This window comes from Mesoplodon densirostris, chromosome 20 (assembly GCF_025265405.1).
Source record: "Mesoplodon densirostris isolate mMesDen1 chromosome 20, mMesDen1 primary haplotype, whole genome shotgun sequence".
Classification (NCBI taxonomy): Eukaryota; Metazoa; Chordata; class Mammalia; order Artiodactyla; family Ziphiidae; genus Mesoplodon; species Mesoplodon densirostris.
Window position 1 is genome coordinate 23,121,162 of NC_082680.1, and position 225,138 is coordinate 23,346,299.

At 43.0% G+C, this 225,138-nt stretch overlaps 1 protein-coding gene and 2 pseudogenes across 4 annotated transcripts; 2 read left to right on the forward strand and 1 right to left on the reverse strand.

Annotated features, from left to right (window-relative positions):
* The first annotated feature begins 28,547 nt into the window (after positions 1–28,547).
* Positions 28,548–215,999, forward strand: RBPMS (RNA binding protein, mRNA processing factor). 4 transcript variants are annotated; one of them, XM_060086101.1, is made up of 8 exons: positions 28,548–29,193; positions 108,776–108,853; positions 112,561–112,599; positions 114,104–114,166; positions 145,940–146,090; positions 196,293–196,420; positions 209,230–209,299; positions 215,911–215,999. In XM_060086101.1, exons 1-7 carry the CDS (start codon positions 29,128–29,130, stop codon positions 209,290–209,292), a joined length of 588 nt encoding a protein of 195 aa, XP_059942084.1. In that variant the 5' UTR covers positions 28,548–29,127; the 3' UTR covers positions 209,293–209,299; positions 215,911–215,999. The 4 variants fall into 4 exon arrangements, with proteins under 4 accessions (XP_059942084.1, XP_059942083.1, XP_059942086.1 ...); XM_060086100.1 differs by lacking the exons at positions 209,230–209,299; positions 215,911–215,999 and adding an exon at positions 199,154–199,379 and having other exon boundaries at positions 28,549–29,193; XM_060086103.1 differs by lacking the exons at positions 209,230–209,299; positions 215,911–215,999 and adding an exon at positions 198,896–199,145 and having other exon boundaries at positions 28,549–29,193.
* On the forward strand, positions 35,701–75,145 carry LOC132481367 (MAD2L1-binding protein-like; annotated as a pseudogene).
* Positions 122,504–123,462, reverse strand: LOC132481333 (geranylgeranyl pyrophosphate synthase-like; annotated as a pseudogene).
* Positions 216,000–225,138: the final 9,139 nt, after the last annotated feature.

The window sequence follows — 225,138 nt, forward strand, 5'->3', positions numbered from 1 at the left end:
CCGATAATTACAGGATTGCACATGACAAATCAAAAGTAAATGAATCAGTGCCAGAAATGTTTAAAACTGCTTGAGTTGGATACTGAAAGTCAGGGGAATAAGATATACCCATCTTAAAATGGAGAGAATTCCATCAAATTAGATCCAGATGCATTTAGAGCTTCATACCTGTATATTACAAATAGACCAGCTGCTCTAAGTGTTGGAAATCAAAAGTAGGCAATACATGAAGAGGAATTTTCAGTACTTTAAGCAACTTAGTATGTTATCTATACTTCCAAAATTCAGCGACGCTGTCGGGCATTTCTTATAGCTTCTCTCTTCTTTGTTTTTCTCAATTGCCTTTTCCAAATTCTTTTCTCTTCCTCTTGCATACCATCATTTACTCTTCTAAGCTCTTGTATTGATAAAATCAAAAACCATGGCATCTAGGTATTTACACAACATATTTTAATTGAAATTTTTTGCTGTGATAATTGTAGATTTACATGAAGTTGTAAGAAATAGTACAGAGAGAGAGTCTCTTTATCCTTTGCCAGTTTCCCCTAATGGCAATAATTTGCAAAATTATAGTATGATATTACCATCAGGTAATAGACATGGCTACAATCCACTGATCTTATTCAAATTTCCCTAGCTTTACTGATACTCATTTGTTTGCATGTCTGTGTGTTTATTAAGTTCTACACAATTTTATCACCTGTGTAGTCTCATGTATACGCTACCAGAGTCAAGGTGCCGAATATTCCAACACCACAAGGATGCCCCTTGTGCAGACCCTATACACCACATCCACCTCCTTCCCGCCCTACCCCACCCCCCAGCCCCAAGTTCCTTACTCTGATATCCATCTTTCCCCCATTTCTAAAATTTTGTCATTTAAAAAATGTTACATAAATGGAATCATATAGTATTGCAACCTTTGGGGAATGGCTTTTTTCACTTAGTATAATTTATAATTCCCTGGAGATTCATCCAAGGTGTCCTGGGTATCAGTAGTTCATTCCTTTTTATTGCTGACTGGTACTCTACAGTAGGGATGTTCCACAGTTTATCTGACCATTAACCTGTGGGAGGACATCTAGGCTGATTTTAGTTTCTGTCTATTATAAATAAGACTTCCATGAAGGATCATGTACAAGTTTTTGAGTGAATATAAGTTTTCATTTCTCTGGGATAAATGCCCAGGAGTACAATTGCTGGGTCATATGGTAATTGCATGTTTAGTTTTATGAGAAATTGCCAAAATGTTTTCCAGACTGGCTGTACTTTTTACATTCCCGCCAGCAATATATGAGTGATCCTGTTTCTCTATATCCTCACAAGCATTTAGTGTTGAGACTTCTTAATTTTAGCCTTTCTGGTAGATGTGTAGTGATATCTCATTGTGGTTTTAATTTGCATTTCCCTGAGGGCTAATGATGTTGAATATCTTTTCATGTGTTTATTTGCCATCTGTATATCCTCATCATTGAAACGTCTGTTCATGTCCTTTGCCCATTTTCTTTTCTTTTTTAAAAAAAAAATTATTTAATTTATTTGGCTGCGCCGGGTCTTGGTTGTGACACATGGGACCTTCATTGCGGTATGCGGGATTCTTAGTTGTGGCATGCGTGCGGGATCTAGTTCCCTGACCAGGGATCGAACCTGGGCCTCCTGCATTAGGAACATGGAGTCTTACCTGCTGGACCACCAGGAAAGTCCCTCTTTTGTCTATTTTCTAACTTACTTTGTTTTTTTACTATTGAACTTTGCAAGTTCTGTGTGCGTGTGTGTGTGTGTGTGTGGTTTTCCTGTGTTCCAGTATTTGCAAATCACATGTCCTTTGTCGGACATGTGATTTTCAAATACTCATTCCCAGTCTGGAGCTATTCTTTTCATCCTCTCAATAAGGTCCTTTGCAGAGGAAATGTTTTCAACTTTGATGAAGTCCAAGTTATCAGGTTTTACTTTTATGGATTGCGCTTTTGTGTCAAATCTAAGAACTCTTTGCCTAGCCCTAGACCAAGATTTTCTCCAATGTTTATATCTAAAAATTTATAGTTATATTTTACATTAAATCAGTGATCCATGGGACTTCCCTGGTGGCGCAGTGGTTAAGAATCTGTCTGCAGGGCCTCCCTGGTGGCGCAGTGGTTAAGAGTCCGCCTGCCGATGCAGGGGATACGGGTTCGTGCCCCGGTCTGGGAGGATCCCATATGCCGCGGAGCGGCTGGGCCCGTGAGCCATGGCCGCTGGGCCTGCGCATCCGGAGCCTGTGCTCCGCAACGGGAGAGGCCACAACAGTGAGAGGCCCGCATACCGCAAAAAGAAAAAAAAAAAAAGAAAAAAAAGAATCTGTCTGCCAATGCTGGGGACACGGGTTCGATCCCTGGTCCGGGAAGATCCCACATGCTGCAGACTAACTAAGCCCATGTGCCACAACTACTGAGCCTGCACTCTAGAGCCTGCAAGCCACAACTACTGAAGCCCATGCACTCTAGGGCCTGCGTGCCACAACTACTGAGCCCGTGCGCCTAGAACCTGTGCTCCGCAACAAGAGAAGCCACCGCAATGAGAAGCCTGAGCACCACAACGAAGAGTAGCCCCTGCTCACTGAAACTAGAGAAAGCCTGTGCGTAGCAACGAAGACCCAACGTGGCCAAAAATAAATAAAACTAAAAATAAATAAATAAATCAGTGATCCATTTTTAGTTAATTTTTGTATAGATGTAAACTTTAGGTCAAACTTTGTTTTTTTACCTGTGGATGACCAATTGTTCCAGTGCCATTTGTTGAAAAGGCTATCCTTCTTCCATTGAATTGCTTTTTCACTTTATCAAACATTATTGACCATATTTCTGTAGATCTATTTCTGGAATCTTTATTCTGTTCCATTGCTGTGTATCTCTCTCCCAATACCTCACTTTCTTGATTATTGTAGCTATGTAGTAAGCCTTAATATTGGATGAGTGATTCCTCCCACTTTATTCTTTGTAAAGATTGTTTTAGCAGTTCTAGGCCCATGACTTTCTATATACATTTTAGAATAAGCTTTCCATGTGTGCAAAAAACCTTGCTGGAATTTTGAGAGGAATTGTATCAAATCTATACATCAGTTTGGGAGCATTGATATTTTAATTATGTTGGACCTTCTAATCCATGACCACAATATGTGTCTGCATTTATTTAGGTCTCCTTTGATTTCTTGCATTGAGGTTTTGTAATTTTCAGCATACAGATCATGTTTTAAGTATATTTAAATATTTTGCTTTATTTGAGTGGTTGTAAGTAGCATCATGTTTTACGTTTGTTTCTGTATGTTCATTGTCAAACAGAAATGCAGTAGTTTTTTTGTGTTGGTCTTATATCCTAAACCCTTGCTGAACTCACTTACTAGTTTTACGAGATTTTTTGGTAGACTTATTGGGGTTTTCTACATAAACAATCATGTTATCTGCAAATAGAGGTAGTTTTATTTCCTTTCTAATCCATCTACCTTTTTAAAAAATTTATTTTTCTTGCCTACTGCAATGACTACAACTTCCAGGACTATGTTGATAAGAGTGAGAGTAGATTTATTTGCCTCGTTTGGGATCTTAGGGAGAAAACATTCATTCTTTCATCATTAAGTATACTGTTAGCTCTGGGGTTATTTTGGTAGATGCTATTTATTAAGTTTAGGTATTTCCCCTCTATTTCTAACTTTCTGAGAGTTTTATCATGAATCAATGCTAGGATTTACCAAATGTTTTTTCTACATCAAATTGATATGGTCATATGATTTTTCCTCTTCAGCTTGTTGAATCAATTATGTTGATTTATTTTTGAATGTTGAACCAGCCTTGTATACCTAGAATAAATCCCACTTGGTCATGGTTCATAATTCTTTTTATGAGAGATGTTGTTCTGTTATTTTTTTTGTACTGACTTTGTCTGGTTTTGTTACCAGGGTAATACTGGCTTCATAAAGTTAGTTAGGAAGGAAGAGATTATATAAAATTGGTGTTAATTCTTCTTTAAGTGTTTAGTAGAAATCTCCAGTTAAACTAACTGATTCTGAAGATTTTTGGGGTGTGAGGTGGGGGAGGAGAAGGGCAGTTTTAAAAAAAATACATTTCATTTTTTAGAATGGTTTAGACTTACAGGAAAATTGAGAAGACAGTACAGAGAGTTCCCATATATCTCTACTATTAATATCTTAAATTAGCATGGTACATTTGTTATAATTAATGAACAATATTGATACATTATTGTTAATTAAAGTCTATACTTTATTCAAATTTCCTTAGTTTTGACCTAATGTCCCCTTCCTGTTCCAGGACAGAAAAGGTAACCCAGGGATCACCACATTATGATTATTTGTCATGTATCCTTAGGCTTCTCTCTTTTTTAAAAAAAATTATTTATTTATTTATTATTATTTTTTAAATTCTTATTTTATTTATTTATTTTTGGCTGTGTTGGCTCTTCGTTGCTGCACGGAGGCTTTCTCTAGCTGCAGCGAGTGGGGGCTACTCTTCGTTGCAGTGCACGGGCTTCTCACTGCAGTGGCTTCTCTTGTTGCGGAGCATGGGTTCTAGGCTGCGGGCTTCAGTACTTGTGGCATGTGGGCTCAGTAGTTGTGGCTTGCAGGCTCTAGAGCACAGGCTCAGTAGTTGTGACACACGGGCTTAGTTGGTCCACAGCATGTGGGATCTTCCTGGACCAGGAATTGAATCTGTGTCCCCTGCATTGGCAGGCAGATTCTTATCCACTGCACCATCAGGGAAGCCCCATTAGGCTTCTCTTGACTGGGACAGTTTCTCAGACTTTCCTTTTTTTTTTTTTTAATATTTTTTTTTTTGATCTGGACCATTTATTTTTTTGTAAGTCTTTATTGAATTTGTTACAATATTGCTTTTGTTTTATGTTTTGGTTTTTTGGCCACAAGACATGTGGGATCTTAGCTCTCCAGCCAGGGATCAAACCCACACCCCCTGCATTGGAAGGTGAAGTCTTAACCACTGGACCTCCAGGGAAGTCCCAGAATTTCCTTATTTTTGATGAGTTTAAAAGTTTTGAGGAGTACTGACCAGGTGTTTTGTAGGATTCGCCTCCACTGGAATTTGTCTCATGTTTTTCTCATGTCACATTAGAGTGAGATTATGGGTTTGGGAGAGGAAGAACACAGAGGTAAAGTGCCATTTTTATCACATCGTATCAAAGATACATATTATCCACATGATTTATCACTGTTGTTATTGACCTTGATCACCTGGCTGAGGTATTGTTTGTCAGCCTTTTCCACTGTAAATATACTCCCTCACTTTCCATACTACTTTTTGGAAAGAATTTACTACGTGTAGCCCACACTGAAAGAGGAGTTATGCTCCCCCCTCCCTTGCAGGCAGAGTATCTGTATAAATTATTCGGAATTATACATGGGATATTTGTCTCTTCTCCCCTTTTTATTGATTTATTCAACTTGTGTCAGATTTTCCTTAATACATTCTCAAATGTCATTAATACCAGATATGAGATGACGAGGCAGGGTGAGAGCAGCCATTATCCTCTCTTGGTTCTGGGACACTTGAATTCATAACAACCACCTCACTTTATAAGTGCTATACGGCACAGGATCATTACTGAAATTGAAGTGAATACAAACTAGGTTGAGTCCTTGGTGAGACACTCACACTCCACACACATATTCGGATGCCAGGGTGTCATGGTGCAGAGGCTGGCCTGGGAACCAGGAGGCTGGAGCTGCACTGCTCTTGACTCTAATGAGCTATGGGACCTTGGGGAAGTCAAACTCTGGAACACAATACGTTCACATGCAATCACAAGAATTGAACCTGATGAGCCCTTTCTATACTAAAAATATCCACGTGTTGCAAAGCCACAGCTAGGTTCAGAGTGGTTAACTGATCACTGTAGGAGCAAACACTGCAGTTTTGCCTGACCAGCACTGGTGTGTAGAGTTTAACCAGGCAGGGGGTGGCCTTGGCTCTGCCCAGCTTCATGGTTACTTAGCGATGTTTTCTATGTCCCTCCCTTTCTGTCCCTATTACTACACTTTTTTCTTTTTTTATTGAACTGTAGTGGATTTACAATGTTGTGTTAATTTTTTCTGTACAGCAAAGTGACTCAGCTATACATATATATATATATATGTTCTTTTTCATATTCTTTTCCATTATGGTTTATCACGAGATACTGAATACAGTTCCCTGTGCTATACAGTGTGACCTTGTTGTTTATCCATCCTCTATATAATAGTTTGCCTCTGCTAATCCAAAACTCCCAGTCCTTCCCTTCCCTGGCTCCCCTCCTCCTTGGCAACCACATGTCTGTTCTCTATATCTGTGAGTCTGTTTTTGTGTCGTACATATGTTGATTTGTATCGTAGTTTAGATTCCACATATAAGTGATATCATATGGTATTTTTGTTTCTCTGTCTGACTTACTTCACTTAGTATAATAATCTCCAGGTCCCTCCATGTTGCTGCAAATGATAATGTTTCATTATTATTATTATTATTTTTTTTTAATTTTTTTTTGCGGTACGCGGGCCTCTCACTGCTGTGGCCTCTTCCGTTGCGGAGCACAGGCTCCAGACACGCAGGCTCAGCGGCCATGGCTCACGAGCCCAGCCGCTCCGCGGCACGTGGGATCTTCCCGGACCGGGACACGAACCCGTATCCCCTGCATCGGCAAGCAGACTCTCAACCACTGCACCACCAGGGAAGCCCTGTTTCATTATTTTTGATGGCTGAGTAGTATTCCATTGTATATATGTACCACATCTTCTTTATCCATTCATCTGTCGATGGACATTCAGGTTGCTTCCTTGTCTTGGCTATTGTAAATAGTGCTGCTATAAACATAGGGGTGCATGTATGTTTTTGAATTATAGTTTTTTTTTTTTTTTTTCTTTTTGCGGTATGCGGGCCTCTCACTGTTGTGGCCTCTCCCGTTGCGGAGCACAGGCTCCGGATGCGCAGGCCCAGCGGCCATGGCTCACGGGCCCAGCCGCTCCGCGGCATATGGGATCCTCCCAGATCGGGGCACGAACCCGTATCCCCTGCATCGGCAGGCGGACTCTCAACCACTGTGCCACCAGGGAGGCCCTGAATTATAGTTTTGTCTGGATATATGCCAAGGAGTGGGATTGCTGGATCATATGGCAACTCTATTTTTAGTTTTTTGAGGAACATCCATACTGTTATGTAGATTTATCGAAGGTTAGGTTAAAGGAGACCTTAGAAAACAACTATTCCAGGATTTTCCAAACTGTGTTATTTTTTTTCTTTAATAGTGGTTATGCACACACAGATAAACCTGATTTTGTGGTAAACTACTTTTGAAAATTCTGTATTCCTCTCAGAGATTTACAACTCATGCTTGTATATTCAAGCAGGTTCTTTGCGTCATACTTCATCACCACCTATGAGTCAGGTCTTAAGACTGTCAAAAAACAACAGGAAATGGTTTTTTAAATATTATAAAGTATTTCTACAATATACTTTTTTATAACATATATGTGGGGTGAAAAAGGCTCTGAGAGGGGCTTCCATGGTGGCGCAGTGGTTGAGAGTCCGCCTGCCGATGCAGGGGACACGGGTTCGTGCCCCGATCCCGGAAGATCCCACATGCCGCGGAGCGGCTGGGCCCGCGAGCCATGGCCGCGGAGCCTGTGTGTCCGGAGCCTGTGCTCCGCAACGGGAGAGGCCACAGCAGTGAGAGGCCCGCGTACAGCAAAAAAAAAAAAAAAAAAAAAAAAAAAAAAAAGGCTCTGAGAAGTCTTGTTTATTGTTTAATCCAGAGTTCCTCAAACTAATTTGACCACGAAGATTTTTTATTGTTGTTGCCACAAAATATCAATAACATATCTTGAACTAATATTCTGAAGAACATGAGGAAGTGCTGATCAGCCCATTTTCTAGATGAGGGAACTTGGGTTAAGGGAAGTTTATCAACTGTACAAGGTCACAGGACTACTTAGTAGTACAGCTGGGACTAAAACCCAGGTTTCCCAAATTCCTGATGGCCCAGTGTTCTTAGCATCATACTACACCACCACCTATGAGTCAGGTCTTAAGACTGCTGAAAAACACCAGGAAATTTTTTTTTAATGTTGTAAAATATTTCTACACATATAAGTTTTTTATAACATATATGTGGGGTAAAAAAGATATTAAACACCCATCACCCAGCTGAAAAAGTAGAATATTATCAGAAACTTTGAAGCCCTTAGAAGCCTCTACCTAATTGTACTATCCTGTATTTATCAGTCACTTGCTTTTCTTTATAGTTTTCTGCATATATATAAATATACCCCTAAAAGACATTGTTCTATTTTGCTTTTTTTTTTTTTTTGCGGTACGTGGGCCTCTCACTGTTGTGGCCTCTCCCGTTGCGGAGCACAGGCTCCGGACGCGCAGGCTCAGCGTCCACAGCTCACGGGCCCAGCTGCTCCGCAGCATGTGGGATCTTCCCAGACCGGGGCACGAACCCGTGTCCCCTGCATCGGCAGGCGGACTCTCAACCACTGCGCCACCAGGGAAGCCCCCTATTTTGCATATTTTGAACATTTAATTAGTAGTACTATTGTACTATTCTTTTGCAACTTGTAAAGTTTTTGCTCATTAATTTTGTGAGATTCATCCATGTTCATAAGTATAGCTAGAAATCCTTTGTGCGTATATATCATAATTTATTTATTCATTCTCCTGTCAATTGATATTTGAGTTGTTTCCTTCCCTTTGTATTTTGGTGTATCATAAGCAATGTTGTATGAATTGTCTTACATGTCTTACATAAGTGTGAGCACATGCGCTACTATCTCTAGTGAGAAACTGCTAGAGCTGTAAGATATACCAACCTTCACTTTTTCTACATAACATGAAATAGTTGTTCAATTTACATTCTCACCAGCAGTGTATGAGGATTTCCACTGTTCCACACCCTTGGCAACATTATCTTGCCAGACATTTTTAAACTTTATATTATGGAAAAGTTCCAACATATACAAGAATTATATTATGAGCATTGTTCAGCTTCATCACTTACCAACCCATGGCCAGTCTTCCATGGGTCATCTTGGAGTATTTTAAAGCTAATTCCAGACATAATATCACTTCACCTGTAAAAATTTCAGAATGTATCCTTAAAAAATGAGGACCCTACCTTTTAAAAATTGAGGTAAGACTTACATACAGTAAAGTACACAAATCTCAAGATTACAGCTCAGTGAATGGTGAACTTTCACATGTACCCACAGCTGGGAAACTACCACCCAGATCTAGAAGGCTTCCAGTTCACCCAGAAAACCTTCTGGTACTTCTTGTAGGACCTTATAAAAACATAAGAGCAAGACTACTATCACACCTAAAATTGAATAACAAATCTTTAATAGCATGAAATATCCAGTCAATGTTCAAATTTCTTCTGCTTTTGTTTTTGTTTCATTAGTTTTGCTTTCTGCTCAAACCGAGGTCCAAGTAAAAGCCACCCTTTTCCAGTCCTTGCAGTTTATTTGATGAACAAAGCAAGTGGTTTGTCCTGAAGCTTCCCACTGTCTGAGTTTTGTTGGAGGTATTCTCCTGGTGCTGTTTCACATGTTCCTCTCTTCCTCATTTCCAGTCATGTGTTTGTTAAATCCAGAGACTGGATCAGATTCAGGATCAAATTTCTGGCAAGAACACTTTATAAGTGGTGTTGTGTTCTTCCATCAGGAGGTTGTATCTGTTTTGTTTGGAAAGGCAACAATCATTGATGATCATTGCTTAGTTCGTTAATTCACTGGAGGTTGCCGACTTGTAAGATGTTATCATTCCCTTTTCATTTATTAGCTAGGATATTTCTCTAAAGAGCAACTTCTGCTCATCAATTATTTGGTTACCCTGAGATGCATTTTGTATGAGAAATTGCCAGACTTTAAATTTTCTACCAATATAAAATAATATTGTGGTTTAAATTTTCTATTTCCCTAGTTACTAATGAGATTTTCCTAAGTTCCATGTTTTTTCTTCTGTCAATTGCCCGTTCTTGCATTTGTCCATTTCCTCCCATTGTACTATATGTACTATATGTCTTCTTACTGGTTTTTGAGTTGTTCACATATTCTGGATACTAATTCTTTGTTGGTTGAAAATATCTTCTTCTGGTTTGTGGCATTCTACTTTTGGCCTCTGAGCTTTCCCTTGTTTTGTTACCAGCTTGGAAATGCATTAAAAGATGTTCATTTTGCCATGTAAAGGGCACAGATACATATACCACTAGCGACATGTGGTATAAATATAATGTGACTGTCTTCTGAGCAAGGGTTATACTGTACAGTTCTCAAATCTTTTTTTTTTTTTCTTTTTGCTGTATGCGGGCCTCTCACTGTTGTGGCCTCTCCCGTTGCGGAGCACAGGCTCCGGATGCGCAGGCCCAGCGGCCATGGCTCACGGGCCCAGCCGCTCCGCGGCATATGGGATCCTCCCAGACCGGGGCACGAACCCGTATCCCCTGCATCGGCAGGCGGACTCTTAACCACTGCGCCACCAGGGAGGCCCAGTTCTCAAATCTTGACGTTCTTAGGCAGAGAATCAGCAGACTGCATGTTCCCCTCCCCCCATCCTCTCTCTATTCTACGGATAAGTGTGCTTGGGCAAGGTATAGCTCATTTATAGAGAAATTAGACCATGAGAATAAAAGCTTCCTTATTAAGGAAACTAGCTTATTCCAAAGAGGAACTTCTAAAGCTCATTTTCTGGTAAAGCTGTCCTTTTGCTGAACTGGTACAGACCTGCTGAAGCAGCTTCTTCCTAAGCTACAGAAATGGGAGAGGAAATGAATCTCCAGAGCCATCTTGATCTGTCTCTCCTTGTATCTGAGGTGTTCTGTAGTGGAGTAACTTTTCAGATTATCTAGCCTCCCATTTTACCAGAAAGGGAAGTCCTCCAAAAAATGTTTTTGAGGTCAACCGAATGCTTGCAATTAGACTGTGCCCAGAATAATACAAGCCAAGCTACACATTACTGCCAGATTAACCTTCCTGGAAATTTTGCCTTGTTCATGTCAGTCTCTGGATCAGAAGCTTTCAGTAGTACCCCATTTCCTAAATATTAATGGCCATATTCCTCAGCTGGACATTCAAGGCCTTCTGCCATCTTGTCCCAATTCATTTCTCTGACCTCACCTTTACACAAATTTCCACCCCACTAAACTGGACTCATAATTGTCCTTTAAGAGCACCACAGAATTCTCCTGCTTTCCTTCTTCTCTCCAATTATCCAAGTCAGCAGTCTCTTCTAAGGTACAAACCCAAGTCTCTCTTCTCTCTGAAGCATCCCCTGTTCAATCCACCCTTGTGAACTATTTGATCGTTGAGTAGAAACAATGATTTTTGACAGTTAGTATTCACCAAACACCCAAATGCTCCCCACTTTTCCCAGCCCCCTTTGCCGTTGGGTTGGGGCCATGAGACTTGTTCTGATCAGAGGACTATGAGAAAGTCACATGTGTGAATAGGACCAAGGCAGTTAAGAACTGATGCATTTCCCCCCCACCCTTGATTCCACTACTGTGGCAATCCTGTGTTCTAGATGGTGTTGCTACAATATTGAGGAGAACCATCCTACTACCATTGAACTTTGTGGGAATGAGTAATAAACAATGGAACTTTGAGAGTTGATTTGTTATTGCAGCATTGACTAGCCTATCCTCTTTTTTTAAAATTTATTTATTTTATTTATTTATTATTTTTTTGGCTGCACTGGGTCTTAGTTGCTGCGCACAGGCTTGCCATTCTTTGTTACGGTGCGCGGGCTTCTCATTGCAGTGGGTTCTCTTGTTGTGGAGGACAGGCTTTAGGCGTGCAGGCTTCAGTAGTTGTGGCTCGCGGGCTTCAGTAGTAGCCTATCCTCTTTTCATTTGGACAACATAAAAGTGCACTGTTTCTTGCCTCTGACGTTATTTTTCTTTCTCTTACTCATTATTTTGGGAACCAAGCCTCACCACCCCATACTTTGAAAAAATACCTCCTATTCCAGAGGCACGATCCCTAAGTGAGTGACTTGTTCTTACAGCCCACAGTTGACCGCACCAGCACACCTGACTTAAGCTGGGCCATTGAGGTCCTCCCAGTTATTTTTTCCTTGGAAGCAAAACAAGTCAGCTCAACTTTTCTAGTGACCGGAGTCCTAGGATAAAACTGGGAGCTGTCAGCAGTCATGTCCAGATAGGAGGAGAAAGCTGGTTTACAAGAGATTCAGTTGACACAGAGAAGCAGGGACATTTAGGACTGCTTCCTGTTGTTCCTGAGACCTGCATGTCTCTTAATGCTTCCTCATCTTGATGTATCAAACCTTTCTTGGATTCCAAGATGCAATAAATGTCATCTTGAGTCAGGTACCCTAGACTGTCTGTCACCTGCAACCTAGCGAGTCCACCTACTATCTGTCTACTCTTTTCCCTGTGGAAATATCATCAAACCAGCGTAACAGGAATATGGAGAAATGTTTACATTTGAGGTTGTCCCAAGTGGTAATAACGTTCCTTAAGGGCACCAGATGCCCTGATCCACACCTGGAATATTCTTGTCACACACCTCTACTTTAGTGTCAAAAAGAGATACATGGGGCTTCCCTGGTGGCGCAGTGGTTAAGAGTCTGCCTGCTGATGCAGGGGACACGGGTTCGTGCCCCAGTCCGGGGAGATCCCACATGCCGCGGAGCGGCTGGGCCCGTGAGCCATGGCTGCTGGGCCTGCACGCCCGGAGCCTGTGCTCCGCAACGGGAGAGGTCATAACAGTGAGAGGCCCGCGTACCGCAAAAAAAAAAAAAAAAAAAAAAACATTATGCAGGACCTCCCTGTGCAGTGGTTAAGAATCCACCTGCCAATACAGGGGACACGGGTTCGAGCCCTGGTCCGGGAAGATCCCACATGCCGTGGAGCAACTAAGCCCGTGTGCCACAACTACTGAGCCTGTGCTCTAGAGCCCATGCTCCACAACAAGAGAAGTCACTGCAATGAGAAGCCCGCACACCACAATGAAGAGTAGCCCCCGCTTGCTGCAACTAGAGAAAGCCCACGCACAGCAACAAAGACCTAACGCAGCCAAAAATCAATCAATCAATCAATTAATTAAAACAAAACAAAGCAAAACATTATGCAGGTCCTAGCATGGAAGGTGGTTGGAGTTCACATAAGGAAGGCAGCCAAGCAGGGTGACAGCCTGGCAGGCATTAGAAGAGCACATACAGTGGAACTGAGCAATAAGTAAATATACTGAGGATAATGAGAGGCAGGTTTCTCGCTGTCGGAGAAGGGAATTACAAATAAAGAAAGGAAGAAACTAGAATGAGCATTGTGTATTGCATTGGGGTTACAGGGATTGATGTGAACTAATGGTACGGAATATAGAGATGTAGAAACAAATATATATGTTTGTATATATATGTGTGTGTGTGTGTGTGTGTGTGTGTGTGTGTGCGCGTGTGTGCAGAAAATACAAGTGTGAGTGTGTACACATTTATATATCCCCTTGCTCTGCTCACTAAGAGGACCTGTAGCAATGAGCACACCTAAAGCCCAGATCTTGGTTTCTAAATTCCTTTTCTCCACTAAAAGGACTCCTTGTAGAAATGGCTGATTCCAGGTCTGGGGTGTGGAAAGCGCAAACTGAGTCTGCAACGTTTTGTACCAGGAAGTAAGGAAGTGCTTATAGACTGATGTGCCATGTCAAAAGGACACAGGAGTCACCTTGAATGGGGCCCAAATCTGGGACAAACCTGGGACAATTTGAGCATCAAAATAAATAATGATAGTGACATTACATTCCACTGGATAGAAAAGGAATCCACGAATCCACATTGATATAAATAGACAAATGAGTAAATACATGGGGGAAGGCCAACTAATAAGTGTAAAAGGAGTGAAGGAATTAGAAAATTACCCCTTGTCAATCATTATGCTAGTTATTATTCAGGCAGGAAACATCCGTTGATGCTAAAACTGGAAGGTGAAAGTTGGATGAGAACAGGATATTTACACAGCCTCAAAGTTCCTTCCCACAAAATAGTGATTAATTATGAGAGGAAAAAGAGTAACCTTACCATCAGACACTATTATCATTATTTTCAGACCCGCTGACAACATGAGCTACCTGATGTACACTAAGAAAAGCACAGCATCACTTCTCTGATGTCCCTGGCAAACACGGGTAACTTAATCTAATCCTGAGAAAAGAAACACCAGACAAACCCAGCTGAGGGATATTCTACAAAATAACTGAGGACCTATTCCAGGTCAGAGAAAACTGAAGAGACATAACAAGACATATATACACATGACAATGTGTGACCCTGGATTGCATACTTTTGCTTTAAAGGACATTATTGAGACAGTTAATGAAACCTGATGGTGTCTCTGGGTGAACAGTATATGGGAATTCCTTGTACAGTTCTTGTCATTTTTCTGTAAGTTTGAAATTATTTCAAACTAAAAAGTAAAAAAAAAAAAATCATAAACAGGCAAAGCCAGAAGAGTGACAGATTTATAGTCAGATGTGGGAAGAGGGCGGAACACTCAAATACTCAGACACTTCTTTGTGGTAAATGGATGAAAGAAAAGCCTTTAAATGAAAGGAGAAACAAAAATGCTCATGTGGCTGTAAAATATCAATATTTCTTGCACAGGCCTTTAGTGAAAGTACCTCAGCAAGTGACATTTGTATTAATTAGCAAAACATATAACAGAAAATAGATCAATTAAAAAAAGAGGCAGGGACTTCCTTGGGGGTCCAGTGGTTAAGGCTCCGCCCTCCCCAAAGCAGGGGGCCCAGGTTCAATCCCTGATCAGGGGACCAGAACCCACATGCCACAACTAAAAGAGCCCGCATGCTGCAACTAAAAGATCCCACGTGTGGCAACAAAAGATCCCACATGCCACAGCTAAGACCCAGCGCAACCAAATAAATAAATATTTAAAAAAAAAAAAAAAAAAGGAGGCAGACCTGCATAGGTCAATATGATTATTACCACTATCTCACAAACAACTACATAGTGAAAAGCAAGAGTTTAAAGTAAAGAAATATCATGAAGTTCAAAATCCAATAAAAAATACAGTACTGGAAAAAAAAGATATATATAGTACTGTGGGCCCAGAGCCAGAGGATATTCTCAGAATGGCCTTCAGACCTAAATTTCATCATCTGGATTTTTTTTTTTAAGAACCATCCTAGTCAACCTTTTCAAAAAGGATAAACCTTTTGAGAGGAAGTCTGTATTTCCTCATAAATGTGGAAGAAGCGCACCAAGTCCTTAGCTGAGTTAATCTCCAGAAAGCAGGCTCTATTGTAGCATTGCACAGCATATTGCAGAGACATTGCTCATGGCAAATTTATTTCATGTGGTCATGTACAAGCATATCAATCAAGGAGCTTATGGACTGGCAGTGCATGTCCTAACTGCGTTTGTACTTCTGTTAAAATAAAATATATGTTCTTTCATTTGGTCTTGACAGCAGCTTTGAGGAGGACGTGAGCCATTATCGCTAATCCAATTTTACAAATCAGGAAACCACATCTAAACAAGATGAATCGCCTTTCCCAAAGTTGATTCTGATAGGTGGCGGAGCTTGGGCTCAACATAGATGCACCATCTCTAAATTTGCTGCAATTTCCATGATACCAGACTCACTCAAAAAAACCACAAATCAGCAGTAAGCAGTAACTCTGTGATCTCAAACCATTGTTCATATGTTATGATCTGTAGCTCAGAAAGCACATTCATTCAGTAACTCATTGCTAAACATCTAATATTTATTGGAAGTATCAACAAGTACTTAAAATGTTTGTTAGTGATTATATGACAGAAGCTGAACAATAAAGCCTTTCCCATAATCTCCTCATGTACACTCCTCCAGATTTCTTGATTGGATGATGTTCTCTTCAGATTGATATTCAAGATACACACAAAATATGTTGAATCAGACCAGGTTATAGGTTACAGCCCAGAATCTGTGCCAGCAAGTCTGATTATCTATGGTCAGCTAGAAATCAAGATCAGCACTTGTAAAATAAGTTCCAGACAGTTTTAGAACAAACATTTTCTAGAATGCTTAACTGATGTGGCATCAGACTTGAAAGACAAGTCAGTGGATTTGCATCATGGTTAAAAAAAAAAGAAAAAGAACCATTTACCCAAGTCTGCCTGTAATGTTTTTCACATGTTTTAAATATGGCATAAGTAGATATAATGGAAGTGTCAGATGAGATTATGTCACTATTTCATCTTTAAAAGTCAATGAATATCCCAGCATAATTCATATGCTTGCTCTCATTTTTTAAAAGGTGGTGAAGTAAAGACCTGGATAAGGGACTACTATTTATTTAAAAGCTATTCAGGGACTTCCCTGGCAGTCCAGTGGTTGAGACTTCGCCTTCCAATGCACGGAGTGCAGGTTCAATCCCTGGTCGGGGAGCTAAGATCCCACATGCCTCACGGCTAAAAAACCAAAGCATAAAACAGAAGCAATATTGTAACAAATTCAATAAAGACTTTAAAAATGGCCCACATCAAAAAAATCTTTTAATAAATAAATAAAAGCTATTCATTCTACAAATATTTATCAACTATGTTCCAGTCACACAGTCTAAGTGAATGTACCGTTTTCTCATGTTAATAATGAAAATTAAGTAAGTTTTAGTTCACATACCACTGGCAATACCAGGCATCCCTGAGCATACTTGAAACCCCAAATACTAGTTCTTTTAGAATATTGTTTTGGATCAACTAAGGCACTTTCTAAAGTATTCATGTCAAAGATATGATTGTCTTAGGGAATTATATCAGGATTAAATCAAACAGTGTCATGTTGAATGTTTAGAGATGTTGTAAAGAATGGGATTAATATGCTTGGGAAAAAAAGTAGGGGAACTAGATGGAAAAGTGGTAGCTGAGAGTAGAGGATGGAGGTACCGGATAGTAGAGTGAAAGAAGCAAGAAGACCCAGGGGAATAGAGAACTAATGTAAACCTGAGAAGCTGAGGATAACACTGTTGGTTTCCTACCCAATAGCTCTTACCCTTCCCTTTCTTCCTTGCAGACAGAAGCCACTTCCCATCACAAAGGGTGAACAAGGCAGATACTTTCCCAGCATTCAGTGCAGCTAGAGGTTCCCATGTAATATGGTTCTGGCCAATGAGAGGTGGGGAAGACCTTCCTCCTTATTAACACAGACTCTGCCTACCTTTTCCACGCCATTGAACATAATTGTGTAAGGATGTGATGCTTGGAATTGCTGCAGCTGTTTGGGGACTATAAAGGAAGACATCATGGGGTCATAAGAAGACATACCACATGCATTGACAATGGCAGAGTAAAAAGATGAACCAACTCAGGGACTACACTTCTCATTACGTGAAATTTTAAAAGTTTTTGTTGTTTAAGTCACTTTCCATCCTTTTTTTTTTTTTTTTTTTTGCCACACTATGTGGCATGCGGGATCCTAGTTCCCTGACCAGGGATCGAACCTGTGCCCCTGCAGTGGAAGTGTGGAGTCTTAACCACTGGACCACCATGGAAGTCCCCCATCAAATTTTTTGTTGTTGCTACTTGCAGCTGAAAACATTCTAATGAATACATTTTTATTATTGCCTTAGGATAAAGGCGAAATTACTTTCTATAACTTATAAAGTTCTTAAACTCTTAATTATCTAGCCCTCGTTTACCTCTCTAAGCTAATCTCTGACCACTTTTTGCATTCTTCAGTTTTTTCAGTGCTCTAGCCCAAAGTCTTCTCCTTCCCTAGTTTCTAACTGGAACCTTCTCCACTCCTACCATTTCTGCTTGACCTGGCCACTACTGCTCATTCTTTAGGACTTGGTGAAATGTCACATCCTCCTAGAAGCCACTACTGACCACCCAGAGTATGTATTTGCCACATTTATGAAGTCCCTAGAAATGTGAACTTCCATAGTTAGAGCATATTTTCTACTCTATTGTAACTGTTTCAAACAGTTAGCCCATGCAAGTCAGGCTTGTGTCTCTCTTGTTCATCACTGTATCCTAAGAACCTAGATGGTACCTAGCAGTCATATCTATGGAACACACGAAGGAGTTGTAGGATATTGGAAACAAAATAATTTCAAGATCAACTAGGAAAAGGCAAACACCTCACTAGAAAAATGCACAAAGACATGAGAGACGATTTCCAAATGGTTAGAAACAGATGAAAAGATGGTCAACCCCTGTAACAAACAAGAAATGCAAATAAAAAGAATAATACTTTTCACCAACAGATTGGCAAAATGAAAAAGAACTTTTCAATACTGGGAATGTTGTAATGAAATGGACAATCTCATGCACACTGTAGGAGTGAGTATAAATTGTATAAACGTTCTAGCCATAAATATCAACATTTAAAATGTGCCTACCGTCTGACCAAGCAATTTCTTTAGAATGTATTCTAAGGAAATAATCAGGCAATGTACAAAGACATTTGTCTATGGATAATTTAAAAACTGTAAACAACTTAAATGCCCATCCATATAGAAGTTGTGCACACATAGTGGCATTCTTCAAAGCTTTGAAAAAGATGAGATAGGAAAAACCAAGATGTCTTCATATGGACAAACATTTATGACAAGATTAATTTAAAAAACAGATATAGAACATTAATATATAATAATGCCATTTAAAATGCATGTTAAAATTGATTAAAAAAACAAATTTAAAACAATTAAGCCAATTAAGTTGTTGAAACAAACTGTTCAAAAATCATGTTGGACCAAGATGGATATATCCAGCCACTAGTTTTGAACCTTTTCAGTTGGAGAATGTCCAGTTTACATTTACAAAGATTAGTCATACATACATTTTAAAGTGGGTCACTTAGGGTGAAAATTACAGTAATGCTTAGGATTACTGGGACCCTAAAGTTACACACACAGAGAAAGATTTAGTTTTGTATCTTTTCAGCCACTGATGTTTATCTTACCTAATTAGTCCTGTTTTTTTGCCTCTTAGAGATTTATATACTTATTTTATTCTTAAGTTGATTTGATGAGGTTTTTTTCATAGGAAGAGAAATAAACTTCTGATGAAAAGGAAAAAATGCCTGTTCTTCTTTTTCCTGCTGGATATTCCTAGAAAGAGGAGAGAGATTTAAAATGTTAACAATAAAATGTACAAAAAAAAGAAAGAGGAATCTGGGTACAAACCACTTTCCTTTCGATCAGTCGTCCAGGTTACAGCCCCATTTTCACTCTCACTTCCGCGCTGCCAGCTGCTGTCAAGGCTTCGGGGGATTCTTCAGCGTAAGGTTGCTTCCCAATTTTCTCCCATCAGGCTTAGGATTTGGTTTTCTCAGCTCCCCCAATTTTATTGCTGTTGTTTTCTTTCATTCTCTTTATCCTTGTAAATGTATGTCTTAAAATAATAACAACAACAGCAAGAAATCTTTTCTGTGTTTTTATTGGAGGTTTTGGAACAGAGTGAATAGAAATGTGTATGTTTCACCTGCCATCCTCAAACAATAAAATGGGACAATCCACATAAATTTGAAGCACGGTTCCCTGGTCAGTGCTGATAGCTGCTATTATTTTTATTAGTGTGCTTGTTCCCTTTTTAAATCAGACTGCTTGGTCTGCCTCTTTTCTGGCTAGTCTTTCTCCTTGACCTGTCTAAGCATAGATACTTCCTAAGATTCTGTTCTCCAACCTCTTATTTTTTAAGCTCCCCTATGATTCCAATACAGAGGGCATCGAAATATACATATGAACTCCTATCTCTTCTGGGCTAGAGATCCACTTTTCAACCATTAGCATGATCCCAACACTTGCGAACCTTAGAAGCTTGATGCTGAACTTGATGCTCATCTATCCATACAACCAACTCTTTTCCTCCAGACATCTATTTCTTTTCTTTTTCTTTTTTCTTTCTGGAGTTGGCATCACTGAATCCTTGAAGCCTTGAAACCTGGCTTTTAGGTCAAATGCCTTATTCTCTCTTAGCCCCTCCGTTCAATCATTTGTCAAACCACGTAGCTTCCCCCTTGGAAATGGCTTTCATTTCCATCCTTTTTTCTCTGTTGTCCGTGGACCATTCAACATCCCTGTTTTCCATCTCCCATCTCACCTCACTCAAATCTACCTTACTAGCCACTGAAGATTTCTTCCTAAAGGGCAGTTCTTGATAATGACTAAATGAACTACATATTCAGCCTTATCCTTAACTCTCATGTAGAGGTTCTCTATTCTAGACAAGGGTAGAGTACAGTAGACATCTACAAGCGTTTAATTTAGCATTTGACGTTTGCCTGTTTATAAGTGAGTCTCTAAAAGGCCAGAGACATTTGCTAATTTACTATTTTCCTGAAGCACAAGTTCAATTCACAGCTATAAAGTCAGTGACAAAAAGTCACTTAATTATAAGCGTGCTTCCAACTATCCCACCACCACACGGCAATCTGGCTTTGTTGTTTTCTATGTATCATCATGTATTTAGCAATTTTTATTGAGGTTCTGAAGGGAGCACATATATTTTTCAATTCCATTTTACTGTCTTTTAGAATGAAAAGTACATGCTAGAAATGGCAGTTGTAATTTTTGTTGTTTTACAAATCTAACTCTTGGGTCAAGGGTTACCATACTGGCTAATCCTTAAAAATGCCCAGTGCTTCCTGGTTTCCAGAGCTTTGCTCCCACTGTTCCCTCCCCCAGTGTTTTCATTGTCTATTGCTACATAAAAAACCACCCCCAAACCTAGTGGCTTAGAACAATAATCATTTATCTGCTCACAAGTGTATTTACAATTGGGGCAATATTCTAAGATAGTTTGTCTCTGTTCCATATGGTGTCATCTGGGGGAGCTCAAGGTAGAGCATCTGCCTCCAAGACGGCTCACTCAGAAGGCTGGTTGCTCATGCTGGATGTTGCCAGGAGTTCAGATAAAGCCTTGGAGGTTGAGGGAGCATGGCTAGGGCTTGAATTTCCTCCACGTGGGCCTCTCCAGGTGACTGCTTGGGCTTTCTCATTACATGGAAGCTGGGTTCCAAAAGGGAGGAAATAGAAGCTGCCATAAATTTTTAATGCCTGGACTCAGAATTCCCAGAATGCCATTTCCTCCACATTCTATTGCCCAAAGCAGAAACAGGCCTAGCTCAGATTCAAAGAGAGGGCACATAAGCTTTAACTCTTGATGGCAGGAGTGGTGTGCATGTACCAAAAAAGGGAAGTTTTTTGGGGCCGTGTTTGTAGACTAGCTACTACCATCCACCTTTTGGCCGTAATACATTTCCTTCCCATATGAAAAATATCTCCTTCCCTAAGATATCAAAATATCTCATCCCATTATACATCAGTTCATAGTCCAGGACAGGGATGAACAAATCACAGCCTGAGGGACAAATCTAACCTGTGGGCTGTTTTTGTACAGCCCCTGAGATAAGAATGGCTTTTAGATTTTTGACAGGATTATAAAAAACAAAAACAAAGAGTAATAAGTGACAGGGATCACACATGTGACCTGCAAAGCCTAAAATATTTACTATCTGGCCCTATACAGGAAAAGTTTGCCAACCCCTGGTCTAGGATATCAGCATCTAAGTCAGATCCAAGTGTAGATGTGGCTTCTTGGGTGTGGTTCCTTGACTATGGCTCCTCAGACATGGCTCCTCTTGATCTGAAGACCAGTGGACTAAGGGGACAAAATATCTGTCTCTCACATACCCAATATCTAATGGTAAGGTAGGGACAGAAACCCTATAATAGATACTCCCATTTAAAAAGGGGAGCATAGGAGAGGGACATGGAAGCTGGTCCATAGCAATTCTGAAACCCAGCTTGTCAAATGATATCACTTCCTTACGTATGCTCACTCCTGCTCTTTGGGAATAATTCTCAGTGGCTCTTTCATCCTTCTTGAGTTATCTTCCCTTTTGGAAACAGCTCATAATTGCAAATGGGTAGCTTCCTCAGCCTGCTTCCTGCCTATAACATCAAAGGTCCAGAGGCCTCTTTTCATTATGAATAGTCTCTGTCTATTGCAGAGCAAGCTAGTAGAGATCCTTAAAAAGCCAGAGGTTTCTTTTTTTTAATTTTTTTTTTTATTTTTGGCTGTGTTGGGTCTTTGTTGCTGTGTGTGGGCTTTCTCTAGCGCGGGTGAACGGGGGCTACTCCTCGTTGCAGTGTGCGGACTTCTCATTGCAGTGGCTTCTCTCATTGTGGAGCACGGGCTCCAGGCTCGTGGGCTTCAGTAGTTGTGGCACGTCGGCTCAGCAGCTGTGGCTCCTGGGCTCCAGAGTGCAGGCTCAGTAGTTGTGGCACATGGGCCCATTTGCTCCACGGCATGTGGGATCCTCCCAGGCCAGGGCTCGAACCCGTGTCCCCTGCACTAGCAGGCGGACTCCCATCCACTGAGCCACCAGGGAAGCCCCCAGAGGTTTCTCATACTTAAAGTTATAATCATCTCCCTTAGGCAAAAGCTGTACTCATATTTCTTGCCAAGACAGTCCCTTCTCTACCTTTTGACACTATTGTAGGACAATGTCATTTAGATCCCCAGAAGCCCTGCTGTCTAGTTGAAAGGATCTATGAGGTACTACCTTAAAATTTTCTGAGATATTAACTTATCTATTATTGCATAACAAGTTACCCCAACACTTAGTGGTTTAAAACAACAAACTGTTATCTCACAGTTTCTGTTGGTTAGGAATCCAGGCTCTGCTTAGCTGGGTCCCTCTGCCTCAGGGTCTCTCAAAGGTTATAAACCAAGATGTCAGCCAGGGCTATGATCTTGTCAACCTAATTTATGTCAGTTTACCATAACAAGATATCACAGATTGGTGGCTTAAACAATAGACATTTTTTTTTCTCACAGTTTTGGAGGTTGGGAAGTCTAAGATCAAAGTGCCAGCCACTGGTATTTGGTGAGGGCCCTCTTCCTGGCTTGCAGATGGCCATCTGTAACCTCACATGGCAGAGAGAGCAGAAACTCTAGTGTCTCTTCTTACAAGGGCACTAATCCCATCATGGAGGCTCCACCCTCATGATCTCATCTAAACCTAATTACCTCTCAATTGTTGTACGTCCTGATACCATCACATTGGGGATTAAGGCTTCACAATATGAATTTGGGGAGGATACAAACATTCAGTCCATAACAGGTTTCATCTAAGGCTGCACTTAGGGGAAGATCTGCCTCCAGGCTTACTCGCATAGTTGTTGGCAGGATTCAGCTCCTTGTGCGTCGTTGGACTGAAAGATCCAGTTCCTTGCTGGCCCTTGGATGGAGGCCTCCACCATTCCTTGACATATGTGCCTCTCTATCAGGCAGCTCACATCATAGCAGCTGGCTTCCATCAAAGGCAGCAAGAGAGGGTGTGTAAAATGGGAGCTGTGGTCTCTTTAAAATCTGACCTTGGAAGTGATATCTATCACTTTTGTCATGCTCTTTTCATTAGAAGCAAGTCACTATGTCCAGCCCACACTCACAGGGAAGGGATTACACAAGGGCTTGAACACCAGGAGGTTGGGGGTCACTGGGGGGCCACCGTAGAGGCTGCCTACATCCTTGTCTTGAACTTTACCTAAGGCCAGGTTTTCCTGGTAGCAACCTGGATTTAACCTTTGCCCCTAGGCCATTTTTTATTTTGAGAGTTTTGTCTTCTGGAGAATCTAGGAATGAAGAAGTTTTATTTCAAATCCAACAAGTCCTGGCTTCTTTAGGTTTCCTCCAGATTCTGACTGAAAACGGAACACTTCCTTTTTTCTTTAGCTCACCTCACTTCTCCTGTGCTAAATCATAAGCATCTACAAGAAACCATCCAACCGTTTTGACATTCTATCCAGATCTAGCTAGATCCACATGTTCATTAGGTATCTCTTCTTTCATGTAATAGCAGGCTAGTTTGGCTAATTGTTCTTCCAGTACATAAATGGGGTCTCCTTTTCTCCTGCCTGCAGTGACGATACTCTCACTGTCTTTTAACAATGCTCTCCAGGACCTCCCCGGCAGTCCAGTGGTTAAAACTTTGCACTTCCACTGCAGGGGGCACGGGTTTGATCCCTGGTCAGTGCAGCCAAGAAAGAAAGAAAGAAAGAAGGAAAGAAAGAAAGAAAAAAACCCCAATGCTCTTCGCTAGCAGACTCCTCAAAGTTCTTCCAGCTTCCATCTTCCACCCGATCCCAAAGCCACTGCCACATGTTTTGTGTTTTTGTGATGGCAGGATCCCATTTCTAGGTATGCGAATTATGTTTCAGTTTATCTACTGCTGTATAACAAACCACCCTAAAACTTAGTGTTTTAAGTATCACATATTAATGCATATATGTAGAATCTAGAAAAATGAACCTATTTGCAGGACAGGAATAGACATAGAGACATAGACATAGAGAATGGACATGTGGACACAAGGTGGGGAAGGAGGGAGGGAGAATTGGGAGATTAGGACTGATGTATATACTCTACCATGTCTAGAATAGCTAGCTAGTGGGAACATGCTATAACGCACAGGAAGCTCAGCTCAGTGTTCTGTGACTACCTAGATGGGTGGGATGCGGGGGGTGGGAGGAAGGTCCAAGAGGGAGGGGATATAGGTATACATATCGTTGATTCAGTTCATTGTACAACAGAAACTAACACAACATTGTAAAGCAATTATACTCCAAAAAAAACCCTTAGTGTTTTAAAACAAAAGCATTCACTTTTTTTGCTAACAATTTTGCAATCTGGGCGACTCAGTGAAGACAGTTCACGTCTCTTCCATGTGGTGTCAGCTGGGGCAGATCAACTAGGGCTGGAGTATCCACTTCTAAGATAACTCACTCACAAGGCTGGCAATTGGTCACAGTTGTCTGCTGAGAGCTCAGCTGTAAGCTGGGGACCTAATTCTCTTCCAGTGGGCCTCTCCACATGGCTGCATGGGCTTCCATAGGTGTTGGAGGGAAGTGATTGAATCTCAGAACTATTTTAGGAGATAAAAATCAGGATGTTGCACAACAACATGAATATACTTCACACCACTAAACCATACACTTAAAAGTGGTTAAGACGGTAAATACAATGTGTGTGTGTTTAGCCACAATTAAAAATTAATAGGTAAAATCAGGGGAAGGTGGTGATGGCCTGGAGGTGGGTGGGGGCAGGGGTGAGGGAGAGAGATGCGTTAAGAATGACAAAAACTAAAAAAAAAAAAAAAAAAAAGACAAAAACTAATCAAACACAGCCTCTGGCTTCAAAAACATTTTTGATCCCGCAGAGGATGTAGAAGAGTTAACAGAAAATCACAACACATGTGCTAGATACTGCAGCTTTCTGCCACAGTGCTAACAGAGGTACAAAGCCCATGCCATGCAAATTGCCTCAAAATAGACCTTTAACGCCTGCAATTCCCAGAGACGAACATTTAAGACATAATTATAGGTTTGGATTTCTTAAAGCAAACTTCAAAATGAACAGTGCTAGAGAAACAGAGATGAGGAATAAAAACTACAGGTGCATAGAATATGTCCCTATCAATCTAGCAAGTAACCTTCCAGGCCAGAAGCAATGAAGTAAAGTGGCGGGCAGGGGGAAAGGCAGGTGTTTCTTGGTCATTAGCCCTGTTTTTCTAGGATATAAAATCCCTTTGTTTTCTTAGTATGTCTAGAAACTATTGCTACCGAGGAGATCTCATGTTGAAACTTTCTTTTTTTGAAGTAGTAAACAGATCATAAAGGTCATTTATATCCTGAATGAATGTACATCCCCTCCTCCAACTCTTTTGCCTCACTCGCAAAGTTGTATAAATACCCAGTCTATTTATAGATTTTCATTGAGTTTTGCTGGCAACTTAACTCGATTGTTCTTCCAAATAAGTCTAAACCATTCTTCGTAGAAAGGGCAAAATAGGAGTCCCTCTTTTCCTGGTATATTACCCCATCCCCAGGGTGTTTTCTGAAAATATGCTGAATTTCACACTCACCATTGACTATATGTTATAGATTTCCCTGCTTTATTGTAAACTGCCTGATGTGTCTGTCAGTTGACTGGCTGAGTGGTGGTCTTGGGCCCCTGTGCTGAGTGGTGTGATTTTTTTACTTTTTGAAATCTCATCAGTTGTCCCATTCTGCACAAGCTCTCTATCTAGGGTCTCCCGCAGCAAATTAACGACTGAAGACCTCTTCCATGAATCTGCCTAGTGACTTTGTGGTGCTCTCCATGCCGAGACGCCTCGGCTAATTCAGTCCCTTCTGCAAGGTCTTGGAAGGATCTGTTCATATCATTCAAGCCCTAGAATCAATACCTGATGAGAATGTGTTCATTCATTCAAAAATAATTATTGAGTGCCTACTATGTGTTAGGCACTGTCTCAATGTTGTGAACACAAGAATAAACAAGCCAGACCAGGATCCTCTCATGGAACTTATTCTCATTTTTTATTCCAGAGAGTTTTGACTTTTAACAATGGACAAGGTGCCAACTTGGCTTCAAGACAAAGGAATCAGGTTCTCTGCTTGAGATTAAGCCACATTTCCTTGGATGGGGGTAGGGGAGGTTCTCCAAGCACACTAGGACCACCCAACATCCACCTACTTGTAAGTGGAGTCTGACGGGGACTATCAAGGACTAGGTCAATTGTTATTTTTCTTGGTCCTCTGCCAGGCTCCATGAAGACAATGCCTTTCTGTGGAGTGTATTCAGGAACAGGCAAGAATGGCCAAGGAGGGCAAAGTGCCGGCATTATTCGTCAGCACAGGGGCCCAAGACCACCACTCGGCCGTTGCTCAGAAAGACATTGCCCCCTCGTGGTTCCTTATATAACTGAGGGAAGAATAACTACCCTTGCCTCTTCTGAACTTCAGTTGCAATTTCAATAGACTCTTGGTTTATTTTCATCCGGGGGACATTTTTTTTCCCCGTAGAGAGAAATGACAACATGACAGCAATATAATCTCTTTATCAAAATTTCCAGACGCCCCCCAACACCAGAAAAATCCAATAGGTAAATCCAAGTATCAGTACTGTTTTTTTTTTTTTTTTTTTTTCTCTTCAAAATGCTCTTAAAGCAAATATTTTCTTTGCTTTCTACCATCTGAACCAGGATCGGCGGTGACGTTGCCGCGGAGTTGTTTGGGGTATCTTGTCTCCACAGCACCACTTTCAATTCCCTAAAAGCAGAAGCCTTATCTTCAACTCTGCCGCCACCCCCATCCCATTCCCAGGAGCACTTAAACCAGTCCGGGGTAAAGAATGTCTAGTGGGGGAAGGAGGTCGGGGGGTTGGGGGAGGAGACAAACAGTGAAGCAAGCAAATAATAATTAGAAGTTGTGATTGTCGCCGTGCTGGAAGGGAACAGAGTGCTGTGAGAGAGAATTCCTGGGAGTGAGAAGTGAGGGAGAAATCTACCGATGTTTGGAGTTTTAAATTATGTGTTTGTAGCAGTCACTAAGTATGAAAGCTTAAATGATACAATATTGGAAAGTTCTCGATGGCTCAGGGAAAGTGGAAATTAATCATGTCAGCTCCCAAGTATGGTAGACTTAACTGGGTCCGAATGGGTGCCAGGTGCTATAGTTTTATCTATCAACGTATAATTTCCTCTAATAGCAAACTCCTGGTAGATAAATAGAACTACTTCCATTTCACACAGGAGGAAACAGAAACAGGCAGTTCTTCCTTCTGAGGTTGGTGCGTAAACAAGCATAGTGCGCGGACGTCCCGAACGCTGAGTCTCCCTTCTTTCAGCGGCTTTGACCCTCTGAATATCATCTGTCTTGGCCTCCAGTTCGCCTGGCAGTGAGAAATATTCCCTCAGCCAACAAATATTTATTGAGCGCCTACTGTATACCAGATAGCCTACTCAGATAGCCATGGGATTCAAAAGATAAACAGGGCCCGGTCTCGTCTTCCAAAAAGGATCTCCCAGAAGAATAAAGAGAAGCAGCCAGGTAAACAAATAATTCCAGGACAGTCTGAAAAGGGCTGTAGAGGAGTCTGAACAGGGGCGGCGGGTGCGGAGACGCTGGAGAGGTTTCCGAGGGCCCGGCGTCGGAGGTGGGTTTGAAGCTGCGCTCTGAAAACGCCGGCCCGGAGCGGGCTGCCCCCGGATGTCACTCGAGTTCTCGCATCCTGTCATTTCAAGCTGCCGACTAGGAAGGGAAGAAATAGGTCTAGGCCGGTACTGAAAAGGAGGGGTAGGGATTGGGGTGCGAATCCCTCGTGAAGAGCAAGCAAACAAAAGTAGCACATCACATTTCCCGGTCCTCGCGCGGGCAGGGCCTGACTCCCCGAAGCCCCTCTCCAAGCTGCGCGCAACGCCCGGCGACCCCCAGGGACTGTGCAAGCGGTAGGACCTGACCTTCTTCCCTCCCCCCCTCCTTGGCCCTCGCCCTCCGACCTACCGCGGCGTCGGGGGCTGGGGTCCGCTGCTTCCGCCCGCCGCCCGCCGCCCCTCCCCGGCGCGCGCCATCCGGCCGCGGGGCAGCCGCCCTCGGCGCAGCCCCTCCTCCCGCGGGGGGCTTGCCGTCCCGCGTCCCGTTCCTCCCGGCTCCAGCCGGCAGCCCACGTCCAGGGAGGGCGGAGAGAGGAGGAGGAGGAGGGGAGGGAGGAGAGAGGGGAGGGAGGAAGGGAGGGAGGCAGGCGAGAGAAGGGGAGCTGCTTGGAGCCCGTACTTCCCAGAGCCAGGCAGGAGCGCGCACTCAGCGGCTCTCCGGGTCCCAGCCGCGCCCCGCTGCCCCGCACCTCCTCCTCCTCCTGCTCCTCTCCGGGTACCCCTCGCCCCCTCCCTCCAGCAGCTGCTACGCTCGGGCAGCGGCCGCCCCCGGCCCCCACTCGGCCACATCCCCAACTCTCTGGGCTCACTCCTGGGACGCGCGTCCTCGCCCCATCCTTTCTTCCTTCCTTCCCTCGCTCCCGCCCGCCTTCTCCAGGTCTCCCTCTCGGGTCCCGATTATCTCCGTTCCCTTCTCGGTCCGCCGGCGCCTCGCCCTGCCCCGTCTCTCCCTCGCACTTCCTGAGTCGCCCGCCGCCGCTGTCTCGCCGCGCCGCGGGAGCCCGAGCCCGAGCCGAGCCGCCGCGGCCCCGGCTCCAACCCCCGCAGCCCGCGGCGCCCGGGGAAGGGAAAAGTGGGCGAGCGCGCCCTCGCCCAGCCCCGCGCCCCAGCCCTGCCCGGCGAGGGAGGACCGGGAAGATGAACAACGGCAGCAAAGCCGAGAAGGAGAACACCCCGAACGAGGCTAACCTTCAGGAGGAAGAGGTACGGAGTGGCTCGGTGCGGTGGCGGGTACGACCTGGGACGGCGGCCGTGGGCTTTCTGCAAAGTGCGGGCGGTCGGCCGGCGGGGCGCGGGTCCCGGGGCGCCGGGCTGCGTCGGGGAGGGAGCGCCGCGGTCGAGGGTTTGGGAATCGTCCTGGCCCCGAGACGCCGCCCCAAACTGTGGCCCCGGGAGGCTGTATCATCGGAGAGTGTGTTTTTGTGGGTTCACGAGCGTCTGCGTGCTTAAAATTGCGTAACTTTGAGGACTTTGCTGAGACCTTTGTAAGTATAATGCTCAGCTTTGTTTGCCCTGGATTTTAAAAGCGGAATCGAGAGCTGACTCCTGGGTGACCTCAGATGATTGGGACCGGTAGGGTCAGCACTTAGCTCTGCGTCTGGGGCTGGATGTTGTGGGGTGTGTTTGTGTGGCTTAAGGAAGAAAATCGGGTAGTTTCTCGTTAAAAGACACCTTCGGTTCCCTGCCCCCTCCCTTTCAATGTGAAAAGTTCTTGGTGAAATATCTTCCCAGCTGAGGCATTTTGGATTAATAGATAACTCTTCAGCCGCATTCTTCTCTGATGAGTCAAAGACCCCGAACCTGGATGATTAGGTTTTGTAAGTTTAGGGGCTTTGCGGTTGTGGGGAGCAGAAGTTGAATACAAGAGTTTCAAACTTTGCAATTCACCAAGTGAAGATCCAGGCTATTTTAGTAGGACTTTGATGTCTGAGCGTCAATTTCATGTGGTGCGTCCGTAACAACCGTAAATATGTTAACGGCTGCAGAGCGTTCCTTTGGTGGAAACAAAATTAGATAAACGTGGGGGGAACTCCTGAACAAAAGTTTCAGAATTTTGTAGTTGGGATATTTGTTAATATCCTGTTAAATGGCTCAGTTCCTGCAGGTACATTATCTGGAGCCCAGTAAACAATACTTTACGCCTACTTTTTAAGAAGCCCACGAAACCGACTTTAAACATTCTAAAAGGAACTTTATGTTTAGATGCGAGGAAGTATGCAGTCTTGTTAAAAGCGTTCTTACAGGTATTGCATGCTGATGTGAGGTTAACCGAAAGGTAAACTGATTCTGAAGCGATTAGGATGTTGAGATTATTATGGAGATACTGTGTTGTGTGTAAACTAAAATTCTGATAGTGAAACCAAAGGTTGCGGAGGATTTAACCAAAACATACAAGCCCTCAGCACTTTGTGCCCTTGTAAAATAGGAACCGTTTAAATGGCGAAGACGGAGGGGAGCCCTAAGCCCATGCAAAACAATGCAAAATAAACAAGATTTTACTCTTAACGTGGTTGTAAGGTAGTGCAACCCAGGTGAATTGCTGTGAGCCCCAGGTGAGTTGCTGTGAGCCAGAAGTTTGCCTTCTCACCTGAGGGAAATTGCCTTTATTATTATCAACTTATTTTAGAAAGGTTGCTTACATGCTGGTTTTTTAACTGCAAGTGGAGTACTACTGACATTCCTTCTTTTTCAAAGAGATGGAGCCTTGAATTGCATGTTTCTTCGCTTTTTTCTTGAAACTTACCTGCTGCTTTGCAATTTGTTTTCCCTACCACTGAAATAAAATTTTAAAAATAAGTTTGCTTTTTAAAGGAGTTGCTGTATTTTAACTAATTCAGCTAACATACCAAGATAATAATAGCTTCAGAAACCTTCCTGTGTCACTTAGATTGGCGATCTGTTGACTTCTAAGGGTAAGAATATATTACATGAGACCGTCTTTCTCTCTTCACTTGATTGAGAACTTGGAAAGTTAATCAGGTTAAACCAAAGATTTTTTTGGTTTGAGTGACCCCAAACCATAACCTACTTGACAAAATTAGGTAGAGAAAAGTCACATTTTTCTGCTTGACCCATACAGCTTAACTGCCGACAGCACTGGCGTGTTGTCTGTCCTGATCGTGGGCGTCTTAATGTGTGAGGCTTGGGTACTAGTATAATAGAATCAGATGATCCCAGTAACAATCACTGCCTCTTAACCAGTGGGAATGGCATGTGGCTCTAGAAAGTATCAGTTTTAGCAAGATAATTGTTATTTTAAAAATAAGGGGACATTTAAAAAGATTTCAGAACCCAAGTTGTGTAAGAGGTGGAGCAGACAAAATAGACACACCATGAAGAGAGAAGTTTTATAATGTTAAAAATTCAGGAAAAGAAAGTAAGTTGGCCTGAATGATCTAGGTAATTTTGCCCTAATTCCCTGTTTGGGGTTTATACTTTGTTTTTGAAAAACTCCTAACCTCTTTTTCCTAACCCTGAAAGCCACAAGTAAAATAAATATGGTATTTGGTGAGTCCCATTAATGTGCTCAGCAATATACAAAACCACCGCCCTGGACCCTTTCCCTGCCCACCCAGGGATCAGCAATTTGTTCTCAAACACAATTTAAAAGCCGTGGCCCAGGATTCCAGTAAACAGAACACACACATATACAATGTATATACACGTGATGACAACAGAGGAAAAATGTGTTTTGTTGTAGTTTCTGATAGCCATTGAGCTGATGAGGAAGAGTGAGTCCAGTCATTATTAAGAGAAAATAGTTTCATAGGGTAATTTAGACTTTATCACTTTATAAAATCCAGGGTTGTTGTTTTTTTCTACTTTTTTAAAAAAAGTGAGTTCCTTTTATTTTCCAGTACATTTCAGCCCTGATTGAGAGCTTCTAAAGCTCACTCTGAAACAGAGATGCTTGAAACACTTACTTTGGTTCCAATTGAATAGAAGGAACAGTCTAGGACTTAGGAGAATTTTTGCAGCTTTTTAGGGTTGGAAGTTTTTGAGAACTTGGGCAGGAAGTAGTCTTCTCTTCTGGGTAGTATTTAAAACTTTGAGGAAAAATAATTTTAAGATTTGGCTAGCCAACTGTAAGAATACATCTGGTTTTCTGGCTTCTAGTATTCTATACATATGTATTCCCATGCAAGTTGTCCCTGTAAAGAAAAACCAGTTGTCAAAATCTTCCTGGGATCTGAGATTTACGGGGCTTCTGTATATGTATGTATAGGGCAGTAGATAATTTCTTACATAACTTTACAATTAATAAAATAATTCCTAGAATTTGCCTCTAATTTTGGACTAGATGGTATTCTCTTAAAACACTTGGCAGTTCTCACTTGACCGACTTTACTAAAGTTAATAAATATATAAGTAACAGACATAATTATTTGTCTTATCATTTAAGTTTCGTATATTGAGACATTCTAGTAGTAGATAGAAATTATTTTTGGTCACTGAATTTTCCAAATGGAAATCAGATAAACAGTAATCTGGTATTATTTTTACTTTTATGTTATCTGTGTCATTGGGTACTTTTCAGGCTGATTACAAATCATTTCTAAAAGATGTTTTATTATGTTGAAGCACTGGTATTAGAGTAATTTCTCCTTAAAATGCTTTGAACATTCTTGTACTTAAAACTAAAACAGAAAAACTTGGCCTTGTTGGACTATTGATCAAAAAGGTGTTTGTCACATGTAGGGCAGAAATCACACAAAGTCAGGTCTTCAGAAGTTAATACAAATCTTTTACCTCGCATTCTGCCTTTTAAAGTACTTAGTAATTTTGCCCAGATATTGGGGTCATGAAGAAGTTTTTTCTCATGTAATTGTCACAGAGAAGGGGTACCATGGTAGTTTGCGGCAACAGCGGGTTTTCACTGAACCTTAAGATTAATCTACATTATGACCTGGGGAAAATACAAAAGGGTTTTGTACAGTTTAATCAAGTTTGGAGTCTGTTACTCCAAATCAGATCAAATGCAATAAACTTATATTTCAATCATAAATAGGATTTGGTGACAGTGTTTTGGATGAAAATGTGGTGACTTCATAGTAAAATGATGCTGCAAGACCACTGCCAATATGGCATGCATTTCTGAGTTATTTTTCCAGTAGTGGTTTTAAAATTTCCCTGATAAACCCTTATGCTCACTTGTCATCTATTTCTAACGGCATTTGTTTGTTGGATAAATAGATTGGATGCTCTTATTTGAGGACTGGAGCCTTTGACGTTTGTGATGGGGCGGTAAAGTGGGAATTGTTGCGCACTGTGATGGGGATATGAATGAGGCAGCTTTCGGAAGGACTTGGCACTGTATATGAAAATTTCAAGCCTTTTGATTCCGTGCTTTTATTTTTAGAAATTTACCCTAAGGAAATAATAAGCATGCACAAAGATTTATTTAAAGGGATGATGATTAGAGTTATTTATGATAGGGAAAATTCACAGAGACTCTATGCCTAACAGCGAAATTGCTAAGTAAATCAAGATGTAATTCCTCAAAGAGAATATTAGGTAGCCATTAAAAGCCACATTTTTAAAGAACGTACGTGTGTGCGTGCGGGCGTGTAAATTTTTTTTTGGTGTCTTAAAACAACAGAAATCTATTCTCTCTCAGCTTTGGAGGCTAGAAATCTGGAGTCAAGCTGTTGGTATTGCCACCCTCTGAATGCTGTAGGAGAGAATCTGACTTTCTCTTCCAGCTTCTACATTTTAATTGAGGGGTTAATTCTCATGACATAAAGTGAAAAGAGCAAAAATAAAAGTTTTATATTATGTGATGCCAATTTTAAAAAATAACCAAACATTAATAAAAAAAACTATCTGGTGGATTACAGATCATTTTTATTTACTTTCTGGTGCTTTTCTGTGTTTTCTAAATTTTCTATAATGAACATAGGAACAAAAGCAATTTTATGTCTTTTCTCTTAGATTTCAATTCAATAAATTCCCTTGAAATATCTGTAGGTGTCACAAAACCATTGGGTTGGTCACATTTCGTTTTGCTGCCAAGCCTGGCCTGGGGAATCAGGCCTCTGATCCTCACAGCCTTTCCTCATAATGTTTATCTCATTCCCTTATCTTGTCTCTTCCTAGTGATCTTCAGCTGCTCTCCTTGTTCTAACATGCTTTCTCAATCCATCCTAACACACACTGCTGGGTCCTCTGGTACCCCAGCTCCTTCAGCATTCAGTGAAGTCCAAGTATGACACTCAAGATTGCTCCTAAGGTACCTACCTCCGTACATACTCTGCACACCATTTATTTCAGCCACCCTTTCCCTCTTGGTCTAGCTTGAACTGCTTTCCAGGCAAAAGTCAAGTTTCAGCCTACATTTTGCAAGATCTCATCACCTGAATGCCCTATCCCAAAGAGAGGCTTTTTCTCAGAATTCCAGAAGATACATATATTATCTCCATTTAACTCCTGGATCATTACATTTCATTTTTGGGTTTTTTTTTTTTCCTTTAAGATCTATGCCGTCTTATCACAGTGTTTCCAATCCCCAACACCTACCCAAAGTTGGTACTCCAGCACAAGGTATGTACCACACACTTACACATATATGCACATATAATTCTTTATAATATAGAGACATGAAATATCCTTACTGGTGGGGATGGTGGTGATGACCTTGAATAGTTAAGCTGTCACAAAGCAGCCACTTCCTTAATGTGGGATTTAGAGCCGGTTATGGATGGATGGATCCTCTGGGAAATGACCTCCCCCACCTGTCACCTGCAGCCTCCATTTGTGCCCACGGGCCAGTGTGCTTGGTTCATCCGCCAGCCACCGCCAATATGGGCCTGCTCATTTCGAGGTGCAGTTGGGTTTTCACTATTAGAATTTGGTTTCTGCTGTGGGATTCACTTTGACCTTTTGGACAGGGGCTTCTGGAAGCTCTGGTTCAGTGGTGCTAGAACAGCATTCCCAAATGAGGCTGCCCTGTGTGATGGCCACTTTGGAATGTTTGTGTTCAGTTTCATTTGGCACCTTAGTGTCTGCCTTGGGGGTAGGGGAAAGGGAATGCAAATGTTCCTCTTGAACAGTGCTTGCTTTGGTCAAAGAAAAAATGTAGCAAGGAATGAAGAGAATGAACCTTAGTAATAGCTGGGGCAAAAGTGGCGGCCTGGCTCTCTGGGCTTGAGGCCAGCAGGGACCAGGTCTTTAAATTGATGCTATGTTGATAGGAGGGCGTCATGGGGGATGAGCTTATCTGTCCATGGGGATGACTTGGGTATGATTCCTTGAACTCACGTCCCTACCTTTAAGTGTACGGGGAGGTTATTGCAAACCACTTCAGTGCATTCTGTGTGTTGGAGCGAGCGGGGCGTGCTCGACTGCGGAGCTTATCAGAACAGAGTTGCCTAGTTTGTTGTCTAGTCGTCTTTGCTGAGTGCCGGAAAAAGAAAAGACTGAAATACTTGATCCTGGGAAATTTTCAGACATCTTTTTAGCTGTTCACTCAGGTAAGAATTGTTAATTGCTGAGTATTCTGTGTCAAGTACTGGCCAAGCACTTTATATGTATCACGTGACTCGTCCTCACAATGAACTAATGTAGGTATTACGGTGATGAGGACCCTCATTATATGGGGAGGCGACTCAGGCACTGAGAGGCTGAGTGACTGGGGCCTTCACGTTCAGATTCTGGGGGCCCCAAGATCTGGGACAAAGCTCTTACTCCAAGTTGCGCCCAGGTTTAGTGGCGATGGCCCTGTGTGAACAGGTACAGTAAAGCACTGTGTTGAATTAAGTGAGGCGCGGTAGTTTGAGTTGGGAACCAGTCAGCCACACAAGGAGAGGGTGACGGAGCTATACATCAAAGAAAGCTTTAAAAAAAGAGGTGATAGTTGAGATTTTTTTTTCCAGTTGAAGAAGGGTTGAGACAGGAGGGGAAAGATTGTCTCGTCAAAGGGACTGGCCTTCAATGAAGATAGAGGCTTAAAAGGGAAAACAAGCAGGAGAGGAAGGGAAGTCAGGATACGAGGGGGAGGGAGACCTGGGGGGGGAGGGAGACATGGGAGGGGGATGGAAGCATTGGCGGCGGGGGAGGGTTAGAGGAGCTCTCCTTCCAGGCCAGGGACCAGGAAACACTTCCTGTGATGGGAGCTGGGCTTCTGTGCAGCGGCGACTTGGCGTTCTGAGATGTTCCGTGGCAAAGGCGATGCAGTGGATTTGGAGGCTAACACGGCAGGAGTCCTGGTCTCAAAATTAGGCAGTGGCTGGCAGTGGTGACTGAGCCGGGCGGGAGAGGTGTTCAGGGGCCGCAGTAACTGTCAGATGCTCAGGAGGCAAGACTACGAGTTCCATCCGTGGAGCCTCTTGGGTTTCTCTTTTGGATGACTGGCTAAATAGTGGTTGTATTTGTAGAAGCAGAAAATACCTGGAAGGGAAAGAGGGAACTGAGAGGGTTGGGTTTGAGGTGCAGAAGAAAGGTCTTTCAGAACAATTGAAGATTATATAGCTAGCAATGGAAAAGCTGTATGATATGAGCTGAGTGCTCAGAAAATTAGAGAGGGTGTGGGACCCCTGTTCCTAGGAAACCTTGTGAGGGTAGGCAACAAAAGATGGACAATTGACTTAAAATTTGAAGCTGTGTTTAAAAAACAAGGGGGGGGGTGGGTGGAGAACTGGAAATTCTCAGGAAAAATTGAAGCAAATTTTTTAAAGCCCTCTTTTAATTTAGGAACATAAGAATGTTTTGCATATATCTGCCTAGTTATGATAGTGTTCAGGATACTTAACCATTTGAAAGCCCGATTCGGGGGAGCTTAAAAAACTCTGTGTATATATAGTGTATTTCATATACTTTTACTTTTTTTTTTTTTTGCTTTCATCAACAGTCTTTGCAAATTGTTTTCCTCTAAAATTTGCAGTTAATTCTCAGGCTTTTACAAACTTTTCTTTTCCCAACCCTGCACCTAGAAGGGACATAAAATTTGTAGATGGGTTTGGGAGGTAAAGATGGAAGACCTGGAGAGGCTTGAGTATTTTTATAAGAAAAAATTTCCCCGCGTTGCTTTGTTATTTTTTTCATTTTATGGGGGTGGGGGGAGTTAGAATGAGCCTTTGGCTAGAGCCCAAAGTCATCTCTTCCGTGGGTCATATTTTCAATTTATTCACTTCGTGCTTTCTTAAAAGTTTGCTACTTTTTCTGCTCACAGCTAAGTGTCAACTCGTGAATAAAGAAAAACGGTCCAGGAATTTAAGGAAAACAACAATTGCGTTTGTATTTCTCATAAGTTTTAACCCTGCTGCAACCATTATGATGCACATTATGTAGAATACTGGAGAAAAAAACCGGAAATGGCAGTCATAAATACTAATCACACCAGGAAGATGGTTCCAAATTCCAGGCTGTAATACAGTATTGTTACACAAATTTAAAACGCTGAGCGAATGCCAAAGCAGCCTAGCTCAATCATGTCAGCCCCTAGGATTTTGCAAAGGTACAGAGAAACCTAGGAGTCTCACAATTGAGGTACATCTCACCAACCCATGAAAAGAAGTTAGAGACTATTTCTACTTTCAGTTAGCCTTTACTTCTCGTGAGTTGATTTTTTAAAAATGACGTTCCTTTCTCTGCTCTTCCTAAATTCTTATGTCATCAGGTAGATATGCTGGCAGAAGGCCAACATTATTCTAAGAAATCCTAGCGATAAAACCATTTTTTTCCTCGAATCCCCAGGATCCTGTTTTGTGAACTTTTCTCTTACGCCCACCTATAGGATAGATAGTTTTGGCCTCATGAGAGGAGGGACAGCACAGAAAGTGTTATCTCTTTACAGAAGTAGCAGAATTTCCTTTGTGCTGGGAGGGGAAGTGCTACAGAAGTGTAATTACTTTACCCAGCATGTGCAATTCACAGCACTTAAAATGTGTGAGTTTCCAGAGCGGCACCTGTTTTTAAATACAGTATCCCTCTAAGCCGGCAGGATGTGTTTTGGGGCAGGGAAGGGACGCGCGCGCGCGCACACACACACACACACACACACACACACACACACACACACACACACCCCCCACCCCACCCACACACCCCCCCACCCACACCCCCCCACACACACACCCCTGTCCTGTGCCTGCCCTGGGATGCTGGGTGACAGGAGACTGAAAACGTTGGTAATTGCTTCTCCTCCGGGCCTGGCTTATCCTTAGAAGGAGTCCTGAAGTCCAGTCGCCGTGTTCTGATTTTGCCTTCTCTCCTCTCTACCCTTCTAAGCCTGTTTCCTTCTTTACCAAGACCTCCAAGCATTTTCCCAGCAATGAGCAAAAAAAAAAAAAAAAAAAAATGGTTAGAGCTAGTGCTGAGACCATTTTTGTTACAAAAATTTTTTTCAGTTTTACTGCATATGTGTAAGAAAATTGGAGGGAGAATTGAAGATCAGGTGCATGTCCAAATATAATCAAACTTGTAAAAGCATGTATGGATTTTTGGCATATTAATTCACTAAGCATCTACTGAGTAGTGTCTACTGTTTTAAGCATTGCACATTATTTGTTTAATTTCTATTTTATTTTGGAGTATAGTTGATTAACAGTGTTGTTTTAGTTTCAGGTGTACAAAGTGATTCAGTTATCCCTATACATGTATCGATTCTTTTTCAAATTCTTTTCCCATTTAGGTTATTACAGAGTATTGAGCAGAGTTCCCTGCATTATACAGTAGGTCCTTGTTGGTTATATGTTTTAAATATAGCACATTTTACATTAAGCACTGCACTTTAACAAACCCAATGAAGTGTTCTCATCCCATGTTGAGGGATAAGGAAATTGAGGCTCTGAGAGATGAATTTATCTGAGGTTTTATTTGCAACTAGTGGTAGAGGCATAAACTCTCTCCAGCAGTGTGCAAGGTTCACGTGATCTGGGCCCTGCTGGTCTTCCTGACCTCATCCACCAAGAATCACAGCTTCCTTCATTATGCTTCAGCTGCTTGGATCTTACTTAGGTATCTCTAGCTTGCCAAACTGCGATCCTGCCTCAGGGCCTTTGTGTGTGCTCTTCTGTCTGCCTGGGAAACTGTACACCCAGATGTTCCTATGGCAGCCTCGTCCTTGGCATTCATTCAGATGTCAGTTCAGATATCACCCAGGGAGACCTTTGACCTCCAAGTTCAAAGTATCCCCACAGTCCCAACCACTGTCCCATCCCTCTTATTTCCCAGAGAGTACTTTTTACTCACTGACTTTACCTTGAGTACTTGTCTTGCACTCCTAGAACGTGACTCCTGTCTTGTTTCAGGCTGTAACTCCAATGCCTAGAACAATGCCTAGAACTGCCCAACGTTTGTTAGTTATTAAATGACTGGAATACAAACCAACCTGTCAAATTCTGAGGCCTGTACAATACACCACATGGTCCTAAGTCTTTTCCAGCAGCTTTTAGATTACATTTTAATGCTGCCTTCAAGATGAGCATTTCTGGATCCCCATCCCCCTGTACTTCAGAAAGTACAATTACCGCCTGCTGTTAAGCCAGAAATTTTGGATGGTAAGTGATTGATCCCATGGAGATGGGGGCTGGGGAGGGAAAAACAGGTTTTCATACGTAAAGGAATCCTTTCCTTTGTCCAGTTAGAATGGAAACCAAGTACGTATTTCCACAGAAGCAAGAGTGAAATGTGGGCCGCCCATGGAGTGACAAGTAAAAGTAGGGCAAGATGACTTTGATTACTGTTTTGCAGATGTGCCGTTGGGTTGCAAAGAGTTAATGTTAATAACCCAGGTGGAATTGATTTGGAGATAGACTTAGCACTCTCAGCCCTTTGAGTTAGTCTAGCCTCCAGCTCAATGTGCTCTCCTTCCTCTGCCTACAAAGTAGAAAAGGCACGCAGCTTAGGATAAGGCGGGCTTTAGCTAGCCGAATCCAGCCTGTAAGCACCTGTGTGGTAGCTACCAGGCAGCGGCTGACCTGAGCCCTGTGAACCCTTAGGCCGGCACCTCACAGCCACAGATTATACCCACTGGTCAGCCTCACAGACTCAGGAGCTGTGTTTCCTCACTTTGTAAAGCACAACAGGTGATGTGTCAGGATGTAGACATCTAAGTCATCCTTACTTTGGTCATCAGACTGCCTGTTAATTGAGCTCCCTGAGGCACTCATGAAAGTGCAGGCCATTGGAATATCCTCATTTATGGCATTTATGTCATAATACTTGACCTTGAGCAAACTTTTAAAACTTTACCATCATCCACTGTCTGATAGTCTTATAACCAACCAGTGTGGTATATAAATCCTTGTATTAGTCGGTTCTTGACCAAATCATCAGTACTCTTTTTAAAATTACTACACCCTTTTTTGTTTCCTAAGGGACGTAGGACAAGTCATTTAAGTGTCCCTTTCCCGAACTAAAACATAGGGGTGGACAGACAACACCTGCTATGGGTTAAGAGAACTGTAACTCCTCTGCCGTTTTTCTGCTTCATCCCACTTTTCCTCTCCCCTGTGCTGGCACGCCAGCCCAGATACATCGGGGTGGAGGGGGATAGGCTGTTTGCAGGGAATGCTTTTAAGCCTGAGATTGTTTTGTTTTTGTTTTCTACTGAGAAAATCCGTGCCCCTCCTGGAGAAATGGGTGGGAGTTTCTGGGTGTGAGCTAACGACAGGAAATGACCCTCTCTAAACAAAAGGACTCTTTAAGGCCCATCCTGAGTCTTTGTGTTTTGAGGAGGGGTTATACAGAAAACCAGAGCTAGGAAATTAATCTCTGCTTTAGCCATGCTAAGGGAGGGAAGGGAGAAAGGAGAAAATTCCTTCCCTGATCACCCTCCCAAATGTCTAAAGTGCCAGGCAGTACCCACTGTGAGTGCCTGAGAGGTTTAAAGTAAGGTGGGACACACTTTTTGGGACAGTATGGCTTCATAACCCCAACACGCAAAAAGGAACCAAGTTGGGCAGAATTTTACCCTCTGTGACCTTCAGCTTTAACCTTGGCTTTCAGCTACTGCTTGAAAAACCCATCACCAGCAGGATGTAGAAATACAGAACGGGGAAAGGAGAAGAAAGGGATATTTTTGTATGATCTATTAGTTGGGGTGCTGTGATTTGCTAATGAAGACCCTATAAATAAATCAAAGATTTGAATACTGAGTTAACTACTGTCTTCATTTTTTCTAAATCTTAACTGATAAGAGCCAGTGACTTCTGCCGGTTGACTAACAGAAGGCATTTGTAATCGTTTCTGTGTTAGATAGCAGGCCCATGTGAAGAAATGTCGGGCCTTGCCCCTGCTTTGGAATGCTCTTTCTCTTCACTCTAAAGTGACCATTCATTATATCAGTATTTATACAGCAGGATCCTGAATTTATATTGCTAGGAAAGTAGCTCTGTCTTATCAAAATTATTTTGCCTTTACAGATTCTTGCTGACTTGCAGCAATGAACTTCTTCCAGGCACACCTTTTTTTCTTTTTCTTTTTTTTTAGGAATATAAATCTTCCCACTAATAATTAGAAACACACATTTTTGTTGAAAGTGGTTTTGTGGCTTACTTCATTTTCAGAAAACGACAAACATCTCAAAGAAATATTGTTAGCCTCCTATTTTAGGCTTTATATTGTAACTATATTTTTAGAAAGGCCTGCTGATGTGTTTGGTGGATACAGTGTGGTGTGTTGGGGGTAGAGAGGTGGATTACATCACAGGCACCAGACACTTAACAGAATTGCAGAGATAAGATTAAAGCGGATGCTCAGATCCCAGTATGAAAGTGTTTTATTTGTATATTACATGTGTTGAAAGACTCTGTATCTTAAATAGGAATCGAGGAGTGTAGAATTGCTGTAAAGGTTTACAGGGAAAAATTGTTAAATTCCAGTGTCTCATGTGTTGGTAGGTTTTCTCATTTTCCTAAAAAGTAAATTTGAGAGAAAGATTAATGTTGTAGTGTTAGTAATTTACAGATTTGAAAATATACATTGACTTACATCCATTTGGAGGCTTATATGGTATACATCTGGCATTTGTTTTTCATTTGTAAAAGATCAGTTATTTTTCGGTTATTATCTGTGTAACGTCACATATTTTTACAAAGAAAAGATTAAAATACCAGTGATGATCTGCTCTCTACATTTAAGCACTTATAACTATAATGTCTGGCGGTAGAATTCTTTGCATTGAGAACCGTTTCTGCATCAGCTTTGGTGACTAGGACCAAATATTCCCAACGTGCATGCTTTACGTAGGTTACTTTGTGGTTTAGATGGATTTGGGAATGAAGTGTGTCTGATTGTATTGGGTGGAGGAACAGCTTCTTCTGTAGCTCTTTCCATTCGTGCAACTACTGGTAAACCTTGAATCAAAGTGAGAATTTCCTGATCAGGAATGTTCTTGGATGATCAAAGGGAAGAGTCTTGCCCTTTGCAAGACTAGCATCTGTTGCCGTTTGGTCATAGTGCACCCAGCCTGCTGACTCTGTATCTTAAAAACAAAAACAAAAGCCAGTAGGGAGGGAGCAAAGACTCAAAAATACCTGTGGGGCTTTGGACTATGCTGAGTTCCTGATTTGGGCAGATGATCATTTGAGAAGTTTTAACCATTCAGCTGTCCCTTCCTCCGCCTTCCCAAAGCCCCCCATTTTTAATTAACAATTAATCAACATGAAAATTGCTCTTATTACTATTATTATAAATCATGGGTCATGATTATACAGAAAAATCCTTTTGGTATGAGCTTATTCTGAACTCCACGAAACAGTGTTGTGTTTCCTTATTCACTAATGAAGTCTGCCCAGGAAAGCTTGGGTGCTGCTCAGAGCAGGAGACCCAGGCACAGAAATCCAGCAATGTGACCTCGGTCCTCCACCTCATCCCAGTGCTGTCTGAAATCTCTCCACAAAACTAATAAGCATTATATTGTCCAAAATGAAATTGCAGTCATATTCCTCGGAAAATGTACCACGAATACGTCACTGTCCTCCCCCACCCCAAATGGGTTAATTTGCAGTCATACAAATTAGGACATTTTTCATATAGGGTTGGGATAAAGAGTAAGCATGTTGTTCATAGTAAAGTCCTGAGATGATTTACCTTTATCGAAAGCTCTAGGATATTAATGCCATTTTTTGTTGTTGTGTTGGACATTTGTGGTACCCACTCCAACAGCAGTGGGCCACAGCGTAGCTTCAGTGTACAGCAGAGATTATCTTCTGGGATATTGTTGCGTATTTTAAATCGTGTTATGCACTTAACTCTGCAGTCATTTCTCCCAACACTAAAAAACTAACTCCACTGGATTTTTATTTTATCTGGTTTTTATTATTGAGACTACCAAGATGCATAAGCCACTTGTTTACCTAATTGGATGACGTTGGGTCCAAATTTCTTTTCACCTCGAAATAACATCTTTTTTTTTTATTGGCAAATAAATTCACCTATGTTATCCCCTCCTTTCCCTTCCCCCCACTCCAAAAATAAAAGTAAGCAAAAAACCCCACAAAAAACAGAAGGTATAAAATTTATTAAAATTTTAACAATTCCTTTCTGTATAGCTAATGTTAACATTTTAGTATCTATCTTATGTCCTTTTCTGTGTGTACGAGTGTAAACACACACACTCACTCCCCTCTATTTTTACAAAAATGAGATCATACCATAATAGTGTTTCCTTACATTTGATTTTCTTTTCACTTGACATTATGTTATGACTATCTTTGCATGCCAGTGGATACATTCCGCAGCCCCATCTTTAACTCTTTATACTATGCCGTAGTAAGGATTTGCCTTAACGCATTTAACCCATTCCTTATTATCGAGCCAGGAGCTTGTTTCCAGCTTTGGGATATAAATAGTGCTATACATCCTCCTAGCTAAATTGGAGTATACATCCTTAGTGATTTCCTTAGCCTAGACTCTCAGAAGTGGAATTTCTGGGTCAAAGGGCTTACATTCCCTTTTTATTTATTATTTATTTATTGATTTAATTTATTAGTTTTGGCTGCGTTGGGTCTTTGTTGCACGTGGGCTTTCTCTAGTTGGGCGAGTGGTGGCCACTCTTCGTTGCGGTGCACAGGCTTCTCATTGCGGTGGCTTCTCTTGTTGCGGAGCATGGGCTCTAGGCGCACGGGCTTCAGTAGTTGTGGCACGTGGGCTCAGTAGTTGTGGCACACGGGCTTAGTTGCTCCGCGGCATGTGGGATCTTCCCGGACCAGGGCTGGAACCCGTTTCCCCTGCATTGGCAGCCATATTCTTGACCACTGTGCCACCAGGGAACTTCCCCATATTGACTTCTTTAAACCCCCCTTCAAGACATCTAGTTATTTTGAGTATTGCTTGTAGGCACTAAAATGCTTAGATAATTTCTGGAGCTGTTACTCTCAAGTTCCTTGAACACAATGAAAAGTGTTGATTTTTGTGATCTTATGCAATAGGTCCTTGATATGTTTTGCCGACTATAAACGTAATAACTGGGTGATGAAGCCAATACTTTGGGTGTTCTGTGTGCACGTACAGAATTTCATTGAATCGGTTGCAACATCAAGTGAACCAATAATACTGCTGCTTAAACTCTATTGTAAGATGCATCCCCATCTCAGAGACGTTACTTGTTGGAAACGTGTGTCAGAACCTTGTAGCTCTAGTTTTCTGGTCACATGGTTAGTTTGCTCTTGAGGTGGGGATAGAGACACTCAGAGAGACGTTGGTCAATTTGACATAAGTTTTGGTGGACAGCTAGCCAGTTACATTCCTGGAAGGAAATTTTATAGACACAGTTAAAACCAGTAATGCCTTTCATTAGGTGTGGACCCTGCTGTGGTCCTTTTCCTCCCCTCTAAATTGAGAAGGGGGCCTGGACTCCAGTGTAGAAGCTGGCACGAGTATTCCTCAGTCTGAACAAGGTACCATTAGGACTTTCTCATCCACCCTAGAGGGGCTGTTTTCACTGTGATCAATGCCCACAACCTCCCAAGAGCCACACACAGCTCAGGAGTGGGGCTCAGGTCTCCCCATGTGGACCGGGCAATCACCATTAACCCCAGCCCACAAGACCTCCTTAATTGTTACCAGAACATTCCTGCAGAGCACACGCTCTCCACAAAGTCTACATAGATGTTCTTAGAGTGAGACTCTAGGAAATGAGCAGGTGTATTGGAGACCTCAGTCTTGACTCATCCTGACTGTCCCATATGAATGGAAGTTGCATCTCATTTAGCATTTACTCCAAGTATTTCAGGGTAAATTCCCACTAAGGTTATGAAATACTGAATTTCTGTGCACGCAGCACCTTTCTCCAAGGAACTGGAAGCTCTTTTGCAAATAAAAACATGCCTTTTCCTTGAGTCCTTGATTGTGGTTGACAGATGGGGAAGGAGTTGGTGGAGAGAACGTTGATTGGTGGTGAAGAGGTACAACTCGCTGGGGTGCCCTCACTGGTCCTTGTTGTCTTGGCCATTTAGGTGGGATGTGGAAGTGCTTACAGAGAAGCAGTTTTCCTGCCTACTTGGAAAGGCTCTGTCAACACAGAAAGCAATGGGAAAATACTATGAGTTCCTATGTAAATTGACACTATTGTGTAATATAGACAGAGGGCTTAGGAATTCAAAGAGATCTGTGTGGATGAGAGGGAAACAGGCTTTTTAGAAAGTGGAAGAAAGAGATGGGTTTTAATGAACTGGGCAGATTTAAATAGGTAGAGAGAGATGTGCGCTGCGATAGCAGAGTTTCACCACCTTAAAGGTTTTGGGAGTAGAAATGAATGTGGCATATTTCTGTGGCAAAGAGGAGCCTTATCTGGCTGTTAATTTTGAATGAGTGAATGAGTAATGATAAAGATTGGAGGATATTTTAAAGAATTTTTATCAGTTGTCCTTGGTCCTTGGTTCCCCAACCAGGCCTGTTCCATAGGTGACAGAGGTACCACCTGCAGAACGCAATGCCGGTATGCTAAGCGTTTTTCTTCTTCTTCTTCTTCTTTTTTTTTTAAACTAGGCTTGCAGAGCCACACTCGCCAATCAGGTTAGCATACTGGAAAAATAAAACATTCTCCTCTTTGATTCTTCCCCTCAACTTCCTGGATGGAGCCCTTTACTCCTTGACTGCATTTGTTTCTTTTCGTCTTCATTCTGCAGTAGCCTGGCTGTTGATCAGTCACGGTGGCTCTCAGCCTTAGAAACAGAATATGTAATTCCCAGGTGATGTAGGCATTCCAGAATTATTCAACTCCTAATGTATTAGGCCCTAGTGATACAATGGGCAGCAAGCAGACCTTGTCCTTGACCTTCCTGGAACTTGCAGTGTAGTGGGGGAGTGTATATTAAATAAAAGCACCTGTAAATATAAAATTATAAAGTGTGATAAGTGCTGTGAGGGAAAAGCATAGTTGATGGGTAAACGAGGGGGCCTTGTTTAGTTTGTTACGGGCATCGTTCACATCATTTCGTGTATGTTAACTCTTTTAGTCCTCTTAACACTATATCAGGTGGGTACCAACCATCATTATTTGTAATGCACAGGTGAGGAGGTGAGAGGTGAATAGGTCACAGCTCTAGGTCACAGCTGATGAACTGCAAAGTCTGGATTTGACCTGCACAGTTAGTTCAAAATCTGTTGTCTTACGCTAAACGTCACTGTCAGTCTGGAGTACACTTTCTTTCGAAAAATTTGTACCAAGGAGATCAAGCGATCTTTGGGGCCTAGTACCCCTTAGGATCCTGCCTTCGTAGAGAAATTTGAGATATGGTACCTGCCTAAGTCCTGGGTGGTGAGTAATGTGGCAACTTCTTTTCAAGGATGTAAGTCACCCAGTTACATATAGCATCTCTCGTTTCAGAAAATCTGGGTGGCCTGTGACGACCTGCCACAGTCTAATCTGTCCCACCTTCACCATCTTACCTGTCTGGACTCTAAATTTAGACCCTCAGAGCCTCAAACTGGCTTTCTCTCACTCTTGGTCCATTCACACAAAGGGCAGATGAGGTACCTCTTCCAAAGGTGTTACTCCCCATAAATCAGCTAGCACCTGAAAACAGTTGGACGCTCCTTGGTCAAAGGATCTGACGTCTAGGAAAGTCCTCTGAAAACTGGAGAGCACTGTCCACCACCATGTTTTGGTTGTAGTTAGTGGGTAAGATGCAGATTTCGGTAGCTGACATTTAAAGCTGCCTGTGATCAGGCTCTTCCCTGCATTTCCAGACTTGGTGGTCTGCTGTCTGCGCGTGTGCACTATCTCTCCTTTAACTCCATCCCAGTGTCTAGTCGGGGGGTGGTGGTGTCCTGTTCTTTCTTTTTTAATAACTTTATGGAGGTATAATTCACAAAACTTAAAATTCACCCTTCTAAAGCATACAATTCAGTCTTCTTGGGGGCATATTTAGAGTTGTGCAAGCATCACAACTCTAATTTTAGAACACTTTTTGCTAGCCCCCTCTCTCCCCCCTAAAATAAAACCTGTGTTCGTCAACGCCTCCTCCCAGCCCTTGGCAACTATAATAATCTTCTTGTCTTCATGGATTTGCCTTTTAGGGACATTTCATCCAAATGGAATAGTACAAAATGTGGCCTTTTGTGTCTGGCTTACTTCCCTGAGCATACTGTTTTCAAGGTTCATCCATGTTGTAGCATGAATTGGTGCTTTGTTCCTTTTTATGGCTGAATAATATTCCCATTGTATGCATATACTGTGTTTTGTTTATCTGTTCATCAGTTGTTGAACATTTGAGTTGTTGCCACTTTTTGGGCACCCTGATCTTACAAAAGTGATTCCACCTCCAGGTTCCTGACCTGCTTGTGCCTAGAATGTCTTCTTTCATCCTCACCATGCATTTACATGTTTCCCCAAGGCTTACCCTCTGGGCTTTCCTAGTATTAGCCTAAGTGGCTTCCCCCTCATAGAACTATTAAATCAGTCTCTGACTTAGCACACGGAATATGCTACCTAGTATTTTTAATTCTGTCCGTTCATGCATATCCACACGTTTGTATTTGGACCTCGAGCTCCTTTGCTTGTTAGTTTTAAAGACAATTCATTCAACAAATGTAGAGTTTAGGGTGAATCAATGAACAAGGCTAAGAGCCTTGGCCTTTGTGGAGACTTAAGATTCTAGCAGACCTTATATTTTAGGTGACTTTTAAACACATATATATAATTTACTGCTATTTTATATTTTCACCTGGCTACAAGCTGTCATACAGTGTAGATTCTCAGTAAACATTATTTGAAACTTATTGCACTGAACTTTTCTTAACTTTTAAAACCAGAATGAGGCCACTTAATCCTCTCCAAAGGTATAGGTTGCTGTCTTATTTCTTACTGGCACTGTAATCACAGTGGCCGAGTTTATTCCTGAAGGTGAAAGGATGTGTGTGAAGTGTCCCCTTGGAGACTAGAAACCAACTTGGAGAGAACAAGTCTCCTCACATCCTCCTGTGTGCCATGTCTTCCCTCCAGACCCTCGCCTGCGTCTTGCTCCTTTCCTAGGCTGTTCAAGTTGGAGTCTTAATTATTCCAAGGACTGGAATCTGTGGGAGAAAGAGGAGGGAGGGAGGAGGCCACTCTTCACTTACTGTCAGAGTTGAGAAATTTTCCTCCCCGTTTCTGTTCATGAGTAGGAAAGCGTTTACTCAGTTTCTGACAAAACTGAGGCATGTCACGCCCTGAACCAGGCGCCCAGGAAGGGCTGCCAGCTCCTTACCCACTTGGCCATAATTACACGTGATGTCAGGTGTCTTGCTTCCCCAGTGTCTTTTGGAAATGGTAGTAGCATGGCTTTCCCAGAGCACCATGGGTATTAACGAGTTAACATTTGTAGAGGCCTCTGGAAATGTTAAGTGCCTGGTGTTCTTCTTATCTCCTTTCTGGGCATAGTTGCCTTATAAGGCTGTCCCCTGGGCCGAGGGACTTCTGTTGGGGAGCTGGGCCAGCCTGTGAAGCTAGATGGCTGTGGCAGTCTGTGACAGTGTTCCCAGAATGGGCTCAGATTTCTTATTTTAATGCTGGTGATACCACTTTTTTTTTTTTTTTTTTTTTTTTTGCGCTAATTGTTAGTGTCAGTCTCACGAGCACTTCGCTTTCCCGCAGCTTTATTGCATCTATTTTTAGCACCCCATGTCCGTGATTCTTTCCCTGTGAAAACCAAGTATAGTAAAATCCATTTGAACAAAGTAATCCAGGCAGTTTTTAAATTTTCTTTTTTTGGAAGGGAAAGGCTACTCATCCCAAGAATTATTTTGAAGTAAATGCATTCTTTTTTTTAAGATGCTCTATTTAAAAAAGAAATAGCAGATACACCATTCCAATAGTGCTCCTTATTTTTAAATCAGTGAATGAAAATGCACAGATACTCAATCTAGATCACTACAAACGTTTGTTCATTTTTCTTTCATGAAGCAGAGACTGCTTTTCAAACAGTGGGATGGAAACATGGAAACTTACATGTTTAAGATCCGGTTTTAAAGATCTTCCCCTCTCACTCTGGCTGTCAGTGTTATAACATACCCATTTATGCTTATCAGAGCTTTTTGGAGCTGGAAGGGACCCAGGAAGTGCTTTTGTGTTCAACACACTCCCTTGAGCAGTGAGTCAGCTGAAGCCCAAGTTTGGGTCTGGAGCCCATTCCCTTTTTAAAGTAGACCGTGCTGTTCTAATTGACCCCTGTGTCTCTCTCTGGATCCCTTTATGTCAAGTAAAATAACTCCTATATTTTGAGTTTGTTAATTTATAAAGTAAAGAGGATGGTAGCTACTCTCAACCTACTCCAAGAGGGTGCTATTAAGGTGAATGGTGTAAATATGCCAAAACGTTGTTTTGGGGTCAAGAGATGGGTAGAAGGTTAGAATATTATTTCTTATATCCTTGTTGACCTCTAGAAGTATCTTGGTTAAAACCTCCCCTCCTTTTTTGTTTTTTTTTTTTTTAAAGTATCATCAGAACAATAGGTATCGAGTCATTGGTAACTATCTATGCTGGCTCAGTGGGTTACCATCATTTTCATTAATGATACACTTCTGCTCGCCAGGGTAGTACCTTGTAAGTAAACGTAAGTCCTTTTCAGAGGCAATGAACAAATATTTTTGGTGAGCCTTGGACCTCCTGTATCTGTGTGAATGTTTATAGGCTGTCTTGTTTATAAGAAATGGTGCAGAGTTGGGGAACTTTGGCCTTAGTGGTGGGAAGTGGGACACAGTAGGCTGGGTCTGTTGCTGGTTAGCCGTTTGATTGGAACAGTATGCTTATGACCCCAGGGTCACTGGACCATCTGTGTATAGGCCAGCCAGCTCTGGTCTGTTGGGATTCCAGACCCTGGCCGGGAGGCTGGGCCATGCGTGTCACTGGTCATGAAGCTGGAGCAGATAGATCACCAGACCCAGAGAATGAATTCAAAACACATGCCCTGAGGATAGAAGACTGTCTGTGGCTCTTTAATTTATGGGGATATCATAACAGTTAGACATGTTACACAGTTAAAGTTTTCTGGTGAATAACAAAGTACATATCTATCAAGGAGGAAACAAAAACCGTGGGCTTCCCTGGTGGTGCAGTGGTTGAGAGTCCGCCTGCCGATGCGGGGGACACGGGTTCGTGCCCTGGTCCGGGAGGATCCCACATGCCGCAGAGCGGCTGGGCCCGTGAGCCATGGCCGCTGGGCCTGCACGTCCAGAGCCTGTGCTCCGCGACGGGAGAGGCCACAATGGTGAGAGGCCCGCGTACCTCAAAAAAAAAAAAAAAAAAAAAAAAACCAGTATCCCACTACTGACACATTTTACATTTTGGATTTTTCCCTTCCTTGACAGTTTCTTTCCTTGGCTTTCATGACACCGTGGGCTCCCCCGCCTCTTCCCCCGCCCTTCCCACCTCTGACCTCACTCCTACATTCTCCTTTTCATCTTTTTTCCTTGGTGTGGCTCTTAAGTGATAGTATTCCTTAGCCCTCTGTCCTGTGTATTCAGTTCTCATTCTCATTATCCGACTGTCCCATGGATGACGTCTTTTGTGCCAGACTTCTGTCCGAAGCTCCAGATTCAAATATCCAAGTGTCCACACCGCCTCTAGTTGAATGGCTCTCAAAAACCTTCAAGTTAACATGTCCAGTAACTGATTTCATTATCCTCCCCCCAAAACTTGCTCCCCTGTATTCCACATCTGAGTCACCCTTTACCGGGGTGCCCAACTCTTTCTTCCCTCTCCCTCCCTACCTAGTCTATTGCCAAATCCAGCAATTCATCCTCCCATGTATCTCTTAAATCTCTTGCCTTCTCTCCATCTTCCCTGCTACCATCAGAGCAGGGCCACCATCAAAACTTTCTGCGCTGCTGGGCCAGCTTTGAAACACCTTTCTCTCTCCAGCCTTGCCTCTCCACAGTTCTCGATCTTCGGGGCAGCCAGGGTTACCTTTCAAAAAATGGAAATATGCTCTGCCATTCTCCTGCTTAAAACCTTTGATCATAGCCCCTCAGCAGATAGTCTCATCTGTGACACTTTCTCCTGCAGATTCTGCTTTTAATCATACTGAGCTTCATTCAGTTCTCTAGTAATTCACCATCTTGTCCATTTATTCAGTAAGCATTTTTATTGAATATCTACCATGGCAAATGCTAGGTTCTGGCAACATGCTCCAAGGAGAATGGGGAAGGGGTCAAGATACACCTGGGACTGGGCTCCCCTGGAAGGCTGTAATGGCTCTGTCTTTGGGAAAACCTGGGCCAGGATCATTGCAGTTCATTACTTTGTGTGCTAGATGGCAGGACTAGTATATACTGTGCCTAGCACAGTGCATGTGAGGCATGCAGTAAGTACTACGGCATGCATTTCTGCAGGGCTTTGAAGGATGATGACTCCTTGGAAGGACTATGTGGGAAGCACTTTGTGCAGAGGGAGGGACATCTGATTTCTTCATCAAAAATTAAGTGTGGGGGCTTCCCTGGTGGCACAGTGGTTGAGAGTCCGCCTGCCGATGCAGGGGATACGGGTTCGTGCCCCGGTCTGGGAAGATCCCACATGCCGCGGAGAGGCTGGGCCCGTGAGCCAAGGCCGCTGGGCCTGTGCGTCCGGAGCCTGTGCTCCGCAATGGGGGAGGCCACAACAGTGAGAGGCCCGCATACAGCAAAAAAAAAAAAAAAAAAAAAAAAAAATTAAGTGTGTCTGAGGTTTGTCAGTTTGGTTTTGTGTTAGCTTTATACTTAAAATGACTGTGGATAGGGCTAAATTTTAATGTAGTCCAATAAATCCCTTTTGTGACATTCCACCACAATTTGGGATTTTCAGAGTTGGGAAATCCCTGTGGAGCCAGGACGTAGAGTGTTGTTTCTGGATATACTAGTGACTTATGAGTTAGAAGAGTTGCATATATAGTAGCCATGCCCCCTGCTTCATCTTGGGTTTGTTTTGCATCATACTGGCCAGATAAACTAAACAAGATGATAAAGGGTAGAAACGGCACTCCATTAGTGAAGTCAATGTTTGTGTAAATGTTAATCCCTAGGAAATAGAATGTTCTTCACTCCTCAGTCGTACAGATCCACTTTTTGACCCTCATTCTACCGCCTTGATGTTTTTCATATATTTTTCGTTTTCATGGGGGAAGCCTGTGCTTCAAAGAGACAGATACATCTTGTTACCTCATCTCAGAATACAATAAAATCTTTTGGTGGTGTTTGTGATTTCTGAAAAGTTTGTTGAAATGTTCAGATGGTTTACTTTCATATAGAAACAGAATAGATCACATTGACTGGATATTTAAGCGTTTACAGAATGTTTGGAATTGTTGGATGCCTTCTCTGTTTTCTTTCTCACTGTCTGCACCTCCCAGGCAATCATCACTACTACCCAGTACCAGATAACTGACATTATCAGTGACTGAAATCAACATGGAGACTCCTCAGAAAACCTGTTTTTCATAAACTTTTGGAGAGTTGCAAAGGACCATAAATACCATGTTCCCTCATTTTTCCGTTGTTTAAAAAAAAAAAACGTACAAAGTAATAAGGCTTGTGATTTTTTTTAAATGTAAAAATACAGAAGTACATGCAGTAAAAATGTAATTTTCCCTTCAGTCTCCCACCCCATTCTGTTCCAAAAGTGTAATTACAGTTAATGGTATAATAAGCATCTTTCTATGCACTTAGATGCAGATAAAAATGTTTTTTTACATGCAATACATATGATTTACTCCCTCTCTTTAATTTAACCTGACAATAAATCTTAGATCTTGTGTATCAGAATGTGTAGCCGTACCTCATTCTTCTTAATAGTTATATAGTATCTTTTGTAAGGAGGCACACTAATATGTCTTACCACTTTCTGCTGACATTTGAGTTATTTTTCAGTATTTTTTGCTGTTACTAATGCTACTGCAGGAAGCATCTTTATGTATACATCTTCAGACACAGGTGTGCTGGTATTTCTAACAGTAATAGTGTTGCATTTTATGCATTTAACTTAGTAGAACTCAATCATAATATGCTCTTACATAATTAAAAATGTAAAATTTTATTTTGTCTATGTGTTCTTTATGATATATGTACCTCGATAAATAAATTTATATTTATGTATACTATTAGGCATGTTTGAATTACTGAGTTACATACACTTGAACAATTTAAGGGATATTTAAGGATTTTTTTTTTCCATATGCCATTTAAAAATTTACTCTAGGGCTTCCCTGGTGGCGCAGTGGTTGAGAGTTTGCCTGCCGATGCAGGGGACACGGGTTCGTGCCCCGGTCCGGGAATATCCCACATGCCACGGAGCGGCTGGGCCCGTGAGCCATGGCCACTGAGCCTGCGCATCCGGAGCCTGTGCTCCGCAACGGGAGAGGCCCGCGTACCGCAAAAAAAAAAAAAAAAAAAAGATTAACTCTGGAACACGAGTATAATGTAGAGATTACTAGAATTGGAATTTCTGGAAGAAAAGGTTATGTGCACTTAACTTTTTGATAGATAATGCTGAATTTCTCTCTAAAAAGACTTTTTAATATACTGTTCGTTTCTTCACCTCTTTTCTAACATCAGATAATTGACTTTCTTCCTTTGCAATCATTGGCTGGGAAAAAGGCATTTCGTCATTTTAATTTGTATTTTTATTAATGAAGTTGAACATTTTCATATGTTCACTGGTTTTCAGCTTTTAAACAGCTTGGTTAGTAGTCCTCTCTTATCCATGGTTTTGCTTTCTGTGGTTTGTTATGGTCAACTGTGGACCAAACATTAAATGGAAAATTCCAGAAATAAACAACTCATCAGTTTTAAATCGCACACTGTTCTGAGTAGTGTGATGAAATCGTGTGCCATCCCACTCTGTCCTGCCCAGAATGTGAATCATTCCTTTGTCCAATATATCCATGTTGTACATGTACCCACCAGTTAGGATAGGAAGAAACATACATAGTATTATCCATGGTTTCAGGCATCTACTGGGGGGCATAGATCATATCCCCTGCAGATAATGCAGGGACTATTGTATTTATATTCTTAATTTTTCTATTAAGGTATTGATTCCTAGGCACTCTTTATATATCATAAACATTGTTTCATGTATGTACTTTCTAAAGTATTTTGGAAATATTTTCCCTAGTTTTTTGTTTGTCTTTTAAGGATAGGCCCAAACTGTTATTATTTGAAACAAAGCCTAGAATAACAAACTTCCATAAGTTGGCCAGACAAGATAAACACAAAATCGCAAGGCTTTTTTTTTTAACCTACCAGCATAGGAAAGCAGTACTAATCAAACTAGAAAACAAAATTTAAAAAACTACATTCTTGGCAACAGTAGAAACAAATTTGAAAGAACTACCTGAAGAATACTGTATTCTAAAGGACATAAAAACCTGAATAAATGGAGATAAAGACTGTATTCCTGAATGGGTATCATAAAGTTACCAGTTTCCTCCAAATTAATTTATAAATTAAATACAATTCCAATAAAAATTTCAAAACAATTTGACAAACTGGTTCTAAAGTTCAATTGGACTTATAAATGTATGGACAGCCAAGAAAATTTTGAAAAAGAAGAACTATGAAGGGGGACTTTCCTCACCAGATGTCAAAATCCATTTCAAAATGGTTTAAAAAAATCTTTAAATAGTGCAGCATTTTAGTTGAAAGAGACAAATCACTAAATGAGGACAGTGAAGTCCAGAAAGGTGAAATGACCAGCTAAAAGTCACAGTGCTCGCTAGGGACATTTTTTCATGAAGTCTAAAAGTATTTCTCAGTTTTTGAACTGATTGCATGCTGTTCTAACTTTGAGCAAAGCTCCATTTGGGGATTTCTTGTTTTGTCATTTAAAAAAGTATTTTAAGGAAAATATGCACTCAAAGAATCTACTTGCTGGACATTTCACAAAGCTTGAATAGGGGTTAGAAAAGGAAGATGCTCATACACGCCAGCCAAGTCCATGTGTGTTTCATGTTCTGGTGTTTTTCCCAGTGGACGTGGCTGAATAGTTTAGGGGTGAAGGGTGGTGGTGGAAGGTGAGGAGAGTCCTGGGGCATATCTAGGAACAGGAAGTAGGAATGGTTTAGAAACTTGGAATCCGTTGATGGGCTGGTTAGTATTTTATTGACATTGTAAGTTAAAAATTTAAAATATTGATCTGTTGTGAGTCATGAGAATGGCCGATATTAATTTATTCCGCCCTATGCTTTAAATGTGTGCTGAGCTGTAAAGACGAGTAAAAGGTGCACGGATGGGAAGGGGGTGTTTAGAATTTGTAGTTACTTGTATGAAAATTTGGCATGATTTGTTTTTTTGTTTTATTTTTTTGAGTGTGGCTGGTCAGCTGCAGAACCTTCCGTTTAAGGAACTGATAGCATCTAGGGTGGGGCTAAGAGCAGAATCATGTTTAATCACATACTGACCAACTTCCTGACACTAAGAGAATTATCACCAGGCAGCAGCTACCAGGCTAATTTAACTTTAGTTCTGGACAGGCACATCTGCAGTAATCATTACTGAAGTAAAATTTCTTCAAGCAAATGTAGGCATTACTTGGCTTCCTCTTTCTGGCGATGTTTTCATGAATCCTCTACGGTGTTTTTGTCGTTGGTGTGCGCATATATGTCTTTCCCATTAGAAACTCTTTAAAGTACAAATGTCATATGCAAATACTATATTTAGTATTCTTAAATTTGAATATACAACATCAATAGATGATTTTTATTTATTTATTTATTTTTTATTTTTATTTTTTTTCGGTACGCGGGCCTCTCACTGTTGTGGCCTCTCCCGTTGCGGAGCACAGGCTCCGGACGCGCAGGCTCAGCGGCCCAGCCGCTCCGCGGCATATGGGATCCTCCCAGACCGGGGCACGAACCCGTATCCCCTGCATCGGCAGGCGGACTCTCAACCACTGCGCCACCAGGGAGGCCCCAATAGATGATTTTTAGAAGTTTTCTATGTACCTACTCTGTGCCAAGCATTGCAGTGCCCTCGGGTGGCTTGTGGGCTACTAGGTGGAAAGTAGTAAACTGAGGTTAGAAACGGTTAATTGCCGTAACAGATAAGAGTGATCACTGGGTAGGATATTGAGGAAAGCTGCTTAGAAGCAGTAGCATTTGGGCTGGGATGTGTCGGATTATCTACTGTTATTTTATACACAAACCTGGACTTTGTTGAGGCATGAGAGTTCCATGGCACTTCCTTTTGTAGGAACTTAATGTACAAGAGAAACCCAAATGTCTGTTTCTGACACATTTAGGCTATCTGAGGGTAGATTTTGGAAATCCTTCCACTTGGGCTCATTGCCATAATTTTTTATTATGTAAGCTAACACACAAGAAGTTGCAGAAGAAGTACATCAAAAATGCACCTTCTTAAAGTGGAAAGATCATATTCTTAGAGGTATTGAATGGATGTGTTTTACTGAAACAAAATCCCATTTTCAATTTCTGTGTGTCTACTCTTTATGCTAGAGGAACTCGTTAAATAGGGAATCATTTGACTGCGTTCGTGTATCCATTGATTTCCACTATCCAAAGTAGGCATGAGAACCAGGACCTGGCCCAAAGGCCTCAGAGCAGTTGAAATAAATGTATATTACAGTGTCCATGCCCCAGAGCTTCATTGCTGTGTTAATATCAGAGCTGTTCAACCTCACTTCCAGTCTCTTTGCTCTTGAACTGAATCGCCATGGGCTTTGCTATCTGGTGTCCCAGCCGAGCGCTCCAACTTTCTGTCCACCAGTGTCTTACCAGGGCTTTTTAAATGCTCACCCGGACTAGAGATCCAGACCCTCAAACATCTGTACTGTTTGTCCCTTATCTTTTTGTTCTGTGTTTCCGTCACCTTGCGGGTATTTATAAGTCACCAGTTCTGCTTTTGTTGGAAGACTTGTGTGGCAGGGCTGGGCATCGCTTTCCTCTTTGTGTATGTAGGTTCTGGTTGCCTAGCTACCTCGGAGGACCGAGTGAGGAAGGGTCTGGAAGGGGAAGCCTGGAGAGGTCTGAGTTAGACTCACTCTGCTTGTTTTCCAGTGTGGGCGGAGCTCCAAGGGGCCCAGGGAAAATCTATTGCTGGGAAACAGCCACTTCCCTTCCATTTCTTCTTTACTCTCTTTCCCTCTATTTCTTTCTTCTCTTTTTAGTTCTTCATTTCAGCTTCTAGCTCAGGCCCACGGGTGCTCACCGGGACCAAAGAATCTGCGGAGCCCATCGGGTCGAGGGGTGGGAACTTCCTGGAAGAATATCTTCGCTTTTCAGAGACCAGCCTCATGGGGCAGTTGAGAGGAAGGTCGTCCTGGTGGAGAGGTTTACTCTGGGTCTACATTCAGAAAATTTAGATGAGCTTTCCACTTCTTCAGAGTGCCTGGAGATTTGGAGTGAGCCAGTGTAGGTTTTGAATCCTCGTTTCTTATCCTGGCCTCGTCACTTATTAGCTGTGTTACCTTGGGCAAGTTACTTGATTTCTCTGAGGCTATGTCTTCCTGTGTAAATTGGGAATAACAAAATCTGCCCCATGGGGTTGCATAATACAAATTGTAGCAATGGTAATAGAGAGTATGCCTCATTAGAATGTAAATATGTGCTCAACAAGTTCAAAGCTGCTATTATTATTATTTATTTGGAAGGGGGATATTGAGAAGTGGGATGAGGACAGGTTATGGAGAAATCAGCCAATAAGCCCAGCTTTTGTGACACAGAAAATTTCATTAAAAATCACTTACTTTGGGTGCAGTTAGGTTAGATGCATAACTAGGTTCATGGTGTGTTTCTCCTGTTGGCTGGGTGACCTTTAACCTTTCTAAACCATAGTTTCTTCATCTATTTTTAAGAAAATACTGGTAATATCTACTTCATGGAACTGTAAGGTGATCTTGTGTGTAAAACGTGGCAGAGTGTCTGGCACAGAGCTTGTCCTAGAAAGGATCTTATTTTTAATTCTTAGTAAACTTTAAGGTAAAAGAGCAATTAATGCTACAGTAACAATTACATCATCGTACTCTCTGTCCCTGGAAACATGGTTGTTTCCAAAATTTTTGACACTCCTGCAATATGTTTCTGGAGAAAACATACATACCCAACAAGAGCGTTAGCCCATTATTAAACTGTTAATAATAATAATAATAAGTAGTGTTAAATAATAATACTACTTTATTATTACTTGGGTAGAGATTTGTTTTCCTTCAAAAGTTAAGGCTTACTCCTCAGTATACTGCAGTGGATAAAAGCATGAATCCTACTCTCTCAGTAGTCTCTGCTCCTGGGATTTAAAGACGTCTATGTAGAGTAATTTTAATTTCTTTATCACCAACATCTAGCACAGTGATTAACGTGTGGTAGTAGCTCAATAAATGTCTCTAACTTAGATTGATTTGCCGATTTTTAAATATGTTTCTTTTTACAAATAGTTTTTGTTCCATGGAGACTTAAAGTATTTGCACTTGTAGTGGTTATTTTGGTGTTTTATGTCACAGTGAACAGTGGGCATGTTAACCTGGATATTGGCATGTTACCAAACATGGCTTTCCTTTCTCAGTTTTGTTGAAACAGCTAGTTTCCTTAACCAAGGAATTTTGGTAAGATTTAGCGTATTCATCAAACACTAGTTGCCAGACGCTCTTCTAAACGTCTTACGGACGTTAACTTACTGAGTTCTCATGACAATCCTATGAGGAAATACAACTATGATCCCCATTTTATAGGTGAAGAAACCCCAGAGAGGGCAGGTAACTTGCCCGAGCTTGCACAGCTTCGTGAGAAGGCTGGCATCGAACCCAGGGAGCTGTTGACTCCAGCACCGCTCTTCTTAACCACCGTTCTGCTCCTTGCTGCCCAGCATCTGAGTGCCCAAAGGCGTGTCTCTCTTTCTGTGTCTTTCATGAAAAGTTGCTTATATTCCCTTGGCCTGTGCACTGCTTTAAAGAAAGCAGCATGGAGCTGAACAGAAATAGAATAAATGCTGACAGTGGAAGAATCGTGATATGTTGAAATGCTGGTGATGTAAGATGTAGCCGTGATGACACATGCAGGGTTAGCAGTGTTCACGTTCCACCAGGGGACCCAGTCGCCAGTCTGCAAATAAGCTTTCTTGTGTTCAGATTCCTTGGTGATGATTATTCCTTAGGGGGCAGTCATCCTTTTAATCTTGTGGTAGAAAATTAAGAGCAAGTCTCACTGAGGTGTGGTTTATTTTTAAGTTTTCTTTTAAATATTAGTTTAGAGAAGTTAATTAAGTACCTGGCCTGTGAATCCAGCTTCTTGGATTTCTTCAGAGAGCAGGTTTTCTTAGGAGAATTAGATTACAAATTGGAGAGTTTTTACCTTATCGGTAAATCATGAACATTTGGGGTCCTGAATAGGTGGCAGGCTTGCATAATAGGACCTGAATAAAGTTAGGCAAACATAACTATCTCAGATCTTAAAGGCCTTTTGAACAGAGCCTTAAGCTAAAGTGTTTGTCAGCGTTTCAAGTAAGACCCAAGAGGCCAGGGGTACTTTCTCATTTTGCTTGCACTGATTTTTTTGTGTGTGTGTGTGGTACGCGGGCTTCTCACTGTTGTGGCCTCTCCCGTTGTGGAGCACAGGCTCCGGACACGCAGGCTTAGCGGCCATGGCTCACGGGCCCAACCACTCCATGGCATGTGGGATCTTCCCGGACCGGGGCACGAACCTGTGTCCCTTGCATCGGCAGGCGGACTCTCAACCACTGCGCCACCAGGGAAGCCCTGATTTTCTTTTTTAACTTAGGTGTCTTAGGGTTGCCCCAGGCGTTATAAGTTGCAGGGAGGTCTGGCCTGCTTGAAAGCAGTGATTGTTGATTTTGGGGGTCATTGATCCCTTTGAGAATCTGGTGAAACCTGTGGGTACTCTCCCCAGAAAACACAGACACACGGACACAGACACACACACACACGCACACACACACACACACAGACACACACCCCTTTGTTCATAACCCCTTAAAGGCCACAGACCGTATCTGGAAATACATCACGGGAGCCACTTACCGCTCCTCCCCTTATGTGTGCCATCTTCTGCCTTCCTGGCTCTAAAATTCAGCTAACTGGTTAGTTTATCACACATATATTCTTGCTTGCACCCCAGGACCATTTGTTTTTTAAAGTCTTCTGTCTCTGGGAAGTGCATCTCAGAAGGGAAGAAAAAGCATTCCTTCAAACTCCACCAGATACTCTCCCTGTAGGAGACAACTGTCAAGTGGACCCTGCGTTCTAGCCACCATTAGCCCGGTAGGAACTGAGGCAGAAAGGGGTTCAGTGAGCGAGCCTGGAAGCTCTCCCCGTTCCTGCCGTGCCCCCTGTCCCCTCACGCCACACTGGATTCCCTGCGCTCACTCACCTTTATGTACCTTGGCACATGTTCTCCACCTGGAATGCGTGCTCATCTTTCAGGGCCCAGCTCAAGTGGAAGTCTTGCTGAACTCCCCCAGCAGGCCCCTCTCTCCACTGTGTTGCCACAGCAATTTTTAAAGGCCTGGGTTACAGCGCACACATATCAGGTTGTAATTATTTTTTATACGTTTGGCAGGCTCCACCGCCTGTAAACCAAGCACTTGTCTTAATCATCTTGATCACCCCGAACGGTGTTCGGTGCTAGGTATGTTTACCATCCAGTGTCTAAACAGGTAGGCTGTGGGGTTAGGATGCCGGAATTCAGATTCTGACTTTGTGACCTTGTGAGGAAATGACTTCCGTCTCTTTGTGCCTCTGTTTCCACATCTGTAGGCTTCTGGGGGGAGGGTGGACAGAAAGGCGTGAATCAGTGCGTATTGTGTCTGGCACACAATAGTCAGCAAGTGCTAAACACCATGATTAATCATAACATTAAGCAGTAATATTGTTGAGTGAATGAAAAACTCTAAGTAATCCAGCCAGAATTGGAGATAACATTATTTCAAGAAATTTAGTCGATTCTGTATTGTCCATGTTTAAATACCAGCACAGATCAAATAAATCAATCTAACACTTGTAGGCCACCCCAGGAGGCTTGGTAGGACACTGTACTTTCAGTCTACCACCCGTCTCTTTGTATTAATGTTAACTGTGATCTCTGAAAGGGCTTTAAAGCACTTAGAAGTAGGTACTGTGGGAGAGTTCGGAGAACGAACTTATGGTTACCAGGGGGAAAGCGGGGGAGGGAGGGATAGACTGGGAGTGTGGGATTGACATGTACACACTACTACATTTTAAACAGATAACCAACAAGGACCTACTGTATATAGCACAGGGAACATGGCTCAGTATTCTGTAATAACCTAAATGGGAAAAGAATTTGAAAAAGAATGGTTACTTGTATGGGTGTAACTGAGTCACTTTGCTGTACACCTACAACGAACACATCATTGTTAATCAACTATACTCCAGTATAAAATAAAAATTTAAAAAAAGATACTGTGGGAATATGACTTTTTTTTTTTTAAGGAAATGCACACTTTTAATATATAGTTTAAATGTTACAACCTTGTGTTTTTCACATCACTTTCAGAGCAGCCCTAGTAAGCTTTGGGAAATGGAGGGGGTCGCCACCATGTTTAGCCCCACCAGTAACATTCAGCCCTGTGGGAATTCATAAGTAACACTTAATCACAAAAGCATTTGCTTCTGCTTCTAAGACAGGTCAAAGGTGGTGAGAAAAAAATGTCATTGGAGTTTCTTCCTGTGTGTGTTTTATTTGTAGGCAGGATGGAGAAGAGACATCATGCTAAAGTCATAAATGTAATAATCCTGTTTCAGAACTGGAAGGAACGTTGCTAGTCTAGGCTTTTCTCCTTTCACAAGTAAGGAAACTGAGGTCCAGAAAAGTGGCTTGATTTGCCATATGACGTTGTGTCTGGATGTGGGATGGGTCTATGCCATCAGCCCTCACGTGGAGTCACATGGATGGCCATGTGGCTGGCACGGGGTGAGGGGCTGCTGGAGGGCCCATGCTCTCTGTGCAGGACCACCTTTCTGCCTTCGAGCACACAGCTTGCTTCTAGAAAGCCTTCCTGGACTCCCCAGGCAGTATCTTCTCTGTGCTTTCAAAACTAAATTATGCCTAAATTAAAAGCTGTGAAATCCAGGCCTCCTGGAAGGGTATTTAGTTTCCCCTTTTAAAAAAGCAAAACAATTAAGCTAATGACAGTGTTGCAAGCCTTAACCACATCATCCAGTGATTGATATACATGTCCCCTAGTTTTTGTAGTGAAAAATAAAAAGTTTATAATCTTATTTCGTAGTCAAAGTTTAATCAATTACAGTAGGTCTCAATACATCCTTAGCGACTGGGGCCTCAGGTTACCCAGCAAGATCCCTTTCATTAATTTCTTGCAGTTGTTTTCCTTCATGTTTTGGCTTCTTGGTGTCTACATAGTTTCTAACCTTAGCAGCCTAATAAATGGTACTATTATCTCCAGGTTTCCATGCTTTAAAAAGTGGTATACATTTGCTATTGTTTCCTTTTTCAAAATGTAGGTCAATTTGTGAATTTTAAACTATTTTTAAAGTGAAAGAGGGGGAGGGGAAAGTGCTTTTAGAAGAAATTGAATCACAGTAATTTGTAAATTAAATGCCCTATCCCTAGTAACTCGATTCATAGAACAATATTTTTGTTTGTAACTGTTTGGTTATATAATCTACACATAAACTTGGCAAATTTAAAAAATATGAAATCGCACAAGTCCCTTAGCCACTGTTGGCAGTATAGAGAGAATCATACTTATTGCTCTATACCTGTAGTATTTCTATAAGAAACAACAAGTTGCATGCCTTGATTATTCTCTGTTTTACGTGGAATAAGACATTTGAGAGGTGAAAACAAAGAAGAGGCTTCATGGTGTATATCCCTGAAATGCACTTGTTTGGCACATTTTTCAGATGTTATAAAGAGAACTAATCTTTTGGTGAGTTGTTGAATAACTTTTGACCCATTCCCCCAAAGTACATTACAAAGTATGTCACATCAATGAACGGAAATGCAATAATGACAGCATTTAAAAAAAATATAGTTTATTTGAATAGAGCTTAAAGTAATGAATTAAAAACAAAGAAACAACCACTACCACAACAAAAACACAGAATGATTCCCATCCACACACGCAGCATTTTCTCCCACTCTTTTAAACCACCTCACGTTTCCCAAGCACCAGAAATCCATATTTTCTTTTATTTTTTGGTCAATAAAGGTAAGAGCAGGTAGAGGGACTCTGTTCAACCTCAGCCCAGCAAGGCACACAGCAGTTGGATAATTTACCGTACACATATTAGTGATGCAAGGCCTAATTCTTGGCCCTTACAGTAACGCCACTGATGTGCTCTGGTACCCAACACGAGCAACAAAGCGGTACTTTTCGTTGACTAATGGATTTAAGTTTTTTGTGTTTTGGGTTTTTTTTTTCCCCTGGTTTTCCTGGAGACACTGTATTCAAGATGTAGTTTAATAAGGACGGATTAATTCACTGCAATTGTTAAATTGCTATTCTGGATATTCCTTTTCTTTTTTTTTTTTTTTTTTTTTTTTTGTGGTACACGGGCCTCTCCCTGTTGTGGCCTCTCCTGTTGTAGAGCACAGGCTCCGGACACGCAGGCTCAGTGGCCATGGCTCACGGGCCCAGCCGCTCCGCGGCATATGGGATCCTCCCGGACCGGGGCACGAACCCGTATCCCCTGCATCGACAGGCGGACTCTCAACCACTGCGCCACCAGGGAGGCCCTGGATACTCCTTTTCTATTAATGAATGCTGGGATTGCAGCCTGATACTGTTACCTCGTAAGGGTTATTCCAAGGCACATGATGTACTGTTAGGTAGATTCACATGCCCTTGTGAGAAATAATACAGAGAGATCCCCACGTACCCTACACCTAGTTTCTCCCAGTGATACATCTTGCATAACTGTAGTATGAAATCTAATATCTCAACCAAAAAACTGACATTGCTCTAATCCACTGACCTTATTCAGATTTTACCAGTTATACGTGTGTGTTTATATTTCGTTTTCTAAATTTTATCACATGTGTAGGTATGTATGAACACAGTCAAAATACAAAACGGTTCTATCACCATAATATCTCCTGCTACAAAATGACAGCATTTAAAAAATTAGTGGTAGTTAAGTGTTATATGAAGAGACTAGTGTTTGAGTTCTTGGTAGCTATCTCAGTTACTAATTGGAGAAGCTAGAATAATCATGCAACAATCCTTTTATACATGTCTGAGAATATATGGGTATCTTTGAGAGACACCTACTAACACCCTATTTAGTAGTTTCTCCTAAAGGCCAAAATTATAGCCTCTGCCTCATCTTCATTTACTTTTCTTGAGATATGGGTGAAAGTGCTATGAATTTAAAAAATACCTATCTCTTATAGTTCACTTACTCCCAAAAGATATAGTAAGTGTCTACCATGTGCTTGGCACTGTGCAAGCTGCTGAAATTTAAAGACAAATAAAAACAAGGCCATTTTCTTAGTGAAAATGATGAAAAGTAAAGCAGATGATGACAATGCGGGAGGAAAAGTAATTATTTGTGGGTGTGATTTACTTTTTTTAATGAACACTTTTTTTTTTTTTTTTTTTTTTTCCGTTGCATTGGGTCTCAGTTGCAGCTCTCAGCCTCCTCAGTTGTGGCATGCATTTGGGATCTAGTTCCCTGACCAGGGATGGTACACGGGCCCCCTGCATTGGGGGCATGGAGTCTTATCCACTGTGCCACCAGGGAAGTCCCTATGATTTACTTTTAATATATAAGTGAAAGTGGTTTTAAAATGAGCAAGGCCTACTCCATTCATCTCATCTCTCTTCTCTCATTCAATAAGGGTGCTTATCAGTATACGTATTACTGATCATACAGTTCTATTGTCAAGAAAAGAGTTTAAAAATTTTTTATTTAATGTCCCAAAGATCACTTTTCTTTGGAACCAGTCTTTGGCAGATTAGCCTATAGTTGTTGAAACTGACTCTCTGGTCAAAAAGTAATGATTTTTCACCCCTTTGATGAGGTGTCCTGAGTCTTTGGTTAGATGAAAAACTGTAGACAAGTTAGCCGTGCATCTCATTTGCATTATTATTATTATTAATTTTTACCCTTAAGCAAGAAATCTTCACCAGGACCTCTGATCTGGTGCCAACAGTAGTGACCACAGAGGTGCTCATGACTTCTTTTGATGTCCCTTGAGGATGTTGGTGCCAAGGGCTACTTAAACCCTCCTTGGAGTGAAATGTTTTTTTATCCATTGAGGAGTGTTGCCTTAACTTGTGTCGCTTACCTGTTTTGCATTCCTATCACCCACACCACTTCCTTTGCTCCTATGACTGCGATGACTTCGTCCATGAAGGTAGTTATATTAAAAGCAGAGGGTAATATTAAAAACAGACAGGCTTCGTTAATAGAGCATGAGAGTGTGGTTTGCATATTAGTCATATGACTAACAGTTTAAGTTAAGGGTAATAGCTGTTGTAATAAAACCAAATACAGGGCTTCCCTGGTGGCGCAGTGGTTGAGGATTCGCCTGCCGATGCGGGGGGCGCGGGTTCGTGCCCTGCTCTGGGAAGATCCCACATGCCGCGGAGCCTGCGCGTCCGGAGCCTGTGCTCCGCGGCGGGAGGGGCCCCAGCAGTGAGAGGCCTGCGTACCGCAAAAAACAAAAAAAAACAAATACAGCTTCTGGCTCATTCGTAACATAGCGGTAGTTTCAGTTATTTGTTACTATTCGTGGCTTTATTCTTGTTATAACAAGGCAAAGAATAAATAAATGGGGGGAAAAATCCTTACACAATTGTTTTCTATCCGGCTATATTGCAACATAGGAAAACAACAAAAGAAGAACCCTTTAGCTTGGACATTCCATTGACTCAAGAAAAATCACACAAGCCCTGAAGACAGCTTTTATTTGGAGAGAGAGAGACTTTTCTGGAGTCTTCCCCTGCGGATTGTTCAGTAGAAATCCAGTGCACGCTTCTGCTCTTCTAAAATGATGATGTCTTTTGCCTAAGAATAGACCCTTCTTTCAGTATAGAAACCAGATAAGCTGTCCTACAGTGATCCAAATAGCTAGCGGCCTCATCCCCACCCAACCCCCAAACTTGAATAACAACCCAGCAATATAATTTTACCGTTTAAAACTTGGCTGACCCAAACATGAACTTTCAAAGAAAACAAGAGTCATTACTAAAAGAGATTCCATTTCTTTCCGGGGCCTAATTTAAGATGACTTTCCAGAACTTTGAAAAAACTTATTCTTCCAATGGCCACTTAATTGTGAAACAAAATAAACACCCACAAGGGAGGCAAACTACAGAGTTCTCTTATGTTTGGATTTTAAAATATCTTTTTTTTTTGGTTGGGGGGAGTTCTTTCTAAGGTTGTCCTACATTGTTTGGAATGATTTATCAGGTTCCATCCAATCCTGTGAATTTTAGGGGCGATGATTTATGAATAACTTTAATTCAGTAAGACTTCATTTCTTAAAATTTGCCCTGTTAAGCTTCTCATAATACCTCTCTATTCTATGTGCCCCGGTTATTCAGAGCCAGTGAGTGATGGTGTCAGCACTCTTAAGCCTGGTGGGCCTGGCTTCTAAGCCCTTGCTTGCTGCAGTGAACCAGACCACTTTTTGTTGTGTATGCCTTTCCGAACACGTGGAAACGTCCTAGAGAACTGGAACAGCTCTGAGGAACTGCAAGACAGTACTTAAAGTGGCACAGCAGAGAGTGCACAGGCTTTGAAGTCAGACAGGCCTGGGTTTAAATCCAGACTCTGCACTTTGAGGTGTTGTCTTTGGAGTAGAAGGAGCCTCATGGGTAAATCAGGGGTGATTCTCTCTGCCGTAGCAGGATCATTGGGATGAGTACATGAGATACTGTATGCATAGGGTTGACTCAACTAAGTATAGCCAGAGTTTATGAAATGATAGCTATTCTTATTATAATGGAGTCATTATTATTATAATTATCAACTTGACCTAGAGCTCTCCCGTGTTCTGATTTTTGCCATGGTATACATAAGACTTGTCATTGTACCCATGTTATCTAAGAGATGACTTCCAAGTGTGGGTTACTTCAAGAATAAAGTAACTGAGCAGTCATGAGTCTCAGGTGGTCCTAAACCAATGCAGTGACTTCTGTGAGGTGAGTGAGCCCATATTTTGTTCGTGGTTTAAAAAGGAGAAGGGAAAAAACTGTTTAGAGTCCTGCATCATCACTTTTCTAAGCAGTGAAATGAGGGAGTTACGTTGGACGGTCTCTAAGTTACCTTCTAACTCTGAAATTCTGTGATTGGTATTAAACCCAGTACTAGAAGTCTGGGAGCTTTTAGTTTCCACAACTCTTAGGAAATTAGGTGTATCAGGGATTATTACCTGAGAGTTGGAGGTAAGGGAGTTACTATCGGTGGTCGACTTCTGTCCACTAAGAACAGAAAAAAAGAACTTTGTGTTTCATTCTACCAGATTTTCAAAAAAAAAAAAAAATTACTCCCTCATCTCTCTCTCACACACACACACACACACACACACACACACACACACACACACACACACACACTATCACACAATTTAGTTCTCCAAGTGTAAGCTTTCTATTTGTGAGCAGTTTATGGAATTTCATTTAACCAGCTCCTAAGGAGGGCTTTTGTGGGACAGGGAAAGGAAGACCTCTCTGTCCTTAAGGAATTTACAATCTAAGCAAGGCTGAAAATGAAGAAGATCCTAAAACATGTTTCTAAAGGACACATGTCCAAAGAAGACACACATCCATACCATCCAAGTGGTTGCTAACTCCTTGTGAAGGCGCCAAGTTGGAACACATGCTCTCTGGCCGTCTTTTTAGGTGCATTGCTTTTTTAAAAATAATTTTTTTTATTGAAGTATAGTCGATGTGCAATGTTCTGTTAGCTTCAGGTATACAGCACAGTGATTGTTTTATACATATAATTATATAGACACACGTATTCTTTTTCAGATTCTTTCCCCGTGTAGGTTATTGCAAAATACTGAGTATAGTTCCCTGTGCTATATAGTAGGTCCTTGTTTATCTGTTTTATATATAATAGCGTGTATATGTTACTCCCAAATTCCTAATTTATCCACCCTCCCCCCCCACCTTTCCCCTATGGTAACTGTAAGTTTGTTTTCTATGTCTGTAAGTCATTTTGTAAATAAGTTAATTTGTATCTTTTTTCAGATTCCACATATAAGTGATACCATATGATATTTGTCTATCTCTGTCTGACTAACTTAACTTAGTATAATCTCTAGATCCATCCATGTTGCTGCAAATGGCATTATTCCATTCTTTTTTATGGCTGAGTAGTATCTGTGTGTTTGTGTGTGTGTGTGTAGGTGTACGTACCACATCTTCTCTTTCCATTCATCTGTCGATGGACATTTAGGTTGCTTCCATGTCTTGGCTATTGTAAATACTGCTGCAGTGAACATGTATCTGCAGGGCACGTGTATCCTTTCGAATTATGGTGTTCTCTGGATATAAGGTGCATCACTTTTTGATTTACTTAATTCTTTCATAAATTTCATAGACCTTTCTAATTGAGTAGTACTAGTACTTTATGGTACATGACTTTCTAAATTCAGAGTCTTTGCTGTAACGTGGAATTCTGTTCATGTCAATAATCCTTATGGGACAATGAGTACTGTGTTGATGATACACACAGATTAAAGAGACAGCAGCCAATGGGGATATGTGCACAGTCTGTGTGTGTGGTTGTGTGTTTGTGGTGGTGGAGTGATGCGTTAGGGAAGACTGTATATCAGGAATAATCTTGAAGAGGTTTCAAAGGTAAGTTGGTGACTGGGAGAAAAACAACCTTTGGTTAGATTATTTAAGTCAGCAATATATTGATTCAAGATAGAAAAAACATTTGGAATATGGATAAATATAGGGAAGGAGCAACAATTTTTCTGACATTTCCTAAAGTCCTTATTTGGAATTTAGTTATTTCCAATAATTATCCCCGTTTTTCTTTTGAAGAAAATAACTGTTCATAGTAAAACAGACTACCTTGGAGACTAGAAAGCTCCTGGCACCAGAAGATGTTTAGAGGTTTGGAGAAGTAATTACTCCAGGTTTTCTTTTCACTTTTCTGAACACTTTAAACATTTCTTGCTGCCAGGAGCTTTCTGTTCCCCAAGGTAGCCCATTTCACTAGGGACAGTTTCAGTGGTTCTACACTCCTAGAACTGTGACTTCCATGCCCAGTACTATTCCTGCCTAGTTGGATGACAACATATAATTAACCTACTCCTTGTACAGGGCAGCTGTAAATATTTTAAATGTGCTGTCGAATTTCTCCTGAGCCTTGTATTTTTCCCTTCAGGATAAACATCTCTACTTTGTTCAACCATTTTTATATGCCATAGTTTCCAATTGATTTCCTGACCTGATTGCTCTTCTCTGGGAAGTCTCCAGATGGGATTTTGTGCTCTAAGTACAGCCCTTCTATGCAGAACATGTTGGCACCATTACATTCCTTTATCTAACATTACTGTCACTTAGGACTGCATTAGCTTTCTCAGCACATGTCATCCTGCTTCCCTGCTTCTCCAAGGCTGGGATATGTGGTTGCCACAGCTTGCTGGTGCCCTTACATTTTTTCCTGCAGTTATGGTTTGCTTGTGTTTTTGTTTTCAAAAGAAAGATGGATTCATTGTGTTGAATTCATACGATTGGATTTTGTACTAGCAGAGATCCTTGCTCATGGGATTTAAGGTTTCTTGAACATTTGAATAAGTAAGAACATTTGAATTGAATAAATAATGAACCTTTATACGGTCATGATATGTGTAGCAGTTTGACCTGGAGTTGTTGGGATTATAGGTCAAACGTTAAAATTGATGTTATCAAAGCCTGCCATTTGGATAAGCAAGTTCACTTCAGAAGAATTTTGTGTTGAACTCTGAGTGCTTTAACAAAAAAACAAACAAAACTGTTGTTTTTACTTAGGAAATGATTTATCTATTATGGAAGTTTATCTTAGAGCACAATTTTAGATATTTATTTGCTTAGTATTCATTCCCATCTTCCTCTTCCCTTGCCGATAAATAGCCTAGTGGCTTTTAGTAAAATAAAAACTAATCAACAGGGTTCTCTAAATAATTGTAAAATTTCTGAGCCAACTGCTAGTCTTACCCTTCTTCTTCCCAAGTTTTAGGGTGGTCATTATAACCTTTATCAGATACAGAGTATAACTAAGTAGATTTGCCTCATCTGTCCTACCTGTGCAGTGAAGTGGACTGACAATATGTGGAACCAGAAGTTGATGGTGGTCATTACTGCAAGGGGTAGGGAAGACGATAGCAGCCAAGAACGCCATTTTACCTGAAACTTCTAAGTGACTTGGTAGAGGAAACACTTATTCAAGCAAAGGTGTAACTGGAATTCCCTGGCAGGCCAGTGGTTAGGGCTCTGCATTCACTGCCAAGGGCCCGGGTTGGGGAACTAAGATCCCACAAGCCACATGGTGCGGCCGGAAAAAAAAAGGTGTAGCTGATTACCTTTCACGGAGGATTAAGAATTACCATTTACTTCTGCAGTTGGAATTAAATTATTTACTTCTTTATCCTAACACACATGGGGGGGTGAAGGGAGAGGCATTTCAAGTACAGACTATACTACTCTACCTTTTTATGTTTTTCTTTCCCTTTGTATTAATGATATGTATTATTAAATAGCCTAGATGTGCCACTGTTTATGTCAAGTTTGTATTTATATACAGAGCTAGAAATAGATACAGTCTTATTTGAAATGTCTGTTCGTAGAGGGGGAATATCTGAATTTACTTGCAAGTGTCAAACATACTCTGATACTGTAATACTAGTGGTTATTTTGACCTAATTTTAGATGAAGTTAATGTGAGCTGTGATCAGTCACTAATGTGAAATAATGTTTGGAGGATAAACTTTATGGGTGCGTAAGTTAAAAGTAAATCACTTTAATCCTAAAGCCAGAAGGAAAGGATGTGTTCTTCTATGTTTCCTGTCGAATCTTACAGCTGAGTTGGAGGAGTCATGAATCGGCAATTTCTAAGAAGTTAAAGGTAGTTTTGATAATTCATAAAGCATTATCTTCTCCTTTGAGAGTCCTTTCTCAGGATAGCATAATGATTTGGAGGCACTGATTCATGGTTTACAAGGAACCTTTTATAATAGGACCTAAGAGAACCTTAAATAGGCTGACTTGCAGTGAACGTCTCAAAAAAGGAATGTTGTTAGAAATCTTTTGACATTCTGAAAGTTACAAGAAAAAAGTTCTTCTGTAGAGGTAATCTTCAGTTTGCTTCTTGCTTGCTAATTGTTTCTTCTTTTATATAATTAAAAATTTTTTAAATTGTGGTTAAAACACAAAATTTGCCATCTTAACCATTTTTAAATGTACAGTTCAATAATGTTAAGTATATTCACATTGTTATGCAACAGATCTCCAGAACTTTTTTTCTTACAAAGCTGAAACTCTGTACCTGTTAAACAACTCCCCATTTCCCCTCTCCCTCCAGCCCCTGGCAGCCACCATTCTACTTTCTGTTTCTGTGTATTTATCTACTTTAGGTAATCCTGTATAAGTGGAGTCATACAGTATGTCTTTTGTGACTGGCTTATTTCACTGAGCATAATGTCCTCAGGTTCATCCATGTTGTAGCATGTGACAGGATTTCCTTCCTTTTTAAAGCTGAATTATATTCCATTGTATGTATAGACCACATTTTGTTTTGCTTGTTCACTCATTTGTTGATGGGCATTTGGATGGCTTCCACCTCCTGGATATATTGTGGATTATGCTGCTATGAACATGGGTGTGCAAATATCTTTACAAGATCCTGTTTTCGATTCTTTTGGATATATACCCCGAGGTGGGATAGTTGAATCATATGGTGATTCTATGTGTAATTTTTTGAGGAACTGCCATACTGTTTTCCATAGCAGCTACACCAATTTGCATTCCCACTAACTGTGAAGAAGCGTTCCAATTTCTTCACATTTTCGGCAGCGCTTGTTATTTTGTTTTGTTTTGTTTTCTATAGTAATTATCAATTTTTCACACTAACCATAATGATCAAATAATTTTTGAGTGCCTGAGTGTACACAAATAGGAGATTCGGGTGTAGTCTAAAAAGCTAGGGTTTTAAATTGTTCTTTAACTTGCTTTTCATAGGTCTGGTATATTGTTTCTTCTTGATTTTCAGCAAAACCAGTAGGGAAGTTTTTAACCAGGGTAGAAAAAGCAGTGGAACATTGTGTAGCTAGAATTGCAGACCTCAAACTTGGCACAGGTATTAGGCTGACAGAAAAAAAGTCAAGTTCAGTAGACCAGATTGTGGGGAAAGCATGATTCGTGTCATAGAGTTTACAAATAACAGGTGTACATAGTGCACTCTAGGATGTTTCTTGCCCATTAATGGAAATGTTACAGAGACTGAACAGTCTAGAAAGATGGATAAGGTGTATTTCACTTTTTCCATCGTAATGCCTAGTTTCTGTCCTTTTTCTGTTACAGACGCTAGGTAGTATCAAGATTGTTTCCTTGCTGTTAAATGTGGAAAAAATGAACCCTCCAAAAATAGAAAAAAAATCTAATGTTTTGGGAGTTTTTCCACTGTAGTGTTTATTTATTCGTGTATCCTCTTAACAATCATATCAGAAACAACATGATCAGCCTCCTATAGACTACACATATTAGAGAAACAAGTAACTTGGATAGAAAAACATGGGAAGTTACTGAACTAAGAGCAAGTAGTGCCTTAATTTTGAACGATACTTTTTTGGACCTTTACTATGCCAAGTGTTCCCTCTGGTGATATAGGCATAATTAAACCAAAAAATGGAATAAAACACTTGAGATTCTTCACACTCCGTTTTCGCATTCTCTGCACTTCCAGGTCCTCATCGCTTTTTTCCCTTTTGCCCTTCGTTCTGTAGCACTCCTGTGTCCCTTGAAGATTTTCTTCCCTCTTCTCGCTTCCTCTGACTCTGGCAGCTCCCAAATGCAGCGTTGGTGGCACTGTATCTTGTTTCTGTAAACCCTCCCGGCCAGTCATTTATCTTATTTCTGTAAACCCTGCCGGCTGGTCACAGCCTTCTCATCTTAATTACATTCTCCTTACTCCTGCTGTCTTCCCTGAAGTCTTCCTGTTTTGCTAAAGACGGTGCCCCTTAGGCCCTTGGTTTGCCGTCTGCCTTTCTCTTCCTTCGACTGATGCATGCGGCACCGGAGAGCAGTCCCCACCGCCGGAAGCTGTGTCGGGTGTGCAGCTGCACTTCCGGAGGCGGGACACCCCTCCGGCTGCCATCTTGGTAGCGGGGACGAGGGCGCCGGCTGAGCCTGAGCCCGAGCCTGAGCCTGCTGTCAAGAGTGGGAGAGCACCAAGTAAGAGACCTATTACGTTTCTTGCGGAGAGAAGAGGGAAGGTCAGGATGGCTTGGGGGATGATATTAGTCACTGAATTAAGGTGTCCAGGGAAAGGCTAAACAGCTTGGCCATTACCTGTCGCCACTGATGCGATGACTCTTAATGGTGACCTTTTTTTTTAACCCCCCCATAATAATTTTTCTTTAATCATCGTGTCGATGTTAATGTCCCCTGAAACATCCACTTGTGACAGTAGGGGCGATTGAAAACAGCGTGTGCTTAGACAGCTTCCTCCACACCCACTGGCAATGGCTCCTTGAGAACCGAGGATGGCTGTGACAGCCCGTCCGAGCTCTGCCCTGTACCCACAACACTGATCTGGAGCAGTGCGCTGTGTGGCTGTGGCTTATGAAATACAGACGTAAATCTAGGCCCAGTCTTTTCCCTAAAATGCAGTACTTATTGTTCTTTTCCTGAAGCCTCAATATGATTTTTAAGATTTTTTTGTGTCCTGCATGAATCACTTTGGTAATTATGACTAGAAAATCCAAAACCTCATTCATCTGGATGCTGTAAAAGAGAAAAGACAAGACTGCATAGCATTAATGTTAAGAGTCCAGGCTCTGAGCGGCTTGAATTGAAATCTCAGCTTTAACACTTACCAACTTTTTGACCTTGAGTAGGTTCCTTAACCCTTAGCTAACCTCGTTTGCAAATTAACTCCTATCTCAAGAGGGTTGTGATAAGGATGATTGAGTCGATACAGGTCCACACTTCCTTCTCTGAAATCCTTGGGACCAGATGTGCTTCAGAATCTTTTAGCTTTTAAAAGGTAACACAGATTCAAACCACGTGGAGAGTGGGGAGGAGGTCGTGATGGCGGCCCTGGAGCCGGAAGTGCAGCCCCTGGCCACAGTCTCTGGCAGAGGACGTGGTGGAGAAGAAACCTCAGGCCACTGCTGAGGCGAGCAGCAGGGAATGCCAGCAAACCGTGGCAGAACTGGAGAGTGTCCTCAGCCACCTGGAGGGTCTCTTTGCCCGGACACTAGTACCACGGGTGCTGATCCTCCTTGGGGGCAATGCCCTCAGTCCCGAGGAGTTCTATGAACTTGACTTGTCCCGCTTGGTCCCCCACAGCGTGGACCCGAGCCTGATCACAGCAGCTTGTTTGTGCCGCCTCTTCCGAGCCATTTTCATGGCTGATGCCTTCAGTGAGCTGCAGGTTCCTCCACTCATGGGCACCATCGTCATGGCACAGGGTCACCGCGACTGTGGAGAAGACTGGTTTTGACCCAAGCTCAACTACAGAGTGCCCAGCCTGGGCCACAGATTGGCTGTGACCCTACCCTGTGGCCAACCCACCATCCCACCTACAGCCTGGGAGGATTACATTTGGTTCCAGGCACTGGTGACATTGAAGGGCTTCCATGAGTGAATGGGAATGCTCATCCTGAACACAATGGCTAAATTGTCTTTCCCCTGGCACCAAGTCACCCGTCTCTTGCTTGGAGCTAGTTAATTCCTGGTGAGAAGAAGGTTCTCTCCTCCTGGCTGCCTGCCTCCGTTATAGACTTCCCCAGGGGCTGATGGTATGGCTAGGGCTGTAATAATCATCACTGAACAAGCATCTCTTTGAATCAAAGGCTGATTTTCCCAGAGGGTGCTGGGTCAGGTGTTTCTTTTGGGGGTTGGAAAGCAAACATGGGCCCATAGACAGACACCCCTATGGAGGTGACCCTTTCCTGCTTTTTACTGTGGCCTTTCAGAATTTTTACTAGGGACATAATGTGGATGTGACTTGTGAACTTAAATATAAAATGAGTGGATTAATGTTAAAAAAAAATAACACAGTGTATAACCCACTGAACACAATACCCCCAGTGAGGTCTAAGGTAGAGCCTAGTAATTAAGCAGACTACTATTTCTCCAGTGAAACAAATAGTTACACTAAGTGGGAGAAATGAAAATTAGTCATTTCAGGTCATGTTTTGCCACCCAGTGCATTTACATATACGACCCTTCTCCCCCCATCGCACACAACTTTAGGCCTTCTGAGCTTTTAGGCTTTGGAATTGGATTAGGGTTTGTGGATCCCTACATAGCCATTTGTAAGCACCATTTTAATGTTAGTTATATGCAGAACTTTCTATACTTTAGGACCTTTGGCTTGTCACTATAAGAATAGTTAAATCATTGTGGTTTAAAGTGAATATGGTGGGGGTTGCATAATTATATGTATTTTTCGCATATTACTATTTCATTTGGGTTTCAGGTCTACCCCTTTTTCCAATTGTAAAAGAATAAGAAAGATAGAGGATGAGACGGAGCAGAAACATGCCATGTTCTTTTTTTTAATTTTTATTGGAGTATAGTTGCTTTACAATGTTGTGTTAGTTTCTGCTGTACAGCAAAGTGAATCAGCTATATGTATACATATATCCCCTCTTTTTTAGGTTTCCTTCCCATATAGGTCACCACAGAGCACTGAGTAGAGTTCCCTGTGCTATACAGTAGGTTCTCATTAGTTATCTGTCTTATACATAGTAGTGTATATATGCCAATCCCAATCTCCCAATTCATCCCACCCCCACCTTCCCCGCTTGGTATCCATAAGTTTGTTCTCTACACCTGTGTCTCCCTTTGTACCCACTTTTCTAGATTCCACATATAAGCGATATTATACAATATTTGTTTTTCTCTGTCTGACTTCACTCTGTATGACAGTCTCTAGGTCTATCCACTTCTCTGCAAATGGCACTATTTCGTTCCTTTTTATTGCCAAGTAATATTCCATTGTATATATGTACCACATCTTCTTTATCCATTCCTCTGTTGATGGACATTTAGGTTGCTTCCATGTCCTGGCTGTTGTAAATAGTGCTGCAATGAACATTGGAGTGCCTATATATATATATATCTTTTTTTATAAAATTATCCATTTATCCATGTATTTTTGGCTGCGTTGGGTCCTCGTTTCTGTGCACGGGCTTTCTCTAGTTGCGGCGAGCAGGGGCTACTCTTCGTCGCGGTGTGCGGGCTTCTCATTGTCGTGGCCTCTCCTGTGGCTCGTGGGCTCTAGGCGTGCAGGCTCAGTAGCTGTGGTTCACTGGCTTAGTTGCTCTGTGGCATGTGGGATCTTCCCAGACCAGGGCTCGAACCCGTGTCCCCTGCATTGGCAGGCAGATTCTTAACCACTGCACCACCAGGGAAGCCCTGGAGTGCATGTATATTTTTGAATTATGATTTGCTCCAGGTATATGCCCAGGAGTGGGATTGCTGGGTCATAGCCACGTTCTTCTTAACCGCCATCTTGTCTTGCCTATACCAGTTGACTCCTCGTTGAACAATTTTTTTTAGAGAACATCTCTTTCAAAGATTTCAGATTTCTGAAATATTTTCTTTTGTTTGTGACTTCTGCTTTCATTTGCCTCTACTGTTAAGCACACGTTAAGAACAGAAAGCCACCCTGTAAATCTTAATCTTTCGCTCTGGTTTGCTGCCAGTGAATCATTTCTAGAATATCTGATGTAGAAAAATCTTGAATTTTAAGTAACTTAAGTGTTCCTAAGATTTTAGTTTTCTTTTACAAAGAAGGGAGCCTCCTGAGCTTAGGACTGTGGGGTTAGTTGTCTCGTATGAACTCATGGTTAGTATTACAATTGGCCTGAAAGTCTAGCGGTCTGGCACGTCTTATTCTGTTAAAATCCATTGAAAAATCTCTTGACGCTTATGGTAGAAAATAAGTAGATGTCTGGATTTTCATCCTCTTTTCACCTAGTACATATATTTGCCAGTCAGAGCCTGACCAAAAGGAGAATGTGGAATGTTTGAAAAAATAATGTATGCTTTTGAAAAGATAAGACAGATACTGTATGTAGAAACTATGTACTCTATGAAGGGCAAATTTAAAATTTTAGAGGAAATGTTACTATCCTTGTGTCTGTAAGAAACAGACATATTGACAAAAGTAACTATATACATAGATATTTAAGCATTTCAGGAGAATAATTTTTAGATTAGTTTGCTGAAGTATATCCTCTGAAGAACTACAAATTTCATTTTTTACTCATTTATAAATCAGTAGTTCATTAGTTCCTAAACATAACTGATTTCTATAGAAGTGAAGCTGATATTGGGGTTTTTAGATTTTTCTTTTTCTCTAACGTTTATCATTTATCTTTAGTCTGTCTATAAATATATTTATATATTAACTGATTTCATTGCCTCCTTAAGACGTACCAATGTGGCACATTACAAGTAACTTGGAAAGTTAGATCTCAACGGGCAGAAATCACCTTGAAGTAAGCCTTGTTTCTTTGTATAAATTTATCTCTGTTGCTGTTTCACATCATAGTGAGGTGGGATATTAATTTTAAAGATGATTTTATAGTTTGTGTTTGGTGATTCCTTCTAGTTCACTTTTTTCTTTTTTGTGTAATCTGTGAGGTGCATTATGTCACTTGGTATGTTTTATTTTTAGTAGTCTCACGGTATTTTAAATCTTACATTTTACTCCTTTAACAAGTAGGAATCAAGGCCAGCAATCATTAAGGGTGAGGCCGTTCTGTTTCAGACTTGCTGCTCAAAAACCAAGGAGGTCAAGGAAGAAACCAAGATATCTTAGGTTCTTCTGCTTCTGTTTTCTATCTTAAGATTTAACACAGGTAGATTATTTTTTAGTTTTTAGTTTAATAAGTTTGGTTTTAACATGAGATATTTATAGCATGAGTGTATGTGTGTGTATGCCCACATGCACGCAGTATGACATTGCAGCAACGAAAAACAGAGTCACGTGGCTTGAACATAATAGACATTTATTTCTCTCACATGAAAACCTGAAAAGTGGTCCACGGTCTGTGTGGTTGGTCCGTATTCATCGGGGACTCTTATTTTGTTGTTCTGCCATCTTCAACAGGTAGCTTTTATCTTATGGTCTAAGATGGCTGCTCCAGTTCTCACCATCATACCTTCTCTGCAACAGAAAAGAGGGACGGTATGCTCCCTTTATGGGCACAACTTAGAACTTGCAGGCATTGCTTCTGCCCACACTATGCGCAGACCTTAGAAATATAACCTTAACCAGCAAGGGAGTTTGGCAAATCGTGTACCGAGCTAAAATACATTACGTTGGGACTTCCCTGGTGGCACAATGGTTAAAAATCCACCTGACAGTGCAGGGGACACGAGTTCGAGCCCTGGTCTGGGAAGATTCCACATGTCACAGAGCAGCTAAGCCTGTGCACCACACCTACTGAGCCTGCGCTCTAGAGCCCGTGAGCCACAACTACTGAGCCTGCGTGCTGCAACTCCTGAAGCCTGCGCTCTAGAGCCCATGCTCTGCAACAAGAGAAGCCACTGCAGTGAGAAGCCCGAGCACTGCAACGAAGAGTAGCCCCCGCTCGCCGCAACCAGAGAAAGCCTGAGCGCAGCAACGAAGACCCAACGCAGCCAAAAATAAATAAATTTTAAAAACATATTACTTTGTAAAATGGGAAGAATAGATACTGTAGAAAACCGGCCATTGCTACTAAAGTGTATAATATTAAGTGCAGTGTTTTGTTAACATTGAATACTCATCATTATCAATATTTCCCAAAAGAAAAAAGACCCGGGAATTCCCTGGAGGTCCAGAGGGCACGGGGTTCTATCCCTGATCGGGGAAGTAAGATCCCCGCACAGTGAAGCCAAAAAAAGGAAAAAAAGACCCACCTCTGTTATACAGCCATTGGGATCTATAAATCACGAGTCTTGGGTATCCCTGAAAAACATTTCCTTACAAATCTTCACGTGTAGAGAAGGATCTCTAATTCTTAATTTAGGAAAGACTTTGTAAGGACAAATTGTTATTTAAAAAAAGCATATGGTTTAAAAACTAAATTCAGTAAAGATTAGAAAGTAAAAGTCCTTCATCTAACTGGCTTTGAAATAAATACTTTTAGAGCTTTATTTTGTCACTATACAAAATTGTACCTGCAACATGTTTTTGTATCTTCGACATCTTTCTGTATCAGCAGTGTAGGTCTACCTCACTTTAAAAAATGTTATTTAGCATTTATTTGGGGACTTTTTTTAAATTAAAAAGATTTTAAATTAGAGATTTACAGTGTTAGTTTCAGATGTATAGCAAAGTGATTCAGTTATACATATATATTCTTTTTCAGATTCTTTTCCATTATAGGTTTTTACAAGATATTGAATATAGTACCCTGTGTTATACAGTAGGTCCTTGTTGTTTATTTTATATACAGTAGTGTGTATCTGTTAATCTATTTAGGGAATTTTAAAACAATGCTGTTAATATAGCTGTCATGTACTTCATTTGTGATTACATGTTTTTGTTAGTTGATTAATTATGGATAGTTCCCTGATCAAAACAGTAGACTTATAAAGCCTCTTAGTTCGTTTTGTTCTTGCCTCAGAAATCTATAGCCTGGTCTTTCAGTGTTCCTGATTTTCTCTGAGAATACATACGCTGTTAGAAGTAAGAGGGTGTTGGCATGAAAAGCAAACAAACAAAAATTGGGATTTTTTTTTTTTTTTTTTTTTTTTTTGCGGTACGCAGGCCTCTGACTGTCGTGGCCTCTCCCGTTGCGGAGCACAGGCTGCGGAGCACAGGCTCCGGACGCGCAGGCTCAGCGGCCATGGCTCGCGGGCTCAGCCGCTCCGCGGCATGTGGGATCTTCCCGGACCGGGGCACGAACCCGTGTCCCCTGCATCGGCAGGCGGACTCTCAACCACTGCGCAACCAGGGAAGCCCTGAGATGGTTTTTACAACGATAGTGTCCATTGTTAAATTCAGAATGAAACATTAAAAAAATCTGTTTTCTAGTTCTGGATCATTTTTGTATAATTCATGTTAATTAGAATATTAGACATTAATGGATTAGCTTGTATGTCAGTAAAGTATTAGAAGAGTTGGTATTTTTCACGTTATCTTAATGCTGTAACATTAAGGATGTGTGAAGTCACTTGCGCGTTTTTTTTTGTTTGTTTTTTTGTTTTTTTGTTTTTTTGGTACGCGGGCCTCTCACTGTTGTGGCCTCTCCCGTTGCAGAGCACAGGCTCCGGACACGCACGCTCAGTGGCCATGGCTCACGGGCCCAGCCGCTCCGCGGCATGTGGGATCCTCCCAGACCGGGGCACGAACCCATGTCCCCTGCATCGGCAGGCGGACTCTCAACCACTGCGCCACCAGGGAAGCCCTCACTTGCGCGTTTTTTAAAAACGTTCAGCGTGATGTTCTTGGTGGAAGATGGCAGGATACTTGTGAGGCGGTGCACGCCTGGTGTTTGGCCCCTGTGCCCCTTTTACCATTGGCATGAGGATTAGCTCTACCACTGTTTTCAGCACTAGTCTTAAAACCAGCTCCCTTTCCATTCTTTACCGTCTTTACTGTGTTGCCTCTCAAATTCAAGACACCTTATCTATCAAGTATAGAATTATTTGAAATGGAAGCAGCGGTGCATGAAAAAGAAAGGGTGACTGGTAGGAATTGGTAAGAATTTGGAAAAGTACATAGAACAGTAGGTAGAAATGGGTATAATGGATTAGAGGTCTTGGACTCAGGAGAATCAGGTCTTGGCTCTATCACCTTGTAGTTTTATTACAAGTTACTTAAGCTTTCTGAGCCTCAGTTTTCTCATCTATAAAATGGAGACAGAAATAGGACCTAGTTGATCTGGTTGGAGTTGGGATTAAATTCTGCATGTGGTAAAATGCTTGGCAGTATTTTTTAAGTATTATACAACTCTGTATATCCTTTATTTCTTCTCTTTATCCAATTCATCAAAGCTTTGTGAGGCCATATTCACTGGAGCAGCTTTTCTCTCTATTCTGTTTATCAAGCCTGCCCTGCCCCTGAAGTTGAAGTCAGGATTAGAAATCTGGGGGTTTGGCATATTTGTTCACTCAGCTAGGAACACTGGAGAAGAATGATAGTTACTTTTACGGGGGAAACAGCATTTAGGTCAGTGCTAACTCCACATTCTCAGACTTTTGAACAGTTTGCCGCTCTGGTATCTATTCCTTAAATGCTTTGCTGAGCCTCATTGAATGAAAGAAAAGAAAGTAAGAGAAAGGAAAATGTGACAGGCAAAAAAAAACTTCATAGCATTTATAAACTTGGATTTTTAGTTAAAATACTAGGATTCTCTAACATGATTGTCCTCTTCTGACTTAGTCTCATATTTTCATATCCTGAAGCAACCTAAATCATGTCCCCTTTTCCCCTCCGCCTTTAGTTCTCCGCAGGTCACGAAGCCTGTCCTCACATACCACCTCCTCTCAGGAGGAGACAGGTGCCGGCACCGTCACGGCACCTCACACAGGGAGAGACTGGGCCTCAGGGAGATTGACTGCAGGAGCATCACCGCTTAGGCTGGAGACCAGATTCTAGGGGGTTTCTGCCCCTCTGAGAGTCTCTTAGGCATTTTGTCTTTCAGAGTACTTTTCCATTGTTTTGGAAAGCGCTCCTTCAGGACCAGAGTCTACGGTTTTATGGGCAGAGTTTAGTTTCAACGGAAAATCGTGAAAAATTACACTTTACGTTTAGTTATACTCCAAGTCAACTAGGATGTCCTGTTAGAAGCAGGGCTCCAAGCCTTTTTAAAGAACAGTTTATCTTTCTTTTAAACAAATGGAGGTATTACAAGGGACACAGATGGAAGGCAGGTTGCCACATCAAAATAAATTAATGCATAGTTTCCTTCTCCCAAATAACTTTCCTTTAAAAATGAGGGGTGGGAGAATGGAATAAAATGATGAAACTTTAGATTGCTATGTTTAGTCACTTTACAATCGAGAAGCACAATGACTAGCCAACGTTCTAATCTTTGTTTAAAAAGTAGATGGCTTTAAAAGCCCTGGAGGTAGAATATTTAATCACTTGCATGCTAGCTAAGAATTAATAATTAAGCCGTTCAGCATGAAAGGGACGTGGAGATGGACTACTTTGGAAAGTCTATCAAGTAGACTTCCTTTCAGTCTGATGGAAACTCTGGATGGTTACAACCTGGTTTGTTTGCTTTTATTCCCTGTACCCAGAACTAGACTTTGAGGAGAAGGGTAAGACAGACACACCATGGGAGGTCACTTCTGGTAGGGGCTGGAAGGGTGTGAGCAGAACGCCCCGCCCATGCCTGTGGTGTTGGCTGGGAACTCCAAGTGGCCAGCTAATAGCAGCTTTTGACGGTTTCCCTCCAACCAGCTCAGGCTTTCAGTGTCAGTTCCTGCACAGAAAATACTGCATAATATCTCCAGAGCAGCATGACTGTGAAAAAATAACTGGCATTCTGAAAGCTGGCATAGTCTGCTATAGCAACATGGGTGAACGTAGCTATTCATTTATCGGTCATTTTTGGTTTTATTGGGTTTCCCATGGACTGAAAGCTATAAAAGTTAGGTTTTCCTTCAGTTTAAGAGAACATTCTTTAATAGTAGAGAAACTTTGGAGTAAAATTATTTTTCCTTAGCAATTTATGATGCTCACTGATGAAAGGCAGGTGTATTTCTTTAGTAAAAATCCTACCACATATATTGAAATGAGTAGAAAACATACAGTGAGCATGGTGACTAGCCAGCATTTTAATATTTGTTTTAAAAGTAGACTGCTTTGGGCTTCTCTGGTGGCGCAGTGGTTGAGAGTCCGCCTGCCGATGCAGGGGACATAGGTTCGTGCCCTGGTCCGGGAAGATCCCACATGCTGCGGAGCGGCTGGGCCCATGAGCCATGGCCAATGAACCTGCGCGTCCGGAGCCTGTGCTCTGCAACGGGAGAGGCCACAGCAGTGAGAGGCCTGCGTACTGCAAAAAAAAAAAAAAAAGTAGACTGCTTTAAAAGCCCTGGAGGTAGAATATTTAATCATTTGCACGCCCTGAAATGTTCCAGTCCTGGGGTCTTGAACAGGCCCTGGCTGCTGCAATATAGGAGTCCTTTTGTTTTTCATAGCCTGCTCTGTAGCAGAAGTAGGCAGACCAGCACATTTCACTGGCCTGGGCTTTTGGGGTCTTTAGATTCACACCTGCCATCGCAGTACCCTAAGCCTCAGAAGATTTCATTTTCATACCTCCTTAAGCTAATATCTAATAAACTTCTTGTATAAAATGATGTATATCAGGTATTACTGCAGCTATTGACACAGGGTCTGTACTCATGGGGCTTTGTTGATTAGGCAAGACCGAGCTGTCTTTCATTATTTAGTGGGTGTTTTCATATAGGTCATGTGAAGGTTGTCAAGCAAAACAACAAGGCTTTGCACAGAAACTAAGTTGAGATTTTGATAGATACGGATTATCTCCCCCGACGCCCAAACAGTTTTCTCTTTGGAAGTAGCTCCCATTATTTCAGGATCTCTAGAAGTATGAATGGGGTTAGTGCCTTTTCTCAGGGAAAACTGTCATTTTACTGATGTTTTACAGCAAGAAACAGTCTGTTAGTGATGGATATACTGATAAAAATGGAGAACAAGTGAGAAACTGGAGATTTTTGTGCAGTTGGGGGCTGATTTCATTTATGGGGACATTTAGCCCATTTGTTTTTAAAAATCAAATTAACTACAAATTGTTCCCATCTTCTAGGGAATGCAGAGTAGTCGGCAGCTAGGTGCAGTGTTGATTCAGGAATTGATATTGGCCTGGAACCACTATAAAGTGGTTGCTTCCAGGTTTCTTCTCCATCATTATTTTAGTTACAGTATCATTTCAAGCACCCTCACAAAGATGGCACATCCCTAGAAAACAATTTTGAGGGATGAAGCAGTGGTCAGAGGTGTTTGGTACTCAGATATAGGACTCATAATTCCCTGAAGTGCTTTTTCCTCCATAGCCCTCTGCCTTCCTCCTCTGTGGGCTCCCTCAATGAGGCTGCATTCCTGTTTCTAAGAGATCATCAGTACAAGTAATATTACACTAAGTTCAGCGTCAGTTAAACTTCAATAAGAGGAAGGCAGTAATCAGAAATGTATTTTACAGTCATCTTTGCTTAGTTGTCATGAAAAATGTGGGCATCCCAGCGGCCTTTTATCTATCTCTATTCAGAGGTGGCCAAGAAACCCAGGTCCATCAAGTCCAGCCTGTAGGAAAGCAGGAAGGCATGAGTAGTTCATGTTTGATGTGCAGAGTTGGTTGTACCGGGCATCACCACCCAGAGAGAAGGCTTCCAAACCGTAATTTTAAAATGTTAGATGTTAGAGGAGGAGAGGTGAAGAACCATTAGGTTGGAATTAGATATTCCACACTGGCATTTGTTCAGACACTAGGTGAACAGATCGCTGCATCCAGATTCATTAGCTCTCTCCGCCTCTCCTGCCCCTCCCGTAAGAATTTTTTTTTTCTTGTGGTGTATAGGATTGGTCCTTCTTTCATTTCTTTTGGTTTAGTACCTGTTGTTCTATCATCTTTGACCTCTGTAATGATGCCTGGGTGGTGGTGAATAGTACCAAGTGATTATTAGGCCTCAAATTCCTGCCCATCAATGAGATGTTTGTAGTATTTTCTGTAATGGAACATATACTGGGACAACTTGCTTTCAGCATCAAACCATTTTTTTTAAAACATCTTTATTGGAGTATAATTGCTTTACAATGGTGTGTTAGTTTCTGCTTTATAACAAAGTGCATCAGCTATACATATACATATATCCCCATATCTCCTCCCTCTTGCGTCTCCCTCCCACCCTCCCTATCCCATCCCTCTAGGTGGTCACAGAGCACCGAGCTGATCTCCCTGTGCTGTGCGGCTGCTTCCCACTAGCTATCTGTTTTACATTTGTCAAGCCGTTTCTTATCAGAGACTTGGAGCTGATTCCTGACATTTGTTTATGTCCTATGAGGTATATTTATGCTATTTGTCTAAAAACTATTCTTAATAGTTTCTGTTAGCTAGTCAAAACTTCAAAACCTTTTCCTTTCTAAAATATCAATATCTACGAACTTTAGAGCAAATTGTGAGTTCTGTTCTTACCGAGTATCTCATACTGCTTTGAAGTATGGCTACCTGGCACAGATGTCTTCTTTCCCATACCCTGTACATTCCTCAGAAGGACATACCAAACTTTATTCATCTTTGTGACCTCTATAGCAGTACTTCTCAGTGTGTGTTCTATGGGCTGCCTGTATCAGTACCATTTGGGACCCTATTTAAAAACGCACATTCCAGGGCTTCCCTGATGGCGCAGTGGTTGAGAGTCCGCCTGCCGATGCAGGGGACACGGGTTCATGCCCCGGTCGGGGAGGATCCCACATGCCGCGGAGTGGCTGGGCCCGTGAGCCGTGGCCGCTGGGCCTGCGCGTCTGGAGCCTGTGCTCCGCGGCGGGAGAGGCCACAGCAGTGAGAGGCCCGCGTACCGCAAAAAACAAACAAACAAACAAAAAAAACCGCACATTCCAGAGGCCCAGCCTTAATTAATCAGAACATCCAGGAATGGAGACCAAGAATCTTCATTTTACAAAACCGTCATGTCCTCCCTGTGAGCCTCATGGTCATTAAAGTTTGGGCAGGGCTTCCCTGGTGGCACAGTGGTTGAGAGTCCGCCTGCCGGTGCAGGGGACACGGGTTCATGCCCCCGTCCGGGAGGATCCCACATGCCGCGGAGCGGCTGGGCCCGTGAGCCATGGCCGCTGAGCCTGCACGTCCAGAGCCTGTGCTCCGCAACGGGAGAGGCCGCAACAGTGAGAGGCCCGCGTACCGCAAAAAAAAAAAAAAAAAAAAAAAAAGTTTGGGCAGTCGTTCCTGTAGAACCTTTTTAGTATGTTCTCTGGACCAGGCAACTAGTTAGAAATGCAGATTCTCCGACCCTACACTAGGTTAGCCGAATTAGAATCTACATTGTAATAAATTCCTATGAGATAATATGCACACTCCAGTTTGAGCACACTGCTTTACAACTCCTTGCAGGTAGTAAGCTCTCAGTAATTAATCACTGCCTATTGGTTCGTCGATCTGCTTCTCAGATATTCTTCTTTTCTAAAACAAAACAGCCACAACTTTCAGCTTTCCAGAAATTTTAGGGAGTGTCTCAGGAGAATTATTCTATTCTTTTTTTTTTTTCTTTTTGTGGTATGCGGGCCTCTTACTGTTGTGGCCTCTCCCGTTGCGGAGCACAGGCTCCGGACGCGCAGGCTCAGCAGCCATGGCTCACGGGCCCAGCCGCTCCGCGGCATATGGGATCCTCCCAGACCGGGGCACGAACCCGTATCCCCTGCATCGGCAGGCGGACTCTTAACCACTGCGCCACCAGGGAGGCCCTATTCTATTCTTTTCAATAAAGAATTATAGTGAGAGTTCACTGTGTCACTAGTTTAAGCCCAGACTTAGTGATCTCCTCCTAAATAAATGCAGAAGCACCTCATAAGATATAGTCACAGATCTGTTTCTCATAGGAAAGGGTCTAATTCTCTGCGTGTGTGAGATTCACTCTGGGCCTGGCTCAGAGGCTTCTGCTGCCAGATCAAGTGAAGCTCTTCCCAACAGCCCCCTTGGCCCTTGTCAGGGAGGAGCTTTCAAGGCCACAGCCTCATCTCAGTGGGAGGAAGCATAATTGCATATTGTTTTGTATGTTCTTTTAAAACTAGAAAACCTTTCTGTGGATGTGGTAACGTGTTATATCAGTGGTTCCCAAATGTGTCTGAACAGGAAAATCATCTGTGTTGCTTCTTAAAAGTTCAGACACCTAAGCCTCATTCCCGATCCACTGAATCAATTTCTGGGGGAGAATCCTAGCAACCTATTTTTTAAGACACCCTGGACATCTTTGTAATCAGGCATATTTGAGAGACACTGAATTATCTGATCTTTCCCTCAGCAGATTACCTTTCTGATTATATTTTTTGTTGTCCCTTATGTTTTCTTGAACATATATTGCCCCAAGAGCAGTAAAGAAGGCAGCTCGGGGTTGCCAGTTTAGAACTGAAATATGTATAACTAAGTACTGCATAATACTGTTTTTCAAGGACTTAAAAATTAACGTTATTTCATACTACTTATGTTCCTTTGAAAATGTTATAAAAATGGCAAGTGTTCTGAAGATCTAAGATGGTGAAATGATGAAGCACCATAAAATACTTGAGGGGTAGATGTGTGTGCATGGGGCTTGCTTAAACATGTGATTTGTCATCTCTTATCTCAGAACTCCTTTGCATTTAACCCTTGAATGTGCTTTAACCTAAGATAAACTTTTGTTATTATTACTACATTATTTAGAGAAATGACTTATACTTTCTTTTTCTTGTAATTAAATTGTTCATGTGCTATCCTTTCTGAATTTTGCAGAAGAAAGCTGGTTCTTTCCTCTTGGAAAGGAACAAATTGTGTTGACCTCTAATTTAGGATTAGAGTAATTCTGGGTCTTGAGCATTAAAACAAAAATAAATTATCAAATACTTAATGGTACTCTCTTAGAAGTCACTGAATTTATTGGTTTGTGTAAATCCACTATTAGATAATGTTACTTAATTTGGGATCTCAAATTCTTATACTTTATAAATCACTTCACGGGTTTAAATGATTGTTTTTGATGGATAGATAGAAAGGGAGTCTTCTTCTCTTACAGTTAGGATCCTGACCATTTCTGTGAAATAATTTAAATACTATCCAGTTGTGGTTTTCCCCAAGTGAGTGTGTCATCTGTAAATGTCAGATCCAGAAGGAAACTTTGATCCCTAACCTTAGGAAATTTAGATCCCTAATTCAAGACTATAGTGATAGGTGAATAAGGTAAGGTGCCTGCTCTCAAGGAATTTATAGTTTAATTGGAAAGGACTTAACTAAAGCCTGTGAAACAAATTGAGACAGAATAAGACATATGACCTTGTTACCAACGGTGCAGCAGGAGTTCAGTGAAGAAGGAAGGAAATAATGAAGCAGGCACGGAATGCTACTGCTTTGGAGAAGGAAGGAGACTTGATTGATTTGGGCTTCTAAGTCCAGAAGTGAGCCTTCTACCCAAGTAAAGAATAACTGTAAAAGAAGAAGAGGCTTTTAGTCAGGAACAAGCAGGGTATGATGGATGTTAAGACTGACTTAGTAGAGCCCAGGGAAGAAATGTTGCAGAAAAGGAAGGAATCATAATTATGAATATTTGAAGGCCAGAGGCTTGGGAATTTTGTTTTCATGTAGTTGGAAGAAACTGATGCATGTTATTAGCAGTGCTGATTGTGAGGTTAGAAAAACAGTAATTTTGTTTGTGTCTTTATTCATTTCCAAAACCAAATGTGTGTGCATGTGTATGTGTATCTGATATTCTGTTTTTAACATCTTTGAGCCATAAGATGGCATTGCAAATAAAATTTAAAATTTCTGTTAGTTTTAAATTTTATTATGTTCTGATGAATGGGACACTCTCTAGCGCAGATTAAGACATTTGGAGGAAAAAAAATGATGCTTGTGCCAGCCTTGCAGGGTCATCTGAGAGTTACGGGCCAATTGTCTAAGCACTGCTTATGCTTGGATAGTGGTAGAGAGATGTGGTTTCCTGGTTTCCTAGTACCTGGGACACATTTCACTTAGCAAAAAAGTGCATTGCATGTGATGTGTAGTGTTAACTACACTGAAAGGGTTTTAAGTCATTGGCATATTGTAGCTCAATGTTTTTTAGCTTTCTGATGACGTTTTATATTCTACTTTATAGAATGTATACATTAGGAGTGTCTTTCACAAGGTTCCAAATAAGTTATCCTCTAATGGCTGAGATGTGGCTGTTTAGAAGAATGAGTGAGAAGTTTTGGCACCACAGGGCAGCACAGTCTGGAAAGTTGCTTGTATCTTTATTTGGTCTTATTAGAACACAGACTCTGGCACGGCGAAAACTGTTTTGGCTGTGCGTATTTCAGCCTGTGTCCTACCCAGAGCCTGGACGGCACACCAGGTTCCAGGGAGATCACTGACACGTCAAGTCATGTCCACTAGGAAAGATCCTTCACATGCCCCCAGGTTCTGACAATTTTGAGAATTCTTCCTCAATTGGAGAAGAACAGTTTTGGAACCTGCCTGAGCTGTTTGAAATTCACAAAATTGAAAATATAGAGCTGGTTTCTGGAAAGAATACTGTTTTGTGTTCTTTACAAATATGTCATATTATAAATGCATATTTTCATTCACATGTTAAACCTTGAAAAGGAACTCTATAAGCAGCTCCTGAAAGGGAGTGAGGGTAGTGTGAGCAACAGCATTTCACTCTGGAGATTCAGTATTAATAATGGAATATTTGTGTCTTAAGTGGTGTGTGCAGTTTGTTCAGTGGTTGTGTTTTTTCTTAATAGCTATTGTTGAAAAACTGTTTTATGGGTAATTTTTCTAAGTATCTTTGGCTAAGTGAAGTCCCAAGTTTTGGATTTGAATAATTTCATTCTTTAGTGTTCATTTTGCCCCGCCAGCAAAAAGTATTACCTGATAGCAGTTGAAGGGTTATATTTACTTATTTAACAAAAACTTATATAATGCTTAGTTTGTGCCAGGTGCTTTTCTATATGCTTTACAAATATTAACGTGTTTAGTCTTCTTCGCAACCCTGTGGAGTAGGTTTTTTTCTGTCCCCCATTTTACCAGTGAGGAAACTGAGGCTCCAATTAGTTACTGTGTTGTCCAAGGCCATTTAGCTAATAGGTGTGTCAGCTGGGGTTCAAATTCAGGCAGCCTGCCTGCAGAGTGTGTGGGCTTAAACACTGTGCTCTACTAAGTCACTCTTTCTCAGGAGGGAAAAAACCAAGACAGATAGATTGAGTCATGACTGTTTTGCTGTCAGTTCATCAGATTCTTTGATCTATCAGTAACTCTGGAGCCCATTTACCTTGTTTTGTGCTAACAATTCTGCTGAATTCTTTAAATGTGTGGCTTAAGATGACATTCTCCTTTATTACTGTAAATGAAAATACACAATTTAAAAAATATACTTGTAAAAACAGTGAAATATATATTCCAAGGGCTTGATTGAGAGGTTCTCAGTGGCAAGAACTAGGTCTTTTTTTTTTTTTTTTTTTTTGCGGTACGCGGGCCTCTCACTGTTGTGGCCTCTCCCGTTGCGGAGCACAGGCTCCAGATGCGCAGGCTCAGCGGCCATGGCTCACGGGCCCAGCCGCTCCGCGGCATGTGGGATCTTCCTGGACTGGGGCACGAACCCGTGTCCCCTGCATCAGCAGGTGGACTCTCAACTACTGCACCACCAGGGAAGCCCAGAACTAGGTCTTCTTGACTGATGTCCTTTGACCCCAGTATGCTTTCACCAAAAGCCTTTCTTTTCCTTTCACTATACCTTTGGAGTTGGGATGGAACCTGGAGATGAACTATTCCACACCTTCCTTTTATAAATAAGCAAACTGAGGCTCAGAGAGTTCATGCCCAAGCCCTCAGCAGCTAGTTCTGAAGCAGAAATGTGACTTAAATTACTTGGCTCAATTTAGTGGTCTTTTCCTTCCATTATAGAAATTGAAAAGTTACAGTGCTCTGAGAACCCAGATAAAATATCTAATAAACTTCGAAACATTTTAGATCCATTTGGAAAGCATATATTATACTTTTATTAATCTCAGTTATTTCTCAACCTCAAACCTCATCATTTCTCTTCTGACATTTGTTATATCTTTCAGTACTTCCAGCCAACACATACAGACCTGCTTGTAAGTCATGCCAAGTGTTCTGAGACCGGCATCCCTTTACATAATTATACATACACATAAGTAATATATAAGCTTAATATTGACTTGATTGAAATGACTGCACAAATGGGAAATAGATATGATTATAGGTAGTTATCAAATCAAACAAATATGTATCACTAGAGAGGTAGTTCCTGTAGTAAGCTGGGAGATTATAAGTCATAGCCTAAGTATATAGAATGTATTCTGGACTTGAAAATTCCTACCATTGGAAAAGCTAGGAGGTGATCCAAACTTGAACACTGAAGTTTGGTCTTTTACTGGAAGAATGTGTTATAAGCACTGGGCTTTTCAGTAAACTAACTAGTTTATAAATTAGAGGAGGTAGCCAACCTGAAATAGATTGTATTTTAAAAATTTGTATTTCAGTCATGTGGCATTTTAAATGCAAACAAATATTGGCTGAAATTCTCATGTAGAAATAGGTTTAGAAAAGTGGGTGGTTCTTAGTAAGTTCACCTAAAGCCCTGTTAATACAAAATATAGCCTGCATATAATATATATCTGTGCTCTGTGGAAGTCTCTGTGACCCTCTCAAGTTTTTCACCTGGTAGTAGTTTAAAATATTTTAAATTTATATATTTGCAATTTTTATTTTCTATATCATTTGAGATGAATTTTAAATGAGGTATGGATAATAAAATAGAATATAACTAAGATATGTAGTACAATAAAAGGTAGGGATTGAACAAATCAGGAACATTATAAATTGAGTAAAATACACTCTTTTTTAAAAAAGTCACATTTGTTTCATTTTAATGTCTTTTACAATACAGAATCTTATCAATTAAAAATTTAATAGGAAAAAGACCAGTCTTCTTCTGATAATACTTTAAAATAGAAATGCATGTGAATCCATAACCATATAGTTTCACTGGCTAGTTTTACCAACTGATGTAAGTCTCTTGACTGATGTTTTTATAATTTATGTCAAAGTTTTAAAAAATATACACTTAAGTTTGTTTAAACTTACTTTTAGATAATTACAGGTTCACATACAGTTCTAAGAAGTAACACAGAGAGATCCTGTGTGCCCTTTGCCTGGTTTTCCCTAATTATAACATCTTACAAAACTATAGCACCATATCACAACCAAGAAATTGACAGTGATACAATCCACTCATTTTATTTAGATTTCCCCAGTTTTACATGTACGTGTTTTGTTCTGTGCAGTTTTATCCCACGTATGTTTGTGTATCCACCACCACAGTTAAGATACAGAACAGTCCCGTCACCACATGGATCCCTGTAATTGCCTTTGTAATATACACCTTCCTCCTCACCCCTCACTCCCTCTTTGTCTCTGACTTCCACAGACTCATCGGTTTTCCATCTCTAGAATTTTGTCATTTCATGAATGTTAAATGAATGGGATTGTGTAGTGTGTAACCTTTAGGAATTGCTTTTTTTTTTTTTTTTTTACTAAACATAATTCCCTTGAGTTTCATCCAACTTATTTGTGTTAACAGTTTTTTTATTGCTGAGTGGTATTCCATGGATACTGGTATAACCACAGTTTGTTTAACCATTCCCCCATTGGACGACATCTGGCTTATTTCCAGTTCTTGGCTATTATGAATAAAGCATCTATGAATGCTTGTGTACAGGTTTTTTTGTGTGAACATAAGTTTTTCTCTGGGATAATTGCCCAAGAATGCAATTACTAGGTTATATGGTAATTGCACCTTTAGTTGGGAAAGAACTTGCCAAACGATAATATTTTCTAAGGTGGTTGTACCTTTTTACATTCCCACCAGCAGTGTGAATGAGAGATTCGGTTTCCCCACATCCTCACCAGCACAATATTGTCATTATTTTTATGTCCTATGAGATGATACAGTCTGATATGAATATTAATCAAATGGATAATTTAATGAGTTATGGACATTAATCAATGTATAAGGTAGCTAACATTATCTCCAATAAAAAGTAGTAATTAAATAGATCAAATGTTGTGAAATTGAATAAAATGTACTTCTAATATACTTTGAATATTAATACTTAATCAAGAAGTTAGCTCCTACTTTTAATTTTACCATTAAAGTAAGTAGGAAGAAGGCAGGTGTTACTATGTCCAAGTTTAAAGATTTTAGAGACCGATGATTTGCCTAATACCACTTCACAATTTGTTAACATTCTTTTTCCTTATTACTTTTCCATTTCCTTACTACTTTTCTTTGATAGGAATGCTTGAACCTATCAGACTTGATTTTTTAAAATCTCAGAAATAGAATGAAAAGAGAACTTCCTGATGTTATGAAAGTTAAACAAGAAAGAAAGGAAGGAGAAAAGGAGTCTAGGAGGATGCCTTAATAGCAGGAGGCTGGGCTGCTGGTCAGAATGGGATGTACTCATGGCCTTCTAAAGAGGAGAAAGAGGGTAATGAAGGGACTTTGAGCCACACTCTTGGGGTTCATAATTTGGACAGTACTTATAGTTTAACTTGTTAGTTCCTTTTGCTCTGTAAACGTATTTTTATTTTCTCTCTTGTCCACTTTAAGCCTGTGTATAACAGTTGTGTGATAGTACTGTCAGTTGCAGCCTCTCTTAGAGTTGCCTTTGGAGCATGAAAATACATTTCCTTTTTGATTGTTGTAAGCCACCTTACAATTAATATAGGTAACATTTTCTGAGCCCTTACTGTGAACCAGGCACTGAACTCTTTAGCTTATTTAATCATTGTGACAACTCTGTGTAAAGAATTACCCCGAAATTTAGCAGCTTAAAGAATGAACATTAATTCTTTCAGTTTCTAAGGGTTAGGAATTTAGGATGCTTAGCTAGGTGCATCTAGTTCAGGATCTCTCATGAGGGTGGACTCAACATTTTTTTTTTCCCTGTGCTATACAGTAGGTCCTTGTCGGTTATCTATTTTAAATATACTAGTGTGTATGTGTCCCAAACTCCCAATCTATTCCCCCCCACCACCACCCTTTCCCCCTGGTAACCATAAGTTCGTTCTCTAAGTCTGTGAGTTTGCTTTGTAAGTTCATTTGTATCATTTTTTTTAGGTTCTGCATATAAGTGGTATCATATGATATTTGTCTTTTTCTGTCTGACTTACTTTGCTTAGTATGATAATCTCCAGGTCCATCCATGTTGCTGCAAATGGCATTATTTCATTCTTTTTAATGGCTGAGTAATATTCCATTGTATATATGTACCACATCTTCTTTATCCATTCATCTGTCGACGGACATTTAGGTTGCCTCCATGTCTTGGTGATTGTAAACAGCGAACAGTGAACATTGGGGTGCATGTATCCTTTTGAACCATGGTTTTCTCTGGATATATACTGTGTATATATGTATATATGTGTGTGTGTGTGTGTGTGTACACACACACACACACACACACACACACTGTGGAGTGGGATTGCTGGATCATATGGTGGCTCACTTTTTAGTTTTTTAAGGAACCTCCATACTGTTTCCATAGTGGTTGTACCAATTTACGTTCCCACCAACAGTGTAGGAGGGTTCCCTTTTTTCCGCATCTCCTGCATTTATTGTTTGTAGACTTTTTGGTGATGGCCATTCTGACTGGTGTGAGGTGGTATCTCATTGTAGTTTTGATTTGCATTTCTCTAATACTTAGCGATGTTGAGCATCTTTTCACTTGCCTCCTGGCCATCTGTATGTCTTCTTTGGAGAAATGTCTGTTTAGGCCTTCTGCCCATTTTTTGATTGGGTTCTTTTTTTGTTTGTTTGTTTTTTGATATTGAGCTGCATGAGCTGTTTGCAAATTTTTGATATTAATCCCTTGTCAGTCCCATCCTTTGCAAATATTTTCTCCCATTCTGTGGATTGTCTTTTCATTTTGTTTATGGTTTCCTTTGCTGTGCAAAAGCTTTTGAGTTTAATTAGGTCCCATTTGTTTATTTTTGTCTTTATTTCCATTACCCTAGGAGACAGATCAAAAAAGATTTTGTTGTGATTTATGTCAAAGAGCGTTCTGCCTATGTTTTCTTCTGAGAGTTCTATAGGATCTGGTCTTACATTTAGGTCTTTAATCCATTTTGAGTTTATTTTTGTGTATGCTGTTAAAAAATGTTCTAATTTCATTCGTTTACATGTAGCTGTCCAGTTTTCCCACACCATTTATTGAAGAGACTGTCTTTTCTCCATTGTATAATCTTGCCTCCTTTGTTGTAGATTAATTGACCCTATGTGCATGGGTTTATTTCTGGGCTTTCTATCCTGTTCCACTGATATATATGTCAGTAACATACTCTTTTGATGAATGTAGCCTTGTAGTATAGTCTGTAGTCAGGGAGCCTGATTCCTCCAGCTCCGTTTTTCTTTCTCAAGATTGCTTTGCCTAATCGGGGTCTTCTATATCTCCATTACAAATTTTAAGATTTTTTTTGTTCTAGTTCTGTTAAAAAAAAAAATGCCATAGTAATTTTTTTTTTTTTTTTTTTTGCGGTACACGGGCCTCTCACTCTCGTGGCCTCTCCCATTGCGGAGCACAGGCTCCGGACACGCAGGCCCAGGGGCCATGGCTCACGGGCCCAGCTGCTCCACAGCACATGGGATCCTCCCAGACCGGGGCACGAACCCATGTCCCCTGCATTGGCAGGCGGACTCTCAACCACTGCGCCACCAGGGAAGCCCTGCCATAGTAATTTGATAGGGGTTGCATTGACTTTGTAGATTGCCTTGGGTAGTATAGTCATTTTGACAATATTGATTCTTCGAATCCAAGAACATGGTATATCTTTCCATCTGTTTGTATCATCATCTGTTTCTTTCATCAGCATCTTATAGTTTTCAGTGTACAGGTCTTTTGCCTCCTTAGGTAAATTTATTCCTAGGTATTTTATTCTTTTTGATGTGCTGGTAAAGGGAATTGTTTCTTTAATTTCTCTTTCTGAACTTTCATTGTTAGTATATAAAAATGCAGTAGATTTCTGTGTATTAATTTTGTATCCTGCAACTTTACTGAATTCATTGATGAGCTCTAGTAGCTTTCTGGTAGCATCTGTAGAATTTTCTATGTATAGTATCATGTCATCTGCAGACAATGACAGTTTTACTTCTTCTTTTCCAATTTGGATTCCTTGTATTTCTTTTTCTTTTCTGACTGCCATGGCTAGGACTTCCCAAAACTATGTTGAATAGAAGTGGCAAGAGTGGACATCCTTGTCTTGTTCCTGATCTTAGAGGAAATACTTTCAGCTTTTCACTGTTGAGCATGATGTTAGCTGTGGGTTTGTCATATATGGCCTTTATTATGTTGAGGTATGTTCCGTCTGTGCCCACTTTCTGGAGAATTTTTATCATAAATGGGTGTTGAATTTTGTCAGAAGCCTTTTCTGCATCTATTGAGATGATCATATAGTTTTTATTCTTCAATTTGTTGATGTGGTGTATCACACTGATTTGCAGACAGTGAAAAATGCTTGCACCACTGGGATAAATCCTACTTGACCGTGGTGTATGCTCCTTTTAGTGTGCGTTGGATTCGGTTTGCTAGTATTTTGTTGAGGATTCTTGGGTCTGTGTTCATCAGTGATGTTGGCCTGTAATTTTCTTTTTTTGTGGTATCTTTGTCTGGTTTTGGTATCAGGGTGATGGTGGCCTCATAGAATGAGTTTGGGAGTGTTCCTTCCTCTGCAAGTTTTTGGAAGAGTTCCAGAAGGATAGGTGTTAACTCTTTTCTAAATGTTTGATAGAATTCACCTGTGAAACCATCAGGTCCTGGACTTTTGTTTGTTGGAAGGTTTTCAATCACAGTTTCAATTTTAGTATTTGTGATTGGTCTGTTCATATTCTCTAGTTCTTCCTGGTTCAGTCTTGGGAGATTGTACCTTCCTAAGAATTTGTCCATTTCTTCTAGGTAGTCCATTTTATTCGCATATAGTTGCTTGTAGTAGTCTCTTATAATCCTTTGTATTTCTGTGGTGTCCATTGTAACTTCTCCTTTTTCATTTCTCATTTTATTGATTTGAAACAATAGAAAAGTGCAATGAAACTAAAAGCTGGTTCTTTGAAAAGATAAACAAAATTGATAAACTTCAAGACATTATTAGCTGGGGCTGCAGTTATCTGAAGACTTGGTTAGGGCTGGAAAATCTGCTTCCAAGACGACTTGCTTGTGTAGCTTTTGGTCCATCATCATGTAGCCCTCCCCATAGAGCTTCTTGGATATCCTCATGACATGGTACCTGGCTTTACCCATAGTGAATGATTCAAGAGAGTTTTCTACTGAAGAAGTCACAGTGCCTTTTTTAATTTATACTTATCTTTGGCTGTGTTGGGTCCCCGTCTCTGGGCGAGGGCTTTCTCTAGTTGCGGCGAGCGGGGGCCACTCTTCATCGTGGTGCACGGGCCTCTCACTGTCGCGGCCTTTCTGGTTGCGGAACATAGGCTCCAGACGCGCAGGCTCAGCAGTTGTGGCTCACTGGCTTAGTTGCTCCGCGGCATGTGGGATCTTCCCAGACCAGGGCTCGAACCCGTGTCCCCTACATTGGCAGGCAGACTCTCAACCACTGCGCCACCAGGGAAGCCCACAGTGCCTTTTTTATTTTTTTGGGGTATGCGGGCCTCTCACTGTTGTGGCCTCCCCCGTTGCGGAGCACAGGCTCCGGACGCGCAGGCTCCGGACGCGCAGGCTCAGCGGCCATGGCTCACGGGCCCAGCCGCTCCGCGGCATATGGGATCCTCCCAGACCGGGGCACGAACCCGTATCCCCTGCATCGGCAGGCGGACTCTCAACCACTTGCGCCACCAGGGAGGCCCCCACAGTGCCTTTTTTTACCCAGTTGCTAGAAGTCACACACTGTCACTTCAGCCATATTCTGTTCATTAGAAGTGAGTCACTAAGTGAAGCCCGTGCTGAAGGGGAAAGGAATTAAGTTCTACGCTATGAATGGAGCAGTGTCAGAGATTTTGTGGACATAATTTAAAACTGCCACACCTGGGTTACCAGTATTGTCTCGATTTTCCAGATGAGCAATCTTGTGAATGGAGAAGTTAAGTGACTGGTCCAAGGTGCATAGCTAGTTGGAGAAGTAGGGTTTAAATTTCAGCAGCCTGGCTCCATGTGACTCCTTTTCTTTGTCCTTTTTTTTTTTTTTTTTGGTTTCGTTTTGTTTTTACTACATATGCTTTACTGCCTTGAGTACACATTAAAAATATACACACTTCTTCATACTCATTCACATCTGGATATTTATGGGTTACTTGCCTCTTTTATGCCTCACTCCTAGTACTGTGACTTAATACTTAGATTCACTCATTTAGTTCATTCTGTAGATACTTAGCATCTACTGCTAAGTACTGGGATGCTCACCACTGTCGTGTGGGGAAGAACTTTGATTTTGAAGGTGTACTGACCTAGCAGCAAAGAATTTCAAGGGGTGTATTGGGTAGTTTCCCATGACTAAACATTGGGAAGCAAACATTTTTCCCATAGCCTTTTAGTTTTGTAGTTCTCACACCTTCTGTAGTTGTTAGAACTATGGTGCACTGTTGGTGGTTATTTAGAATGCACTGTGAGCTAAAGTTGACAGTGGGATCAGCTTCCTCAGATGAAGTTTGTCCACTACTGATATCAAAAGCAATAAATGCATTAGACCCCTGGGCAGTGTTAAGACCATAATCTTGCCCCTGCTAATTTTTTTCCAGTACTTTAAGTGAGTATGAAGAACCCTGCGCTATCTGGGATAGTTTTCCTCTGCAGTTTGGGAGGAGTAAAATGAAGTAAAAAAATTTTTTTTCCCCAAGAGATCTGCTTTGTAAAATGACAGTCACCCAAACTATGCCGAAAGAGAAAGAGAGAGAGGTCTTAGAATTTTGATAATATTTCTGTATATTCTTGTCTTATATTTCATTTTGTTAGGCCATGGAATAGTCTGTATTATGGGTAGCCCAAGGAATCTTTCTGACATACAATTTTAGGGTACACTATAGGATTAAAAAACCCTAAGGGTAACTGCACTTTGCGGCATCAGAATGCAAACTTCTGTTTATAATGTACTGGATAACGTATCCAATTAAAAATCTTCTCATTTTAACAGTGTAAGCAGTGCAGTGTAATTGGATAAAGAGTACGATTCCATGGGTTAACCAGTGTTAAAACAGAATAAGCCGTCAAAAAATTGACTAAAGGAACTTAGAGAAGGCATGATGGGGTGCTAAAGGGTAAAGCTTCCTGCCTTTATAAGGAACTTCTTGTTGAACTCGAAGGACTTAACAACCACATATTGTGTTTGACAGCACTCAGTGAATTTCTTAATAATGTGGCTAAGTTCTCACTTGCGCGCGCGCGCACACACACACACACACACACACACACACACACACACACACACACACACACACACACACACACACACACACACACACACACACACACACACACACATCTAGTTTCCTATCTAGGCTAATTCAGACCCTGAATTCCTAATTTGTCTCTGGTACCCACCTCTCTTTGTGTCTGACAGCACTAAGAAAATGTCTTAATGAGGTCAAGCACTTACGTGTACAGACACATCTGCCTATACTTGGGCAGTTTCAAACCCTAGAAATTCTTGATTTGTCTTATCCTTTTAAAAATATAACAGATGTGAGGAATGGCCTAGATTAGACTTTGGTTCTAAGAAGTCCTATCAAGGTGAGAGTTTGAGACCAACTGATTTTAAATTGATATTGGGTTGGACTGGGATAAGCTCCTCCAGAATGAAAGTAGAAGCATGGTGTACCTAGTGCTAACTTGTGGCCCAGTTCCCTGTCCATTTTCTGAGCCCTGTACTTACGAGTTTATGAAACGTGGTGTTCCTCTTTCTTCACTATGTTCTCCCCTGAGTCTTCCTCCTTTCCCTCATAAGTTAGTGGAAACTTTCTGATCACCTTGGCAAAGGGACCCTGGTTCCCATGGGCCCTAAATAAAGCTATCAATTTGGTCATACAGAGAGGATATCCACCTGACTAGCACTTGGGGCAAACACCAGTGGATCCCTCAAAACTGGGGAGTCATGCATTGTGGGTAATTATGTGGCTTTTTTCTTTAGAAAGGATAGAACAAGTATCCATTTAAAGCTAAAACAAAGCTGGGAGTCCATAACAACAGCATAGTGACCCTTTAATCCTATGGTTAGTCGGTCCTTGGTGTCTGTAGCAACCTGGCCTCCTGAACCAAAACATACTTTCTCAGGGCTGGAAGAGGAGCAAGTCTTTAGGTCCAGTAGGTGGCCATTGTCAGGAAAAAGGAACTTGACCACCTATTCAATTTGAAGCCAATGCCAAGAAGAAACTGGAGCTTGATCAAAGGCTGGTCAGTTTCTGCTGAGCTGCAACCAGAATTAAATACCTGGCAGGCCATTTTAATGATTGTGGTAATCCATTTCTGTGGTGGCAAGGTACGAATGGGAGGACTTCCCTGGTAAGCGCAGTGGTTAAGAATCTGCCCGCTAATGCAGGGGACACAGGTTTGAGCCCTGGCCCAGGAAGATCCCACATGCTGCTGAGCAGCTAAGCCCGTGCGCCACAACTACTGAAGCCCGTGCGCCACAACTACTGAAGCCCGTGCACTAGAGCCCGTAGAGCCCGGTGGCAACAAGAGAAGCCACCGCAATGAGCAGCCTGTGCACCGCAACGAAGAGTAGACCCTGCTTGCCGCAACTAGAGAAAGCCCGTGCACAGCAACGAAGACCCAACGCAGCCAAAAATAAACAAAATAAATAAATGTATTTTTTAAAAAAAGATACGAATGGGAAATCATAGCAGGCCAGCAAAGCCTTCTTTGGAACTGAGAGGACCAGCAGTCCTCAGTGTGGTTCAGTCTTGCAGTTTGGGTTTTCAGCTGGTGCTTATAGAATAAGCAAAGAACTAAATCTACTTACACTTTATTTAAAAAGAATAAAATAGTTTATTATTATTTAATCAGAGCGTAAAACTTACAGGGCTCTGGAACACACAGATCCCCTGCCCCAGCCTCGTGTGTTTAAACAACCCAGCTCTATGGGACTTACACTGCTGCACATACATGGAGCTCTTTTTAACTTCTCTGCCCCTGAAACCACGTTTATTTCATGGTCTCAGAAGAGATAAGGCACTTCTTGGATGTTGGAAAGTGAGTGATTCCTCTGTTCTTGTCCTAGTGAGAAGTAGGTTGATCACAAAGCAAGAACACCCCTTTGACTGAAGCTAGGATGGATGCTCCTGCGCCTAGGGCCTTAGCTTAGAGTCACTAGTGCCCTTTTTTGGGTTAGATTTTATTTTTAGAGTAAGTACAAAGAAACACTCACTGATGGTCAGAATTGAAATGTGAAGCAAGTTACGTAAATGTATATTTCTACTAGAATCGAGTTTGTCCCTTTGGAGCAAGGACAGGCAGAAGATGAGAATTTCTAAGGACAAAAGTGGATGGGAAGGACCCAAGGTTTATATTTTCAAAGAAAGGAGATCTATTTGGGCTTGTGTTTGTCTTTTTTTTTTTTTTTAAGAAATAGTTTGTGCTTATAAATATTTAAATGCCAGAGGGCATAAACATAAAAATGAAAGTTCTTTGTAATCCCACCTTCCCTCCCCACTATTAACTTAATAGTTAATGCGGTATATATTCTTTTAGCACCTTTTTTACCTGCGTATGTACTTAAAAACACTGAAAGAATTAGTGGGATTATGGGCAATTTCTGGTGTTTGCTTTTTTACTTAATAATCAGAAACCTTGTTCCGTATCAGTAGATAAGGATATCTCCTCACCATTTTATTTTTCTTGGTTTTTTTTTTTTCTTTTTGTGCTGTACGCGGGCCTCTCACTGCCGTGGCCTCTCCCGTTGCGGAGCACAGGCTCCGGACGCACAGGCTCAGCAGCCATGGCTCACGGGCCTAGCCGCTCCGCGGCATATGGGATCTTCCCGGACTGGGGCACGAACCCGTGTCCCCTGCACCGGCAGGTGGACTCTCAACCACTGCGCCACCAGGGAAGCCCTCTCCTCACCATTTTAAATGTGCAAGAGTTTGAGCATTTTCTCAAACTTTTTGTGAGTTACTCATTTACCTTTGAAATTGGACTTACTTAAGCAAACAAAAAGTATGTTTCAGTCGTCATTAGTAGAAACGTGAGTGATTTTACTGTTTCCCATGTACTGATCGTTCTCTCCTTGTTCATAGGTGCACAGTCCTGAATTTTCTGTGGTCCGTTTATGACTTTTTATGCCTGCGATTTTTATGCGATTTCCGTCTGTTTTTCATTTTTCTCCCTTGTTTTTTTGTCTTATTTCTCTTTTTCATCTAAATTTGTCTCTTACAACGTTAATTTTTTCTGCCTTTTTGTCACATGGGTGTTTATCATTTGATGTTGTAACAGTACTGATATGATTGTGACTGGGAAGTATTATCACCTCATTTTGTTGCCGTGTCATCACCAGAGGTGCTGACAAGCAAACACTTACTGTTTCCCATGAATACAGTGTTACTCTGTAGATTTCTAAAATCAAGGGAAAATTGTATACTGTGTGCTTAGGACTGTGCTACACGCTACCCAGAAAAGCACTTTCACCCTCTAAAATGCCCACTGCAAGGTCTTACCTGGGAACCCACTTGCATGTTTCAAAAAAAAGTTACACCAAAAGAATGATTTAGACATACAACGCATTTGAAAGCTGCTTTTGGAGTCTACATTGTGTATGTGTGAGAATGTGGATAGGTGGAGAGAAAGTTTGCAGAGGATAGATGATCATAGAAGCGCCCCCATGGGTTTTAGGATATTTCAAATAAATGATTATACAGTTATTCTTGAGTCATTAGAAAATGTGAAGTTGCCTTTCCCAATCCTAGAATTTAAGAGGAACCTCGAGGTCAGCTCATAGCAGCTAGAGATGATGTTTAAGACCTTTTTATAAATGATTAAAATGTCCACAGAAAATGCCCATAGTCTTGGGACACTGTGTGTTTACTGGATCTGGCCGCTTGCTGAAAAGTGTGCATGATGATTCTCTACTGTATACTGAAATGAACAAGCATTTGTCTATTGGTTTTTATTTTAATGTCTAGATTACCTACAAGATCATGCATGTTCTTTGTTAAAGGGAGGGCGTTTCCATTTCAGGGCCTGTTTTGGCCTTTCTGTCCAGGAAAGCCCAAGACTGACACAGTGACTTTACTTACTGAATTAGAGTTTAGAAGTCAGTCACTGAAGTGTGGCTTGTCTTTCCCCATGGGAGTTAGCACTGCCATTTAAGAACACTCAGCTGGGGTTATCCACAATGTAACTGTGGCCTCTGCAGGAATGGTTGATAACGGCTGAGCCAAGAAGGCCTTTGCTCTAACTGACCCGCACAGGATGATTTCTCCTAGCATTTATTCTTTCAGTCCTGTTGGGGTAGAAATGAAGTTGGAGGTACATCCACAGAATCCATTAGCGTCCCTTTGGGACAGAGCTGTCAGCAGCTTCACATCTTGAACTTCTATGAGGCATGTTGTGTCCTTGACTAAGAAATGTGTTTCCCCATGTGTCTGATAAAGTAAACATCTGCAACGCTAAAGGCGTAGTGCCAGGCACATCTGTGTCCATAGACAATGCTGTTAAATTAAGGGTTGCCCTGGAAAACGATTGACCTGCGACAAAGTTCATTCGGCGTCATTCATTTGTTTTGGGGCGCTTTTTTCTGAGTATTTGATCATGGGTCTTACATGTCTCTTTAACGTTTATCTCATTGTTTGGGTTCTAATTGTTTACTCTGTGAATGAGCGAAGCTTTCTCTTGTCACAGAAAGCTGCATATTCCTTCAGTGACAGTAAGCTCCCTGCAAGCAAGAATCGTGTCTAGGAAAGGGAACCCTCCTGCACTGTTGATGGGCATATACTCGGGGCTCTTTGCACGTATTTCTGCCCTCAGGCAGAGGCTGTTGGCCCGGCACTGCTGGCAATCAGGGAATCCAGCAGACAGAGCAGATGTCTTTTACATGTCCACACGTGCAGTCACATGGTATTTGACTAACCGAATGGCCAATTAAATTCAGAATTAGATTGCCTTTTTCCTCTCATCTATTTGATTTACTATCGATCAATGTGGATTAAACAATCGATTCTCAAAAAAAAAAAATCATGTCTAGGGATTTCCCTGGTGGTCCAGTGGCTAGGACTCCACGCTTCCACTGCCAGGGGCGCAGTTTCGATCCCTGGTTGGGAAACTAAGATCCCCCATGCCGCACGGCACGGCCAAAAAAACAAAAAACAAAAAAAACCATGTCTAACCTTTGCGGTTTCCATAGACATAGCAAAGGCAAAACCCAGAAGTGCTTTATTATTTAATGGCTCAGATAAAACGAGTGGTGGTGAGAAGAGTAGGGAAACTAAAATGTTTTAAAACATCCCCGTGATTTTAGGTCCCAGTTACCATAGAAAAGCATGAATTAGATATTCAGGAAGAGGTTTTTTTTTCCCATTCATTATCTGTGATTTTTTTTTTTAACTTAATGAAGTTTCCCAGTCCGAGGAGGTCTAGAAAGGATTCAGAACACATAGATTCCAAGCATTTGGATTTCAGAGACCTTTAGTTGTCCTCATAACTTCATAATGTAAGTATTTAAGAGTTGTTTCTCCTAGCCAGTCTATCTGTTCTGTCAGAGGAGAGAATAGCTCTTCATTGAGAGATAAGATGTCTTGGCAGGTTTCTGAGACAATAATGGGCTTCACTAGAGTCTAAGAAATGTAATTCATGTCCATGTATAAATAAAGTGTCAGACATCTTAGTTGCCTCTAATTTGATGAACAAAACACAGTGGCCTTGAGTCTCTTTTTAATCCATGGGCGAGAGGCAAATTTAGGCCTATCAGTTCAGTGGGTTTTTTTGTTTTTGTTTTTTTTTTAATGTTTAACAGTTTTTTTTTGTTGAGATACTGAGATAAGAATATTCTAATTCTGAAATATATAAAAAAGTTTTCTCTATAAACTTCACAATTTTTATTGATACAAATATTGACATTATTTATGGTTTCCTAAATAAAGTAATAAAAAAATGTAGGCTGTTCTCAACCTAACAATACATTTATAGTCTCTAAAACAATTATAGAAAGATAGAAAATACAAATAAGCTAATAAAAAACATCAGAATCACTTATTAGGACTTCGCTGGAGGTCCAGTGGTTAAGACTTTGTGCTTGCATTGCAGGGGGCATGGGTTCAATCCCTGGTCGGGGAACCAAGATCCCTCGTGCCACACGGCACAGCCAAAAAAAAAAAGAAAAATCACTTATTATTCCACCATTCAGTACTAAGTAATGTAGATATAAACCTTTTGGCATATATATCCTACAGCGTATTTTTCCCCCTTTCCATATACATACATGTGTTGGCTTTTTGTTTTATAGAATAAAACTGAATGTACTTTTTCCTTGAACATAATTTTTATTGGTTGCATAATACATTTTATGGATGTAGATGAACCTTAATTTATATCAAGTAATTTTCGTTTAACTCCCAGATTTCTACTGGGTTTTTTTTTTTTTTTTAATAAATTGTTTGAGTTGCAAGTTTCTAAAGCCTTTTTCTTTAGGATAGTGCTATAAATGGTAGTTAATTTCCTGAGTTAACTCCCCAGATCCTAATTGATACCTGTCACATGGCTAAGCTTCCCTGCTGGACAAATGGTACTACAGTGATTAAAACACAGGGTCTGCTTATCATTATTTCCATGGAACTCTGTGTAATCCATTCAGCCCCTGGCATAGTGCCAGATACAATGGGCACTCAACAGAATCTGAATGAGTGGAAGCTGGGATTCCCTCTCTGTCCAGGTTGTCGTGGCCGGAGCAGCCAAGTAGAACACATGGTGTTTACCTTCTGGAATGTGGGAAGAGGGATGTGGATAGCAGAGAGGGCACACAGGATAGCAGAAGTCCCTTGTGTATGTCTTCGGCAGCTGTCAGTAATTCAGCCTTAGCAGCTTTGATAAAGAAAGTTCTGTGGAAAGAGTGTTTATCACTGGCAAAGTTGAGAGAGAATGGGGGGGAGGCAAAAGGTATACTGAACAACAAACTTGACCTTCATTGAAATTTATAAAACACTGTACCCAACAGCAACAGAATATACATTTATTTTACATACACACAGAACATTTATCATGTTCTAGGCTATAAAACAAGGAATTGAAGGGCAGATTTTTAAAAGTTTAAGCATATACCTACCATATATCCTCCAGCTATTCCATTTTCAGCTATTTATCCGAGAAGAAAGAAAACATATGTCCACACAAAGACCTGTACAAATCGATACATGAACGTTCATAGTCATTTTATTTGTAAAAGCCCCAAACGAGAGATAACCCTGATGTCTCATAAACAAGTGAATGGATAAATGAACTGTGAGTGTTCATACCACAGAATACTACTCAGAAATAAAAATAGACTATTGTTACATGCAGCACCGTGGATGAATCTCAAAATAATTATGCTAAAGTGAAAGAAGTCGGACGAAAAAGGATACCTACTTTATGGCTCCATTTGTATGAAACTTTAGAACATACATACTAATCTGTAGTGACAGAATGCCGATGAGTGATTGTGTGGGGATGAGGATAGTAGGACAAGGTAGAAGGAAGATTAAAGGAGCAGGAGATAAGGAAACTTTTTGGGGGCGGTGATGGATATGTTCATTATCTTGATTGCTGTGATGGTTTCACAGGTTATACGTATGTCAAAACTTATTGTAAAGCAAGATGTACAGTTTATATGTCAATTATACCTCAACAAAGCTGTCTAAAATATAAAGAGAAGCAAATAATAGAAAGGCACTCATGATTCTGGGGCTGTTTACTTGATCGTAGTGTTTATTGTACACCTACATGCAAATGGCATGACGTTTTACCACATACTGTGCTGGATCAAGCAAAGGGTCTTGCTTGCCAAGAAGCTTGTGCTTCTTCAAGCCAGAATCAATGGAAAGTATTAGGAGTCTAGAAAATATTCTCCGTATTTCTCACTAAGGAAAAATCTTCCATAATTATACATGGTTTACAACTGAGCATTGATTTTTTTTTTTTTCCCTTTGAGTAGTAACGTGATTTCTAGTGAGGAACTCGATCATGTTGTATCAGCTTGAGTAGAGAAGAGGAATAGAAAACATGGGGGTGAACCCGAACTCATAAAAACAGAGTAGAATAGTTAGTTCCCTGGATCTGGAGGGTGAGGAAAATGGGCAGATGTTGACCTAAGGATACAGACTTCCAGTTAGAAGCTGAGCAAGTTTTGGGGAATCTAATGCACAGTATTGTGAGTATATTTAAGGTACTGTAATATAGATGTACTTGAAAGTTGCTGAGAGAGGTCTTAGATGTTGTCATCACAAAAAGAGAAATGGTAATTTTGTGGTATGTTGGAGGTGTTAGCTAATGCTGTAGCGGTAATCATTTTGAAATGTACATAAAAGTTTATTAGATCAAAAAGTACATTTGAAACTTAATATTATGTGTCAACTATATCTCAAAGCTGGGAGCGGGTGGGTCTGACTAAAGACTCACTAAAATAAGTAGAACCATAATGTGGTAGTGATGATGATTCAGCGTTTACTCCTTGCCTATTGAATCAAGACCATATTCCTGAGCCAATGACGTCATCCCCCCTCGGTTTGATCCTCCGCTCCCTGTTCACTTTTGGCTCCCCTTCTCCCAGAATACACTGCACTCTTATCCCCCTCATCATTACCTTGGTTAATGCTTTTTTTCTGCCTGTGCCTCGTCCCCACCTCACCTTTTTATATCTATGTGGTAAAATCCTACCTATCCTTGAAGTTTCCATTCAGATGCCCACACGTTTACTCTGATCCTCCCAGCTGGAAATGTCATCTGTGTTCTGTATTTTAGTACACATTAAGTACATATTTTGTACCGTAGCCCTTAACGGTGCAGCCAAATCTGCCCTGCTGTTTCAGAACTGAACAGACACAGGGTTATGCATTTAGCTACTATTTAGACACATTTCAATTGTTTAATAAACTTCTACATTTATTAAAATTACTGTAATTATCAATACCAATGAGGGAAGCAATGACGAGACAAGTAGGAGAAAAAAATTGGTTCAGTTGTATTTTTGAATCACATTCTGTGTTCATTTGATTAGAGCGGAGGGGAGTGGTAGATTTACTGTCCTCGTGACATTTTTGTTTTCCTTAAGCTAATGTTTTAATTATGGACCCTCTTTTCCCCTCACATTTTTAGAACCAGGCAATGGCTAGGAAAGGAGAAGTCAGTTTGTAAATTTAAATCAGCTAGAAGTGATTCACTCTGATAATTCACGCAGAGCTACTCAAGAGTTGGCTTAATGGCATCTTAACATTAGAGTAGTCATTGTGTCATGGAGAGAGCACGAATTAGGTGGGAGGTGAGGAATATTTGAAGAAATGTGTTTTGGGGATTTCGGGTGAGCTGTGCTATGACTGTCCAGTCCCTTGATCACTTCTTGTATTTATCTTCCAGGTCCGGACTCTCTTTGTCAGTGGTCTCCCTCTGGATATCAAACCTCGGGAGCTGTATCTGCTTTTCAGACCATTTAAGGTACCTTTTCTATCTGTCAGAAATTGTAAAAGGAGACAAAGAGTGTGTGTATAAGCTTCATGGGGCTTTTTGGAGAAAGAAATGAAATGTTTGTGAAACCACTGTTTTTAAAAGGTTAGTGAGTAAAGGAGATTTGACAACTCCGTCCTAATGTACATTTTCACTTTGGAAAGACTGAAACTGCCTTTTGTCCTCCCAGTAGCTAATCTGGAGAAGTCTCTGACCGACGTGGACATGTATCTGTTTCTGTTCTACCGAACAGCTTTAGTGTCCTCCCCGTTTATCCTCTTGCCAATTAGGGGTGTTCTTCTGAGTACAGATCACCAAAAATACCATCAATGACTTATTCTGTATTTATATTTCAAATGCAGTAAAAGTCAAGCCCTATCCCTAGGAGGTTCCTTATCAGTTGAAATACTGCTGTTAATACTATTGTTTGGAGACATAATAGGTTAAGTAGGCTTTTATGAACTAGACTGGGAACCTAACACCATTATTTTTTCCATGGGCAAAATGTCCAAAGTTGCAAAAACAGTAAAACAAAATTTTAAAGAATTGCTTGGTATGAGTTGAGGGAAATCTTTCCTGTTGCTTAGTGAAACATTTAATGCAAGTTGTCTGTCCACTGTGACTATCAAGATAAAACTACTTTAGAGATAATTGACGTAGCTGGGATTGAAAATTTAACAGGAAATTGAACTAAAGCTGAAATAACCATGCTCCAAGGAGAAACCTTGAAGGTTAGCCTTTGGAGGGTAGAAGACAGCTGGGACTGGGCATGATGTGAGCCAAAGGCCTTGGCTCTCAAGGAGTGAACCTGGAAGTCATGACAGATTCAGGGCCTGTGTCTGGCCTGGTCACGTCAGCTGAGGACATGTCAGCGACAGTGCCTGGCCAGGGCCACACTTAGGATCACGTGATGGGCCGTCTTGATTGATGGTTAAAGATCCATCCTGATTTGAAGCAGGACCCCAGCCACAGAGGCAAGACAGGTTGAGGGACAGTATCTAGCTTCTTAGGGGCAGAGAGTGGGATGTGACAGCTGAAAACAGTTGGGTAGTAGAACGAGAAGGGCGGTTGAGCGGGCAGCCAGTTAGAACCAACAAAGATAAAACAGTCTAGTTTATGTGCCCCAAAGGCAGCCTGTAATAATGGACGTAACTCCATTCTGACAGCTCTGCTTTTAATGCAACAGTAATGATGACATTACAGAGGGAAGCAGAAAGGTTAGCCATGAGGTTAGCTAGGGGAAGTGGGAAAGAAAGAGAAGGTATTGTGGGGAGAGTGCCAGTTTTATAGAATTTCCCGAGTTTCTTCTGCAGGGTTGTAGTTTTTACTGTCTGTCTCTTCTGTAGGATGAGGACTTTTTAAAGCTAACGGATCCTCGTAAAGGACACAATAGTTATGTTTTTGTATACACACAGAGAGATTGAGCCAACAAGCCCCTTAAGAATTACCTCATTTAATTCTCATCACAGCCCTTTAAAGTGGGTTAGCCTCATTTTTTTCAAATAAGGAAAATGAAACTTGGAGCAGTTGAATACATTTTGCTCGAGTTTACACACATCATAAATGGCACGGCCAGGATTCAAACCCAAGCCGTCATCCCTCATCTGACCTATTTTTTTTTTTTTTTTTTCTGTACGCGGGCCTCTCACTGTTGTGGCCTCTCCCGTTGCGGAGCACAGGCTCTGGACTCACAGGCTCAGCGGCCATGGCTCACGGGCCCAGCCACCCCGTAGCACGTGGGATCTTCCCGGACCGGGGCATGAACCTGTGTCCCCTGCATCGGCAGGTGGACTCTCAACCACTGTGCCACCAGGGAAGCCCTGACCTATTATTTGATACTACTTCTCTTTTTGTGACTCGAGAGGACAGTATATCCCTACTCTTTTACTTGAGTGAATATCCATTTGTCCTTTGCCTCTGAGGGCTTCGGGGTGTTTAAACCTTCAGGATTTTCAGAGAGTGAGAGCACCTTGAAAAAGGAAGAGGCAGGGTTGTGAATCACGGCCTCTCTGGCTAGAAGAGCTCAAGGCCTTTGAGGTAAAATGTTTACAGTAGCTAATTAGTAACATAGTTCTCTGCTGGGAAAATAGGAGGATGAATCAATCCCAACATCCTGCCCAGAAACCTGAACGCTGAAGTCAGGACCCTGGTACATTCCTGCTAACCCTCTTTTAATTAAAGTCCCCAGAGTCTGACCCTCGTCTGCAGATCTGTCTCTACAGTGATACGTGTGGTGGTCAATCATGTCAAGTGTTGTTTTTTCCCCTCCTGTGTCATCCATCAGTGCAAGCTAACAGTCATTGATTATTTTCAGAAATAAACAGACTTTGTTATCCTTATCCTGGGGAGCCGGGAGGGCTTAAGGGAGGGAGTGAAAAGAGTGTTTCCATCTTCCTTGAGGATGAGCTGGAGTAAAAACCCAACAGGGAATTTTCGCATCTCCCAATCAGAATACCAATGCGAAAACTGATGGCGGCAATAAATAAGCAAAAGAACTCCACAGATTTTAGCATCACTGCCTATTTAACCTTTCCTGGAAGTTTTGAAATTTTCATTAAGTTCTACCAAGTACGATCTTTTTTTTTTTTTTTTTTTTTTTAAATATTCTTTTCCATTATGGTTAACTCTACTTTTTTTTTTTTCCCACAAACTTATTTTTTAATTTATTATTTATTTTTGGCTGCATTGGGTCTTCTATGCTGCACGCAGCTTTCTCTAGTTGCGGCGAGCAAGGGCTACTCCTCGTTGCAGTGCGCAGGCTTTTCATTGCGGTGGCTTCTCTTGTTGCAGAGCTCAGGCTCTAGCCGCGTGGGCTTCAGTAGTTGTGGCACACGGGCTCTAAAGCACAGGCTCAGTAGTTGTGGTGCACGGGGTTAGTTGTTCCGCTGCATGTGGGATCTTCCCAGACCAGGGCTCAAACCCTTGTCCCCTGCATTGGCAGGTAGATTCTTAACCACTGCGCCACCAGGGAAGCCCAACTCTACTTTTCTTTTTCTTTTTTTTTTTTTTTTTTGCGGTACGCAAGCCTCTCACTGTTGTGGCCTCTCCCGTTGCGGAGCACAGGCTCCGGACGTGCAGGCTCAGCGGCCATGGCTCACGGGCCCAGCCGCTCCGCGACATGTGGGATCTTCCCGAACCGGGGCACGAACCCGTGTCCCCTGCATCGGCAGGCAGACTCTCAACCACTGCGCCACCAGGGAAGCCCCAAGTACGATCTTAATGTTTTGTTGTTTTATAGCAAATATATGACCAAGTCGTCACACACTCAGACCTTCCTAACTTAATTTATCCCCTTCCTTCTCCTAGTTCTATAAAATGAAAAAGACCTGCTGTTGACATAGACACCATTTTCCTATGCATAAGTGCATTCATGCATTTATGTTTCTTTTCTCTATATATTTTCATGAATTCATGCACTTATGTTTCTTTTCTGAATTTCATGAAAATATAGAGATAAGAAACATAAGTGCATGAATTTCAGGGCTTGATTTCTTTTAGGCCCAAGTATGCCAAGATTGGCGTATACATCATGCGTGCATGTGTGTATAAAATTTGTCTTCCCAGTTAACAGGCATTTGTGAGAAGAGTTGGTCAGTAGTCATAAAGGACTCATTTTCACTTGAGCAGGATGCTATTACAATTGCTCTTTTCTCCTATTACTCTTTATTTCTGGTCTAAATTTGGTTCTTTATTTTCAGGGCTACGAGGGTTCTCTTATAAAGCTCACATCTAAGCAGGTAAGAATTTCAGACTTGCACATAAATGATCACGTCCCCAGTAAGTTTGGATTGGCTTTCTTCAGGAATGTTACTAGGGCTTGACTTTTTTTTTTTTTTTTTTTTTGCGGTACGTGGGCCTCTCACTGTTGTGGCCCCTCCCATTGTGGAGCACAGGCCCTGGACACGCAGGCTCAGCGGCCATGGCTCACGGGCCCAGCCGCTCCACGGCATGCCAGATCCTCCTGGACCGGGGCACAAACCCGTGTCCCCTGCATCGGCAGGCGGACTCTCAACCACTGCGCCACCAGGGAAGCCGTCGACATTCTTTTTTTTTCCTTTTTTCCATTAAGATTTTATTTTTGTTGTTGTTGTTGCTCTAAAATTAAGGGTGAGATTGATTAAGAATTAGCACAGGAAAGTGATTCCTAATTCCATAGCCTCCAGCTGGAGTGTCTGAGACTATCCTCAAGGAAGGTAAATATAATGCATCCAGCATAGTTATATTGGAACTGATCCGTATATTCAAAAGAAATTATTGATTATTATCCAAATTCACTTTTATTGCCAATTTTTTCCTGGGTGTTTTTTTTTGTTTTTTTGTTTTTAATAAAGTTAAACAGGCAAACTTTTCATTCACAATTGGTATGGGAATTTGATGACGAAGAATCAGCCTGTCTCTTAAATCCTTAATAACCACAGGCAGAGTCTCAGGTCTAGAATGGAGCATAAAAGGTACAGAATGGAGGTAGTAACCAATGACCCTGATAGTTTCTGCAAGTGTCTTGAAAATTTGTAGCTATGTGCTTTTTTGTTTTTCCCCCCAAATGCTGAGCAACGAGCATCCTCCCTCTGGGTCACTTTTCATCTCTCAATAAGGTATTTTCTGGTTCATCAGAGAATAAGCTATGTTGCAACCATCCTTCTGAACTGAAAGATACTAAGTCCAAAGGAATTGTGACCCCTCTCTTTAGTTGGAACAGTATGGTTTATACACCTAATTAAACACACAGCTTTGTAAAGGCATCCCTTGGGATTTGAGATTAAAATGTTCACGATATAATTTTGATCATGCAGTGAGAATACAGGGCTTTTATCATTGTGTCATTATATTCCTTGCACTTACAGTGTACCAAAAGGTGATTTGGTTCTCTTTCCATTTTAAAAGATGAAGAAACTGAGGTACAGTGAATTCAACTTAGGAAAGTAGAACCTTTCCACCCAAGTTTTCCTCTGTTCCCTTGTTCACTGCTGCTCACCTTCCAGCCCCTTCTAGATTTTTTTTTTTATGATTCTCTAAATCTCCAGCTGTGCCCTTGAAGAACCACCCTCACAATCCCTTTGATTCATGTTAGAAATTTGGCTAAGCCACTGAGTCATGATTCTTCTGGACTGGCTTTCTTGTTTCTGCCCATTGCCTGTGGTGATTTCTGTATTTTAGCTCTTCAGTTTGATATCACCTTTGACCCAGAAAAATAGACATCCCCTGATATTGTTTTTTTCATATTTCTTTTTCTTTCCTTAGCCCGTAGGTTTTGTCAGTTTTGACAGTCGCTCAGAAGCAGAAGCTGCAAAGAATGCTTTGAATGTAAGTACTAATGATGTTAATCTTTGGGGGCTTCCTTATGAGGTGGTAGGAAGTAATAGAACCTCTTTGAACAGGAAATCAAATGGAAGGAATATGACTGCTCGATCTAATAGCAAGGGATTAATTAATTAGCCCTCTAAAGAGATTTTTCCTAAAATTGTGGTTAGATGTGCAAACTATTAAGTACCACTTTGCTCTTCTCTAGCTTTGACTGTAATGCTCAAAATACCTGACGATGTGGGTCTTTATTCAGCCCAGTCACATCCCATGGTGATGTACGGTTTAGCTTGGCCATCATTATACTCTCAGTGGCTAAGCCTAAGTCAAGAACAGATCAAAATCTTGGCTTTCCTTAACACATGAGGTTTTTTGTATAAGGTATGTGGCTTAAAAAAACAAACAAATTTACAGGTTGTAGTCTTTATTCTGATTGATTAAAAACTTGCATAGGGCTTCCCTGGTGGTGCAGTGGTTGAGAATCTGCCTGCCAATGCAGGGGACATGGGTTCGAGCCCTGGTCTGGGAAGATCCCACATGTCGCGGAGCAGCTAGCCCCGTGAGCCACAATTACTGAGCCTGCGCGTCTGGAGCCTGTGCTCCGCAACAAGAGAGGCCGCGATAATGAGAGGCCCGCACACCGTGATGAGGAGTGGCCCCCACTTGCCGCAACTAGAGAAAGCCCTCGCACAGAAACGAAGACCCAACACAGCCATAAATAAATAAATAAAATTAAAAAAAAAAAAACTTGCATATACTGCTTTCCCAGAAGACATTCTGCATTGTGATATAATAAAAGATAGTCAACTATAATTGAATAGAGATACCTGTATTTGATTTGTAAGCATTTTGTAAGTAGGTTCAATTTTTTTAGGTTCTGCTTATAAGCAGTATCATACGATATTTGTCTTTCTCTGTTTGACTTACTTCACTTAGTATGATATTCTCTAGGTCCACCCATGTTGCCGCAAATGGCATTATTTCATTCTTTTTTATGGCTGAGTACTATTCCGTTGTATATGTGTGTCACATCTTCTTTATCCATTCATCTGTCAGTGGACATTTAGGTTATTTCCATGTCTTGACTATTATGAATAGTGCTTCTATGAACATGGGGGTACATGTATCTTTTTGAATTATAGTTTTGTCTAGATATATGCCCAGGAGTGGGATTGCCGGGTCATATGGTAGCTCTGTTTTTAGTTTTTTGAGGAACCTCCATACTGTTTTTCATAGTGGCTGCACCAATTTGCATTTCCCCAGGAGGCATCTTTCTAAATGCAGAAATATTCTGGGTCCTTCCAAATTGAAGTTTTCACCAGCTTCTTTTTCTTGTTCTTATAAAGGAAATAACAGCAGCTGAAGCTTATTCACAGAATGGGCTTTCCATTGCCTTTCATTGTCTCTGCTCTGTGTAGAAACATGTCACTGACCCACTGTCTGAAAAACAGTAGGTTTTTACGGTGGGTTGTTTATAGCTTGATCTTTTTTAACAGAAGTTTATTTTTTAGATGTTTAAATGGTCATATTCAAACTGTGTTTCCTTGCCTTACTAGGCAGAGTATAGCTAATATCATTTCACTTTTTCTTAGTACTGAGGGTTGTATCATTACACATAACCGGTATTGAGACATGCAGTAACATTGTGATAGAGGTGTTTAAGCCCATTCCTGTGCCAGCTGGCCCCAGATCATTATGCTCTCTTGTCCTAAGGTCTGGTTTTAGGCTCAGTGTTTGTTGCTCATATATTAATAACTTGGGAAGAACTCCAAGTGAAACAGGTCTCGTTCTTTTCTATTCTGTGGACCTAAGAAGAGTAACTCTTAAGATTTACCTGTGGCATATTATACCTGAGCTTTCTTCTGCTCAGAGGTTGACTTGTGAGTTTAGAGCATCTATTAAGGTCCTGGGTCATCTCTTTCTCGATATTTGTAACTTTTATATAAAAGTATTAGAGGTTTTTGTACCTTAGAAACTGTCCTCTTTCAGTTAAGAGAACTGAGACCAGAGAGGATGGATGGCTCAGTCAGAAAGTACAGCCTTAGAGCTACAACTAGAAGGAAGCCTCCTGTGTCTTAGTTCTGTCTACTTTATGTAACTTCTTGCTGTTTGCTTGTTCCATGGAATGTTGCTGCAATGACAGACTATTTAAATCACATTGTCTAGGACAAATGCCCACAGTAAAGTTTGGTACATGACCGTGGAGCAGGGTTTCTTGTCTCTGCAGAGAAAATGGGCCCATTCAGGGTAATGTATTTAATCATGAAACTGACACATCTCTGTGACCTGACATGCTCTTTTCACGATCATTTTTTCTAACCTGGTGAATTAAAAACATCCGATGCTCATAGCCATTACAAAATTTTTTCCTTGTGTCATTTGTCCAGCTTCTCTTAAAAGCTTTTCCTCACATTCCTTTGGGGGACAAAGTTCCATGTTGTAATGTTTTGTTTTGTTCCACTATTGAGAAACGTAAGCCTCAATCCAGTAAGTTCCTTTATATAGAGTAGTTCACAATGTTATAAACCACTTGTCCATGTTTAGAGCTTCTCTTCTTATTGTTTCCCTGTCTTGGTTCCTGTCTGGTTCAGTTATTAGTATTAAGTCTTTCCCCAAAATGACTTTAAATGATTTTTAAATCCATTTATTTTCTTCAATTTTTGGAGTATGCTTTAGTCAGTTTGATAATTTTATGGAAAAACATGCTCAGATTGAATTAAGTAGTAACATTGAACTTTTATCAGGGTGTTCGTTAAATCTTCTAAAGTAAATACAGTATATTTTGGTTTTATAGCAAAAACTCTCAAATTAAGCTAAAAATAACCCAAACCCAGACTTCCCTTCAGGTTATCTGTGGTCCCATTAATCCATATGACTAGAAACCCCATCCATTCTTTAACCCGCCAGCAAAATATCTAACCTATCCTTTACCCTTCACACACAGTTATAATTTCTATACCAGTAGTTTTCCATTCTCCATGCTAATGGAAGGGGGGGATGATAATCCCAACTATCAAATTATTTTTAGGATTTGTTTATAATTTTGGAATGTAAATCAAGTTACAGTGATATTGACAGTTATAGTCTGGTTTAGTAAAAATTTGATTTGTGGAAATTTTAAGAAGAAACACACACAGGAAGCAAAGCAGGCCTGGCAGTAAGGACCCTGAGCGGAGGTGGGAATAAACCATCTCTGGCTCTTCCTGCCAGCTATGAAAACCCCAGTGTTGCCATTGTTGTGTGGCTGAAATTGTGTTTTCATAAGTAAGAACGACTGTAGTTAACACATGATATCTGCAGGCCTGATTGTGTACACTTCCATGGCAGGCTTTGTCTTACGTTGGTGTTTGAGATTCACTCATGTAAAGTATTTTAAAAGATTATGTGTGGCCTCTTGAGTATATGTGCCATTCTGATTGATAGGCTTCCTTCCCTAATTTTAAATAGTTGTTATTGGCCTAGGTTTTATCATAGGCTTTATTATAAATTTATCAGAACTAAAGAAGTCTGAAGCAAACTATGTGCATTACTACAAATTGCCTTCACAACTAAACATTGCTTAGGCTGTCACAGTAATTTGCTTTACTCTCAATCTAGACTCACTGATTTTAGTGATCTCCAGTTATCATGGCACCCTCAAGTCTATTGGGTTCTTTTTTTTTTTTTTTTGGCGGTACTCGGGCCTCTCTCTGTTGTGACCTCTCCCGTTGCAGAGCACAGGCTCAGCGGCCATGGCTCATGGGCCCAGCCGCTCTGCGGCATGTGGGATCTTCCCGGACCAGGGCACGAACCCGTGTCCCCTGCATTGTTAGGCGGACTCTCAACTACTGCGCCACTAGGGAAGCCCTATTGGGTTCTTTTATAAGTAGCTTTATTGAGCTATAACTCACCCATTTAAGGTACTTAATTCAATGATTTTGGGTATATTGCTATTTTTGAGTATGTAAAATATATATAACAATTTGTTATTTTAATTATTTTTTTTAAGTGTACATACATTTCAGTGGCATTAATACATTTACCATGTTGTGCAATCATCCCCACTGTCAATTTCTATTTTTTCATCATCCAAACAGAAACTTTGTAACCATTAAGCAATACCTCCCTATTATTCCTTTCCTCTAACCCCTGGTAACCTCTAATCTATATTCTCTCTCTATTAATTTGCCTATTTTAGCTATTGAAATATTTGTCCTTTTGTGTCTGGCTTCTTTCACTTAGCATGATGTTTTCATGATTAATCCATGTTGTAGCAGATATCAAAACATCGTTCCTTTTTTTTTTTTTTTTTTTTTTTTTCTTTTTGCGGTATGCGGGCCTCTCACTGTTGTGGCCTCTCCCGTTGCGGAGCACAGGCTCCGGACGCGCAGGCCCAGCGGCCATGGCTCACGGGCCCAGCCGCTCCGCGGCATATGGGATCCTCCCAGACCGGGGCACGAACCCGTATCCCCTGCATCGGCAGGCGGACTCTCAACCACTGCGCCACCAGGGAGGCCCAAAACATCGTTCCTTTTAATGGCTGAATAATATTCCATTGTATGGATATTCCACATTTTGTTTATCTATTCATCTTATTGGTGGACACTAGGGTTGTTTCCACCTTTTGGCCGTTGAGAATAATGCTTCAGTGAACCCTGGTGTACAAATATGCGTGAGTCCCTGGTTTTCAATTCCTTTGGGCATAAAGCTAGGAATGGAATTGCTAAGTCATACGGTATTTATGTTTTTAGCTTCTGAGGAGCCTCCAAACTTTTCCATATTGGCTGTACCATTTTACATTCCCACCAGCAATGTATGGGAATTCCAGTTGTCCCTGTGCTCACTAATACTTGTTGTTTTAAATTATAGAAGTCCTACTAGGTGTGAAGTGGTAATTGGTTTCTTGATAAATACTTTTTGACTAATTTCAGTAGTAGATCTGATTTCTCTTGAAACCCCATATGACTTAAAATATTGTTTCTTTTAATGGGGATTAGTAACGTTTCTTTTCTGTGATGGCAGTTCTGTGTAATAGAATTGTGTTACCTTTAAATAGTTTACCTGTTCATAAAAGAAAGGAGGGAAAAACCCAACCCTTGGATGATTGATTTAATAAGATAAGACTTGGGCTTTGTATTCTCTGTTATACATTATGCCAGGCATGAAGGAAAGGTGTTTTCTTAAGGTCTGAATATACTTTGAATTAAAGAGAAAAAAGCAGTTTGGTTTTGAAGAGGAAAAAGGTGGCAGTCATCTTAATAAGCAGAAAATGAAGAGGTCTTGAGGATATATAGTACTAAATTATTTCTTGGTTACTGAAGAGATTTATTCAATAGTATGAGGTAAAAAGAATTTTAAAAAAATCTTTAGTAGTTTGTAAGAAAGCATGCTGAAAAGGTACTTGGTAGTGTCACATGTTGAAAAAACTGACATAATTAGAAAAATATAGTTTTCTCCATCTCCATAAATTCCTGGCATTGAAGTAAATAAACACTGTAGTTATTTATATCACAGTGATTCAGCCTTGTGCATAATTTGTTTAGTTGACTAGCTTGACCTCTCCAAATACTGAGTTTTAAAACACTTGTATATAATAAATTCATTATTCCTATACCAGGTTTCTCATCTGTGAAATTAGGGGTGTTACTCCCAAGAGTGTTAAAGGGAAATCACCAAGGAAAAACACTTTCAAATGTTCTAAATGTGAACCCATACCATGAATATACTTTCTCAGTGAAAAGATGTAGCCATAAAGTCCTGGTACAAACTCTTGAGTACAGAGGAATACCAGGGTACTCGAGAACAGGTATTGGCCACACAGAAACAGAAGTCTGGACTACAGTTTCTGGTTCCTGTAGCACAGGTTCTTCTGACAGTTTGTGCAAGTCAGGACTTTTTATTGTAATATTTGTACAGCTTGTGGGATTAGATGAATTATTTCCACTAAACAAAACTTTTCACATACACAAGCATCCAGATGGCTTGTCTCAGCTCCCTGTTCACCAGGCACCATGTCAATATGTTTCTTATCAGTTTTAAAAATTTCTCCCTAAATTTCTCTTAGCTCAAAGGGGTTGAAGAGGCCCAATTACTGTGATCCCAGCTGGGACTTCTGGATGGGAAATATGCAGGGCTGCCAGATGAGATCATGAGTCTGATCTAGTGTTTATCTGTTAAATCTGTTTATAACTGCTTACTCTTGGCTTGCAGTTTTAAAGCAGCCATTTAATGTCACTGGGTTGGGGACTATGCCCGTGTCAGTCTAGAGCCGCCATAATGCAGGGTTGTTGGACTCTCCCCTTTTTCTCAACGACTGCGTGCACGTTGGGGCTTGACAGACAGCTTCATCTGGCTAGCCCCCCTCCAAGAAATTTGAAATAGCCCCTTTTTTTTGCAGGGGAGGGAGTGCTGTACTCTGCTCTTTCTTGCAATTTAGGGTTGTTATAAAATCTCTCTAGGATGGTGCAGCACATAAATTAAAAGTGGTTTTGAAAGAGCAAATGAAGGTGAACGTGAGGAATTTGCCGAATTCCCAATTAGAGTCTTTGCCTGAAGAAAAATAGGTTATTTAGATCTATTAAGCATTCACATAGGAAAGTAGGAAATAAAATGCTGGTAAAAGAAATCCTAAGGAAGTTTGAAGAAGGAAAAGTAGCTGGAAGTGTTAGCATCATCCTTTCCCCAAGGAAATTCTTGGGAAGAAGCACAGGTTCTCACACATAAACTGGTCTGTATTCTAATGACAAGTATATGTGGAGATCTCAAGTTGGCCAGCTTTTCCCTAGGTAAAATAGTTCATCAGATATTACGTGGCTGTGTGAAACTGCCCTCAGACTTTGCATTGTGGCCTTTCTTCAAGGATCTGCTTGTTCAAACTTATCTAGACTCTCTTTTTAAAATGCTATCTTGTATTGACCTTGCCCTTACTCCATGGTCCTTCAGGCATTTCGAAATGCTGAGAAGGTATTTGCCCCTGTTGTCAATGAAAGTAGAAAATACAGTTAGTGTTCGTGGAACCTGAAGTGCAAAGAATGAGTTATTTTGCTAGGATTCCTGTCCGTAAGGAAGCCAAGCTAGTTTTAGAACCAAAGATCTTGACTCCCTAGGCCGTGTACATTACTGATCGTTCTGCAGTGCAGCACATTTTGGTGCCTTAAATCACTGTCTTTGTTGTAAAGTTACTCTTGTACTCCTTAGTGAATGATCAAACCATCATAATGACAAGTGGCTATGGATCTCCCTTCAGCATTGGCTTTTATGTTTCTGATTATCTACACAGATTTGAACTATTGGTCCACAAAACTGAAACCCTTTGTCTTACTCTGTAATTAGAATGCATTAGAACATTTTAAAGCCTTGGGGAGTAGGGTAGGACTTAACCCCCTTAAAGTGGAATAGGTTATCTTGACAGGGCATTTGTTAATTATTCTATTCTTATTTCCTTACACATATATACAGCAATTCTTTCTTTTTAATTAAATGCAAACTTTTCTTGCTGTTTCAGTAGACTTTAATACTTGTTACATGGAAACATTTTTTTAAAATGAGAGAACCACAAATAGTCAAGGATTTTTTTTTTTGTACGTAAAAATAAGAAGAGGCAAGGAAATAGAGTAAATCCTTCTAGGATATGGAAAATATATCTAATGCATTATAAACATGGGAATAGGATAAGAAATAAAACAGAATTCTAGTGAACATTAGGCTAGTCTAGAACCTTAAAAATAATAGAATCTGTCTAAAAAGGCTAATATTTATAAAAATAAACCATGAACTATACATATATATACACACACACATCCCCCACCCCCCCGCTGAAGCTGAAGTCTTTTTTTTTTTTTGCGGTATGCGGGCCTCTCACTGTTGTGGCCTCCCCCGTTGCGGAGCACAGGCTCTGGACGCGCAGGCTCCGGACGCGCAGGCTCAGCGGCCATGGCTCACGGGCCCAGCCGCTCCGCGGCATATGGGATCCTCCCAGACCGGGGCACGAACCCGTATCCCCTGCATCGGCAGGCGGACTCTCAACCACTTGCGCCACCAGGGAGGCCCATGCTGAAGTCTTTATTGACAGAATCAACAGAACACGCATGGCAGAGTTGGCCACAACGTCCCAACACAGCACATTCTAACATTCAAATTAGACTTATTTAAATGTGGCTCCTTTTGATTCCTTCAACTTGGTACTATGATGATTATCTGTACACAGGGATTCTATATTGAAACAGCCTCACTCACATCACCACTATCACTCAGTTTTTGGAGACTAACAGCTTGGTCCAAATTTTAAAAAAGGTAATAGGCTAAAAGACAAAAACAGAAAAGTCAACTAACCTATCAGGCCTAATCAAGAATGACTTACTATTATTCATTCTCTTCTTTGAACATTTTACTTAAGTGTTTTCCTAGACCTGCTAGCTCAGGGTTCCCACCACATGCATCAGTTTGTTTATAGGCTTTAGATTCAAGCTCTTTAAGGGTATTCCGAGTGTATTCAAAAGAACCTACGTTCTCAGAGAAAGATGAGGTACACAGTATTTTTAAAGATCTACGTTTTCGGTTCTCTGGCGCAAGATATTGTGCACCTGGGTGCTTTTCAAGCCTCGAGCAAATAGCATGAATAGTAGGGAATGAGAACTTTCCCTCTGTTAGATCTTCACAAAAGCTTTTGTTTTCACTGTATTCTTTGGAGTGTAGATTAGCATAATCATCCCTGATTTGGAAAAAGAGCCCAAGTGAATTCAGTAGTAGCTTTAAATCTTCTTTGTAATCAGAGAACAACTGCATGAGACCTACTGCTAATCCAAATAGTCCACCTGTCTTGCAGCACCGTTGCTTTACATTCTTCTTCAGTGGGAGAAGTATAATCATCCCTCCAATAGAAATCTAGGCCTTGTCCCTGATGGAGTTCTAAAAGCCGGCAGGTAAAAAGCTTTACTGCATCTGGGTGATCAAGGGTTAAGACTTTCTCTAAGCCAAGAAGATATACATAATTGGCAGAATTGATGACAGATGGAATTCCATAGATGCCGTGTGCCACTGGAAAGCTACGTCGGAGTTTTGAGTTGTCTTCAATATCATCAATGAGTAAACTGGCATTATGCAACATTTCCGTCACTTCAGTGATAATCTGTAGCATGTCTTCTGGAACTTTTAGCCAATGATTTTTTTTTTAAACGCCTGTGAAAGTTTGGTTTTCACTTGTTTACCTGGTAACTGAAGTAAGTACTTGTAAGGTTCTGGAAGAATTCTTCGGGCTGTTTCTTGAGTCTTCTCCATTGTTTTTTAATTTCAAAGCTGATGGTTCGAGGATGATATCACAACTTTCATGCTGGGGGTCCGGGAGTAGCGGTATCCAGCATCAACTTCCCACCTTATAGGTCAGAACAAGGCTCCCCCAGACGCCTGCATGAATCCCTCCCCTCACTTCACCATAGAACTCTCCGCCCTCCTCACCTGGCAGCAACTCCGCATTACTCGGTGCAAGAAAATGCGCCATCCCATGAACTATATTTTTAAGACTAGAATTTCTCTTCTAAAAATGTAGTGATACATTTCAGCAGAAAACAATTTGAAAAAATTAAGGGGTACCTTGAGTAACCCAGACATTGCATAAAAGGATGTAAGTTTTTGTTTTCTAGCCATAGTGGGCAAGTTATTTATTTATTTGTTTATCTATCTATCTACCTACCTACCTACACCAGGTCTTCGTTGCAGCACATGGGATCTTTAGTTGTGGCTTGCAGGATCTTTAGTTGTGGCGTGCAGGATCTAGTTCCCTGGCAGGGGATCGAACCTGGGCCCCCTGCGTTGGGAGCACAGAGTCTTACCCACTGGACCACCAGGGAAGTCCCTAAAGATTAATGTTTTAAAATTAAAAGATCCAGATAATTTCCCTGGAAAATACAGTTGGGTAGAAAATTCCTAGTGTAAACCATTTTAATCTATTTTATTCTTTATTTGCCTGACACAGGATATCACTCAAAAGTGAATGGATGAATAAATACACAGAACTTAAAGAGTAAAGTTAGAAATGTATTATGGGAAATGAAAATAAGTTTAGATGGAAAAGAATTCACTCAAGCAGAAAGTTTATAACAAAGGAGCAAAAACAGGCAAAGTATAAAAGCGTTTCTGCACTTTCAAAAGTAGGAATAAAAATTAGGATTCACACATTATTATAGTATAATTTTTAAATTTTTATTGGAGTATAGTTGATTTACAATGTTGTGTTAGTTTCTGCTGTAAAGCAAAGTGAATCAGTTACACATATACATATATCCACTCTTTTTTTGATTCTTTTCCCAAATAGGTCATTACAGAGTATTGAGTAGAGTTGCCTGTGCTGTACAGTAGGTCCTTATTAGTTATCTGTTTTATATATCGTAGTGTTCATGTCAACCCCAATCTCCCAATTTATCCCTCCCCCCCTCCCCCCTGGTAACTAAAACTTTGTTCTCTACATCTGTGACTCTATTTCTGTTTTGTAAAAAGGTTCATTTGTACCATTTTTTAAGATTCCACATATAAGCGATATCATGATACTTGTCTTTGTCTGACTTACTTCACTCAGTATGACCATCTCTAGTTCCATCCATGTCATTGCAGACAGCATTGTTTCATTCTTTTTTAATGGCTGAGTAATATTCCATTGTCTATATGTACCACATCTTCTTTTTTTTTTTTTTTTTGTGGTATGCGGGCCTCTCACTGTTGTGGCCTCTTCTGTTGCGGAGCACAGGCTCCGGGCGTGCAGGCTCAGCGGCCATGGCTCTCGGGCCCAGCCGCTCCACGGCATGTGGGATCTCCCGGACTGGGGCACGAACCCGCATCCCTGGCATCGGCAGGCGGACTCCCAACCACTGCGCCACCAGGGAAGCCCGTACCACATCTTCTTTATCCACTCCTCCGTTGCTGGATATTTAGGTTGCCTCCATGTCTTGGGTATTATAAGTAGTGCTGCAGTGAACATTGGGGTACGTGTATCTTTTCAAATTATGGTTTTATTCAGATATATGCCCAGGAGTGGGATTGCTGGATATGGTAGCTCTATTTTTAGTTTTTTAAGGAACCTTCATACTGTTCTCCATAGTGGCTGGTACTAATGTACATTCCCACCAATAGTGTAGGAGGGTTCCCTTTTCTCCACACCCTCTCATGCATTTATTGTTTGTAGACTTTTTTTTTTTTTTTTTTTTTGCGGTATGTGGGCCTCTCACTGTTGTGGCCTCCCCCGCTGCGGAGCACAGGCTCCCGACGCGCAGGCTCAACAGCCATGGCTCACGGGCCCAGCCACTCTGCGGCATGCGGGATCCTCCCAGACCGGGGCACGAACCCGCGTCCCCTGCATCGGCAGGCAGACTCCCAACCACTGCGCCACCAGGGAAGCCCGTTTGTAGACTTTTTTGACAATGGCCATTCTGACCAGTGTGAGGTGATACCTCATTGTAGTTTTGTTTTTCATTTCTTTAATTCTTAGCGATGCTGAGCATCTTTTCATGTGCCTCTCATCCATCAGTATGTCTTCTTTGGAGAAATATCTGTTTAGATCTTCTGCCCATTTTTTGATTGGGGTGTTTGTTTTTTTGATATTGAGCTGCATGAACTCTTTGTATATTTTGGAGGTTAATCCCTTGTTGGTTGCTTCGTTTGCAAATATTTTCTCCCATTCTGTGGGTTGTCTTTTCCTTTTGTTTATGGTTTCCTTTGCTGTGCAAAAGCTTTTAAGTTTCATTAGGTCTCATTTGTTTATTTTTGTTTTTATTTTCATTACTCCAGGAGGTGGATCAAAAAAGATCTTGCTGCAGTTTATGTCAGAGAATGTTCTGCCTGTGTTTTCCTCTAAGAATTTTATAGTATTGGTCTTACATTTAGGTCTTTAATCCATTTTGAGTTTATTTTTGTGTGTGGTGTCAGAGAATGTTCTAATTTCATTCGTTTATGTGTAGCTGTCCAGTTTTCCCAGCACCACTTATTGAAGAGACTGTCTTTTCTCCATTGTATATTCTTGCCTTCTTTGTCATAGATTAGGTGACCATAGGTGCATGGGTTGATCTCTGGACTTTCTGTCCTGTTCCATTGATCTATATTTCTGTTTTTGTGCCAGTTCCATACTGTTTTGACTACTGTAGCTTTGTAGTATAGTCTGAAGTCGGGGAGCCTGATTCCTCCAGCTCCATTTTTCTGTCTTAAGATTGCTTTGGCTATTCAGGGTCTTTTGTGTTTCCATACAAATTGTAAAATTTTTTGTTCTAATTTTGTGGAAAATGCTATTGGTAATTTGTTAGGGATTGCATTGAATCTGTAGATTGCCTTGGGTGCTATGGTCATTTTGACAATATTGATTCTTCCAATCCAAGAACATGGTATACCTCTCCATCTTTTTGTGTCATCTTTGATTTCTTTCACCAGTATCTTACAGTTTTCTGAGTACAGGTCTTTTGCCTCCTTAGGTAGGTTTATTCCTAGATATATTTTTTTCTTTTTTGATGCGACGGTAAATGGGATTGTTACACTATAATTTTTCATAGAATTTTGGTGTTCATTTAGAAGGCCAATGTAATGTGCAAATAAAGGAAAATTGAATAGAAGGCGGAAAGAGACTGTTCACGGTTACAGGTCATAGATACACCTCAATGAAAAAAGCAAACAGCCACATTATGAAAGAGAATCTGCCTGTTTTACACATCTTAGAATGCTGAATAAAGGAGAAACGGAAAGTCTTTTATATAGGCTTAGAAAAGTCCACGGTAAGATGTTGATTTTTGCCAACCTCCACTCTGTCTTCTTGGTTTATCTGTGGGGTCTTTCACCAAATTCTAAAAACATACTTAACACAACCCTAAGAATGAATTCTAATTCACTGATATTAAAAGTATGGTGTGTATTTGATTTATTAGGATTTTTTTTGTATTTGTGCATAACATTAAGTGTATACCTGTGAAAAGGTACTGAATCTCTAAATTGCAGCTGAGAGGAGGGCAAGGAAAGTGTGTCTTCTTGGTAACCACTTACCATGTCTGAGGGGCTTTCTGGTCAAAGGCAGTGTAATAAATAAAGGTGTCAGACTGAGCTGGCTCAAATCCAGATTTTGCCACTTACTAATCCAAAGTTGTTTTCTCCTGTTATGACTGACAGTACCTATCACAAAAGGTGGGAGGATCAAATTAAATGAGATAGGTATTTTTAAAGCCACTAGAACTCAGTAAATGGTAAAAATTCTGATAATTGATGGTGATGATAACTTACACAAGGAACTGGTTTTAATTCCTTAGGTCCCCCTTTCTACAGACTGATTTAAAAATAATTTCTGTGGAATCCCAAATTCTCCTGGGTTCAGAGTACTTTTAAACATCGATTCGTATTATAGTATGATTAATGAAGTTGATTCATCAGTCCTTCCTTGGAGTTTTTTGTTTTTGTTTTTGTTTTTTTTGCGGTACGCGGGCCTCTCACTGCTGTGGCCTCTCCCGTTGCGGAGCACAGGCTCCGGACACGCAGGCTCAGCGGCCATGGCTCACGGGCCCAGCCGCTCCGTGGCATGTAGGATCCTCCCGGACCGGGGCACGAACCCGTGTCCCCTGCATCGGCAGGCGGACTTTCAACCACTGTGCCACCAGGGAAGCCCCTTCCTTGGAGTTTTTTAGGGAAGCAGAGTGCAGAGTAACAGTGTTGTCCTTAACGTTCTCAAGTCTTTAAAATATTGTGAGCCCAACAAGCACACTCTCATCTCCCTTTTATCCTATTAAGCTAACCATGCATGTCTTTCTCCATTTCCGGTTCCAGTTGAATCTACTGCAAACTAAAGAACCCCACATCAGTTCTGTATAAACTAATTTATTTAACAGCCAGTGAGATTCTTTAAAGTTTTTTTGTCTAGGCAGCCTATTAGGGAGAAATTCAGCCTCTGCCTTGCCAGATCAACAGTAAGTGGCCTTGAGGTGATGCATTAAAGAGGAGGAAGAGTGCGGATTAAAGTTGCTCAGAGGCGAGATCTGTGTTGACGCTTTAGTTTGGATCCCCGTGCAGCACAGGAAGTACTTTGCAGTGAACTTCCGAAGTTTGGACTTCACTGTTTACATTCTTTTCAACCAAGTCTTGCTTAAGCCCCCAAATTCTTGGTTGGAAAGAGTTTACAAGCCATTTGATGGTCTAAGCAACAGTATTTTTAAAAAACAGGTTTAAGGAGCAAATGCTACTGTCCTTTTAACATTTCTATATTTTTGCTGTATATACATCAGAGAACAGATTTCCCACCCACAGATCGATTTATCTGTAATGGTGTTAATAAGTGACTTTGAGGACTAAATAAGTAACTTATTGGTAAAGTTGGCACTCACTTTTATCCTCAGTAAAGTTGAGGATATAACATCATTGACTTTTTAAAATACTTTAAATCTTTAAATATAATGAAACCTTTCCTCTCTAAGGACTTGTCATTATCCTGATGTGTAGCTTAAAAATCAATAGCTAGGATGTATATACATGTTTTGCCTCCTCTCGGTATTTAACTTTAAGATTACCCTAAATATGGTTATACACTCGCAGTGTGGGAGAGTCCTCTGGATCCTATTGGGATGAGGGATGTTCACTGCTACAAACTGGAAAGCAGAAACAGGGCTGTAAAAATATCCTTGGGGTCTATTGTGGGCTGTGTCTGATTTTTTTTTTTTTTTTTTGGCTGCGTTGGGTCTTCGTAGCTGCGTGGGCTTTCTCTAGTTGCAGCGAGCAGGGGCTACTCTTCGTTGCGTTGCATGGGCTTCTCATTGCAGTGGCTTCTCTTGTTTCAGAGCACGGGCTCTAGGCGTGCGGGTTCAGTAGTTGTGGCTCATGGGCTTAGTTGCTTCACGGCATGTGGGATCTTACTGGACCAGGGCTTGAACCCGTGTCCCCTGCATTAGCAGGTGGATTCTTAACCACTGCACCACCAGGGAAGCCCTGTGTCTGATCTTTAAATGGAAGTCTTTTCAAAATGATTTTGGAATGTTTAGGCAACTGTCTTTTTTCAGTTATAGGGTTTGTTTATATCAGCACTGCTCTCCCCTCTTCCCTCCTTTTTTCTCCTACACCAGCCACTAATAAAGACTCAAAGGAAACTTTGCAGAATGATGCTTAAAGCATATACAGAAAGTTAAGGTGGGTGCTCAAATGTTCTAACACACACTTTAGGTGAACCTGAAAGAAGAGTGTGTTAAATACATTCTCTTTTCCTGCCTACCTCACAAGTAGGACTTATTCTTCATATGCTTTTCTACATAGGCACAGAAATAGTTGGTTTTTTTAATTCTGAGACTGTTTACTTTGCAGAGTGTTAATCATTCAGGGTATCTCAGAGTTCAGAAAGTACTTTAATAACACACAAACACACATATATCCACTGTCTTATTTTTCCTGGCATGCACCTAATACGTGTTAGGTGCAGAAGCAGGTTGTTTTCCTTCTTTTCATTAATTAGAAAATTAGTGTGTAATTAGTATGCTTATTCTTTGCCTTGAAGAGCTCACACTACCACTAAACTCTGGTCTCAACACCAGTAACCTTTTTATCTTTAAAGGACTAAGTCATCTATTAATGATACATTGGATGTGGAATTAGTAAGCATTTAGAGACACATCCTTTCTCAGTTTAATTCTGGGTTTTGTGATTTCCTCAAGCTGTATGAACTCATGTATGGCCATCAATAGGAAAAGCGATTTAAGGTTTTATTTTAATAGTTGTAACTGATAGGAATTTGAACATAAACACCCTTGCTTTTTCATCAAATATACTGTGTGACCAACTGTGTATATCTTCCAGACTGGCTGGTGTAGAAATATAGACTATGGCTAGGAATAGGGTGTGGTTTCTTTTGTTAGTTTTATTGTTTAGTTTTCTTTTTTCTTCAGTGCCACACTCGCTGACTTAAGCTCACGATCTGGGCTTTACAGAGACAAACTACATACCCTAGAAATCATTTACACTGGCGCAGCATGGTTTATCCCTTACGTTTCTTTAGGCTGTCTCTTTAATCCCTGAAATTTTTGCTGTGACAGCCAGAAGGTTGTGGACAAGTACAGGGAAGTACTTGGTTGAGGCAGAACGTCTTTGTTGATTTCTCAAATAAGTTAACCTCAAAATTCTGAGGTTCCTCTGGTGTTCAGTCGGGCAATAGACATCAGACTAGATGTCACAGACCAACATTAAGCAGATGTGGCCCATGAAAAGTTTGTCTGTAGGTTTGCCCCATATCACCTCCAGATCTTCTCAGACACTTAAATGAAAACCATTGCCTAGAATCTGCTTTCTTTTAAGCTTTCATTGTGAGTGCTATTTGAGTGCTGTCATTCGGCAGATAGCAGGAGTAAAAGGCAGTCATTCAGCTGTTACCTTTAACCCCAGGGGAAAGAGGAGCTGCTCATGGTTGTAGTCACTGTCCCAACAATGAGGTAGGAGAGAAAGAGGCTTGAGGACTAGACAATAAAAGGGACTGCTGGCAGCACAAGTCACTTTTGGCGTTTGTGGGTTAAGGATTCGTCCCTCCCAGAACAGTTGACCCCCTGTTTACCTTCAGAGCCCTCAGGGTAAAAGCGTTAACATCAGGATTCTTGAATGAAAGAATACTATGTGCACTCTGGCCTATGTTTCTTTCCGTGTAATATTATCTATTTCAAAGTGTCGCTGTAAAATACTGCTTTAACGGGTAGCTGACTGTGCGTGAAGTGGAGACATCCTCTTCCTAACATTGTCAGGGCCCAGCTCTCTCAGTCGTCCTTTTCAGGACAGTTTGAGAACATAGTGGCAGAAGTTCAAACGATCATGCCCTCTCGACCCTGTGGAAAATAAACTCCGTTTGACTCTGATTCTCTTGACATGTTAAAGATTGAGTTTATAGCTTCTTCAAAGGCCCTGTCATGACTTTATAGTTGTCCTATACAAAGCAGATTCTTCCCGGGCATGGTTATGTACACAGGGGGTGGCTGCCTAACAAAAAGTGTGCTTTAGTGGAAAAGAAAGAAATTGAGCTGTGGTGAATGGTCAAGTCACCAGATACGGAGACCCAGATATCTCCGAATTAGGTACTTTTACCTAATTCTCCTCCATAGTGGATCCCGTCTCTGGAGTTACCAGCCAGTCTCCCAAGAGCTACTCAGACTGTGAGAACCAATAGAAATGGGCAAGAGAAGCAGGACACACATCTGTTCCCTGTGGGGGAAATGAAACCAGGTAGAAGAAAAGAATTCTTTGAACCTGTACAGCACCATCTCCTCAAAGCAGCAGCTCAGGTATCCCGCTTTCTGCAGTTGGAGGAGATTTCATAGTTGAGCATGAATCACATCCTTCTCTTTTACAAGTGGTAGAAGCACCTTTCCAGAAAGTCCAAAGGCGAAGAAACCCCTATGAGTCCATGTTAGGAGGAACAGCTCTTTAGTTGGCCACAGGAGTGTTTCATAGGCCAGCGTTAATCTAACCATTTTTTCTTACAATCAACCCTATGAGGTATGGACTGTTATTCCCAGTTTACAGATGAGGAAACTGAGGCACAGAAAAAGGTTAAATAAACATACCCAGGATCGGTAGTGGAGGTAGATATGAATGCCCACACAATTGCCACATTTTAAGCCTCTTTTTTGGGGAGAGACTCTACCCAAAATTGGTTGTGTCCTTGAGTGGGATATCTCCTTTATAATTGTCACTATAATTCACTGCCACTGATGGTACCTCTGGAGAACCTGTTTTCTTGCTTCTTTCACCAGTAGTTGGAAGGGGATCCACCAAGACCATTTTCTTTTTGTTTTTTTTCTAGTCCTTCTGGATTAGGGGAGTGGGGTGGTCAGAAACAAAGTTTCCCTCATTTTGTTCTTGGGTCAGATCTGTCCTAACGGTAACCACTTTGTAGGTTTTACCTTAAGAGTGTGGTTTAGGGCCTCCCTGGTGGCGCAAGTGGTTGAGAGTCCGCCTGCCGATGCAGGGGATACGGGTTCGTGCCCCGGTCTGGGAGGATCCCATATGCCGCGGAGCGGCTGGGCCCGTGAGCCATGGCCACTGAGCCTGCGCGTCCGGAGCCTGCGCGTCCGGAGCCTGTGCTCCGCAGCGGGGGAGGCCACAGCAGTGAGAGGCCCGCATACCGCAAAAAAAAAAAAAAAAAAAAAAAAAAAGAGTGTGGTTTAGTGTTGCGAGGGTATGAATTTGAGTTCTACAGTTTGTTCACATGAAAATGAAGCCAAGGATGAAGTGTATTTTAAAAGTGGCCGAGTTACTAAGAAATATAAAAATTCTTTTATTCCAGTCTCAGGTTGGCTAGTGAGGAATGAGAATGGGTTTCTCTATCACAGCCAAGCTGATTCCATTATAACACTCAGAGACCTGAGCTTGTTCCACAGTATTATCGGAGGAGGAATTACATAGGCTTCAAATCAAGGGTAAGCCTCTGGAGACATTTTAGGGTAGACGTGGATATTCCTTTCACTAAAAATTTCCAAACAAGATAAAGTTTCATTGTATTTTATGGAACATCTGGTTTAAAAACAAAATTCTATGAATTTTTTTTTAATTCAGGGGGTTAAAACTGAGGGGCTATAAGACATCTAGAAACCTAATACTTATTGGAAGACTTTTAAATTAGTCAGTGGAGCAGGAATTTGTACCTGGACTTATAGCCCAGCTCCAACTCACATAGCCACATAAGCCCAGAGAGCCCTTTGGAAAGGGGTCTCTTTGTTAAAGTGTGATCTAGATATGTACCAATGGAGAGGGACACATTCTTTCCAAATGACTCTGCTTAGGCGAGGAGGAGTGAGTAGTGAATCAAATTATTCTAGGTAAATCCAGGGCAAGCATTCTGAGGTAGTTGGATTAAGAAAAAGAACAAGGCGTAATTGGTCTGATAGTTTCTCAGTGGACAATGACCCCAGTAGCACAAGCTGTTTTATTAACAGTACTGATATTTCTGCAAGCAATGCCCTTATTTAGGAGAAGCATGAAATATGGTTTACATCTGATGGATTCTTCTCCTCACTTGTTCATTTTCTGTTGGAACTCACGTCTATCTAAATTTTAGCACAGTGGAAACTGAACAGCAACCTCCATTATTATGTGAAAATAATGTAGTCTTTGGAATATAAGGAACTTCACAGAGCTGTCATGTACACACACGCACACAATCAACAGGAATCAAAATTAAATTCCGATCTTTATTCTACCAATAGTTAACTGGGAATTTAGGCAGATGACTTGACTCTTCTGCATGTTCATTTCTTCATGTATGTTGGAGAGTGTATGGCACTTTGGATAAGTCAGTCCTTATATTGTATGGGACTGTCCTGCCCATTGTAGGAGTTTAACATCCTTATGATTTTCTGCCCACTGAATGCTCTCATACATTTCCAAATATCCCTAAGGAGTGTGCAGGATAGTGGGGGTGGGAGACAGGTGCAGTGAGGAACACTACCCGTGGTTGAAAACTCCTAGGTTATGAGGTCCCCAAAATGTAATACTGAATTCTGTGAATTTCATGCTTTGTGTACTCAATATTTAGTATCAGAAAACCTAACCCAATTTGCCACCAGTTCCCCCCTTCTGTGCTCTTTTATTCAGATTTTTTTTTTAAGTAAATTTATTTATTTTATTTTTGGCTGTGTTGAGTCCCCATCGCTGCACATGGGCTTTCTCTAGTTGCAGAGAGCGGGGGCTCTTTGTTGCGGTGCACAGGCCTCTCAGTACAGTGGCCTCTCCCGTTGCGGAGCACGGGCTCCAGGCTCATGGGCTTCAGCAGTTGTGGTGCACGAGGACTTAGTTGCTCTGCGGCATGTGGGATCCTCCCAGACCAGGGCTCGAACCCATGTCCCCCGCTTTGGCAGGCAGACTCTCAACCACTGCGCCACCAGGGAAGCCCTTTTTTTTTTTTTAACGTTTGGGCATCACAAGTTTCCACTTGCAGTACAATGACATTTTATAAATGGTAGAAAAATTCTACTCATTCATTTTCGGAAACAGTATTGAATTAGGGGAAAGTTTTGAAATTGTGGGACTGATCCTCCCCCCCGCCCCCTGCCCCAATTTCCTTTTCTTCAATCATCTTCTCTTTATGTATAACATACAGCTCTTCCCTTAACTTCCCTCCACACTGTTGTCTCTGAATGAGCCCCATCCACTCCATAGTAACAGGTTACCCAGGTGTGTGTTTCTATTTGGCCTGTCATTGAGCCATTTTAAGGCTCTGACTGAATGTAACAATTGTTTTCAGAATCCTGGGGAAACTTCTGCATGTACCTCGCCTAGAATCTGTTTCTAATTCTGTTGAATGCTTTATGCTGCCTTTAGAAGAGAAAGCTGAATGTATTCAGAAAACTGTAAATACATTTTTTGGTCCCTTGAGATGTCAGAATATCTCTGAAGTACGTATTTACCTCCTCTGAGTTTCTGATGGGAGTGACATGTCTATCAATAATTTTCAGAAAACAGTTAATATTTCCAACTTCTTTTTAACTCTAAAAGGTAAATGTTAATGCTTTCAGCTTCATTCCCTTTTATATGTTGAATGATTTGTGGTCCCCAGGTTATTTCCTTTCCTTGTGACCCAAATGCTGTTTGAAAATAGAAGGCTTTTAGTTTCAATCCTCTTTACAAAATGTTTTAAAATTTAACAAGCATAGAAAAATGGGTATCAAAGCCATGTTGAGACCCACTTCACACCTGCTAGGATGGCGAAGATCAAGACAGGCCATAGCAGGCGTTGGTGAGGACGTGAGAAAATTGGGATCTTCATACACTGATAGTCGGATTGAAAGGGTATGGCTACTTCAGAAAGCAGTTTCACAGTTCTTCAAAAAAGTTAACATAGGGGCCTCCCTGGTGGCGCAGTGGTTGAGAGTCCGCCTGCTGATGCAGGAGACACGGGTTCATGCCCCGGTCCGGGAAGATCCCACATGCCGCGGAGCGGCTGGGCCCGTGAGCCATGGCCGCTGAGCCTGCGCGTCCGGAGCCTGTGCTCCGCAACGGGAGAGGCCACAGCAGTGAGAGGCCCGCGTACCGCAAAAAAAAAAAAGTTAACATAGAGTTGCTATATGCTCCAGCAGTTCTTCTAGAGAATTGAAAACATATATCCACACAAAAACGTGTACACAGTGTTCATAGCAGCCAAAAAAGTGACAACAACCCAATGTCCAACTGATGAAGGGATAAACACAATGTGGAATGTTTGTACAGTAGAATAGTATTCGGCAATAAACAGTGGATGAACCTTGGAAACATTCTGATTAAAAGAAACCAGTGTGACAAAAGACCTCATGTGGTATGATTCCATTTATAGGAAATATCCAATATGAATAGGTACTTTCTCAGAGACTGAAAGTAGATTAGTGGTTGGGGGGGGGAGTGAGTGAAGAGGGAGAGGGAGGAATGAGCGGTAAGTGCGAATGGGTGCAGTTGCCTTTTGGGGTGATGAGAACGTGCCAAAGATGTGTTGTGGTGATGGTTGCACAACTCTGCGACTGTACTAAAAATCATTACATTTCATGCAACAGAGTGAATTTTATGGTATGTGAATTATTTTTAGTAACAGCTGTATGAAGTATATCTATAATAGCAGAAACTATTCCAGAAACTTTAAACATAAGAACGCTGAATTTTTCGTTAAGTCAACGTTAAATAGAAACTTAAGTCATAAATAAGAGACCTCAGTGTTTGGTCACTTAGCAAGAAAGGACTTAAATACATTTTTTGTGCTTGAGTGAAAAATCTTTTGAATGTAGCATAGTGTAATTAAGCCATCTCCAACCTCTGAATACCTTGCCTGTATCTTCCCCCACATACTATTAGGACTGGAAATCTTTTGAGTACAATGCATACAAGAATAAGTAATAAGAATCATTTTCTCTCATTTATTTATTAGCTTGTTCTAGTCAGCAGTAGGGGAAGGAGGTAATTTATTAGCTTGTTCTAGTCAACTGAAGTGGAGGGAGGTGGTGTTGGAGTGCTAAGGGTTAGTTTATTGAGGATGCCATCTTGGTTTCTTGGTTGCTGAGAAACTGGGTAGTTGTTTACTAAAGCTCAACCAAGTCATAATCTCAGTGAGTTGGAATATAAGTGCTTTGCAAAATCCCCACAACCTCAGCAGAGTATGTCTTTTAGTTACTCCTGAGAACTGATTTAGTTCTTCCCTCCCTATGGATCTTGTTTTATGTACTACTGTTTACAGAAATCAGCAGTGTTGGTTCAACTTTTCTGTTGAATGCTTGATAATTCTGATAATTTAGAAGGAAATCACTTTACCACCCCACCCCCTAATCCCACTATGCTCTCTGAATTTCTTCTGCCTTGTAGGATGATAATCGTGCCTCAGTAATAGAAAGGTCAGTGGGCACCAGGTATATCAGCTACCACCTGGTGGAACTCCGAGTCTTGGTGGTTTTGACAGCAGTTTTTGAAGCAGCCCTGGAGATTTACCGGGGCCTCTGTTTGAGTAAACCTGGAGAGGCATATCAGAACTCCAGCCCTCAGATGACCTGGGCTTTAGTACCAGAAACCGAGATAAGGCGGGTGGTGTGGAGCAGGGAGATAGGATCCAGGTACTGAGATTATTACAAGATCAGAGAGGTATTAGTACTAAGTTTGACCTTGATTTGAGCTCCTTAGTTCCTGGACACAAGATGGGGGGTTTCATTAATCTCATCTGTAAAGGTTAAAGGAAGTCCTGAAGGCTAGGGAACAACCGAGCAGATTATTACAAAAGAAATACTAGGATTTTCCTACACCAGGATATTATTATACAGCATACAATTTCTGGTGACAGATTCTTCTCCTTCTGTATTAGAAAGTCCGAATGAATTGGTTAAAACCTATAACCTGAACGAGGAACATTATTTCTCCCCTTCAGCATAGACACCTGGCTAGGCAGGGCTTTCTGGATGTTCCACATTCCTTACAGCAGCAGTGGATATTCGTTTGGAGTGGGCTATAGAGAAAAGGGCAGTAAGAAGCTTATTAGAAAATCAACCAGGCATCTCAGCCATCATATTAAGTTGACTCTTATGAGATTGCTGCTACTTTACTATTTTTATTCTACACACAAGAAGGTAGTTTTATCTGGTTCAATACCAAAGCCTCAGATCCACTGGATTACTGGGTCAGAATGGGGGGTGTGTGAAACACCAGGAGATTCTGATAGGAAATGACCTTAGCTCTAGAAGAAATGGGTCACTTGCGGCTGTGTCTCAGAGGAGAGCAGAGTCCACTGGCGGTGGAGTGAACAGTAGGGGCAACCTGTTGCTTTCCAGTAGAGTTTCATATAGTTCACCCGAATGGAATAGTATTCTAAACATTTGAATTTGCGCATATCGGGACACTGTAAAGGCGTTTGGCCCAGGACTCAACAGGAGAAGCCTGGGCATCAACCCAGGTTCATTCAGGCCTCGAACTTAACTGAACCTTTATAGCAATATTTATTACAGCAATTTTAGCCCCAACTGTCTTTACCCCTTCCCCCCCCCCCGCCTTTTTTTAACATTTCGACATATTTCAATTAGAAATTGAAAATTAATTTTAAAATTAAGTTCAATAAACAATATCGAAAACCTTGGTTATTTAGAAACTTCCTTCAAAAGATTAGGAGTCTCAGGAAGTCACAGCAGGTTGAGGGGATGTTAAAATTCTGAGTCCTCAGCTTTTCAGTCAACATACGTAAAATTATTCATAAATTCATAACCAGAAATTCAGAAATGGGTAAAAGATGAATGGGTTGATGAATCAACTTTAACTTTTCAAGCGGTAAAACAGTTTTACCTGTTATGAATATACAGAGAAAGTAAAGACAACAGAATGCGGGGGACTCCAAACAATGCAGACACAAACAAATGAATCTATTTCAAGTGAATAATACAACCACAGTGAAGTTGGGAAGAATGGAGAGAGCTGACCCAAATAATTCTTTTTTTTTTTTTTTTTCGGTACGTGGGCCTTTCACTGTCGTGGTCTCTCCCGTTGCGGAGCACAGGCTCCGGACGTGCAGGCTCAGCGGCCATGGCTCACGGGCCCAGCCGCTCCGCGGCATGTGGGATCTTCCCAGACCGGGGCATGAACCCGTGTCCCCTGCATCGGCAGGCGGGCTCTCAACCACTGCGCCACCGGGGAAGCCCGCCCAAATAATTCTTGACTGTACATATTGGCTATATACTTTTAGGCCTAAGACAAAAAGAACTATATATACTGAACTGTAGTTAATAGGTTTCCTTTTTATGTTGATATTGTTCAGTGATTCTGAAACTTCATTCCCGTGTTGAGCGAATAAGTAAATGTATAGTGGATAATCAGAGCTAGGATTCAGAGACGGAGTTATTGATACAAATGTGGAGAGGGAAGGCTAGGATTAACCTTATGGTGTTGGATTGGAATTGGAGGTATCAGTACTAATTTATGTTTTTAATGTATCTAAATAGATATGGATGTGAAAGCATGTGTGTGTTTCCGTATAAATCTGGGACAATTTGAGCACCGAAACAAATAATAGTAATAAATTATAAATCATAAAATAAGGTATGAATCGTACTGATGTGTGAGTGAATGAACAAACGAATGTAGAAAGGAATAAATAATAAACAGGGCCAAAGGGTAAGCTTTTCCTTAGAGTAGAAGGCTAGTGAATATGAAAGGAATGATAGGATTAGAAAAATCACTATTTGGCCATCACAACAGTAAAGATTGCTTCAGGTAAGAATTATCAATAGATGTTAAAACAATAGATCAATAGATGTTAAAATTTGAGAAACAATATATTTAGTCTCAAAGTTATCTCCCTATGAGATACTTACTAGTTAAAAAGACAAAAAATAGTAACCTCACAGTGGAGAAACTTGGCAAGTGATCAAAGTTATTATCACGAGTAAAGAGACAAAAACGACATCATGTGTCTCCTGATAGGATGCACTGAGCATGACACTTCTGTGATATTCCTGCCAAAAATTTATAACCTTAATCTAATCAAGAAACAAATCAGATAAACCCAAATGGAGGGACAGTCTACAGAAAAAATAGCCTGTACTTTTCCAAAATGTCAAGGTCACAGAAAACAAGGACTGAGGGAAATATTCTGGGAGGCTAAAGAGATGACAGCTAAATGCCATGTATGATTCTGGATTAGATCCTGGATCAGCAGCACAAAGAGATGTCCTTGCTTTTAGGAAGCCACACTGTAAAGGGTAAAGGGTATCTTGCTTTCAACATATTCTTAAACAGCTCAAGGAGGGCAAAGGTGTATGGGGAAATCTAGGCAAAGGGTACACAGGAATTCTTTGTACCATGTGTGCAACTTTTCCATAAATCTGAAATTATTTCAAAGTAAGTATTTTTTAAGAACTAAGCAGCAAGCACCAACATATCTGGTTGAGTGCTGTCTGCCAGGATATCTGTTACTGTTAGTTCTGCTCTGGCTCTGCTAGCGCTCCACAGGAGCCCTTTTATTCCCCCTCTCTCCTTCTTCTTTCTTCTTTTAACCTGTGTCAGATCCTGTAAATTATAACTTTATAAATTATACATATTTGTAATAAATTCAAACGACACAAAATCACACAGACTAGAAATCCCCTCCCCACCCTGACATTGCCACCAAAGTTACCACTGTTAACGGGGTGGTTGTCCCATTATAAACATTCCTGGATTCACACACTCGTACAAACAGAAAGGCCCCTCCTTCTAAGGCTACTAAACATTGTTAAGTATCTTTTTCTTTTTTAAACCTCATATTGCCATGACATCTTTCTCAGTAAATATATCTATATATTGCCTCATTCTTTCCCTTTTTTCCCCCTCTAAATGATTGCTTCCTTTGTCTCTAAAACTAGTTGTCAAGGGCTGATAAACCCACTTACTTTAATGGTAGAACCATTTGTAAAGACACTGGGCTATAGCTCACAGATTTGAAGGATGTACCAAATAAACAAGACTCCATCCGGCATTAGGACAGTGCTGAAGACCTCAGTGACAGGAGTTTAGAGGCCTTTTCTCTAGTGGGAGACTGTTAGGGTAACTCAGCTCCAGCCACCTCCATTTTCTGTATTTTTATACTCAAGGTTGAAATCCTCGGAAGAAAAAACATATTTGGTCTCTGTGGGCCGCATCTATCTGTACCTTAGCTAGGCAGCTGTCACTAGGGGCGTGAGGGCACAGAACCTGGATGTTGGCCTCTGGGTGCTTCCCAGAGAAGAAGAGCCAGCAGAGCAGTTACCCCAGTCAACCTCTTTCCAGGGCTGTTTGAACGGCTTCGCGTCTGGTGTGTTCCAGTCTTCCGTTTAAGTCCAGCTGCCCCTCCCCCACTAGAGTTACCCTCCACTGCAGTGATTCTCAGATGTGGTCCCTGCACAAGCAGTATCAGCATCAGCCTGGAAACTTGTTACAAATGCAGATTCTCAAGTCCCATCCCAGATTTACTTAATCAGAAAATGGAGGCGCGGGTTCAGTACTCTGTGTCTAGGAAGTCTTCCAGATGATTCTGATACGTGCTAACATTTGAGGATCACGCTCTACTACATAAATCTGATCATCATATTTCCCCAGTTTAAAAGATTTTAGCGGCTCAGCCATGCAGATACTCCAGAGTCCTCATGACCTGAAAGTTCCTCGTGATCTCATCCCAGTGCTTGTGCAGTCTTTTACACACACACACACACACACACACACACACACACACACACACACATCCACATCCACACCCTCTTCACATCCTGTCATACAGAACTTTGCTGAGCTCTTTCCTGGACTACCACCTGGTAAATTTCTGCTCTTTTGGCACTTCCTCTGTGTTGCCTTCCTGGTCCCCAGTCACTCAGGGCCATGGCTCTGTTTCCCATGGAGTCCTAGACATTGCTTTGTCTGTTTATCTAACCGTCAGTTTACCTGTACAGCTCCCTCACCAGAGCCTGAGATCTGAACTCCTCAAGGCAGGGGCTTATTTTCACTGATCCTTGTGTCTCTAGTACATGACAAACGTTATGTGCTTGGTTGAATCTGTTCTGTTTTTACTTTTTATTATGAAATTTCAAGCATACCAAAAGGTAGAGAGCATAGTAATGAACATCCATTAATCCATCAGAATTTACCAACTTAACATTTTGCTGCATTTGCTTCCATTTTTTCTAACTTTCTAAAGTAAATACCTGATGTTAGGACATTTTGTCATTGTATCTTCTTTGTATTTCAGTACAAAAACTAAAGACATTTTCCTACATTACCATTTTATCCCACCTAATAAAATGGACAATTCCCAGATATCACCTAATGCCCATTCTGTATTCAGCTTTCTTCACTTTCCCACGAGAGGTCTTTTATATCTGGTTGTTCAGTCAAGGACCACACATTGCATATGAGGGTAGGCCTCTAAGGGTATTTTAATCATTCTAGAATAGCCCTTCTCTCTCTTTTTTTCCCCATTATTCAATGAATAAACTCCTTACTAATATTTATCCCACTCTTGTGGCATGACATTAATACCAGTGACACTACTAAGGGGTTGGAATGGTGTTGAACCTTTATGTTCAGAATAATCATATGACTCCAAATCCACGATTTGCAGCCAATAAATCTTTTCCAACACAGCCTATGTGTATAAAAAGCCAGTATCACCACAGCTAGAGAAACAGGAGAGCTACTTGGGATCTGAGCTTTGCAGCACATTTAATTAATAGCTTCTCCATTTTGTCTTCCAGAAAGTCACTGAAAGAGCTGCAGTTCATTTACAGTGACTCTCTACATTCCTGTAGGCTTGGGTCTTCAGGATTTGGTGATTTCCTCTTACCTTGCCCATTTCCTTGTGTTTTATTATATACTAGCTCTTCCCTTATCCTTCTAGGACTCCGGCCTTTGATATAGTTTGTAGAGCAATAAAATGGCATTTTAAAGCTCTGTAACTTGCTGAGAATCTTAATTCAATTTAAATAGGAAGCACAAATTTGCATTGAGGGGTCTAGGTCTACAATTCAGAAATTTCTCTTTTTCAAGATTTTCTATTTACAGAGAGTTCTTAAGCTTTAATTTTAGGAGACAGAGGAGGAGGAAAAAAGAGGGTTTTTAAAAATTCCCTCAACAGAGTCCTAAATGCAGTAATATACTCTGTTTGAGTTTAGAGCATTACAGTATGCAAATGCAGGGTTTGAATTGTCCTTCAAGCCTCCAATTGCTCTCTGTAGCTTTTGAGATTGAACTGTTAGGACTTCCAATAATCACATGTATCGACCAGGGTGGTTGAAGAAAAGTGTTCCTATGGGCTGAGTCACTTGCAGTGAGGGAAAAGGTGGGGCTGGGGATGAGGCTGGTGGAGAGGAGGAGAGTTACCTGATGAGACTGTAGAAAGTTCAGGAAGAGGTGCTGTGAGGTATTTTAGGAGCTACGGTGCAGGAAAGAAAACCGTGTTATTAAGGTATCTCAGCTCTGGCTGCCATAACAAAATACCGCAGATAGGGTGGCGTCAACAACATTAATTCTCTCAGTTCTAGAGGCTAGAAAGTCCAAGATCAAGTTGCCAGCAGATTCAGTATCTGGTTGAGGACCCTCTTTCTGGTTTGTGCAGATTCCACCTTCTCACTGTGTTCTCACGTGGCCTTTCCTTGGTATGTGCTCCTGGAGAGAGAGGCCTCTAGAGTCCCTTCCTCTTCTCCCAAGGGCACTAATCCCCCTTTGTAGGGGCCCTACCTCCGAATGCCATCACATTGAGAGTTAGGGTTTCAGCATGGATTTGGGGAGGACACCAACATTCAGTCTATGACACATAGGCATATGGATTTGCTACTGCCCTGATACACTCTTAGGTATAGTAGGCTACTAAGGGTACTTTCTATCTCCCAGAGTTTGCCCTGGGTAGGGAGTTTAGCCTTTGTAGATCACAGTAAACCTGTGTTGCTTTGGTCACAGTGTTCTAGACCATCTTGGAGAGACTATTGGCTGTTCCTATAGCCAGTCAGATAGGGCTGCTTCTAAGTAACTTCTCAAACTGATATCATACTGATATCTAGAAACTGACCTTTTTGGACACCAAGGAAATAAGACACCATTTACAATTGGAAGAGAAACGTTTTTATTCACTTATCAGAAGGGTTTTGGTGCATTATAGGCAAGAGAGGAAAAAGTTGATTTTGAAAGGCACAGATTCCCCCTTGGATTTAGTAGTAATCTTATCCTGACAGCATTTAATGAGAAGTCACTGTGGCCGGAGAATAATCTTACTGGGCTTTAATTAAAAGCACAAGGGGATTTGTTTGTTTTGTTTTGTTTTCCTGTCTCCTTCCTATCTGTCTTCCTCTTTTTCCTCTTTCCCCCCTCATTCTTCCTCTTCACTTCCATGTTCTCCCTACCCCTGACCCACTCTGCCTCCTCTTCTTCATCCTTTAACATTTAAAATGTTTTTGGCTTGGCTAGTCCCTCTGGATAGAAACTGAGCTGAGCAGGATATTGATTACCAAATATGGTGTTGCTGCTAAAGATGTTAGAGGAATGTGACTTGTGTTCTAAGCCTCCGGCCTCTGAATAAGCTGCCAAACAAATTAGGTCATTTTAACTTCTGAGCTTTTTTTTTTTTTTTTAATAAAGAGCTGGAACTTTGATTTGGAACCTGATGGTGGTGTTATTTTAGCTCACACAGGGAGGAGGGGTATGAAGACGGGGGTGGGGAGTAGGGGAGACTCAGTTAAGCATGTTTTAGGACCTGAGTCACGAGACCAGGTTGTGTAAGAGGCCGGCACATTGTATGGAGCCTCGGTGAACAGCTCTGGCACGTCAGTGAAAGAGCTGAGGCATAGAATGCAGATGTCCAGCCCCATTCTCTGAGACTAGAAACTCCAGAGGACCCCTGACAGGTCCCAGGATGCTCTTCTCATGTTACCCATGCTGCTCACGTGGATGGGGGCTCAGGGTTATTAGGAAAGCTGCTGCTTCACAGGAAGGATGGGGGAGTTAAGTGCCAAGGAGGACACTTGGAAATTGATGGCAAGTTGCTTCTATGTGTATGTAGTTGGATGGGGTGTGACAAGAATATGCAAGCCCTTCCACAGCAGACCTTTAAATGACAGCGGGGACTGTGCTCGTCTCCCAGCAAAGGCCACAGCTCTTCAGATCCGTATTTGGAAATATTTACTCTTGTTGCTATCAGCTTAGGTAGAGTGAAATGCTCGTAGTGGAAGAGAATGGAAGCAAACACTGCTTCAGGATGCTGCTTTGTCTTTTTCCCCTTATGTACATTTATCTCAAGATAATACTGAGGTTTCTCAAATTAAAACGAAAACTGAGACCAGTTAAAGAAAGAATTTCTTTTTATATTTCATATAGCTGGCACCCCCTTTTCACTTTTCGTCATTGGTTAGGGCTGCACGAGAGGATTCCTTTTCTTCTTGTCCACCCGCACCTGTTTGCACCTTCAGTTGGAAATTTCACCCACTCCAGGACATCTGTGGGTCACGGCTCTGTGGCTGTAGTTGTGCCTCCCTGAGGGCCTCGCTTTCCTTGCGCTCCCCGCCCCCAACCCCCTTATTTCTCTTATTGCTGCTCCCATCAAGTCACAGGCTCTTCCTCCCATCTTTGGAGTTGAGCCTGAGAAGTTCAGAGTTGTTCATCATGGTCTACAGAGTTAGAGACTCTTACTAATTTCTTGTAGAAATTGCTCTTGTCTTCAAGCTATTAAAAGGAAGAAAGGGGCTTGGGGCGCCCAGGCCCATGTGGGTGCTAAACTGAGAACCTGTGTTCTTAAGATCCTCATTTTCAGAACTTCACTCCTTTTTCAGAACATGCCATACAAACAAACATGGTACCTAAGTCTGTTCTGAATGCACATTTATGCACCATACTATTATACTCGGGTGTCTTTTTGATACTATTGTTGGGGTCCAGAATCATAGCATTGGACATAAATATCATGAGATTATTCATTATGCTCAGTAATAGAGGCATTCTTAAATGGTGGGAGGGTTTCAGAATACATTTATCTTGCCCTAAATGTTGTATTTTATAGTGTTTGTGATTTATTTTATTGAATATATTTGGTTTAGGTAAACTGCAATAATAGGGTTAAAGGTAATTGAAATTACTACCCTCTCTTTGGCCCGTATAATCTGTTGTCTGTCTATCCATGTATCTAGTAAGCCAGCTATAATCAAAATCAGGACCATACCACATCAAGACATTCCTATAAATTTATAAGCTAACTGGAGTTAAGTAATACTAGTTATATTGAAATCTTAAAACTGTTTAGTTCCTGTCTACTTAGTAACTCAGAGTACGTGTATCACCAGTATGAAAGCTCTCCAGTTAGAAAGGGATGGGAATTTTCCCCCTCTAGAGGTGATGAAACTAAGGCACTGAAGAATTAACATTGTTTTAAACACTGGTCAAAGCCTTGCCTCTTACGATTTCAGGTGTTAGACTTTTCCAGTATTACACAGGGCTTTATGTTAATTCATTCTTATTGGTAGCCATTAATTAGTTTTTCAGTATTACACAGGGCTTTACGTTAATTCATTCTTATTGGTAGCCATTAATTCGTTTTTAACTATGCTAGGCATTTGCTGGTCCACATTTAAAATTTGAACCTGAAAGTTTTAGTCCAAAAAGAAAAGGAATAGATGAAAAACCATGCAACTAAATTTTTAATACAGTAGACTAAATCTCCTTGACTTGGTGGACATGCTGTGTTATGGGTTTTCGTGTATTCTGTGTGAGTAGTGAGAATGAGAGCTCTTACTAACTTTTTTTTTCTGATTGGCCGGGTTTACTGGTGTGTTTATTTTGTCACCATTCCGGTTTGACTCTAAGGAAATGAAAACATCTTCCATTTGTTCTTTATTTCCAAAGGGCATCCGCTTCGATCCTGAAATTCCACAAACACTACGACTAGAGTTTGCTAAGGCAAACACGAAGATGGCCAAGAACAAACTAGTAGGGACTCCAAACCCTAGTACTCCTCTGCCCAACACTGTACCTCAGTTCATTGCCAGAGAGCCATGTAAGTTGATCTACTTTTCATTTTGGGAAAAAAAATAATAACTAAGAATTGTTCAAGTACTTTATGTGAGATTACACCATGGGACATAGAGCTGGCTGAGTGTCATTTTCAATTTCTGAGAAGAGACTGCCTTTTCTTGCTGTCTGAATTCCAAATACAGCAATCTTGTTCATGATTGGCTGTCCCAAAAGATGGTTCAGCTTGATCAGAACTATAACTACAAGATTTCGTTTTAAGTGCTGTAGGTTTCCTTAATGTGATCTTGACCTTATCGTGAGTGTGCCCTGTTTGCCTTGGGGTTTAAATCCTTATTCGTTTCCCCATCCTTGGACCATGAGTGCTGGTTCTCAGCATTCACTTGACTTCATCTGTTGAAGAATATCAGTTCTGTGGCTTCAGGCAAATAGAATATTAAATATGAAAGAAGCAGATAACAAGAAGTTTGTTCTGTTTTTGAGAACAGTTTGGCCATAAATCTAGGAGGGGAAGTAAACATACACAAAGAATTTATATAGTAGAACGGTCAGTTCTAACAAACTAATACCAGTAAAGCTTTAAGAAAATTCGGGGCTTCCCGTTTTAAATTAATTGGGTAAAGACACTGACTAATTGCAAAACAAGTCTTTTACCCCACCTAATGAGCTTATTCCCTTAAATGTCCAGGCTACAATTTCTGCCTTTGATTGAGTAACTTGAAAATGTTGTCTTAATTTTCTTTCTCAAGCTCAGTCAGCAGCAGAAGTGAGGCGTGAGATAGGCTCTAGCTTTTCCTTTCAGTGCATGGCCGTATGTGATCGAATACGGCAGGGCATTCAAGGAATCCCAAGTGCCTTGCTGTTACTTGGAATATTTCCGTCCTATCATTCTTGATCTTCTTTCTAAGCCACATGATCTTGATCTTCCTCCTGCTTTCCCTGACAATATGCTTCAACTTTTCTTATTGAAATCGAAGGGCACATGGGTTCCTTTCTCCCCCATGTCATGTGCGTGTCAGATTTAATTGGGTTGTTGTGGAAATTACAGTCATTCTCTAGCTCAGTCACTCTTGAAAAGCTGTTGCTTATCAGTGGAAACTAATAAATAAAAGAAGAGTTTCTCCCTCGGTGTGTTCTATAGTTTTTCTATGAAGCCAGGAAATCATAATAGAGAAAAAAAAATTTTGTTCTTCCTAGGGAAACTTAAAACCTTTGTTTATTTGGGAAATCTAAACAAAAGTTTCATCTTATGGTACAGTTGTACTACAGGAGGATGTATGGACATTTCTTACTAATTCTGTATTCTAAACAGCATCTAGCCCAGTGCTGTGTATATTGCATATATTTAGTAAATATTTATTAGTGATGATAAGTCGATAAATTGAGTATTTTAATTTGGCTATGTGCAGAATTATGCCATTTGTATGCCTCTTCATTTCTTTCTGAAATTTCTTCTCTCTTTAAGGCATCAGAAAAGAGTACTTGTAGGATACTTTCACTTAGAAAAGACAACCTAGAGTAACTCTTTACTTAGTGAATTTGCCTGCTTCACATCTCAAGAGTATTTTGAAAAAATTAATTCAGACAGGAAGTGTAATGCAATACTTGTATCCTTTCAGTTTTTTATTGAATTCTTTTCTGAGAGTTTGGTTTTTTTTTTTTTCCCCCCTAAATTTGCTACAACAGCTCTGTGAAGTAGTTAGCCAGAGAGGTGATGGCCAGTTCACAGTAGGGTACATGAAAGCAAGATAGATGAACAAACTGGACACCCACAAGTCCCTGAAGTTGCAGGAGAGCTTCGAGCAGAGTTTAGAGCACTGCTCTGGCCGGCTCCGCCTACCACCCTTCCCTGTGTACTGAACCGCTCAGAAGTGGTCAGATAGTTTCCATGTCAGGGTCAAAACTTGCCTGACTGCTCATGGCCAAACAGACTTTGAAGGTTTAAAAAAAAAAAAACGCAAACACCAGTGTATTCCTGAGAAAATAAGTTGGCCTGGTTTCTCTTAATATAGCTTCTTTTTATGACATAGGGAACTTGACGGACCGCAATTACACCATCCACTGAGATCGACCTTATCATCCATTACAATTACCTCTGGAAATTGTGAACTTTTCTGTCACATATGCAAAATTGTTGTTTTCCCTGAAGCACACCACAAACTAAGAAAGAACATTGTAGTGATTCAGTACTGGTGAATCCAATTGCATTGTGCCCATAATTGGTACTAGAGGTGGTGAGTTTAACTACCTATCAGGAGTAGACTGTGATGGAATCATAGGATTTGGGGGTTGGAAAAGGCCTGTAGGCTTCTCTGTTTCAGGCCATGAGAGAGAGGTTTTATAAATGCTTCTTTTTGTTGATGTTTTTTATATCATGGTGGCTGAAAAGTACTCATTGCCATCACTAAAGGAGGGATGTGCTAGGAGTCTATTATACAAACAAATATTTACTTGAACTCTCATTTCTCAAATATTGAACTTCAATGAGCACCAGGTGTGTTAGACACTGGGGAAGAAGGGGGCCGTGGTTTCTGCCTTAAAAGAGCTGTCAATCCAAGGGGTTGGTGGTGATCAAAGTTGTCAGGAGACTTGGCCCATATAAAGGATATAAAAGAGATGCCTTGCAGCTTAGTCTAGATTGCCGCAAGTCGTCTGCCTTATTTGCTGAACACCTGCTCTGTGCCAAGCATGAAAAATGAGGAAACCAGATATTGCAACTTAAAGAAAAACCTTTGACCTTGCTGTGCTCTTGTTCCCTTGCTGAAAAATGGGAATAATACCTTCCTCACATGATTGTTATGAGAGCTAGATACGATATTATAAGATTGTGTTGAAGATTAAATGGGTGTTAATATACGTAGAGTACTAGGCAAATGTAAAGGACAATCTTAATTTTTTACAAAAAAATGAGTTGCTTTTCATTCCTGATAGTTAAAAGTAGGGTTTGATCTTCTGAGGTGTCATCACTGGGTGGCTATAGCCAGTTGTCTTTACAAATTAGGAGAAAAGATGAATGACATTCATATACAATCCCATGAAAGTAGTATACCTCCCTAACTGAATTCTTATTAATTTGAACTTCTCCTTCTCTTATTCCCTTTTATGTAATAAAGAAAAATACTGTCAAAAAGCAGGACGTTAAGCGATGTATAAAATTTATAAATTATATAAAATTGTGCTGGATTATACATTTGGTTATACAGGAAAATAGTGTTCTGAAGTATAAGAACTCCGCTTTAGAGATGAACGCAGGGCAAGTCACCGTCTCTGAGTTTCGTTTTCTTCATCTTTAAAATGATGATACTGTGTGTCAGACGACTCTGCTAATAAGCATTTTACATGAATTCTCTCCTTTGATTCTCAGTAGCACTATTTTACAGGTGAAGAAGCTGAGGCCTAGGAAGTTTCAGTAACTTTCTTGAGGTTTCACAGTCATCAGGTGTTTGGGGTTGAATTGTGTCCCTCCCACCCAAATTCATGTGTTGAAGTCCCAACCCCCCAGTTGGGCGTTGCCTCCAAATGTAACCATATTAGGAAATAAGGTCTTTAAAGAGGTGATTAAATTAAAATGAACCCATTAGGGGGGACCCTAATCATATGACTGGTGACCTTATAAGAAGAAAAAGAGACATAAGGGGTGTGCTCACACAGAGGAAAGGCCCATGTGAGGACAGTGCAAGCCAAGGACAGAGGCCTCAGGAGAAGCCAAACCTACCAACACCTTGACCTTGGCCTTCTAGTCTCAAGAACTATGAGGAAATTAATTTCTATTGTTTAAGCCACCCAGTCTGTGGTATTTTGTTACAGCAGCCTGAGCAGTCTAATGCATCAAGCGATAGAGCCTGGATTTAATAAATTCTGACCAGTCACTTACTAGTTTTGTAACTTTGGTCTAATGACTTAACCTCTCTGTGCCTTAATTTTCTCAACTATAAAATGGCAATAATTGAACATACCCGTACGGTTGTGAGGATTAATTAATTGACATGTAAAAGTTGGAAGAGGGGCCACATAGTGAGTACTCAGTGATTGTTACTATGTGCATAGAAGAATGTATGTTTGTCTCTTGTTGTGAGACCTATAGTTTTTCTGCTTTTTGTATACTCGATATCCTAGCACCTAGAAAAATACGTGGAATTTTTTAAGATGCCACAGATTTCATTTTCTGCTTTTAAATTTGGAACTTTTAAAATTCACAGCATTCATTAGTAGGATTGGGATATGATAAAATGCACATACTTCAGGTGTCTAATTTGGTAAGTTTTGTCATAATGTTGAATTTAATTAAATGCTCTTGATCTGTTTACATTGCAGCATACCATATTCTAATGCCATTAGAAGGTGGAAGCAGCCAATGCTTAACAGAGCCCTTAGGTCAGACAGATCCTCCCCTTTCAATTCAGATTTACGGAGCAAATATCAAAAGGCTCTATAGAACTTCGCAGAATTCAGATTCCTGTAGTCCAGCCTTGAGGATTCTGATTCTGTGGGTCCGTTCTAGGACTTATGCTCTGTATTTTTAAAAGCTCTTTGGGTGATTCTGATACACAGTCATTTTTGAGAATCACCAGCAGAGCAAGGAATTGTAAAGTTAAGTTCTCCTTACGACTCACTCTCCTCCCTGACCCTAGCCTCACACGCATCTCCTCCCCCCAAAGAAAGCCAGTGCTCTCTACGATGATACTTTTTATTTTTTATATTTGGATTGTCTTAATGGCTTCTTTTTTTAAAAATTTTATAAGAGTGATACTTTTAAACACCTAGTAAGCACATAAGCCTTTGGTGAATCATCAGACCACTTCCTAGTTTTCCTGCCACACCACTGGAATTTCCCATTTGCCCAGTACTGACCCCAGCCTTCGGGAAGTGAACTTTCTGACTTACGTCTGAAGAGATCCTGTGAAAGTTCAGATAAGCCTTTAAAGTACCTGGCAAGTGCCCTCCCAGGGACAACACTCAGCAAATATGAAATCTCTTAGCCATCACCTCTGTGGCATAGGGGCCTTCCAGGGCCTGGGCTGAAGCTCCCTGTGCCCAGGGAACAGAGCCAGCATGCCTGCATTTTCCAGGGTAGCGTGCACAGACAGCATGTGCTGCTTGGAAAACCAAGGGTGTCTTTATAGTCCCCGCCCCTGCTCTGAAAGTGCACTGAGTGCCACCAGGACCGGGGGCTGTGTATCCCACACCTGCTGTCCTCGAGCGGGGTCATCTAGAAAGATGGCGACTGGGCCTGAGGAAGACCTAACCAAGCAGGGCAGAGGGAGGCAAGGGAAAGACAAAGTTGCGGGTGTTCTATGGGGAGGAGGGCAAGACTTGTTTTTCCTCTGAAAAGCAGCTCCCTTGCATTTTTGTGTTTTATGTTTCATGATGCAAGTAGTTGTAGTTTTTTCTGATGGTAAAAGTACATGCTTCTGAGAGGAAAAACATTTTTAGGCAGTCCAGGAAAATATAAAGAAGAAAATAAGTCACTAAAATTCTACCACCCCAAGACAATCACCGTGAACGTTTTGGTGTCTATCCTTCCATGCCTTTAGCATGCATAGAATGAAAGTGTATCTCTGATTTTTGAATTTCAGAATCGTTCATTCACCTCTTTGTCTTTGGGACAAAGTTCTGATGCCCACTGAGATTGAACGGGCAGAAGTAATATCTGGCTCTCACAACCCTTCACACGGTCTCTCTGTGTTGCACTTAATGGAGGGCGCTATGTATTCAGGTGGCACAGATACCTTGCTAGAAACCAGAGGAGTGGTGGTAGACATGTCTATTGGGCTGTCTTTCTTAACTATCTGAGGTCTCAAGTGAGTCCAGCAAGCTCCTGAGCTGCTGGAATTCAGGTGGTTGATTGAATGATCCATAGGCTTTTATTAAATGCATGGGAAGAGAGGAAACAAACATTTATTGAGCAACTATGCTATTCCCTTAAGAACTGTGTGTAAAATACTTACTTTCCTTCCCAAAGTCACATGGCTCATTTTAAACCTAATTGGCTCTAAATCCACTGCTGGTCTCACCATACCATACTACCTAACTTACGGCCCACAGGTGCTTTTGGCTATCACTGTTGTTAAGATATTCCTTAGGAGGTACTTTAAAATCAAACCTCTGAAGGTTTATTAAAGACCCCAGAGGCCCGCATCAAGTTGTAAGGGCAAGATTTCAGGGCAGGTCACTACTTAGTGAAAATCAGGCTTCACTGTAACTCTTTAAAGTATCAGATTTGGATGGCCAGGGTCCATTAACTCTAAAATGTATTCTTAAGTAGTTGACCAACTTGAACTACTGGACAGTTTTATTTAGTTTTGGTGTAGTTAATTCTAAGTCATTATTTCAGAAAATAAGAGTGACGACTTTTAACAGTTTATGTATTTTAGTTCAATAAATAATGGCATCATCAGCCAGGATATTTGACTTCTTTGTTTATACTTGGAGGACATGCACACAGGTCGCTTAGGAGGTTTTTCAGATCATTCAGATAGAGATGGCAAAGAGCATGGGTGGAAAGGCGTGTGATACAGCCCTGTTTTATTTACATTGTCTGGGGTCCTAAGACTTCACCTGCCCACTCCTTCAAACTGATAGTACGAAACCAGCATAAATACTCACCGGTTTATGGTTAAGTAGATAGTGTGCTCTATAGGTGGTGCCTCTTTGTAAAGTTCCAAGAGGCTGATACACAATCTGCAGGAAATTTTTCACTTTTAATTTTCAAAGTGATTGAACAGATCAGCAAGAAACCTTGCCTGCTCTTTATGTAAAAGATAAAAGTGAGAGACCCAGTCCTGCAGTATTTTTTTTAAAGTAAAACTAACACAGAACTGAGGGATTGTCTAGCTGGATATTGGATCTGTTATTTGGGGAGATCAAAGGTTTCAGTCTATTTTAGGGACCATCCCTGGAGACAGAAGTATGATGATCGTATGATAACAATCTGAGCCCATCTGCATTTGAGAAATGGGCCCATCCTTTTTTCTTGAATCTTCTCGTTACACTTAAACTTATAAAATTGTGTTTTTATTTCATTTTGTAAAATGATAATGCCTGACCCATTTTGTTATTCGTTATAAAAGTAAGGAGACCATAAATGAAATTTGAAGGGTTAAAATTGTAGATGTTCCTCCCGTCCAGAAATAACCACTGTTAACATTTTGTTGTGTATCTTTCTATATACATTTCTCTATATATATATGCATAAAAAATACGGAGTGTGGCAGGTTGTTGTTGTTTGGTTTCGTTTGGTTACAACCTATGATCATGCTGTCTTTATCATTTCTCACTTACCTCCTAACATCCTTCCATCCAGGATTGTAAAACCAGAGCATTATTTTTAAAGACTCTTTGTAAGTGAAGGGTATGGGCGTGGTGGTGAGGGCCTTTAGTGCCAGGCTAAGGAGTTTTTTCTCAATTAACTTGTAGGGAGAGAATGGAGATTATTGAACACAACAGTCTCACACTTGACCAAGGCAGACTCTCCTTCTTTAAGCTCTAGGAAGCTGCATTGGGAAGACAGGAAAGGGAGCAGAACGCCATAAAATCTTTTATGTAGAGAAGGAAAATGGGTAGTGGGAAGGAGGCACTTGCCCCGATTTTTGCCACATTTGACTCAGAATGCCACTGGAAACACCTTAGGGAGGTGGCGTGTTTAGGACTGAAGCCGTGCTCCTGTCCATTCAGCCCTTCCACCAAGATTACGGAAGAGGAATTGGTGATGGTGAGGACACAAATCATTGTTCCGCCTGTTTTGCTTAACCCAGTCCTTGCTGGTAAGGGTTTTGATGGGCGGGAGCCCGAGGGTGAAGAGGAAGTTCTGGAGAAAGACAGCAGTAGTGAGAAGTCTTTGGGCAGTCGGAGGCGTCGGGAAGTAGCAGTAAAGGAAAGTAGTAAAGGTCAGGAGATGGACACAGGGAGGAAACGGGAGGCAGCGGCTGCTGAGAGGAGAGGAGGTGAGGACGTCAGAGTATAGAAGCTGAGCTTGCAGGACTGTGCTTACTTGACTCAAGCACCCATTGCCTCTGAGGCCGCTCTGCAGTGGGGACCATCAAGGCTTTCTGTCCTTGCTCTGGACCAGTCTGAAGCTGTCAGAGGTGACGTCCAATGAAACATGCCAGTGACTTCCATCCTGTGTACTGAGACTCCACACTGTTGGAGTAACCCACTGAGCGCTCTCTGAACAGCCTCCCCCCGACAGTACCAGCAGGCATGTTTGTACTCCCGGTTGTTATGAGTCAGGACATGTATTCGGCTGTCAGGATATATAAGAGCACCTAGGCCCCTGGACATTCTGAGAAATAAAACCATGGAACAAAACTACAGTGAATAAGGACAGCAAAATACTCTTAGAAACCAGAGACCTAAACTAATGTTTATTTCCACGTATGTCCCACTCTGAAAAAGCAAAAGTATTGTTTTCCTTTTAAAAAGAAGAGTCAAACACTTACTGAGCCACACCAAGGTTTACAGCCCACTTCCATCTCTTTCTTCTCTTTAGACCTGCACATACTCCTAGTTTTTGCTTAATGTGTATAATTGCAATAATTTTAATAATTAAATATAACAGTAACATTAAAATATCAGGCAATGGATTTGGTAGGAGTGGTTTCCATATAGATATATCTTATCTTATATGGGAGGTATTTAATTACAATATCAGTAGATCAGCTAATTTGATCCAATTTATTTACATTATGATTTAATGAAGAGCCTATCTTTGATTAGCAGTGGCTAAGATTTTGCTTTGAATTCCTGTTTCTCGTTTATCTGTTCATTGATCAGCTATAAACAAATGCCTTAAGAACTCAGGAAGTCACATCTCCTTGGAAACCACAGAATTCTTTCATAATGCAAATAACTGACCCAACTTTAGTGTTTTGTAAACTCATATATTACCTCTGCAGAGAAATGAGAGAATAAAGGGAGTTAACTTACTGGTACAGTCCAGAAGAAACAGACACCACAGACTTCATTCTTTCAAGGCCACGTACCCTCTTTACCTGCTCATTAAAAGGAAGGCATCTCTTTCTTCGTTAAAGTTTGATGCAGGCTCCCAGTTTCTCTCTTCTGCTTTTTCATACACTTGTAATCCTCAAATACAGAGACACTTTTTCTTGTACAACAATTCTCAAAAGTATTGGCCTGCCAACCCCTGGTTGGTCTCCAAGACCCATTCAGGGAGTTCGCAAGGTCTAAACTATTCTCATGAGAAGAGTTTGTTTTTCTCACTGTGTAGTGGTAGACACAACTACTGGCACCTTAGTACATGTCAAGACAGTGGCACCAAACTGTACTAGAAATCACTGTATTCTGCACTTTTTAATAAATTTATTTATTTATTTACATTTTATTTTTGGCTGTGTTGGGTCTTCGTTGCTGCGTGCGGGCTTTCTCTAGTTGCGGTTAGTGGGGGGCTACTCTTTGTTACCATGCGCGGGCTTGTCATTGCGGTGGCTTCTCTTGTTGCGGAGCACAGGCTCTAGGTGCGCAGGCTTCAGTAGTTGTGGCTCGCGGGCTCAGTAGCTGTGGCTCGCGGGCTCTAGAGTGCAGGCTCAGTAGCTGTGGCACACGGGCTTAGTTGCTCCATGGCATGTGAGATCTTCCCAGACCAGGGCTCAAACCCATGTCCCCTGCATTGGCAGGTAGATTCTTAACCACTGTGCCACCAGGGAAGTCCTCCATTTTTCTTTCTCAAGATTGCTTTGGCTATTCGGGGTCTTTTGTGTCTCCATACAAATTTTAAGACTTTTTTGTTCTAGTTTTGTGAAAAATGCCATTGGTAGTTCGATAGAGATTGCATTGAATCTGTAGATTGCCTTGGGTGGTATAGTGATTTTGACAATATTGATTCTTCCAATCCAAGAATATGGTATATTTTTCCATCTGTTTGTGTCATCTTCGATTTCTTTCATCAGCATCCTATAGTTTCCGGAGTACAGGTCTTTTGCCTCCTTAGGTAGGTTTATTCCTACGTATTTTACTCTTTTTGATGCAATGGTAAATGGGATTGTTTCCTTGATTTCTCTCTCTGGTCTTTCGTTGTTAGTGTATAGAAATGCAACAGATTTCTGTGTATTTATTTTGTATCCTGCAACTTTACCGAGTTCACTGGTGAGCTCTAATAGTTTTCTGGTAGCATCTTTATGATTTTCTATGTATAGCATCATGTCATCTGCAAATTGTCTTCTACTAAACCAGATACTAAAGAGGTTTGCAAAAATGTAGGATTTAAGTTTTTCCTTGTTTGTTTTGAAATATGTTTTTCACAAAATATATCTTATTTATTTTAATATGTAATGGTTTGGTTTTATTTTTTTTAATTTTTAATATCGTGAATATCAATTGATATAACCCACAGCAACAAAAGTTCTTTGGTGTCTTCAGTAGTTTTTACCAGTGTAAAGGGGTATTGAAGCTAAAGTTTAGAAAACACTGGTCTTAAACATTTAAAGTTAATATTTTATTTCTCATTGGATAGAGTGGGCATGGAGAGCTGCAGTTACCAGAAGACTCCTGTAGATTTGGGGCAGGTGATTGTTTGGCTTCAGCAGCTAAAGCCATTCAGAGCTAGACTGGAGGGAAACATTGCCCCTGCAGTGCCTGGGACCTTGCAGGCTCCTATGCCAGCCTCAGCTGTGAGAGGACCTTCTACTTCTGCTGCTTATTGTCTAGAGACCAGCCCAAGAATAACTGCGTTAAGTGGTAGTTTGAACAGCTGGATGATATGCCACCCATTCATTCTCAGAACCTCATACAGGCCTGGGCCTGGACTGAGTACCTTTCAGAAATGCTTATTCCTCCCCCTGCAGACTCTCTTTACCAAATGCAATACAAGCTCATTTCAAGAAACTTGTAAAAGATAGAAAGGGAGTTTTTAAAAGCTAATGTTTTTGAGTTCCTAAACCTAAAGATACATGCTATTAAACTCTTCTATATTTCCTTTTTTTTTTTTTTTTTTTTTTTTTGCGGTACATGGGCCTCTCACTGTTGTGGACTCTCCCGCTGTGGAGCACAGGCTCCGGACGTGCAGGCTCAGCGGCCATGGCCCACGGGCCCAGCCACTCCGTGGCATGTGGGATCTTCCCAGACTGGGGCATGAACCCGTGTCCCCTGCATCAGCAGGCGGACTCTCAACCACTGCATCACCAGGGAAGCCCTCCTTTGTATTTTTTAACATACAACTTTACAAAATTTTTAAGTACAAAGGCTCAAGGCATTTTAACAGCTTTAAAAATATACATGTATTTTCCTCATGTTCATTGGTTTTTACTAATATAACTATTTTTATTTAACATACTATCTGTATATCTTAGAAATTAAATGCAGCAAATTATCTCTTTTGTAAAATTGCCAAGGAGACACTAACCCTGTGAGATGGGTTCCTAAGCTGCAGGTGATTTAAATTATCCAGAGAATGTGTTCATCACAGAGTTTTCTTTATACAAACATGCCTCACCCCAGTCCTTAGAGTCACAGGGTAATGAGACTTTGGTGGGGTGTGGGGGAGGGGAGGGAGGTATAGTTAATTTACAATGTTTTATTAGTTTCTGGTGTACAGCAAAGTGATTGGGGGTGTGTGTATATGTATGTGTACACATATATACACATATGTATAGGCATATATATATTCTTTTTCATTATAGGTTATTACAAGATAGGTTCTTGTTGTTTATCTACTTTACATATAGTCATGTGTATCTGCTAATCCCAAACTCCTAATTTATCCCTCCCCCACCCCCTTTCCCCTTTGGTAACCATCAGTTTGTTTTCTTTGTTTGTGGGTAATGAGACTTTTTAATAAAGCTTTCATTTCCAGTTAAATTCAGGCTTCTGGATAATGGACAAAAGGTAGGCAGAACCACCAGAGAGAATCTTCCTCTGCTTATCAGGAAGAAAAAAACAAAACAAAACAGTATTCTACTTATCTCTGCACCCTTTTCTCCATCTGTCAAATGGGGATAATACTGACATGCACAGTTGTGATGAAAGGTCAGTGATTGTGTACTTATTTGCCTGTATTGGGCACATGGTAGTGGCTCAATTAAATGAGAGCTTTAAAAAAAGTCATACTCGGTTGCCTACACCTCTAGATCCTTAAATCTACCACAAATGTGTGGGCATGGAGATGACAGCTCACTCAACACATTTATCTCAGGCTTGTGAGACCAGAGGCAGAGGACCTGCGCTTGAAATTCTGACCGATAGAATCTGTGAAATGGGGTTTTAAACCTCAGTCCCCTAATCCATACTTCTTTATCAGTTTGCTTTTTCTGTAAACGCTTATCTGAGATGCTGGAGAGATGTATTCTGTGATGGAGTTTAAAAAAAAAAAAAAAAAAAAAAACCTAAAACGGTTTCTTCCTGTTCACAGAACAAAACCTTTCATCTGGATTTCCTTGAATTGGCCCAAACCCCCGTCCAGCATTGTCGCCCTCTGTTTTCTTCTGTGCACTCTTCTTCCTCAGCAGGTCTCGAGCTCCTCTGTGATTCCTGCCATACTGTTCCTTCACCGTCTTCATCATCACGTCAACCACCCCTTCAGTCTTTAGATCGCTGTGCACATTTTCTGCTTCCTGAAATCTTTCTCACCTTCGTCTACTAGGTCAGCCGGCTTCCAGGAGGTCTTTTCTGCATTCGATGCATAATGATCAGCTTCATCATTTGCACGCAGCGTTGTCTATACATTCAGTTTTGCTCTGCCTTCTTTCTATCTCAGTCACTTACAGGCCTGTTGCTCCTGCTAAAGTGTAAACATCTCAAGAGCAGAACTGGACCTTATTCCACTTTTTATCTCACCTCCCCTCAAATGTTTGCTCAACTCAAGTGAGAAAATCGGCACAGGAACACACCAAAGTCTCCTGCACAGAGCTGTTAATGTTTGGCCAGGGTGAGCTCCTTGACCTCCTGAGAGATACTTAATTAAAAGACAGAAAGACACTTCTCCACCCTCAGCCACTGATTAGACTGTTCTGTTCAAGTAGAGAAGCTTCTTCTGGCTCCAGCTCCGTTGCTTCTCAGGACAGCTAAAATCCTCGTCGCTGCACACAGTGTGGAATGAGGGGAGGATGACAAAGCACGGACTACGTTACACTTTGCGCCTGACGTTTTTCATTTCATTTACGCTCCAAGCACCCACCACTTCTAGTTTTTTCCCCAAGGAAAAGAGCCTTGATACATGGTAATCCATTGTTACAGATCAGCTGTATATTTATTGATATGCAGAAGTGAGGTCTAGAGCTGAGAATGAAAGCAGGTATCAGAGCATCATGTAATAGATAATCCCATTTATATCAATATGTGTATATTTGTATGGCTTTTCATCACAGATGTTAAAATATGTAAATCAAGTCTTTTTACAGTTGAAGCGTTCATACCAGGTCAATGTATTTTGCATAGTTAAGTCTCTTAAGTGTCTTTTAATCTAGAACAGTCCCCTTACCCCACTCTCTCTTTTTTTTATTATAAAATGCTTTTAATTTTTTATTACCTAGTTAATAATAAACATGAATCACCAACAATGACATAAGTATTCTCAAGAAACAGTCAAGACAGACTCAGTATTCCAGTACTTATGTATTCTTAAATTATCCAACAACAATCTAAGATGTTTATAATTATTATTAATGTTCACAATCAGAAAGCTTGATGATGTAACCCAGGCCAATAGCTCATTCTTCTAGATCCTTCTGCCAGAGCAGAAATCACAGGAGAGCTTATTCCCTAAGCATCCTGCCTATCACAGCACATGAAAATTGCTGGTGCAGTAATATTGTTTTAAAGCTGTAGATGAAAAGACCCCACTCTCTTTTTTATGCCATTAACTTGTTGAAAAAAGTGTCAGCCTTCCTGAGAAAAAACCATCCTGCTGGGCTTTTCTCTTTATTTCTTTGTGTACTTTTACTTTTTCCTCTGTTCCTTCTACTTGCTGCAAACTGAAAGGCTTCATTAGATTTGAAAGGTATGGTTAAATTCAGGTTCACCTTTTTTTTTTTTTTTTTTAACTTATTTCTTCTATTTATTTTTGGCTGTGTTGGGTCTTCATTGCTGTGCGCCGGCTTTCTCTAGTTGCGGTGGGCGGGGGCTACTCTTGGGTGCCGTGCGCGGGCTTCTTATTGCGGTGGCTTCTCTTGCTGCGGAGCACGGGCTCCAGGCATGCGGGCTTTAGTAGTTGTGGCACGCGGGCTCAGTAGTTGTGGCTCACGGGCTCTAGAGCACAGGTTCAGTAGTTGTGGCGCACAAGCTTAGTTGCTCCACGGCATGTGGGATCTTCCCGGACCAGGGCTCGAACCTGTGTCCCCTGCATTGGCAGGCGGATTCTTAACCACTGTGCCACCAGGGAAGCCCCCATGTTCACCTTTTTTTGTCAAGTGTCACCATCATAGGTGGTGCCGTGTGCTTCATATGGCATTGCGTTATGAAGTAACTAACATATGGGCTGTTCTGCATTTGGTGATGCTAAGATGGACCTGTGAATTTGCGTAGCAGTGGCATAATCTATTCATTGTAAAGGTCTCTCAACTTCATTTCTCTGGTTTCATGTACTGATCTTTACCTCACTACTTCATTCGGGGTTGAAAAATGGTGAGTTTACTAATTATATATGTTTACTGTGAAATACAGTTAGTTCATCCAAGGCAGAAAAAATGCAGAATAAATGTGGATTATTTCCCTTTCATTGCCAATTTTGAGCCTAAGAGATTGGTACCTGGTTGTCTGTATTGATGATCACTGTTTTGAGGGGGGCTTTGTCACTTTTTTTCCCTTTCACTTTCCATATTTTTCAGCATCATACTGAACTCATGTTTTTATATTTTCAAGGTGTTGCAGTTTATTTCAGTAATTCTTTCTGATACCTGAGGGCAGCAAAGGGGCAGCATCTTCTTAAAAATTTTTTTTAATTGAAGTATAGTTAATTTACATTGTTGTGTTAGTTTCAGGTGTACAGCAAAGTGAGTCAGTTATATATTATTATTATTATTTTTTTTTTTTTTGCGGTACGCGGGCCTCTCACTGTTGTGGCCTCTCCCGTTGGGGAGCACAGGCTCCAGACGCGCAGGCTCAGCGGCCATGGCTCACGGGCCTAGCCGCTCCGCAGCATGTGGGATCTTCCCAGACCGGGGCACAAACCCGTGTCTCCTGCATCGGCAGGCGGACTCTCAACCACTGCGCCACCAGGGAAGCCCTATATATTATTTTTTAGATTCTTTTCCATTATAGGTTATTTCAAGATATTGAATATAGTTAGCTATTCTATACAGTAAGTTCTTGTTGTTTATCGATTTTATATATAGTAGTGTGTATATGTTAATTCCAAACTCCTAATTTATCCACCCCCCCATCCCCTTTGGTAACCATAAGTTTGATTTCTATGTCTGTAAGTCTATTTCTGTTTTATAAATAAATTCATTTATGTCGTTTTTAGATTCCACGTATAAGTGGTATCATGATATTTGTCTTTCTTTGACTTACTTCACTTAATATGTTAATCTCTAGGTCCATCCATGTTGCTGCCAATGGAATTATTTTGTTCTTTTTTTATGGCTGAGTAATATTCCATTGTATATATTACATACCACATCTTCTTTATCTGTCATCTGTCAGTGGACACCGAGGTTGCTTCCATGCCTTGGCTATTGTAAATAGTGCTGCTATGAACATTGGGGTGTATGTATCTTTTTGAGTTAGAGTTTTCTCCAGATAACATGCCCAGGAATGGGATTGCAGGATCATATGATAGCTCTATTTTTATTTTATTTTATATTATTTTTTTACCAGAAACAGCAGTTTATTTCCTAGGACCACTAAACACTGACGTCAGCTGTACCCTACTTGTTTGTGTCAGGCAATGAGATACTCTGCATGCAGAACACTTCACTGGATCCCCCTTGGGGGAAGCTCATTCCAAGGATTAGAAGAACATTTTTTATTGTAAACTACGCGAAAATTTGCCAGGTCATTTCCAAGTTCTGATGGAAAGTCTATAATTTTTTTTTAATCTTTATTAGAGGTTAATTGCTTCACAATACTGTGTTAGTTTCTGTTGCACAACAAAGCGAATCGGCCATATTCATACACATGTCCCCATATCCCCTCCCTCTTAACCCTCCCTATCCCACCCCTCTAGGTCATCGCAAAGCACCGAGCCGATCTCCCTGTGCTATGCAGCTGCTTCCCACCATCCTACTATTTGACATTCAGTAGTGTATATATGTCGATGCCACTCTCACTTTGCCCCAGCTTCCCCCTCCCACCCATGTCCTCAAGTCCTTTCTCTATGTCTACCTCTTTATACCTGCCCTGCAACTAGGTTCATCAGTACCTTTTTTCTTTTTAGATTCCATATATGTGCATTATCATATGGTATTTGTTTTTCTCTTTCTGACTTATTCACTCTATGACAGACTCCAGGTCCATCCACCTCGCTACAGATAACTCAAACTTCGTTTCTTTTTATGGCTGGGTAATATTCCATTGTATATATGTGGCACATCTTCTTTATCCATTCATCTGTCGATGGACATTTAGGTTGGTTCCATGTCCAGGCTATTGTAAATAGTGCTGCAGTGAACATTGTGGTACATGACTCTGTTTGAATTATGGTTTTCTCAGGGTATATGCCCAGTAGTGGGATTGCTGGGTCATATGGTAGTTCTATTTTTAGTTTTTAAAGGAACTTCCGTACTGTTCTCCATAGTGGCTACATCAATTTACATTCCCACCAACAGGGCAAGAGGGTTCCCTTTTCTCCACACCCTTTCCAGCACTTACTGTTTCTAGATTTTTTGATAATGGCCATTCTGAACAGCATGACATGATACCTCATTGTAGTTTTGAATTGCATTTCTCTAATAATTAGTGATGTTGAGCATCTTTTCATGTACCTCTTGGCCATCAGTATGTCTTCCTTGGATAAATGTCTATTTAGGTCTTCCACCCGTTTTTTAACTGGATTGTTTGTTTTTTTAATATTGAGCTCCATGAGCTGTTTGTATATTTTGGAGATTAATCCTTTGTCTGTTGTTTCATTTCCAAATATTTTCTCCCATTCTTAGGGTTGTCTTTTTGTCTTGTTTATGGTTTCCTTTGCTGTGCAAAAGCTTTTAAGTTTAATTAAGTCCCATTTGTTTATTTTTGTTTTTATTTCTGTTCCTCTAGGAGGTGGTTCAAAAAAGAATCTTGCTGTGGTTTATGTCAAAGTGTGTTTTTCCTATGTTTTCCTCTAAGAGTTTTATAGTGTCTGGTCTTATCTTTAAGTCTTTAATCCATTTGGAGTTTATTTTTGTGTATGGTGTTAGGTAGTGTTCTAATTTTATTCTTTGACATGTAACTGTCCAGTTTTCCCAGCACCACTTATTGAAGAGGCTGTCTTTTCTCCATTGTATATTCTTGCCTCCTTTATCAAAGATAAGGTTACCATTTGTGTGTGGTTTTATGTCTGGGCATTCTGTGCTGTACCATTGATCTCTATTTCTCTTTTTGTGCCAGTACCATACAGTCTTGATTACTGTAGCTTTGTGGTATAGTTTGAAGTTGGGGAGCCTGATTTCTCCAACTCCGTTTTTCTCCCTCAAGATTGCTTTGGCTATTCGGGGTCTTTTGTGTTTCCATACAAATTGTAAAATTCTTTGTTCTAATTCTGTGAAGAATGCCATTGGTAGTTTGATAGGGATTGCATTGAATCTGTAGATTGCTTTGGGTAGTATAGTCATTTTCACAATATTGATTCTTCCAATCCAAGAACATGGTATATTTTTCCATCTGTTTATGTCATCTTTGATTTCTTTCATCAGTGTTTTATAGTTTTCTGAGTACAAGTCTTTCGCCTCCTTAGGCAGGTTTGTTCAAGGAACAAAGGTATTTTATTCTTTTTGTTGCAGCGGCAAATGGGAGTGTTTCCTTAATTTCTCTTTCTGATTTTTCGTTGTTGGTGTATTGGAATGCCAAGATTTCTGTGCATTAATTTTGTATCCTGCAACCTTACCAAATTCATTGATTAGTTCTAGTAGTCTTCTGGTGGCACCTTTAGGATTTTCTATGTATAGTATCATGTCATCGGCAAACAGTGACAGTTTTACTTCTTCTTTTCCAGTTTGTATTCCTTTTATTTCTTTTCTTCTCTGACTGCTGTGGCTAGGACTTCCAAAACTGTGTTGAATAAGAGAGTGGACATCCTTGTCTTGTTCCTGATCTTAGTGGAAATGCTTTCAGTTTTTCACTACTGAGAATGATGCTTGCTGTGAGTTTGTCATATATGGCCTTTATTATGTTCAGGTAGGTTCCCTCTATGCCCGCTTTCTGGAGAGTTTTTATCATAAGGTGTTGAATTTTGTCAAAAGCTTTTTCTGCATCTATTGAGATGATCATATGATTTTTATTCCTTAATTTGTTAATGTGGTGTATCACATTGATTGATTTGCATACATTGAAGAATCCTTGCATCCCTGGGATAAATCCCACTTGATCATGGTGTATGATCCTTTTAATGTGCTGTTGGATTCTGTTTGCTAGTATTTTGTTCAGGATTTTTGCATCTATTTTCATCAGTGATGTTGGTCTATAATTTTCTTTTTTTGTGATATCTTTTTCTGGTTTTGGTATCAGGGTGATGGTGGCCTCGTTGAATGAATTTGGGAGTGTTTCTCCCTCTGCAATTTTTTGGAAGAGTTTGAGAAGAATTGGTGTTAGCTCTTCTCTAAATGTTTGATAGAATTCGCCTGTGAAGCCATCTAGTCCTGGACTTTTGTTTGTTGGAAGATTTTAATTACGGTTTCAATTTCATTACTGGTGATAGGTCTGCTTATATTTTCTAATTCTTCCTGGTTCATTCTTGGAAAATTGTCCCTGTCCAAGAATTTGTCCATTTTTTCGTGGTTGTCCATTTTATTGGCATATAGTTGTTTGTAGTAGTCTCTTATAATCCTTTGTATTTCTGCAGTGTCAGTTGTGATTTCTCCTTTTTCATTTCTAATTTTTTTGATTTGCACCCTCTCCCTTTTTTTCTTGGAGTCTGGCTAAGGGTTTATCAATTTTGTTTATCTTCTCAAAGAACCAGCTTTTAGTTTTATTGATCTTTGCTATTGTTTTCTTCATTGGTATTTCATTTACTTCTTCTCTGATATTTATGATTTCTGTCCTTCTACTGACTTTGGATTTTCTTTGTTCTTCTTTCTCTACTTGTTTTAAGTGTAGGGTTAGATTGTTTATTTGAGATTTTTCTTGTTTCTTGAGGTGAGATTGAATTGCTATAAACTTCCCTCCTAGAACTGCTTTTGCTGCATACCATAGGTTTTCCGTTATCGTGTTTTCATTGTCATTTTTTCTATGTATTTTTTTATTTCTTCTTTGATTTCTTCAGTGATCTCTTGGTTATTTAGTAGCACACTGTTTAGACTCCATGTGTTTGTGGGTTTTTTTACAGTTTTTTTTTTTTTTTTTTCCTGTAATTGATTTCCTGTCTCATAGCGTTGTGGTCAGAAAAGATGCTTGATATGATTTCAGTTTTCTTAAATTTTCCAAGGCTTGATTTGTGACTCAAGATGTGATCTATCCTGGAGCGTGTTCCATGTGCACTTAAGAAGAAGGTGTATTCTGCCACGTTTGGGTAGAATGTCCTATAAATGTCAACTAAATCTATCTGCTCTGTTGTATCATTTAAAGCTTCTCTTTCCTTATTTATTTTCTGTTTGGATGATCTGTCCATTGGTGTAAGTGGGGTGTTAAAGTCCCCTACTATTATTGTGTTACTGTTGATTTCTCCTTTCGTGGTTGTTACCATTTGCCTTATGTATTGAGGTGCTCCTATGTTGGGTGCCTAAACATTTATAATTGTTATATCTTCTTCTCGGATTTATCCCTTGATCATTATGTAGTGTCCCTCCTTATCTCTTGTAACAGTCTTTATTTTAAAGTCTATTTTATCTGCTATGAGTATAGCTACTCCAGCTTTCTTTTGATTTCCGTTTGCATGGAATATCTTTTTCCGTCCCTTCACTTTCAGTCTGTATGTGTCTCTAGGTCTGAAGTGGGTCTCTTTTAGACAGCATATATATGAGTTTTGTTTTTCTATCCATTCAGCCAGTCTGTGTCTTTTGGTTGGGGCATTTAATGCATTTACATTCAAAGTTATTATCGATATGTATGTTCCTATTATCATTTTCTTAATTGTTTTGGGTTGGTTTTTCTGGGTCTTTTTCTTCTCTTGTGTTTCCCACCTAGAAAAGTTTCTTTAGCATTTGTTGTAAAGCTGGTTTGTTGGAGCTGAATTCTCTTAGCTTTTGCTTGACTGAAAAGCTTTTGACTTCTCCATGGAATCTGAATGAGATCCTTGCTGGGTAGAGTAATCTTGGTTGTAGGTTTTTCTCTTTCATCACTTTAAGTATATCCTGCCACTCCTTTCTGGCCTGCAGAGTTCCTGCTGAAAAATCAGCTTATAACCTTATGGGGATTCCTTTGTATGTTATTTTTTTTTCCTTGCTGCTTTTAATATATTTTCTTTGAATTTAATTTATGTTAGTTTGATTAATATGTGTCTTGGTGTGTTTTTCCTAGGGTTTGTCCTGTATCGTATGGGACTCTCTGTGCTTCCTGTACTTGGGTGACTATTTCCTTTCCCATGTTAGCGAAGTTTTTGACTATAATCTCTTTAAATATTTTCTCAGACTTTTTATTTTCTTCTTCTGGGACCCCTATTCGAATGCTGGTGCGTTTAGTGTTGTCCCAGTGGTCTCTGAGATTGTCTTCAATTCTTTTCATTCTTTTTTCTTTATTCTGCTCCTCAGCAGTTATATCCACCCTTTTGTCTTCCAGCTCACTTGTTCATTCTTCTGCCTCAGTTATTCTGTTACTGATTCCTAGTAGTGTATTTATCATTTCAGTTATTGTGTTGTTCATCTCTGTTTGTTTGTTCTTTAGTTCTTCTTGATCTTTGTTAAACATTTCTTGTATTTTCTCATTCCATGCCTCCATTCTATTTCCGAGACTCTAGATCATCTTTACTATCATTACTCTGAATTCTTTTTCAGCTAGATTGCCTCTTTCCTCTTCATTTATTTGGGCTTGTAGATTTTTACCTTGCTTCTTCATCTGTGACATTTTTTTTTTGCTGTCTCTCGTTTTTTTTTTAATGAGTGCGATTGTGTTCCTGTCTTATTGGTTGTTTGGCCTGAGGCTTCCAACACGGAAAGTTTTGTAGGCTATTGGGTAGAGCTGGGTCATGGTGCTGAAATAAGGAAGTCCGTGAGACCTCATTCTGATGAATATTCCCTGGGGTCTGAGGTTCTCTGTTAGTCCAGTGGTTCGAACTTGGAGCTCCCACCGCAGCAGCTTTGGCCCAACCTCTGGCTTGTGAACCAAGATCCCACAAGCCACATGGGGTGGCAAAAAAAGAGAAAAAAACAATAACAAAGTAAAAAATAAAATTAGACTAGAAAACTAAGAGATATGTTGGAAAGAATACAAAAATAAAAATATAGATGACTCAACAACTTGAAGGTACATCAGTAACACAATAGTGAAAAAGAGGGGGAGGGAAAAGAAGAAAAGGCGGGGGGGGGGGTGGTAGTGGGAAAGGCCTTGGCTGTGGAGGGCGGGGCCTAAGCAAGGGTGCGGTTTGGGTGGTGGTGGGGGGAAAGGCCTTGGCTGTGGAGGGCGGGGCCTAAGCAAGGGTGTGGTTTGGGTGGTGGGTGGGGCCTATGCTTAGGACCCACAGGGCTGGAAAAGGCCCTGGGGACTGTGGGGGGTGGGGCTTAGGCTCAAGGAACAGAAGGGGCCCAGGCGTGCCCCCCACCCCTGGTCTCAGAGGGCCGGGGACTTCACCTGGGAGCCCAGCAGGCTTCCTGGGCTCAAGTGGGCAGGGCAAATGCTCTCCACTCCTCTCCTGCTTCTCTGGTCTGGGAGGGCCCCTCCTGCCTGCCTCTCCTGATCTGAGGCCTCCCTCCTATGCCCCCAAGGAGCCACGTGGCGTGGAGGGGGCTTTGGAGGGCAGGGGACCAGCCTGGGAGCTCAGCAGCCTCCCTGGGCCCGAGTGGGCCAGGCGATCCACCCTCCACTCCTCTCCTGCTCCTCCTGGAGGGTCCCTCCTGCCTGCCTCTCCTGATCTCCCCAGCCTCAGGGACGCCAATCCTGTCTGGCCTCCACTTCTCCTCCCCCTCTCAGCTCCCCTACGTCCTGCCGGTTCACTTTGGGGTTCCTCCTGTCTCCTTGGGCATCCGTGTACCCCACCAGCGGCCGGCAGTTGCTCTAGCTGTGGGGAGGTGCTAACTCCGCGTCTTCCCACACCGCCATCTTGACTCTGCCTCCAGGAGCTCTGTTTTTAGTTTTTAAGGAACCGCCATCGTGTTCTCCGTAGTGGCTGTATCAGTTTACCTTCCCACCAACAGTGCAAGAGGGTTCCCTTTTCTCCACACCCTCTCCAGCATTTATTATTCGTAGACTTTTAAGCAATGGCCATTCTGACTGGTATGAGTTGATACCTCATTGTAGTTCTGATTTGCATTTCTCTAATAATTTGTGATATTGAACATCTTTTTATGTGCCTCTTGACCATCTGTATTCTTTGGAGAAATATTTATTTAGATTTCCAGCCTGTCTTTTGATTGGGTTGTTTGTTTTTTGACATTAAGCTGCATGATCTGTTTGTATATTTTTGCGATTTATCCCTTGTCGGTAGCATTGTTTGCAAATATTTTCTACCAGTCCATAGGTTGTCTTTTCATTTTGTTAATGCTTTCCTTTGCTGTGCAGAAGCTTTTAATTAGGTCCCATTTGTTTATTTTTGTTTTTATTTCCATTACTCTAGGAGCCGATCCAAAAAAATATTGCTGCAATTTATGTCAAACAGTGTTCTGCTTTTGTTTTCTTTTAGGAGTTTTATAGTATCTGGTCTTCCATTTAGGTCATTAATCCATTTTGAGTTCGTTTTTATATACAGAGTTAGAGAATGTTCTAATTTCATTTTTATACATGTAGCTGTCCAGTTTTCCCAGGGCCACATATTGAAGAAACTGTCTTTCTCCATTGTATATTCTTGTCTCCTTTGTTGTAGATTAATTGACCATAAATGTGTGGGTTTATTTCTGGGCTTTCTATCATGTTGCATTGATCTCTATGTCAGTTTTTGTGCCAGTACCATACTGTTTTGATTACTGTAGCTTTGTCTATACTGTAGTATGGTCTGAAGTCAGGGAGCCTGATTCTTTGAGCTCCATTCTTCTTTCTCAAGATTGTTTTCACTGTGGGGCAGCATCTTTTTGATGGAAAGAAATTCCAAGACTGCCTCACTGTGCAGAGCTTTGGTATGTCCATTATTCTTGAGAGCGATGGGCTCTCCCTGCCTGGTGGTTCAGGAATGAAACAGTGCACTTTTGTTCATATACTTCCCCAAGTGCTCAGTAGGACCTGTCATTGTTGGAGTATATTTTCTTTGGTCATGTATTTGGTCAAGTCAGTTTTTTTAATCCACACAAAAAAAGGCCACTTATACGACCTCACTGAAGATAAGATTTTTAGAAAAAGAGATTGTTGTTTTTTAAATTCTTCAGATTACTTAATTAGGAACTGCAGTAGAGTGCTGGGATTACTAGTCATTATATAGGATTGGTTATTTTCTTCTTAATTTAAAAAATATGTGAGCAGAAGAGTAATGAAAAGTAGTTTTCCATTTCCCCCCATGAAATTAAACTAAAAATGGAAACGTGGGGCATTTAACAGCCAGAATCATCCTCAAAAAGAAATGAAATGTATCTCATAAAAAGAGTGTCTTTGAATTATGCATGTAAAATAAACGTAAAACAGACTGAGCAATGATATTGACTAGATACTTTAAAATAAGCTCGGGGGGGGGCTTCCCTGGTGGCGCAGTGGTTGGGAGTCCGCCTGCCGATGCAGGGGATACGGGTTCGTGCCCCGGTCTGGGAAGATCCCACATGCCGCGGAGGGGCTGGGCCCGTGAGCCATGGCCGCTGGGCCTGTGCGTCCGGAGCCTGTGCTCCGCAATGGGGGAGGCCACAACAGTGAGAGGCCTGCGTACAGCAAAAAAAAAAAAAAAAAAAAAAAAATAAGCTCGGGGGCAAAAAGTTAAATATTTAGATTAGTGTGAAATGTTAGCTTTGTAGCAGTGTGCCATTGATGGAGTATTCCTGGAACATGTCTTCTCTGCTTGTTTTAACACCTGACCTTGGTCTCTGAAATGGAATGTATAGACGGGAAGACACTCAGTGATGTGGTTGGGTTTGTTTGACATTTTCTCTTTGTTTGTATAAGCCCTTTAGTTGTTTCTTTGCACTCTCTTTAGTACCATTGAAAATTTGGTGGCTTTCTAGAATCAAGTCAGTGTAGATCTGTCATTCCATAATGATCTGTTTGGGTTCACTGACTTTTCCCCCAGAAAGACTAGACACTTGCATCTGAGGTTGAACTTACTTGATTTTTCATTTTATGTTTATGAATAGTAGATTGATTCCATCAACAAATATGGTTCCTGGCACAAAGATGGAAACTTAGTAGGCACTTGGTTTAAAAATGCATAGTTCCCTGACTGTGCCCCTCAACTGGGGCTATTATCGTATATAAACTGATCCATTCTGTCTGATAGGCCAAAATGACATGGCATTTAATTGTTTATTAATAACCTTAATATCTTGTCATACACTCATTGGCCATTTAATTTAAGAGTGGTATTTTTCTATTTATCTGTTCCTTGTTTCCCTTACTGATGTCTATGTTAGAAAAACAGTGCTTTCTTCACTAGTGTGGTTGATTTTCAGTGGATAATTTCTTTATCATTTGGTTGAAGAAGAAGCTGGTAGTTTTGTGTTTTCTTTTTTCTTCCCTCAGAAAAAATGATAACATGAGCACCCATCACAGCTAGTGGTTTCCCTTTAAAGTAGCGATGAACTCCGTGTTCTGGTTGGCCTCACTGAGCTATAGTGGGGATAAAATGAGATAATGTGCTTTGAAATATATTAAGCACTACATAATGGCACATTGCAAAGGGTACTGCTTCACCAGGAGGACCTGAAACTCGGCTTAAACACAGTGTCATTTAGAATGCAGTTAGTTCCTCTAGAAATACCTTTTTGTTAATTCCTGAGCTCTTACAAAGTCCCTAAGTTTCATTATACTTAATATAGACACAAATTGTGTTATTATAATGGTCTCTTGGTATGTTACACTCTGGTGACTGGGAGAATAATCAAATAACCCAGAGGATAGACAAGAAAGAGTTTACATCTACAAATTGTTATCTTGCTTTCAGGGTCACCATTTTTAATGGCAATCTCCTAGTTTTTTATTTTTAACTTTTTGTTATGGAAATTTTCAAACATACACAAAAGTAGAGAAATTGTTTGCATATAATGTTTTGATGTTTTTAACAGTTTAAATCAAGATGCAAATCTATACAATCTTTACATTGGGTTGGTCTCTGAAATCACTTCCAATGTGGTAATCTCTGTTCCTTTCTCATTCTCCTTTTTCCTCACGGTGTAGTTACTGAAGAACTCAGATGATTTGTCCCATAATTTCCTATAGCATGGATGTTGCTGATTGCATCTCTGTGGTATGGTTTAGGATGTTCCTATTTCTGAATTTTCCGTAAATTAGTAGTTTAGTTATGGAAGGCTTGATCAGATTAAGGTTTGAATTTGTAGTAGGAGGGCAAGAATACCTTATACGTACTAGTAGTTTGTACTTGTACCTAATGATTAGTTGTATCCTGATCTCTTTTTTGTAATGTTAACAGCCATTGATGAACTTTACCTAATAGCCCATTCCTTTTATATTTAATTATTTACTTACCTTGGTTATTTTAATGTATTGCATGAAATTTTAAAAACATTTTTTGTATTTGCCAGATAGCCCTGTATAAAGATTATAAACATTTACGTAGTGTACAGCCATGTATCAGAATACATAAACTTTAATTCTCTTTATAGATGATGTATCTAAGGCTTAAGGGAGTTACAGTTTTCCCCAGGGTCACAAAGTATGGTATCGAGAGTTCAACATATGGGTCTTGCCTCAGTCTCATACATGACGCGCCAGCTTCCTTCTTCTCTTCTTTAACCACAGCTCATCTTCATTTAGGAGAAATGATGGAAAGGATAAAGAAGGTAAGGTGAGAGATTAATAGAAAGGAACTGAACAGTTAACACAGGAGAGTTAAAGATACAAAACTGACTTCCAGAGCCTTCCTCCATTTATCCTGTCATTTTGACTCTCTGTTGCTTATCCGGCCATTGATTGTCATTACTTAGGTCTCATTTATTGCCTGATCCTGTGTATGTTTCAAAATATACATTTAACCAAACATTAGTGGCTTTAGAATCTTAATTCAAACTTTGCCAGAAAAACTACATTTTTGTAGCACCTTTTCCCACGCCCTTTAAAGACCATTCTTAACACGATAATAAATACCAAAGCTGGAATCCTATGGGAACATGACAAGTTTAGTCCATCATTTCACCTTAACATACCACTTTTCCTAACACTTCTCTCTTAGTTTATCAGTGGGTGTATTTACGAAGTAATTTAATCTAGATATATTCATGAGGAAATTTAATAAACAAGAATAAACCTTGTCATTTAAAGGTATTTCAAAAGCCATTTTGTTATATAGTAAATGTTTCTTAAACTTGTTCCACTTAAGTTCTTTTACTAAAATAGCAATTTAATTTGACTTCTGGCAAACACTTACTCCTCAGAGGTTGAGCTGAGTTTTGAATGTAGGGATTTTGCATAGAAGCTAAATTTAGCAATTAGCAGTCTTCCACTTCTAGTTCAAATCTAAGTGAACTTTTAAAAGTCTAAAATATATGGGCCTCTCTGAAGACCTAGACTCTGATATTAACAAATGCCAAAAGAGACGTGCAAACAGGAAACTGTGATTCTTTTTTTAAATGTTTTAAATCATATAATCATTTTTCCACTTGACCCCCACCTCACCCCCAAATAAAAAGGATCTACAGTAAATCTGTGGAAACTTTAGAAATCTTTTTGTTTTTCTTCCCCACATCTCCCTATTTATATATTTTAAGTGCCACCTGATATGGCAAACAAATGTAAATGATGTCCTTTCATAGTTCACTGGCTTCCGCTCTGAAGTCATCTAAAATTCTGCAGCCATAATACAAACCATCAGATAAAAGTGTGAGAGTTTTGGGAAATATTAAGTGCCTTAAAATGGTTAAGTGGAACCACAGAAGCATTTTTTTTTTTGAGTTTCTAGAAGGGATTGTGTTACTCCTTTAAGCAAATGAGTAATGAGATTTTAGTTCCAGAGAATGGACGCTCCCTGAGTAGACTGTAGGTAGGTACATCCTGGTACAGAGGAAGGTATTTGGCGCACAGACCCTTCTAAGGGTAGGTAGGTTGCTGATCTCAGGATGAAGCCAAATAGAGCTTCCACCTCTGCCACTGGTGACCGCCCCTCCAGCTGGCCTTCCCAGCCTCTCGCTACTTCTCCGTTGAAGTCTGTCCTGAATACCATAGAGTGTGTCAGAGTTCCTCAACCCTCAGGTGAAATGTATTGATTTGTTTAAAATATTTGATGTATTTAGATCCCAGATTAGCAGCAGTTATTTTATTTTTTTTAAATTTTGTTTATTATTATTATTATTTTTTTGCTGTGTTGGGTCTTTGTTGCTGCGCGCGGGCTTAGGGCTACTCTTTGTTGAGGTGCGCGGGCTTCTCATTGCGGTGGCTTCTACTTGTTGTGGAGCACAGGCTCTAGGCGCTTGGGCTTCAGTAGTTGTGGCTCGCGGGCTCTAGAGCTCAGGCTCAGTAGTTGTGGTGCACAGGCTTAGGTGCTCCATGGCACGTGGGATCTACCCGGACCAGGGCTGGAACCCGTGTCCCCTGCATTGGCAGGCGGATTCTTAACCACTGCGCCACCAGGGAAGTCCCTAGCAGCAGTTATGATAGCAGTTAAAATAACTTTTTGATGAAAAGCTGTTTTTAATAGATCTCTGTAGTGATCTAAGAAGAGCTCCATTGCCCTCTGGGTAGAGTCTCACCTCTTTACCACGGTGCCCCAGCCCTTTGTGATCTGTGCCTCAGCAATACACAGCCCCTGGGAGTCTGCACTGGCAAATCATGTCCCCTCTTTGCCTCTGGGCTCTTTGCTTAGAGCGCCCATTCCCTGGCCATAAATTCAGTCCTTTTGCACATTAGCTACTTGTCCTGTAGAAGTCACCTTAACAGTCTCCTCCTCTGGAAAGCCTGTCTGACTATTCAAAGGAGGAATTAACTGTCCTTCTGGATTAACTGCCCTACTAGATTAGTCGCTGCTATAGAACTGTGTTTGTTCCTTCAGAGAAAACTCGTCATACTATATTCAATACTGTATAATGTATTGAAATCACTGATTTCTCTCCATCTCCCCATCTGTAGTCTCGAAGTTTCTTGAGTAATAAGACTGGATGTTGTGGTAGATGCAGTAGTATTTAATAAATACTTGCTAAATTAATTCTTGCTCCAGTTCTGCTTCTAACTGGCCAAAATTTGTATACCTTGAAACTTCCACCCAGCAACCTATTTTTAACCCCTGGGCTTCATGGTACAAGTCTAATCCCACTTTTTTACATGATAGTCCTTCAGAGTCTAGATTTCTGGCAGATGGTTCTCCAGAAAGAATGAGATATTCCAGAAAGAGTGATTTCTTATACATGAGCAGAACATACTTCCTTGCTTGTAGAAGAGCTCTCACTGGGAGGAGACTAAAGTCTGGCTTTCCTTCTGAAGAAGCGTAAGCAAAGATCTTAGAGTTTTCCTTCTAATGAAGGAAGGAAGACAATAAAGGTGATCGTGTAAATACTGACTACATTTAAGTTGGATGATAGGTATAAGAAGTTCTTAAAAGTAAAGACGTTCCACTGAGATCAAATTTTCAAGCTCAATTTTATTTTAATAACTGGGAAGCCCTGAAGTTGGCTCTGGAAGCACACACAGCCTTGGGCAATCCATTCTGAGCTGGGTGGCTACCCCCGATTTAGACGAATTACATTCCCGGCAAGAGGAACAACTGGTTTTAAAGTTCAGTGACAAGAATAACTTTTTTCAAGAAATCATAACTAACTTTGCCCAGCTAGAGGTGAGTTGTGTGGGGGGCATGGGAAGAGGGAAGGAAGGAGCAAAGGGAAATCCTTACTACAGTTCGGAGTTAGTTACCTTTGATTCAAAAGGAATTGGGAGGGCTTCCCTGGTGGCGCAGTGGTTGAGAGTCCGCCTGCCTATGCAGGGGACACGGGTTCGTGCCCCGGTCCAGGAAGATCCCACATGCCGCAGAGCGGCTGGGCCCGTGAGCCATGGCCACCGAGCCTGCGCGTCTGGAGCCTGTGCTCCGCAATGGGAGAGGCCACAACAGCGAGAGGCCCGCGTACGGCAAAAAAAAAAAAAAAAAGAATTGGGAGCTATTGGAAATGTGTAAAAAGGGTAATTACTCAGCATTAGGTTTTGAAGGAGGTAGCTTTGTGTTAGGTACTTTCTCATCTCCCCAAATTAAGCATAATGATTTAAAATGCATCATCAAAAGTGCCAGGGTGATGATTCAGATAATGCTCTGTGGCTCCATCCTAAAAAGGGCATGTTAGCCTGTTTTTCTGACACATGCTCTCAAGAAACTTTCCCAGTGCTCCCCCCACCTCTATTTATTTCCAGCACCATTTTCCCCTTTGGACCTGATTCTCATCTAAAGATATTCCGAGTGTGGGAAAAAGTAACTTTTCCAACAGAACCTTGAGATAAATTATTGTAAACCCTCAGGCCAGCTTCTCGCTCTATGTTTGCAGCAAGGACAGAGGAATTAACAGATGGAACGGTTCTGCGAGCTGGTGTGAAGTCTCCACACCATGGAAGCCTGGCCCTAGCCGTGATCTCACAGCTGCCCTAAGAGGCCTCTTCTGGGGCTCCCAGCCTCACTCTGGATGAGGTTGTTCCCCCAACCACTAATTCTACAGGTCTCTGAGCTAAACTTCCCATTCTCCTCTCTTTTCATCAATTCTCACGAAAGGTCCAGAGACAACTCTTCAAACAGTCCTTTTCTGTCTGTGAAACGTTTGTAAACTACTGTCCTGTCACCCACTAGCTGGCCTGCGGCCATTGGTTACATTCACAGCCTAGTCTTTTCATATTCTACCATCCAAGCCCCGCACAGTATGTGCCGTGGGCTTTATGATTTGTTTACCAGTTTGTTCCCAGCCTCTGCATCCCACGCTGGGCCTCAGCACTGTTTGAGAAGAGAAAAACTTGGAGGGGATCCAGCACAAAGCAAATGACTGAAAGATTGGAAAGAGGAGTTGCTAAGCGAAAACGATGAAGGAACTGGGTGGGTTTCGCTCTGAGAAGGAGAGAGAGAGAGAGGCTGAGAAAGAATAGTCAGCAGTCCCTTTGCTTGCTTCATTTTCATCATAGTTACAATACTGTCCATAAAGGTACTTTAAAAAAGTGTATTCCTTGGGCTTCCCTGGTGGCGCAGTGGTTGAGAGTCCGCCGGCCGATGCAGGGGACACACGTTCGTGCCCCGGTCCGGGAAGATCCCACATGCCGCGGAGCAGCTGGGCCCGTGAGCCATGGCCGCTGAGCCTGTGCTTCCGGAGCCTGTGCTCCGCAACGGGAGAGGCCACAGCGGTGAGAGGCCCGCGTACCGCAAAAAAAAAAAAAAAAAAATTGTATTCCTTGTTTAGTGATGGACTCTTTATATAGAATGTTACATTACTTAGGACAAAGTGGTCTGAGCTGCCCACACAGACTCTTCAATCGGATCTTAAGTTGCCTGTGTTCCTGTCCCTCCTCTGACTTGCTATGAAATTTTGGTGGCGAAGAGAGGTGAGCTGGTGGTTGCATGAGGAAGGGTGGAGCTCCTGCGAGCCTGTTGGCCTAACGAACTCCGGTTGGAGAGCTTGGGCATTATCTTTCCTTACTGTCGAGGTGGGCCTCAGGTCTTGCACAGTTGTGAGAGCTGTTAAAACCTGGAGTCAGTAGGTGGAGCGCGTGTGACCTTTGGGAATCTTCAGGTGGGAGAAGTTTGAGAATAGCGATTATAATAACAGGCATTGTTACTCAAGGCATTTTGTTAAGCTCTTTATATTCCTTATTTCATTTACTCTTCACAACAACCTGTCACACAAATACAGTTGTTATCCTCAAATGAGGAATCAAACTCAAGAGAGTTTTAGAAATATGTCCAAGGTGTCACATTTGGCAGACTGCCCGTCTGGGGTTCAAAACCAGGTCTGGCGGGCTACAGAGCACAAGGTATTTGTGTTTATTTAAACAGCTTTATTGATATATAATTTGCATACCATGCAATTCACCCATTTAAAGTGTACAATTCAATGTGTTTTTTGTATATTACTAATTTTTTAAGTTGTGGTAAAATATATAGGACATAAAATTTGCCGTTTTAACCTTTTCTTTGTTGTTCTTTTTTTTTTTTTCCTGCGGTACGTGGGCCTCTCACTGTTTGTGGCCTCTCCCGTTGCAGAGCACAGGCTCCGGACGTCCGCGCAGGCTCAGCGGCCATGGCTCACGGGCCCAGCCGCTCCACAGCATGTGGGATCCTCCCAGACCGGGGCACGAACCCGTGTCCCCTGCATTGGCAGGCGGACTGTCAACCACTGCGCCACCAGGGAAGCCCTAACCATTTTTAAGTGTACAATTCGGTAGTAGTAATTGTATTCACAATGTTTTGCAACCATTACCAATACCTGTTTCTGAAACTTTTTTATCACCCAAAACAGAAACTAACCATAAAGCAGTAACTCCTTATTCCCCCCTCCCCACAGCCCCCCAGGAGTCTCTAATCTTTCTGTCTCTGAATTTGCCTATTCTAGATCATTCATGTAAGTGGAATCATGTAATGTTTGCCATTGATGTCTGGCCACTTTCTCTTAATGTTTCAAAGTTCGTTCATGTTGTAGCATGTGTTAGATTTTCATTCCTTTTTAATGGCTGAATAATATGCCATTGTATGCATATACCACATTTTGTTTAGCCATTCATCGGTCGATGGACCCTAGAATTGTTTCCACCTTTTGGTTGTTCTGCAGAGCCCAAGTTTTAACTGGCATGTATACATTACAGCCTAAGCTGAGGATCACCCCAGGGTGTAATCTCCTGTCTTCAGCCCTGGGCGTCACACCTTGTTGCAGCGAACTCTGCATTGCACCAGCTTTTTCTAGTAGTATTTACAAGAGTCAGGCAGATTTGGTTTCTGAACTACAGGTCTGTCACGTGTCAGCTGTGGGAACAAGGACCAGTTACTCAGCTTCTCTCCGCCTGAGTTTTCTCAGTCTCTAAGGTAGAAGCAGTAATACCTGCCCTTCAAGGTTATTTTGAGACACATAATACCTAGTAGCTGTGTTTGCTTGTTTGTTTGTTTTTAATTTTTATTGATGTATAGTTGATTTACAAGGCTGTGTTCGTTTCAGGTGTACAGCAAAGTGAATCAGTTATACATATATCCCCTCTTTATTTTTTTAGTAGTTTTTTAAATGGGTCATTTGCTGGGGTTTAGATATTTTTCTTCTGTATAAAATTTAACAAGTATAAAATTAAGAATATGTAAAATCCACTATCCAGAGATTATCACAATAATATCAATGAATATGTGTTATATTCACAAGGAGTTTTCTAAATCCTTTACATATCTCATTCAATTCTCCTGATAGCCTATGAGAACAGGTGCTCGCCCCGCTTCTCTTCCCCGTCTTTCTCTTTAATAATTTTCAGATGAGGAAGTTTGGCCTTAAAGAAGTAACTAACTTACCCCAGGTCACATAGCTAATAAGTAGCTCAAATCCTGGACCACTAACCGAAGAACTGTGCCAATCCCTCATGCAAAGCATGTATGTGTGCGTTATTAAGGAGATTATACTATCCATGTTGTTCTGTACCCTGTTTTCTTTTTCACTGAGTGTTTTGTTAACATTTTTCCGTATTTATAAACGCAGATTTATCACATCGTTTTCAGTGGCTATAATAATATGCCGTTTTATGGTTATTTAACCAGACTCTAGATTTGAACATTAAGGTCCTCCCCCTCAATTACAAAGAAGCAAAACAAACCTCATATGACCTGCTTCATAATGCTCAACCAGCTGCCAGTTCTAGATTTGTGAACGATCTCACTGGCACTGGGATGGCTTCGGGCGCGTCCTTTCCACTGTTAAGGTGCTCTGGTACCTGACTCTGAAGAGGTGAAGCAAGCCCACAAACTCCCCAGCTCCTGCTGCACCAAGGCTCAGGAGTCACGCCGTAGCCAGCCAGCCTTCCTGCTGACCCTCTCATGTTTCCCTGGTTTTGTGTATCAGCGTAAAACTGCAAAAGGCTTAACACTAACAAGCAACCTTTCAGAGTTTGAAGGTAATCTGGTCATCACAGACCTGAGATCCTCAGGAGATAGAGTTACTTTTTCCCTCAAATGAAGAAGCTCAGTTAGCCTAACCCCTCCAGTTCTCTTTTGGTATTTCAGGGCTTCTCACCAGGTTAGGATGCCCTGTTCTCTCAGATGAACTCTTCCTGTCATTCACATCCCAAGAATGAGTACAGTCTTCAGGAATGAGTGGAGGAGGGGGGATAGTATACAGTAGGGCTTGCCAAGTTTTTACTGTTTGTCTTACTGCAAAGTCAACAGTGTGATGGTTAACCTCCTGCGCAATTAAGATCTAGGCTTTTTGTTATGGTTGTTCTTAAACTTTGTGCTTAAATCTTTCTGATTTTTATGAGGCAGAGAGATGGAGAAAAAAGGGAAAATACAGTCTGGCCAGTCAGGGGCTGAGGAGCATCAACTCCTAGAGCTGCTGTTGTAACTTAGTCCTGTTGTAGCCGGTGGAACTGGGTGACCGGGGAGCTGTAGATCACAGTTTCCAAAGGTACTTGGCCACTTTTATTTATGAGATTAAGTGAACCTTTGAGCAGATCAGATTCTCTTAGAGAAGCTGAAGGGCAATGAGACTTCTTTTAAAGGAAGCCTTGTGCTATTTACGAAGGAGCACTGTTGTTTCAGAAATAAACGAGTGAACGCCATGTAGTTAACAAAGCTTTATCCTCTAGCAGTCATCAACGTATTCCTGGTAAAAAGAGCTGAACGGTATGTATGGGGCACAAGAGAATGAGGAAGACACATGAAAAGTGGCTGAGGGCACGCATTCCAGTGCACCACTGCCTCCTCCCAGCAGCTACGGCCCCAGGCAATTTGACGAACCAAGGAATGTTCTTGTAAATAGGATAGAGTTCCTATAGCAGACACATTGTTTACACCCCCAGCTTGTGTCCTCACCTCCTGTCCTATATCAGCGTCAGTCGTTGTTGCTGTTGTTACGTCACACTGTGCGCGATGCAGCGCACTTACTATACGCGTCTCGAGCCCTCAGTTCCTTTTTCTAATGAACCTATGTGATAGCCTGTATTTTTCTCTGAGGAAACTGAGGCTCCGAGAAATTAGATAAACTGTCCCAAGATTGCACAGCTAGGAACGTTTACAGCTAAGACTTAAAGAGGAGAAACACTAGTTTGACTTTCAGGTGGAACGTATTGAGTCACCTCTCACCGCATTTCTGGAATTACATCATGTGTAATACTGATCCAAGAAGGTCATTTGTTCTTCTCTTGTCCGGTCCTTTTCAGTCACCATTTGCGGACTCCCCGGAGAGTTTACAGCTCTTCCAGCACTTTCCAGATGACAAATCGCATCCTCCTAACAGCCTGCCATCTTGAAATTAATAAGGACTTCCATTTCCAAATAGTTGTTTTCGAGTGCATTCTTCTCCCCACCCAGGATCACCAAGATACATTCAAATAGGAATTACCCTTCACGTTTATAGATAATGAGGCCTCCCCCTGGGGCTCAGCATTACTGTCCCAAATTTGGGCTGGAGAAATCTCAAATGATGGCATTCACCTAGCATCTGGCCCACAGTTAGGTACTTAGAAAATATTTGTTGAAGACATTGACAGAGATGTGATAAAATTTGAGAGAAAGTAGCCCTGACTAAATTGACATTTTTGCATCCTGTGGGCTTTATTCATTCATGCTGGCCCTGAACTGTATTTAAGAACTAGTTTAGGGCTTCCCTGGTGGCGCAGTGGTTGAGAGTCCACCTGCCGATGCAGGGGACACGGGTTCGTGCCCCGGTCCAGGAAGATCCCACATGCCGCGGAGCGGCTTGGTCCGTGAGCCATGGCCGCTGAACCTGCGCGTCCAGAGCCTGTGCTCCGCAACGGGAGAGGCTACAACAGTGAGAGGCCCGCGTACCAGAAGAAACAAACTAACAAACAAAAAACTAGTTTAGTCTCTTGCTGTTGTTATTAACTGGACGCTGCTCAATTATTTCATCCAGCTTGTGGCCTCATGGTTCAACCCTCTTAGAAAAGATTTTATTCAGCGCCATCCTAGAGTGTGCAAGTGGAATTGTCCTTCAGTGGTAATGTGGGACCTGTGTCACCTCTGAGAGCACAGAGGGACCAAGGAAAGCAGTTCTTAAAACAAAAGTTTCTGGAAGGAGAGTTCTGTTTACACAAGTTTTACTCTGAGGTCACTAGATTATAAAACTGGATGAATCAAGGAAGGCAAGTGTAGAGAAGACGGAACAGGAAAGCAACTTTCTCAGTTTTCTGTGTGCTATCAACTTTGTTACCCATGGACCAGAAGTTCTGAGTGTCCTGATAGCTTTGTTCCAATAGGTTTTTCACAGTTCACAGTAATTGGCGGTATGAGGCTTTTCATGTTTAAGTGATTGATTTCTAGCCTCCTGGAAGAAATGTTAAAACACCTCAGCACAGAGAAATGTTGAAGGAGCCTTGGCCATATCCATCAGCATTGTGGTGCTGAGATACCGATACTAAGTAAAGACAGTGATAGTGGTATTTCAGGCATTCCGTTCACTTTTTAATACTGTGAAGTGATGACCACCACAGTGCCATGAGGGATAGATGTCCTTGCTCCTTTGTGTCTTCCTCCTTATTTTCCAAGTACCATTCAGAGGCTGGAGCAGGAATAGTTTGGGAAAGTATGTTCACGTAGGGGCTTTTATGGCATTTACCACACCTGCGATTCCGCTACCATGGCCCCTGGGCTTTGACAGTCAGGAGGGGGTAGTAGTCAGTGCCCAAGCCACCTCAGTCAGGAAGGTGATAAATGATACACACAGCTCCCTCTAAGGCAATCGATGTGTTCAATTTTATAATTGCAATTTGAACTTGAATTTCTAGGAGCCCAGATTATAGTATCACCTGAGAAACTATAAAATTTCTATCTGTTTATCTCTAGAGATGATGCCATATTACTTCAGTAGGTCTTTATCATTTCTGTTTTAGTCTGTGGGCTGTACCTTGTCAGTGATTGGAAAGGCCCCTTGAGAAACACCATGTTAGCATAAGCTAGTGCCATATTTTTTTCCCAAAAGATTGGATATATTTTCTTGAGTTCTAGAAAGTATGCTTGGAACTTTTGACATAGCCATGCATACTTAACTCAGAATTATTTTCAAGATAGCAAACTGCAGACTAGGATTGATCTGACATGAGAGAAAACCAGAGAAGGAGGAAGCAGGGGTGACATAGGTTTTACCAGTGTGGCCCACACCCACCTCTCATCTGTGCAGCCAGGATATCATGCTCTGCCCATGGCTCGTGAATATTCTCAACATTCCCTGTGGATAAATCAAGGGCAAATAGCCCAGGGCCAGCCCATGAACATAGATGGGGAACCAAAAGGGTGGGTGGGGGCCGGGTAGGGCGCTGAGCTCATGGAGCAGGAGAAGGGAACGGATGAGAGCAGGAGCTCAGCTCAGACACACAGCTTCATTCAGAAATTCCTTACGCGGCCCAGAAGCCAGCGTGCTATTGTATGTGTGTGGATTTGTGTTATCTGTACTTTAAGGTATATTTTGAGGTTCTGCTTTATCGGTTCCCTAAGTCAGCTGCAGTCTCTTGAAAACTGACAAGTTATTAAAGTTTCTACCTTTTTGCCCAGGAGCGGAGCCTGTGCAGAGTTAGACTGATATTTTCTTCAAAGTCGAGGGAATGTGCTAAATTTTAAACCATTTGGGTTATTTCTCAATTTTAAATGCTCTTTTGTAAAATTTATTTATTATTTTTTAACTTTTATTTTTAATATATTTATTTATTTTTGGCTGCATTGGGTCTCTGTTGCTGCGCCTGGGCTTTCTCTAGTTGTGGCGAGCGGGGGCTACTCTTCCTTGCAGTGCACGGGCTTCTCATTGTGGTGGCTTCTCTTTTTTTTTTTTTTTTTTTTGTGGTACGCGGGTCTCTCACTGTTGTGGCCTCTCCCATTGCGGAGCACAGGCTCTGGATGTGCAGGCTCAGTGGCCATGGCTCACGGGCCCAGCCGCTCCATGGCATGTGGAATCTTCCCGGACCGGGGCACGAACCTGCGTCCCCTGCATCGGCAGGCGGACTCCCAACCACTGTGCCACCAGGGAAGCCCGTGGTGGCTTCTCTTGTTGCGGAGCGCGGGCTGTAGGTGCATGGGCTTCAGTAGTTGTGGCACTCGGGCTCCGTAGTTGTGGCACGTGGGCTTAGTTGCTCCACGGCATGTGGGATCTTCCCGGACCAGGGCTCGAACCCATGTCCCCTGCATTGGCAGGCAGATTCTTAATCACTGAACCATCAGGGAAGTCCTTTAATTTATTTTTAATATCAATATTTATTTATTTATGTGGCCGGGTCTTAGTTTGTGGCACACCGGCTCTTTTAGTTGCGGCATGCAGAATCTTTTTAGTTGCAGCAGGCGAACTCTTAGCTGCGGCATGTGGCATCTAGTTCCCTGATCAAGGATAGAACCCGGGCCCCCTGTGTTGGGAGTGCAGAGTCTTAGCCACTAGACCCCAGGGAAGTCCCTACATGCTCTTAATAGCTAATAAGTTGCAGGCACTTGGAAATATCAATTAAATTTAACAAACTTTGAATGAATGTCTTGTGTGTGCCAGACATAAGTGCTGGGAGAAGGAGATTACAACTTGGGGAAGGAGAAAGCTACAGAAATAGATCATTTTCAATGTAAGTGACAGGTGCAGTAATCAGGTACAAATGCTGTTATGGGAGGGGTGGGGAAGGGTATTTGGTCCATCCTGGATTTTTTTTTTTAATATTGTTTATTTATTTATTTGGTTGCACCAGGTCTTAGTTGCAGCTCACCGGCTCCTTAGTTGCAGCACGCGGGCTCCTTAGTTGTGGCATGTGAACTCAGTTGTGGCATGCATGTGGGATCTAGTTCCCTGACCAGGGATCGAACCCAGGGCCCCTGTGTTGGGAGCACAGAGCGTTATCCACTGTGCCACCAGGGAAGTCCCCATCCTGGCTTAAGAGAGCAGCATGCCTTAATGGAGACTTCTCTTGGCAGTACCTGCTCCAAATAAGAACCTGGAAGTACGTTAGTTCAGCATTACTAACTGTCAGTGAAGTGTACATTAAAATAATAGAGAGATATCTTTGTTTATAAAATTGCCTTTTTTTGTTTAGTTTTGTTTTTAATAATAACTCCCTATACTGTCATATTAAAAGTTGGTGAAAATGTTTCTGTATCTATTGGGAATGTATATTGAAACATTTCAGCACAGCAAGATGTATCAAGGTCTTTAAAAATGCCCATCACCTTAGACATAGTTGTTCCACTCTTAGGATTTATCTTAAAGAAAATCAACGTTTGCAAAGATTTATGCCTAACACAGCATTTATCAAAAATGATGGTCTGCTAGATAAATGTACTAGACTAGCCACTGGGGATACCACGGTGAGCAAAACAGACACAGGCCCTGCACTCAAGGAGCTTATCGTTTAATAAAATAGTTCTGTAGATTATTTTTATAGACTAAATAGAGATGTATCCAAGCAGCAGTTTCATTAAAAAGACACCTATGCCTGGCTGTGTTCTCGTAAACATACCTCTCCCTTCCTCACTTTCTTCCCTCAACAGATAATACACGTATGCCCCCAAAAAGGTGAGTGGCAAGTGGATGTTATGCTAAAATACCTTTTTTTTTGGCCGCGCAGCACAGCCTGTGGGATCTTAGTTTCCCAACCGGGGATCAAACCCGAGCCCTCTGCAGTGAAAGCACAGAGTCCTAACCACTGGACCACCAGGGAATTCCCACTAAATGTTTTTTTTTTCCTTAAATGTTTTTTATTTTATTTTATTTTATTTTATTTTGCGGTACGCGGGCCTCTCACTGTTGTGGCCCTCTCCCGTTGCGGAGCACAGGCTCCGAACACGCAGGCTCAGCAGCCATGGGTCACGGGCCCAGCCGCTCCGCGGCATGTGGGATCCTTCCAGACCGGGGCACGAACCCGTATCCCCTGCATCGGCAGGCGGACTCTCAACCACTGCGCCACCAGGGAAGCCCCTTAAATGTTTTTTAAATGGAGGAAGAAATTTATTTTCCTTTCTTTCTACTCCCGCCAGTATTCTCAGTCAAGCACAAGTTGTTGACATTTCTCATCTGCCATCTCTGTGATCCAAACCTGTAATTTCTCGTGTCTTCTTTTGCCCTTACTTAGTGTTTATATATACATAGTATGTCTCCTAACTAGTTTTGTAAAACTCATGTCAAAATTACCTTGTGAATATGCTTTTCTTTTTATTATAAATTTACCAAATTAAGTATTCATTACATATCATCAGTGCCAGAGAAGCAGACCAGAATCGTCGTGTTCTCAAAATAACCTCTTGTGTTATTCATCTGCCCTAAAGTAGTGTTTTGTTTCTTTTTTGTTTTTGAAGGTGGTGACCTGTCTTTTCTAACTTAGAAAGTTAACCTTTACGGTTTGTGGAGAAGATGTTTGGGTAGAAAAACCACCATCTTAACAGTGGGTAAGAGCATGAGCTCTGGAGCCACACTGCTTGTGTTCAGATCATGGCTCCAATCCCCCCAGCTGCGTGGCCTTGGGCCTGTCACTTCATCTCCAAGCCCTTAGGTAGCATCCTGCTTTTGTGACTAGAGTAATAACAGCAGTACCTCATAAGGATGTTCTGGCGAATAAATAGGTTAAAGTCTGAGAAGTATTTTGCACGAAGTATGCACTGTACAAATATCCTTATTATGACCATTTGTTATGTGACTAGTCCCATAGATGGCCACACAGCCACTCTTATGTACAATTCTGAAATCCCTTTATAATTAAATTATCTACCACAGATGGAAAAGGCTCTTTGGGCAGCAAAAGAGGCAGAAGAAGCATTTTAACTGACAGTGCAGTTCTGGACTAGAAAAGAGGAAGACGGGGGTGTGCTGTGTAAAGGGGAGGGTTTATTCCTTCAGGGAATATTTACTGAGTGTCTCCTTTGCTCCAGACAGTGTGAAAGGGCACATTAGTGAATATAGCTAGTAGTGTTCACTAGTAGGGAATACATGAGAGTATTCTACCCTCATGAAGCTTACCTAGGTCTCTAGCAGAGTGGAGCTGGGTGAGTGTTTTTATGTGGTTTATATAATAGGAAACCAATGTTTCCTGGAAATACAGCTCCTGTGAAACATCCAGATTTGATTGCAGTCAATTTCTTAACGACCGGCTTTCAGAGAGATACCCTCAAAGTTCAGTTGCCGTGTCTGGGAAGGGAATTGCCTGGGGAAGCTCTGGGTTGACCCTCAACCCTGCAGTTGCAGGTCTCAGGAAGGAAGAGCTATGAAAATGCCCCATTGTGATGAGCAAGAGTAGATAACCGTGGTGACTTCAGTCAAGCCCCCAGAGGAGCAGTTTTCTTCCAGCTTATTATTCTCTGGGTTCCCTTCAACTCTCAGATCAAGAGTCAGATCCTTTTAAAACCACGGGTTGGAAGGTATTTTGGCATGGGGCCAGCTGCACAGTGAGGCAGGAACAGGACCTTGAGAGCAGTGACCGCTCCGAGGCATGGCAGAATAGCATTAACTGGTGGGGAGGGGACTCCGGGCCAGCTGAATAAAGACCAGCTTGCTCCTGGAATTTCCTTGGCATGTTTTGTTGGTCTGGGTTTGCCTGCAGGTTTCAAGGGTTGCTCTAGGAATGTGTGTTACGAGAGAAAAATGTGAGTGGAGAGATAGCGGAAGTGATTAGGAAGGCAGTTTAGAAGTCCAGGTGGGAACACGCATTTGGGTGGTAGAAGGTAGGGTTGGAAGGGAAGAGATAGTGAGAAAGGCACAGAGGGAATGTAGTCAGTGTGGAGAGGCAGAGAAGTGCAGGGTCTGGATCCTGGACTGAGACGACTTGGATCCACACCCTGGGTCTGTCGGTTGCCGTGAGCCAGTGGGCTCGGTGTTGAACCTGTGTGCATCTCTTTCCTCAGGATGTAAAGGGGCTGGTGTTAGTATCTTCCACAAGGGGCACGAGCACAGTGTGTGACATATGAGATGTGCTCCGTAAACATTAGCTACTTTACTACTCCTGTTATCCTTTATTGTGTTAGCACTTAGCAGTGGTTTGGATATGGGAAATGAAGGAGGCTTTGGACCTGATGAATGGGATAAAGGGATGTGGGCAGGTAAGAAGAGGAATTGATCTGTGAGTGCATTTTTTTGTTTGTTTGTTTTTTGCGGTACGCGGGCCTCTCACTGTTGTGGCCTCTCCCATTGCGGAGCACAGGCTCCGGACACAAAGGCTCAGCGGCCATGGCTCACGGGCCCAGCTGTTCTGCGGCATGTGGGATCCTCCCGGACCGGGGCACGAACCCGTGTCCCCTGCATCGGCAGGCGGACTCTCAACCACTGCGCCACCAGGGAAGTCCGTGAGTGCATTTTTGTATGCGTTGACTTGGATGTATTTAGGATGTCTGCATTGGAGTGGAAATCAAAGCTGTAGATTTATGAATTATCCTAAACAGAATTAGTAATTGAAGCAAAGAAAGTGGCCAAGGATGGGATTAAAGAACAAGTAGTGTGGAAGAGGATTGAACACAGACTTGATTCCTCCTGGTGTCTCCCGCACTTAGTACGGTTGGTTCCCGGTGCAGGACACAAAAACTACAGTCGTGATTTGTGCTGAGTGGTCCTGAACACATCCTTTGAGATTTTCACCGAATCTTTTTTTAAAAACATCTTTATTGGAGTATAATTGCTTTACAATGGTGTGTTAGTTTCTGCTTTATAACAAAGTGAATCAGTTATACATATGTCCCCATATCCCCTCCCTCTTGCATCTCCCTCCCTCCCACCCTTCCTATCCCACCCCTCTAGGTGGTCACAAAGCACCAAGCTGATCTCCCTGTGCTATGCGGCTGCTTCCCACTAGCTATCTATTGTACGTTTGTTAATGTATATATGTCCATGCCACTCTCTCACTTCGTCCCAGCTTACCCTTCCCCATCCCCGTGTCCTCAAGTCCATTCTCTGCGTTCACCAAATCTTTTGATTCTTCCCCCTACACTTACCTTCTTGGAGAGCTAATGAAGTATGTGACCTTTTGTGGGAACCGAAAGTTTTCTAGGGCTGTGACGACAAATTCCCAGCAATTGGGTGGCTGAAAACAACAGAAATGTATTCTCTCACAGTCTAGGAGGACAGGAGTCTGAAATCAAGGCATCCGCAGCGTTGGTTCCTTATAGAGGCTCTGAGAGAGAAACCGTCCCATGCCTCTCTCCTAAGCTCTGGTGGTGCCGGCAGTCCTTGGCGTTCCTTGGCTTGTGGATGTATCACTCCAACCTCTGTCTCCATCTTCACCTCACCTTCTTCCCTATGTCCTCTCCTCTTCTTCCCCCGTTGCGTGGCTTGTGGGATCTTAGTTCCCCGACCAAGGATCGAACCCGGGCCCTTGGCAGTAAAAGTGCAGAGTCCTAACCACTGGACCACCAGAGAATTCCCCTCTCCTCTTATAGGGACATCAGTCATTGGATTTACCCGACCCCCCAATCTAGGATGATTTCATCTTGAGATCCTTAAATAATTACATTTCCAAAATTTCTGTTTTCAGAAAGTTACATTCTGAGGTTCTGGGCAGACGTGAATTTTAGGGGGGACACTGTTCAAACCTCTGCAGGAGCTGTGTGCACTTTGCTCTGGCACAGAAACGGGGAATGGGCTATATTCTTAGCCCTCACACCAGAAGAGCATGTCCTAATGGGATAGTCCTCCAAAGAGTGGGCCTCTTAAGGCTGGTTTTTCAAGGGTTTACTTAACGAAGTTTGGATCAACTACTTGCAGAGGTATGTGAGTAGGAGTTGATTGCTTAACAGAATCCTTGATTTATTTTTCTTTGGAATTTTTCATCAATCTTGAGTCTTCTGTGTCGTGGCTGCTGTTTTTTCTGGCCAAATTCTTCATCTCTCAGGCAAGCTCTCCTGGAGGACTCTGTCCCTGAGTTTGTTCTAGTAAACTGAGTATGCTAAAAGCTAGAGATGAAGACCACCTGCTCTCCAGGGGCCTGTCCCCACCACCAGTAGCGGGGACATCCTCATGTCAGGGAGGACAGGATGGTATGTGACAGGGAGCCTGAACCATGAGACATGAGACCTGGATTCTAATCCCAGTTCAGACACTATGAGTTAGCTATGAGACCTTGGATAGATCTTTTCTCATCATTAAAATGAGACACCCATTCCTGCCCCTTTCTCCAGAGCTTTTAATGAGGATCCGGAATAATGACGTACAAGCTCTCAGCAGCTGTGTATAAAAAGTATGAAAATAGGCGTTATTAAAACAGGATTGAGGGGCCTCCCTGGTGGCGCAGTGGTTGAGAGCCCGCCTGCCGATGCAGGGGACGCGGGTTCGTGCCCCAGTCCGGGAGGATCCCACATGCCGCGGACCAGCTGGGCCCGTGAGCCATGGCCACTGAGCCTGCACGTCCGGAGCCTGTGCTCCGCAATGGGAGAGGCCACAACGGTGAGAGGCCTGCGTACCGCAAAAAAAAAAAAAGTAGCATTGGCATGGTCTCACATTCATCCTCTTTCAGTACCTATTTCTCTCCCACACGGAATTGAATTAACATAGGATTTGTTCATTTCCTCCTTAAGGGCAAGGTATTTTTTTTTTCTCCATTCATTTTATCAAGCATGAGCAAATGGCTGACAAGAATTGTTACTTTCTGGTGGTAGGCACCAGGGTTAGCAAAGAGTGAGCACTTAGAGCCCTGGAAGTAACGACGGTGACGGGAGGTGCAGAACACAGCAGAACACGGAGGGTACTGATTGCTCCCAAGGAGTCCAGCATCACCTCCCCTCCACCCCCAGGGAAGTGACATCTAAGTGGAATCCTTTGAAGAATGAATAAGAGTTAAGCCAGGTGAAAGGAAAGAACACTCCCAGCAGAGGGAAAAAAGTGTACTAGACCTAGAAGTGGGAAGGGAACCATGTATGGTCAAGCCAGGACAATGGCTGATGGACCGTAGACCGGGAGGGAAAACCAGGTGAGAGCCGGACTGGAGAGGTGGGCGGTGATGGCAAGGTCATGCGGGGTCTTCTAGGCCGTGGTCACATCCTGTCCAGAGAGCAAAGAGAAATCAGAGAAAGGTGATTTAAGCAGGAGAGGGACATTACTAAATTGTGTATTTTTATTTTTTTGTTTTTTGCGGTATGCGGGCCTCTCACTGCTGTGGCCTCTCCCATTGCGGAGCACAGGCTCCGGACTCGCAGGCTCAGCGGCCATGGCTCACGGGCCCAGCCAGTCCGCGGCATGCGGGATCTTCCCGGACCGGGGCACGAACCCGTGTCCCCTACATCGGCAGGCGGACTCTCAATGACTGCGCCACCAGGGAAGCCCTAAATTGTGTATTTTAAAAGTTGACCCAGGTGCAGTGTGGCGGCCAGGAGGACCTTTTCGGTCATCCAGTGATGGGAGTTAGGATCAAAGTGATGATAGGATAGATTCAATAGGACCTTGGGGAAAGACAATGTGAGGGAAGGTGGGGTGACTTCCAGGTCACCCTGGCTTGGGCAACTAAGCAGCATCTTGTACTGAAATCTGGAACCAAGGAAGACAGGCCGTTGGAGGGAGTGTTTCATTTCGGACATGTTGAGCGTGAGATCGCTGTGGAATATTGCCAAATAGAAATATCCAAGAGACAAAGTAAATACTGACTTAAAAGTTCTTGGACCTTGTGTTCGCAGCTATCCTAAGGTTACGTCCATTAAAGATTCTCCTTGTTCCTCTTTATCTCAGTGGTTTCTAAGAGTCATTCATCTTTGTCTGTTTCAATGTGACCTTAGACTGGAAGCCCCGCCTGTCTGCATCTTTGTTTCCTCATCCAGATGAAAAGGCAGACTAGGTGAGCTTCATGAGCTCTTTTGGTTTAAACATTCATCAGACTTTGCAATTCTTTCTTTTCAAAGGGATTGGAGGTTGGAATTGGGGAAGTTTCTAGTCTTTGTTGGTTAGAATTCAGTTTGAACTCTCCTGGTTGCATACTCTTATGCTAAGCAAAAGGCCTATTCAGATGTATATTGTGAGCCCTCAACAACATTACCCTCAGAGGTGCAAAAGGAGAAAAGCATGTAGCCAGATCTGGCGCCAAGGGAAAGGGATTGACCCAGCCTCTCAGGAGGGTCAGATTAGGCCCAGACAAAAGCCCTGGCCTTCTGATCTCTTTCTGCTCGCTGGGGCCTGGCTCACTCTGGGTGGTCAAGAGCCTCTTTTGTTAGGGGACCTTAACCCCCTCCCTGACTCCAGTTCATCCCAATGGGCCTAGGGCGGCAAACTTTCTCTTCTTTTTTCAGCCTTCCCGTCCTATTAAGTCAGAGCGGGCTGCGCAGTGACTCCAGAGGGTGAAGCCCACCTGAGCGGTGCTGGCGCCTGTCCTTCCACCGGGGAGTCGTACAAAAGGCTTGTGCTGTGGAAAACCTGTCTCTAGCTGCTGTAATTTTCTCAAGACCACATTAGCAACAAAAAACAGCGTACAGATGCAAAAAGCTTATGCAGCTCACTACCCTCTTCCATCAAAGGAGAGTGTGTGCCATTTCGGGGAGTCTGCAGCCTCGGGGTGAAATGCAGGCGTCCGTGAGGGCTGGCTTTCCCACCGGTGTGATCCTGACCGGGGCCGGCTGCCTCTGCTGTGCCTGTGTGGTTCTGTCACTCGTGGGTGGCCCTGAGCCAAGCAAGGGATGTCAGGCTGGGTCTGCTTTGACCCTCCAGTTTCACTCACAAAACAAGTCCAGGATTATCGCCGTCATTTGCATTTTCTCTCCTGGAGTGTTTCATTCATTTATTCAACAGATACTATGTAACAGGTACTATACTGAGCACTTTGAAAGCAAAACTTTACTAACACTTTACTCAAGCAGCTAATAATAGAATAGGAAAGACAAGTAGGAAGATAACAGTGGTTCTCAGACTTAGGCATACATCGGAATCACCTGGAGGGCAGAATTTCTGGTTGAGTAGGTCTGGGGTGAGCCGAGAATTTGCATTTCCCCCCCGGCCCCCAGCCGCTGCTGACTCTGCTGGTCCAGGGAGCACGTGTGGGTGCTGCAGTGCTGATGGGAAGCTATGGCTTGGGAACCTGGGGGAGGGAGTGAATAGCTCCACCTGGGTTGTCTACCCTTCTTCCTGTTATTTTACCTGCTGTATTGCTTGGGTCAGATTTATCAACACCTCAGTTTGCAAGGCCATTAAAGCTCTCTCAAGTTCCCGCTGGGCCCTCCAGGAGCTCAGGGTACCTTGGCCACTGAAGTTGGTCAAGAGAGCCTATTTCGTTCCCTCCCAGGTGTTTCCTTGTTCCTTCTTTCTTCCCCACCCCGCTCTGGCTACTCATTGCCCACCTGCCCGTCCTCTCTCAGCTGGGTTTCCAGGACCTACAGGAATGAATTCAGACTTCGAGATTTTGAAGAGGAGCTTACTTTAAAAACCGGTCCCTGGGTGAGGGCAGCTTTAGGAGCTGTTTTCAAGCTGTTTTCTCCGGAACCCTGGTGTACTTTTTTTTTTTTTTTTTGCGGTACGCAGGCCTCTCACTGCTGTGGCCTCTCCCGTTGCGGAGCACAGGCTCCGGACGCGCAGGCTCAGCGGCCATGGCTCAAGGGCCCAGCCGCTCCGCAGCACGTGGGATCTTCCCGGACCGGGGCACGAACCCGTGTCCCCTGCATCGGCAGGCAGACTCTCAACCACTGCGCCACCAGGGAAGCCCCAACCCTGATATACTTTTTGGGGACTCAACAGGGGTGGAGGTCCTCCAGCCATCCTCATGACCACCAGCAAGTCAAACCAAACCGCTGCACTTTTAGTAAACAGGAGTTTCTGGGAAACACGTATGAAGAAAAGTTCCATCGCTTTTATTTTTCACTTTGAAGATTCTTGTTCAAAAACACTTGCTCTTGTTTGAGCCTGCCTTTGCTCCTTTTTTTTTTTTTTTTTTTTGGTGGATATGACAAATACTGCAAGGATTGAGAAATTTTAGATCTAGTTCCTATGGATATTCCCTCAGTTCCTTTAACAAAGAAAACAGTGGTGTATCTTTAAACACTTGTAGAATTTTCTTTCGGCGACTATTCAGTACAACAAGCATTACTGCAGGCTAAATGCCAGGGTCAGAGCAGGCCCAGGGGTGCAGACTTGAGTAAGACCTGGCTCCTGCCCGCAGAATGTGTCGTCGGTAACCCCCTCCCTGCCGTCCTCTCCCAGTTCTCAGCAACACAGAGCATCACCACTGACATATTTTGAGTGCATCCTCCTCCGGACCGTAACTCCAGATTCCATCCTGAGAGGAGATGGAAGAAGGGATTTATCCCGTGTGCGTTTCCCCTCGTCTCTTTTAGGCCTCTGCTTCACTACCTGACTATATACTATTACTCTGCAGCTTTGGGTTTAGAGGATTTGGAAGCAGGCCCCCCATTCAGCTGGGCTAGGTTTTATGCAAATATCAATCAGTGAGTTGTCTCCAAGCATCTGTATAGGCCCGGTGTGAAGTCATGCTTTCGGATAAAATGTGGAAATGTATGGAAATCATAAATTCCATCAGGCTGAGATTGAAACCCAGACTCTATCTCTTTAGGACCAGATATCTTAAAAGACACACATTTTAAAGCCTTTCTAAAGGAAGCCCCAGGGTGCCCTGCAGCCAGCCTCACCTTTAGCCAGTCAGGCTGCAGGCCAAGCACAGCCCCTCTGATGCTGTTGATAGTCTTCGGCCGTCACAGTGGGGCTGGAGAAGCGTGGGCTAAGAAATGAGTGTGTGCTAGGTCTTGAGACGCTTGCCTTTAAAAAAAAAAAAAAAAAGCTCAGTGTCTTAAAATAGCATGGTAGCTGAAATAACAATAACAGCAACAGTAATAGCTTGCCATTCCTGAGAATGGTTGTTTGTTTAAAATGAAATCTGAGGCGTTGGTTTCCACGAGCTGGGCTCTCCCAAGAGTTGTTGCTCTAATGGACATGATGTGGTCTCATCACGACAGGAAACACGGGGGTCTGTGAAGCGTTCTCTTAACCCCTCTGTAAGGAATTTCCTTACAGACACTGCAGACCCCTACACACCCTAGAGCTGGAAGTAGGTGGTGTGGACCTGATCATTGTGCAGAGGGCTGTGATGCTAGTATTTGCCTCTCCAGATAATTACTAGTAGTCTGCTCTTCTGGCCTAGGCTCCCCAGCCCCGATACACAGGCCATCTGTGTTCCCATCACCATGTCTTGAGGAGGTCGTTTCAACTGCCTTGTTGAGAGAGGGAGTCGGGACGGCCACATGTGTAACCCCACCTTGTGGGCATCCCCGGCCGCCCCCTGACGCGTCCTCATCGGTCAGCTCTGGACCGTCTCTCAGCCTGTGGGAAGCTCTTGCACGCAGGCTGGCGACAGGAGCCGTGCGCACACCCTGCCCGCTGGCGCAGGCGTGCACACGGCCTCAGCTGCCTTCCGCTGGTTCTGTAGAGCAGTCCCCACGTCACAGTCAGCAAAGCGGTTTTGTGTGTCTAACCCCCTTCCCACGCTGAAAACCCTGTCCGGGGTCAGAATTGGGGGAGATGGGGGAGACCTAGAATGCAGGCCTGCGCTGACTTTATTTTTTTATTTATTTATTTTTTGCGGTACGCGGGCCTCTCACTGTTGCGGCCTCTCCCGTTGCGGAGCACAGGCTCCGGACGCGCAGGCCCAGCGGCCACGGCTCACGGGCCCAGCCGCTCCGCGGCATGTGGGACCTTCCCGGACCGGGGCACGAACCCGCGTCCCCTGCATCGGCAGGCGGACTCAACGACTGCGCCACCAGGGAAGCCCCCTGTGCTGACTTTAGATGGTGGGAGGGAGTGAAGGGACTCTCTTGACCTTGGGCCACGTGCACTGTACACTTTTGGGACGTCCTGAATGGCACGGGCACTGATGGCTTTACCGGGTCACCTTTTCCTGACTTCCTCGGTGGCCCTGGGGAGCATCCCGGGCCTACTTGATGTCAGACTTTGACAGGTGATAAAAGCACGTATTGAGATGGCTGCTTCACAGGTTCCACATTCAGAACTATTGACTGAGGTTATTTTTGCGTTTGCCGAGACGCTCCCTTGTGTGTTTGCTGTTACTTTAATGGGTTGCTTCCTGGTCCACTCTGAGGCCCGGCACTTACCCTTCAACCTGGCAAACTGCAGCTTGACCCGAGTGGAATCGGAGGTCCACGAGGACCATTTAGACCAGTCAGTTGGCAACATGACTCATCTTTTTTCCCCTAGAAAATAAAATCTGCGTAAACAGCAATTGTGAACGTCTTTATTTGGATCTTCGTGGAGCTTAACTTTGATCAGCATACCCCAGGCTCTGCACTTCCATTCTCTGAACTTTTAACACCTTAAATGCCCTATAGGCACAGTGTCTGGCCTTGTGCTTCTAAACAGAAAATGCTTGATGATCCTGATACTTGTCAATAGTAATTATGCTGATTCACAGGAAAGTCCTCCAGTCCTTCTGGTCTGTCGCCGTCCTGCCACTGTTCTCCCAAAGGCTCTGCAGTGAGTCTTCATGGGAGATCGCCTACCAGTTCTCTTTCTTCCTTCTTTTCCTCGGAGAACCCCACTTGCTGTTTGGTGCAGGAAGTCCCCACTGTTCGTGGGTTCCCCCGAGCTACAGTTGGAAAGACATCAGAGTGTCCAGGGTGGAGCCCGGGCCTGAGATCTCAGCAGGCCAGACAGGAAGCAGATTTCTTGATCTTTTTTTTTTTTTTTTTTTTTTTTGTCCATTTTGTATTTACCATTCTCCTGCTCAGTGTTTTGGGGGACCGAAGCCAACCGGTTATTGAAAGAATGAGAGCGACTTGACTTCTGACGTTGATTGGGGCTCGGGGCTCCACTGGGTGTTTTGTTTCTGATTTGAAGCCAGCTGTTTGGTAACCACTAACTCTTGCCTTATTCTTTTCTTGCAGATGAGCTCACAGTGCCTGCACTTTACCCCAGTAGCCCTGAAGTGTGGGCCCCGTACCCTCTGTACCCAGCGGAGCTCGCGCCTGCCCTACCTCCTGCTTTCACCTACCCCGCCTCACTGCATGCCCAGGTAATTCATACCCATCGGCCACGACCGCACTCCACCAGCAGCCCTTTCAAACCTGGTTCCCCGGGGCACACCATACAACTAACCCCTATCCAGCTAACAGATCCGCCTTCAAGAGATTACTGATCCCCTCTGAATCAAGCTGACACTCCTCCAGGACTTCCGAGGACCGTCTGACAGCAATCATATCACCCACTGCCTGATGTTTGCCCCAAACAACACCTCTCTCTTCCTGAATGATCTCACCCTCATATCACACACGAGAGACTGGGCCCAGGTCACCTCCCCAGCCAGCTAGAGGGTGTCACGAGAGCAGAGATGTGTGTGCCTTGCCGTGGGGGGAAGGGCTGCAGAGGAAGGCGTGCGCTTGTTACAAGAGCTACCTGTCTGCGTGTGCTCCTGTGTGCTCAGATCTCTCCTCTTGTGTTCTGGGAGCTCTAGGGACGAAGGAGCAAGCTGGGAGCTTCCAGGAGGAAGGTTATGTGCTATCATACACATGTTAAAGAAGGGATTAAGGGTTCCTTTTTTCCATTTTTAAGAGACCCTGTAGAAAAGGAGGTACAATATAGTGTCTTCAATGTAATTATAGGTCAAGGTAGAGGTATCTCTTCTGACCAGCTTTCTTTCTTAGTTAAGCATAGCCTGAGCTTTATAAACAAACTCCGCTGTTTCTTCACAAAGATTACTGTCTACATACCAACCCTTTCTCTTCCCTTGGAAACGATGTTTGTCTTAGCTTTGCTTTTAGTACAAGTAGTAGTCATCAAGGTTAGGATTCAGCGTGATGATCAATAATAACAAATAAGATAGAAAGAATATAGCTTTCCTTTGTCTTACTGCATGTGTAACTCCTCTAAAAGCAGGAAAGCCTGTTTTTAAAAAAAATTACCAGCCTGAACAGGTGGGGTTTTTGTTTGTTTTGCTTAGTGTTTGTGTACCAGGCTGGATGAAATGAACAGCTTCCCAGAAAACCCTTCTGAGTTAAAAGTCTTAGGTTGTACACAACTTACTGTGTTGTGAAAGACACCTACAAGAGGCCCCAGCGAGGGTCTCCCAGGCAGGCCATGGGGTCGGGAGTGTTCTTAGCTGGACCTCCTTCCATTCTCTCTCAGCTGAGTTGTTGATGCTTTGTATGTGCATGGACGACCCAGCTTCCCAGGGACCGTGCAGGCAAACTACAAAGAGAAGGCCTTGGTGCCTGGGCCTCGGAAGTGGTCACCCTTTGTGTTGGAAGAAGGGGGTAGAAAGTAGTACAAGTTGTGAGGGAAAAGGTGGTGGTGGTGAGAGTATTTGACACCGAAAACAAAGTAACGGGGGTTCTTCCGAGACTGACGACCCAGTTTCTGGATTCGCTGTGCTTTCTGCTTTTCCTTCCCTGTTGCTTTTTCCACCTCTGTCTGTGTCAGTGCTTGGTCACCCGTGCAACGGCAGGTAGCAGGGGAGGGCAGTGGGAAAGGAAACGGGCTGATACCTTCTGCTGATTTACCAGAATGCTCGTAGTGACCTTAGATTATTTTGTAGATTTCCGTGGAGCAACTCAAAAAGTCCCCTCTGTTTGTGGCCCACCCCTGCCATCTGGGGATATGTGATCCACCTCTTCCTCTTCCTGGACTGCCTAGATACAGATCAATTGACAACTGAGGCACATGTTAATAATACCATGAAATGGTGCCAAGTTTGCCTAGTCTTCTAAATATCCATGGCTTTGGTTAATCAACACCAAAGCCTTTCACCACTGTCCCGGAAAAGCAGGAGTTGACAGTGGCCAAAAAGGACTGCGAAGGGTGGCTTTGGGCCGTGATGTCTGGGTAATTTGCCCTTGCTTCATTCACATAACGGATGAAATCAAAAGTCATGCTGGGGATACGGTGGGAGAAGCAGGTAAAAAGTCTTAAGAGATCAGAAAGCCCAGGCCATTGTGAGAAAGGATGAGGGGAGAGAGTGCCAAGATTACATGGACTCAACCGTTAATGCTTTACTGGGATGTGTCGCCCATGGCGGCACCTTCCCCGTGAGCTCTTCCTTGACCTTGGGGCTTTCCCAGCCAGGAGTCCACCTGGCACTGCCACATCAGTCCTACAGGTGGTGGGACTCTCTTCTGATACCAGTGAGATCCTTGTGCTCAACCGCACTTCTTGTTTGGGGTCATTCCCAGTGCAAGCTTGGGTACCGTATCCTAAAGACTGATGAACAGCTATGGTCATTTAAAAGTCTTTGTCCAGTGTGAGGATCTTAGAATGAACTGGGAGAGGCTTGACCGATCAGCTGGTCTGACCCATTTTACAGATGAGGAAGCAGACCGGAGAAGAGGAGAGAGCTGTCCAGAGTCGCAAGTGGCTCTGCCGTGACCAGAGCCAGGTCACCTGACTCCCAGCTCTTTCCACACCTCACTGCTGGCTCACCAAAGACTTAATTCTTTGATGGAATTTTGGAAAGGCCTTGCTCCAGTGACTCCTTGGATCTTTCTTCTCTAACTAGATGAGAAGCCTGTAAGAAGAGACTTGGAGACAGAGACGAGGGAATCAGAACTTAACCTTCACCCACAGGGCCTGAGAGCATTTTTATTAACTGGAGGTAGCGCAGAAGGGAGACCAAAATGGAGCGTCCTTGTAGTGGCTCATTCCATTTTTGTTCTGGAAATCGTATGATGTCTTTGGAGATCAGCTTTTAAATGATTTTGCTTTTCTTAGTGATGTTGTGCCCTGTTTTGAGACGTGGATTTTTTTTTTCTTCTAGTGTTTCTCTCCTGAGGCAAAGCCCAACACACCTGTCTTTTGTCCACTTCTCCAGCAAATTAGATTTGTCTCTGGGAATGTGTTTGTAACATATCAACCTACTGCAGACCAGCAGAGGGAGCTCCCATGTTGAATATGCTTGTTAGCTATTTCTTCCCCCTTTTGCAAAAACTATTTCTTGGTAACATTTGAGATTTCAATAAAAATTTTAATGAGAGAAAAAACGATCTCAAGTAGACTGCAGCGTTTTGTTTTCATGCTGATGCGATTTTGGAGCTAAGATGTTATCTCAGATTTTGGGAGAGCTGGGCCCATGACACTCAGTGTACCTTATATGCGAGAAGGACTCAGCATCCCAGGGAGACTTGGTCCAGAGCCGAGGCCTCACTGCTGCTCATATATCTTCTTGGGCTCCTGTTCCTCAAGAGCTGCGTATTGGAAGATTCTCATTCTAGCATCCATGGGTCACATGTGCCAGGAGATCTCGCTTCAACAAGGGTGGAAGTGTTTTCAGTCTGTCTGATCCAGAAGGAGGCCCCAGGAGAGACAGAGGTTGTCATCGAAAAGGAGTTGCGTCGTATTTCTACTTCTGCCCAGCCTCCATCTGTGGTCGTGTGCCTCCATCTCTAAATTGAAGAGGCTTAGGTGACATCAGATCCCATTTTTTAAAGAATTATTGGATAACGTAATCGGCCTGTAAGCTTCAGTACTGCCTTTTTACTTGTAGGGATGAAAGAACATCTATTTCTAAGAGCATCCGATTTCTAAGAAGATGGTTAACATTGTAAGAAATGATCATCCTGCTCACTTTCACCGTCATGGGTATTCGAAGTTGATTAAATATATTATGTGAGTCACTGTGAACAGCAGAGGAAGGTTTCATTCGCGACTTTTAGGAAAGTTATGCTCCGAAGAGACCGTCCAGACAGTTCCTCTCACCTCATAGTCACACATCTCAGCTTTTAAGTCTGGGTTCATTTTTGCTTTTAGTCTTGTTGCTGCTGGGGCTGAGAGGAAGCCAGTAAAATGCACTGTCCTCACGACACTCTAGGAACAATACTATTTCCCTTGACCAGCATCATACTGTTGGGCCTGAAACTTTTGCAGGTAAGTGGGACCGAGAGAGCAAGTCCTGACTGCCTGTTCCTTCCTCAGAGGCCTCAGTGGCCCTGAGGAACAGCAGACCTTCTCCCAGGGCTGCTGTGCAGCTTGTGACTGGCACGCATCAGCTGCACGTAAACAAAAGGTTTTAAAATCGTACCACGGACTTCCCGGGGCAAGACATGCCCCTAGGGAGGTCCCTTGTGACACACTGGAAAAAATTTAAAGGCTAAACCTAAAACAAATACCAGAATGAACCATGGGAGAAGACACAGGCAGATAGGGAAGCGAGATCGTGGAGGAGAGAGAAGCCTAGGGTGGTGTATGGGTGGCCTGAGTGCGGGGCCCCCGGCCGGGCGTTCACTGTGCAGCGTCTAAGAACTGCGTTTGTGAACTTGTCTTTAAAGCACCTCTCATTAGGCATCTCCTCTGTCCCTGCGTCCCATAGCGAATACTGAGATGAAAAAGAAGGAGGAGGTCCCAGCCGGCCTCAGTCTGATTTAAGTACGGAGCCGGTGAGAGGTGGCGTCTCGAGGGCGCAGGGAACAGGGCGGGCGTGAGTGCGGACTCGGGGGAGCACAGCCCCGGCGGCAGGGCGGCCGTGCTTCCCACCCAGGCGCGTGTGGGAAGGACTTTGATTTCTCAGCTTCTCCCTCCTGTTCAGAAGGCAGTAGCCAGAGCTGCAGGGGTGGGGCCGTGAACAGAGCCCGCGGGAGGCAGCTCGAGCCCCTCACCAGACGGCCAGCCCGTCGGAGGGCAGGGCCGGGGCAGGAGTTGCGCGCCCTGCTTGTGCGCCTCCCGCGCGGCATCCACGCTCAACCCGGACGTCCTCGTTCTGGAGGCCCGGCCTTCCCAAACGGGTATCGTCTGCCTGCAGCCCGGGGCTGGCGACCGGCACAGAGACCACAGCTTCGAAGGACCGCGGCGCTGACTTTGAGGCCGTTCAGCTCCAAGGCTTTGAATTGTTTTCAGCCATAAATGAAACTATTAATCCTCTGACATTTACTTTTCTCTCTAAACCTGCAGCTCCGTGAAGGTCAGAGGGTGGGGAGAAACCGCTGCTTGGTGTTCCGTCTCCTGCGTGCACCAGCCTTGTCTAGTTCCCTGTTTTGTTTGGCTTTCTGGTCACCTAAGAGCATCTGGCCTAACTCCCATAGGAGCCTGAAGGCAGGCGGGGCGGGCACGGTGCTCCCAGCGTCAGCCTCCAGGGAGCACAGGGCCCCGCCCTTCTTCTCCCAGCCCCTCTCCCCCCCCCAAGGGGGGCCTCTTTCTCTGCCTGCCCCTCGAGGCCTGGCCTCTGCTGGGGCTACCTGGTCAGACACAGGCGCTGCCATTTACGCGATCTCCACTGAACAAGCTCCTCAACCTAAAGTGGGGCCAATCGACCCCCGTGTTAAAGCACTTCACAGGGTGCCTGGCGCACAGTAAGGGCTTAGAAAGCGTTAGCCTTTTAAGGAGCATTTGAACCTTCAAGGAGAAGAAAGCCGAGGACTGGCTACCCACGAAGCTGTGCTAGTTCAACCACTAAGGACATCTAGCATGTCTTGACACTCATGGGGCCGCAGGGTCCTCAGGGCTGCAGCCAAATGAAAGGCCAGAGGCTGGAAGGAGTGAATGAGGAATAGGTGAGCGAGAGGAGGCATCGAGCCGCCGACATCACCGAGCGGCGGCACCTGCCCTGCGTCCAGCAGTGTGTGGTCTCTGCAGCTTGTGCCAGCACTGGGAGAACTTGGCCCCCGGAGGAAGCCCCTACAGCCAGGCCCGGACACGCCTGTCGGAAGAAAACCTGTCCCTGACAGGAAATAGATCAAGAGTGGGAAACAGCTGGATTCCCAGAGAGACCGAGCGGTTCGTGTGTTGCTTCACTCAGAGCTGTTGCCCCTGAACTCTTCAGCTGCTGGTCACCCGGTCTGTTCGTCCCTGGGCTTTCTAGCTCATTCTTCCTACCGTCCTTCCTCTAGGGTTCTGCCCAGCCTCATTTCCAGGCGATGGGGTTACGTTTTGTGCCTCGGGGGAAGATTATTCTCGTCATAGTCCTGTGGCTGAACCAACCCCCACGGGGGCCAACTCCTGGCCAAGCAAATTCTTTGTCCCTTTTTACCCTCTCCGTCCCGTCCATCCCTTCCCTCCCCTCCTCTGCTGTCTGGTACTTGAAGAACTAAGGATCCTCTTAGTAAAGCAGCGACACAAACCTTGACCCCGTCCTCACTGGCCTCTCAGAAGCAGTCCAGAACCATTCTTCCAGAGTTGTTGGGTCAGGTTGTTCCTTTGGCCAGAGCTGCTTCTATGCCACTGAGGCCCAGCCTTCCCCGTACTGGGCGGCTTTCCTGCCTGGGGGGCGGCAGCAGGATTGCCTTCATTTGGTGAGCTGTGTTTTCCAGGTATCTTAAGTGTGTGCCGTTTGCTCCTCTGTGAAGCTACGCTCCCTAGATGCTCTGTGTGTGTTCTCCCTGACCTCATGAGCAGGGGGAGCCCGTCCCCGAGTCTCAGCGAGTCTCCCCTGTAAGTGCTGTTTGTGAGCCTGCCTCCCCTTTGGGATTCTTAACTGCTGAGCAGTCCACCCATACAACGGGATGTGCCGAGGGCCTGGCATGTAATCGGGCCCTCAGTGTTTAAAATCCAGCAGGTCGAATTTTAATGACAATTTCCATCCGTTCTGCTAACTTTGGGATTTTAGGCAAGTTTGTTTGTTTGTTTGTTTGTAACCTCCCTTGAGCCTCAGTTTCCTCATCTATAAGTAGGAAGAATGAACACTTGTTCTCTGGGGTTCTTTTGAGAGAAAGACTAAAGCGCTTGGCATAGAGTAGTCATTACTGTTAAAATAGCTCTTTCATTTTTTTTTCTTTTCTTTTTCTTTTTTTTCGGGGTGGGGGTCAGAACTTCAGGCGTGGCCCAGAGGCTCCTGAGCACCTTTGTAGCTTTAGAAGCAGTTAGGCTGCAGGGACTCAGCACTGGTGCCCCGCCAGCAGAAACCTAAGCGTCCAGGCTTTATTTACTCTTTGGTAAAGAAGAGAAGCAGCTGGCGCCGGGCCAGGAGGGCAGCCTGTCGCTGTGGTGTGAGCTGAGGGGAGGCTCAGGTGGGGTCAGCTGGCCGTCCACCCAGGGTGCCTGGCCTCCTTTGGTGGGCGTAGTCACCCAGATACCATCTGAAAGCACGTGAATTCTAACTGCTTCGGAAACAAAACCAAGGCCACAAAGAAACTTTGGAAACGTAAAATGTAGCCTCCATAAAAAGAAAGTGAACTCCGTGAAGAAAACCAGTTGTGACAGGGGTAAAAAGGAAAATCAGCTCCAAATGGGATCATGTTTTATTCAAGATGTGTGCTGCCAGTGGGCAAGGCCAGAACTCGGTGACAGGATGGCAAAGTGGGACAACCCAACTTCAAGACTCATCCACTCGGCCACGAAGGGCTTCTCGCTTCGCCGAGCTCGGCTCCTGGGGCTCGCTGATGGCCCTTGATAGCAAACATCGTTAAAAATTAACAGTCTGACAAAATTAAATATGGATGACAAGCAACCACTGTGGACTTAATCTGACACAGGGCGTTACATGCTTGGGTACCCTCGACCCGAATGGCGTCTTGAGTGAATTTCTGGGATGTCTGAGCACATTTCACCTGCCTGCTTGGAAGCAAGAGCCTGGTTTGTGCTTGGGGCAGATGGGGAAAGAGTCTAAAAGCCCAAGAGAGGAAATTAACCCTGAAGGCTTATGTTTAATTAAGCCCAGCCTTGATTGGTCTTAGCAGGAGGTACTCACAGGCCCAGGGCCTTGCTTTTGAGGTCTAGACCTTGTCGCTGCCTGGGCTCAGACCTCAGCACCATCCCACCATTCAGACTGGGAGATCCGGCGGGGTCACGGGGTTGGGCTGGGGCGTGGCCTTCTCCCCAGCTCTCCGGGTGGGTCAGATGGCAAACTTAAACCTTTGAACCGGTTCCTGTAAATCTTGACATTTTGTCTAGGTGATGGCAACTTGTTTAATTGCCCTAGGCAAGGAGTATTAGGTTGTCCTCCTTGAGGGGAAAGAGTGTGAGGGGGCACAGGGGACCGGTGGGTGTGGATGTTCCTTTAGAGGGTGATCTTCCCAGGCCTCATTTCATGAAGTAGGGGAATTCCTGGAGAGCGTTCTTCCAGCTTGGGTGAATGCTTTATTAGAAATGGGGAGGGTTGCTATTTAAAAGAACCCTATAATGAGTCCCATAAAGAGGATCACCTTTTTTGTATTGCAATTACCACTCCAGTCTATTTGGTGAGTTTGGAGTTGCTTGGACCAGAGTGTGCTTCTGGCTTGGCAGCCTCTCCTCAGCCTGGCAGCCTGCAACGAAGTTTGCCGTGGGCCCTGACATGCTTTATTTGGTGATGCTGCGTAAGAGCGGATCCTTAGAGCTGGGAGTCAGTGGGGCAGAGTTGCTTATAATTAAACTGTGTGAGTGGCTGGCGGCCAATGGCTCAGTGCTGGGAAGGCCCTGGCAGGGCATTCAGGGCTCCTTCTTGGGGACAGTGGTGGAAACCGGCCTAAGAATATCCATGCCTTAAAAAGGAGAGGAAGCTTCGTTCTGACCGTGGTGCTGGGAAATCTGCCTTCAGGTACAGCACCTGCATTAGGAGAGGTAAGAATATCTTCACTGCTCCTGATAGATTAGACATCCAGGGTACCAGCCGGTCTGGTGATCTTCCAGCCCTAATCAGTTTTGTTAAGAGCTGGGAACTTGGATGCTGTGTTAGCATGCCTCAGCCTCCTGGGTCCACCGTATGTCACCACTGGAAGGGGGCCTTCCAGACCAGCGTTTCTCAACACTTCCGTGTAATTCAGAAGGTTACATTATCAGATAAACTTGAGAAACCCAGGATTAAATCAGGTCAAACAGGTTTGTTTAAACTTCTCAGAGCCTTTAATGTGCTCATGTGTATCTAGAATCTGCTGAGACTGTGCATTCTCCTCTCAAATGTACTTGACTGCAGAGCGTCTCACTTCTTCTGGACACACTTTTGGAAACCTGTTCACGAGCAGTGTCTCTCAAACTGGAGCATACATATGCATCGTCATCTCCTGGAGGACTTGTTAAATGCAGGTGCTTGGGCCCTCCCCCTGCAGTTTCTGCATCTCTGATATATGTCCCAGGTGATGCTGGTGGTCAGGGGACCACACTCTGCGAACCACTGGTCTAGACTTATCCCTTTATTCCACAGAGAACATTGCTAAACCAAGGGGTATCTGTTAATGGTAGTTGCCGTGAGTTGAGCCAGCCGCCTGGTAAGCACTTCTCATGGCTGTTTCTAAAGGCCCGCGGGATGATGGGAGTCATCACTAGTCGGGGATGGTACAATGCAGGTGATTACCCTTTCGGTACTTTATACTGTGCTCCCCACAAACCGCTGTACGGGAGCCAGTGCATCAGGCAGGGCTCCCACCCTGGACCCCAGTCAGGGTTTTCTGTCCTTGGCAACACTACTGGGGACGTGAAGTTGATGTATTTTAATCCTCTAGGCCTTAGTTTCCTCATCTACACATGGAAGACGATGGAAATTAGCTCTATGGGTTCCTTCTCCTCTCTCTAGCGCTCCACTCTATCTTTGCTCCGAGTCATTTCTACTCTATCTTTGCTCCGAGTCATTTCTTTTTCTGGGTGCCCTCCTGTCTGTCCCCAGTCACAGGAGCTGGTACGAGGCTGAGGTGATGGGGACTTCAGTGTTACCCTTGCGGGGCCACTGCATTTGAGAGGAGCGTTCTTGCAGAAGTGTCGTGGTGGCGTCCCAGTGTGGGCCCTGGATAGTGAATCGTGACAGTCACAGCTGTCAGTGTTATGAAGCTCCAGGGGAGGGGTCCCAGCGTCTTCTGTGTTGCTTATTCATTTATGTGTCACCGTTTCTGTGAGGTGCTTCGCAGTCTCTGGCACAGAGTAAAGGTCAGTGTTAGCTTTTGGATCCTAGGAATGATGTTAGAGGCTCTTGCAGGGATCTCCGAGGCCCCTGGAATTGCATACAAGGTTGTGAGCGTGCAGTTGTGTTTGTGTGATCGAGCACACGTGCATTTTTCTGCAGACAGACCATTGCCTTACAAGGATGGTCAGCTACGTAGACTTCATCCCTGCTGGATTGTCCCTGGAGCTGGAGTCGGGGAATCATGGGTCTCCCCGGTGTTTGTGACACATCTAAGTAGCCCCTAGGCAATGGGCAGGAGTGGCCACGAGAGACCTGGGGCCAAAAACCACAGCAGAAGAGCAGCCTGAGTGGGTGTAAGGATGAACCGTGTTTTCCCAGACAGCGGTGATTAGCACAGAACAGCTTGTTCCCCGGGGCTGGCTGCCTGAGCTCGGGTTTTGCCCGGTGAGCTCTGCTGCTCTGTGCTCTGCGGGCCCAGGGACAGTGCTGATGAGAAGTGCGGGCTCGGCCATCTGCCTTCTGAGGAAGTGGCCTCACAGAGCCGACACAGGCAGGCGCGGTGGTGTCCAGCCGTGGGGCACAAGAGGGATGGATCTCGGGGCCCGTCTACTGCGTGGCCGCCACACCCTCCCTGAGAATCAGCCAGTGGGCCAACGTCACCTCCGCTCGGCTGAGCGCACCTTACCCTGGAGCCCGGGGCTCAGCATCCGCCCGCCCGACGCCCGCAGCGGGGGAGAGTGCGAGGCCGTGTGTGCGTGCAGAGGCGCTCAGAGAGGCTGGAGCCGGTGGGAGGGGCGGGAGGGGCTTCACCTGCATCGAAGCCAGGCTCCTGCCAGCCACTCTGCGGCTCTCCCCTCCCCGGGCAGCCCCCGTCCTGTGTCTCCTCCGTGGACCACCAACGCGTCTTGGCCTCCTTGGGCTCAGCACTCCGACCCCACACAGCACCAGCCGTCACCACCGCGCTCCCCCGACCCCGGTGCGCACGGACCCGCCCCCTCCACTGTGTGCTTAGGTTCCAAGTCCCCACCCCATCCTTTACCACCTGTCTCGGGAAGGCAGCTCCACTTCTGTCTGCCCTTTGCTTAGTGAGCAAGTGGATTCAGATGCCCAAAGCCGTAAGCCGTGGGTAGGTATGAGTTTTTTCTTTGAGTCTCTTCCTCCCATCCCCTCTCCCCCTCCTCCCCTGTACTCTACCCTCCCTCTCCCTTCCCGGCCTCCTGCCTCCACACGTCCCCTTTCTTTCTCTCCCTTTGTCCTACCTAACCCCCTAAGTTCCCCCCGTGACATGTATTTCGCCTACCTGCATGCAGTGTTTTTGGTCCTCGTCCCCTTAATTGCTATGAGTGTTGAAAGGACTCTGGCTCTGTCTTAAGTGAGCTTCAGTACCAGCTGGTGGCCCCCAAGGAATACACCTCTGCCCTCTCCCATCGCGGGGGCCCACTTTGGCTGGTAAACTGATTTCCAGTCATATCCGATGTGCTGCCCCGGCGGGTCTCTAAGGCCCAGCCGGCCCAGTGGTTTCCCCGAAATGGAGTCCTCGTGTAGGCAGAAGCTGCACACTGGTCCTTTGAAGCCCCCTGAGTGAGGCCAGACACCTCTACTACCAGCTGGGACTGAGTGCCCCAGTGTGGCCCCTCACCCTGCCGTGACAGCCAGAGGGAAATAGCCACTCTGTGAAGGAGGCCCATGGGGTCAACGGGAACTCTGCACACTTGTGCACGTGGACCAGGGGGAGAAGCCAGGGGTACTACGTGGGCTCCCTCGGGCCCGTTCCTAGACAGCCCAGGTTTTGGAATCAAGTTAGAGCTGGTGGAGCCTGAGCCCTGGATTCTGACCCAGCCCCGAGCCCACTGGGCTCTGTGACCATGGTGGACATCATTCAGAAAACCCAGGCCTCAGCTGATTTCCCCACCTGTACAAGTCAGGTAAGATGAGGCGGAAGTTCTCCATCAATGCCTTAGGCCCCCTGCACCTGTGTGTCAGCCAGATTGCTGCTTCATCTGTTTATGCTTTGGAGATGTGAATACGATGCCATATGAAAAAGGGGTTCTGCTGCAGATTTTATTTCATTAAACTACGGAAGTTGATGTGCCAGGGTAAAATTCCTCCCAGCATCACATTCCACCCTAGAAACGTTCTCACGTGAACCGGTTTGGGCCAGGCCCAAATAAAGAGCAGTTTTCCCCCTGCCATGCTTGGGAGTGTGCCACCTCCCTGTGCCGGCAGCCTCCCGCTTCGCTGTAATTTGCTCTCCCGCCACCACGCCCAGCACTGCTTCCTGTGTTGCTCACAGGCTGGTGGGAAGGTCGTCCCTGCTCGGTGTAAACAGACACAGCGGTAAACGGGCATCTCTCGCCTCTGTCCAAAGGCTTAGGGTCAAAACTGACGGTGCCAATAGATGGACATCTGTCAAAGCCACAGTGCACTCGCCCTTGTTTTTTCACATTCTCCTCATTACAGGACGGGAACATTCTGCTGGTGCACAGAGCATCACCATCCATTTGTGTTTGGGGCTGGCCTTTCACTTTGGAAACCTAATGGGGGAGGTGGGGCTCAGCAGAGTGAGCAGACAGTACGGGGTACCAGATACCCCGCAGGGCCGAGAGGCCAGGACCCTTTCTAAAAGAATAGGAGCAGAATCTCAAAAGGCTTCCTGGCCAGACCACTGGCGTGGATGGTGTCGGGAAGCATCCCTTCCTTATCAAAACTGATACGTGTTGCCACGTGCTACTCAGAAAGCCATGAGGCAGCCTGGCCCCCAGCCTAGGTGCTGCTGAGTGAGCATGGAGAAGGGGGCTTGCTGGGCCATATTTTAGCCCAGCAGTGGCTGTTAGCTGAGAAGGAAGCTGGGAGCGGGGCAGCTGCTGGACCCCGTCTGCTCTGTGAGAGCTTGGTCCCGTGGAGGATTTCTCAGGATGCGGCTCCGATGCTTTCCAGCCCCTGGGGGGAGAGCTGCCCGTGGGCAAGGATGAGTGGGCACTGCCTGGGGACAGTGAAGGGGGCAACAGCCCAGCAGGACGCCCTGTGAGGAGTGTGGACGTACAGGCGGGCGGGGGGAGCCCTGGTTCACACCTTCTCCCCTCGTGTCTTTTCAGATGCGCTGGCTCCCTCCCTCCGAGGCTACTTCTCAGGGCTGGAAGTCCCGTCAGTTCTGCTGAATCCCATGTAAGTACTTGGTTTCAATGGGAACTGTGTCCAGTGCCTGGACGAGCCCAGGCCAGAGCAGACGTTTGATAACCGGGCGGCCGTCATCCGGCCTCAGCGCCTCCTCCTGGGCTTGTCCATGCTCGTTAACAGTCACCCGACAAACTCCCTGTGGCCCAGAGAGTTCCGGGGTTTACTTTGCACAGGCAAGTTGCCCTGTTGACCTGAAGGCTCAGTTGGTGGCTCATGTCACCTTCATTGCAATTACCAGGGAAGCTGCTGAGTGCAGATTTCAGTTACTGAAGTCCTTAGCACCGTAAAAGGTCAGTGCTTCCAGAGGGCTCCGGTCCTAGGTCAGAAGGAAGGGCCTCACCAAACAGAAGGGTTAGTGTTGGGTGTCAGAGTATCAGAAATCCCACACAGGAGCGCCGGAGGGGCCAGTCAACCCACACCCCGACCAGTCAGGATTCTTTCTCTGGCCCTGGCAATAAGTAAGTCAAGGGATGACACTTTTGTGCTTTAAGACATCAACTTCAGGGCTTCCCTGGTGGAGCACTGGTTGGGAGTCCGCCTGCCGATGCAGGGGACACGGGTTCGTGCCCCGGTCCGGGAAGATCCCACGTGCCACGGAGTGGCTGGGCCCGTGAGCCATGGCCGCTGAGCCTGCGCGTCCGGAGCCTGTGCTCTGCAACGGGAGAGGCCCGCGTACAGCAAAAAAAAAAAAAAAAACACATCAACTTCAATAAGTTAGGATTGTACCTTTTCTTCCCCTAAGCTGACATATTTCTAAGTGTGGTCAGAGAGCACTTGTCCTTGGGTGTAACCGTGGACAGAGACTTACATGCTTCTGAGGTCAGAGTTAAAAAGATTTTTTACCAAACGATTCTCAGGGCCTTTATAACAATATGAGCATCGTGAATCTTGAAGATTAGGAAACTCTAGGATGCAGTATTTCTCAAACTTATCTGAGACCAGGAAACCCTTTTCTCACCCAATCTTAGGAGACTAATGTTTTACATAGCACACACCTTGGGAAACCGTGCCTTCACCTCTAATCCAGAACCTAAACCAGGGGCACCCATATGTATAACCCTTGGACCAGTAGTCACCTTAAAGCTACTTGTATTTGTCCCTTATTCTGAAATTGTTCTCCTCTTTTAAAATGAAATGGTAATATTAGTGACAGTTGTGTTTTAAATGTCCTTTCTTAGAAGGATGAAGTCAGCCGTCCGTGCTAGACACCTAAAATGTTCTTTAAAATGTTTTACTATTTTGTGAAATCTTAGTTTGCTATTTAAGGGTGACTTTTTTCTCCCTGAAAATATAAATTTTAAGCTTGAGGTATATTCTGGAGTCCCTTTAAGTCCATGCTCCTTATCCATATGCCCATAATTATTTTTTAAATTTAATTTTATATATCCCCAGCCATTGTTTCTTTGTTCCGAAAAGCCTTAGGCATTTGTTGTGTGGGAACCTTCTCCATTACTGGATGACGCTGGTCTAGCGCTGTCATGTTATACAGCTCCAGAAGGCACTGTTCCCAGGTACCTCTCTGTGACACTGTTTATCTCTTAATTTTCGGAGGCTGGTAGGTATTCACCTAGAGGTGTCTAGGATAAGAAAACCAGAAATTCTGAAGCTCATGAAAGAGTTCATGGGGTGAAATGTAGATCTGGTGTTTTTCGCAGAAGCTGATAGTTGAGGAAATGAATGAAATCGGAGGTGAGGTCGGTGGGACACAGAACCTGGGGGCTCTCCTAGATGCAGGGGGTCAGCTTGTTGAGATTGACAAGTGACCAGGGACGGGCGGCACGGCGCCCGGGGAGGGCAGTGTTGAGCTGCCTGGTCTGCAGCATCAGATGCTGTAGGAAAGCTGAGTAAGATTTTGGCAGTTCCCGTTGGCAGAAGATGGTGGTGGCCTAGGGCCCAAGGAAAGAGAAGGCAGGATTGGTAAGCAGTCGAAGAGATCTAGCTCCATTCCCCAGAGATCCAGAGGCGGCGTGGCTACCAGAGAAGGGCCAGCAATGGCTCCCCACTGCCCTGGAAGTATGGCTTCTGAAACACTGTAGGATCTGCGTAAAGATGTAATGTCTCCTGTGGGTGCATCCCTGTTCTGAGATAAACTTGGGCCGTGGGCCAGGCCCCTTCCTTGGGGTCTGAAGAGAGTGGGGGAGAGGAGGTAGTTCGATCACTGAACTCATTACACTGCGCTTGGGGTCGGGACTGCGGTCTCCCATCCCGCCTGAAGTTAGACCAGCTCAGTATGGCTCCATTACCCAGGCTCCTTCTCGTCTCTTGGATCAAGTCCTTTCCAAGGCAGCTAATAATCCAGGCTGTGTAATCTTAAGGAAATGTAAGTTAGAACTGAAAACAGTGGTGCTGATGAAATAAACATTTTAGAGCAAGATGAGTCTCCAGAAAAGGGCAAGTGAAGGGTACGTGCCATCAGTGGAACCACTGGCCCACATGGCCTTCCTGTACTCATTGGAAGGGGCTTTCTTCCCCCCTGGAAAGATGGCACCAGAATAGGGGCAGGACTGACATCTGGTATCAGACATACGGACCTGTATGCAGACCGGCGTCACTTCTGATGTGTGGATCCTTCTGGATCCTGAACATTCCAGGCCTGTTCTCCCAGAGGGCCTTCGGGGATTTTTAATTGACCCACTCTGAGCGCTTGTTTCTAAAGGGAAATCAGTGACTAGACTAGGAAAGTAAACAAGCTCTTTATTCTTTAAATAAATATGTGTTATTTATCTACTATATGGTAGATATAAAAATGTGTGAGGGCTTCCCTGGTGGCGCAGTGGTTGAGAGTCCGCCTGCCGATGCAGGGGTACACGGGTTCGTGCCCCGGTCTGGGAAGATCCCACATGCCGCGGAGCGGCTGGGCCCGTGAGCCATGGCCGCTGGGCCTGCACGTCCGGAGCCTGTGCTCCGCAACGGGAGAGGCCGCAACAGTGAGACGCCTGTGTACCGAAAAAAAAAAAAAGTGTGAAACTAGGCCTGTGCCCCCGAAGAGCTTCAGTTCTAAGGGGCAAAAGCCTTGGACACACATTTTATTTTTTTTTTATTTTTATTTTTTTGCGGTATGCGGGCCTCTCACTGCTGTGGCCTCTCCCGTTGCGGAGCACAGCCTCCGGATGCGCAGGCCCAGCGGCCATGGCTCACAGGCCCAGCCGCTCCGCGGCATATGGGATCCTCCCAGACCGGGGCACGAACCCGTATCCCCTGCATCGGCAGGCGGACTCTCAACCCCTGCGCCACCACGGAGGCCCTAGACACACATTTTAAAGAGAAAGGAGAATTATTGCCCAGGATGCGCCAAAGGAGGTGGGTGTGCGTGCGGACCGCCATCAGCGGCATAAGTAAGACCACCCAAAGGGTGGTCGTCAGAGGGGTGGGTGTTACGTTTTAATTTGTTCGGCATCTTGCTTGACAGATGGTGTTCGGTCTGGTTAGAACGTGTGCACATCACTACAGAATTTTGCTAATGGTTCAGCCATGTGGCCGAGAACCCCAGAAAACAGAGTAACGATTGGCAGTGATCAGTTTCCCAGATGGGTTGAGGATAGAAAAGCATGAGCAACTCTGTAGTCTCTCCTTACAAGGAGTAAGGGTTATGCAGTTTTCCTGGTTGGGTATCCAAATGTAGTTAAATAAATCAGAAAAAAAGAGGGGAGAAAGGATGAGAGTTGGAGTGGATGTGGGAGGCTGTCCTTAAAGAACTCATGACATTTCCCGAGCTGGGGACCAAGACCACAGCACAGAAATTATAAGCACATGTAGGTACAGCCTCACCGAATTAAAGGAGAACATGGCAAGGGATAAGAATTTGAACCTGTTTGTTCCTTTTGTTTAGTTTTGGGGAGGAATGGCCTAGTCTGTCTTTGGCTGTGAGCACAAGTGCCTTGGGGATGTGGCCACGATCCGGAGAGCCCCAGCTGCTGGATGTCCAGGCAGAACTTAGAGCTTAGCAGGGAGGCAAGGGCAGAGTCTTCATGGAAGCCCAGACAGCTGCTGTGGCTTCATGCGGTCACCCCCTGCCTTCTGCCTAGAAGAGGCCCCAGGGTCCTTCCCTTTTCTTCTGTGAACCAAGGTCTTTCAGTCACACGTAAGTCCGTTGACACAATACAGATTCAGTGACCATCTGCGGGATATAAGGTACTGTTCTGGGTGTTGCATATGCAACAGTGGACAGAAGCAGACAAAACCCTTGACTTGGTGGAGCTGACATTCTGTAACAGGGAGAAAGAAGAGTAATAAAATACTAAAATAAACAGGAGGCCGGGTGGTGAGATGGGCTAATGGAAAAACGCAAATCAAGGAAAGAGGGCAAATGCGAGGGGTCAGCAGGGGCTTCCTTTACACACGGGAGCAGAGATGAAAGCTCTCCCAGATTTATATGGGGTTCTTTTTCCAGAACAGACCTCACGTTACTCAAGCTTAGGGAACAGGTTAATGTCTCTGTTCCTCTTCTTCTTGCCTCCCTTTTGCTACATCCAAGTGAACAGGCTTGAGCTGGGTGGGGCTTGAAGGCAGTGCTGGCAGAAGGTGCCCGGCGGCCCGAGTGGATGAGCCCTTCCCTGAGAGGGGTCTCCGCGTGCCCTGCTTCTGATTCCCTCACCCTGAGCCCTGGGGTCTGTTTTGCTTCCTGTGTGAGTCAGAAAGTAGGGATGGGCCTGAGAACCTGCCTCCTGCCAAGCACTGGGGTGGTGGCGTCCCTTCCAGCTTTCTGCTAACCACCTCCTAGCACCTGCCATGCCACAAGCCCAGTGAAGTCAGCTGTGGCTCCCCCTTCACCCACGGTCTATTCTGCGAGTCTGGCTGAGACATGGAGGCCCCCGAGCACGTGCACCAGGGAGCTGCCTGCCCGGCCCCTGGAGGAAGGTCACAGATCGCGGCCGCATGTTAAGATCAGGACATAGAGCCTTGGCATTTGCACAGTCACAGGGCAGGGACTGCAGGGCAGGGCCACCTGCAGGAGCCAACCGTCCATTGCCATCAGCTCTCTGCGTGGCTGAGAGGAGAGGTTCAGAAGGCCGGCGTGCTCGCTGTAAAGTTAAAGTGAACGCGTTGGGGCTCCCCTTGGTGTTTTGTGTTCTTTGGGGAGTCCTCTCCCGGGGTCTCTGCAAAGCAGACTCTGGCCCACGTGTTGTCTCTGCCCACCCGGTGAGCCCGGTGTGCGGACAAGTGTTGTTGATACAGTAACTGCAAAGAGCGGCTTGCTGATAAATCCCTGGGCTCCCAGAACCCGGGCCGAGAAGCCAGGGTCCCAGGCCTCCTAACCCACCAGTCCTCAGTCCTCCCGACTAGCTTCAGCCCAGAGGCTGAGGGGAATCTGGTCATCAGTGTGATTTCCTAAACGACAGGCATCCTAAAAAGGCAGCCTTGGTCTGGCCGCCCCGGGAGGCACCCTGGGTCTGCAGGCAGGCCCTCCCTCCCGCCTTGCCTGTGCCCGGCAAGTGTGGACACGGCCGGGGAAACTTGGGTCAGATGATAGGTTTTGTTTCCAGGGGTGAACATTTATTTTTCTGTCCTCAACCCAACTTCTACCAGGAGACTAGAATCACATCTACTCATCTTTCAATGTTTTTATAGTGAAATTCTGGGGAAACCTTTTTTTTTTTTTCCTGACTCTGGGAAGAGAGATGCCCTGGGAAGGCAATCTTTTCCTTCAGCCTGCTGCATCACCCCGGAGGCCGTCTGAGCGCAGGGCACGGTCTCCCTGCAGCATCCCGGGGCAGCTTTCCACAGCACATCGTGCGCTCCTGTCCGCAGAGCCCTGTGCGCCAGAAGCAGGCTCTCTGTCCCGGGAAGGAGAGCGGTGCTTAAGACTTGAGGAACGTTAGCGGGGAATCGGGCACCGGTGTCCATGTGCTGGGCGAAGGCCTTCCTTCCTCAGCGCCAGGAATTCTTGATGAAACCAGCCAGCTCGGAGGCAGTCATGCCTGCGGGAAGAATATTTAAAATGTGTTGCTCACTGAGTGTCTGCCTCTTCCTGTCTCAGAATTCTCAGACACTGGGAATAGCAGGGTGTGTTCACAAGGGTTAGCTTTTGGGTTTTGTTTCCTAGTAGGTGCTCGGAGCAAAGTCAAGTTCATTGGTGCACGTGACAGCACGGGGTTCTCCTGGAGAGTTGCTTCTGTGGCCTTGGGCTGACCAGAGTTGTCCCTGGGGTCTGGGGCGGCCCCTGGAGTTGGTTAGGTTTCGGGCTCCTCTGGGGGGCCCTCAGATCCCGTGCCTTTCCTCTGTCTAGTCCCGGGGGACGTGTGTGCAGAGGCCCTGCCTGTCTGCCCCCGGGGGGCTTATGCCCTGGTGCTCCTGAAGGCGCACGCTTTTCTCCAGGTGCCCTCCCCACTGGGCTTGCTGCCAGGGAGTCCCTGGGAGCCACCCTCTGCTGCCGGGCACCCCGGCCCCCGAGAGCCGCCTCCCACTGGCTGCACCACGTCCCAGTGAGAGCTCTTCGTGGCACGCCTAGTCGGAGCTTGTCCTCAAGCTCAGCAGTGGAGGCCTTGGGTGCCGGTGCCTTTGCCTCGCAGCTCTTGGCCCTCGGAACAGGCCTGGGGAAGCCGGCAGCCGGGGTTGCTGTCACGGTGGGTGTTAATGGCCGATCTCTTTCTCCACCCCAGGTTCCAGGTGTGTGATGGTGGCTGCAATGTGTCTTGTGGGTATTAACGCAATCTTCAAGTGGCTACTGTTCTCGAGCTGTTCTACAAAACTGGAGCGCGCTGGTGAGTTCCAAGCTCAGAGGCTGAACGGTTCCTCCCAAGAAGCAGCGTGTCCTGGGCAGGGCACGACCGCGTGGAGTGGTGTGGTCAGGACCATCCCACCAGCATCCCCTGTGGGTGGGGCCCCTCCGGGGGCTGCGGTGGGCGCTCTGGGTTGAGACCTGCTGGTGTGGGTGCTCGGGATCGGCGTGCACTCGTCTCCTCCAGCTGCCGCCTGCTGAGGGGAAGTCGTCCCAGGGTAGCAGGTGAGCTCTGCGGGCTCTCAGAGCGCGTCACCCGGCGCTTGGTCCTCACAGCCTTGCTGGGTGAGGCTGTCAACACCTCTCATCCAGCAGCAAACGGGTATGAGATATTCCATCAAAGGGAACATATATATGAATGAAGTTTTTCCCTTGAAGCTCTAAGCCTTTTCTTTTTTAATTAACCATTTTGGTGGAAATCTTCAGATGTAGTATGTATATTCCTTTTGATCTATTAATCCAGTTACACTGAATATATAGTGCAGCCCTTTCTTGATGACTTGGAGACATTCTGATGAGCCTCTTCAGAAACAGGGCGACTGCCCCTGGGCATGACTGAATTATAATGGAGTCTAACTGGACTCCTCTAAACTGCGGGGCTTTCCCAGTGGTGAAGATTTTGGTGATGTGTCCGTCTTCTCTGTCGCTACCAGCTGTCACTGCTCAGTTCTTTCACTTCTAGCAGTAAGTGTGGTCTCAGAACGGTTGTGCAGCAGGGTTCCAGGAGGCGACCTGCCTGCTGGGCACATGTGGGGCTTCCAGTCTCTTTGGAAAGCTTGACCTAGAACAGCAGGAATGCCAGGGGCAGGCCAGCAGCAGTTATGTCCCAGCCCAAATAAGGTGGCAGATTTCATCCCTGCGAGGGGCCTATAAAGAAAAGATGAGTCATAAAGAGAACAAGATTCCTGCTAAGGGCAGAGAACCAGGCAGTTGGGCCTAGGAGGTCATTACCACATTTGGGGCATAAGTAATCTCGTGCTCAGTGCCCCCCCACCCCGAGGCGCGCGTAGTGGGCGCGTGCAGCCTGCCCACCCTGCCTGGTTGGGAAGCCAGCATCGGGTGCTTGGGGTCTTTTTTTCCCACTGACGTCTGTTTCTCACACTAACGAAACTGACCAACAGGTAGAGAGTTTTCCACATCACACAGGGCAGCCAAGAGATATCTCACTAGTTCTACAGTCTTCTAATCGATCAGGTTTTCCTTTTCTCATGGTCCTTAACAGAAGTGCCCACAGTATTCTTATGGATATTACCACTCAGTAAAACTGTTTAAAAAGACAAGATCTTGCTTTGCTTTCTCTCTTCCTCTGGGGAAATTTAAGGACCAATTAGAAGCCACCCATACAATTTTTTTAGAAGCAGGTTTAGCTTTTTTTGTTTTTTTATTTTTTTTAGTGCAGTAAATCAGCCCAGATCTCAGTAATTCGGGCACAAGCAGATGAGCCCCGTCAGGAAGCAGCAGCAGCTGGAGCGTGTGGTGACTCTGCAGACAGCGGAAGGGCCTGGTGACAAGGGGGAGGAGGACCGGGGCTCGGTGCTGGGTGGCCCGCGTGGACGGCGTCTTCAGCACCAGCCGTGTTCACAGTGGGGCTTACCAGTCCCAGGCCACCATCGGTTACAAGTGTGTGGAGGAGGCTTTCCCCTCCCCGGCTCTGAAGTCAGACAGCACTGCAGACATAGGCCTGGCCTGTGAGCAGGGAGGATCTCTGGCCCCAGGGGCGGGCCTCCTGAGGGTGAGGGCTGGCGTCCACCCAGGGCCACAGCGGGGGCGGCCAGCATGAGCTCGTGTCCATGGCCAGTGGTGCACTGGTGCAGGGCATGTATCTTTAGAATAGGGAGGAGTTTCTGACCACAGATGACTGTTCCCTGGAGACTCTATAGACTGTGAACCTTTTAAAATGTTAGTCTTTGTGTTACAAATTAGTACCAGCATTTGATTTTTTAAAAGTCAAGCTGACAGGTATAAAATGAAAACTAAACCACTCTTATTAAAAACCTTAGTCATATGATGTTGGGATTAGTATGGAAGGGAATACCTCTTACCTGACTTTTAGTAAAAATGAATAAATGTTAGAAAAACTCTTGGGGAAGAAATCATTAGTAAATAGGTCAAGTATAGATACAAATGGATTGGGGGAAAACAGAAAGAGGATTTTCTTCTTGCTGGGAGAAGACACTCACAAGGCGCTTGGATCAACACTAACTTACCAACCTGCCAAGCTGCCTCAGGGAAGAGCAGCCTCTCCTGTGGGTCTCGGCGTTGGCCACCCTCAGCCCCACAGGGCAGCCGGCACCATGACCCATACCCATCGGCAGCTGTCCCCAAGCACTGAGGGACACGCTGTGATCTTCTCCATCAAGGACAGCTGAAACGAACTGGTTTAGAATTGTGTAATATTCCTTAAGACACAGGGAGACATTCTCCATTGTCTTCAAATTCAGACAGTTGTGACCCGCTTCAGACAAGATTCTATATACATTTTCTTCCCTTGTTTATCCCATCACATGCATGTCATAGTTGACCCCCTTTCCGGAAAGGTTCTGTGAGGAGAGTCTGCTCTGTAAACAGAGCCTGACTCTCTCCCACCCACCATGGTGCTCTGTGTTCCCGGATGTCTTTGCTTTCTGTTTAAAATGTCCTTGTTAATACATTCCAAGGTTTGAACTCCGTTCCTAGCTAAACCCCTTTCCTTGTTTACAGGGATTGAAATAGCCACATTTTGACCTTCTATTCAGTCTGGAACATCTATGGCAATGCGGACGCATTCTTTTCCCATGTGAGAATTGCATTTACCCAACACAGTTATGGAAAAGCGGAAAAGCGCAGGAAATTATCGACTCTCACCCCTTTCTTTGTTTCTTCCCTCCCTGTTCTCTTTCACTTCAAAAGATCCGACTTTCTACGCAGCCTTAGATTAACCGGCCCCGTCCATCTTTCTTCCTGCTCAGGGGCCCAGGAAGGGGACCCTGAAGTCGGATGTGTTGCTTATCGCCTCGGAAAGCTGGGGGCGCCTTCCCAGTCCCCGCGTCAGCTTTCTGTAGAGGCCCTGTCAGGGCCGGTGTGCGGAGCCCCACATGGGCCCCAGGCACAGTGTTCTGGCTCTCAGCCTAGCCCGGGCATTAATAGCCCATCGTTCCCGTTTCATTTGTCCTAGAGTCCAGGTGTCTGCATTTTTGCTACATGCAAGTGACTGTGTCTGGCGTAGAGGATGGTGGAGACGGTCTCAGGGAGAGAAGTAATCCTTGTGGAAGTAAGTGGCCTGGCCAGTGAGAGCTCCAGCCAGGAGATGAGAAAGCCCTGTAGCCTGAAGGGATCAGGAAAGGCTGGAGGAAGTGGTGCTTAAACTGAGTTTTGAAAGATAGTAGGGTTTGTATATGCGGAACATACAGTAACAGAAGCGGGGGACGTTAAGAATGACTGTGTGGTCTTGTGGAAAATGGATTTTGATCGAGGTTTTGAGGGTCTTGGGGAGGCAGCGGAGATCTGAGCGAGGTAGCGGGAGGTGCTTTAGGAATTGTCACCTTACTGCCCAAAGCAAAATGAATGAAGAGTCTAGTGGAAACACGTCCCGGTGATGGTGGGGTCAGAGTGACCTGAGAGAGCAGGGCGTGTCTGGGACGCAGCCGTGTGAAGGCCAAGTGGTGAGTCTCGGTAGAGATGCGTTGCCTTTGAGGTCGTGGCAGAACCGCCCAGGGCAGAGCTGATGGGAGTGGGGAGAACTGCCCGGGAGCTGGCCGTGGAACTGGAAAGGGGCCGGAGCTGGCGACGTGCACTTGCCTGAAGGTGGCCTTTGAGCTCCCGAGAAGCGAGCAGACCTAGATGAGGCAGGCAGGCCCTGCCCCACCGAGCCAGGGGCTGTAAGAGACTGCAGCGGCTTCGTCCTTCCTAAACTAGTGGGCGCCCCTGGAAGGTTCCCCTGCTCGCACAGTCCCTGAAGGCCATCGGCCGCTTTCCAGGGCGGCCCTCTCCAAGCCTGTGCTCTGTGAGAGGCCCCTCAAGTTCCCAGAGCCTACGGGCTGCCCGCTGCTGTCCCCTGTGAGTTGTTCCGAAGTGGGAACTGCTGTTCCTCGGCACTGGTTTCCTGGAATCGACGGCATCCATGGCTTGGGTTGCTGGCATGGGGTCAAGTTTGGAATGACGTGGGACGTGTCATTCCAGGCCTGACAAGCCAAGACTGTGGAGAAAGGAAGCTGGCCTTGTCCCCGGGTCCCCAAAGCCGGTTTCCCTCCTCCGTGGACGGACAGAAACTGGCAGGTGGGGGAGACCCCTTTGGAAGCCAGAGGGCTGCAGATCAGACGCTCGTGGGGACTGAGGCTCGTGAGTTCATTACAGAACGTCAGCTGCTTCAGCACCAAAGACCAGGCCTGGCCCTGTGACCCCCATAACCCTGGGCACGTGCATTCCTGCCACCCACCCGGGCCTGCTTCAGGCCATGCACACCTGGGCTGGATCGGGGGTCCTGGTGCCCCACCCCCTGCTGGGTAGGAATCAGGCGGGAGAAGAGCTGTAGCTTTCACGACGGGGGGGGGGGTCCTTCTGCTGGGTGTCACAGTACATGTGACCCACACCAAAGATGGGGAGTGAAGGGTCCTGGCCCACTTCGGTTCCTCCAGCACTGAGTGAGTCTGGGGGGGCTGATCCCCGCTACTGTGCTGGGCACCAGGGGAAGCAAAGGAATCTTCCTAAAGGAGGTGACCATCTCCTGCTGGACAAATCCTGTTGCAGAGAACTCGGAGAAACTGAAGGGAGGACGTGGGGACCTGGCTCCCAGAGCTCGAGTTGGGAACATTTCTAAACCGAAGGGGACACTCGTTATCCTCTCTATAATCATAACTAAATGATAGGTGAGGACTAATAGTTACAACAAGCTGAAGAGACAGGTAAGTGTTAACCTAACTTCAGAGAAGAGGTTCTGGACGTCCCGATCCCTACGCCTGACAGCAGCGTCCTAGCTTCTCCCCATGGAGTTTTCCATGAGCCACAGGTTTGTGGTTATTGTATTTGGTCTTCTGACTTGTGGCTCATTAGTTTTACCCATTTGTACTGTCATCCAAAAACTAGGCTCTGACAATATTTACTGGGACATAGTTTAGATCCAGCTTTCCGGCAATCACAGGTTTATGTGAGTCTGACCTGTTGGTAAGATGGCAAGAAAACAAGGGGTTGGAGAGATGAAAGTAAAATGAGTGACAAAGTAAGAGCAGAACACCTCCAGTGCAGCCTTCACGTAAGTGAGTAAATCCAGACCACAAAGGAGCCGAGACGTGTTTAAGAAACTCCTGGCACCAGGGCGGGGGTCTGCCAGGGACAAAGTCTAGATGATCGTCCGAAGGCCCTTTATTCTGCCACGAAGCAAAACAAATATGAGTGTTTCCTTGCAGGGGAGGGAGGGCTTGAAAAGATTCTAGTAAGAGAAAGATAAACAAATTAAATACTCACTCCCTGTGTTTGTAAAGCGAGACCACTGAGCGTCTGTGAGTGGCCTTCACCTGGAGGGTCAGTGAGGGTATTCCGTGTTTACAGAAAGGTGTACACATGCGCCGTTGTAGGGTATCACCAGGAGTCTCTGAGTCGTGGCTTCTACACACTGGTGTCCCCAGACAGCCGCGCGGCTCAGAGGAGGACCGCGCGCTTGTGAGACCCACTGCCCTTACACGCTTTCTTTCTGTTTCAGGCTGGAACCCGCCCAGTTTTGGTCCCTTCAAGACTCTGCCACAGCCTCTATCACACATCTGTTTTTCTTGAAGAAAAAAATACAATAAAAATGTTTTACTCTTTTACACTGTATAATTGTAAGAAATAGTGTGTTATTTGTGAACGCATGGTCTGCCATTTCTGTACAGTTTGGAGATATTTTCGAATGAAACATAAAAGATGTCAACGATAAAATCAAAAGAGTGAGTATTTTTATACCAAACATTTTAAGTATGACAGGATGGATGATCTTACACTGGGTTGGATCACAGATTTTATGCTTGACTTTTGAATGCTTGTAATTTATAATATCTATTTTTTTCCTCTAAAAGAAGCTGCATGTTTAAGGCATGTTTTAAAATATTATCAAAATTTCCAGAATCATATGGTGAATGTATAGAAACCTGTTTCCCTGGCCTGAGTCCAGGGTCCATGTGTAACACGGCATTAGATGTTAAAACCGCTAGTGCAGTGCTCGGGGTTTACTCCCAGGTCTAGTAGGACACCCTGCAAGACAATCAAAGCCTCAAGGAGATTCGATCTTAACGGCGGCAGGTTCCCAGCTGGGCAAAGCAGCCTTTACTTGGTGCCCATTCCTTACCAGAGTGCACCCTTAGAAAAGCCCGGCAGCTCCCGAGGTAACCATACAAACTGTGGGCCGAGTGGTGGGTTTTGCCAAAATTCTTATGTTTTTCTCCAGCACGCTCCTGTGTGCACCCAGCTGACGCGCGACTCCCCCAGTGAACGTGCTGAGTCTAAGGGGAAGCCTTGGCTGGGGAGGCCAGCCCTGGCCCAGCAGGCAGCTGTCTTTGCCCGGCCCACCTGGCTGCAGTGGGCAGCTCCCGAGTGATTTTGCAAAAAACATGGGTTGAACTGAGCTGGTGTTCCTGAGCCTCGGCAGCAGCAGGCCAGACCCACCACTTAAAACGTGATCTTGAACCCCGTGTGCTCACCGTTGACACTACCTGCCCCATCGGCCCGGGGAGAGGTGCGCAACCAGTGGCGTCTGGAATGAGTACTCGTCAGCTTGCTTCAAGACTACGTCAAAGCCAGGGTCAGTCTTGCGTGGTAGGCAGACACTTCCAGAGTCTGTGACAGCTCACTCTCCCCCTTGGAGAAAAGCCAGGTGTAAAAATATATTGACCTAAGAATTTTTAACTGCTGATATAGCTAAACATGACCACAAGCTTTCTTACTGATCTGCTCACGTTGTGCTGGAGATTTCAATGTTTTAATGACTATATACATTGTTGGTGTCAGGTTTTCTAGTTTCATTATTTTCCATCAGAAGTAAAGAGATCAAGAAGCTTTTAAAAGGTCATCACAAAAAAAAAAAAAAAAAAAACGAAAGGAGCCAGGGGTGAGGGGCGCTCACCCTCACAATAAATGACAGGAAGGAACGTCCCTGCCACACCCTGCTTAGGCCTTCATCGCCACCTGGTTCGTGGTGACAGTTCTGTACTATTGTTTCTAAGGACAACAGCAACTTCCACACAGTCTATTATGCTTTTATAAACTGTTTAAAGGTACTTTTCTATTGTCATTTTTAAGAATAAAGTGCTACTTCCAGCTATCACACCACTGCTTGCCATATTCCTTTTTGTAAGACCAACCCAGTGCCTCCACACTGCAGACCAGGGAGCGGCGTTTTTGCTCCCATTTTCAGGTCTGGACAGAGCTAAGCATTGGCCCTTGAGCCCAGGACAGAGGGGCTAAGGGAAGAAAGGGGCAGGGATGGGAGAGCCTGGACCACCCATGCAAAGGCTCTACTGGGGGCGCCTGCTAACTGACAGACGCAGCGGCCTTGAGCAGAGCCTCCCGACCCACAGGAGGGTCGCGGGGAGATTCACACACCTTTCCTGATGCCTTTTACTGCACTCAGCAGACCCCACATCCTCCTCAGGCTACAAAGCTTTAGCTCAGGCCTATCTGAAATCTGTATTTGTGGTTTTCTACTGACCTAGAGTAAGAAAATATATTCTATTAAGTGAGAAGCCAGGCCTTGATAGCCAAGACCATAAAGTGCTTTATATAAATACATTCTCACCAACTCCTCCTCCCCCAAAAGGGGGACGGGGCCATAGCACTCAATTCCAACTAACGGCAACCACCACGAGCAACTATTAGTCTCGCTGGGCACTGACGTTATTGGTTCTGTGGTTTGGCTCTCATGTTCCTTTTACAGAGAAGACCAGCCACCAAACGTGGATCGCAGTCACAGCCTTCCAGTACCCTGGAGCCAGGGATGAAGGCAGAAAACGACCACACAGCTCTGCCGCCCTGCCCGGGCTCTGCAGGCCACATCTGACGTGGCTCTGGGATCATGGCTCTGGAACAGGCTTGATGATGTGCTTTGCCTTTGGCCCATCTGGGACCTCCCAACTCCAAGGCACCAGAGACGAGCCACACAGCCTAGAAACTGAGGGCGCCTCCCCCGGAAGGGCTGAACACGGTCACTGCCATGGGCTTTTGCACAAGGGGCCTTGGGGTGGATGAGTGAGTGCCACCACCGCTGTGCAAGTGACAAGTCTGGACAGTACCTACCTGTCTAGCGTGAGCTCCAGACACAACCCTACTTGAACACCAGCTTCATCTTGTGTCACTCCACTGAGCACAAACACTGGAATGGGAATTTGCGATAAGGGCAGGCCTGTCTGTTCCCTCTTACTTCTGCGCATAACGTCCCAGTCTGCAGAATCCAGCAAGATGATAACTAAGCCATCCGTTGTTACCAAGTAAACCCTCCATTGGGAGGGGAGATGTGCCGCTTAGAACACAGGACTAATGTCATAAAACTGGCATTAAGTACTGAAATTAAATACTATGCCTTCTACCTCTATAACAAAATTACAAATTAAAACTTGCAAAATGGGGCTTCCCTGGTGGCGCAGTGGTTGGGGGTCCGCCTGCCGATGCGGGGGATGCGGGTTCGTGCCCCGGTCTGGGAGGATCCCGCATGCCGCGGAGAGGCTGGGCCCGTGAGCCATGGCCGCTGGGCCTGTGCGTCCGGAGCCTGTGCTCCGCAGTGGGGGAGGCCATAGCGGTGAGAGGCCCGCGTACAGCAAAAAAAAAAAAAAAAAAAAACTTGCAAAATGAAAGTTACAGTATAATCATACATAAAGGCTTCAAATTCCCAGTACCTGAATATATGTCCAGACCTACTTTCATAGGAGAGGAAGCATGGCTAGACACCCCAAGAACTCTTGGTGTCTGTGTCACGGTGACATATAGGAATCAACTAGTTATTTCTGAGTGCTTTGGGCGAGGCATGCTTAGCTCAAGGAGTACAAGCAGACTTCCTACTGTATCCCCCATCTATCACTGGGACGTCCAACTGTTAGGTGGAAAGTGCATTCTTACCCAGTGTGAAGAGAATTTTCAGCACGCAGGCGCTCTCTCACTCTTCCACTGTCAT

Bases quoted from the DNA above. Each gene is read 5' to 3' on its own strand.
- RBPMS (XM_060086100.1), top strand. From the start codon at position 29,128: ATGAACAACGGCAGCAAAGCCGAGAAGGAGAACACCCCGAACGAGGCT. The intron at 114,167-145,939 runs GTAAGTACTAAT...TTATTTCCAAAG, and splicing joins CTGCAAAGAATGCTTTGAAT to GGCATCCGCTTCGATCCTGA. The intron at 146,091-196,292 runs GTAAGTTGATCT...CTTTTCTTGCAG, and splicing joins GTTCATTGCCAGAGAGCCAT to ATGAGCTCACAGTGCCTGCA.